This window comes from Pantherophis guttatus, chromosome 14 (assembly GCF_059756535.1).
Source record: "Pantherophis guttatus breed Tessera chromosome 14, ASM5975653v1, whole genome shotgun sequence".
Lineage (NCBI taxonomy): Eukaryota > Metazoa > Chordata > Lepidosauria > Squamata > Colubridae > Pantherophis > Pantherophis guttatus.
The window spans coordinates 16262158-16520600 of NC_142076.1; the positions used below are offsets into that span (position 1 = coordinate 16262158).

A 258443-nucleotide genomic window follows, 5' to 3' on the forward strand; every position below is an offset into this window, starting at 1 on the left:
TTTTTTAAAGCATTTTTTTTGGGCGGAGGAGGTCTTCCATCAAAGTATCTCAAAGTTGGATTAGTCTGCAAAATAAACCTGAGTTTGTTTCCCAGCGGCATTCAAGACATTTTTGGGGTGTGTGTTTGTGTAAGAAGACTGGTATCTTATCCAGAAGGTGCTGAAGTAACACCTCCCATTTAACTCCAGTTCATTGAAGGCCGCTGAGAATTGTAGTTCGACGCCTGGGGAGAGGGAAAAAAACCCCAGAATTTGCTCTCCATGATTTAATGGAGCTGGGAGCGAGTCTGAGCCAACCTTCTCCCAGGTAGCTTTTTCTAGAGAATTGATATGAAGCTTCCACCATCCTTAACAAAGTTTGGCGGCTGGACTGGGTGGCGGGAGTTGTAGTTCCAAAATATAGGAAAGCCCAGTTTTTTGCCTCACTCGACAAGCTTAGCCAACGCTAAAGTGCATCCGATATAAATTTACAGCAGTTAAGTCTCCCCTAGGCGTTTTTCTTGCAAATTTCACTTATTGGGGCATTTTGGAGAAAGTCAGCTTTTCCCCCCCACCCATCAGCTGCTGTTCGGTGTGCTGCTGTTTAGAAGTATGACAACTTTGTGAAGGACACAAAACCTGAAGGAAATGATATTTCATTGAGAGATTTCCTTCCCTGTGCGATTTTAAAATACTTGGGCTTTTGCAGTGGTCCCTTCCCTTCCCGCCTTCCACTGCTGTCCCATCCTGCAACTCCAAAATAATTGTTTTTCTAATCGGTTGGGTGGGGGTGCATACTTTTGTTTGTTTTCTTCTTTTTTCTTTTTTTTTGCGGTTAACTTCCCAACAACTTGTTAATACAGACTGTATAAAACGGACATGATTTTCCTCACTTGTATTTTTGTTATTGAGCAAGTTTATCAAAATAAATTCTCTACTGAAAGAAATCCGTGCGGCTTGATTTGCTTTTTTTTTTCTTTCTTTTGTTTTCCAAATCTTTTTTTTTCTTTTTTTCTTAAACACCGATGGTTGATTGTGGCAAACCCATCCTCAGGGCTGAAGTGCTTTTGGAAAAGCTTTAAAATAGACAAGCTAAGAGCTTTCTGACAAAATGGAGCAGCAGCGCATGACACTTCCAATTATATAAGTGTCTGGTGGTTTTTTGTTTTTTTTTTTTTTAAAGTGGATCTCCGGTTTCTAATAAAAACAATGAAAACATCAAAAACAGAACTCAAAGCTTCCCTTTCTCTTTCCCAAGATGATAGATAGATAGATAGATAGATAGATAGATAGATAGATAGATAGATAGATAGATGGATGGATGGATGGATGGATGGATGGATGGATGGATGGATGGATGGATGGATGGATGGAAGGAAAGATAGAGATAGAAAGATAGAGATAGAAAAATAGAGATAGATAGATAGATAGATAGATAGATAGATAGATAGATAGATAGATACCATAGACAGATTAGATAGATAGATGATAGAAAAATAGAGATAGATAGAAAAATATACATAGATAAATACCATAGACATTAGATAGATAGATAGTTAGATAGAAAAATAGAGATAGATAGATAGATAGATAGATAGATAGATAGATAGATAGAAAAATAGATAGATGATAGGTAGATGAGAAATAGATAAAAAAGTAGATAGATATAGATGAGAGATAGATAGATACCGTGTTTCCCCGAAAATAAGACTCTGTCTTATAATTCTTTGAACCCTGAAATAAGCGCTTGGCCTTATTGCCACGCGCTCAAAAGCCCAATTGGGCTTATTATCAGGGGATGTCTTGTTTTGGGGGAAACGGTAGATAGATAGATAGAAAGAAAAATAGGTAGATGAGAGATAGAAAAATAGATATAGATAGAAAAATAGGTAGATGAGAGAGAGATAGATAAATAGATGAGAGATAGAAAAATAGATGAGAGAAAAATAGGTAGATGAGAGATAGAAAAAGATAGAAAAATAGGTAGGTGAGAAATATAGATAGAAAAATAGATAATTGGATAGGTAGGTAGATGAGAGTTAGAAAAATAGGTAGATAGATGACAGACAGACAGAGAGAGAGATAGATGATAGATTATTTATTTACTTATTGTCTCTTCCAAAGATTGATGACATCTGTGGTGCCCAGAGACATATTTGTGAGATGGGTGGATATTTAAATCTGATAAATATGGTATAGTCCTCTTAGCATTATCTTTGCTTCAGGCAAACGTCTACAGCCTTTCGGGGCCCTTCACAATCTCAGATTTCTGCAGCAAACACCTCCAAAACCCTTTACAGGTAATCCTTGATTTACAATCATTTATTTAGTGACTATTCAAAATTACAACAGCCCTGAAAAAAAGCAATTTACCAACATTCAGGGTTGACTCAACCTTCTATCCTTCCGAGGTCGGTAAAACGAGGACCCAGATTGTTGGGAGGCAATAGGCTGACTGTGTAAACCGCTTAGAGACGGCTGTAAAGCAGTATATAAGTCTAAGAGCTACTGCTGATTAGCTGTGGTGGCGCAGTGGTTAGAATGCAGTATTGCAGGCTGACTCTGCCCACCGCCAGGGGTTCAATTCTGACCAGCTCAAGGTTGACTCAGCCTTCCATCCTTCCGAGGTGGGTAAAATGAGGACCCAGATTGTTGGGGTGGGGGGGAAGGAAAGCTGACTATGTAATCCACTTTCAAGCATCATGAAGCGGTATATAAGTCTTAAGGGACGCGGTGGCTCAGTGGCTAAGACGCTGAGCTTGTCGATCGAAAGGTTGGCAGTTCAGCGGTTCAAATCCCTAGTGCCGCATAATGGGGTGAGCTCCCGTTACTTGGCCCAGCTTCTGCCAACCTAGCAGTTCGAAAGCACGTAAAAAATGCAAGTAGGAAAACAGGGACCACCTTTGGTGGGAAGGGAACAGCGTTCCATGCGCCTTTGGCATTGAGTCATGCCGGTCACATAACCACGGAGACGTCTTCGGACAGCGCTGGCTCTTCGGCTTTGAAACGGAGATGAGCACCGCCCCCTAGAGTCGGGAACGACTAGCACCTATGTGCGAGGGGAACCTTTACCTTTGGATAAGTCTTCAGTGCTATTGCTATTTTTCACAGATTTCTGACCATTGCAAGCACCTCCATGGTCGTGCCATCAGAATTCAGACCCTTTACCGACTGACTCGTAATTATGGCGGCCGCAATGTCCTGAGGTCACGTGATCCTCTTTTGCAACCTTCTGACAAGCCAAGTCCACGGGGAAGCCAGAGTCACTTCAACAACTCGACTAATTTAACAATCGCAACGATTCACTTAAGTCCACGGCAAGAAAGGTCCTAAAACAGGGCAAATGAATCACACATTTCAAAGCAAGCGGACACATATACCTGGGTTCTTTAGCCCAGGTCCTAAGGGGTGGACCCTGTGACACACACACACACACACACACACACACACACACACACACACACCATTTTGCACAAAAGCTGGCCCTTGTGTCACCTTGTGTCCTGGTTTCAAACACTGCCAGAGGTTTTCAAACTCTTGCTTGGAATGGACTTCCTTTAAAAAAAAAATCAGTATTAATACTGTACACAAAGGATTACGTCATTCAGGGAGGGCACAGAGCAATAAAAATAGATTTTCCACACTTTATAGTACATAGAAATACTTCCTGGAACTTTTTCGGTGGGCCAGCTCTTGAAAACCTGTCAAACGGCTCTTTGCCTGTTCATTGCCCAGTCCTTCTTCCTCTCCTCTCCTCTCCTCTCCTCTCCTCTCCTCTCCTCTCTTTTCTTTTCCTTCCCCTTTCCTCCCCTTTCCGTTCCTTTCCTTTCCCTTCCCCTTCCCCTTCCCCTTCTCCTCTCCTTCCCCTTCCCCTTCCCCTTCCCCTTCCCCTTCCCCTCCCCTCTCTTCTCCCTCTCCCTCTCCTCTCCTCCCCTCTCCTCTCCTCCCCTCTCCTCTCCTCTCCCCTCTCCTCTCCTCTCCTCTCCTCTCTTTTCTTTTCTTTTCCTTTCCTTCCCTTTCCTCTCCTTTCCATTCCTTTCCTTTCCTTCCCCTCTCCTCTCCCTCTCCTCTCCTCTCTTCTCCTCTCCATTCTGTTCCTTTCCTTCCCCTCTCCTCTCCTCTATTTTCTTTTCCTTTTCTTCCCCTTTCCTCTCCTTTCCTTTCCTTTCCTTCCCTTCCCTTCCCCTCTCCTCTCCCTCTCCTCTCCTCTCTTCTCCTCTCCATTCTGTTCCTTTCCTTTCCTTCCCCTCTCTTTTCTTTTCTTTTCCTTTCCTTTCCTTTCTGTTCCGTTCCTTTCCTTCCCCTTCCCCTTCCCCTTCCCCTTCCCCTTCCCCTCTCCTCTCCTCTCCTCTCCTCTCCTCCCCTCCTCTCCCCTTCCCTTCCCTTCCCTTCCCCTCTTCCACCTCTTTCTCCTCCCTCCCTCCCTCCCTGATGAGAATGGTTGCTTCCGTTGCTATTGGAGATAGAAAACACAGGGCCAGCCAGAGACTAGACTCAAAAGGCCCGAAGAGCATCAGCTGCACATGGAAGAGGTGTGCAAGAGCATGGCAGACGCCTGGTGAGTCTCGCATCTCGGATCACCTCCGCTTGGGACGATGGGTGGGAAGAAACCAGCTTGGAAGTTGAGAAGGGCTATGAAAAAGCGGGGAGGGAAAGGTGACTTTTATTGACTTTCAAACGGTCTTAGAAAGTGGAGGAGAATTGTGTGCGTCTACAAGCATCGATGCAGCCTTGCACCAGAGGCGGTGGTTAGTGCAAACCTGCTTCAGAGTCCTAGCAACTAAAAAAAACATGCCTCCAAAAACAAATGGGTAGACCGGTGCTTCCAAAAACAAATGGGTAGACCGGTGCCTCCAAAATCAAATGGGTAGACTGGTGCCTGCAAAAATAAATGGGTAGACCAGTGCCTCCAAAAACAAATGAATAGACTGGTGCCTCCAAAAAGAAATGAGTAGACCAGTACCTGCAAAAATAAATGGGTAGACCAGTGCCTCCAAAAACAAATGAATAGACTGGTGCCTCCAAAAAGAAATGAGTAGACCAGTACCTGCAAAAATAAATGGGTAGACCAGTGCCTCCAAAAACAAATGAATAGACTGGTGCCTCCAAAAAGAAATGAGTAGACCAGTACCTGCAAAAATAAATGGGTAGACCAGTGCCTCCAAAAACAAATGAATAGACTGGTGCCTCCAAAAAGAAATGAGTAGACCAGTGCCTGCAAAAATAAATGGGTAGACCAGTGCCTCCAAAAACAAATGAGTAGACCGGTACAGCTCTGCAAGCAGTTAAAAGTCTGGTAGACCAGTACCTTTGCTAAATCCTCAAGAATTGTCACATGACCATCAAGCCACGCCCACAAAATAAGCCACGCCCACATAACCGGTAGTAACAAAATTTAGAACTCACCCCTGGTCGTAAGCCTCCAGGACGGTCTTAAGTCGAGGACTACCCGTGAGGGAAAGTCCAGGTGGCAGCGTAAGGCGAGTGTAGTGCCAACCTGTTATCTCTCAAGATGGTTTATTTTTTTTCGCAGCGCAAACCCAGACTCAAAGGCCTGCTCACCCAAAAGGCAGAAATCATGGCAGGACGTCCAGATCACCGATCTTGCGGATGACCAAGGATTGCTAGTCACCCATGTTAACCAAACGCACGATTTAATGGTAAGTGAATATTCCTGTTCACGATGGAGGCCGTACTATCTCGGTGAAACTAGGAACCGGTTAGAAGCAGACCTGCACTATCGATCTCTGCAGGTAGCCCGTGACGTACGACCGCAAGGGAGCGCAACATTTCTGTTGTTAAGCGAGACCGTTGTTAAGTGACTTTTGCCCCATTTTAACGACCGATTTGCCACATTTCCACAAGAGCCGTGGTGGCGCAGTGGTTAGAGTGCAGTACTGCAAGGCTACTTCAGCTGCCTGCCGGCTGACTGCAATTTGGCAGTTCGAATCTCACCAGACATCTCACTGTGTTTTGCCCACAGCGGCTGAAGAACACGGAGGTGATGTTTGCTAATTTAAAAGCCACCGACGATTGGATTCAGGTCTACAGCTTGGCAAACTTGCAACTCTCTCTCGAGGATTTGATGAAGAAAGGCAGTGCTACCGCGTAAGTGCGAGTCCCATTCGTGTACGGTTGCTTGCGCCTGTGACGACCCGGGATAAGGCATGGAGGCAACACTGTCAGCTGATAGTTCACTGTCAGCTGGTAGGCAACACTGTCAGCTGATAGTTCACTGTCAGCTGGTAGGCAACACTGTCAGCTGATAGTTCACTGTCAGCTGGTAGGCAACACTGTCAGCTGATAGTTCACTGTCAGCTGGTAGGCAACACTGTCAGCTGATAGTTCACTGTCAGCTGCTAGGCAACACTATCAGCTGATAGTTTATTGCTCCAACTGTCCCTGAAACGCTCCCACTTTTATGGCAAGTCCCGGAGCAAAGCACTCATTTACTCACACACACACACACACACACACACACACACACACACACACACACACACACACACAGCAGCCTCTGGCTGTGAGTAGTCCAGCAAAACGCTGTTAGCACAACGGCTTCAAAGCAAGAAGTCTAGCAAGGCAAGGAACAAGGCAATAGATCCACGAAGCAAGGAAGAAAGCAAGCAGTCCTGCAAACTCCAGACGTCGGCAACGACACACAAAACTCCACAAATTCAACGTTTGTTCCTGACAAACGCCCCTCCCCATAGCCTCTCCGTAAGTCTCAGTCCGCAGGTGTGCATTGTGAAGAGCGGTGGGGCGCTCTCCTCCCGAGTTGTCGGGTCGGCCTATGCTGTTCCCATCTCCTCTCCACTCTCCATGCTCGGGGATCAGGAGGGGGCGGACCTTGCTTATCGCCTGAGCTCGGTCGCTCCTCATCTCCACTGCCTGACCTCTCGGTTGTCCTGACCTCCTTCCTCCTGCTGGCAAGCCATCCCAAGCCCGAGAGGCCCGGGGCTGCCTCGTCCTGCTCCTCCCCACATTCCTCCGAAGGCCCCAGCTCTGACTCGTCCTCCTCTATGAATTCAGGCTCCAACGGGGGGCATGACAGCGCCTCCTCTTGGCTCACCATGGGATGTTTTCCTTTAGGGGTGATGACAATACAGTGGAGTTTACTGAAGAGGAGGTCAACAGTTTCGAATCTCAATTACAAATGTGAGTATCCCATGTCAGTCTCCTTAAAAAAAAACAAGAAAGATATGTAGAGTCGCCTCTAAGCCATTTATTTTATAATTCCTCACTTAAAGACAGAATTTTTGCCGAAATAAGTAAGCTAGCATTAGCATATATATATATATATATATATATATATATATATATATAATGCATTGTTTATATTTGCGGAGGTGTATGTTTTATCTTCAGGGCTATCGATCTATATGACAAGAGGATGCGTTGGCTTCTCCGAGGATCGAAGAAGGTAATATTTTTTTTAAAAATGGTTAAACGATAGTTCCAGTATTAGAAAAATTGTATAGTAATTTCATTACAAGCACTAGTGGCGCAGTGGTTAGAATGCAGTACTGCAGGTTAATTCTGCCGACTGCCAGCAGTTCGATCCTGACCGGCTCAAAGTTGACTCAGCCTTCCATCCTTCTGAGGTGGGTAAAATGAGGATCCAGATTGTTGGGGGACAATAGGCTGACTCTGTAGACCGCTTCGAGAGGGCTGTGAAGCCCTGTGAAGCAATATATACAGTACGTGTTCTGTCTCTAATAGCAAATCTGGGTGGAATGAATGGGAAGATTAAACCTGTGAGATATCTGGCTGGCTGCGTTGTTCACTGCATGCACATTCACACATACACAAACACAGAGTAATATTCGAAACTGAATTCACACCATACCCTAAACCAGAAGTAAACATGATGATTTAGGTATATTGGCTGAAACTAAACTGTATAGTATAGTATAGTATAGTATAGTATAGTATAGTATAGTATAGTATAGTATAGTATAGTATAGTATAGTATAGTATAGTATAGTATAGTATAGAATAGAATAGAATAGAATAGAATAGAATAGAATAGAATAGAATAGAATAGAATAGAATTCTTTATTGGCCAAGTGTGATTAGACACACAAGGAATTTGTCTTTGGTGCATAAGCTCTCAGTGTACATAAAAAGACAAGATACATTCATCAAGAATCATAAGGTACAACACTTAATGATAGTCATAGGGAACAAATAAGCAATTAACTCATACTAGGAAACAATCAATACAAATCATAAGAATACAAGCAACAAGGTTACAGTCATGCAATCATAAGTGGGAGGAGATGGGTGATAGGAAGGATGAGAAGATTAATAGTAGTGCAGACTTAATGAATAGTTTGACCGTGTTGAGGGAATTATTTGTTTAGCAGAGTGATGGCATTCAGGAAAAAACTGTCCTTCTGTCTAGTTGTTCTGGTGTGCAGTGCTCTATAGCGTCGCTTTGAGGATAAGAGTTGAAACAGTTTATGTCCAGGATGCGAGGGGTCTGTAGATATTTTCACAGCCCTCTTTTTGACTCGTGCAGTATACAGGTCCTCAATGGAAGGCAGGTTGGTAGCCCTTGTTTTTTCTGCCGTTCTAATCTGTATATCTGTAATAGAGGAGAATACAATCATTGGAGTTTATATCTTCCTTTTAGAGTGTAGCGTAAAACAAACTGTATTTTTATGGATTTTCTTCTGGCAGCCCCAGAGGTTTGTTGGTGTGTAATGTAGAGTAATGTAAAAAGTCTTTTGCAATAAAATTTTTGGGGTGACTCACTATGCAAAATCATAAAGATTCTAATTCCATATGAAAGTAATGAATGAATGAATGAATGAATGAATGAATACATACATACATACATACATACATACATACATACATACATGAATGATGTTCTAAGGTCTCTCCATTTCTTTCTATTTTTTTTTTCTCCTCCCACTCCAGATCTTTGGTGTTATTCAAGGAAACAAACTTGGAGTTCTGATCGAAACCTCCAGTGTAGGTTATGGATCAGGACTGCAAGGACTCCAAATGGATCTCTTGGTAAGGCAGTCCTCGATTTACGACGACAGTAGAGCCGTTGCTACGCGTGACAGCTGTTCTGGGAATTTTGCCCCGTTTTACGACTTTAACTTGCCACATTTGTTAAGTGAGTCTCTGGCAATTATTCAATTAGTAACACGGTTGTTAAGTCAATCTGGCTTCCCCGTGGAAGGTCGCAGAAGGGGATCACGTGACCCCGGGAACACTTCACCCGTCATAAATATGAATCAGTTGCCAAACGGCCGAATTGTAATCACGTGACCATGGGAATGCTGCAATGGTCATAAGTGCGAAAACTGATCATGAGGTCACTTTTTCCATTCCCGTTGTAACTTTGAACGGTCACCAAACGGACGGTTGCAAGTCAAGGACTCCCTGTATTTAACAAAGCTCAGGTCGTGATATCACGGCTTCATTTGATGACGGAAGCCATTCCCTCATAGACTGCTGGCCCATTCAATATTGCATTGCTGAGTTATTGGTAACCTTGTGGAGGGGATAATGTGTATGTGATAAGAGTTGGCTCTTCTTGTGGGGTCAACGTCAGGGTCCCAAGTAAGACCCCCAACAAAAGAAGACTCCAAGGCTTGAAGTTCCTCAAAGTTATGCTTTATTAGAGATGTCATATTGGCACATCTGGGAAAACCCGAATCTGAAAGCTTCCAGGTTTTCCCCACCCAAAAGAAAATCCAAGTCCCTTTCCCCCAGCACCTACATGTCCATCACATGGCCCAATCAATGCACCGTCCCAACTGGAGATGCCTCCCAGTCACACCCCTCCAGGTGCAGGGCAAGATGTCCTTGACTCTCTGAGAAAGGAATGTTATTTTGACTACATATCACCCCTGCTCCATACAATCCCCCCTCCCAGTTTCCCACAGCAGTAAATGTCGCAGGCCTGAAGGCCTAGTATAAAAGATGATTTCCAGGCCTGACAGTCAACTCAAATCAACCTGAACTCTGATGATTTTCCTCCCAGGCATTAATTAACGAACAGCTGCATTACATGAAAAAACTCTACTTTATCTCGTTTGGAAGTGAGACCTCAGCTCTGTGGGAGGAACCATGTGCAGTCAACGGGGACCGGTAAGGCTTCAAACTTAGAACACTTTGAATGTACACTAATCGGCGTACATTACAATAAAATTTCGTTGCGTACAGCTCTCAAAGCGTCACCACCTCCAATATACACTACAAAATAATAAATACACGATAAAATGACAAAATAAAGCCATCAATAGAAAATTATGCACATACCCACATATATTACCCTGTTTCCCCGAAAATAAGACATCCCCTGATAATAAGCCAAATCGGGCATTTGAGCGCATGCGCTAAAATAAGCCTTCCCCCTGAAAATAAGGAATAAAAGAGGAGCGAAAGGGGAGTGGAGTTTGCAGGAGACAATTAGTTCATTCCTGCATTCTTGCCAAATATTGCTGTGTGTGAAAGATATCGGCCTGGCCACTCTCCAAGCCTGATCAAGGTCGATAATTGTGAACTATCTTGAAAGACTGTGGGGGAGGAAAGACTTTGCTAGAGAGGAATTCACTGTAAATTAAATAAAAGGGGTTTATCGGGACGAGGACTCGGCTTCGTGCTGCTGGGGAAGCCTAGCTCCGAACACATCATGAATAACGGGCAGCGAGCTTCCTATAATCTTCTCCACTGTCCTCACCACTCTCTGTATGGACTTTCTATCTGAGGCGCTGCTGCCACCAAACCAAACAGGGATGTGGTTTGTTAAAATGCTCTCCATCGTTCCTCTGTAAAAAGTGGCCAGGACAGCAGGAAAAAGATGTGCTTTTCTCATCCGACACAGGAAATGCAGACACTTCACTAAGGATGACATGTGGAAAGAGTGCTATTTGACTAAAATTTCAGAGTTTTGTTCCTCTCGCTGGAATTATAGGGCCCGTTTTCCTTTTTTGTTAAATTCCCTGTTGGTTGTATCGTTATTGATACCTTGTGCATGCTTGCAGGAGTCACTTTTAGTAGAAGTGAATATCTGTTATCATTATTCTGCAACAATTTTATCGCCTAATTTTATCCTGTCAACGTTGCCATTTATTGGCTGATCTTTGCATTCGCTAACCACTTAAGTGGTTGACTTTCAGTGTTTTAATTGTTTGGAATTTGTGGTTTGAGATGTGCTTTGTCGATAGGCACATCACGATTATCATTAAACTCAAAGGGAAAACCCTGTTTAATTGCTCTGTAGAACTCCAGGCTTGTGTCTAAATTGGCGTGCAGTAAAATTTACTTTCCTTCTTTTTTTTTTAATTCCCTAGATTAAATGAAGCCAGGCAGTGGGTACAGGAGCTGGGACCCACTAGAGGTTGTAATTTGCTAAAAGCTTTAAAGAAAGTCCTGGAGATGAGAGAACTGGATTCGCTGGTGATCATAGTAGGAACCTGGTAGGTCACCTCGAGAAAGACACATTTTGTCTGTGGTTTAAATGTGCAGGCAGCCCTCGATTTACGACCAGAATTGAGCCCCAAATTTCTGCTGCTGCGTGAGACAGTTGTTAGATGGATTTTACCTCCTTTTTACGACCTTTGGCCTCTGCCTCGCAGCAATTTACCTCCTTGCAAGCAAACAGCAAGAAAAAAACAGCTCCTTTCAGCTTCAGCACAGCCTAATTAGCACAAGTTGATTGTCCCTTGGATCAGCCTCCCGACTCTCAACTGTTTTGCGGGGGTCTCTGCTGTTTGCTGCAAGGAAGTAAATTGCTGGGAGCAGATTTTTGTGTGTGTGTGTGTGTTAATCAAGCTATGCTGAAAATGAAAATGAAAGTAAAGCAGGCTGTTTGCTGCAAAGAGGCAAAATTGCCGGGAGGCAGAGGCAGATTTCTTTTTCTTGTTTTCCCTCACCGAAAAAGGTAGGTGCGTCTTATAGTCTGGAGCGTCTGATACTCTGAAAAATACGGTATTCCATTTAACCATTCCTACAGGATTGTTAAGTGAATTTGGCTTGTCAAAAGGTCGCAAAAGGGGATCATGTGATTCTGGGATGCCGCAGCCGTCATCAATATGAGTCAGTTGCTAAGCGTCTGAATTTTGATCACATGACCATGGGGATGGTCATAAGAGTGAAAAACGGTCACAGGGCACATTTTTTTAAATGACCGTTCCTGCATCCTCACAGTGACAGGATCAAAATTCGACAACAAACGGCAGGGATTCACTGAGCAATGATGGCAAGAAAAGTCTAAAATGCATCAAGATTTATTTAACCAGTCTCTCGCTTAGCAACAGAAATTTTGGAACTCCCTTGGGCTCGTACGTCGAGGACTTATTGCCTGCATTCTCCAGTTTTTGATGACCGTTTTCTCTTTCCTATGCCATAATTACAGCTCGTCCTTCTCTCCCAACCCAACCCAACCCATCCCTTTCTCCTTTCTTCTTTTCCAAAACAGTCCGGACCAGGCTCCAGAAATTTTGTCGGATTACATCCAACAGTGTTCAGCCGGAAGACGTTTGCTGGTTCACACCGTGGCGTACAACTGCAGCAGTGAGGCGCCTCCGGTGAGTCTCAGGGTTGTGGGAAAGGGAGCATAGCTCAGAAGTCCCAAAGGTGCTTTTTCAAGTGTTGTGGCTCCGTTACCTGAGCCTGTGTCATCGGCAGGAGAGGACTCCGAGAGTGAAGGAGAGGAGTTGGCAAGGCCTCCCTCTCCAGGACCCTCCTCTCTGGCAATGCCTTCGGTGTCCGCCAAAGAGCAAGAGATAGGACCGGGGCCAAGCACGTCCACGCAGCCACAGATGGACAGTGATGAGGGTAATGAGTCTTGGCTGGATCCACGCCAGCGTCGCAGAGATAAGCGCGCGCAACAGAAGAAGAGGCGTGCCAGAGATTAAGCTGAGTCACTGGACCACACCCCACAGGGTATAAAAGGGAGCGTGGTGGCCAGTCAAACCTTGTGACGAACAAAGCTGAAAGCTTCCACGCCATTCTGCATTGCCGGACTTTTGCTATAGACTGGATTATCTCTAGACTTGATTGTAATTATTGAGCTGTTTCTTTTGATGTACCAGGAGTGGGGAGAAGTTATCTCTCCTCTTCGTAAATAATAAACTCTTGGCAGGCAGCCACTAGGTTGTTGCCAAGTTCCGTTATCATAAGGAAAAGGATTTTGCCGGCTGGTTTGGTCTTTAATTCCTGAACGTCTGTTGGTGTGTGTGCGTGGGGTTGGGGACAGAACATCAGGAGGCAACTGGACTTTCTTTCTTTTTTCTTTTTTGAAGATGTTTTGCTTCTTTGATTATTAATTCTTTTGATTATTGTTCAGAGGGAAACAGCCACTGACTTCCCTTTAATTTCATTCATTTTTTTAGGCTGCTGTCAAAAGCTTGGCAGAAGAGGTGAGAGGCCGTTACCATTGCTACTCAGGAAAAATGGAGGTAGGAAGTTTTGCAACTTCAGGTGCGTTACTTTAAAGCAGGGGTGTGCTGTTTAACTAGTGATGGGTTGCTACCAGTTCGTTCCGGATTGGATGAATTGGTAGCGGCGGCATCAGGAGACTCCGCCCAGATGCTTCTGCATATGCGCAGAAGTATCGCGTGCACCAGGGGTGAAATGCTCCCGGTTCGGACTGGATCGCTTGATCCGGTAGCAATGGAGGCGGGTGGTTCGGAGAACCGCTAGCAAAAATCCCCGTCCCGCCCCTCCCCCCTCCATGCCCAGCTGAGCCGCACGATCATCAGAGGCTTTTTTTTTTTACTTTTAAAAGCATTTTTTCTACAACCTCTTCGGCCAAAAAATGCTTTTAAAAGTTAAAAAAAAAAAAAAAAGCCTCTGATGATCGTGTGGCTCAGCTGGGATCGTCAGAGGCTTTTAAAAGAAAAAAAACCCTTTTTTTCCTTTTAAATGCCTCTGACGATCCCAGCTGAGTTGCCTGATCGGCAGAGGCATTTAAAAGAAAAAAAGCCTCTGACGATCAGGCAACTCAGCTGGGATCGTCAGAGGCTTTTGAAAGCATTTTTTTACAACCTCTTCACCAAAGAGGTTGTAGAAAAAATGGTTTTAAAAATAAAATAAAAAATAAAAATAAATTGGCCACACCCACCCAGTCACATTACACCCCCCCCTTTTGGGCTCAATTGTGGTCATAAATTGAGGACTACCTTAATATCTCTGTCTCTCTGTCTCTCTTTTTCCCTCCCTTTCTCTTTCCCTCCCTCCCTCTCTCCCTCCCTCCTTCCCTCCCTTTCTCCCTCTCCCTCCCTCCCTCTCTCCCTCCCTCCCTCTCTCTCCCTCCTTCCCTCCCTTTCTCTCCTCTCTCCCTCTCTCCCTCTCTCTCTCCTTCCCACCCTCTCCCTCCTTCCCTCCCCCTCCCTCTCTTTCTCTCTCTCCTTTTCTCTCTCCGTCTGTTTCCCTCCCTCCCTCTGTCCCTCTCTCCCTCCCTCCCTCTCTTTCCCTCCCTCCCTCCCTCTCTCCATTTGGCATCGTCTAATCAGAGTTGTCACAGCACGGATATTCACCTGGTTCTTTCCGAGCGGCAGAAAGCAGACGGCGTGCTCAAGATCGTGAACGAGATCTACGAGGGCAAGATGGGTGACTCGCTTTTCAATTTAGTGACCAACGTAAGTCCCCGATTCCTTTCAGAGGCTTCACTTGCGTGCCTGTAGCCCAGGGCTAGGAAATCCGATCATCGCACTGTGGTGGTAGCAGCCCCTCCCTTTCATTAAAAATGTTGCAGTGGTTGGACGATTCGACAGAAACGAGAACACGCTGTTTTTTACAGAGGACATGTTGACTCTTATCTCTGCTTAGAGTTCAACGGAGCGTCTAAAGGCGTCATCTCTGGTACACCTATCCAAGCCCTTCCAGCACGAACGCCTCCTTGCAATCCAGATGCCCAACTTCTTGGCCAAATCATCCGCGGAGTGGTTAAAAATCAATGGATTGCGAGGTAAGGCAGCAGAACCCCCCCCCCCCGAGGTTTCCCCTCTGAAACGGTACCAGTTCAAACCAGTTGCTGGACTCGGGGGGGGTTTCTTCTTCTTTTACCTTCCCGCAGCCAAGAAACTCAGCCTTTACCAAGTCTTAGCACCCAACGCTTTCTCGCCCGTGGAAGAATTTGTGCCGGTCCTTCGGAAAACGGTCTCGTCCACTCTGCATGGGGTAAGCCTTAAAGGGGAACGGGTTCGGTTTGCTTTGTCAAGGGATGGTGGGAATCGCTCGTTCCTGGATTGAGTCAGCAGGGAATTCAAGAAGATAATCTGGCATCCCGATATAGCCAGCTGGTGCCATCGCTGGCTATTGGGGGCGAGTTATTGGCCCCCACGGATAGGGCTCGCAACTTGGGTATCCTCCTGGATGCACGGCTGTCTTTAGAAGAGCATATGACGGCTGTGGCCAGGGGAGCTTTTTATCAGGTCCGCCTGATTCGCCAGTTGCGTCCCTTTCTGGATCGGGACTCCCTACGCACGGTCACTTAGGCGCTCGTCACTTCCTGCCTGGACTACTGCAATGCTCTCTACATGGGGCTCCCCTTGAGGAGCACCCGGAGGCTCCAACTGGTGCAGAATGCGGCCGCGCGGGGGATTATGAGAGCGAGGGGCCGCTCCCATGTGACACCTCTCCTGCGGGAGCTGCATTGGCTTCCAGTGGTCTTCCGGGTGCGCTTCAAGGTGTTGGTTACCACCTTTAAAGCGCTCCATGGCATAGGACCTGGGTATTTGCGGGACCGCCTTCTGCCGCCGATAGCCTCCCACCGGCCAGTACGCTCCCACAGAGAGGGACTCCTCAGGGTGCCGTCAGCCAGGCAATGTCAGCTGGCAACCCCCAGGGGGAGGGCCTTCTCTGTGGCAGCTTCTGCCCTCTGGAACGATTTGCCCCCGGAGATACGAAGGATATCGGATCTCCGGGTCTTTTACCGTGCCCTAAAAACTTTTCTTTTCCATCAAGCAGGGCTGGCGTGAAACCCCCTCCCCTTTTTAGTTTTTAGCTTTTAAATTGTCAAAGGGGTTTTAGTTTTCAATGTTTTAAATTTTTTGGGCCACGGTTATTTAATTTTTTAATAAATTTAAATTTTGTTTCCCGTCCTTCTCCACTTGGAGAAGGGCGGGATATAAATTGAATAAAATAAAATAAAATAAATAAATAAATAAATAACCATCCAGTAAATGTTGGCAGGTTTGATCTTAAATGTCTCATCCAGAACAGATGCATACAGCCAGGGGTGGGCTTCAAAAATTTTAGCAAGGTGTTCTCTGCCCGGTTGCTGGGTGGCTGTGGCCTTGTCAGCCTCCTGCACCACGGCGGAGGGGGGTCGTTTTTGCCCTCCCCAGGCTCTGGAGGCTTTCCTCGAGCCTCTGAGAGGGCGAAAACGGCCTCCCCAGGCTCTGGAGGCCTGTTTCCAGCCTTCCAAAACTTTCGGTAGGCCCATTTTTTGCCCTCCCTGTGCCTCCGCATGTGTCCTGCACTTACCTGTATCCAAAACAGGCCGCGTGGGGACTCCTGAGAGGGGTGAGGTGGGCGGGGCAGGGCCAGCCAGGAGTGGGATTTGGGGGTTCTCCGAACTGCACAGAATCTTAGTTAGAGGTTCTCCCAAAACCCTGCAAACTCCCAGCAGTCCATCCCTGGATACAGCCCCATGAATCCAGGTAATAGTAAGTTACCGCAGGATTGAAAAAAGTGACATGAATATTTTTCACACTTACGACCGTTGCAACATCCTTGTGATGCCATCTGAGCAAAATTCGGATGTTTGGCAACTGATTCATATTTATGACGGTTGCAGTGTCCCGGGGGTCACGTGATTCCCCCTTTTGCAACCTTCTGCAAAGCAAGGTCAAGGGGGAAAATGTAACAACCGTGTTACTAACGGAACCCTTTCAGCGATTCACTCACCAACCGTGGCAAGAAAATTCACAAAACTCGCTTAACTGTTTTCACTTAGCGATAATTGCGGTCGTAAGTCGAGGAAAACCCGTAATGTGTTATGTGCTGACGTTGCGCCGTCCTCTTCTTTGCAGAAAGCCATGATGCAGTTTGAATGGCACAATGGGACTGTGAAAAATGTTCATGTCGACCCTCCGATATTATACAATTACCAGGTGAATAAATTGCACGTCATCCATCCTAACCATTGTTGGTCTTGGGCAGGGGTAGGATTCCAAAATTTTAGCAACCGGTTCTCTGCCCAGTTGCTGGGTGGGCGTGGCCATGGTGGGCGTGGCCAACTTGGCCTCCTGCACCATGGCGGGGAGGGGGGACATTTTCACCCTCCCCAGGCTCCGGAGACTTTCCTTGAGCCTCTGGGAGGGCATCCCCTGGGCTCCGGAGGCTCTCCAGAGGCCGGAAATGGGCTGTTTTCAGACTTCTGGAACTTCCGTTTTTCAGCCTCCCAGAGCCTCTGCAAGGGCCTTGCACTTACCTGGCATCCAAAATGGGCCATGTGGAGACTCCGGGGCGGGGCAGGGTGGGAGGGATCAGCCAGTCCTTGCAGCTACCAGTTCGGGGAACCAGATATAAAATGAGCATCAGGTTTGCCCGAACCAGCTGAATCTCATCCCTGATCTTGGAACTAAACGTTCAATTAAGCTCTGAACTGCGACATAACACAATCCCATTTCTATACAGGTAGTCCTCGACTTACAACTATTTTCCTTCGAAGTTATAACAGCCCTGAAAAAATGCTATTTACGACCTGCCCTCACACTTAACAATTATTGCGGTATCCCCACGATCAAAATTCGTGCATTTGGCAACCAGCATGTATTTATGACACGTCACATGATCACCGTTTGCGAGATTCCGACACACAAAGTCCATCGGGGGGGAGGGGGGTCAGATTTGCGTAACAACTGCATCAGTCGCTTAACAAACTGCAGTGATTCGCTTAACGACTACGGCAAAAAGGTCATAAAATCGGCCTTGCTTAGCAGCAGAAATTTTGGTTCCAATTGTGGTCGTAAGTCCAGGGTTATCTGTATTTTAGGAGAGCGGGAAAGACGGTTGCAATCATGACGCTGTAGATCAGGGGGGTCAGACTCAAGGCCGGGGGCCGGATTCAACCGCGAGGTGCTTAGATTTGTGTCAGGCCTGGAAGCCATCTTTTTCATTGGATCTTCAGGCCTGCCACATTTAACTACTGTGGGAAACTGGGAGGGGGGATTGTATGGAGCAGGGGTGATATGTAGTCATAATAACATTCCTTTCTCTGGAAGTCAAGGACATCCTGCCCTGCACCTGGAAGGTGCATATGTGGGTATGTGCATAATTTTCTATTGATGTCTTTATTTTGTCATTTTATCGTGTATTAATTATTTTGTAGTGTATATTGGAGGTGGTGACCCATTGAGAGCTGTACGCAACGAAATTTCACTATAATGTATGCCAATTAGTGTACATTCAAAGTGACAAATAAAGCAGTTCTAAGTTCGAAGCCTTACTGGTCCCCATTGACTGCACATGGTTCCTCTCACAGAGCTGAGGTCTTACTTCCAAACGAGATAAAGTAGAGTTTTTTTCATGTAATGCAGCTGTTTGTTAACTAATGCCTGGGAGGAAAATCATCAGGCTTCAGGTTGATTTGAGTCGACTGTGTTAGGGTGTGTGTAAAAAAAGTATTTGTTGCTTGTGCAACGAGCAGAGCAGAAACACACAGGGAAGGAGATAAACGTGCAGCTCGTGTGAGAAAAATACTTTATATACAAGATAATAAGCAGTCTCGGTGTAGGTAAAACAGTCCAAGGTCATAAACAGTAATATCAGTCCAGTAAGTATCTTCCCTTACCAAAGCAAACAGACTTTAGTAACTCTCGGTATACAGTACCATATAACAATCCAGTCTAACACTAATCAGCAGAAAGACGCAGGAAGCAACAGGAACAGGTACAATCAGGAACAAAGAACGCTTCTCTGCGCTGCTTATGTATGCACTGTAGCCTAATTACAGGGTTCAGCAAACCCTGATTACGTGGCTCAGTTGTTTCTTAAAGAAACAGATATATTGCCTGACCAACAAGGTAGGAGTAAGCTACAAGCTGAACCTAACATTCTCCCCATTGGGCAGGACAATATACACAATAGATACAGAAACAAAAATACACATCCAAATCATACATTGTACAGTGGTATCAGTTACATTGTCAGGCCTGGAAGCCATCTTTTGCATTGGGCCTTCAGGCCTGCCACATTTACTGCTGTGGGAAACTGGGAGGGGGGATTGTATGGAGCCAGGGTGATGTGTAGTCATAATAACATTCCTTTCTCAGAGAGTCAAGGACATCTTGCCCTGCACCTGGAGGGGTGTGACTGGGAGGCATCTCCAGTTGGGACAGTGCATTGATTGGGCCATGTGATGGACATGTGGGTGCAGGGGGAAAGGGACTTGGACTTTCCTTTGGGTGGGGAAAACCTGGAAGCTTTCAGATTCGGGTTTTTCCAGATGTGCCAATATGACCTCCCTAATAAAATGGAACTTTGAGGAAACTCAAGCCTCGGAGTCTTCTGTCGTTGGGTGGGTTACTCGGAACCCTGACAATCTGGCCCGCAAGGCCACCCTGGAAAGAGCAAAAGACTGGTCCGTGGTGCCTCTGGCAGCGAAACCGAGCTCGGGAGCCTGTTTTCACTGGCCGATCGCTTGGGCCACCACTGGTGCCCCGACACAAATGACTTTGAGCTGGCCACGCCCACCCTGGCCATGCCCCCTCCCCCCTCCGAGGTCAAACACAACTCTGATGTGGCCCTCAGTGAAATCGAGTTTGACACCCCTTGCTGTAGATAGAGAAGGTTGGAGAACCTTCTGATCATGGTGTCAGACTTCGATGCTATCTCAAAATAAATGAATTTCCAAACTGCCAATCTTTAAGGAAATCTTTTCTTTAATTGAGCACAGCCACCGGATCATGACTCGATGTGGACAGGACTGACCTTTTGCCCCCCAATCCCTCCCTTTCCGATCCCCAAATCTCTGCTTCTCATTGGCTATCTTTCAAGTCATCCTTCAGGCTTCTTGTCTCGTCATTTCCCAGGAATGTCCCCCCCTCCTCATTTCCACGACAACCCGACTTCAAAGGGATTTAGCAGGCAAAAGTTCAGAGCTTATCTCTCTCTCCTCTGCTCTCTCTGCCAGCGTTGAAGCGCTGACACATGGATGGTGGGAGGCGCTCTGAAGCACCTTCTCCACCCTTCTGTTGGAAACTCCAAGACCAGCCTTGAAATGTTTGCATCGTCACGAGCCCATATAGCTTCAGTTGATGTCTTTTCTCCTTGGCTTCACAGAAGCAACTCGGGCAAATGGTGAAGATGTACGAGCGACGCATTAATTGGCTGTCTCTTTCCAGCAGAAGAATTTGGGGGACAGTTTGTGAAAAGAGGTACCAAGATTGGACTGCCTTCCCTCCATTTCAGAACGCCTTCTTGCCTTTTATTTCTACGTCTTATCTTGTTTCTCTCAATCAATCCCTTTTCAATGCTTCGCACCCTGGTTTAATGGGAGGGAAACTTCCTGGTACGTGTGCTAAAATAATAATTATTATTATTATTTATTTTAATGTATAACACTTCCGGTTCCAACAAACTCTGAGCAAGGATACACATTATGGGAGTAGAAATGAAGGAAGCACATACCCAACGGTTAAACAGAGGTAGAGAACTTAACGATGACATGATGATTTGCTTTATGACCATGGTAAAATGATCGTGAATTGAATCCTGTCACGGGGTGACTTGTCTTATGACCGCATCAACTTGTGTCGTCGTAAGTCAGAGACTATTTGTAATTGTAATTGTCTGGGCCTCTCCAACACAACCGATGCTTCCCATATCTGGATAAATTACATAAAGTTGAGTAAAAGTGATTTTTCTTTGGGCAACAAGACTCAAAGACATTACCCCCATCGCAACAGTGATATTTAAACAAGGACTTTCTGGTTTTATCTAATGTAGGGAAAAAAAGTGCTTTGGAAGCACTACAATAAACCATAAATCAGGGGTTATCTTCCACCTTCCTTGGTCTTCACAAGGCTGCTTAAAGTGGAAAAGAAGGGAACCAAACAGAAGGAAAATTAACGTGATTGTGAATCCAGTCCTTAAAAAAGAAGAGAGAGGAAATGCTAATAGCTGTTGTGGCCCACCAGCGGCCAGTGGAGCTGGCAGCAGATTCGGACACTGAGGAGGTTGGGGAGGAACATGGGCCAATCCTGGAATCTGGGGAAGGCTTTGATGAGGGCTCTGCATCGGAGGCAGAGAGGGGGCCAGAGCTGCATGCCAGTTATCAGCTGCCTTTGGAGTCAGACATCAATGAGGCAGAGGAACAGCTGGGGCCTGTTCCCAATTTGTGCTTGTGCAGAGTTGCCAGACGAAGGGAACAGCTAAAGAACAAGGGTCGACTCAGGAGTAAGGCCACAGGTGGACGATGAATTGCCCGTCCCAGAGGGAATAAAAGTGGAGCGAAGGGGGAGTGGAGTTTGCAGGAGACAATTAGTTCACCTAATTGGTTTGTGACTCTCCGAGCCAAATTTTGAAGATATCGGCCTGGCAGCTCTCCAAGCCAGATAAGGTCTGTGACGGTAAATTCTCCCCTGAAAGACTTTGCTGGATGTGAATGAGAAGAATTCACTGTTTGTTTAATAAAAGGGGTTTTGTCGGGACCAGGATTCTCCTTCGTGCTTTTTGGGGAAGCCTAGGTCAGAACAGTGGCTTTTGGTTTTTCATTTTAGGGTGGTGGTCCTGGTTGACATCTCCAAAAAGAATTCGTCGTACATCTTTCATATCCAACATTCTTTACGTCTTTTGCTGGAAGAGCAAATGGCGAGCAAGGATCTGTTCAACATCCTGGCGTAAGTGGCTTTTGTTTTTCCTTTGATTGTTTTTTTAACCAGATCATATTTTTCAGGAAATAAAAACCCCTAGAATAGAATAGAGGTGGAAGGGACCTCGGAGGTCTTCTAGTCCAGCCCCCTGCTCTCAAGCAGGAGTAACCTGTACCATTTCAGACAAGGGATTGTCCGGTGTCTTCTTTAAAAAAAAAAAACCCAATGTTTTTAAACCTCCCTGCACTATTTGAAAGAAAAAAGAAGTCAAGTCATAAATTCGTCTACTGATCTCCCAAATCTGGCGTGATCCGAGCAATGCTGGCTTAGATCTCGGATGAGATAACCTGCTCTGGGCCCCGCCTTCCAAAGGTGGGCTGCTGGGAATTCGCAGGAGTTCGGGAGAACCTCTAGCTAAGATTCTGTGCAGTTCAGAGAACCCCCAAATCCCACTCCTGACTGGCCCCTCCCACCCCACCCACAGGAGTCCCCACACGGCCCGTTATGGATGCAGGTAAGTGCAGGGTGCATGCAGAGGCTCGGGGAGGGTGAAAAACGGGCCTACCGGAAGTTCAGGAAGACTGGAAACGAGCCCGGTAGTTAACTTGGGGTAACTACCGTATTTTTCAGAATATAAGACGCACCGGAGTATAAGACGCACCTACCTTTTATGGTGAGGAAAAGAAGAAAAAAGAAATCTCCCTCTGCCTCTGAGCAATTTTGCCTCATTGCAGCAAACAGCAAACAGCCTGCTTTGCTTTCATTTTCATTTTCAGCATAGCTTGATTAGCGCAAGGGGAAAAAAAATCTGCTCCAGCAATTTACCACCTTGCAGCAAGCAGCAGAGGCCCCCGCAAAACAGCTGAGAGCAAATCAGCTGAGAGTCGGGAGGCCGATCCAATCAACTTGTGCTAATTAGGCTGTGCTGAAGCTGAAAGGAGCTGATTTTTTCTTGCTGTTTGCTTGCAAGGAGGTAACTGCTGCGAGGCAGAGGCCAAAGGGTGGGGACCAGTGGGTGGGCGGGGCTACATTCGGTGTATAAGATGCACCTACATTTTCACTCCCTTTTAGTCGGGGGGGAAAGGTGAGTCTTATACACCGAAAAATACGGTAATTTATCCTTCCAACAAGTCACGGTTGTTGGTTGATTCCCTATTTCTTTTGCAGCTTTGGAAGCGAAGTTACGGCTTGGCAACCCGAAATGGTTCCACCTCATCCAGACAACTTACAGAGTGCTTGGAGGTAAAGGACTACGCCTGGATGTCTATGGAGATTCTCTCTCATCCATGGTCCTGGGTGTCCCAAAGATGCTTTTGTTTTTTTCAAAAGGCAACTGGACTTTCTTGTTTTTCTTTGAAGACGTTTCACTTCTCATCCAAGGAGCTTCTGAAGGTTGTGGAGAAGCTCCTTGGATGAGAAGCGAAACGTCTTCAAAGAAAAACAAGGAAGTCCAGTTGTCTCTTGAAATAAAGCACCTTTGGGACTATGATGAGCTGTGGTGGCGCAGTGGTTAGAGTGCAGTACTGCAGGCTACTTCTGCCAGCTGCCTGCAATTTGGTAGTTCGAATCTCACCAGGCTCAAGGTTGACTCAGCCTTCCATCCTTCTGAGGTGGGTGAAATGAGGACCCCGATTGTTGGGGGCAAGAGGCTGACTCTGTAAACCGCTTAGAGGGGGCTGTGAAGCACTGTAAAGCAATATATAAGTCTAAGTGCTATTGCTAGTGCTCTTCCTTTTCTCCCTCTGTCCTTCCTTCCTTCCTTCCTGCCTTCCTTCCTTCCTTCCTTCCTTCCATCCATCCATCCATCCATCCATGGTGCACAGTGGTTAGAATGCAGTATTGCAGGCTAACTCTGCCGACTGCCAGGAATTCGATCCTGACCGGCTCAAGGTTGACTCAGCCTTCCATCCTTCCGAGGTCGGTAAAAGAGGACCCAAATTGTTGGGGGAAAATAGGCTGATTCTGTAAACCGCTTAGAGAGGGCTGTGAAGCCCTGTAAAGCAAAATATAAGTGCTATTAGTACATCTACATATTTTTCTACTTTCTTCAGTCAAAATGAATGAACAAAACTTGGGGTGTCCGACCTTGGCAAATTCTGCCCGACGGCCCAATCAAAGCCACCATTTTGACTTTCTCCATCCTTCGTGTGGTGGCCCTGGTTCTTCATGCCCTAATCTTCAACCGTTGTGTGCCAGCACAACAGATGCGGAATATCGCAGGAGAACATGGCTGACGCGTGGTTGTTTTTCTAGATGGGTGTTGTGTCTACTCTGTAAGGGCTCCAGAAATGTTCTGAAGGCCCTCAAAAGAGCCGTGGAGGTGAATTTTAAAGATAAAGACAGACACGAATCTCAAGGCGTATATCTGCTGGCAGCTGGAGTGCCTGATCAGGAGACGGTAGGTGGGCTTCCAAAATTAGTTTAGGCAATGTGTGGAACTTTTAACTAGAAATGTCAAAAGTCTTAATATGCCATAAGACATTTGGGCTGGCAGAAGAGCTGGGAAGTGGAAAAGTGGATTTCTAATTCTATTTATATCCTGTGCAAATAGGGAGGGGGCAATATAAATTTCCTAACATAAAATAAAAATTAGAATAGAATAGAATAGAATAGAATAGAATAGAATAGAATAGAATAGAATAGAATAGAATAGAATAGAATGGAAGAGCCTTGGTAGTACAGTGGTTTAAAGCACCCTGTTATTAACACAGCTGCCTGCAATTACTGCTAGTTCGAATCTCGCCAGGCTCAAGGTTGACTCAGCCTTCCATCCTTTCTAAGGTAGGTGAAATGAGGACCCAGATTGTGGGGGCAATAAGCTGACTTTGTATAAAATATACAAAAGAATGAAGGCTATTGCTTAACGTATTGTAAGCCGCCCTGAGTCTCCGGAGAAGGGCGGCATATAAATCAAATTAAAAAAAAAAAAAAAGAATAGAATAGAATAGAATAGAATAGAATTCAATCCTCTGGAACAATCTACCCCCAGAGATACGAGTGATCCCAGACCTCCGGACTTTTCGTTGGGCCCTTAAAACCTACCTCTTTCAGTTAGCCGGGCTGTCCTGATTTTATGATGAGTTTTTAAAAATTGGGAATTGGTTTTAAATCGTAATGTTCTAAATTATGGGCCAAATTATTTAATTATTTTAAATCTATTTTAACTTTTGTATATAAAGTGTTTTACTTGGCTGTTCACCGCCCTGAGTCCGAAAGGAGAAGGGCGGTATAGAAATTTGAAAATAAATAAATAAATAAATAAATAAATTCTTTATTGGCCAAGTGTGATTGGACACACAAGGAGATACAATTAATTTGACAAAAGTCACTTTTTCCAGTGCCGTTGTAACTTCCAACGGTCACTAAATGAACCTTCGTCAGTCGAGGACTACCTGTATTGGAGGGGCCACACACAGATCCCGTGGCTCGTGGATTGTGCACCCCAGCCCCGTGGTTGTAATTACCCTGGGGTCCTGCTTTTTATAAAAATTGGCTCTGTTATAATGGATGTGAAACCCTTCTTCAAGCAAGGAATCAATGCGGTCTTAAGAGTCCAGTTCAATTCGTGTCAAATGACGTGGTGTCCGTTGCGTTGGGTTTTGGCCTCCTTGTCTTCCAGCACCACATCTCGTCTTACCTGGTTGAAGTCTGTGGGGGCTGCGATTTGCAACTCCACGTTTGCCTCTTCAGCGTTCACGCTTTTAAGTTTGAAGACGACCTGCCCCCACGCTACGCGAGTCCGGAAGAAACCGCCACCGCTTACAAAGACATGGTGCAGGCCGCCAACGGACGCTTTCATTGGTTTGGAGAGACAGGTGTGGAAGAACTTCAGGGCGTGTTTTTAAGGCGCTTCCGGGTGCCTCCTGGAAACCCTCTCCAGTGGTCTCTGGACCTTCTAAGGAGGTGGACACCTGGGGTGGACCTTTGCTTCTTCAAGGGTTGATCTTTTCATTCTGTTTTAGCCTTCTGAGGAGCTTTGAGTGGGGACTGTTATAAATGACCTTTTCTTCTTTTTTCTATTCCGTATGAGTAAATCAGTTCTAGGTCCACGGTGAAACAGATGTGGCATGTAATTCAGTATTGTGGGCGTCCTTGGTGCTTGGAGGAGGAGGAGGAGGAGGAGGAGGAGAAAGGAGGAGGTGAAGGAGGAGGAGAAGAAAGAAGAGGAGGAAGAGGAGGAAAAGAAAGGAGGAGGAAGAGGAGAAAGGAGGGGGAGGTGAAGAAGGAGGAGAAGAAAGAAGGAAGAGGAGGAAAAGAAGAAGAGGAGGAAGAGGAAGGAGGAGATGGTGGAGAAAGGAGGAGAAGAAGGAGGAGAAAGAAGAGAAGGAGAAGGAAGAGGAGGAAGAGAAAGGAGGAGGAGGTGGAGAAAGGAGGAGGAGGGAGGAAGAGAAAGAAGGAGGAGGAGGAGAAGGAAGAGAAAGGAGGAGGAGGAGGAGAAAGGAGGTGAAGAAAGAAGGAGGAGGAGGAAGAGAAAGGAAGAGGAGGAGAAAGGAGAAGGAGGAGGAGAAAGAGAAAGAGAAAGGAGGAGGTGGAGAAAAGAGGAGGAGAAGGAGGAGGAGAAAGAAGAGGAGGAAGAGGAGGAGGAGAAAGGAGGAGGAGGAAGAGTATGTGGCAGGCATCTTTGCTGCTGAGCTTGGTGGTTTTCTTGCAGATGTTTCATTCATTCATGGTCCCAATTGTGGGTCTGGGTCGAGGAGTACCTGTATAACACATCATTTATTTCAAAACGTGGGTCTCCTGGTCCTTTTCCTTTATGGGGTTCTTGGCTTCTGCCCCATAGTCCTGCTCTTAGGATGTCACAGGAAGGAGAACTCGTTGTATCTCCAGATGTTCTTGATGTTCTAGGAGTCTCAGTTCTCTTCAACCTATCTGAACTTGACTAACCGTCAGGGATCATGTAACCGGTATTCCAGCAACATGTGAAGAGTTGTAGGTGGCTCAGTGGCTAAGACGCTGAGCTTGTCGATCAAAAGGTTGGCAGTTCAGCGGTTCGAATCCCTAGCGCCGCGTAACGGGGTGAGCTCCCGTGACTTGTCCCAGCTTCTGCCAACCTAGCAGTTCGAAAGCACGTAAAAAATGCAAGTAGGAAAATAGGGACCACCTTTGGTGGGAAGGGAACAGCGTTCCGTGCGCCTTCGGCGTTGAGTCATGCCGGCCACGTGACCACGGAGACGTCTTCGGACAGCGCTGGCTCTTCGGCTTTGAAACGGAGATGAGCACTGCCCCCTAGAGTCGGGAACGACTGGCACATATATGCGAGCCGGCATGACTCTTTTGTAAAAGTTGGATGGCATCAAGTTTCAAAACTTAGGAGTTTATATTTTGTTTTTTTAATTCTTCCTTGCCTCCTCTATACTTAGGTATCAACGAAAGTGATGATATCAGCCTTATCTTATCCGAAATGGAGAAAGCAGTTCATTACTCGCACAAGGTTGGATCTTACACCTTTCAAAACTTGACTTTCTTTTAAGCTACGTCTCTTTACCCCGAGGAGGATGCAGGGCAGGGGTGAAATCCAGCAGGTTCTGACAGGTTCTGGAGAACCGGTAGCGGAAATTTTGAGCAGTTCGGAGAACCGGCAAATACCACCTCTGGCTGGCCCCAGAGTGGGGTGGGAATGGAGATTTTGCAGTATCCTTCCCCTGCCCTGCCCACCAAGCCATGCCCACAGAGCCAGTAGTAAAAAAAAAATTGGATTTCACCACTGATGCAGGGGTTCGGTCATCTTGATGTAGCACAACCATTTGATGTCAGTGTCTAGGACGGGGGTCGGCAACCTTATATACAGCGGGAGCCACAAAACCTGGGTGGGCGTGGCCAACTCGATGTCACTCACTTCCACCAGTCACATGACACCCCCACTAGCCACGCCTACCCAGCCGGTCATTAGGGCAGAGAACCAGTTCTTAAAAAACACCGGGAACCGCAAAATCCTTTTGACATCTCTCTCTCTCTCCCATCCCTCCCTCCCTCTCTCCCTCTCTTTCTGTATCTCTCTATGTCTCTCTCTCTCTCCCCCTCTCTGTATCTCCCTGTCTCTGCCCTGGCCGCTTCTCCATCCCGCACCGTCACCCTTACCTTCTCAGGCCAGGCGAGGAGTGACTGGGAGGGGAAGGCGAGGGGATGGGCCAGCCAGTGTTGGGATCACCAGACAGGGAGCCACAGCAGAGGGCCCAAAGAGCCACATGCGGCTCCGGAGCTGCAGGTTGCTGACTCCTGGTTTAAGATGTATTTACTAGATCTGAGCTAGGTAAATATAAATGACCACAAGATGGCAGCAAAGGGACCCTGAAATCTCTCACTCCTTGTGGCCCTCTAGTGGTGGTTGGGATGTTTGCAGCAGAAATCTGCTGACCATAATGGGTGATCAAATGCCAAAGTTAGAACAAGAAGCATGGAATGAATTACCCCCGGACATACGAAGGATCCCCGACCTCCGCGCCTTCCGTCGTGCAGTGAAGACCCTGTTATTCCAGCAAGCCGCTCTGATGGGATAAATGATTTTAATTTGGTTTTAATGGGGTTTTAAAATTGGTTTTAAAATGAGAGTTTTAAATTCGGCCTATGATTTAATTATTTTAATCTGCTTTTAAATTCTATTTTGTACATTGTTTTTATTATGGCTGTTCACCGCCCTGAGTCCTTCGGGAGAAGGGTGGTATAAAAATAAAAATAAAAATAAAAATAAAAATAAAAATAAAAATAAAACAATACAATACAATACAATACAATACAATACAATACAATACAATACAATACAATACAATACAATACAATACAATACATAAAATAAAGCAAACCTCAATGCATTTTGGGATTGTGGATTTATTTTCAGTGTGCCATGTTAGTGGAATCTTTAAGGCAGAAATCAGGGAACTTTTCAAGGAACCAGTCATCTTCCACAGTAGATGACCTCTCGTCACTAAAGAAGGAAGAAAAGAAGACCAGATCTTCAAAAGTACCGTTTCCAAAGCCGACAGCCCTCACCCTTGCCAGGATGGTAAGTTGACCCTGGTATTTCGAAATGATCTCTATCATATATTATCAGTTCCTTGCTTTGTTCAGTATTTTCTCTTTACCGATTGTGGTCCTTGAGTCAAGAAAGCACCTTTTGTAGAATTGTGCGAGAAGGAAAATTGCTGGAGTCTTGTGGTCTGCCGGCAGCCTGCGGAGCTGGCAGTAAAGTCGGACAGTGAGGAGGCTGGGGAGGAACCTGGGCCAGTCCTGGGGTCTGGGGAAGACTCGGGCGAAGGCTCTGCATCAGAGGCAGAAAGGGGGCCAGGGCCATCTGGGAGTTATGTGCTGCCTCCGGAGCCTCCAGAGTCTGACGTCAGCGAGGCAGAGGAATAGGGGGAGCCTGTTCCCTGTGCGTGCATGCGCAGAGCTGCCAGAAGGCAAGAACAGTTAAGACAAAAGGGGCGACTCGGGAGTAAGGCTTGGAGATGATTGGCTCCTCCCATAAGACATAAAGGAGGAGCAAAGGGACATGAGCCTTTGCAGGAAGCAACTTTGTTCGTTCTGGTTGATTTAAATTCTGAAGCTCCGTTTTGACTCCGTGCTCCGTGTGGCCTTGCAAAGCTAATTGCCAATTAGGTCTTTGGCAGCGTGTCAAGGGAGATAAAGGTGGGTGTTTATCAGCCTTATCCCGAAGGACCGTGGCAGACTTCTGTCGGACTCTTTACCAACTCTTTGTGACACATGACGGGCTGTGAATGAACAGAATTCACAGCCGTTGAAATAAAAAGAGGGTTTTGGGGACTAATTGTGTGCTTTTTACTGTCTCAGGAAGCCTAAGGTCAGGACATGGAGCAGGAAAAACATGAAACCAAAATATGCAAGATTTTTTTTTAAAAAAATTATTATTAATGATGCAGTTGAGTGGTGCGGTGGCCCAGAGGTGGAGCTCTCGCCTCACAATCAGGAGGCTGTGAGTTCGATCCCAGGTAGAGGCAGATATTTCTCTCTCAGGGCACACTGAGAATATATCTGCTGAACAAAACTCCGCATTGGCGACAGGAAGGGCATCCGGCCAATAAACACTCAGCTCCATTCAGTTGTCCAATACTCAATCCCGCGAGGGATTATGTTATGGGGGGTCGTTAAAACAGGATGATGATTAATGATGCAATTGACGTTTGGAAGAACCATGACCTGGATGACTGAGAATCTCCATAGACAAGAGGTTTTCTTATCTGTCCTCCATCTCTTTATGGTTTCCGAGAACAGCACCAAGATGGTGAGAGGATCGGGAGCCCCAAAACCCTTTCGTGGCGTCCTCCGAGTGGCAAAGCGGAAATCCCACCAGGTGCGTACAAGTGAAGTGACCACTACATGGGATAAACAAGGCTGGTTCCATAACTCTTAAGCCATATTTATTATTTATTATTATTTATACTGAGCCTGGTGGCGCAGTGGACTAAACTACTGTTAAAGTAGTATTTAGCTGCCAGCTGCCTGCAATTACTGCGAGTTCAATTCTCACCAGGCTCGAGGTTGACTCAGCCTTCCATCCTTCCGAGGTAGGTAAAATGAGGACCCGGTTTGTGGGGGCAATAAGCTGACTTTGTATAAAATAGAACACCGCTTAGGGGGAGCCCAAAAGCCCTACTAAGCAGGTATATACAAAAGTATGAAGGCTATTGCTTAAAGGCATTGTAAGCCGCCCTGAGTCCCCGGAGAAGGGCGGCATATAAATCAAACTAATAAATAAATAAATAATAATAAATAAATTATTTATTATTATTTATTATGAGTTCAATTTATATGCAGCCCTTCTCCGGAGACTCAGGGTGGTTTACAATGCATTATAGCAATAGCCTGCATACTTTTTTGTATATACCTGCTTAGTAGGGCTTTCGCCCCCCCCCCCAGGCGGTGTTCTTTTTTATACAAAGTCAGCTTATTGCCCCCACAATCCGGGTCCTCATTTTACCTACCTCGAAAGGATGGAAGGCTGAGTCAACCTTGAGCCTGGTGAGATTCGAACTTGCAGTAATTGCAGGCAGCTGGTGTTACTTAACAGTACTTTAGTCTGCCGCGCCACCAAGGCTGTTTAAGTCCACAGTCAGCTGATGCCCATCTATGTGGAAGTTGCCGTGGTTTTAAGTTATAATATGGCTTGCTTTGATTTGCCTTAGAATAGGTATGTCCAATTCCTGGAAAATAGATGGGGAAGAAATGGAGGTAATAATAATAATAATAATAATAATTTTATTTCTATACCGCCCTTCTCCCGAAGGACTCAGGGCGGTGTACAGCCAATTTAAAAACACAAGACACAACAATAATTAAAAATTAAAATAATTAAATAGATTTGGCCGATTTAAAACCCCAAAAATGACAGATTTTAGGGGCAGATTTTATTTTCCTGGGCTCCAAGATCACCGCAGATTCTGTATGAGGATGATGATGATAATGATTTGATTTATTGTGCAGTTCAACCCATAAAAGAAATTTTCCTGGCCAGAAAGAAACTGAACCCCAAGTCAAAGAAACAGCCAGTGACGTCAATTTCTTTGTTGGATCACAGCCGAAGCAAAAACATAGGTGGGTGTCTTCAGATAATTGGGGGGGGGCTTACTTTTTTCCCCACAGAGATGCTTGAAAACATCTCCTAAGGTGCATAACAGGCTGTTTTCCCTTCCCATGGTTATAGAATTTGTGTCTTTTTTTCCGCACGAGCGGTTTAGACGTGCATTTGTAAATTCATATTTCTCCCCTTCCCGGAAGGAGTACTTAAAGCAAGGGTGTCAAACTCGATTTCATTGATGGCTGCATCAGGGTTGCGTTTGACCTCGGAGGGGGGGGCAGTGTGGGCGTGGCCATCTTAACATCACTCGGGTCAGGGGTGCCTGTGGCGGCCCGAGCGCTCAGCCAGTGAAAACGGGCTCCTGAGCTCCATTTTTGGCCGTGATGGCCTCCTGCAGCCCTCTGCCGGTGAAAACAGAGCTCGGGTGGGCCCCGCGTCAGTGGTGGGTTGCTACTACCAGTTCGGGCAACTGGTAGCGGCGGCAGGAGGCTCCGCCCACCTGCCTGGATGACATCAAATACCCTCTGCGCATGCGCAGAAGCTTTGAGCGAACAGGTAGCAAAGGTAAGTGAAACCCACCACTGCCCCGTGTTCCCCAGCTGGGGCCCTGTTTTCAGCCGCGACAGCCAAAAATGGGGCCTGGGAGAACCGTACATGGCCCTCCCGAGATCCGTTTTTGTTGGTAGAGACATGGCCGGTCCTTTGCTGTTTCCAGGGCAGCCCCGCAGGCCAAATCTAAGCACCCCGTGGTCTGGATCAGGCCCCCGAGCCTTGAGTTTGACACCCCTGATTTAAAGAGACGATTTAAAAAAAACAAAAAACAGGGTGTACTTCAGAAGCAAGAATAACATGATTTTCTTCCCCTCCAGAGGCAGTTTTCAAAAAGAGTGGGAAAAAGTTGATCCCTTCGGTGGGGTTGCCAAACGAGGAAGAAATCTGCTCCACCAAGGCAGTATGTATTGTCCGTAACACGCCGCCTGAACAGAAAGATTGTTAAATGCTCTGAATCAAGGGGTGAAATCCAGCAGGTTCTGACAGGTTCTGCAGAACCGGTAGCGGAAATTTTGAGCAGTTCGGAGAACCGGCAAATACCCCTTCTGGCTGACCCCAGAGTGGGGTGGGAATGGAGATTTTGCAATATCCTTCCCCCAGGAGTGGGGTGGGAATGGAGATTTTGCAATATCCTTCCCCCAGGACTGGGGTGGGAATGGAGATTTTGCAATATCCTTCCCCCAGGAGTGGGGTGGGAATGGAGATTTTGCAATATCTTTCCCCCAGGAGTGGGGTGGGAATGGAGATTTTGCAATATCCTTCCCCCAGGACTGGGGTGGGAATGGAGATTTTGCAATATCCTTCCCCCAGGAGTGGGGTGGAAATCCTTCCCCCAGGAGTGGAGTGGGAATGGAGATTTTGCAATATCCTTCCCCCAGGAGTGGGGTGGGAATGGAGATTTTGCAATATCTTTCCCCCAGGAGTGGGGTGGGAATCCTTCCCCCAGGAGTGGGGTGGGAATGGAGATTTTGCAATATATTTCCCCAGGAGTGGGGTGGGAATCCTTCCCCCAGGAGTGGGGTGGGAATGGAGATTTTGCAATATCTTTCCCCCAGGAATGGGGTGGGAATGGAGATTTTGCAATATCCTTCCCCCCAGGAGTGGGGTGGGAGTGGAGATTTTGCAATATCCTTCCCCCCAGGAGTGGGGTGGGAATGGAGATTTTGCAATATCTTTCCCCCAGGAATGGGGTGGGAATGGAGATTTTGCAATATCCTTCCCCCCAGGAGTGGGGTGGGAGTGGAGATTTTGCAATATCCTTCCCCTGCCGTGCCCACCAAGCCACACCCACAGAACAGGTAGTAAAAAAAATTGGATTTCACCACTGCTCTGAATGCTTCTTCAGTTGCAGTGTGGTTCCCCCACCCACTCAACAAGCCTCCGTGTTTTTTTCTCCTTCCCCAACAGTGGCTCGGCAAATGCAGCCTGAAAAAGCTAAAATTAGATTTGCCCAGTCTTGTTTTTGGACCTGGGAGCCTCCATCGGAAGGAGATGGTGGAATCGTTGCACAAGAAGGTTTCGGCAAAATATTGCGACATTTTCCCAAGTGTAGAAATGCAAGTGAGTCCCTTCCCCTCCTCTGGTGCTTTTCGAGGGAAGCGGAAATGTTCCTTTGGTAATCCTGATTGTGCACCCCGGTGTTTCCCAACCTTGGCCACTTGAAGATGGGTGGACTCCGACTCCCAGAATTCCCCAGCCAACACTGCGATATAAGTAATCGTAGCAATATTTCTCCAACCTGTACTCAGCCTTGGACTTTTATTCTTGTCTGCTTGTTTGTTTGTTTATTTATAGGCTGCTTTTAAGAGTCACAGTTTTTCCAAAACTGGCAGATAGATAGATAGATAGATAGATAGATAGATAGATAGATAGACAGACAGACAGACAGACAGACAGACAGACAGACAGACAGGAGAGAGAGAGATACCATAGATAGATAGATAGATAGATAGATAGATAGATAGATAGATAGATAGATAGATAGATAGATAGATAGATAGATAGATAGATAGATAGATAGATAGATAGATAGATAGATAGATAGATAGATAGCTGGATGGATGGATGGATGGATGGATGGATGGATGGATGGATGGATGGATGGATGGATGGATGGATGATAGACAGACAGACAGACAGACAGACCGACTGGAAAGAGAGAGAGAGAGAGAGAGAGAAAGAAAGAGAGAGAGAGGGATACCGTAGATAGATAGATAGATAGATAGATAGATAGATAGATAGATAGATAGATAGATGGATGGATGGATGGATGGATGGATGGATGGATGGATGGATGGATGGATAGATGATAGACAGACAGACAGACAGACGAGAGAGAGAGAGAGAGAGAGAGAGAGAGGGATACCGTAGATAGATAGATAGATAGATAGATAGATAGATAGATAGATAGATAGATAGATAGATAGATAGATAGATAGATAGATAGATGGATGGATGGATGGATGGATGGATAGATGATAGACAGACAGACAGACAGACGAGAGAGAGAGAGAGAGAGAGAGAGAGGGATACCGTAGATAGATAGATAGATAGATAGATAGATAGATAGATAGATAGATAGATAGATAGATAGATAGATAGATAGATAGATAGATAGATAGATTGATAGATAGATAGGCAGGCAGGCAGGCAGGCAGGCAGGCAGGCAGGCAGGCAGGCAGGCAGGCAGGCAGACAAGACTGACAGATGGGTGGATAGATAGACAGATAGATAAGTGAAATAGATGGATGGATAGATGGATGGATGGATGGATGGATGGATGGATGGATAGATAAGATAGACAGACAGATAGATAGAGATGATAGACAGATAAATTAGATACATAAATTATCTAACTACATAGATAAATAGATAAACAGATAGAAATATAGACAGATAGGTAGACAGACAGAAATAAGTAGATAGACTAGATAGAAATAAACAGATAGATGATAGATAGAAACATAGAAGAGAAAATGAGCCCCTCCCTAATTCACATAAAGATAAAATGAGGGGGGGGGCGGAGGCACATTCATATGTACAAGATTCTGCCCCAAACAGCTGTTCTAGTAAAAATAGTGTTAGACTTAACATGGCTTTGATTTCTTAGCCTAGCCTACATTGGGCATGACCCTCACATCACCTCTTAGAGCAGGGGTCGGCAACCCGCGGCTCTGGAGCTGCATGTGGCTCTTTCTTCCCTCTGCTGTAGCTCCCTGTCACCAATCAGCTCCACAATTGATAGGGCTTTCGGTTAGGACAGGTAGAGGAATAAGGACGCCACAATAGGAGGAAACTCTATGGTGGAGGGAACCGGATTTCCGGTCGGCAGGGGAAAAAGGACGCCGTGCTAGGAGGAGACTCTATGGTGGGGGAACCGGACTTCCGGTCAGCTCTAGAATTGAATGGGGGCTTCCGGTTAAGACCTTTGTGGCTCTTTGAGCGTTTAAGGTTGCCGACCCCTGTCTTAGAGTGACATCTTATGATCTTGTCTCCCAGGGGATAGTGAAGCATCTGCAGATTCAACCCAAGGATCTGGACGACTACATCGAACAGATGGAGAATGTGTTGCGGTGCTACGTCCGAAGACTACAGTGGCTTCTCTCGGGTCTGTCTATCCTGCTGAGGAGTTGCCCCACTATTAACCATCTTGGCAAGAGTTATTTATGCTCTTCGCTTTCAGCATTGGATCTCCGAGGCCCCAAAGTTGGGGGGAAACTAATTCTTTTGAACCAAGGGGCGGGGGGAATCAAAAAAGCACAGTTGCCTTTTGAAAAAAAGCACCTCGGGGGGTATTTCTGATCCAGTTTTAGAGCCCAGCCAAACGGAATATTCTTTAAATTCGTGGACTTAAGTTTCCTAGAATCCGCGACAATGACCATGCTGGATCGTGGCCATGCATGGAGAATTCTAGATGATGACATCATCTATCCCAAAGAGACCAGCCTGGAGAAGATTGGTTTGATGGGATTCCTGGCCACCATTTGCCTTTTATCCTGATTCTGATTCTTTAGATCAGGAGTCAGCAACCTGCGGCTCTGGAGCCGCATGTGGCTCTTTCATCCCTCTGCTGCAGCTCCCTGTTGCTGGTTGGCTCCACAATTGATAGGGTTAGGAGAGGTAGAGGAAAAAGGATACTGTGCTAGGAGGAGACTCTATGGTGGGGGAACCGACTCCCAGTTGGCAGAGGAAAAAGGACACCATGCCAGGAGGAGACTGTGATGGGGGAAACGGACTTTCGGTCGGCTCCAGAATTGAACGGGGGCTTCCAGTTAGGACTCTTTGTGGCTCTTTGAGTGTTTAAGGTTGCCGACCCCGGATTTAGATTAAACCCAGTGCTAAGTAAGATAAAAGGGTGTCAACGGTCAAACAATTCTCTTTCTTTAGGCAGCCGCCGATTCTTTGGGGTCATCTTGGAAGCCAAAGTTTGCATTCTCATTGACACATCTGGTTCCATGGAGCACTCCTTGAGTCTGGTTGCCAAAGAGCTCACCTCCCTTATCTGGGAACAGCTGAGGAAGAAGGCCACCAAGTAAGGAAGCTGCAGGGATAGTAGCTTACCTCATTCCAGTGATAACCAGTCTCAGACTGGTAAGTTGTCCTCATAAGCGGGCTCCCCCTGCCCCCGCCCCCAAATTTCTCCCAAGGGATCAGAATTGAGCTCTCTATTTGGTGTTGATATATATAAGAGCTCTAACCGAGTGGTACGATGGCCTAGAGATGGAGCTCTCGCCTCACAATCAGGAGGCTGTGAGTTCGATCCTAGGTAGAGGCAGATATTTTTCTCTCCGGGCACAATGAAAATATATCTGCTGGGGGGAAAAACTCCGCATTGGCAACAGGAAGGGCATCCAGCCAGTAAATACTCAGCTCCATTCAGTTGCCCAGCTGGCTGGGGAATTCTGGGAATTGAAATCCGCCAGGCTTAAAGTTGCCAAGGTTGGAGACCCCTGTTTTGGAGGAAACCTACTCAGTGAAGATAGTGGTTCTGCTGAAGGTTCTGGTGGGAATTTAGTTTATCTTAGTTTATCTCAACGTGATCCTCGCCGCGGTTTTGCTGATGTGGTTGTCCACGCTGATTGTGGCTTGCTGATTAGATCCCTTGCTCTCTCTCCAGGTTCAACCTCATCGCTTTTGCAGAAGAGGTCCAACTTTGGCAGGAGTGCCTTGTGGAGGCCACCGATGAAATGTGCCACGAGGCTGCCCAGTGGGTCTCCCTCTTTCAGGCTCATGGGAATACATCCATTCTGAAGGCTTTACAGGTTGGTTTCGTCGAACCGAAGCTTTGCGGTTCAGTAGCGTTGCCGTAAACCCTGGCGCCAATGGCCTAGAGCAGGGGTCTCCAACCTTGGCAACGTTAAGACTTGTGGACTTCAACTCCCAGAATTCCTCAGCCAGCCGTGAGGAGTTGAAGTCCACAAGTCTTAAAGCCGCCATGTTTGAAGGCCCCAGCATAGAAAATGGGCTTCCCCTTCAAAACATTATAATCAGCGATGGATTTTTCTGGATTCCAGTGCTATCTTTCTGGAATATTCTAGTGGGAGTTTTCTTGAGACTATTTTTTTTTTTGACAAGTTTTATTGGTTTTTCCCTCTCCAATACACACCCGCTTATTTTTTGAAATAATAATAATAATAATAATAATAATAATAATAATAATAATAATAATAATAATAATAATAATAATAATAATAATAATAATAATTTTATTTCTATACCGCCCTTCTCCCGAAGGACTCAGGGCGGTGTACAGCCTAATTAAAAACAGAATAAACATCAATTTAAATATTAAATTAATTAAATAGAATATTGACCATATCATATCATATCATATCATATCATATCATATCATATCATATCATATATAATTCATATAATATAATTCATCATATCCAAATATATTTTACTTCGTTACAGTTTCTACCAAAGTGTTCTTTTTCCGTATTTGTTAATCGAATCTTAATTTTTCTATTCTTATTTTTCTAAACAGTATCTTCTTTCACCCTCAAATTCTATTTTTTTCTATTCTTAATCATATACGTTCTCCTTAATTTTATTTTTTTATTAATTCAATCTTTATCTTAATATATTTAAATGTGTTCGGGGGATGCCTTTCTTTCGTTTCATCTTTTTTTCTTCCTTCCTTCAGATTATTGTGAAGGGAAACTTAACTATTTTGTACCTGATTTGTAGCATGAATATGGCCGGAAGAATGAAATTAGATAGGATTGAGTTTTGGGTTCTGCAGACTACCCTGTTTTCCCCAAAATAAGACATCCCCTGATAATACTGTATGCCCAAATCGGGCTTGAGGCCAAGCACTTATTTCAGGGTTCAAAAAAAAATATAAGACAGGGTCTTATTTTCAGCGAAACACGGTATAGATAGTCCTCTACTTACAGCCATTGGTTTGGTACCATTCAAAGTTACAACCAGAGGTGGGTATCAGCAGGTTCTGACCAGTTCTGAAGAACCGGTAGCGGAAAATTTTGAGTAGTTCGGAGAACCGTTAGTAAAAATTCTGACTGGCCCTGCCCCCATCTATTCTCTGCCTCCCAAGTCCCAGCTGATTGGGAGGAAATGGAGATTTTGCAGTATCCTTCCCCTACCACGCCCACCAAGCCATGCCATGCCCACCAAGCCATGCCCACAGAACCGTTAGTAAAAAAATTTGAAACCCACCCCCGGTTACAACAGTACTGAAAAAAAGGAACTTATGACTGTTATTCACATTTTGAAGACCAATGCGGCATCCCCATGGTCATGTGACCAACATTTGAATGCTTGGCGACTTGGTTCGTATTTATGACAGCTGCAATGTCCCAGGGTCACGTCATCGCCATTCTGACAAGCAAAATCAACAGGGAAGCCAGATTCACTTAACAACCATGCGACTGACTTAACAACTGCGGTGACTCACTTAACAACTGTGGCAAGAAAGGTCGTAAAATCACAGCATTGTATTGCCTAAGATGGAGTGGCCCTAGAGGCGGAGCTCTCGCCTCACAATCAGGAAGCTGTGAGTTCAATCCTAGGTAGAGGCAGATATTTCTCTCTCTGGGCACGAATGAGAATATATCTGTTGAACAAAACTCTGCATTGGCGATAGGAAGGGCATCCGGCCAGTAAACACTCAGCTCCATTCAGTTGCCCAGACTCCATCCCGCAAGGGATTATGGGGTCATTCAAAGATGATGATTGTAGTGCCTAAGCTCTGATTTAATTCAAGGTGTGTTTCAGTGGTGGGTTCCTCCCGGTTCGGTCCGGTTCGGCCGAGCCGTTAGCGGTGACGATATGATGTCACCGAACCGGTTCTCCCCCCCCAACCCTCCCACCCCCCCACCCACCCATGTTATTCTTACCTTTTATTTGGTCCCACCCCCCAATCTATTGCTGCCTCCTGAGTCCCAGCTGATGACTAGAGGGAAAAAAACTGTTTAAACTCTTGCCGCGGGGCTTCAAAGGGCCGCCCTACAGCTGATCAGTGTTAAAAGCAAACAAATGAGTCGGGTCCTAAGTGCGAGGACTGGTCGTAAGTGCGAGGACCTTCCAGAAATGACCAGCTAGCCATGCCCATCTAGTCACATGACCTTCAAGCCACACCCACAAAATAAGCCACGCCCACAGAACCGGTAGTAAAAAAAATTTAGAACCCACCCCTGGTGTGCTTGTTGTCATTTTTAGAGAGCGCTTAGTCTGGAAAATGTCGAAGCCCTGTACATTTTGACCGATGGAAAACCTGACACCAGCTGCAGCTTAATTCTCAAAGAAATTGAAGCGCTTACGAAGAGTCACGCCGTTACCATCCACACCATTTCTTTCAACTGCACGGACAGGTAACTCTCGAATTTGGCTTCCCAAATCTGAATTTTAAAATTGAACCCTTGGCCAACATGAGAAAAATGTTCTGCACCGTGGCCAATTTAGCAAGTGGCCAACTTCTCTGAGCCTTAGAACTTAAATGTTGAGGATTGAACTCAAATGGCTCCCAGTTTGGGACGTTCTCTTTTTTTTGTCTTCGACAGAGTGGCCAACGACTTTCTCAAGAAACTCGCCTCCCAGACCGGCGGACGCTACCATCGTTGCCACGGAGATGCAGACGGACAGTTGGCCGCACACCAACTGCTTTCGCAAGGATTTAAAGATGAGGAGGTACGCCTCATTGACCCAAGTCAGTGTCAACGAGCTATTCTTCCTCCCCAATAATTTTACAATGAGGTCACTGCAATCCACTGTGCAACGCCCACAAGATTAAATTATGATTAGGTCAGTTACCATCAATCGGTGTTTATCAATCTTGGTGACTTGCTGGTTGGGAAATTCTGGAAGTTGAAGTCCACACAACTCAAGATTGAAAAACACTGCATTAGAAGTTGCAAATTCAGGACCTTGGACAACAACACAGAGCTGTTGTCAGCGCTTCGACGCTGGCATAGAGAGCAGAGGACAGAGAGAGATAAGCTCTGAACTTTTGCCTGCTAAATCCCTTTGAAGTCGGGTTGTCGTGGAAATGAAGGGGGGGGACATTCCTGGGAAATGACGAGACAAGAAGCCTGAAGAATGACTTGGAAGATAGCCAATGAGAAGCAGAGATTTGGGGATCGGAAATGGAGGGATTGGGGGGCAAAAGGTCAGTCTTGTCCGCATCGAGTCATGATCCGGTGGCTGTGCTCAATTAAAGAAAAGATTTCCTTAAAGATTGGCAGTTTGGAAATTCATTTATTTTGAGATAGCATCGAAGTCTGACAGCTGTTGACTCAGCTCATTTCAACCATCTTCAATTCATTCATTCATTTAATTTATTGATTAAATTAAGGTGCCACCCGTCTTATCCAGAGATGACTGTGGGCGGCTTACAAGTATTAAAATTACTGCACGTTATATTGTCTGTGGAGATAGATACTCAGTCATTTAGGTCATGGGTATCCCAAAAGTGCTTTTTCAAAAGGCAACTGGACTTTTTTCCTAGTTTTTTTCTGACTGAATGGTGTGGAACTGAGGAAGCTTCTTGGATGGGAAGGGAAACGTCTTCAAGGAGAAAACCAAGTCCAGTTGGCCTTTTGAAAAAGCACTTTTGGGATACAAATTATGTTATTTGTCTAGCAATTTCATTTCTGGAAGTGATGATGTCTCTATGATTCTTATTCTTCATCTCATTCATCCTTTTTCATATCATCTTCATTGACGTTACCTTTACTACTTTGAATGATTCCTAGTCAGTTCATATAAGGGCTTCACAGGTAGTCCTCGAGTTATGACTACCATGGGGGCCAGCATTTCGCTTGTAAGTCGTGACGGTCGTAAGTTAATGCACCCCCATTAACTGGATCTGGTTTTACAACCGCCTTTAGGGCAGTCGTTGAGCGAATCACACATCGTAAGTCTGAACCACATGGCAAATTCCATTCTCCTAAATCGCAGATTTTTTTACCCCAAAACTGGCAATAATATATTTCTAATCACAGCTAGATAACCGTATGATGCTGCAACTAGTAGCAGGTATGAGCCAATTGTCAGGGCCAGACCAACAGGGGGCAGCATCACTGGTGGGTTTCAAATGTTTTTACTACCGGTTCTGTGGGCGTTGCTTGGTGGGCGTGGTATGGCTTGGTGGGTGTGGCTTGATGGGCATGGCAGGGGAAGGATACTGTAAAATCCCCATTTCCTCCCAAACAGCTGGGAGGCAGAGAATAGATGGGGGCGGGGCCAGTCAGAATTTTTACTACCGGTTCTCCGAACTAATCAAAATTTCCGCTACCGGTTCGCCAGAACTGGTCAGAACCTGCTGAAACCCACCTCTGGGCAGCATGATATTTTACGATGGCTGGAAGTACTTTATGCTGATGTAATTACAAAGGTCATTATTGATGTAATGTTATTAAGTAAGGTCATTATTATTAAGTAAGATCATAAGTCAAGGATTACCTGTATATGTCGAGAAAGACATTATCGGGACAGATTTCCTGCTTCCTGGGCTCCTAAGCAGATGTTCCCAAGGACGAGGGATGTTCATTGACCTTTGACCTTTGTTTTCTTTAATGATCAATTGATCTTCGCTTAAACAAAATGAAAGAAAACCTGCATTCTTGGTCTGTTTGTGTTTTTTTTTTCCCCAGGATCCTGTATTCCCCTTGTTCGAAGGTGACGATTTGAAGAAGCTTGTCGAAGAAATAGACAGAGCTAGGAAATATTTAACACAGGCCAAGATATTTAGGTGAATGTCTAATATTTGGGTTCTGGACTTGTCAATTACCCTCATCCTTGTTTCTTCGTTTGAAGGGTTGGTGGTTTCTTGCTTGTTCTTTTGGGACTGGTTTTTGTTTTCCTTTAATTATATTTTGGTGGGTGGGGGGAAACTCTCAGGGTTTTTTGCAGTTGCATAAAATGAGCAGGAGATGAAAGCAAATCATAGATAATAATAGATTTTTTTGTATCTTTCTTTTTACTAGATCACTTTTAGACAAAAAGGACACAAACGAGAAGAACCATCTCTCTTAATACAATTGCTTCCAGGTAAAAAGGTACATAGGTTTGCTTGTTAATCTTTCGTGCTAAATACCTGTGCGCTTTTCAGGAAGATTATCTACTCCAAATACGTGACAAGTTTCAAAAACACCAACAGTGGCCATATAGGCAGGTAGTTCTCGACTTACGACCACGATGGAGCCCCCCCAAATTTCTCTGGCTAAGTGAGGCATTTGTTCAGGGAACGTTGCCCCGTTTCACGACCTTCCTTGCCGCCGTTGTTAAGTGAATCACTGCAACTGTTAAGTTAGCAACACTGTAAGGCCCGGCCTCTCCCCCTTATTCAAGAAAGTAAAGACTCTTGAAACTTGGCATTTCAAAAGGAACCTTTTATTGAATAGAGGTGATAGCAGGGCGAAAGGAAAGCAGGCTCTGAAGCCATGCAGTTAGAATAAAGGGATTAGAAACCCCTCCCAACAGTCCGATGTGGATTCAGCCAATGCACGGGTGCGAAGATATTATTGTGCTGGCCGCTTTGAGAAAATGATAAGGGAACTTTCTCGGGGGTCGTCCTTCCGCCGGCTCTTGAGCGATGAAATCCACATGGCCCTCCCTCGCCTTACGTTCCCCAAAAGGTGAGAAAATGCCAGGCCGCTTAGGCACAAGGCTAGAAGGTATAAATGTTTCCATGCCACTAAGTATTGTGTGGAGCCATGGTGGATGCGTGAATCAATTATTTCTTTGATTTCAAAATGTTGTTCTCCTTCCACCGTAATGGGGACCAGATGTGTGGGTGTAGGTGGTCTGATGTCAGAGGTAATTTCTGGTTTGAGTAGGCTACAGTGAAATACAGGATGAGCTTGCCAAGAATCTTTGGGAGGAGTAGTTCCATTGTGACAGGGTTTATGACCTAGTGATAGGGAATGGCCCTAGGAACTTTGGCCCCAGTTTCTTTGAGGGCTGAAGCGACTGCAGGAACTTTGTGGATAAGTAGACCCTGTCTCCTACTTTGAATGGTTTTGGTTCAGCCCTCTTCTTGTCAGCTTGGGCTTTAAAGGCTGCCCTAGCTTCTTGCAGAGCCAGTCTGACAACTGGCCATGTGGTTTGTAATTTATGCATCCACTCTTTAAGGGAAGGGGAAATGTTTGGTTCTTCATTGGGTAATTCTGGCATAGGAGTGAATTCCTGGCCAGTGACTACTTGGAATAGGGTAAATCCTGTGCTGGTATGTACATGAGTTATTGTATGCAACCTCAGCAAATGGCAAGAAGTCTGTCCAGTTGTCCTGTTGGTAATTGATAAAACATCTTAAATATTGTTCTAGCACGCCATTAGTTCGTTCAACCGCCCCATTCGTCTGGGGATGATGGGAGGAGCTTAGCCCCTGGGCGATGCCTAATAAGTTCAAAAAAGCCCACCAAAATCTTGAAGTGAATTGAACTCTCCTATCAGAAATAATTCTGTTTGGAGAATGTACTACCCAAAATAACTGTATTTCCCACACTTCCAGGCAGTTCGACAATAAAGTCCATAGAGATCTCTCTCCAGGGTGCTGAAGGCTCAGATACGATTGGCAAAAGTCCGGGGGATTTTCCTTGCCACCTTTTAGCTGCAGCACAAACAGGCCATGTAGTTTTCTATGTCCTTTTTTAGGGATGGCCTTTTGATGGGGTGCAGAGTTTTTACAAACCCAAAATGTCCTGCTAGTCTGGAATCATGGCATCTTTTCATAAGGTCCAGGCATTGGGTTGCCTGGTACATACAGTTTCTCCCATCCAAGCTTAGTTGTCTTTAACCAAGCAGTTGTTTTTATGGGTTTTGAACCATTCATTGTCGCAAAGGGCTTTTTTGAATGCTTGGGTGATGGCATTGACAGTGGGCTGGTCTCGTTTGGCCTGTGCTCTTGTGATTACTTTAGCTGCCAGCTGAGGGATTTGGAGCAGAGGTTTTATTACCTCGGCTTTTGTACTATTGTATTGGGGTTTCCTGGAGAGGGTGTCTGCCAGGAAGTTTTTTCCCCCTGGGAAATATTTAAGGATGGAGTCAAACCGCTTAAAGTATTGCGCCCAACGTACTTGTTTGGGAGAAAGTTTTCTTGGGATCTTAAGGGCTTCTAGGTTTTTGTGATCGAAGGGGATTTTATTCCCTTCCAGGAAGTGTCTCCAAGTGAGGAGAGCTCAGCGTACGACATAAGCTTCCTTCTCCCAGATGGCCCACCACTGCTCCGTTTCAGTTAATTTTTTGGAAGTGTAAGCACATGTTTATAGCTGATCCTGCTCGTTCCTTTGGAGCAAAATGGCCCCTACGGCTACATCACTGGCATTGGCTTGTATGACAAACAGTTTATCTGGATCTGGGTGTTTTAATATCGACTTGGCTGAGAAAACTTGTTTTAAGTTTTTCGAATGCCGCTTGGCATTCCGTTGTCCAATTTAGTGGTTGCCTGTACCTCATTCTCACTCAGACAAAATCAAGTAGAATTATCTTATGGGTGAATTACACTAGTGATTGTCTTTTTATTAAAATCTTACTCTCTGTCATTCTTTTAACAGATTCAGCAAAGGAGTTTTATTTTATTTTTTTATAAACCGCTGCTATAATATCCCGGTTGGCAAATCTTCCTTCATTTCCACGGGAATTCTAGAATGAAAACAAAGAAACTTGAAAAATCTTTCGACTTTTCTCATTTTTTATATGACCCGGAAAATAATTGCATCACCCTTAATCTCAGTATACCTCTCTTCCTTTCTTCATTGCCCCCCCACCCCCATGATGGATCCTAGGTGATCTTGTTAATCTGGGATCCATTTACAATCTTTTCAGCTTTGCCAAATGCAATAAGAATGGGGAGCTCACATCACTATAGTTTTATAAGTTTGTTTATTGAGTGAACACTTTTTGAAGGTGAACAAGGTTGTCCCCAAAAGCTGGGGTTTTTTTGGCGGGGGTGAGAAACTTCATTTCCCACAATTCCCATCATCTTCTGGATTTGGGGCTTGCTCGCTTTTCTCAAACTCATAAAGGAGAGCAAAATGTAAGATGAGGTTTCTTCAAACGGATTCTCCAAATTGCTGACCCAAGATCAACATTCCTGGAAATATTTGAAGATATTGATTCCATCATCCCACGTCAGATGTCCAGTGAAAAAGATTAATGAGAACATCTGTGGAGATTCTCGGTCATCCAGGTCATGGTAGACCCCAAAGTTGCTTTTTCAAAAGGCATCTGGACTGTCTTTGTTTTTCCTTGAAGACGTTTTGCTTCTCATCCACGAAGCTTCTTTAGTTCTTCTTCATCCAAAAACTTCAGTTCAGTTCAATTCTTCTCATCCAAGAAAGTTGTTCAGTTCTTCAGCTTCTTGGACGAGAAGAACTCAACTGCACTGAAGTTTTTGGATGATGAAGAAGAAGCTTCTTGGACAAGAAGCAAAACGTCTTCACAGAAAAACAAAGAAAGTCCAATTGCCTTTTGAAAAAGCACCTTTTTCAAGAAGAAAAAGAACCTGTGTTGCAAAGTACCATCTAAGCTGATATATGTCTAAGAAAGAACAAACTGCATTTTTTGAAATTCTGCCAGTGTGCCATCCTAGAACTATACTTCTCCTTGGTTAAAAAGGAAGAATAAATCAACTGCTCCATCACCACGTTTCTTCTGGAAAGACTGAGAGAACATTTTCATGTCATGATCCTTTCAGTGTCAATAAACTTTGCAGAAGAGTTCTCCTGGCAAATAAATTTGATTTAATCCTTCTCTTTCCCTTCATGTTTGCCTCTTCACTTCGTCCCTCTCCTGGCTCCCCAGCACCACCTACGGTTAGGTTAACCTATCTTTAAAAATTAGTGCCCCGGTGTCAACCCTTCGACGTAGAAACCAAAATCATAAATATTTAAACCATAAATGTCATCTTCTTCTCGTCTCCCTTCCTTTTGAAAAGCAACCCGCATTGATTTCTAACCCCCTGTTTGAGCTCTCCGCCATTTTGCCCAGGGAACACTGTTGAGTATAGCTATAGGAAAGTTAGTCAATTAACAATCATGATAAAGAAAAACTCATCACGCTTGAAATGGTCACCTGTGCTAGTATTTGCATCCAGGGAAGAGGGATGATGGCAGAGGTGAAATCTGAACTGGTTTACTACTGGTTCACTGGCTGCATATGCGCGGTATGCACCACGCACCAAATGCGAGGTGCACACATGCAGTGCACGTCAAAAGGAGGCATGCGGTAAGTAGAACAGTGTGCGTGGGGGGGGGTGATCAGCTATGGTGCGCAATCTTTTTTTTTTTTTACTTTTAAAAGCCTTGCTTTTAAAAGTAAAAAAAAAAAAAGCCTCTGACGATTGTCCTGCTCAGCTGGGATCGTCAGAGGCTTTTTTTTTACCTTGTAAAAGCATTTTTTCTACAACCTCTTCGAAGAGATTGTAAAAAAATGCTTTTAAAAGTAAAAACAAAAAGCCTCTGATGATAGCGCGGCTCAGCTGGGCATTATCACCGGGGGGGGGAGGCAGGGATTTTTGCTACTGGTTCTCCGAACCACCCGCCACCATCGCTACCGGATCAAGCGATCCGGTCCGAACCGGGAGCATTTCATCCCTGGATGATGTCCAAACAGAGGGATGACTAAGATTGCAACTGTGGCCACATCCGTTTTCTATATACATTGTACCATCCATATACAAAAGGGGAAGGAATTCTATCCTCACAATCACAGCCTCCATCTTGATGGTTTTTGACCCGCAGTGGCCATATCTGCCACATTTCTATATATCACATAAATAGTTGGTTGCTGCTCTTTTGAAGAACTTCAGAAGAGTTTGCTAGTTTTCATCCACTCTCCTCAGTCTTGTAGTCCTATTATTAGCCGTGAAGATTGGCTTATTATCTTCAAATTAATTGCCACGTATTCTAGCCTGGCATTTCCTATAAGCTGAACGTCTTCAAATTAGTTGTTATTTATGCTCCGTTGATTGTATGCAAGATGTTATGAGGTCCCATCAGACTTCAAAATATCCACTTTAATTGCATCGTTGGCAATCCAGCACATCATGCATCAGGAGTCCAAGTCATTTTTTTTTTTAAAAAATTGATTTATATGCCGCCCTTCTCCGGAGACTCAGGGCGGCTTACAATGCGTTAAGCAATAGCCTTCATACTTTGGTATATTTTATACAAAGTCAGCTTATTGCCCCCACAATCTGGGTCCTCATTTTACCTACCTTGGAAGGATGGAAGGCTGAGTCAAACCTTGAGCCTGGTGAGATTTGAACTCGCAGTAATTGCAGGCAGCTGGCCGCTAAGTGCACTTTAGTCCGCTGCACCACCAAGGCTCAAGACTGACATGTACTTTCATGTAACCTTACAATAAAGTAGAATAAGTTCCTCTGGATATGCTTTCTTTCTGGACTACCTTGCTAGGTTTAGACCAGTGATGGCCTATGTCTAATTGCCCCCCCAAAATCAAGATTAAAAATAACAGGATAAATTTTAAAAACCTGTTACATTTAAAAGTTTAAAACAACAAAAAAAGCTGTATCCAGGTGTACGTAGCTGAAGACATTGAGAGCTTGGAACATGCAATGTCCCTCAGTCCTTCAAGCTCTACCATCACTCCAAGAAGTTATCGTAGGATGGAATGTTTGCATCCCACCTGTCAGAAGCTCCTTGTTTTAAGCAACGTCGTGTCATAGGCTCACACAGCCTCATGATCCAACACTGGAAAATCAATATACATCAAAGTTTAGTTCAAGGGCTGCACACATTTGTTCTGTGCACACTTCAGAACACGATAGAGTAAGCCAAATATACATCTTGCTTTGCACAACATGCTAATTCAAACCTGTTCTAAATTCATTAGATGGCTATAGATAGATATGAGAGGCAGCTTGGTATACTGGATGAGGCTGGAACGCAGGAGACGGTGAGTTCTAGTCCTGCCATAGGCCTGAAAGCCAGCTGGGTGACATTGGACCAGTCACTAGGAGACGATGAGTTCTAGTCCCACCTTAGGCATGAAAGCCAGCTGAGTGACATTGGGCCAATCACCAGGAGACGGTGAGTTCTAGTTCCACCTTAGGCATGAAAGCCAGCTGGGTGACATTGGGCCAATCACCAGGAGACGGTGAATTCTAGTCCCATTTTAGGCATGAAAGCCAGCTGAGTGACATTGGACCAATCACCAGGAGACGGTGAGTTCTAGTCCCACTTTAGGCATGAAAGCCAGCTGGGTGACATTGGGCCAATCACCAGGAGACAATGAGTTCTAGTCCCACCTTAGGCATGAAAGCCAGCTGGGTGACATTGGGCCAATCACCAGGAGACGGTGAATTCTAGTCCCATTTTAGGCATGAAAGCCAGCTGGGTGACATTGGGCCAATCACCAGGAGACGGTGAGTTCTAGTCCCACCTTAGGCATGAAAGCCGGCTGCATGACTTTGGTCCAATCACCTGAAGACGGTGAGTTCTAGTATTACTTTACCCAGGCAAGCCATCTGGATGACTTTGGGCCAGTACCTTTAACTCAGCCTAATCCACCTCAGGGTTTTCATAATGGGGGAAACTGAAGTAGGAAGAATTATTGAGTTCATAGCCTTGAATTATTTGTAAAAATAATAAAAGATAGATAGATAGATAGATAGATAGATAGATAGATAGATAGATAGATAGATAGATAGATAGATAGATAGATAGAGTGGGGGGTTGCTACTGGTTCGCCCCACAGTGGTGGCGGGAGGCTCCACCCCATTTGACATCATCAAATACACTCTGCGCATGAGCAGAAGTGAACGAACCGGTAACAAAGGTAAGTGAAACCCACCACTGGATGGATGGATAGATAGATAGATAGATAGATAGATAGATAGATAGATAGATAGATAGATAGATAGATGGAAAAGAAGAAACATGATAGGTTACCCAGTAAGAGGATTAGATACCCACCAAATTGTTGTTTCACAGCTTTGGACAGTTACAAGATTTGGTGCAACGTGCTATGTGTGGTAGCCCAATGTTCCTTGATTGTTTTGGCAGGTAAGTTCCTCCGTCTTACTCATAATGATTCTTACCCAGGACATAAATTTGCTGTGGGTGATGTATATCATCAGAATGCTAAAAATACACCCAGGGCAAGTGTTGAAATACTAGCCACTATTTTGGCTCCAGCGCGAGGTCATGCTAACCTGTACAATCAATCAACGATCTCTTGCTTATGCTCAAAAAGGCTGCTGCTATAAAAGAGAAGAGACTTTCCCCAGAGGTTCTCTCAAGTCCTCGGCGATTTTGGAGAAAATCGGTTCCACGGAATCCGCCACGAAAGGAAACGCAGAATCTCGCCTCACCCACCGGATCGTTGAAGGCACCAGCTATAGGCTAAAGGTAATGAATATGATCTAGGATTCAGCCGTTTATTATTACACATTTTTAATGCATGCCATTAGGGGTGCAGACAGCTCCCGAAACTGGAGGGGTCGGGAGGGGGGAGTGGGACCAGATAAGATCATATGGTCTCTAGACCTTTTTTTTTTTTTAATGAAGCCACAAAACCAAAATTAAGCAGATGGTATATACGCCAAGCCTTAACACCGCAGACCAGTCGTTTCATTTTTTACCAGCTATAAAACTCTTAGTAACCCATTCTAAAGTTTTGATAGAGAGAGCAAGAACTCCATGTTTTAATGTAAAAGTACCCAAAGGGCAGGGGTTTTTTTCCCCTTTCTTTCTGGACCTGCACTTCTTCTGAGGAAGCAAATTTTAATATAATACCATGCTTTGCCCAAAATAAGACCCTGTCTTATATTGTTTTGAACTCTGAAATAAGTGCTTGGCCTTATTGCCATGCGCTCAAAAGCCCGATGGGGCTTATTATCAGGGGATGTCTTATTTTGGGGGAAACAGGGTGTGCATTTCTAACTTATCTACTCCTCCTTCTGGCTCCCTAATATCTAGTTGGGTTCCTGCTTCTGCTTCCAGGTGCACAGAAAAAGTTTCCTTAATTAATTGGCATAGTTTCATTCTCAGATAAAGTAATAGTATTTTAAGATACAGGTGTACAGATTGTTCCCATCTGATAGCATCTATTCAAAGCCGCAATCACACGGAAAAAATGTAATTTACGGAGGGGGGGGAAAAAACTTATGAATAATGCTTGCAAGAATTGGGTATGTCTAGTTTAATGAAAGGAAGGGACGGGGTGGCTCAGTGGCTAAGACACTGAGCTTGTCGATCGAAAGGTCAGCAGCTCAACGTTTTTGAATCCCTAGTGAATAGAATAGAATAACAGAGTTGGAAGGGACCTTGGAGGTCTTCTAGTCCAACCCCCTGCCCAGGCAGGAAACCCTACACCATTTCGGACAAAAAGTGCCACGTAACGGGGTGAGCTCCCGTTAGTTGTCCCAGCTTCTGCCAACCTAGCAGTTCGAAAGCAGGTAAAAAAATGCAAGTAGAAAAAGAGGGACCACCTTTGGTGGGAAGGGAACAGCGTTCCGTGCGCCTTCCGTGTTGAATTATGCTGGCCACAGGACCACGGAGACGTCTTCAGACAGCGCTGGCTCTTCGGCTTTGAAACGGAGATGAGCACCGCCCCCTAGAATCGGGAACGACTAGCACATATGTGCGAGGGGAACCTTTACCTTTACCTTTAGCTAGTTTGATGAAAAGAAGAACTAGGGGAGACATGAGAGCAGTCTTCCAATATTTGAGGGGCTGCCCCAAAGAAGAGGGGATCAGCCTATTCTCCAAAGTACCTGAAGGCAGGACAAGAAGCAATGGATGGAAACTAATCAAGGAGAGAAGCAACCTAGAACTAAGGAGAAATTTCCTGACAGAATAATTAATCAGTGGAACAACCTGCCTCCAGAAGTTGTGAATGCTCCAACACTGGAAGTTTTTAAGAAGATGTTGGATAACCATTTGTCTGAAATGGAATAGGGTTTTAGCAGGGAGGTTCGACTAGAAGACCTTTAAGGTCCCTTCCAACTTTGTTGTTCTGTATTCTGAATACTTACAACTGGTCCTTGCACTTACAACCAGTCCTCATACTTCAGCCTGAAAACTACAAGAATCTAGTCACATAGTTACAAGGAGACCAATGAAAGTTACAGGAACTTTACTTTCATTTAGATTGTTCAGTAAGAGTTGTTACTTTGATGGCTGAGGACGCCGACTGTATTTAAAGATTGATTAAGTTTTTAATCCTGCCTTAATTACTTCCTATTAAGAAAAAGACAAAAGACTATCAACGCCACCGTGCGTCAGGTTTCCAAGTGGTGAAACCCATTCAAAAAAACCGAAATAGGCAAAAGTCCATCTTCCAAAACAAATTCTTTTTATTTAGGTTAGGCATCAAATCGGCAAAGTCTGTTGTAATTCCGGATCTGACACAAATCGGAATTACACCGCATAATATTGCAAGTTAGAAACATCCCTCAAAAGTCACATTCTCCAATTAAACGTTCCATCCACATTTCCCGCTGTTTTCGAACTCCACCTTCCATTCTCACCAGGAGCAGCCTCTTGCTCAAATACCATTCTAGAATGAACTGAAGAGGGAAACAACAAGAGAGAGGGGAAGGAGTAGAGGGAGAGGAAGGGAGAAGAGAGGGGAGGAGAGGAGAGGGAGAGAAAGAAGAAAGGGAAAAGGAGAGGAAGAAAAGGGAGGGGAAAGAGGAGTAGAAGAGAAGGCTAGAAGGGGGGGAAGAAGAGAGGAGTGGCGGAAGGGAAGGGGAAGTAGGAAAGAGAAGGAGAGGAAGAACGAAAAAGTAGGAGGAGAAAGAGGAAGGAGGAGAAGGGGAGGAGAAGAAGAAAGGTTGTGGTAAATGGTAAAAGAGCAGCCCCGAAAAAGTAAAAATGAAAAATGAAAGTTAAAAGGTAAGATGAACGAAAAATGACAGATAAATAACTGTACATGTAAATGTGTTTATGAGAAATAAAAATAAAAACTTTTTCGAAATAAAATAAAATAAAATAAAAACCAGGAGCAGCCTCTGTTCCCACAGGAAAGAAAGTCACCTAGCCAAAATAATCCTCACTATCTATGTGCTCCCCACCCCCACCTTAAGAATGTGGCGAGCCCGGAAACCCTCCTTACATAGTAAAGAGAAAGAAAAGGAATAAATGAGTATACTAGGGAGCTAAATAAAATGGCTACACATATGTCATGAAGCGCTTGCCAAATAAAAACCTAAATATTGCAAAGCACCTCATAAATCATGAGGTTGGGGTAAGTTTCTTTGATTTTATGCAGTTTCTTTGATTTTATGCAGGAAGGCTTCAGAGATCCACCCGCAACCCGTTTGTGAAGGCTTGTAATCTGGTACTCCGGTTTACAAAGCCCCCACTTAACAAACCAAACAGAAGTTATCCGGCCATGTTTCGTCAGCGTGAGGACATCCTCCAAAGAAAATCCGGTGAAAAAGTGACCCCCAGAGGCGAGCCATCTGAATGGAGAATCCCCAGGCGGATGAGATCCTTAGGTCCGAAGGCAATGATCACCGGTGGCTTGGGATATTGTGGATCCCAACTGAGCCGCGCTCTCCTCCAGGAAGGGATTGGTGTGGTTTTGCTTGATAGACGTGAACTTCAATCGGAGCTCCCCAAGGGAGCGGTCTTCTTCCAGGTAGGATGGGGATCAGTTTGACTGTTGGTGTCAGACCTGTCTCAGTCTGGTCCCTTAGGAAAGAAAGACCCTCGACTCCACGGAAGTGAAGTGATATATTCTTTTACTAAAAGATGGTGGTAAAGTCAAGCCAGACCTGAATTTCCCACACAAAATAGATACAAAATGTTTCCCTTCATCCCATCTCTTTCTCCATGACCTGTCAGTCTTCAGCCAATGAAGATTCACCTAGGTGTTTTGAGAACGCTGATATGTTTGAGCTATTCCATGGTCTTTCTCAGGGTGCCTGACCTTGGCTGTTGGAACAAATTGGTTCTGAGCTTCACTTCATCAACCTGTCGTCCCCCTCCCTATTTCCCATCATATACCCATACAGATTTATTGCCCATTTGTAACGAAACATCCCAGATTAACAAATCTTGTGAATTGTGAATTCATTTTACCTTTTTAGATGGTCATGAACAGTGGTGAAATTCAATTTTTTTTTTACTACTGCTTCTGTGGGCGTGGCTTGGTGGGTGTGGCAGGGGAAGGATACTGCAAAATCTCCATTCCCACCCCACTCCAGGGGGAAGGATACTGCAAAATCTTCATTCCCACCCTACTCTGGGGCCAGCCAGAGGTGGCATATGCCGGTTCTTTGAACTACACAAAATTTCCACTACCGGTTCTCCGAACTACTCAAAATTTCTGCTACCGGTTCTCCAGAACCTGTCAGAACCTGTTGGATTTCACCCCTGGTCATGAATGCCTTTTTTCAGCACCGTCATAATTTTGAACAGTCATTGAACGAATGGTCGTAAGTCAAGGACTACCTGTACCCTCATGATTAATCCAATACCTTCAGCATCTTGTTTGTAAAAATCTTGCAACAATGCCAGGCTTAGCCAGCAGTGCGATCAACGAATTGCAAGAAGGCTCCCTTGGTGCTTCTTGTTTTTATGGGCAGTTCTTTCCTTCCCACACCAACTTTTTCCAGGCCGATGTGCGGGATTATGAGAAAGTCTTCCAAGCGAGCGAGGGAATTGACACCATTTTTCATCTGGCAAGTTTTGGCCTGTCTGGAGGTGAGCAGGTAAGTGGATAATACAGTTTCGGACTATAAGACGCATCAGAGTATAAGAGGCACCAAGATTTCGAAGAGGAAAACAAGGGAAAAAATAGTTTTTGCCCTCCCTGGGCCCCCGAGCACTCTGCAGGCCTCCCAAACCCTCTTTTTGTGAAAAATGGGGGCTGAGGAGGGGAAAAATGGAACACGTGCAGGGTTTGGAAGGCCAAAAGGGCCCATTTTTTTGCAAAAATGGGATGCACAGAGGGTTTGGGAGGCCTGCAAAGTGCTCCTGGGGGCTGGGGAGGGCAAAAACGGGCCCATTTTTCATGAAAAATGTTCCATTTTTGCCTTCCCCAGCCCCGAGGAGCACTCTGCAGGCCCCCCAAACTCTCTGCGCATCCCATTTTTGCAGAAAACGGGACGCACAGGGTGGGGTTTCGGGAGACCGCAAATGGCTGCCTTCGGTGTATAAGACGCACTGACATTTCCACCCTCTTTTAGGGAGGGGAAAAAGTATGTCTTATATTCCAAACAGTACAGTATTTGCTACTCACAAGTAAGTATAAGTAATCTTGCAGGATCCAACCTGAGTCGGTCACCAGAGGTTTTGTCTTCCGAGCTTTCAGATTCATGATGGAGCCATTCTTCAGGGAACTTTCTCTCTAGCAGAGTGCGTGCTGTTCTCTGTGTATGGTAATTATAGTACCTGTTGCGTAAATGATATTTCAAATGTTGATTGGGGTGTGTTGATGAATGGCTTTTAAGAAATTAGCTGTTGTTTGTGCTGCCCTGCCCTTGCCTTCTAATTACTTGATAAGATGAAGGTTAATCTGCACTCCTGTTGACCAACGCGGGGCCTGTTTCCCAGACCTTCAATCATTTCCCTGGCTGTTTTTGTGCCTGCTCGTCCAACAATCTTAGTAGCTGCTAAATTGAACGTGACCTAAAAAAATCATCATTCTTCTGATTTTTTTTTCCTCTTTCATCCTATTGTTTCTAAGCTCAAAAAGATAAAAGAGATTGACTCCATCAACGTAGGAGGAACAAAGGTTGTCATTGATGGTATGCTTCAGTTCGTTTTTCTCATTTATGCCGATACATGAAAGCGTTCTCATTTATGGAAATCTCAGTAGCCTACTACAAGACTACATTCTACAGGAGGAAAAAATAGTGAACGTTAACTCTGGTTTGTTGTTCTGTGCTTGGCTTTATTTCTTAGAGTTTTTTATATTTATGGCTTGCCTTCCCTCTAAGAACTCATGAGAGGCCAATCACATAATTGGATATGTTAGGCTGGTGTATCTCAACCTCAGCAACTATAAGATGTGTGAGGACTTAAATTCGCAGAATTCCACAGCAAGTAGGGGGAAGCTTAATGTATGGTGGCTGGGGAATTCTGGAAGTGGAAGTCTACATATCTTAAAGCATACTAGCTGGTGAAGTCTGGGGGTTGAAGTCCACCATTCTCAAAGCATGCTGGCTGAGGAATTCTGAGAGCTGAAGTCCAGCAGTATTAAAGTATGCTAGCTGGAGAATTCTGGAAGTAAACGTCCAGCAGCTTTAGAGTGTGCTAGCTGGGGAATTCTGAGAGTTGAAGTCCACCCATCTTAAAGAATGCTAGCTGGTGAATTCTGGGGATTGAAGTCCACCATTCTTAAAGCATGTGGCTGGGGAATTCTGGGAGCTGAAGTCCATGTATCTGAGAATTGCCATGCATGCTGGCTGGGGAATTCTGGGAATTGAAGTCCACACATCTGAAAATTACCAAGCATGCTGGCTGGGGAATTCTGGGAGTTGAAGTCCAGCAGTCTTAAAGCATGGTAGCTTGTGAATTCTGGGAGTTGAAGTCCACAAAACTTCCAATTGCCAAGGTTAAGAAACATTGGTTTAATGTATTATTTCTCTGCAGTTTGCAAATCAAGAAACATTTCCAAATTGATCTATGGCAGTTCAGTGACTGTTGTATTTGGAGGGGATCCAGTTGAAGATGCAGTTGAAACGTTGCCGTACTTTCCGCTTGAAAAGGTATATTTGGGTGAGAAACATATTGGATGTAGGCGAGTTTGCATGTTAACCTCAATTTATCTAATTAATCTTTAGAAATTGATGTCTCTCGAACTGAACAATAGAGAAATGATTTGCCTTTGCTCCCCACCCCACCCCATAAATAGTTAGATTTCCTGGTCTAGTTTCACAGCCCTAGGATTTGCAATGCTTTGATTTTCCAAGCTCATCCAACTCTTATTAATCCTTGAAACAGAATTCAGTTGTCCTTCAACAATCACCCTTCTGCGAATTTTGCAATGCAAGTCTCGAATGTCACGAATTAGACATCAGTTGGGGGCAGGTGTGGGCTTCAAAAATTTTAGCAAGGGGTTCTCTGCCTGGTTGCTGGGTGGGTGTGGCCATGGTGAGCGTGGCCTAGTCGGCCTCCTGCACCATGGTGGGAGAGGGGCGTTTTTGCCCTCCCCAGGCTCTGGAGGCTTTTCTTGAGCCTCTGGAAGGGCGAAAACGGCCTCCCTAGGCTCCAGAGGCCCTCTGGAGGCCAGAAACGGGCCCGTTTCTAGCCTTTCTGAACTTCCAGTAGGCCTGCTTTTCACCCTCCCTGAGCCTCCGCGCACACCCTGCACTTACCTGCATCCAAAATGGACCACATGGGGACTCCTGGGAGGGGAGGGGAGGGGAGGGCAGGGGAGGGCAGGGCCAGCCAGGAGTGGGATTTGGGAGTTCTCCAAACTGCACAGAATCTTAGCTAGAGGTTTTCCCGTACCCCTGCCAACCCCCAGCATCCCACCTCTGGTTGGGGGATTCCACTGTCTTTATTTCTATTTGTATTTTATGTTAAGATAAAACCTTTAATCATAATCATCCAAATATAGACATAGACATAAATATAAAGAAAGGTGTTCTCTCTCTCTCTCTCTCTCTCTCTCTCGTAGCAACCTGACAATTATTCTAAATCCAAATCAATTGCAGAACAAATGATCCTAACTGCCAACGGAGCCCCACTCCAGGGTAGGTTTGGATCAGTTTTCCTCCCTTTCCTTTTCCATCCCGAGGAAACCTTGAAAAACATGTATGGAAAAACATTATGGGAAAAAAAAACACATTTATTTGGAGGATTTATATGGCCGCCCGCTCACTTTCAGTGACCTTGGGCAGCTTACAAAAACGGTATGTCAGAGCTGAAGAAACTTCTTGGATGAGAAGAGAAACGTCTTCAAAGAAAAACCAGAAAGTCCAACCGCCTTGGTGGCTGGCTTGGTGGGCGTAGCTTGGTGGGCGTGGCAGGGGAAGGATACTGCAAAATCCCCATTCCCAACCCACTCCAGGAGAAGGATACTGGAAAATCCCCATTCCCTCACCACTCCAGGAGAAGGATACTGCAAAATCCCCATTCCCACCCCACTCCTGGGGGAAGGATACTGCAAAATCCCCATTCCCACCCCACTCCTGGGGGAAGGATACTGCAAAATCCCCATTTCCTCCCCACTCCTGCGGAAAGGATATTGCAAAATCACCATCCCACCCCACTCTGGGACCAGCCAGAGGTGGCATTTGCCGGTTCTCCGAACTACTCAAAATTTCCGCTACCGGTTCTCCAGAACCTGTCAGAACTTGCTGAATTTCACCCCGGTCACAAGTGAATTTTCATCGTTGTCATAACTATGAACGGCAGCTAAACATGGCAGTTGCTAAACAAAGACGACCCGTACGATGACTCAAGTTGGATGGGGAAAAGCCATGAAAGTGAAGTTGTGTGTTATGCTTGCTCAATGACTCTTTTTGCCACAGATTTGTCCAGCAGAAGTTTCACAGAATGGTTTCGGGTTTTTTTTCGTAGGAGGAGAGACACTCCGAACGTGTGCGCTTCGGCCGCCTGGAATCTACGGTCCGGGAGAGGACAAAATCATTCCCCGCTTCATTGTAGGCGTTGCTTTTCTGGCCTTTGAGCGTGATTTAAATTTGGATGCTTAGCAACGGACTCCTATTTATGACAGTTGCACTGTCCTGGGTGGTCACAGGATCCCCTTTTGCGACCGTCTGGCAAGCAAAGTCACTGGGGAAGCCAGATGTACTTCACAACCACGTTACTAATTGAACCACTGCAGTGATTCACTTAATATGGTGGACATGGTGGCTCAGTGGCTAAGATGCTGAGCTTGTTGATTGAAAGGTTGGCAGTTCGGCAGTTCGAATCCCTAGCACCGCATAATGGGGTGAGCTCCCGTTCCTTGCCCCAGCTTCTGCCAACCTAGCAGTTCGAAAAATGCAAGTAGAAAAATAGGGACCACCTTTGGCGGGAAGGTAACAGCGTTCCGTGCGCCTTTGGTCATGTCGGCCACATGACCACAGAGACATCTTCGGACAGCGCTGGCTCTTCGGCTTTGAAACGGAGATGAGCACCGCCCCCTAGAGTCGGGAATGACTAGCACATATGTGCGAGGGGAACCTTTACCTTTACCTTAGTAATTCACTTAACAATCATGGCAAGAAAAGTTGTAAATTGGGACCAAAAGCCAGTTAACAAACGTCTCACTTAGCAACATAAATTCTGAACTCCGCTATGGTCATAAATCTAGGACTACCTGTACTTTTCTCTCACAAAAAACCTGCCCACCCAGACACCCTGTATGAACCTCGTCCTTTCTTGCTTGTGAGCAATTGTTAACAAGATTGACACATGTGCCGCTGTCACTCACCTCCACCTTTTATAACAGTGGAAACAGAGTTAAGGTTCATGCCAGCCACCAAACTCGGTTTTCTTTATCTGTTTTCATTTTTTTCTCCAGCAAGAGTAAATAATGCAATATTTATAAGCATCATCTCTGAGTGAATTAGTGTGATGATGTGATAAATTTCCTCCAAATAAGCCTAACATTGTTTGAGCCAGTTTTTTCTCCCCTTTGGAATCATCCTGTGCACAGGTTGCACCCATTTAACAACTGCAATTGGGACTGGCAACTTGGTCATTAAGGGTGAGTGAACCCCAAGTGGGCTCATGACCTTACTTCGGTTTTCCTTTGCGTGACAAACCTGTGAAGGTTGTAAATGTAAAGACTGGTTGCAAAGTGACTTTTTCATCGCTGGCGTAACTGCAAATGGTCGCTAAATGAGGCAGTCGCTAAATGGGGACTACCTATAGTCAGTTTGATATGAAAGCATGATCTGCTCCACTGACTTCTTCGAATGGAGATTTGATCCTGTTCAATTTTAATCTGGTATTTTTATTTTTAATAAAAAAAAATTATTTTTAAAACAAAAACATAAAACACATCTTTTCAAAAGGAAGCTTTTGCTCTGGTCACATATTAAAGCAAAACATTAACATGTATGTATGTATGGGTGTATGTTGAGAGTGATAGTGTAAGATAAAATGAATAAGATAGGTTTAATAATAGAAATAAAGAGTATAAATTTTGAGTTTAATAGTTAGAAATAAAATGGGTATGTTGAAATTAAATAGTTTTGGAATGTTTAATATAATTGTATGATTTATATTGTTAAAATATATCCATCTAAGCAAATGAAAGAGAAAAATGGATGGATAATTGGTTAGGATTTAAAATTTAAGTAACAGGTTTTTGGGGATAATCACATAATTATATAGACAGATTTGAGGGAAAATACTTGTTTAAAATATTTAGTTGTGTTAATTGAAAAATAAGATTTGTTAATGAATTTTAATCCCGTATTTACTACTACTACTCCCCCACTCCTACTCCTACTCTCTTCCTCCTCCCCTCCTCCTCCTCCTCCTCCTCTCCCCCGTCCTCCTCCTTCCCTCCCTCCTTCCCTCCCTTTCTTTCTTAGTTGCATTTCATCCCACACTGAAAATTGGACAACTTTTTCCGGTTTCTTTTCCGTAGAAAACTATCCAGAGCTATTTACTGTACTTTACCTTTGATACCACCGGCACATGGATGAATTGGGTTCATATTTGTAATTTAACTCAAGCCTACCTCCTTGCCAGAAGAGCTCTAACAGCAGAGAGAAATTTCATTGCTGTAAGTAGTCCATTTCTGATTCCACGTTGGGTCCGTTTTGACCAAAATGTCAAGGGCACCTGCCCTTGAGGGATCTTTTTAATGTTTTCCTATCCTCTCATTCCTTCTTTTTATTTTTCTCCAGAGTGGTCAAGCCTATTTTATACATGATGGAGACAAAATCAATTTTTTCGAATGGACATCGGTTCTGGTAGGACCTTTTTCTTGCTTCAGGAAATCTTTTGAGAATAGGCCAAGTCTTCGGGTTTATTCTATAACAGGGGTCTCCAACTTGGCAACTTTAAGGCTTGTGGACTTCAACTCCCAGAATTCCCCAGCCAGCCATGCTTTCTTGCCATTCCACCATTTAACAGATTTACTTTGTCCTTCTTGTGCTATTAAGAGACAGACTAATGGTGGGTTGCACCCGGTTCGGACCGGTTCGGAAGAACCGGTGGTAAAACCGGCGGGAGGCTCCGCCCACTGACCCGGACGTCATCATAGGTGATGTGCGCATGTGCATAAGCTTCTGCGCGAGAGAAGCGAGTGTGCGCGCACAAGATGCGAACCGGTAGTAAAGGTAAATAGAACCCACCAGGGGTAAAATTGGTTCTGTGGGCGTGGCTTGTTGGGGGGAGGTCATGTGAATGGGTGGGCGTGGCCAACTTGACATCACTCACATCGAGGGGCTCCTCACCGGCCCCTCCCCTCCCAGCCACTCCTTGTCATGAATGGCAGGAAAACGGGGAGGGGAATATTCCTGCCTACCATCCTTCCCTCAGTCTGCGCTGAGATGGAGGAATGGATGACAGGCAGGAAAATCCCCTTCCCCATTTTCCTGCCTTTCACAAAAATGGCTCCATTCCAGCTGTCCCCCTCCCTCCTGGGGACTCCCTTAAAAGGGACAGGCTGCATTGAATCCATTGTGGATGGAGGGAGAAAAGTTAGCAGTCTCTCTGCTGCATTGAACATTGAATTCTGTGGAATATCGAGTCGCCGGAAGCAGTGAGCAGCGATCGGCCAGGCGTGGGTGGGGCTAAGGAGGGGTAATTTACTACCGGTTCGGAGAACTGATGCCCATAATCCCTAGCGGTTCACCCAAACTGGTCCGAACCGGAAGGATTTCACCCCTGGAACCCACCCCTGAGGCAGACGGTTACTGATTCAACCAACTTTCCAGTGGAAGAGAGTATCTCTAGCTCAGGTTTGAGCTGTGGTGTCCGTGGTATTCTCTGACCTTGGTTGATTGCTCGGAGACGTTGAAACTAGATTGAAACTGTCGTTGAATCTGTCCATCTGTTACAAAATTGAGGAATCTGAGATGTTAGCATCTTAGACCGAGCTAATTCCACAAATACCAGGGAATTCCTGGAAATTTGGCAGTCAGACAAATCAGTCATCGACGGACACTTAAAAAAAGAAACCACACACCGTTCAAAAGAGACAATTAAAAAGCCAGAAGGAAACAAGAAACAGAACACATCCTCACCAGCAGCCAGCAGCCAGATAAGCAGGGATTAACACCAGAGAAACAAGCAGAAAACAGTACCTTAATTGCCAAGGAAAACCCACACACCTCACCAATACTAGCAAGACAAGCTACTGTAAGTAGTAGATCATAGACAAAAACCACACCACTCTAAGTGATGATGCTATCTAGATGCATAATGTCTGCAAGCAAGCAACAAAGCTCAGAGGACACTAAAGATTTCACAACTAACATTGCTGACGTGAGAATTGACATTGTGAGAAGAGAATCGAGTTAGCCTGCGGTGGCAGAAAATTAGGGGTCTAGGCCCCCTATTCGCCTGATGAAGGGGGGTTGCTCAAAGAACCTTCTGCCTTCTAAGAAATTTAGTTATTTGGAAAAGTGGCTACCTAGTAAGCCTGACTAGGTGGCTCAGTGGCTAAGACGCTGAGCTTGTCGATCAGAAAGGTCGGCAATTCAGCGGTTCGAATCCCTAGTATAGTTTCCTGCGTGAGGAGTTGGACTAGATGTTTATGTTTATGTTTTATTAAATTTATATACCGCCCTACTCCAGAAGGACTCAGGGCAGTGAACAGGCACAGAATAAAATACATAAATACAAAAGTTAGAAACAATTTAAAACCAAATTAAATAATTTAGCCCAAGACAATTAAAAAACCCCATAATTTAAAACAAATTAAAATTTCAGTTTAAAAAATTAAAAAGAAAGGGGAGAAAATTAGGCCAGGCTGGCTTGCTGGAATAGGAGGGTCTTAAGAGCACGGCGGAAAGTGCGCAGATCCGGGATCCTCCGTATCTCCGGGGGGAGCTCGTTCCGGATAGTGGGTGCCCCCACACAGAAGGCCCTCCCCCTGGGGGCCGCCAGTCAACACTGCTTGGCTGACGGCACCCGGAGGAGCCCCTCTCTGTGAGAGCGTACCGGCCGGTGGGAGGCTGTTTGTGGTAGTAGGCGGTCCCGTAAGTAACCAGGTCCTAAGCCATGGAGCGCTCTAAAGGTGGTAACCAAAACCTTGAAGCGCACCCGGAAGACCGCCGGGAGCCAGTGCAGCTCTGCACTGACCTTCAAAGTCCCTTCCAACTTTGTTACTGTTACTGATTCTCCAGAATTCTACCTCCTAAGGTAAATCTCGTCCCGTATTGACCTTTAATTCATCATGATGTAGAAAATATATCTATTTTTTTTTTTTTTTTGGAGACATATTTCTTTTCTGTCCCTTACAGTATGAAAAGCTGGGTCATCCGAAGCCAAGACTGATTCTGCCTGGGGTTGTTTTGAAAATCGTAGGTAATTAGAATATTTCATTTTGAAGCTTTGGCCTCCTTTGGCCTACCTTGTCTAGGAAATCTCCGTTTTCGCTGAGATTCTTTTAGCCCCAAGTTTAAGTTTAGCCCCAACTAAGGAGAAATTTCCTGACAGAATAATTAATCCGTGGACCGGCTTGCCTCCAGAAGTTGTAAATGCTCCGACACTGGAAGTTTTTAAAGAAGAGATTGGACAACCATTTGTCTGAAATGGTACAGGCCGTTTTCGACTTTCACGATTTCGTTTAGTGACCGTTCAAAGTTACAACACTGAAAAAACGGGACTTTTTTCACACTTCCTCTGAAAGACTGTTTATCAAGCCTTGCGGACTGTAAATGAAAGTAATTTACAGTCGTGTAAATAAAAGGGGTTTTGCGGGATTAAGGTTGTGCTTTATGCGTTCTAAGGAAGCCTTTAGGTCAGAACTGTCAATCACTAAAAAGACTGATGCTTTGTTTGTGGTTTGGCAACTTCCAATTGATTGTAATTTTTGGAATGTTTAATCACCTGGCACAGGTGATTCCTTCAGGACTCAAAGATGGCTATCAGCACTTTGAGGTCTCTTAATCAGGGCAGGACAATCTGTTGGGTTCTTTCCCAGGTGTTCTTAAATCTGGATTGATTCACAGATCCCTTGGCCCCCACCGCCCCCTTTAAGTGTTAAATCTTCTTTCTCCTACAGTTACCTTGACGGAATACCTGTACTGGCTTCTCAACCCCATATTTAACTTTACACCGTTCCTGACCAGAAGAGAGGTAAACAAACAAACCAACAACCCACAACTTTTCTATTTACGCTAGCCACCACAAAGTAATAATTCAGATGTGAGCAGAGATTGCTAACTCTCCTTTCTCTCTTCCAACTGGGACACTTAACCCAAGGATGGGAACCTGTCTTTGAGAGGAAGCTACAAACTTTGGGATAATGGTTATTCAAAGGAGGTGATGCCACAGGTAGTCCTTGGCAAACAACCGGGAGGGAGTCTGCTCATTACGGTTGTATGTAACCAGTGGTGGCATTCAGCCAGTTCTATCCGGTTCGGGCAAACCGGTAGTGGCGGCTGCAGGAGGCTCCGCCCACCCCCCTGACATCATCATGTCCCGTTTTTTGACGCTCTGCACATGCGTGGAGGGGGGGCGCGTGCGAGCAAAGTGAGCGTGCATGCGCGCACGTTCACATTTGCGAACCGGTAACGAAGGTAAGTGAATACCGCCCCTGGATGTAACCAAGGCAGAAAACAATGCTTTTAAAAGCCTCTGACGATCCCAGTTGAGCCGCGCGATCATCAGAGGCTTTTTTTTTTTAACTTTTAAAAGCATTTTTTCGGCCGAAAAGGTTGTAAAAAAAATGCTTTTAAAAGTTAAAAAAAAAGCCACTGATGAGGTGGGCGGGATAAGCGAATGGAGACCGGGCAAGGGACCAGTTCGGGGGCGTGGCCAGCCAATGTTATTACCGGTTCTCCAAACTACTACAAATTTTTACTACCGGTTCCTGTGAACCGGTGCGAACCGGGAGAACCCACCACTGATTAGGATGCTTGGCAACTCACTCCTATTTATGACGGTTGCAGTGTCATGTGATCCGCTTTTGTGACCTTCTGTCAAGCAAAGTCCACGGGGAAGCCAGATTCACTTAACAACCGTGTGGCTAACTTAGCAACTGCGATAATAATTCATTTAACTCTGGCAAGAAAGGTCATTAAAATGGGGCCGAATTCACCACTGTCTCACATTTATTTATTTATTTTATTTTATTAAATTTCTATACCACCCTTCTTCCGAAGGACTCAGGGCGGTGAACAGCCATAAAATAAAACACATAAATGTAAAAATTTGAAATATAATAAAAACGAATTAAATAATTTGGCTTAACAAATTTAAAATACCCCATAATTTAAAAACAAATTAAAATTTACATTTAAAAAGGGAGAAGATTTAGGCGAGGCCAGCTTGATGAGATAAAAAAATCTTAAGCGCGGGACGGAAGGTGCGCAGATCATGGATCCTCCGTATCTCCGGGGGGAGCTCGTTCCAGATCGTAGGTGCCCCCACAGAGAAGGCTCTCCCCTTAAGCCACAGAAATTTTGGGCTCCATTCTGGTCGTAATTTGAGGATGACTTGTGGATTTTCTCAGCTGAATACATAATTTGTGGCCTGTCCTGGGAGTCATTTTTGTGTGGGTTCTCACAACCTGCTGCCACAGTTTGCCACGGCTTCGAAAAACTCAGAAACCACAAACTGATGTCGTTGTGTGCTTCCTTTTCTAGGTGGGACACCTCCTTGTCACCTACACTTTTCGGATAGACAAAGCAAGGAAACAACTGGGGTTTCATCCAAAGAAATATTCCTTGGCCGAGGTGGCAGGCGATTATCTGCGAAGGAAATCTATGCGTGAAGACTAAGGAAGTCCCTCCCCCTAATATTCAGACTTGGCCCAAAGGTGTTTTTTTCAAAAGGCAACTGGACTCTCTGTTTTTCCCTTGAAGAGGTTTCGCTTCTCATCCGAGAAGCTTCTTCCGTTCTGAGTGAATGTTGGAAGGATTTCTATTCCTTGCAGTCATCTGGTCGTTAGCGCTCTCTCTGAGAGTCGTTGAGGCCACTTGGAGGCTTATCTTCATATTTTACATCTTCACATTGTTTCTTTTACGTTGCGGCTTTTTATTCCTCATTGAGCAGTTGTCAGAAAACTTTTTTGCCACTGGGGAACACAGGTAGTCCTCGACGTACGGACACAACCGAGCCCAAAATTCCAGCCACTAAACAAACCAGTTGTTAAGTCAGCATTGCCCCATTTTGCCACCTTCCTTTGCCACAGTTGTTAAGCGAATCATTATTAAGTGAAATCATCCAGTCGTTAAGTGAACCTGGCTGCGAAGGCCGCATATGGTGATCACATGACCCTGGGATGCTGCAACTGTCACAAATACATGCCAGTTTCTAAGTGTCCAAATGTTGATCACTTTTGAGGACACAAGTCTGCAAACTGCTTATAAGTCACTTATTTTAGTGCCATTGTATCTTCAAACGGTCACTAAACGAATGGTTGTAAGTCAAGGACTACCTGTAAATGGCTTTGTATCAGGAAACCAAGAAAACCATTCAGCTCAGAGACCACCAAGGACCCCAAAGTTTAACTCTGAGCTACACATAATCTCTTCTATCGGTAATTAATTATTAGTCTCCCAAATAACCAAAGACCTACATACAAACACCTGCGAAAACCTCAGAAAACAAACATATATATATATATATATATATATATATATATATATATATATATATATATATATATATATATATATATATATATATATATATATATATATATATATATATATATATATGTAAATGTTCATTTGTTCAAAATCTTAAATCTCTGAAAGTTCTGCACCAATTGCTTTGAAATTTTGACACAACGTTGCATTTGAATACACACGTGTTTTTATATGCCTACTATTAAGGACAGGGAAAGAGGGGAGAGAGAGAAAAAGAGGGGGGAGAGAGAGGGAGAAAGAGAGAGAAAAAGAGGGAGAGAACAAGAGGGAGGGGGAGGGGGAGGGAGGGAGAGAGAGTGAACGAGAAAGAGAGAAGAGAAAGGGAGGCAGAGAGAGGGGGAGGGAGAGGGAGGGAGAAAGAGGGAGGGAGGGAGAAAGAAAGAGAGGGGAAAGGGGGAGGGAGAGAGAAAGAGAGAGAAAGAGAAAGGGAGGCAGAGAGAGGGGGAGAGGGAGGGAGGGAGAAAGAGAAAGAGAGGGGAAAGGAGGGGGGAGAGAGAGAAAGAGAGAAAGAGAAAGGGAGGCAGAGAGAGGGGGAGGGAGAGGGAGGGAGAAAGAGGGAGGGAGGGAGAAAGAGAAAGAGAGGGGAAAGGGGGAGGGAGAGAGAAAGAGAGAGAAAGAGAAAGGGAGGCAGAGAGAGGGGGAGAGGGAGGGAGGGAGAAAGAGAAAGAGAGGGGAAAGGAGGGGGGAGAGAGAGAAAGAGAAAGAGATAGGGAGGCAGAGAGAGGGGGAGGGAGAGGGAGGGAGGGAGAAAGAGAAAGAGAGGGGAAAGGAGGGGGGAGAGAGAGAAAGAGAGAAAGAGATAGGGAGGCAGAGAGAGGGGGAGAGGGAGGGAGGGAGAAAGAGAGAGAGAAGGGAAAGTGGGAGGGAGAGAGAGAAAGAGAGAAAGAGAAAGGAAGGCAGAGAGGGGGGGAGGGAGAGGGAGGGAGAAAGAGAGAAAGAGAGGGGAAAGGGGGAGGGAGGGAGAGAAAGAGAGAAAGAGAAAGGGAGGCAGAGAGAGGGGGAGGGAGAGGGAGGGAGGGAGAAAGAGAAAGAGAGGGGAAAGGAGGGGGGAGAGAGAAAGAGAGAAAGAGATAGGGAGGCAGAGAGAGGGGGAGGGAGAGGGAGGGAGAAAGAGGGAGGGAGGGAGAAAGAGAAAGAGAGGGGAAAGGGGGAGGGAGAGAGAAAGAGAGAGAAAGAGAAAGGGAGGCAGAGAGAGGGGGAGAGGGAGGGAGGGAGAAAGAGAAAGAGAGGGGAAAGGAGGGGGGAGAGAGAGAAAGAGAGAAAGAGATAGGGAGGCAGAGAGAGGGGGAGGGAGAGGGAGGGAGGGAGAAAGAGAAAGAGAGGGGAAAGGAGGGGGGAGAGAGAGAAAGAGAGAAAGAGATAGGGAGGCAGAGAGAGGGGGAGAGGGAGGGAGGGAGAAAGAGAGAGAGAAGGGAAAGTGGGAGGGAGAGAGAGAAAGAGAGAAAGAGAAAGGAAGGCAGAGAGGGGGGGAGGGAGAGGGAGGGAGAAAGAGAGAAAGAGAGGGGAAAGGGGGAGGGAGGGAGAGAAAGAGAGAAAGAGAAAGGGAGGCAGAGAGAGGGGGAGGGAGAGGGAGGGAGGGAGAAAGAGAAAGAGAGGGGAAAGGAGGGGGGAGAGAGAGAAAGAGAGAAAGAGAAAGGGAGGCAGAGAGAGGGGGAGGGAGAGGGAGGGAGAAAGAGGGAGGGAGGGAGAAAGAGAAAGAGAGGGGAAAGGGGGAGGGAGAGAGAAAGAGAGAGAAAGAGAAAGGGAGGCAGAGAGAGGGGGAGAGGGAGGGAGGGAGAAAGAGAAAGAGAGGGGAAAGGAGGGGGGAGAGAGAGAAAGAGAGAAAGAGATAGGGAGGCAGAGAGAGGGGGAGGGAGAGGGAGGGAGGGAGAAAGAGAAAGAGAGGGGAAAGGAGGGGGGAGAGAGAGAAAGAGAGAAAGAGATAGGGAGGCAGAGAGAGGGGGAGAGGGAGGGAGGGAGAAAGAGAGAGAGAAGGGAAAGTGGGAGGGAGAGAGAGAAAGAGAGAAAGAGAAAGGAAGGCAGAGAGGGGGGGAGGGAGAGGGAGGGAGAAAGAGAGAAAGAGAGGGGAAAGGGGGAGGGAGGGAGAGAAAGAGAGAAAGAGAAAGGGAGGCAGAGAGAGGGGGAGGGAGAGGGAGGGAGGGAGAAAGAGAAAGAGAGGGGAAAGGAGGGGGGAGAGAGAAAGAGAGAAAGAGATAGGGAGGCAGAGAGAGGGGGAGGGAGAGGGAGGGAGAAAGAGGGAGGGAGGGAGAAAGAGAAAGAGAGGGGAAAGGGGGAGGGAGAGAGAAAGAGAGAGAAAGAGAAAGGGAGGCAGAGAGAGGGGGAGAGGGAGGGAGGGAGAAAGAGAAAGAGAGGGGAAAGGAGGGGGGAGAGAGAGAAAGAGAGAAAGAGATAGGGAGGCAGAGAGAGGGGGAGGGAGAGGGAGGGAGGGAGAAAGAGAAAGAGAGGGGAAAGGAGGGGGGAGAGAGAGAAAGAGAGAAAGAGATAGGGAGGCAGAGAGAGGGGGAGAGGGAGGGAGGGAGAAAGAGAGAGAGAAGGGAAAGTGGGAGGGAGAGAGAGAAAGAGAGAAAGAGAAAGGAAGGCAGAGAGGGGGGGAGGGAGAGGGAGGGAGAAAGAGAGAAAGAGAGGGGAAAGGGGGAGGGAGAGAAAGAGAGAGAAAGAGAAAGGGAGGCAGAGAGAGGGGGAGGGAGAGGGAGGGAGGGAGAAAGAGAAAGAGAGGGGAAAGGAGGGGGGAGAGAGAGAAAGAGAGAAAGAGATAGGGAGGCAGAGAGAGGGGGAGAGGGAGGGAGGGAGAAAGAGAGAGAAAGAGAGGGGAAAGGGGGAGGGAGAGAGAGAACAAGAGGGAGAGAACGAGAAGGAGAGCCACAGCAACGCGTGGCCTAGTAAGAAATAAAAAATATCCCCCCCCCCAAATAAATAAATAAATAAATAAATAAATAAATAAATAAATAAATAAATAAATAAATAAATAAATAAATAAATAAATAAATAAATAAATAAATAAATAAATAAATAAATAAATAAATTCATTCCTCAGTCTGTTGATCCAGGTCTCTTTTCAGTAGCTCAAAACTCCCCCCTCCCACCCCGGCTGCCTTTTGCAAAGACCCCGGCCCATCCCGGGATCCCGGAGGTCCAAAGTAATAGGAGACTACGCGCAGTTCCCACGAACGCGCCCGGACACGCGTGTCGCGGGGCTCGGCTAGAGCCCGGCTTCTTTCTGAGGGCGCTTCTGATCCGGTCTATACGGCCCGGACCCTGCGAGCCCAGCCCGCCGGGCGTTAGGTTCGCTTCTAGCTTTGCGACCCCCGCGGCCCTGGAGGGCTGGGCGGGGGTCTCCGCCGCTCAGGGGGCAGAAGAGAGGCGGCTGGAGCTGAGCGCCTTCCCGCTGCCCAATTCGGGGAGGGGGCGCCCGGCTTCACTCCCGCCCTGGGTAAACTGAAAGGGGTCGGTTGAGGGGGGCTGAAACTCACACGGTCCCCCCCCCCCCCGCGGAGGGTCCGTTGGCTAAAGGGAGAGATCGAGGGTTTTCTCTTCCTCCCTTTAGCCCTTCCCCTCTTCCTCCCTCTCTCCCTCTCCTTTGCCCCATTCCTCTCTCCCTCTCTCCTCTCTTCCTCTCTCCCTCACCTTCCCTCTTTCCCCATCCCTCCCTCTCTCCCTCCCTCTCTCCCTCTCCTTTTCCCCATCCCTCCTTCTCTCTCCCTTTCCCTCTCCCTCTCTCTCTGTCCCTCTCCCTCTCTCCTTTTCCTTCGCCCTCCCGCTCTCTCTTCCTCTCTCCCTCACCTTCCCTCCCTTCCCTCTTTCCCCATCCCTCCCCCACTCCCTCTGTCCCTCTCCCTCTCCCTCTCTCCTTTTCCTTCCCTCTCCCCTTCCCCTCTTTCCCTATCCCTGCCTCTCCACCTCCCTCTTCCTCTCCCTCCCCCTCACGCCCTTCCCTCCCTCTCTCTCTCCTTCCCTCCCTCTCCTTTGCCCCATTCATCTCTCCCTCTCTCCTTCTCCCTCCCGCTCTCTCTTCCTCTCTCCCTCACCTTCCCTCTTTCCCCATCCCTCCCTCTTTTACTCCCTCTCTCCCTCTCCTTTGCCCCTCTCTTCCTCTTTCCTCTTTCCCCATCCCTCCCTCTCTCCCTCCCTCTCTTCGTCCCTCTCTCCCTCTCCTTTACTCCCTCTCCTTTACTCCCTCTCCTTTTCCCCATTCATCTCTCCCTCTCTCCTTCTCCCTCCCGCTCTCTCTTCCTCTCTCCCTCACCTTCCCTCTTTCCCCATCCCTCCCTCTTTTACTCCCTCTCTCCCTCTCCTTTGCCCCTCTCTTCCTCTTTCCTCTTTCCCCATCCCTCCCTCTCTCCCTCCCTCTCTTCGTCCCTCTCTCCCTCTCCTTTACTCCCTCTCCTTTACTCCCTCTCCTTTTCCCCATTCATCTTTCCCTCTCCTTCTCCCCTCTCTTCCTCTCTCCCTCACCTTCCCTCTTTCCCCATCCCTCCCTCTCTCCCTCCCTCTCTCCCTCTCCTTCCCTCCCTCTCCTTTGCCCCATTCATCTCTCTCCCTCTCTCCTTCTCCCCTCTCTTCCTCTCTCCCTCACCTTCCCTCTTTCCCCATCTCTTCCTCTCTCCCTCCCTCTCTCCCTCTCCTTCCCTCCCTCTCCTTTGCCCCATTCATCTTTCCCTTTCCTTCTCCCTTCTCTTCCTCTCTCCCTCACCTTCCCTCTTTCCCCATCCCTCCCTCTCTCCCTCCCTCTCTCCCTCTCCTTCCCTCCCTCTCCTTTTCCCCATCCCTCCTTCTCTCTCCCTTTCCCTCTCCCTCTCTCTCTGTCCCTCTCCCTCTCTCCTTTTCCTTCTCCCTCCCGCTCTCTCTTCCTCTCTCCCTCACCTTCCCTCCCTTCCCTCTTTCCCCATCCCTCCCCCACTCCCTCTGTCCCTCTCCCTCTCCCTCTCTCCTTTTCCTTCCCTCTCCCCTTCCCCTCTTTCCCTATCCCTCCCTCTCCACCTCCCTCTTTCTCTCCCTCCCCCTCACGCCCTTCCCTCCCTCTCTCTCTCCTTCCCTCCCTCTCCTTTTCCCCATTCATCTCTCCCTCTCTCCTTCTCCCTCCCGCTCTCTCTTCCTCTCTTCCTCACCTTCCCTCTTTCCCCATCCCTCCCTCTCTCCCTCCCTCTCTTCCTCCCTCTCTCTTCCTTCCCCTTCCCTTCTCCCTCCCTCTGTCCCACCTCTCTCTCTGTCTCACCTTCCCTCTCCTTCCCTTCTCCTTTCCCTCTTTCCCTATCTGTCTCTCCTTCCGTCTTTTTCTCCCTCGCCCTCTTGCCCTCCCTCTCTCTCACTTTCCCCTCCTCTTTTTCTCTTCCTCCCCTTTCCCTCTCCTTCTCTTCCTCCCCTTTCCCCATCCCTCCCTTTCTCTCTCTCTCTCCCTCCTGCTCTCTCTTCCTCTCTCCCTCACCTTCCCTCTTTCCCCATCCCTCCCTCTCTCCCTCCCTCTCTCCCTCTCCTTTTCCCCATCCCTCCTTCTCTCTCCCTTTCCCTCTCCCTCTCTCTCTGTCCCTCTCCCTCTCTCCTTTTCCTTCTCCCTCCCACTCTTTCTTCCTCTCTCCCTCACCTTCCCTTTTTCCCCATCCCTCCCTCTCTCCCTCCCTCTCTTCGTCCCTCTCTCTTCCTTCCCCTCCCCTTCTCCCTCCCTCTGTCCCACCTCTCTCTCTGTCTCACCTTCTCTCTCCTTCCCTTCTCCTTTCCCTCTTTCCCTATCTGTCTCTCCTTCCGTCTTTTTCTCCCTCGCCCTCTTGCCCTCCCTCTCTCTCACTTTCCCCTCCTCTTTTTCTCTTCCTCCCCTTTCCCTCTCCTTCTCTTCCTCCCCTTTCCCCATCCCTCCCTTTCTCTCTCTCTCTCCCTCCTGCTCTCTCTTCCTCTCTCCCTCACCTTCCCTCTTTCCCCATCCCTTCCTATCTCCCTCCCTCCCTTAGTCCCTCTCTCCCTCTCCTTTACTCCCTCTCCTTTTCCCCATCCCTCCCTCTCCTTCTCCCTCTCTCCTTTTCCTTCCCTCTCCCCTTCCCCGCTTTCCCTATCCCTGCCTCTTCCCCTCCCTCTTTCTCTCCTGCCTCCCTCCCTTCCCTCTCTCCCTCTCCTTCGTCCCTCTCTCTTCCTTCCCCTCCCCTTCTCTCTCCCTCTGTCCCACCTCTCTCTCTGTCTCTCCTTCACTCTCCTTCCCTTCTCCTTTCCCTCTTTCCCTATCTGTCTCTCCTTCCCTCTCCTTCCCTTCTCCTTTCCCTCTTTCCCTATCTGTCTCTCCTTCTGTCTTTTTGTCCCTCCCCCTCTTCCCCTCCCTCTCCCTCTCTCTCACTTTCCCCTCCCCTTTCCTCCCTCACTTTTTCTCTCCCTCCCCTTTCCCTCTCCTTCTCTTCCTCCCCTTTCCCCATCCCTCCCTTTCTCTCTCTCTCTCTCCCTCTCCCTCTCCTTCCCTTTCTCTTTTCCCTGTTTCCCTATCTCTGTCTTTCCTTCCCTCTTTTTGTCCCTCCCCCCTCTCTCCCTCTTTTTCTCTCCTTCTCTCTTCCTCCCCTTTCCCTATCCCTCCCTCTCCTTCCCTTTCTCCTTTCCCTCTTTCCCTATCTCTGTCTCTCCTTCTCTCTTTTTCTCCTTCCCCCTCTTCTTCTCCCTTTCTCTCCCTCTCTCCCCCCCTTTTACTCTCTCTCCCCTCTTTCCCTCTCCTTCTCTCTTCCTCCCCTTTCCCTGTCCCTCCCTCTCCTTCCCTTTCTCCTTTCCCTCTTTCCCTATCTCTGTCTCTCCTACGCTCTTTTTCTCCCTCCCCCTCTTCCCCTCCCTCTCCCTCCCTCTCTCTTTCTCTCCTTCTTCCCCCTCCCTCTTCTCCCCTCCCTCGGAGAGCACCACGGACCCCTCATTTCGACCTATTCTCGCACCTATTCTCCTTGAACGATAAAAATGACATCTGATTCCTCTCGTTACACCTGAGGCAGGTGAGGAGCAGGTGACCTCTTTGCCCCCTCCGGATGGAGATTTGGGGGCTCCGCCATCTTCCCAGCCCGGAATGGAGAAGCCGAAGGACCCAAAACCCAGCCGGTTCTACACATGCAACAAGGAGGATGGCAAAGTTGGCGAAAAGGTTCCTGAAATCCTGACGCTGCCGTTGAATAAAATCAGCGACAAGGCGGTCATAACCGGAGGCGCCGGTTATCTCGGCTTTACGCTCGGCTGCGCTCTGGCTAAATCAGGAACCAAAGTCATTTTGTACGATTTTAATCCGCCGATCTGGAACATTCCAAAAGGGATAATATTGATCAGGGTATTTCTCGTTTCTGATCATTGTTCAGAAATATCATATAGATATTTTGGTGAAGCTTTGCAGGTAATCCTCGATTTACGACCGTCGGTTTAACGCAGGGGTGAAATCCAGCAGGTTCTGACAGGTTCTGCAGAACCGGCAGCGGAAATTTTGAGTAGTTCGGAGAACCGGCAAATACCACCTCTGCATGGGCCCAATGTGGGGAGGGAATGGGGATTTTGCAATATCCTTCCCCCAGGAGTGGGGTGGGAATGGGGATTTTGCAGTATCTTTCCCCTGCCACGCCCACCAAGCCACACCAGGCCCACCAAGCCACGCCCACAGAACCGGTAGTAAAAAAAAAATGGATTTCACCACTGGATTTAACAACGGTTCAAAGTTAGGATGGCCTCAGGGGGGAGGGGGGAAGTGATGTATGACCTGGACTCACACTTACAACTTGGAACGGTCGCTAAATGAACTGTTGTAAGTCGAGGACTACCTCTACATTGACCCATCAACTAATTATCATGTATGATGGTTGTAGTGTCCCCGGGGGGTCACGTGATTTCCCCCTTTTGCGACCTTCTGACAAGCAAAGTCAACAGGGAAGCCGGATTCACTTAACCGTGTTTATTCACTTAACAACCTCAGTGATTCACGTGGCAAGAAAAGTGGTAGAATGGGGCAAAACTCACGTAACAAAATTTCTCAGCCACATACATTTTGAGCTCAATTGGGGCCGTAAGTTGAGGACTTAAGGCCACTGAGCTTGTCGATCAGAAAGGTTCGGCAGTTCGGCGGTTCGAATCCCTAGTACAGGTCTCCTGAGTGAGCAGGGGGTTGGACTAGATGACCTCCAGGGTCCCTTCCCACTCTGTTCCTGTTCCTGACTATCTGTATCGCACCAATCCAGAATGTGGTTTATTAATACAATGAAATTTTTATTTTTATTGAAGTACCAGGGAATAGCATAACAGTCAAAGTCAGAGAAGGGCCGAGATGGACAACATGACCCCACAAGCCCCAAACTTGTGGATTTCCTCTCCCAGAATTCCCTGGCTAGGGTCAGACCCATTGCTGGGAATTTTGGGAACTGAAGTCCGGGCATTTGGAAGTGCCAAAGCTGGGCCACCCAGCAGCGGAGAAGACGTTAGCCTCTTGTGTCATTTTGGCTCTGAGCTTCTGTCGAAAATAAAAATGAGGCTTGCTACTCAGAATTTCCAACGGCAGCTTTTAAGATGTGTGGACTTCAACTCCCAGAATGTATTTTATTTATTATATTCATTACAATGTAATAAGGGTTAACCAGAGAGGCAGTTTCTGTAAGCAGGGCAATAAAGATTAGGCTAGAAACAACACCAGAATGTTGTAATTCCTTACAGGATTAGCCCTGTAAAGTGGAAAAAAACAAAATAAGATTTCTTCCAACAACCGCTTAGAAAATTAACAAGCGGTTCTACCGAATAGGTGCGAACTGGCTTCACCTGGTTTCAAATCCTGCTACCGGTTCGCTATTGGTAGCGCGCAGGCGCGCGGGCTTGCTTTGTGAGCACGCGGCGCTTCTGTGCATGTCCACAGCATTTTTGATGACGTCTAAGCGGGTGGGTGGAGCCTCCCACAACCACCATTGGTTGAAGTCCAATAGGCTGTTTTATGAGTCGCCTGGGAAAAAATGGACACTTGTCCTCCAATAAGACACTCATAAAAGTTTTCTCCTGCCTTACAGTCGGACGTGAGAAACTTTAGTGATTTGTACTCCGCCTGCGAAGGTGTGGATTGTCTCATCCACGCAGCCTCGTACGGGATGACCGGCATACAACAAGTGAGTCCAGTTTGATTTTCCTTCTGTAGCTCTGGAGTTTTGCAAATGATGCAGGCTCTCTTGAAGATGTGGAAAGTTTGTTCTGAAATCAGGAGGCGGTGAGTTCTAGTCCTGCTGTAGGCATGAAAGCCAGAGGGGGTGACTTTGGGCCAATCACCAGGTGACTGAATTCTAGTCCTGCTTTAGGCACAAAAACCAGCTGGGTAACTTTGGACCAATCACCAGGTGACAGTGAGTTCTAGTCCTGCTTTAGACCCAAAAACCAGCTGGATAACTTTGGGCCAATCACCAGGTGACAGTGAGTTCTAGTCCTGCTTTAGGCCCAAAAACCAGCTGGGTAACTTTAGGCCAATCACCAGGTGACAGTGAGTTCTAGTCCCACCTTGGGCGTGAAAGTCAGCTGTTGACTTTGGGCCAATCACCAGGAGATAGATGGTGAGTTCAAGTCCTATCTTAGGCATGAAAGCTGGCTGAGTGACTTTGACCCAATAACCAGGTGACAGTGAGTTCTAGCCCTGCTTTAGGCACAAAAACCAGCTGGGCAACTTTGGGCCAATCACCAGGTGACAGTGAGTTCTAGCCCTGCTTTAGGCACAAAAACCAGCTGGGTAACTTTGGGCCAATCACCAGGTGACAGTGAGTTCTAGTCCCGCTTTAGGCACAAAAACCAGCTGGGTGATTTTGGGCCAATCATGTTCTCCCAATCCAATCCATCTCCCAGATTCGTTGTTCTGGAGAAAATAGGAGGAGGAAAGAGTATTAGGTATGCAACCCTAACTGCAGGGACTTGCTCAGGCTGGAGACTGAACTTGATGGTCATCAAATAAATCTGGACAATTGACCCAACACGAAAAAGAAACGCAACATTTCTAGAACCTTCTGCCGTAACTGTTCAGGAAATATAAAGGGAACAGAGCAGTGCTTCTCAATTTCAGTCTCTTTAAGACGCATGGACTTCAACTCCCAGAATTCCCCTGTTCAATGAATTCTGGGAGTTGAAGTCCGCCCGTCTTAAAGAGGCTGAGTTTAAGAAACCCTGGAATAGAGCAAGTCCTTTTTTGTGTTGTTGTGACATTGTGGTTCTTCCTCTTCTCCTAGCTGCGCAAGAAACACATTCGGTCGGTCAACATCGGAGGGACCGGAATCGTCCTTGAAGGTGCGTAAGTGGTGTTTTGTGTGTAGTTGTAGTGGTAGTAGGTGACAGAAAAGAATAGATCGATTTTTGCTGGCCAAATTCAGGATTGAACTACTAAGAGGAGACCACGCATAAGGAATTTAAGGCTTATATTTGGGGACTGGTGTTCTGCCCCAGCTACGGACCCCAAAGAACGCAGCACACACAAACTCCGTACAAAACTTAGTTTACTACTTAAAGACTACTAATGAGCTTTCTTAGTAGTTGTTTGAACACAAGTACAGTTTAAACCAGTCTTTTCTGAACAAGGGCTGTTAATTTAACTTCATTAACACCCGACAAGAATCCAAAGAATAATAACTCAATTCTGAGGCACGGTATTTCAGAAAACCGTAATCTTACTGTGGTTGGCAGAATGCCCAGAAGCAATTTGCAGGAACACTGAAAAGAGAGAAACAAGAGCCGAATCAAACGTTTCTGGAATCAAGACGCGAAGGAATATGAACGAAGTTGTTTCCTGCAAATTGCATCAGTCGTCGTCCTTCCTTAAATAGGCTAGGGGAGTGGCCAATTAGCCCCAAGCCTTACTCTCGAGGAGACCTCCTCCTGAGGAGCCACTCCTGCCTTTTGGCAGCTCTGCGTGCCCCTGCATCGAGAAGAGGCTCCTCCTCTTCTTCCTCTTCACTTATGGGAGCTTCTGGAGGTTCTGAAGGCCTGGCTGAATCCCTGCCTCTGGCACCACATCTTCTCCAACCTCCTCACTGTCCGACTCGAGCGCCAGCTGCAAAGGCTGCTGGCGCAGCACCACACCAGCCTCCTCGCTGTCGGAATCAGCTACTAACTGCACAGGCCGCTGACGGGCCACAACATTCAACCTCTTGCCCTTCCACAACATTTGGGCCCCGTGGCGTGGTTTGCACCCCAAACCTTGTCCCTTAATGTGTCTCCCCAGTTTGCAAGCGGCAAAGAATCCCCAGGTTGATCTACACCAGTACAGTCAATGTGGTCTTTGCAGGAGAAACGATCGTGGACGGCGACGAAGCGACCGTGTCCTATGTTCCTTTAGAGCAGGTACGTCTTCCAGCTGAAATAAATTACAGGTAGGCCTCAATTTACACCATAATTGGGACTGGAACCTCCGGGAGGGGGAGGGGGGAAGAGAGGCGGTCATTAAGTAAGTCACAGCCGATTTTGCGGCCTTTATTGTGACATCATTAAATGAATCAAGCGGTCCTTAAGTGAATCCAGCTTCCCCCATTGACTTTGCTCGTCGGAAACCAGCTGGAAAGGTTTCAAAAGGTGATCACATGACCCCGGGACAGTGCAACCGTCATAAGTACCTGCCAGTTTCTAAGTGCCCGGATTTTGATCAAATGATCATGGGGATGCTACAACGGTCATAAGTTCAAGGACCGGTTGTTGTAAGTCAGTTATTTCAGCCCTGTCATAACTTCGAACAGTCGTTAAATGAGTGGTCGCACGTCAAGGACTACCTGTAGTTTTTAAGCCTTTAGCTGAACTTGGGGAAGTGGAGTCGAACGCCCCGTGCGTGGAAGGAAGAAATTGAGTCGCTGATTTTTACCCGGGTTGAAAATTTTGCACGAGTTTCTCAAACTGTAGTTCCTGGAAACATTTTGGAATGTGCAAGGGGGGCCAATCACAATTCTGAAGCCAGTATTTTTTGGCTTTTGAACCTAAGTAACAGTAACAGTAACATCTAGTCCAACCCAGCCCTGCTCACGCAGGATTCGAACTGCCGACCTTTCTGATCGGCAGGCTCAGCGTTTCAGCCACAGAGCCACCTACGGAGTTGCCTTTTTCTCTTTCTCTCTCTCTCTTTTAGCAAGTTAATGAATATTCCCGGACGAAAGCCATCGCAGAACAAATGGTCTTGGCAGCTAATGGGTCACTCCTACCAGGTACTTCTCTGCAAGTTTTTGCCATGTGAAGTTTTGCCCTTCATCTCTCTCCCTCCTACCCCTCCGCTACCTTTACAGTCCAAGAAACTAGGGAGGGTTTCTTTTGGGATGTTTACCACTTCCCATTCCTTCTGTGGGCTCAGCTGCCTCTTATCTGAGCATTGTCTAGGCCAGGGGATCTCCAAACTTGGCAACTTTAAGACTTGCGGACTCCCAGAATTCCCCAACCGGCCAACTTTAAGACATGTGGACTTCCAACTCCCAGAATCCCCAGAATGGCTGGCTGGGAATTCTGGAAGTTGAAGTCCACACGTCTTAAAGTTGCCAAGTTTGGAGACCCCTGGTCTACCCTGTGTCCCTTCCTCCTGTCTCCCAAGGCCCTTCCAACTGTTTGTTACATCAGCTGGTTAGTCTACATCGATGTATTGCAAGATTCTGTGAATGTAACCTTAGAGTAAAGACAGAGCTCGTATTCCTGGGTGGTGCTTCCCGTCTGGGCTACCTCAAAAGGATAACATTTATCTATTTCTACTCCCTCGCCTTTACAGTCCAAGAAACTAGGGAGGGTTTCCTTCTGAAATGTTTGCCATGTCCCTTTCCTTCTGAGGGCTCAGCTGCCTCTTATCCAGAGGTGGAATTCAGCCGGTTCAGGCGAACCGGTAGTGGAAATTTTGAGTAGTTTGGAGAACTGGCAAATACCACCTCTGGCTGGCCCTGCCTCCGGCTGCCTGCTCGCCACTCGCCCTGCCTGTCCACCTCTCGCCCCCCCCCCCCAGTTACTCCTCATCTCACCTCCAGTCTTATCTGCTATTGTCTAGTCTAGTCTGGCTTTTCCTGCTTCTCCCGAGTTCATTCCTACGTAACATTACAACCATCTAGGAATGGCACCCAAAGGACTAAAGGTTTTCATTTCATCCCTTCAAGAATTCATTCTGGCTTGCTTTACTTCACAGGAGGAGGGAAGTTACGCACATGTGCAATCCGCCCTCCTGGGATTTATGGACCGGAAGAGCTGCAGCATTTGTCTCGGTTAGCCGTACGTATTTTGATGGGCATCGCAGGGTAACCCTGATGAAGAGGTGGGGGGATGTCGCAGAAGCACCTTTGCAGGGAAAGCTAACAAGGTTTTTTGCAAACGTGTTGCATATCGTTAGCCAACCTTGGCTGAAGAATAAACCAAGAAACGTGGTTTATTCTTCAGGTAAATAAGGCCTCCAGGCAAGGTGAATAGGAACCCAATAAGCATTGAGCGTTGCATTTTTGTTTTTCTAGCTCTGTGTTTTAGATCAAAAAAAGGAGAAAAAAAATGAGTATTTTTCTTCATCTAAGAACCATATATCAATATCTTCCCCCTCCAGGATTGCTCCAAATCAGTTTTTCAAGCTTGGCAACTTTGAAGATCTCTGGACTTCAACTCCCAGAATTTCCTAGCCAGCTATGGCTAGGGAATTCTGAGAGTTGAAGTCCACAGATCTCCTTGTTGCCAAATTTGGGGAACCCTGCTCTAAATGTTGGGAGGGAAGAAGGAAGGAAGGAAGGAAGGAAGGAAGGAAGGAAGGAAGGAAGGAAGAAAGAAAGAAAGAAAGAAAGAAAGAAAGAAAGAAAGAAAGAGGAAGGAGGGCAGAAAAGGAAAGGAAGGAGGGAGGGGGAGGGAGGGAGAGAGAAAGAAAAAAGGAAGGAAAGAAAGAGAAAGAGAAGGAAAGGAAGGAGGGAGAGAAAAGAAAGAAAAAAGAAAAGAAATGAAGAAATGGAGGGAGGGAGAGAGGGAAGGAAGGAAAAAGGAAGGAATGAAAGGAAAGGGGGAGGGAGGGAGGGAGGGAGGAAGGGAGAGTGAGAAAGAAAAGAAAGGAAGAAAAGAAAGAAAAGAAAGAAAAGAAAAGAAGAAAGGAGGGAGGAAGAGAGGGAAGGAAAAAGGAAGGAAGGAAAGGGGAGGGAGGGAGGGAGAGCGAGAAAGAAAAGAAAGGAAGAAAGGAGGGAGGGAGAGAGGGAAGGAAAAAGGAAGGAAGGAAAGGAAAGGGGGAGGGAGGAAGGAAGGGAGAGCAAGAAAGAAAAGAAAGGAAGGAAAGAAAGAAAGAAAAGAAAAAGGATAAAAGAATTCAGATAGCTCTTCCTTTCCCGCGTTGCTACTTTTTTTTAAGCCTCCGTCTCTTCTAGTTTAGCTGCGCCTTTGTGATGTTTGTTGTGTTTTGCCAACAGCTCAATATGGAGAGAGGTTTTTTTCACGTCCGTTTGGGCGATCCGGGAATCCTGACGAACTGGGTGCATGTGAAAAATCTGGTCCAAGCCCACATCCTGGCGGCCAAGGCTCTCACTCCCGAAACGGACTACATCGCGGTGAGGTTTTCAATCCCCAGCCTTCCAGAGATACGCGGACTTATGACGCCCGATGGTCTATTTTTCCTTTATCGTTCTGTTGTCGTTTTTTTCAGTTGGGATTCTAACAGACAGGCTGTCCTCAATTTACAACCCCAACTGAACTAGACATTTCTGTTGCTAAGCAAGGCAGTCGGTTGAGCGTGAGCGGTGCCCCATTTTATGACCCTTTTTTTTCCCCCGCAGTCGTTAAGTGAGTCTGGCTTCCCTCATTGACTTGGCTTGTCAAAGTCGTAAATGGGGATCACCCCTGGGATAGGGCAACCGTCATAAATACATTTGCCAGTTGCCTAGCACCTCCATTTTGATCAGGTGACCACGGGGATGCTAACAACGGTCGTTAAGTCTGAGAAGCGCTCGTTAGTTTTTCACTGCTGTTGTAACTTCAAGCGGTCACTAAACGAATGGTTGTAAGTTGAGGACTACCTATAAAAGGTTGAAAGGGGGAAGGGAATCTCCAATTTACTGCTTAAGAGCTGAAGGTCAGAGGTTTTTTATTGATTTTCTCTCTGTCTGTTTATCTATCTATTTTTCTATCTATCATCTATCTATTTTTCTACATATCTATCATCCATCCATCCATCCACCTATTTGTCTGTCTGTCCATCTACCCACCCATCTATCTATCTATCTATCTATCTATCTATCTATCTATCTATCTATCTATCGATCATCTATCTATTTTTTCTATCTATCATCTATCTATTTTTCTACATATCTATCTATCCATCCATCCATCCATCCATCCATCCATCCACCCATTTGTCTGTCCATCTACCCACCCATCTACCTACCTACCTACCTATCATCCATCTATCTATCTATCTATCTATCTATCTATCTATCTATCTATCTATCTATCATAATCTATTTCACCTATCTGTCTACCTATTCACTTGGCTGTCTTCTGTCTGTCTGTCTGTCCATCCGTCCATCCGTCATCTATCATTTATCATCTATCATCTATCTGTCATCTATCATCTCTCTCCCTCTCTGATTTCTATAGCCGCCCATCTCAGCAAACAATTCTTGGGCAGCTCACAATTCAGAGCCTACAATTAAAATTAAAAAAAAAACAAATTTAAAAACAATAAAAACAGCAAAAAGCATTACAACGGTAAAAAAAAGATTTTAAAAACACATATTTTATATTTGTTACTGTGTGGAAGATACTGCAGGGATTTCAAAGTTACCTTCCTCACTCATGTGCTTCCTAGGGTGGCCAGGCATACTTTATCAACGACGGGGAAGAGGTCAACCTGTTTGAGTGGCTCTCGCCCTTGGTGAGTCCAAGATCTGCAAATTGATCTCTGTAAATTGTTTAATTGCTGCCCCAGTTGACGGAGAAAGACAGATGAGGGTCCTGAAAGTCCATTCTTGGACCTCCTTGACCAGTTGGTATTCCTCCATTGTGCATTTAGTGGGTTAAAAACCTCTTGTCTTCTTCCTGCCCTACATTTTGGCTCTGTTGACTAACACAGGAGTCTCCGAACTTGGCAACTTTAAGACTTGTGGACTTCAACTCCCAGAATTCCCCTGCCAGCTCTTGTACCTTTAGACCAGTGGTGTCCATTCTTGGCAACTTTAAGACTTGTGGACTTCAACTCCCAGAATTCCCCTGCCAGCTCTTCTACCTTTAGACCAGTGGTATCCATTCTTGGCAACTTTAAGACTTGTGGACTTCAACTCCCAGAATTCCCCAGACAGCATGTTGGGAGTTGAAGTCCACAAGTCTTAGTTACCAAGTTTGGAGACTCCTGGAGTAAAGAATTGTCCTCGTCAATCAGCCTTTCCTCTTTATTTTCAGTTTGAAAGACTGGGCTACCAGAAACCGTGGATCCATATTCCTGTTTTTCTAGTTCATCTAACAGGTAACAGTCCCCCAGTACGTAAGACAAGAGATGTTAGAGAGGTTTCTTCCCCCCCTCCAAGTTTTTTATTTTTTTATGTTTTACAAACTTATCAAATCAATGCGTGAACAGTGTGGCATCTGGGTGGCATACATTCTAATACAAATAAAACTAGTAGAATTAATCATAGTTATTACATTCAATCAACTTATATATTTCTAATAATGATACACATTTATATTAAGTTGCAATCTGTCATTATTCAATTATTCCATGTTTTCTCGTTATTGCTTTTATTTTATTATATAAAAGTGTGCACACTAATATCCCCTCTTCTCTTATTTCTATCACTTATTCTAACTTTTAATCGTGTCACCCTTTATTAAAAGACTTTTTCTTTCTATCCTTCCTAACTTCTAGTCATGTCACCTAACTAAAAAAAAGAAAAGAGTGAGAAAAGGAAAAGCAAATCAGAACAACAACAAAAAGGAGAAATCATCTATCCATCGTCTCTTGCCCGCTTCAATACTTTGATTGCTACGGGTTTTTTTGACTTGCCTCCCCAATTCCTCGTGAGAGAGGTTTCTAAGATGGAGGCTGGACGCACATTTTTCTTCCTGTTAAACCTGTAACCGCAAAAGCTGTGTTTTGTCTCCCACAGCTGTCGTCGTGGAAAAAGTGCAAACTCTGTTGCTCCCCATCGTGGAAATCCCACCCCTGATCACCAGAAATGAAGTAAGGCATCCTTGAGCAATTGGGGAGGGGGCGAAGGGGCTTCTTGGTGGCGGGAACCTGTTGTTGTTTGGTTTGCCAACCTTTGCCCTCGGTGTCCCCAGAAGGGGACCAGAAGTGTTCCAGAAGGAAGGGTCTCAAATTGTCCGATCTGCCCATTTTACAGATAGATCACTGAGGCTACGATCAATTTTTCAGCTGCCTCCTATGCCTGCATGCAACGCTTTGTAACTGTGGCCTCTGCTCTACGCAATGTTTGTTTGTTTATTCAGTTTATAAGCCACTCAATTTTTTACCTCACTCTGGGCAGTGGACTACATGCAATAGTTACATTTTGAAAATACAGAGATCCTGCCAACAAATCCTTTCCAACATCACCAAAGGAAATATCAGACAATAGCAATATTGCTATTGCTATTAAGGCTTGGAGGAAGAGGAGTTTTAAAGGCTGGTTTTAATAGGATCAAGGTGGTTTTACATAAATCTCTTTCTTCCCGATTTACAGATGCACAATATGTGGGTCACACACACCTTCAAAATTGATAAAGCTCAGGCCCAGCTTGGCTACGTTCCGAAAAAGTACTCGTTGGACGACTGTGTGGATCACTTTTTGAAAAAAGGACCTCGGCCTAGGAATTTTTTCTTACAAAAATACCTTTTTCTACTAGTCCTCCTCATGGGGATAATCGCGCTGTCTGTGAAATTCACCCAAGTCCGAGATTTTCTGCTAGATTCCTAGGAAAAATATCGATATCTTCTGGAGATGTAAGGCGGGGCGTTGCTCGCCAGCCAGGCCTTAGACGTGGGGATGGGAAGTGTGGCACATGGGCTTTGGAGTCGTTCCCCAACTTGCAGGCCAAACAGGTACGAAAAGGACGCGAGAACGATTGTTCCGAAATCAAAAAGGCGAACGGACGGGTCAACCAAGTGCAGCGACAGGAACGTTGCACCCGGGCGTCTTCTCCGGAACTCCCTTGAGATCCTCCACAGGTTTTGCGTGGCTGCATGAGGAAGAAAAACGAAAGCCAAAAAGAGGGATGCTTAATCCCCCCACCTCCACCCCACCTCATCTGGGCACCGTAAGAGCCACCCAGAAGGATCAAGATCGGTGTCCCCTTCTGAAGATGGAGCCTCGAAGGATGACGTGGGGACCCCAACTAGGTGAAGGACCCGCATGGACATTTTTGTGCCCGTGTGCCGCCATCTGGCTAATGTTTGGGTCAACCGAGCCGAGGCGCTAAAAATTAAAGTACTTGGAAGAAAAGACCAACACGATGTCTTTTTGAGTGAGAAGGGGGGGGATTTACAGTTGTCCAGATGTTTTCCCCAAAATTCATGAGGTTCATTTACGGAGTCCGGATGGCATCTTGGGCTCAGAGGAGCAGGGGGTTCCCCAGGTGTCATCTCCAACGTCAAAAGGGTGTCCCTAAAGTCGCCAATCTTTAGTTTCAACTTTTGCAGCTGAAAGGCAAAAATTCCTGGAATGCGCTATCTTCCCTTTAGGAAAAAAAAATATACAGTGCTGTAGTTAAATAACAATAATAATAAAAGAAATAAAATGAAGTAAAAAGAATCACTTGTTCAAAATAATAGATAAATAAGATTTAATTTACAAATACAATAATGAATATGTAAATTAGAATAATTAATAAATAAAATAAGGGTAGGGGTATTTATTATTTATTTACCTAATTTATATAATTGGCTAAATATATCAGAATATATATTTGGAGGATTTTAAGATGGGATTTTAGCCAAGATTTTAAGTATTTCAACTAACAGACTTTTAATGACGCAGGAAAACACCCGAGATTTTAACTTTTTACATATATGTATGTATGTATGTATATGTATGTATGTATGTAATATATACGAAAACAAATATGTATGCATATTCTTTCTAGCCAGGTTTTACCTACGTAAGCTACGATGTTATACAGCCCTGGTTGTATAACATATATATTACATACATGCATAAATATATATGTATGTATGTATGTAATATATAATAAATAAATCATAATATATTTCTTTATATATATGATACATTTATTATATGATATAATTATAGTTAGCTAGATAAGATATATAAATGTAAATGTACATTAATTAAACATTATAGTATATACATATACACACTATACATACACACACACACACACACATATACACACATATACACATATAAAATTTAATATATACTATATGGATCATATGTAATATTTATTATATATATTTTGATAAATTAGGTAAATAAATAATATACATTTATAAATTATGTAATAATATATATCATATATATATATATCAATATATAATACAATATGGAGCATATTTAATCTTACATTATTTATATACTATGTATATTTGTCTAGATAAATTAAATAATATATAATACCTATCAATAATATTACATAAACAACATATAATCTTTTCTTTGACTTTTGTTTATTTAATAGGAATATTCATTTATTATCCTCCTTGGTTTTCATAATTCCCTTTTCTTTCTTTCTTTCTTTCTTTCTTTCTTTCTTTCTTTCTTTCTTTCTTTCTTTCTTTCTTTCTTTCTTTCTTTCTTTCTTTCTTTTTCTCTCTCTCTTTCCAAAGGAGATTTCTTCTCCTTTGATTGACATCTTCACCCCCCTCCTGCCTTCTCCCCAGTTTCCCCTTTTGCAAAAATAATATATATTTTTTAAAGAATATTTTCCTTTTCGTACCAGCCCATTTACAGTTTGCAAAAAATGAATTCTCCCCACTGGCTTTCCTCGCCCCATTTGCAAGACCCTAAACCCGCGGGCATTTTCCAGATCTCCCCCTTTTTCGGGTTGCACCCCCACTTTGATGCCGGGGGTCGCCTCCAAAAACATAACCAGGGGAAAGAAAGAAAAAAAAAAATCTTATTGGCAGCGGTGGGATTCGAACCCACGCCATCGAAATGACTGGAGCCTAAATCCAGCGCCTTAGACCACTCGGCCACGCTACCACTTGCTCAAGGAGGAACGCTGAATAGCAGATCAAGAGCGCGGAGAAGGCAGCCATCCGGCTCCTTTTGCAGAAGCAAAGCCATAAAAAACGGTGTTATTATATTATTATTATTATTATTATTTTCTTCCTTTTTCAAGGATCATTGTTGCAAAATTACATTCCGACTCGGAGCATTTTGTTTTTGCATACTTTCCTCCCAGCAATGCTTAAAATCAATATATATATATATAAATTTTTACAGGGTATCTTTTTGCATTGCCGTTGCAAAAAGGCCTCCCCGCCCCCTTCCCAAATATTTTTTTTGTGGGGGGGGGGGCAAGGCGACCACGCCACGAGAGAGAAACGTGTTTTCTCCACGTTGAAATAAGCAACGTGGATGGATTCCCACGGTAGGGTTGCTGTTGCGCGTGCTGGACACCAGAGGGCGCTGCGCTCCAGCTTTTTGTTTTGTTTTGTTTTGTTTTCCCATCTCCGGATTTCATTTTTTCTCATTTTTTTTTTTTGCAAGCTTTTTCCTCTTTAATACTAATACTAATACTTTTAAATTATTTTAAATTGATGTCTACTCTGTTTTTAAATAGGCTGTACACCGCCCTGAGTCCTTCGGGAGAAGGGCGGTATAGAAATAAAATTATTATTATTATTATTATTATTATTATTATTATTATTATTATTATTATTATTATTATTATTATTATTATTATTATTATTTAAATCAGTTTCTCCTCCTCAGCCACTAACATGCATGGATTTCAACTCCCCAGAATCCTCCAGCGGGCCATGTCCACGCATCTTCCGATGGCTCTGGATAAGAAGCCCTGATTTAAATCATCATCTGATGGAAAACCAAGAATGGCCACGGTTTTCCTTCCAAGCAGGATTTAACCACACTCACTGCTTGCGGATCCAAAAGGGAATTTTTGAATAAGGAAGGAAAAAAAAAAATAGCCATAGGCCTTAGACTTATATACCGCTTCGCAGTGCTTCACAGCCCTCTCTAAGCGGTTTACAGAGTCAGCCTATTGCCCCCCCAACAATCTGAGTCCTCATTTTACCCACCTCGGAAGGACGGAAGGCTGAGTCAACCTTGAGCTGGTGAGGATCGAACTGCTGACAGTCAGCAGAGTTAGCCTTCAATACTGCATTCTAATCACACGGAAGGAAGGAAGGAAGGAAGGAAGGAAGGAAGGAAGGAAGGAAGGAAGGAAGGAAGGAAGGAAGGAAGGAAAATAGCGGTAGCAATAGCAATAGCAATAGCACTTAGACTTATATACCGCTTCACAATGCTTTGCGGCCCTCTCTAAATGGTTTTACAGAGTCGGCCTCTTGCCCCCAACAATCTGGATCCTCATTTTACCCATCTCGGAAGGATGGAAGGCTGAGTCAACCGGGAGACGGTCGGTATGGAACTCCTGGCAGTGGGCAGACTTAACCTGCAATACTGCATTCTAATCACAAGGAAGGAAAGAAGGAAGGAAGGAAGGAGAGAAAAAAGGATTTGCAATAGCCTTTAGACTTATATACCACTTCGCAGTGCTTCACAGCCCTCTCTAAGGCTAGCGGTTTACAGAGTCAGCCTATTGCCCCCCAACAATCTGAGTCCTCATTTTAACCACCTCGGAAGGACGGAAGGCTGAGTCAACCTTGAGCCGGTCAGGATCGAACTGCTGGCAGTCAGCAGAGTTAGCCTGCAATTCTCCATTCTAATCACACGGAAGGAAGGAAGGAAGGAAGGAAGGAAGGAAGGAAGGAAGGAAGGAAGGAAGGAAGGAAGGAAGGAAAGAAAGAAAGAAAGAAAGAAAGAAAGACTGACTGACTTGCAATAGCACTTAGACTTATATGCCGCTTTACAGTGCTTCACAGCCCTCTCTAAGCGGTATACAGAGTCAGCCTCTTGCCCCCCAACAATCTGAGTCCTCATTTTAACCACGTCAGAAGGACGGAAGGCTGAGTCAACCTTGAGCTGGTCAGGATTGAACTGCTGGCAGTCAGCAGAGTTAGCCTGCAATACTGCATTCTAACCACTGTGCACCATGGAAGGAAGGAAGGAAGGAAGGAAGGTTGGAAAAAACCCTGCTATATAATGCTATTTTGCTTCTTGATAACAATAGCAATAGCCCTTAGACTTATATACCGCTTCACAATGCTTTATAGCCCTCTCTAAGCAGTTTACAGAGTCAGCCTATTTTCCTCCAACAATCTGGCTCCTCATTTTACCCACCTCGGAAGGATGGAAAGCTGAGTCAACCTTGAGCCTCTTGGTATCGAACTCCTGGCGGTGGGCAGAGTGAGCCTGTAATACTGCATTTAATCACGTGAAAGGAAGGAAGGAAGGAAGGAAGGAGAGAGAATGCAGTATTACAGACTGACTCTGCCCACTGCCAGGAGTTCGATACCAAGAGGCTTAAGGTTGACTCAGCCTTCCATCCTTCCGAGGTGGGTAAAATGAGGACACGCGGAATCACAAGGAAGGAAGGAAGGAAGGAAGGAAGGAAGGAAGGAAGGAAGGAAGGAGAGAGAATGCAGTATTACAGACTGACTCTGCCCACTGCCAGGAGTTCGATACCAAGAGGCTTAAGGTTGACTCAGCCTTCCATCCTTCCGAGGTGGGTAAAATGAGGACACGCGGAATCACAAGGAAGGAAGGAAGGAAGGAAGGAAGGAAGGAAGGAAGGAAGGAAGGAGAGAGAATGCAGTATTACAGACTGACTCTGCCCACTGCCAGGAGTTCGATACCAAGAGGCTTAAGGTTGACTCAGCCTTCCATCCTTCCGAGGTGGGTAAAATGAGGACACGCGGAATCACAAGGAAGGAAGGAAGGAAGGAAGGAAGGAAGGAAGGAAGGAAGGAAGGAAGGAAGGAGAGAAAAAAGGATTTGCAATAGCCTTTAGACTTATATACCGCTTTACAGTGCTTCACAGCCCTCTCTAAGCGGGTTACAGAGTCAGCCTCTTGCCCCCCAACAATCTGGGTCCTCATTTTACCCTAACCCTAACCCTAGCTTTTGCTAAAGAAAGGCCCAGACGGTTCACGGGAGGTTCAACCAGCCGGGTGGGAGACGCGTGTCGTGGGAACGCGGCCCGGGGTCGGGGGTCGTTGCAATTGCAATGCTGGAAAGGCAGCTTTTTGCAATGCGTGGGGTGGGGCGGCTTTATGCCCGGAGCCCCGCCTTGCAAACGGGTCGGTCCTGCCTCCTTGGCTGGCTGGGCAGGCGCGAGCTCCACTCCCCGGGGAAGGCGAGAGGAGAGGCGTCGCGCGTGGGGTTGCCCACTTGCTTGCAGCCGTCGTCGCGGGGGCTTTTTTTGTGCACCCTTTCCCCCCCCCGCCCGCCTCCGTGGCCAGGTAAGCCGAATAACACCCGTGCACGGCTTTCTGCAAAAAAAAAAAGAGCCTGCGGGGCGTTCCCACGACCCTGGGTGCCCCCCCAATCTCCCTGGGTGGGTGGGGGGCTTTCCAATCCCCGGGGAAGGACAGGAGTGGGTGCAAAGAATGTGTGTGTGTTTGGAAGAGGGGGGTGGTCGTGGGAATGCAACCCCCTCCCCACCTGCATGCTTTTGCAGATAGGGAGGGAGGGAGGGGGTCGTGGGAATGCAGCCCCCTCCCTTGCCCCCCTCCCTTGCCCCCCCAAAAAAACCCCCCTCCCTCTAGCATTGGCCAGGGAGGGGCAGAAAGCCAGTGCCCCCCCCATTCTGAATTCTGCTTTTTTCCCCATTCTGAAATTGGGGGGGTGGGGGATTTGTGGGTGTGCAGAGAAGAGAGGGGGAGATCTTTGGGGAGTGGGGAGAGGAAGAGATGGGGGGGGTCCTGTTACTCTGGGTCAGCATTCAAGACTTTTTGCCCTGGGTGGGGAGGATAGCTTTGTCAGTCACCCCTTAACTTGGTTGGAGAAGTCTTTTATCTTCCTGCTTTGGGGTTGGGGGCCTGGGAGATTTGCTTGGGGGGGGGTCAGACAGGAGAGGTTGCAGCATTAAAAAAAAGGGGGAACCCCCCCCCCGCCCCAAATGGTTGTGTTAATTTGTTGCATGAAAAAAGAGAAGAAAAAAACACAAGTGGAGGATAAAGATTCAAAGCAGCTTTTTATTTTAGGGAAGAGAAAAACGAGCTTTAGCTTGGGAAGCACTCTGGCTCCCATCATCCCCAGCCCGCATGGAAAAGGGATGCTGACAGGAGCATGAGAACCTCAAACCATGTTGGGAAGGCCTTGATTTGGGGTTTAGGCGCTAACCCCAAATCTAGAGTTGCAGCTTTTTTTAATAGGTTGCATTTTGCTCCCAGCTAATGCAACGTATTTTCTGCTTTGGGAGATGTCATTATACTGGGGTGAGTTTGCTTTGAATTTGTGGTTGTTGTGTTGTGGGGGTGCGCATTTTCTCCTGAATGAATTTGCCACATTCACCAAAGAAATCAGGCCTTTTATTTTAAAATAGTTTTTATTGAATATAAATATTAAAAAAGGCATACGTAACATATACACAACAAACATTTATGTTGTATAAATGTTTGTTGTGTATAGAAATCAGGCCTTTTAAATAGGTTTGAGTTGCAATTCGGATTCAATTTATTGAAAGGAGAAGTTCTTTATGCAGATAAATATAGATGTACGGCCTGCAAGTGGTTGGAAGGACTTCTGTAAATCATTTGAAGCTGGTACCTATGATTGCCATTTAAAAAAAAAAACCCAAAGTTGTCAATTTTACGAATGATAATTTAGTCATTTACGGAAAAAATGGTTTCTAGCCAGTTTCTCTCTTTGCTTCTCTTCTGTGCAGCTGGGATCGCTTACTTGAGCTCTCTATCCAACAGGCGGTTCAGTGTGTGCGGTTAGTTATGGCTGTTGTATTCAGAGGAGAGAAAGGAGCAGAATTGTCTTGCTTGTGAGGTCCTCCCTTGGATCAAAGCAGCTGTGATGCCATCAACCTTTGCTTATTTAAAGATTTAATATGGCCACCCCACTGTCAAAACTCTGACTTCTGATGATGTACAGCCCTTAAAACAAATCTGAATATCGACTTTTATACCCAGTGCAAAAGACTCTTAAATAGTCTTGACATGCAACCATAAAAATAATCCTTAATATTTCCCAGTAGTCTTAATTTTACACGGAATATAAATGACTCTTCAATAGTCTTGAGACTTTGACATACCGCCATAAAAACAATTCTTAATATCTCTTTAGTAGTCTCGCTTTTACGCCCAATGTAAAACTCTCTTGAATAATCTTGAGAATATAATGTACAACTGTAAAAACGCATCTTAACATCTTAACAATGTCTTAGTTTTGTACCAGTGTAAAAAACATCTTAAATAGCCTTCAGTAGTCTTGAGAATGTCTTGCAAAATTCACATTTTTTTGTTATCTTAGCCTCTGGGTCTGTTTTTTCCAGATGGATCTTTATCTTTATTGACCAAAGTTGCATGCTCCAATTCACGTACAAATACTCGGTTATTTCAGCCTGTGCTGCGTGTGAATTATACAGCTTCTTTCTATCGGCCGTGCCGTTTAAATAAGTTGCAATAATTTTTTTCCAAAGCAGGTTTTGTTGGCTGTGTGAAACTACTTTTTATCTGAAAGTGCTGCAGGCGAGGAGTTATTATTTTGACACATCCGAAAGCGCCCTTCAAATGGTATAAACTGAGCGCCCTTCCCGTTAAATTAAAAATTGAATATAATTTGGGTTTTTTTTTTTACCGTAAGCGGTAACCCCAATTGCATCAGGGGTGGTACATGGATGATGAGGGCCTTGTTCTTAACCTTGAATTAAATTGCCTCTTTGAAAACAAGTTGAGACAGCGTCTTTAGAGAATGTAACGTGTGATCTGCACAATTTTAAATTATTATTGGAGAAATGCCACACCCCTAAACTGATTCTCAAGGGGTGCTACTCTTCAGAACTTAATCTAAGATCCACCTGGAATAAATATGACCCCAAGTATGTTGGAAAAATTTTTTTTTCTACATTTGCTCCTAAAGACATACAACGTTGGCTATGTTTAGCCAACCCCCAGTTCTTGCAAAGGAAGGGTATAAGTTAGGAAGTTGCCCTCCATTTTCCAGGCTTGAAAGATGTGTGGACTTCAACTCCCAGAATTCTCTAGTCAACATTGCCGAGAATTCTGGGAAGTGGTCTGTAAATCAGGAAAAGAAAAAAGACCCAGTTGGGAAAATGCAAACTTAAATCATACCCCGTTTCCCCGAAAATAAGACCCAACTGGAAAATAAGTCCTAGTATGATTTTTCAGGATGCTCCTAATATAAGCCCTATCCCCAAAATAAGCCCCAGTTAAGACTGTCAGCCAGGTGGATTCATTTGGTACCGTATTTCCCCCAAAATAATTTAAAGAGCCTTGGTAGTACAGGGGTTTAAGGTACCCTGTTATTAAGCTGGTTATTAAGACCAGCTGCCTGCAATTACTGCAGGGTTCGAATCTCGCCAAGGCTCAAGGTTGACTCAGCCTTCCATCCTTTCTAAGGTAGGTGAAATGAGGACCCAGTTTGTGGGGGCAATAAGCTGACTTTGTATAAATATACAAAAGGATGAAGGCTATTGCTGAGCACATTGTAAGCCGCCCTGAGTCTTCGGAGAAGGGCGGCATATAAATCAAAAATTAAAAAAATAAAAAATAAAAAATAAGACCTAACCAGAAAATAAGCCCTAATGCCTCTTTTGGAGCAAAAATTAATTATAAGACCCGGTTTTATTTTGGGGGAAACACAGTAGATCATCATTTCTTAACCTTGACAGGTTGAAGATGGATGGATTTTTAATTCCCAGGGTTTCCCAGCCATTTTATGCTTGCTGGGGAATTCTGGGAGTTGAAGTCCACTCATCATCAAGCTGCCAAGTTTGGAAAATAATACTTTAAAATGAAAGGTTAGTTTTTAACAAGCAAAAAAAAAAAAAAAGGTGATCTCATATCCGGATGTAACTCGATCAGCAGATCTGCCTTCGGATCAGCTCATGTGTTTCTTGGATTTCGGCATGACGGAGGGAGGGTTTGGGGGAGGGTGGAGCGAAGTCAGCCGTGTGCAGCCAACCGTCTGTGTTGCTCGGGGTGTAAAATGTTATGTAAACCACCCCTTGGCCGCACTGGAAGCTTGTGAGTGCTTGTGTGGCAATTCATCGTAGTGTAGCAAAAATAGCACTCGGCTCAGTTGTGTTGACGTGTCGTACCCAGTCGGCTTATAGCTTCACAGGGCTTGGAGGAAGGAAGGAAGGAAGGGAAAGGATGAAAGAATTCAGATAGCTGAGAGAGAGGGAGAGAAAGAGGTGGGAGGGAGAAAGGAAGGAAGGAAAAGGAGGAAGGAAGGAAGGGAAAGGATAAAAGAATTCAGATAGCTGAGAGAGGTGGGAGGGAGAAAGGAAGGAAGGAAAAGAAGGAAGGGAGGAAAGAAGGGAGGGAGGGAGGAAGGAAGGGAATGAAAGAATTCAGATAGCACACACACAGAGAGAGAAAGAGGTGGGAGGGAGAAAGGAAGGAAAAGAAGGAGGAAGGAAGAAAAGAGGAAGGAAGGAAGGGAAAGGATGAAAGAATTCAGATCGCTGAAAGAGAGAGAGGTGGGAGGGAGGGAGAAAGGAAGGAAAAGAAAGGAAGGAAGGAAAGAAGAGAGGAAAGAAGGGAAAGGATGAAAGAATTCAGATCGCTGAAAGAGAGAGAGAGAGAAAGGTGGGAGGGAGAAAGGAAGGAAAAGGAGGAAGGAAGGAAAGAGGAAGGAAGGAAGGGAAAGGATGAAAGAATTCAGATAGCTGAGAGAGAGAGGTGGGGAGAGAGGGAGAAAGGAAGGAAGGAAAGAGAGGAAGGAAGGAAAGAGAGGAAGGAAGGGAAAAAATGAAAGAATTCAGATAGCTGAGAGAGAGGGAGAGAAAGAGGTGGGAGGGAGAAAGAAAGGAAAAGGAGGAAGGAAAGAAGAAGGAAGGAAGGAAGGGAAAGGATGAAAGAATTCAGATAACTGAAAGAGAGAGAGAGGGGTGGGGAGAGAGGGAGAAAGGAAGGAAGGAAAAAGGAGGAAGGAAGGAAAGAAGAGAGGAAGGAATTCAGATAGCTGAAAGAGAGAGAAGTGGGAAGGAGAAAGGAAGGAAAGAGGAGAGAAGGGAGGAAGGAAGGAAGGGAAAGGATGAAAGAATTCAGATAGCTGAGAGGGAGAGAAAGAAAGAGATGGGAGGGAGAAAGGAAGGAAGGAAAAGGAGGAAGGAAAGAAGAAGGAAGGAAGGAAGGAAGGGAAAGGATGAAAGAATTCAGATAGCTGAGAGAGAGGGAGAGAAAGAGGTGGGAGGGAGAAAGAAAGGAAAAGGAGGAAGGAAAGAAGAAGGAAGGAAGGAAGGAAGGGAAAGGATGAAAGAATTCAGATAACTGAAAGAGAGAGAGGTGGGGAGAGAGGGAGAAAGGAAGGAAGGAAAAAGGAGGAAGGAAGGAAAGAAAGGAAGGAATTCAGATAGCTGAAAGAGAGAGAAGTGGGAGGGAGAAAGGAAGGAAAAGGAGGAAGGAAGGAAAGAGGAGAGAAGGGAGGAAGGAAGGGAAAGGATGAAAGAATTCAGATAGCTGAGAGAGAGAGAGAGAGAAGGAGAGATAGGAGGGAGGAATGGAGGAAGGAAAAGAAGGAAGGATGTTTAAGATCCAGCTGCCTAAGAAAGTTTGTTGCATGAATTCTTTGGACATGGAGGGTTTTGAGTTGAAGATATTTCCAAAATAGGGTTTGGGGTACAATACCAGTAATTTTGTTTTTTCCTTCCTTCCTTCCTTCCTTCCTTCCTTCCTTCCTTCCTTCCTTCCTTCCTTCCTTCCTTCCTTCCTTCCTTCCTTCCTTCCTTCCTTCCTTTTTTTATTTTAGGGCCTCTAAAACAACATTTCAGCACAATCCAGGGCATAAAAAGGAAAGCCCTGGTAAAAAAGGGGTGAATATAATTTATTGCTAATTTCAGCGCAGAGTGAATGTATTTGTTTGGCTGGTATTGGAGGCAGGATAAAGTTATGAGGCTGTTAAAAGGGCCCTTTTGCATCAGATGGGAAGAATGAGGGAGGTCAGATTCTTGAATTCACACCTTTAGTAAATAGACAAAGTGCTTTTTTTTTTTTTAATTTGATTTATATGCCGCCCTTTTCCGAAGACTCAGGGCGGCTTACAATGTGCTCAGCAGTAGCCTTCATACTTTTGTATATTTATACAAAGTCAGCTTATTGCCCCCACAACTGGGTCCTCAATTTACCTACCTTAGAAAGGATGGAAGGCTGAGTCAACCTTGAGCCTTGGCGAGATTCGAACCCTGCAGTAATTGCAGGCAGCTGGTCTTAATAACCAGCTTAATAACAGGGTGCCTTAAACCCCTGTACTACCAAGGCTCTGTCCTTAGTCCCTCTATGATTAAGGGACGGTCTGATCTTCGGGGGAACCATCGCTCTGGGCTCAGTTTCTACAGGTAGTCCTTGACTTACGACTCTTAACGGAGACCGCCCATCACAATTATAAATCATGGCAGTCATAAATCAGACCAAGAGACGGACCTGATTTTACAACCTTTTTTTTGCAGTGGTCATTAAATGAACACCAGAAGTTGTGGGAGCTTCATCCCTGGAAGCTTTCAAGAAGAGACTAGACAGCCATCTTGTCAGAAATGGTGTAGGGTCTCCTGCTTGTGGGGGGGAAGTGGGTTGGACTAGATGACCTACAAGGTCCCTTCCAACTCTGCAAATCTGTTAAACCCCAATCGTAAAGTGGCTGCTGCAATAGGGGTTTGCTACAGCTGCAGTTTTGCCAGTTTTCATCAAAATCATTGCAGAGAAGTTGTTCGAAGCCTCCAAAACATTTTGTCTGAGACGAGATGCACTTTCTCAATTTCCTGCAAAAAAAACCCAAAAACCCTTCTGTTTTTCTACCTTGCTCTCAGAGGCCTTGTGTTGTGGTCCCCCAATGGCCTCCAGAGCTGGCAGCAGAGTCGGACAGTGAGGAGGTTGGGGAGGAACATGGGCCAGTCCTGGAGTCTGGGGAAGGCTCGGACGAGGGCTCTGCATCAGAGGCAGAGAGGGAGCCAGGGCCATCTGGGAGTTATGTGCTGCCTCCGGAGCCTTCAGAGTCTGACATCAGCGAGGCAGAGGAACGGGGGGAGCCTGTTCCCAGTGTGTGCATGCGCAGAGCTGCCAGAAGGCAAGAACAGTTAAGACAAAAGGGGCGACTCGGGAGTAAGGCTTGGAGATGATTGGCTCCTCCCATAAGACATAAAGGAGGAGCAAAGGCACATGAGCCTTTGCAGGAAGCAACTTTGTTCGTTCTGGTCGGATTAAACTCTGAAGCTCCGTTTTGGCCTTGCAAAGCTAATTAGCAATTAGGTGTTTGGCAGTGTTTCAAGGGAGATAAAGGTGGGTGCTTATCAGCCTTATCCCAAAAAACTGTGGCAGATTTCTGTCGGACTGTTCACAAACTGCTTGGGACACATTTTGGCGGTTTTGGGACTAAGCGTGTGATTGTTACTGTCTCAGGAAGCCTTGGTTAGAATACCTTGAAGGTTTTCCTGGTGGTATTTTCCAGCTTCCTTGTGGAGCGAAGGATTGCTGACAGTTGTGTATAATATAAATATATATATTTGGTTATGGGTTTCCATCACTCCTTGGCTTCAATACCTGGAAGGGTTTCCCTACACATACACACACACAAATAGATCAAGCCAAGGGAATGGCAGAATGCGAGGAAACATGTAGAAGGAAAAGTAGACCACCGAGCGATCCCCTTTTTCCGGAAACAGCCCCACGACTGTTTCTGAACCAACTTCTCCTTCTCAAGGAAGGTTCATGTCTCGCAAAGGAGCACTTCTCTTCCAACAGATAAAAGGGGTTTAAAAAAACAAACAAACAAACATAGAAAAGGATTTCTCGGGTCAATCCCGTGCCTGGGACAGCCGTACGAGTGGCCGAGAGATTTGTTAAGAGCTCTTTGTCTGTCTCTTGGCACCGGGAAGGGAAGAAGCTGCAGCCTCCTCGCCTGATTGGCTGGGTAGGGATCTCAAGTTGGCAGAGAGCCAGTCGTTGCTTTGAAAAATCTGCCCACTTGGCACCGGCGCATGGATCTCCATAAGAAGGAAAGGAACAGCATGTTCCCTGCAGAACCCACATTATTTCCCTGCCTAACGTTTGCTGCTCCTGGAGATAAAACTTGAAGCATCTGGAAAAAACAAGAGCACAGGTAGTTCTCGACTTAACAACAGTTCATTTAGGTGCTTTGGAGAATAGCTTGACTCCCTCTTTTTGGGGGGCAACCCCTGAGATATTGGAACACTGCTATCATACCCTCTTCAGATTTTAATTGTGTCTGGTTTATCCAGCGTGCCAAGGCTGGCTGGTTTAGTTAAACCTGTTAGTATTTTGCTTCTCTTGCAATTGTGCACATCACCAAGGTGGAGATGGCAAGCTTAGACTTGCACTACGATGTTTACGGCTCTTTTAGCGTCGTAATGCAGCTTTCCGCGCGGGGCAAGGGTTATGCCTCTTGCGCAGCAGAGGGAAAAGTTGTCTTATCCAAAAAGCATTGTCCCTGCAATTCAGGGTATAGAAATTTTGCGGATTCCAATACAGCGAATGGCAAATGGAGTGGTCCCATCAATGCAAGGGGCACTGCAAGGTTGCAGAAGGTGATCGCATGACCCCGGGACATCGCAACGGTCATAAATATGAGTGATTTGCCAAATGTCTCGATTTTGATCATGTGATCGCAGGGATGATACAACAGTCATCATAGCAATAGCGCTTAGACTTATATAGCGCTGTCAAGCCGTCTAAGCGATTTACAGAGTCAGCCTATTGTCCCCCCAACAATCTGGGTCCTCATTTTAGCGACCTCGGAAGGATGGAAGGCTGAGTCAACCTTGAGCCGGTTGGTATCAAACTCCTGGCAGTACTGCATTCTAACCACTGCACCACCATGGCGCCTTGTGAAATTTGGGATGAAGTCACTCTTTTCGGTGCCGTTTTAACTTCAAACGGTCACTAAGCGAATGGTCGTAAGCCGAGGACTACCCGGAATCGAGACATTAACTGGGTTACCTTAAATGGGTCCGATAGTCTCCCACCGACCAGTACGCTCCCACAGAGAAGGTCTCCTCAGGGTGCCGTCAGTTAGACAGTGTCGACTGACGACCCCCAGGGGGAGAGCCTTCTCTGTGGGGGCACCTGCCCTCTGGAGTGAGCTGCCCCCGGAGATTCGTCGGATTTCTGACCTCCGTACCTTCCGCCGTGCCCTTAAAATGCTATTATTCCATCAAGCAGAGCTGGCCTAAAATATTATTTTAACGGGTTACTGTATTTTAGACGATCGGCCAAACTATTTAATAATTTTAAATTGTTTTTAACTTTTGTATTGTTGGTTTTATCTCGGCTGTACACCGCCCTGAGTCCCTTTGGGAGAAGGGCGGTATAAAAAAATTTAATAAACTAAACTAAACTAAACTATCTCATGGATCCAAACTAGCATAGTCTTTGTTTTTGCATTTGTGGAATCCTTGATCCATCTCTCTCAGCAGTTGTCGGAACTGACAGGATCCCCCTCCTGTACTAAACCATGATTTATAACTTTGTCCTGCAACCCAGCCAATCCTGGTTTCTGCCCCCACAATCCTGATTATTCAATTTTTTTTTCCTCTTGATTTCCTTCCCTAGTTTCTCCAGCCTGTAATACTGGCTCCCCCAGCAGCCCACCGAGCAAGGTCCATATACTCCCAATATGGCGGACGAAGACCTGATCTTTCACATGGAATACCTGGACAACACCACGCTAAACAAACCAGGTTGTGGGAATTGCCACGAGGCGGAGAGCGACGAGGAGGAGAATTATTACATCTGTCCGATTACAGATGACCCAGCTGGGGACAAAGTTCATAACTATTACAGCAACCTGGTCAAAAATGAGGGTTATTCCTCCAACTCTTCTCCCAGGAATTCCTTCCATGTTAGGGTAAGTTTTAGCCTCTTTGTAATTTGTTTTTTTTTCTCTCTCTCTCTCCAGCAATGAGCTCTCTTGTCTGCTTTGGCTGCATGTCACTAACTCTGCCAATATGCGTAATTGGGATATTTTTCTGCTTTACTGTAGTTGCTTTTAAAGTTTGGACAAGTTTGCCCTTCCACTCTGCTTTCTCAATAGTTTATTCTATGGCCAACATATCCAGTGGTTTTCTTACAAAGTTTGAAGAAATATACCGTGTTTCCCCGAAAATAAGACCCTGTCTTATATATTTTTTTTTTGAACCCTGAAATAAGCGCTTTGTCAACTTGCAAAGCTTTCAAGTTGCCATGAGCAGGAGGGAGGGAGAACTGATAAAGCTGATTGATTTCCCTAACTGAAGTGCATTCCATACATTCTTCCTGACCGCAGTCAGAAGGAGGGTGTTGGATTTCACAGCCAGCCGAAGTGGTTAATTGGAGAATGTGATTTATGACATGGCCAGAGAGAGGAGGGGAGAGACAGGGTCATAGGGGAACGTAAATCTACGTGGGATTAGTTCTAATTGCATCCGAATATTGCCGAAATGGTGCTCCTAATAAATGACTGTATTTCTTTTGAAGTTCGGCTCATGGCTCATGAATTAATTAGGGCATCTTTCGGAAACTTCACACTTGCCATGCGCTCAAAAGCCCGATTGGGTTTATTATCAGGGGATGTCTTATTTTGGGGGAAACAGGGTAGCAGTTTCCCAAGATTTGAGGGGCTGCCCCAAAGAAGAGGGAGTCAAGCTATTTTCCAAAGCCACCAGAAGGCAGGACAAGAAGCAATGGATGGAAACCTATCAAGGAGAGAAGCAACCTGGAACTAAGGAGAAATTTCTTGACAGTTAAAACAACTAATCAGTGGAACAACTTGCCTCCAGAAATTGTGGGGGCTTCAACATGGAGTTTTTTTTAGAAGAGATTGGACAGCCATTTGTCTGAAATGATACAGGATCTCTTGCTCCAGCAGGGGGTTGGACTAGAAGACCTCCCAAAGTCCCTTCCAATCCTGTTATTCTGCATTACATTGGGCTAATTGACATGTTTGTTGTTTTAAACTTTTTTTGCTGTACGCCGTCCAGAATCACTTATATCTTGTGACGGATGACATAATTGTACATGTATACAAAAAAAAAAGTCAACTGTCTTTAAAAAAAAAAAATACAACTACTGGGTGATTTAATTAAAAATCTTTTGCACATAAAATTGCACACTGAAGCGTACAGGTGAGCTGGCCAGACATGAAAGCTTTCAAATGTTTGTCTGAGCAGGATCAGGTGATGCTCCTGAATATTTTGGTTTGCCCTTGAAAAAAGTCAGGATTTTTTTTTTTTTTTTTGCAAAGGTACATAGGTAAAGGTAAAGGTTCCCCTCGCACATACGTGCTAGTCGTTCCCGACTCTAGGGGGCAATGCTCATCTCCGTTTCAAAGCCGAAGAGCCAGCGCTGTCCGAAGACGTCTCCGTGGTCATGTGGGCGGCATGACTCAACGCCAAAGGCGCACGGAACGCTGTTCCCTTCCCACCAAAGGTGGTGCCTATTTTTCTACTTGCATTTTTTACCTGCTTTCGAACTGCTAGGTTGGCAGAAGCCGGGACAAGTCACGGGAGCTCACCCCGTTACGCGGCGCTAGGGATTCGAACCGCTGAACTGCCGACCTTTCGATCGACAAGCTCAGTGTCTTAGCCCCTGGGCCATCGCGTCCCTCACACAAAAGTACATAGTATTAGGTAAAAGGGTCTGTCTTGACGATATCTCTGTCGAATTTTGAAGAAGAGGGAAAGGGCAAATGGAAATCTAGTGGCATGGTGACTTTTTGTGTAGCGGCAATAACCATGTTGGCTTGTTTTGTTTCGCTATGTCGTTCAGTAATTGTGTCTTGTCTGTGTCCTTCAGAATGGGACTCAGCATTCCCCTAAGGGCAGCGTTCAGACTGACCATGGACGGGTAGGTGAACCCCCCAATCCCTTCCTGTTCCCCATCAGACACTAATAAATGCCTGTTTTGCATTTCACATTATCTTCATTTTATATCCACTCCAGTTTTGGGGAACACTCTCCCCAAAGCTGTTACCCAACTGTCATTTTTAATTTTTCCAGTTATTTATTTCAGCCATTTTATATATGAGAGCCCATCTCGTTACAGTGACTGGGTGGATATCTAACTAAGACAGAAGGGTGGACATGATTAGAGAGATATCAAACCAGGCTTATTTCCTTGAATTGAAACTGACATCGAAATGAAACAAAACTCCTTTTTTCTGTCTTCTTTTTCCTTTTGACTTTTTGCTGCTCATTTATTGGGGCACCAACCAGCTCATTTTGAAAGCCCAGATTTGGCTTTTTTTAAGCCAACATGGAATTCCACACTTCTAAAATAGGATGTGACAGCCTCTTTGGGAAGAGGGTCATTTCAAATAAAAGTAACATGGCATTTAAACTTCCTTCGGCAACTTATTTTTATTTATTTATATCCCGCCTTTATTGTTTTTATAACTAAAGGCGGCAAACACACACAATGCTCCTTCCTCCTCCTGTTTTTCCCACCAGAACAACAATTTTGTGAGGTGGGTGGGGTTGAGAGAGAGAGAGAGAGAGAGAGAGAGAGAGGGTCACCCAGCTGGCTTTCATGGCTGAGGCAGAACTAGAATTCACCGTCTCCTGGTGATTGGACCAAAGTCACCCAGCTGGCTTTCGTGCCTAAGGTGGGACTAGAACTTACCGTCTCCTGGTGACTGGCCCAAAGTTACCCAGCTAGCTTTCATGCCTCAGATGGGACTAGAACTCTCTGTCTCCTGGTGATTGGCCCAAAGTCACCCAGCTGGCTTTCATGCCTTAGATGGAACTAGAACTCACTGTCTCCTGGTGACTGGCCCAGAGTCACCCAGCTGGCTTTCATGCCTCAGGTGGGACTAGAACTCTCTGTCTCCTGATGACTGGCCCAAAGTCACCCAGCCGACTTTCATGCTAGAATTCACCGTCTCCTGGTGACTGGCCCAAAGTCACCCAGCTGGCTTTCATGCCTCAGGTGGGACTAGAACTCTCTGTCTCCTGATGACTGGCCCAAAGTCACCCAGCCGGCTTTCATGCTAGAATTCACCATCTCCTGGTGACTGGCCCAGAGTCACCCAGCTGGCTTTCATGCCTCAGGTGGGACTAGAACTCTCTGTCTCCTGATGACTGGCCCAAAGTCACCCAGCCAGCTTTCATGCTAGAATTCACCGTCTCCTGGTGATTGGCCCAGAGTCACCCAGCTGGCTTTCATGCCTAAAACGGGACTAGAACTCGCCGTCTCCTGGTGATTGACTCGAAGTCACCCAGCTGGCTTTGTGCCTACCGCAGAACTAGAATTCACCATCTCCTATACCAGCATTTTAACAGCTACACCAGACTCGCTTTCCTATCCTGGCATTTTGTAATGATTGGAAAAACGATGGCTCTAGAGTTGTGATGTTTTGAACCTCTTTCGTACTAACATGTGCCTAAATTCTTGCCACTGTGCAGTTCTGGGGCCTTTTATGTTTTTAAAAGCTTTTGCTTTTTCGGTGATGCTTGTGGGATGTTGGTGTGGTTTCATTCGGCCACGAGAAGCCTGTTCCAGTTTCACTGTATATTTATTTTCAAAACAAAACAAAACACCAGTTGCTGAACTAAATAAAGAAGCCCGAGGTCAACAGATAAAGCCTTTTTGCTGGAAGAGAACCAGTTCAGTAGAAGTAGAAGAAACAAAAATATATTTTTTTTGTGCAAGCAAAAAAAACAAAACAAAACATTTGCATGTGATTTAATGCACCGAGTTAATCTCTTCTCCCATTTATCATTGTACTTCTGTGCAGTTTTTGGACAGTCCAGCTGCCAAATGGGAGTCAGGATCCAACTTTGCAAGACGGTGAGAGGGAGAGAGGTGCAGGGTTTTGGTCAAAAAAGTCAAGATGGCCTCCATGACTGCATAACTGCCCTTTTTACTTACAAAACGCATTTTAAAAGGGGAGGGTTTAATTGGATAACTAGTGGGCACTGTCTTGAATTTTTTTTTTTGCCCAACATCTGGATCCCACTTAAACCCCTCTTTGTCCCATGCATTCTTTCTATTTGCATTAAACATTTTTAGTACTCGAGGGTTGAGTTTGGCAAAAGAAAGTTTAAAAGTGCCCCTCCCTTCCTCCACTGATATCTGTATTTTCTTGAGCAAAACAGAAATAGCTGAATCAGCAGTAAAACAACGGAGAAAGGAGGAATAATTCAATCCATTTTTATAGACAAACGAAATTCCAGCGGAAGGAACATATTTACCGTTCTGTTTTGTTTCCCGAAAGAGTGGGGAAAACTGGTATTGCAGATAAATATGGAATTAATAGCAATAGCGCTTAGATTTATATGCCGCTTCACAGTGCTTGACAGCCTTCTCTAAGCGGTTTACAGAGTCAGCCTGTTTACCCCAACAATCTGGGTCCTCACTTTACCGACCTTAGAAGGATGGAAGGCTGAGTTAATACCAATAGTAAGAGCACTTAGACTTATATACCACTTCACAGTGCTTGACCGCCTTCTCTAAGTGGTTTAGAGTCAGCCTATTGTCTGCCAACAATCTGGGTCCTCACTTTACTTTAATCACTGCAGTGGTTAAATTAGTCACCCAGTCGTTAAGTGAATCGGCTTTCCCCCCCCCCCCATTGACTTTTTGCTTGTCAGAAGGTCGTAAAAGGGAATCGCACAACCCCCAGGACATAGCAACTGTCATAAATGTGAATCCATTGTCAAGCATCAAAAAATAACGGGGGATGCTGCAACGGCCATAAGTGTGGGAAAAACGGTCATAAGTTACTTTTTTCACTGCTGTGGTAACTTTGAATGGTCGTTAAGCACACCAGGGTGGATAAAAATCAATGATTTTTTTAAAAAAAATCAAAAAAATCGGATTTTTTTGATTTAAATCGGATTTTTTTTTATTTAAATCGGATTTTTTTGATTGAAATCGGATTTATTTGAATAAAAAACTTTTGAGGTAAAAATCTATCGTAAGATAGTTTCTATTTAAGATACATAAACAATTTAGTTTATTCAGCATGAAATGCAGCTTAGTTATGTAGCATGAGGCTGTATATTCTGCAACACTGGGACTATCGGTGAGTCAATAGTGGGTCAAAGGAGTAGCAGAGATGACAGTTGCTCTTTAAAGATTTAAATCAAATCCACCTTGAAGCGAACTGTTGTAAATCGAGGATTACCTGTATCTGAGTCTAAACCACGGAAACTTAACTGCCAGTTAGAATCAGGACCGGTGAATTTTATCCGAGGGGGACTTTCTGTAGAGTTCAAATGGCCTGAAAGCACTTTATAAATAACTCATGTGATAAGTTTTGACCTTTGCAGGAAGCATGGAAGCATGCGATTGAAAAAGCCAAGCACATGCCTGACCCCTGGGCTGAATTTCACCTGGAAGACATCAAAATGGAAAACGCTACCCGCTACAGGTCGGTCGATATTTCTTGCACGCCTGAGATTTGAGGTTGAAGAATTTCTACTTTCGCTTCTCTGGTGCATTTAAAATATATATATATATCACAATTTTATTAAAATCAGTCCCTGGCCATTTCTCTTCTCCCACTTTTTAAGGTTGTGATATTGTTGGAAAGGGAAAAAGGGATCAGGAGAGGGGTGAAATCCAGCAGGTTCTGACAGGTTCTGGAGAACCGGTAGCGGAAATTTTGAGTAGCTCGGAGAACCGGCAAATACCACCTCTGGCTGGCCCCAGAGTGAGGAGGGAATGGAGATTTTGCAGTATCCTTCCCCTGGAGTGGGGTGGAAGTGGAGATTTTGCAGTATCCCCTGGAGTGGGGAGGGAATGGGGATTTTGCAGTATCCTTCCCCTGGAGTGGGGTAGGAATGGAGATTTTGCAGTATCCTTCCCCTGGAGTGGGGAGGGAATGGGGATTTTGCAGTATCCTTCCCCTGGAGTGGGGTGGAAATGGAGATTTTGCAGTATCCTTCCCCTGGAGTGGGGAGGGAATGGAGATTTTACAGTATCCTTCCCCTGGAGTGGGATGGGAATGGAGATTTTGCAGCATCCTTCCCCTGGAATGGGATGGGAATGGAGATTTTGCAGTATCCTTCCCCTGCCATGCCCACCAAGCCACACCACACCCACCAAGCCACGCCCACAGAATCAGTAGTAAAAAAAAATTGGATTTCACCACTGGATCAGGAGACAAAACCGCTGAAAGGAAGATGACAGATACCAGAATCAAATTAGCAAAACGGGTTATCATTTCATTCCCTATTACTTAATCGGTGCCTGGATTGGAGTTAATCCCATTATTATCCAGAAGCGGAGAACGTCTCTCGTGCTTATCTCCTGAACTCTTAATCATTCCTGCTTGCATCGTTTTTTGTCTGTGTGTCTGTGTGCGTGCAATTCATATATCACAAATGCCCTGTGTGTATTATCGATTCCATTCTTCATTCCAATATTTGTTCTGTTCTGTTCTGTTCTGTTCTATTCTATTCTATTCTATTCTATTCTATTCTATTCTATTCTATTCTATTCTATTCTATTCTATTCATGACATACACACATCTAAGCTGTGATGTTTAAAATCTGGGTGCACAAGGAGTGGGTGTCAAAGGGACTGAAAATTGGCCACCCTCCAGAAATGGCTGAACTACATATCCCAGCACCTAGAGCCAAACATAAGGTGCCAAAAGGGAATTCTGGGCCAGCATCATTGCATCCAAGCTGCCCGTCACACCTAGCTGTAAAGGTTTACTTTGATCTGTATAAAAAGGTTAAACCTGTTTCTCAGTAATTGGGTAAACTATATATATATAAAAATGGATGTGTGTATGTTCCAGCATAACTCTGGAACGCCTCGAGCAATTTCAACCAAACTTGGTACATAGATGACTTATTCTCTGGAAAAAAATACTGTGGGAGTAAGACACCCCTAACCCCCCTGAGTGTGTGTGTGTGTGTGTTCCAGCATAACTCTGGAACGCCTGAGCCGCTGAAATGAAAAGGAATGAATTATATCTATAGTGTCAAATCACAGTACTTTTGACAGTGATAGTGTGGGTTTTGGATTCAAGTTCTGTTAAGATACAGCCTGTTGTGCCTTAAAATGGCTTCTACTGTACAGCACAGTAGAGTTTCCATGGTAACGGCCTCACAGTACTCCACAAGGTGGCTCCCTCTGGTAAGGGGAATTGGTTCTTAAATACCCGGGCAACGCCGGGTTATCAGCTAGTTTTATATAAAATAATAAAGCTTTATGAAAGTTCTTGGTTTGGGCAAAACCACTCCCATAGCAAACCATTGGCTTGGTTAAAGACCGCTGTGTTTGCTTAATGGCTGCCCCAAAAACGTGACCGATCCATTTTACAACATCACAACATACAACTGCAACGTGCCGGCTCCACTACAGTCCTGTGTCACGAACTACCTGTATTTAATTTCTGAAAAGCTAAAAAAAAAAGGTTCTGTTGCACAATTTATAGACTCGATTCTTGTCTTGTTCGTCACACCTTTAGAATTTTTCTCCCGATTCCTAGATCTGTCTCCCAAATCTTGGAAGATAAGCCAGCCAGTCGCTCAGATCTTTGGAAGTATTCAAATAAGGGGAAAAAAATGCCTGGAAAGGATTTTTCTTCCAAGCTATTATTAGTTTGGCCTCTGCGCTCCTCTCAAAATAGGACTTTTTTTTATTTTCTCCCTCGTGTGTGCAACTACGTTCAGCAATGCCAGAACGCGATGTTTAGCCCCGCCCCAACCCGAAAACCCCCCCCTAAGGAGCAAAGAGAAGCGTGGGGAATGTGCATGCACCAGGCTAACCTTTGACCAGAGCAAAATCCCTAGTGCAAACAAACACGTTTGTCTCGTGTTCCTTGTCTGGTTTTCTCATGTTCCTTGCATTCCAGAAAGGAGGCATTTATTCAAGGCTTCGCTAGTTGTTTCTGATTGATTGCTTTACAAGATCTGGGGTTTATGTAAGCCGTGTTTTGATTTTTTTCCCCCCTTCGTTTCTTTTTCACCTTATGGAAAAAAAAAAGTTAAAAGTTGCCAAGTTTGAAAAACACTGATTTGTACTGCTTAAAGTATGTGGCGTGAACCCATCTAATTGGGTTAGTTTGGGCCACAAAGAAGTGGGAGTCAAACTATTCTCCAAAGCACCTGAGGGTAGAACAAGAAGCAATGGGTGGAAACTAATCAAGGAGAGAAGCAACTTAGAACTAAGGAGAAATTTCCCAACAGTGAGAACAATTCATCAGTGGTACAATTTGCCACCAGAAGTTGTAAATGCTCCAACACTGGAAGTTTTTAAGAAGAGATTGGACAACCATTTGTCTGAAGTGGTGTAGGGTTTCCTGCCTGGGTAGGGGGTTGGACTAGAAGACCTCCAAGGTCCCTTCCAACTCTGTTATTCTATTCTATTCTAGTTTCTTACTTAATCCTCTTAAATTTACAGGAGTGGAGTGGAGTGGAGTGGAATGGAATGGAATGGAATAGAATAGAGAATAGAATAGAATAGAAAATTAGAATGGAATGGAATGGAATAGAATTCTTTATTGGCCAAGTGTGATTGGACACACAAGGAATTTGTCTTTGGTGCACGAGGGGGCAGGACGCATTGAATTATGGGTGTGGCACTCATGTTCACGAACCCCCTGCGCTTTCCCCGTTTTTGGCACACAACGGCAAAAAGGTTAGCCATCCCTGGTTTATAGGGTGCTTTGGGTGAGAGAAAGCTGCATTGACGCAATGGTGGCTTCACACAACGTCCCAGATTTATTTATTCATTTACGAAATCAGCTGATCGGGTCGTCCACCTCGCAGGCGCAACTCGTGAGTGGTTAACAACCTGTGAAAACAATCAGAAGCAACAATTCAGGACCACGCAATGGAATATAATATATTCCTCTCATTTTTGCATTTTAACAAGGCGGTCCTTTTTAAATTTCCTTTCTTTTAAATTGGGCAGGTACAATGCCGTTACTGGAGAATGGATCGAAGACGAGGTCTTGATCAAAATGGCTGCGCAGGTAAGAAGTGCAGACTTTTTTTTTTTTTTTTGGCTCTGGTTGTTAAGCAAATCGCCATGGTCATTGAATGAATCGTATGGTCCTTAAGCAAATCCAGCTTCTGCCATTCACTTTGCTCATCCAAAGCTAGCAGGTTGACTTCATATGACCCCCACCCCAGGACTCTGCACCCATCATAAAGAGCCTTTTAAGAGCCTTGGTGGTGCAGCATTTTTTCTTCGGACGAAAAAAATGCTTTTAGCTGCCAGCTGCCTGCAATTACTGCAAGTTCGAATCTCACCAGGCTCAAGGTTGACTCAGCCTTCCATCCTTCCGAGGTAGGTAAAATGAGGACCCGGATTGTGGGGGCAATAAGATGACTTTGTATAAAAAAGAACACCACTTGGGGGGGGCCGAAAGCCCTACTAAGCAGGTATATGCAAAAGTATGAAGGCTATTGCTTAACGCATTGTAAGCTGCCCTGAGTCTCCGGAGAAGGGCGGCATATAAATCGAACTAATAAATAAATAAATAATAAATAAATAAATAGATACTGGTTGCCTGACGCCCAAATTTTGGTCATGTGACCATGGGGATGACGGTCATAAGTGTGAGGATGGTCATGAGTCACTTTTTTTCAGTGCCATTGTAACTGAATGATCTCTAAGCAAATGGCCGTAAGTCGAGGACTACCTGTAATAACCTCTGTTTTGTTTTTCCAGCCTTTTGGCCGAGGAGCGATGCGCGAATGCTTCCGGACGTAAGTGTGTGCAGCTGTTTCTAGACCTCCGTGGTTTGAAAAAAAAAAAAAAAAAGCTCCATTTTCTTGGTTTAATTCATCTCAGTTTATGCCTGAGGTTTAAATCAAGATAAGAAAGCTGGTGCCAAGGAAAGAATGAAAGTGCGAATCTGGAGCGAAAGCTTTTCACCCGTTGCAAAATACCCCGGAAAATCGCCACCCACTTACTCTTTGTGAAATTAGAAATGAAATGGAACAAACGGTGGTGGATATAGCAATAGCACTTAGACTTATATGACGCTTCACAGTGCTTTTACAGCCCTCTCTAAGCAGTTTACAGAGTCAGCCTCTCGCCCCCAACAATCTGGGTCCTCATTTTACCCATCTCGGAAGGATGGAAGGCTGAGTCAACCTTGAGCCGGTGGGATTTGATCCGCTGATCTGCTGAACTAGCAGTCAGCTGAAGTAGCTGCAGTACTGCACTCTAACCACTGCGCCACCTCTGCTCTTGTATTGCTATCCTTCCTTCCTTCCTTCCTTCCTTCCTTCCTTCCTTCCTTCCTTCCTTCCTTCCTTCCTTCCTAGTGGTTAGAATACAGTATTGCAGGCTAACTCTGCCCATATACCAGGAGTTCGATCCCGACCTGCTCAAGGTTGACTCTTTTTTTTTTTTTTTAATTTGATTTATATGCCGCCCTTCTTCGAAGACTCAGGGCAGCTTACAATGTGTTAAGCAATAGCCTTCATCCTTTTGTATATTTATACAAAGTCAGCTTATTGCCCCCACAAACTGGGTCCTCATTTCACCTACCTTAGAAAGGATGGAAGGCTGAGTCAACCTTGAGCCTTGGCGAGATTCGAACCCTGCAGTAATTGCAGGCAGCTGGTCTTAATAACCAGCTTAATAACAGGGTGCCTTAAACCCTTGTACTACCAAGACTCTTCCTTCCAAGGTCAGTAAAGCGAGGACCCAGATTGTTGGGGGCAAGATGCTGACTCTATAAACCGCTTAGAGAGGGCTGCAAAGCACTATAAAGCGGTATACAAGTCTTAAGTGCTATTACTATCCTAGCTTCGCTGGACATTTGTTTCTCTCGGTTTTTTTTAGGAAAAAGCTGACCAATTTCCTCCACATGCAGAATTGGAAGGGGGCCTTTAATTACGTGGCCAAGAGGTACATCGAGACGGTCAGCCGGGACGTCTATTTTGAGGATGTGCGGCTGCAGATGGAGGCCAAGTTATGGGGAGAAGAATATAACCGCCATAAGCCCCCCAAGCAGGTATGTCCTCGCGCAGAATCCTAAATCGCAATCCTAAATTGCATTAACAGAGGGATACAATCAAGGCCAAGGGAGGTACTAAAACCACTCTATAAAGCCTTAGTAAGGCCACACCTAGAATCCGGCATCCAGTTTTGGTCACCACACTATAAAAAAAAGATGTGGAGACTCTAGAAAGAGAAGAGCAACCAAGATGATGAGGGGACTGGAGGCTAAAACATACGATGAACGCTTGCAGGAACTGGGCATGGCTAGTCTAGTGAAGAGAAGGACCAGGGGAGACAGGATAGCAGTCTTCCAATATTTGAGAGGCTGCCACAGAGAGGAGGGGGTCAAGCTATTTTTCAAAGCACCCAAAGGCCAGACAAGGAATCATGGATGGAAAGTGAACAAGGAGAGATTCAACCTAGAAATAAGGAGAAATTTCCTGACTGAGAGAGCAATCAACCCATGGAACAGAAGTTGCCTTCAGAAGTTGAGGGAGCTTCATCATTGGAGGCTTTCAAGAAGAGATTGGACTGCCATCTGTCAGAAATGGTGTAGGGTCTCCTGCTTGGGCGGGGGGGTTGGACTAGATGACCTACAAGGTCCCTTCCAACTCTGGTAATCTGTTAAAGAATCTTGGAGAGAACTATTGAACCCTCTTCTCTGTCAGTTATTTCTCTTCCTCTTCCTCTTTTCCTCAGGTAGATATTGTCCAGACCTGCATAATTGAAATGAAGAACAGACCGGGGCGACCTCTTTACCACCTGGAACATTACATTGAGGGGAAATACATCAAGTACAATTCGAACTCGGGATTCGTACGAGACGACAACATCCGTCTGACCCCGCAGGTAGGACTTTCTTCCCTGGCAATTCAGTGGGTGATGGATGAGCTTAAAGAGCCTATTTGGTAAGGTTAAGGTTAGAGGTACGAAGCCAACGGGGGTGACTTTGTGCCAGCCACTCTCTCTTAGCCCTAAGAAGCATTCAATGGCCGCCCATTGAAATCCCACTAAGAGAACTGCACGGACTTGTCCAGTCAATTCACTAATAGCGAAGCAGATAAAGACAATAAAACAGGAAATACAGGTAGTCCTCGACTTACAACAGTTCATTTAGTGACCGTTTGAAGTTACGTCCGTTCTCTTGCAGGCCTTCAGTCATTTCACCTTTGAACGCTCCGGACACCAGCTGATCATTGTGGACATCCAAGGAGTTGGAGACCTGTACACAGATCCTCAGATCCATACTGAGAGCGGCACGGATTTCGGGGACGGGAATCTCGGTAAAAAAAAACAGAGCGATCAATTGTCCTTTGGGGTGACTTAACTTCTTCAGGGGTTCGGGAATGTTGGAGAAGGGATCAGCTTCAGTTCTGAGAGACTTCCATCCTTTTTAAAAATAAAAAATAATTTTTTTTAATATAAACATCCCATCTTCCATTCAACAGTTTGTCGTCTGGGTACAAATATCAATGGAATGGAATGGAATGGAATGGAATGGAATGGAATGGAATAGAGAAAATATGGAATGGAATGGAATAGAATGATGGAATGGAATGGAATGGAATGGAATGGAATAGAGAAAATATGGAATGGAATGTAATGAAATGGAATGGAATGGAATGGAATGGAATAGAATGATGGAATGGAATGGAATAGAATAGAATAGAGAAAATATGGAATGGAATGGAATGGAATGGAATGGAATGGAATGGAATAGAATGATGGAATGGAATGGAATAGAATAGAATAGAGAAAATATGGAATGGAATGGAATGGAATGGAATAGAATGATGGAATGGAATGGAATAGAATAGAATAGAGAAAATATGGAATGGAATGGAATGGAATAGAATGATGGAATGGAATGGAATGGAATGGAATAGAATAGAATAGAATTGAGAAAATATGGAATGGAATGGAATGGAATAGAATAGAGAAAAAATGGAATGGAATAGAATAGAGAAAATATGGAATGGAATGGAATAGAATAGAATAGAATAGAATAGAATAGAATAGAATAGAATAGAATAGAATAGAATAGAATAGAATAGTTGGAAGGGCCCTTGGAGGTCTTCTAGTCCAACCCCCTGCTTAGGCAGGAAATCCTACACCGCTCTGTGCAATAACCTTCAAAATCTTCAACAGTATTCATTACATTAATAATAATTTTCTGATCTTGCAGTAGTAATATTGAGTATAATAAATATGTTCATTTTCCCCCTCTTTACATATCTTCTAATAAAAATATAATAATAATCCTAATAATCCTAATAGTAATAATCCTAATAGTCACCATAGCAGCAATCATGATATTGTTTATATCTCTACCTTAACACGTTTTCTACATTTCACTAATCTCCTCCTTTTGTGGCCAATTTCCAGTTTTATTCTCTAACCATCGATAAAATAATTCCCATGTCATATAAATATTCAGTTTGTTCTTTCTCTTTAATTGCAAGCGTTAATCTGTTCATTTCTGCACGTTCTAATATTTTCCTAATCACATTCTCGTCAGTCGGGATCTATTGGGATGCTTCCATCCTTGGAAGGAACAATCTTTAAACGTGGTTCCAGTGTGCATATGAGAATGGGGCAAAACTCAGTTAACAAATGTCTCATTCAGCAACAGAAATTTGGGGCTCAATTGTGGTCATAAATTAAGGACTACCTGAGGACTACCTGTATTGCGATGCTGTGGTGGAGTCCTTGGTGCTTCTAAGTTTGGTTGTTGGCTTGCAGACGTTTCATTATCTGCATAGGTAACATCATCAGTAAAAGGGGGTGTGGGGTTTGCTCCCTGTTTATATATAGTAGCCTGCCCTGCCAACGTTGGTAGGGGTGTGGTTTTCTCCTTGGCAGTTCCTTGATTAGGGTATTGTTTTCTTCTTGATTGTTTGTCTGGTGTTCATCCCTGCTTATCTGGTATATTGGTTGCTGTAGAAGGTGTTTTCTAGTCCTTTTTTTTTTTTAATTGCCTCCTTTAAATGATGTGTACATGTGGTTAATCTCTATGTGTCTGTTGATGGCTGATTTGTCTGAATGGATCTTGACTTTGAGAAAAATCGCTAGGCTTCCATGTAAGGCTTTGCATCTCGAAACGATTCCTCATTCTTTCTCTGGATGGTTTTCTACCTGTCCCAGGTGTGCGAGGGATGGCCTTGTTCTTCCATTCTCACTCCTGCAACCGGATTTGTCAAAGTATGAGGCTGATGCCTTTTGATCTCTCCTCCAAAGAGAAGGACGCCTTATTTCGCAGTAGCAAACTACTTGTAAGTATTGCCGGGAAAGGTGCTTTGAATCTAAGGAATTGCTGGGGGCCCATTTTGTGAAGACGATCTGGTTCACGAACCCACCGTTATTCGAACTGAAACTTGGCTTACATTATAAGTTTTCCTGATATTGATTTATAAGACTGATAGCATTGTGATTAACACCAGCTGCCTGCAATTACTGTAAGTTCGAATCTCACCAGGCTCAAGGTTGACTCAGCCTTCCATCCTTTCTAAGGTAGGTAAATTGAGGACCCAGTTTGTGGGGGCAATAAGCTGACTTTGTATAAATATACAAAAGTATGACGGCTATTGCTTAGCGCATTGTAAGCCGCCCTGAGTCTCCGGAGAAGGGCGGCATATAAATCCAATTTTTTTTAAAAAGTTGAAACTATCGTATTTTTCGGAGTATAAGACGCACCGGACTATAAGACGCACTTATCTTTTTTGGTAGGACAAACAAGAAAAAGAAATCTGCCTCTGCCTCCCAGCAATTTTGCCTCGTTGCAGCAAACAGCAAACAGCCTGCTTTACTTTCATTTTCGTTTTCAGCCTAGCTTGATTAGCGCAAGGGAAAAAAAATCTACTCCCAGCAATTTACCTCCTTGCAGCAAGCAGCAGAGGCCCGCCCAAAACAGCTGAGAGCAAAACAGCTAAGAGTCGGAAGGACCATCCAATCAACTTGTGCTAATTAGGCTGTGCTGAAGCTGAAAGGAGCTAGACTTCTTGCTGTTTGCTTGCAAGGAGGTAAACTGCTGGGAGGCAGAGGCCAAAGGGTGGGGGCCAGTGGGTGGGCGGGGCTACATTCGGTGTATAAGACGCACCCAAATTTTTAGGGGGGGAAGGTGCGTCTTATACTCTGAAAAATACGGTAAATCAAATTTTCACTCCCTTTTGAATGGGCAGCAATAGGACCTGCTCCCATTTCAGCAGAGACGTGTTTGTTGAAGGAAGTTCCTGGTTGAGGTTTTGTGTTTCTCTGCCCAGGAATCGGCTCAGACTGTTGTGCGGGGTACGGAAGAGAAGTGTGGCAGTAGCCGGGTGCGAACCGTCTCTGGCAGCCGTCCCCCCCTCCTTTCCCGTCTTTCCGAAAACTCAGGGGATGAAAGCATGAGCGACATGGCGTTCGACTCCTTGCCCTCCTCGCCGTCTTCAGCCACGCCTCACAGCCAAAAGTTGGAGGGCCTTCGTAAGTGCCCAGATGTGGTTTTTTTAACAAACGTTTCACTTAACAACATAAATTTTGCACTCAGCGGTCGCAACTCAAGGACTTACCTGTACGACCGTCGTAGCAACCCATGGTTACATGGTAAGAATTTGGGCACTTGGCAACTGGCATGTACTCATGACGGTTGAGTGTCGTGTGATCACAATTTGTAACTTTCCCAGCCAGTTTCTGACACGCTCCCAAGTCAACAGGGAAAAATCAGATTTGCTTTTAACGACTGTATGATTCATTTAAAAACTGCAATGGTTCACTTAACAACCAGGGTGCAAAAAGGTCATAAAATCAGGTGTGACTCATTTAGCAAGTGCCTTGCTTTGCAATAGAAATTCTGATCTCAATTGTGTTGTAAGTCGAGGACTTACCCGTAAGGTAATTCGCTCCAGCTTGACTGAAATACACAATTAAAATTTTTTTAAGTTTGAAGTTTATTAGATTTCTATACCGCCCTTCTCCCGAAGGACTTAGGGCGGTGCACAGCCATATTAAAACACATAGATTTATAAAATTTAAAACCAAATTAAAATCAATATATAAAATTGGCCCGCAAATAAAAACACACATACACCCATAATAAAATTCGTATTAGGCCAGTCTGGCTTGCTGGAACAAGAGGGTCTTAAGCATAAATTTGTATATATTTATTAATAAAATGCTGTCCTGGTAGTCCTGGACTTACGACCGATCATTTACTGATGGTTTGAAGTTATGACAGTGCTAAAAAAAAAGATGACTTGCAACTCTTCCATGACATCCTTGCTTAAAGAGTGAAATCCTTCTTTGTTTTAACCTAGATTGGCCTGTCTTTAATGAAGTCGACAATTTGGTTCACAAAGACCACGAAGGCCTTGATAATCAGCGGGTAAGTTCCTAGTAGACCTACCTGGATTCGCACATTATGCTTGGCCCTGAAGAGTTTGGGTTGGGTTTAGAATAATGCGTACATTGAGGCCCTGGTGCTTATAAGGCAGGGTTTTTGTCAGCCACACAAACTGTAATTTGCTCATTAAAATGGTGGTTGAAACAAGCCATGGTTTAGGGTCCTGGAAAAGGCAACTATTGGGTTGATGGAAACAAAAATCAGCTGGGTTTTTTTAACCTCCTAAGATGCTCTAACTTTACAGGAGTCTCCAAAACTGGCAACTTTAAGACTTGTGGACTTCAACTCCCAGAATTTCCCAGCCAGCCATGTTTAAGTGGAAGTGAACCAGTTATTAGAAGTTAACCGTGCTTAACCAGTTGAAGTCCACAAGTCTTTAAAGATGTCAAATTTGGAGACCTCTACTGTAGTGTGATATCAAGACAGACCTTTCTCTCCATTGTGATGTTCAAATAATGCTCTCCTCTTGCGTTTCCATTACTCAATGCATGGAGGACCAGTTCCATCATCTCCAGGTGGACCAGAATGATGGGCTGCTTTGATGGTCCTTCCCAACGGAAGAAAACGAAACTTTCACATCCTTCAGATATTACTGGGTGAAATTTCCCATCATAATCTAGAAGGGCAGAGCTGGGTCCCCCATGATTTAAATCCTGCTTCCTAATTTGGGTTGGAGGATCTCAACCCACAAGGATTTATAATACCGTTCCCAACTCGATAGGACTCATAGAGAACGACGAAGTTCCGTCTATAAAATAGGGGTACCCGAAAAGTCTTGTTTTTCTCCCCTGTTTTTATCCTTAGGATTCTGAAAATGGAGGGGACAGTGGATGCCCCAGTGAGAAGAGGAGTGATCACGAAGACATGGATCACCGGGAAAAGGTCATTGTTGTGGCCCGCCAGCAGAGCTGGTAGCAGACTCGGACAGTGAGGAGGTTGGGAAGGAACATGGGCCAATCTTGGAGTCTGGGGAAGGCACTGATGGGTGCTCTGCGTCGGAGGCAGAGATGGGGCCAGGGCCGTCTGACAGTTGTCAGCTGCCTTCGGAGTCGGACATCAGTGGGGCAGAAGAACAGCTGGAGCCTGTTCTCAGTGTATGCATGCACAGAGCTGCCAGGAGAAGGGAATAATTAAGGAACAAGGGTCGACTCAGGAGTAAAGCCAGAGATGGATGGCCCCTCCCATAGGGAATAAAGAGGAGCGAAGGGGAGTGGAGCTTGCAGGAGACAATTAGTTCACTTAATTGGTTCCTGACTCAGAGATTTCTTGCCAAGTTTTGAAGATATCGGCCTGGCAGCTCTCCAAGCCAGATGAGATCTGTGACTGTAAATTCTCCCTTGAAAGACTTGGCTGCACGTGAATGAGAAGAATTCACAGTCACTTAATAAAAAGGGGTTTTTTGTCAGGACAAGGAGTCTGCTTCATGATCTTGGGAAGCCTAGGTCAGAACAGTAATGCCTTTTTCCATTTCATACATACGAGGGCTACCTGTAACTTGTTTTTTATTTAGACCGCAAGGAGGGAGGTTAGCCCAGCGGTTTCCATAACCTGTTTTTTGAAATCACAGGAGTGTAATGCCACACCGTATTGGTGATCCATTTCTTTCTGCTCCTTTCTCCATAAGAAATAATATAGGCAACGATGGGCTGCTGGGGGTTCGGGAGAACCTCTAGCTAAAATTCTTTGCAGTTCGGAGAACCCCCAAATCCCACTCCTGGCTGGCTCCACCCACCCTGCCTCACCCCTCCCAGGAGTCCCCACGTGGCCCGTTTTGGATGCAGATAACCATAGGGCACACACTGAGGCTCAGGGAGGGGGAAAAATGGGCCTACCGGAAGTTCGGGAAGGCCCGTTTCGGCCTCCAGAGGGCCTCCGGAGCCTGGGGAGGCCGTTTTCGCCCTCCCGAAGGCTCGAGAAAAGCCTCCAGAGCCTGGGGAGGTCAAAAAGCTCTCCCCCCCCCCCGCTGTGGTGCAGGAGGCCGACTAGGCCACGCCCACCATGGCCACACCCACCCAGCAACTGGGCAGAGAACCCCTTGCTAAAATTTTTGAAGCCCATCCCTGAATATAGGACAAAATCCATACCAGAAAAAACAGCATTTCTCAGTGTTTTGAGTGTCTCTCTATGGCCTGGCTTAAAAATAGGAACACAAAAATGTCCGTTCAGATCTTTTAAATATTTAACTTGCCTCATTTTTAAGTTAGTCTCCCAGTTGACACTGGGCCAACATTTTTTTTTTTTTTTTAGAAGATGAAGATTTTACAAATGCTTTTCATTCAAATCTGAATTAAATTGTTCTCTTTTTTTCCCCCTTCTTAGGGTCATCTTAACTGCAACCGCAGACATGAATCTGATGAAGACAGCTTGGGAAGTTCTGCTCGGGTAAAGAAATCCGATTTTTCCTAAAAAAAAAATCACATTGGGTTTGCTTTATGCCAGATGACCTGCTCACCAAAATGGTTTAGTTTTCCCTGAATCGCTGAAGAACCTTTCACTCGTGGTTTACGCCTCTTTCTTCTTCCTTCTTCCTGTTTAATTCTTTCTCTTTCCAATTATTAGAGAAATAAACTGTCTGAGACCGCTAAACCGAGTTTCAGGAACAAAAGGGTGATTCTGCATGGATTTTATTCTATCTCTGGGTTTTTTGGCTTGTTCTTCTCTTCGGCTGTTTTGGGCTCTTGGCAAACAACTCCAGAACTTGGAGTGTGTGCACCAGCATCGCGATTTTTAAATGTTTTTAAAGTTGTAATCCAGAGTGGCCATATTAGCTCCTTTGGGACTCCCTACCAGGGGTGAAATGCTCCCGGTTCGGACCGGATCGCCTGATCCGGTAGTGATGGCAGCGGGTGGTTCGGAGAACCAGTAGCAAAAATCCCTGCACACCCCCATGCCCAGCTGAGCCGTGCAATCATCAGAGGCTTTTTTTTTTTTTTACTTTTAAAAGCATTTTTTCTACAACCTCTTCGGCCGAAAAAATGCTTTTAAAAGTAAAAAGAAAAAGCCTCTGATGATCGCGCGGCTCAGCTGGGATCGTCAGAGACTTTTAAAAGCATTTTTTCTACAACCTCTTCCGCCGAAGAGATTGTAGAAAAAAAACTGCTTTTAAAAGCCTCTGGTGATCCCAGCTGAGTTACCTGATCGTCAGAGGCTTTTAAAAGCATTTTTTCCTGCAGCCTCTTAAGGTTGTACAAAAAATGTTTTAAAAAGTTTTTTTTTTTTAAAAAAAAGTTGGCCACGCCCATTCAGTCACATTAAACCCTCCCCCAAGCCACCCCCACAGAACCGCTAGTAACAAATTTTACGTTTCACCACTGCTCCCTACCACATACCTAAGGGACTTGGTGGCTCATGGCTAAGATGCTGAGCTTGTCGATCGAAAAGTTGGCAGTTCAGCGGTTCGAATCCCTAGTGCCGCATAATGGGGTGAGCTCCCGTTACTTGTCCCAGCTTCTGCCAACCTAGCAGTTTGAAAGCACGTAAAAAAATGCAAGTAGAGAAATAGGGACCACCTTTGGTGGGAAGGTAAGAGCGTTCCGTGCGCCTTTGGCGTTGAGTCATGCCGGCCACATGACCACGGAGGCGTCTTCGGACAGCGCTGGCTCTTCGGCTTTGAAGCAGAGATGAGCACCGCCCCTAGAGTCGGGAACGACTAGCACATATGTGCGAGGGGAACCTTTCCCTTTCCCTTTTACCATGTACCTAATGTGAGAATGTGCTTAAATGCTTAGCTGTTGAAAACACATTTCTTTCCTAATACAGATTAGTTCAGGGATGCCTGCAGGGAAGTGGAGGGTAAAATATAATTTGCATTGTCACAAAACAAACTTCCCCTCCTGTGGGACGCTTGTTGTGATGTTCTCAAGGAGCAGAACTCACGGCACGCTGTTGCAATGCACATTTTGTCAATTCTGTTGAAAATTTTATGTACTGGAAATAGTTTTAACTCTTCCTGTTTACGTGTCCGGTGTGAAGCGTGCTCTCAATGTGATTGTGTCTCTTTGCGCTCGCTGCAGACGTATCAATGGGTGCATGCACACACGTATGAAAATCTCTAGGGGTACGGTCCTGGCTTCCTGGCTGGCTGGGGAATTCTGGGAGTTGGAAGAAGTCCACGCTTCTTAAAAGTTGCAAGGTTGAGAAACACACACAGTCCTAGCCCATCTTAATAAAGTGTCATTGTGGTCTTTGGCTGGAGTTCATTTTCTGATCTGGTCTACTTAGATCAGTTCATGGTGAATTCAGACAGTCTGTCTTAACCCAACAAGTTGCGGCTTACATGATGTGTGTACGTAGTCCAGTGGTGGCAGTGGTGGGTTCCTCCCGGTTCGGCCTGGTTCGGCCGAGCCGGTAGCGGTGACAATATGACGTCACCGAACCGGTTCTGTTTGTTCGGGAGCTGGCCCCCCGCGCTCACCCCCTGCGTTATTCTTTTATTTGGCTCCACCCTCAATCTATTACTGCCTCCCGAGTCCCAGCTGATCGGCTAGAAGGAAAAAAACTGTTTAAACTCTTGCCGTGGGGCTTCAAAGGGCCGCCCTATAGCTGATCAGTGTTAAAAGGCAGTGTGGTGGTAGACCGGTGCCTCCAAAAACAAATGAGTAGACCGGTGACTCCAAAAATGAATGAGTAGACCGGTGCCTCCAAAAACAAATGAGTAGACCGGTGACTCCAAAAACAAATGAGTAGACCGGTGACTCCAAAAATAAATGAGTAGACCAGTGCCTCCAAAAACAAATGAGTAGACTGGTGCCTCCAAAAACAAATGAGTAGACCAGTGCCTCCAAAAACGAATGAGTAGACCGGTGACTCCAAAAATAAATGAGTAGACCGGTGTCTCCAAAAACAAATGAGTAGACCGGTGCCTCCAAAAACAAATGGGTAGACCGGTGCAGCTCTGCAAGCAGTTAAAAGCCTGGTAGACTAGTACCTCTGCAAAATCCTAAAGAATTGTCACATGACCATCAAGCCATGCCCACAAAATAAGCCACGCCCACAAAATAAGCCACGCCCACAGAACCGGTAGTAAAAAAAATTAGAACCCACCCCTGAGTGGTGGATTTCAACTAGTGTTACTACAAGTTCGCATTATGCACGCTCTTCGCTCGCACTCACGCCAAACTTGCGCTGCTCGCAAGCGCAGTGTATTACAGAACGGCTGAGACGCGTCAATCCGCTCTGCCGCACCTTTCAGCTGGGCTAAAAACGACCAAATATAAGGTATTTATAACGCAGGGGCGGGCGGGAGGGGCAAAATAACCATCAGAGAGAACCGGTTCGCTCTCAGCTCACCATCATCACTACCGGCTCGGCTGAACCGGGCCGAACCAGTAGAAACCCACCACTGACATATTTCATGGCTGAGAAAAGCGCTCTCTAAGATTTCAGTGTGAACGTTTTTTTTAACTTACGAAAGAAGTTTTGGAGTTCCACCATGGAGCCATTTTTGGCCAGATAAGTCTTCTGCTGCTGGACTTCAGCAGTAGGCTGTGAAGAAGCTCAGTGAGAAGAACGTAGAGGGTGAAGATGTGAAGTAGGAGGTCTTCTTTTGCTTCTCCTCGCTTTCTTTCTTTTAACCCTTCAGACTGAACCAAAGGTGCTTTTCCAAAAAAAGGCAACTGGACTTTCTTGGGGGGTTTTTTCTCCCTTGAAAACATCTTGGTTCTCACCCATGAAGTTTTTCCAGTTCTGAATGAGAAGCTAAACATTTTCAAGGAAAAAAACAAAACAAACCAACAAGAAAGTCCAGCTGACTTTCGGAAAAGCACCTTTGGGACCGTCGTAACTTGGATGATTGAGAATCTCCGTGGACGTCGGACTGAAAGATCTGATGGACGTCCCCTCTCTTCCAGGTCTGCGTGGAGAAATGGAATCTCTACAACGCCGCCCGAGTTCACATTCACAGACCTTCTTGTGTCGCGGTAGAGGTTCAGAGACTCAATGGCCTGGAGCTGGAGAAGAAGATTGGGAAGTCCATCCTTGGAAAGGTGAGGGCTAAGTGGCCTCTTATCTAATCGTTCCCTAAGCACAGGGGTGGGCTTCAAAAATTTTAGCAAGGGGGTCTCTGCTCAGTTGCTGGGTGGGTGTGGCCATGGTCAGTGTGGCATAGTCGGCCTCCTGCACCATGGGGCGGGGGCATTTTAGCCCTCCCCGGGCTCTGGAGGTTTTTCTCGAGCCTCCGGGAGGGAGAAAATGGCCTCCCCAGGCTCCAGAGCCCCTCTAGAGGCTTCCCGAACATCCGTTTTTCGCCCTCCCTGAGCCTCTACATGCACCCTGCACTTACCTGCATCCAAAATGGACCGCATGGGGACCCCTGGGAGGGGCGGGGAGGGGCGGGTGGGGCCAGCCAGGAGTGGTATTTGAGGGTTCTCCGAACTACACAGAATCTTAGCTAGAGGTTCTCTCGAACCCCTGCGAACCCCCAGCAGCCCACCCCTGCCTAAGCAGCATCTCTACCCGTCTCCCATGGTCTTTCCTAGGTACCATTACAGCCTTTTCCCCCCTCCCTCCTCTCAATTAGGTTCACCTGGCCATGGTTCGTTACCACGAAGCTGGCCGATTTTGCGAAAAGGATCAAGAGTGGGACCAAGATTCAGCTCTCTTCCATCTGGAACATGCAGCCGAGTGTGGAGAACTGGAAGCCATCGTGGGGCTGGGCCTCATGTATTCTCAGCTACCTCATCACATACTTGCAGAAGTCATTTTACAGGTAACTGTTTTGTCCCCGTCTCACACACGCACACAAACAGACAGCCGGGGGTTAAATAAACTGGCAGACAACCAATTCTTCCGATAAGAAGCTTGGCAGCAACTCAGTAGCTGCTTGCCAAGAACTTTACTCATAAACAAAATACACAGTTCAAGAATTGTGCAGTTCGGAAAATAAATCAAAGGCAGATAACGTTGTTTCCAAAGATGCAATGTGACTTGATAGTAGTTAGTTTTGTCCATCACAGAGTCTGACCGGCCACCTCACCCCCTTTTATACCCTGTGGGGTGTGGTCCAGTGACTCAGCTTAATCTCTGGCATGCCTTTTCTTCTGTTGCGCACGCTTATCTCTGCGACGCTGCCGAGGATCTAGCCAAGACTCATCTCCCTCATTACTGTCCACCTGTGGCTGCGTGGACGTGCTTAGCCCCGGCCCTATCTCTTGCCCTTCGGCGGACACCGAAGGCATTGCCAGAGAGGAGGGTCCTGGAGAGGGAGGCCTTGCCAACTCCTCCCCTTCACTCTCGGAGTCCTCTCCTGCCGATGACACAGGCTCAGGTAACAGAACCACAACAGTAACTACAGGCAGTCCTCACGACCGCAATTGAGCCCCAAATTTATGTTGCTAAGTGAGATAGTTGGGTTGCAAAGATCCATACATTATTTTTCAGCCCGATTATGTTCTCTAGTTTGGGTAGTGAAACTTCTGCAAAGAGAACCACCAAGCTCAGAGTGCACCAAGGATCCCACAGTTCTCCTCCTCCTCCTCTTCTCCACAAACCCCACTCCCTTTTAGCATTGATGATGTTACCAAGTTGGGTCCTGAAATGTCTGCAAGAAAATGACTTATCTCAGAGCGCACCAAAGACCACAAATTCCTCCTCCCCCTCCTCCTGTCTTCTCCTCTTCCTCCTCGTCCTTTCTACTTCTTCCCATCCTCCTCCTTCTCTCCACAAGCCCCGCTCCCTTTTAGCAAGGATGATGTTCCCTAGTCGGGTCATGAAACATCTGCAAGAAAATTCAAAAGAGCCTTGGTGGCGCAGCCGACTAAAGCACTGTTAAGTAACACCAGCTGCCTGCAATTACTGCGAGTTCAAATCTCACCAGGCTCAAGGTTGACTCAGCCTTCCATCCTTCCGAGGAAGGTAAAATGAGGACCCGGATTGTGGGGGCAATAAGCTGACTTTGTATAAAAAAAGAACACCGCTTGGGGGGGGCCCGAAAGCTCTACTAAGCAGGTATATACAAAAGTATGAAGGCTGTTGCTTAACGCATTGTAAGCCGCCCTGAGTCTCCGGAGAAGGGCGGCATATAAATCGAACCAATCAATCAATCAATCAATTAGTCAATCAATTAATCAAACCAATCAATCAATCCACCAAGCTCAGACCACCAAAGACCCCATAGTCCTCTTCCTCTGGTCCTCTTCCTCCCCCTCTCCTTTTCCTCTCCTCTCCTCCTTTTCCTCCTGTTCTTCCTCCTCCTCCTCCCCCTTTCTCTTCCTCTTCTCCTTCTCCATCCACAAAACCACTCCCTTCTAGCACTGATGATGTTCCCTCGTTGGGTCCTGAAATGCCTGCAAGAAAACCACCAAGCTCTGAAAGCACCCAAGACCCCCCTCATTTCAACCCTGAGCTACAGATATTTTCTGTTATCGGCCTTCTTTTTTCTTTCACCCGCTTCCACGTCTTCTGTAGGACACAAAGCAAAACAGAACCAAGGGCTTTGAGTATTTGTGCCGAGCAGCCGAAGCTGGAGACCGTCCTTCCATGATTCTTGTCGCGAGAGCTTACGACACGGGCGTGAACCTGGCGCCAGACAGGTACTCTTACGTAGTTCATCCCTATACATTTATTTTATTTTATTTTATTTTATTTTATTTTATTTTATTTTATTTTATTTTATTATTTTATTTTATTTTATTTTATTTTATTATTTTATTTTGTTTATTATTTTATTATTTTATTTTATTTATTTATTTTATTTTATTATTTTATTTTATTTTATTTTATTTTATTTTATTTTATTTTATTTTATTTTATTATTTTATTTTATTTTATTTTATTTTATTTTATTTTATTTTATTTTATTTTATTTTATTTTATTTTATTTTATTTTTTTATTTTTATACCGCCCTTCTCCCGAAGGACTCAGGGCGGTGAACAGCCATAATAAAAACAATGTACAAAAATCAGAATTTAAAAGCAGATTAAAATAATTAAATCATAGGCCGAATTGAAAACTCTCATTTTAAAACCAATTTTTAAAACCCCATTAAAACCAAATTAAGATCATCAGAGCGGCTTGCTGGAATAACAGGGTCTTCACTGCACGACGGAAGGCGCGGAGGTCGGGGATCCTTCGTATGTCCGGGGGTAATTCATTCCAGAGGGCAGGGGCCCCCACAGAGAAGGCTCTCCCCCTGCGGGTCGCCAGTCTACATTCTTTGGCTGACGGCACCCTGAGGAGGCAATCTCTGTGTGAGCGCACCGGTCGGTGGGAGGCAATCGGTGGCAGAATGCGGTCTTGTAGATAACCAGGTCCTAAGCCATGGAGCGCTTTAAAGGTGATAACCAACACCTTGAAGCGCACCCGGAAAACCACCTCGCGCAAGAGGGTACAGGTAATCCTGTACAGGTAATCCTCGATTTACAACAGTTCATTTAGTGACTATTCAAAGCTACAATGGCACTGAAAGAAATGACTTATGACCGTTTTTCAAATTTGTGACCTATGCAGTATCCCCATGGTCATGCGATCAAAATTCAGATGCTTGGCAAGCGGTTCATATTTATGACGGCTGTGATGTCATATGATCAAGTTTTTTGACCTTCTCACAAGCAAAGTCTGGAGACCGTTCATGTCGACTTCTGTTGTTTTCCGACTTTCCCCGCAGGGAGCAGGATTGGAAAGAAGCATTGCATTGGTACGACAAAGCTTTGAACATGACCGATTACGACGAAGGGGGCGAGTACGACGGCACTCAGGATGAACCTCGTTATCTCCTCCTTGCCAAAGAGGCAGAGATGCTGATGACGGGAGGATTTCATTTGGACCAGGATCTGCAGAGATCAGGTACGAAGCTGGCTTGTTCCGGGCTTCTCCGTGGGGAATTCCAGCCTCTAAAATTCTTCGCAACATGGCCATTTGGCCCGGGGCCCCAAGGGGGGGGGCTCCCATGCAGGGGTGGGCTTCAAAAATTTTAGCAAGGGGTTCTCTGCCCGATTGCTGAGTGGGCGTGGCTATGGTGGGTGTGGCCTAGTTGGCCTCCTGCACCACAGCGATGGGTAGTGGTTTGCCCTCCCCGGGCTCCAGAGGCTTTCCTTGAGCCTCTGGGAGGGCGGAAACTGCCTCCCCAGGCTCCAGAGGCCCTCTAGAGGCTGGAAACAGGCCTGTTCCCAGTCTTCCCGAACTTCCGGTAGGCCCATTTTTCGCCCTCCCCGAGCCTCTGTGTGCGCCCTGTACTTACCTGCATCCACAGGTAAGTACAGGCTTTTCTCGAGCCTCCAGGAGGGTGAAAACGGCCTCCCTAGGCTCTAGAGGCTCTCTGGAGGCCAGAAACGGGCCTTTTTCCAGCCTACTTCCAGTAGGCCTATTTTTCGCCCTCCCTGAGCCTCCGTGCGCGCCCTGCACTATCCAAAACGGGCTGCGTGGGGACTCTTGGGAGGGGAGGGACAGGGTGGCCGGACCAGCCCAGGAGTGGGATTTCGGGGTTCTCCAAACTGCACAGAATCTTAGCTAGAGTTTCTCCCGAACCTCTGCGAACCCCCAGCAACCCACTCCTGGTCCCATGAGACCTCATGGCCAGGGGTCTTAGGCGCATGAAACCCCCTCGATTGGATTGAGTCTTCCCCTGTCATTGTCTCTTCCAGGAGAGCTTTTCACGGAAGCTGCTGAAGACGCCATGCAAGCGATGAAGGGCCGACTAGCCAACCAATATTATCAGAAAGCTGAAGAGGTTTGGGCCATGATGGAAGAATGAAACACCGCAAAAGAACCCCCTTCCTTTATATATTTCGATACAGAGACCATTTTTTTTAATTTAAAAAAGAAAAAAAAACCACAACATATTTTGTTCCGAAGCTGTATGGAGAACCAAGAGAGAGAGAGAGAGAGTGAGAGACAATTTTTATATATCCTGTGAACGGATCTTCTCTTTAATGTGTGATCTTTTTTTTAAACTTCGTATTGGGATCTGATTTGGCAGACCCCAAATCTTCCGTCTTTGTGGTGGAATGCAAGTTTCCTGATTCCTCTCTCGATATTTTTTTTTTCTTGTGGTGCAATTTTCCAAGTTTTTTTTTAAACAAAAAAACAAAAAATTTGGAAGACGTCCTAGATCCTCCCGGTTTTGCTAGGAGATCCGTTCTTGTAGATCTCTCTGCCTGGCTGCTGGCTTCATTCTCCAGAGTTATTTCTATAAATGAGATTTATTTTGTTTTTACATGTTTATTTGCTTTACAGTCCAGGAGTGGATCCCCTCCAGATGATTGAAAGTTAAGATAGCAGTGAGGATGATCTAAATATCAGAAAGATTCTTTTCTAAACCCACTGTTTTAAAAGCAGGCAGCAGTCTTTGAGTTATGGCTTGCCGTTATGGTCATAAGTCGTAAAACGGTCATAAAAGGAATCACGATTTTAGGACTTTTTTTCTGCAGCCATTGTTAACTGCTCTGGGTTTGCTGTGGTGTGGTTTTGGCAAAGTAAACGGTCATAAATTGAGAACTACCTGTACATATTCTTCTGTTCTAGCTTCAGAGGGTTTACCCCTGCATTTTTTCCCCCGCTTACATCCATCTTTTAAAGGAGGCTTTGCTGTCCTCATCCTGAGCCAAGATGAGTTTGCTCTAAAATGGGGATTTAAAATTGCATTGCTTTAGAGTCCCTGATTAATGGAATTGATGGCTAGTCCCGCTAATCTGTAGCAGCAGCTGCTGTTCTGTTTTCATGTAGGGTGAATGAACAATCCGGCACAGCAAACGCCAATGCAACTCAAACGATCTTTGAAAATTAAATAGTCAAATCAAAAATAAAATGAGTTTACATTAAGGAAGTAATTGTAAATAAGGAAGTTTAAGGAAATTAATGTAAATAAAATGAGTTTACATTAGCCTGATCCTTTAATCTGGGCTCCTGATTTCTTTTTCTTGACCATAATCGAAATCATTATCTGGGTTTCTAAAATCTAAGCCAGTATTTCTCAACCTTGGCCACTCTTAAGGTGTGCGGACTTCAACTCCCAGAATTCCCCAGCCAGCTTGGCCGATTGTGGAATTCTGGGAGCTGACGTCCACGCATCTGCCCTGTTTCCCCTAAAATAAGATATCCCATGATAATAAGACCAATCGGGCTTTTGAGTGCATGCGCTAAAATACCAACACCCCCCCCCCGAAAATAAGCCCTCACCGAAAATATTTAAATGCAGGTACAGCTGCTCTCCGCCATTTCCTCTGGTTAGGGTTAGGGAGACAGAGCCAGAAATCAGGTAAGATGGCAAGAGGAACCCCGTCGTGCTCTACGTACCCCAAAATAATAAGACCTCCCCCAAAATAAGGCCAAGCGCTTATTTCGGGGTTCAAAAAAATATAAGACAGGGTCTTATTTTCGGGGAAACACGGTAGTTGAGAAACACTGATTATAGACAGTACTAAAACAGCTTTGATGATTTATGCATCTCATTTTAAAACAGCAGAACAAAAGCCAGCTTCTAAGCAAGCATTGGTTTCGCCCATTTTACAGATGAGGAATACTGAGGCTTTTAGAGGAAAGCAGCAACCAAGCTTGGTCAAGACTAGAAATTCTTGGCGATCGATTGCAAATTTCCTAGGAATCTGCGGGTCTGTCCTGATTGACCTTTTGCTCTAACCAAACTTGAGTCATTTTGAGCAACGCCTTACTCATTAAAGACACTGAGTTCTGCAGCTGAATCTAAAAAAAAACAGAATTTTTGGCTGTCTTATAGAATTGTACCCTTTTAAGGAAATTAGCTGGAAATTGCTTTATCTCCTTCCATGTCCACCGATGCAGAAACTTTTTTTAGTGATTAAAAAACATCTTTAGCATTCTTTGCTCATCTCAAACAGATACTGACCGTTGTATAAACAGAATCAGATTCAGCTCACGACATTTTACTGTTTTTTTCTAAAGTAGTTTAAGTAGTTTTTTTTTTTTCACTGCAGCTTTTAAGACTATTTGCTTGAATGCCGTTTTATACCGATTTTCTTGATTGTTCATTTTTATGATCAAGCTGGAATTCTGATAAGAGGAAGCTTGTATTTCCAAATATAACTTTGATACGGTCTTGGAATTTTGGAGGTTGGTAGGAATATACTTGTAATAAATAAGAATACTTCTGCAGAGAAAAATTGGTAGAAATGAAAAATGGATATTGTATATCCAGGGAAGGGAGATAGAAAAAGCCACGTTGCATATTGTGTTTTGCATTTATTTGAGGGTCAAACGTTTTTTGCAATTTTCAATTTTTTGCTCAGAAGAATTGCACACTGAAGAAGAATTTGGCTGCTTCTCTAGAGGCAGGTGAGAGGTGTATGGTTAATTAAAGGTTTCCTTTTATTTAGTGTGCATGTCTACTCTGCCACATAACAAGCAGTACTTAAATCTGTAAATTTTGCTGTCCACATGGATCATTTAAAGTCCTTATGCCCTCAATTGTATTGAATAAGCTTTAATATAATCTCGCCCCTCCTGTTCAACATTTATGTGAAGCCGCTGGGTGAGATCATCCGTGGTTTTGGGGTGGAGTTCCATCAGTACGCTGATGATACTCAGCTATACATTTCCACCCCAGACCATCCCAATGATGCCTTGGAAGTGATGTCCCAGTGCCTGGAGGCCGTGCGGGTCTGGATGGGGAGAAACAGGCTTCGACTCAACCCTTCCAAGACCGAGTGGCTGTGGCTGCCGGGGTCCCGGTATAGCCAGCTGACGCCATCGCTGGTTATTGGGGGCGAATCATTGGCCCCCACGGAGAGGGCCCGCAACTTGGGTGTCCTCCTGGATGCGCGGCTGTCTTTAGAAGGGCATATGACAGCCGTGGCCAGGGGGGCTTTTTGTCAGGTTCGCCTGATACGCCAGTTGCGCCCCTTTCTGGACCGGGACTCCCTACGCACGGTCACTCAAGCACTCGTCACTTCTCGTCTGGACTATTGTAACGCTCTCTACATGGGGCTCCCCTTGGGGTACACCTGGAGGCTCCAACTGGTGCAGAATGCGGCTGCGCGGGGGATTATGGGAGCGACGGGGCGCTCCCATGTGACTCCTCTCCTGCGCGAGCTGCATTGGCTTCCGGTGGACTTCCGGGTGCGCTTCAAGGTGTTGGTGATCACCTTTAAAGCGCTCCATGGCTTAGGGCCAGGATACTTACGGGACCGCCTTCTGCCACCAATAGCCTCCCACCGGCCGGTTCGCTCCCACAGAGAGGGCCTCCTCAGGGTGCCGTCGGCCAGACAATGCCGGCTGACGACCCCCAGGAGGAGAGCCTTCTCTGTGGTGGCACCTACCCTATGGAACAATCTACCCCCAGAGATACGAGTGATCTCCGACCTTCGGATTTTTCGTCGGGCCCTAAAAACTTATTTTTTCCAGTTAGCCGGTCTGTCTTGATTTTAGGGTTAGTTTTAAAATTTTAATATTGATTTTAAATTGACAAGTTTTAAATTATGGGCCAAATTTATAAATTATTTTAACTTTATTTTTTAACTGTGATGTTTTGTATAGATGTTTTTATCTTGGCTGTTCACCGCCCTGAGTCCGAAAGGAGAAGGGCGGTATAGAAATTTGAATAAAGTAAAGTAAAGTAAAGTAATAAAACAGCTCGTGAACAGGAAGCTTTTGAGTCAAGATACAATAGTCTTAAAAAGCAACAGAAGGGGTATGGCCATACTTTTGACAGGTCATTTCAACAAGTGCAAACAAGTTCAAAATAAAATAAAGCCCATAACAAACAAACAAAAAAATTCAACAGTTTGATGATGTCATTGTACATATGTATAAACTCTTCACTTCTTCCAAGAACAATGAATAAAACGGGCAATTTTAGAGGAAAACAATGTTTATTTGGAAATGTCAAGATTACTGTTTCGCTTCTTTTTTTACTTGAAAAATAGGTTTTGCTGAAGTGTTTAGGAATGCTTGAAGAGTACTGCCCAGAGTAGAATTTGCAATCTTTACATTGCATTCGGCAAGATCTTAGGACTTCTGCTGGTTTGTCTATGCAATTCATTGTTAACATGTGCTTTGATCCGCTTGTGTGAATGGTTGTTAGAGAATGCCCCCTAACCACATTCCCACGGCCAAACTCTTGAAAAGCAGACAATAAGGTGTTTAATTTACATCTTGGACTGTCCACGGTAGCTCGAAAGGACCGATTTCTTATCAGTACAGAATCCCTGCAGATAGATAAAAATCATGATCTGCCAGGACTTTCAAACTTTCTCTGTAAGTGTCTTGATTTCTATCTAATTAAAAACATTTCTGATTTGGCCTTTGGGGTTGTGTCTGTGATCCTTATTCTGGATCCAAAGATGGTAGAGATCACATTTCTTTTGCTAAATGTAAGAAGGGAGAAAGTTATCTGGTTTCGCTTTCCGATCTCTTACAGACAGGGATCTGGAATCGAATCTACCCTGTTGTTAATGAACCCAGATTCCCAGTTGCAGCAGGACCTAGTGTTGAAGGATGGAGTTGGCGTTTCCATGGTTCCCTGCCTTGGGTTGTCTTTTGCTTTTCAATCTGATTGTCCATTAATTCCATTTCCTTCTGCACCCTGCCTTAGATGCATGATTCTATTACCTCTCTGTCCAGCAGAAACATGACAGATCCTATCAAGAACATCGGATAGATAAGACGTGTCCTGGATTTGACTGACAAGCTTCTGCTGATTTCTATTTGCTCGACAGATTGACGAATCTTATAAAACCGCGATGAATGTAGTATTTTGAGCAGCGCTACACGCTGGGTTTCTGGCTGCAAGTAAGGAATAGTAGCAAACATTAGACGGTGGCTAACAAGCATTAGAGCAGATGGGTTGAGCTGGTGGCATAGAGAGAGTTTTAAAAGAGCTCAAGTCTTGTGAATTATGTTTACATTGCCCTGCAAAATAAAAAATGGCAGAAAATGCTGTGATATGTTTTCAATAAACTTTCTCAAGGACGGATTTTGTCTGCATCTTTTATTTGGGGATCTTAGCCGTCAACGGATTTACTGTTTTTTAGGTTCTTGAATTTATTTGCAGTTGTTTGGGAAACATTGTATTCAGGGGTGGACTTCAAGGGGTCTCTGCGTGGTGGGCGTGGCCTAGTTGGCCTCCTGTACCTTGGCGAGGGGGCGTCGTCGTTTTTGACCTCCCCAGGCTCTGGAAGCTTTCCTAGAGCCTCCAGGAGGGGGCGGAGACGGCCTCCCCAGGCTCCGGAGGCCCTTTGGAGGCCTGTTTCCAGCCTTCCCGAACTTCCAGTAGGTCTGTTTCTCGCTCTACCTGAGCCTCTGCATGCTCCCTGCACTTACCTGCATCCAAAATAGGCCATGTGGGGACTACGGGGAGGGGAGGAGTGGGTGAGGCCAGCCAAGAGTGGGATTTGGGGGTTCTCCGAACTGCACAGAATCTTAGAGGTCCTCCCGAACCCTTGCGAATCCCCAGCAGCCCACTCCCGATTGTATTTTATTTTTCATTTTTTTTCCCATTTTATTAGATTTCTATACCGCCCTACTCCCGAAGGACTCAGGGCAGTGCACAGCCAAACAATAAAAACACATACAATACAAAATTTAAAAAATAGAATAAAATCAAATTAAACAATTTTGGCCCCGACAAATTTAAAACCCCAAACTTTTAAAACCAATTTAAAATTGAATATATAAATACTAAAAGATATTTAAAATTTTAAAAATCTTTTATAAAAGAGGGGGAAAATTAGGCCAGGCCGGCCTGGTGAAATAGTAAGGTCTTTAATGCACGGCGGAAGGTGCGCAGATCCGGGATCCTCCGTATCTCTGGGGGGAGCTCGTTCCAGATAGTAGGTGCCCCCACAGAGAAGGCTCTCCCCCTGGGGGCCGCCAGTCGGCATTGTTTGGCTGACGGCACCCGGAGGAGCCCCTCTCTATGGGAGCGTACCGGCCGGTGGGAGGCTATTGGTGGTAGTAGGCGGTCCCGCAAGTACCCGGGTCCTATTTTATGGCAGACGTTCTCAAACTTCGCAGTCTCGTAGCTCCTTAGAATGATGAACTAATCTGCAATTTTCCTTTCCCTTCCCAAATAAAACTAACCATTTCCTGTGTTCGCATTGGGGAAGAAATTGTAAATAACTGGAGTTTAATATATACATCATGCGAATTCGCAGACACCGGGGTTTTAAACAATTCTCTTAAGCTGCGAAGGGGAATTACAACCTGCAGTTTGAGGGACTTCTAGAAAAATAAAACGGATTCAGGATCTCGACCAATGGATTGGTGGATTATCAGCCATCAAGTCTTATGTCAATGCTTAGTGGTCACAAAAATTTACTCTCCCTAATTTGGTTCTTCAGCTCTTCCAATGGTGCCCCTTACACAGGCCTGAAATGCTGCCGGTTCGCCCGAACCAGTAGTAACAAATGTGACTGGTTCGCCGAACCGGTAGTAAAAATGCTTTAAAAAGTAAAAAAAAAAAGTTCTGAAGATGCACAGCTGATTGTCTGAACTTTTAAAAAACTTTTTAAAAGCATTTTTTTACTACCCATTCAGGCAATAGATAGTAAAAAAATCCTTTAAAAAAGTAAAAAAAAAAGATTCCGACAATCAACTGTGCCAATCATCGGAACTTTTTTTTAAAACTTTTTAAAGCATTTATTTTTAATAATTGCTTTTTAAAGCAATTATTGCGATCAATTAGATTGAAACAACTTAGCGTCTCATATACTGAATCGGTGAAATTATTCCACTTTTCTAGGTACGCAATGGCTCTTTGATACACGTTGATGGCTTCTTTCTTGGACTTTTGCACGGCATTCTCAGGCAAATGTTTTTTACATAAGGCAAATAAAACTTTCATTCCAAAAAACTGCTCATCGTATTTTTTTTTTTTTTGCAAAGAATCACGCAGCTTACACCTGATATTGTGAAGATCACATGCAAGAATTTTCTTGCAAAATTATTATTATTATTATTATTATTATTATTATTATTGCTTTCCAGCTTCAGTAGCGTTATTGCGTTATTGACATGAAGAAGTGCGTGAAATATAAATACAATTCTGAAATTGTTGGTTCATCGTCCTTTGCGAGTTCATTTTCCTGATCCGAAATAAGGTTCCAGATAACCTTACGGCATTCATCAGATCCAAGAGGAATAAAATACGATTTTAGAGGTATCCAGTTTAAAAGAAGTCTTTCGACCGCTTTAAACAAACTTAACCAAAGTTTTGCAACGTGGCGCAAAACTTCATGGAATTCTGACTCGCAAAACTTACGTACCATTTCATCGTAAAGCTTTTGAATAAAAAAAAAAGTCCACTATTTTGTGGGAAAAAAAAATAGTGAACATAATGTGGAAAAAAAAGCGGACTGTCCGCTCAAATAGTGGACACCTGGCAACCCCTGGTGGGTTTTTTGCAAAAAAAAAGAAAGATGCAAGTGCAAAATTGGCCAAAAGCAAAATAGATGCATTTTTATTTTGCAGCCATGAATACCCTGTGCAGCTTCTCTTTTCTCCAATAAGGTAGCGTGGCCGAGCGGTCTAAGGCGCTGGATTAAGGCTCCAGTCTCTTCGGGGGCGTGGGTTCGAATCCCACCGCTGCCAAAATCCCTTTTTTTAAAATAATAATAATAAAAAAGGAGTGGTGGGGAGGGGGGAATTCCTTTGCAAAAGAGCCAGCGCTCCTAACGCGCGCAACCGTGCACGTCTAAATCGATCTGGCTAATATAAAAACACGTGGAGGAAAAAAAAAAAAAAAAGCAAAGGCTGGCAGCGCCCCCTGGTGGCCCCCTTCCCTTCCCTTCCCGCGGGGTGGGGGGCTGAGCATTATGGGTACGGGAGGCGGCCCCAAACCCTTCCCACGTGCTTTGGAGGAGTTTCTCGCAACATGGCTGCGAGCTGAGTGAATCCCGGGTTTGGCGTTTGCACGTTGCAATCCAGTTCAGAAAGAAGGTTGGGGGGGCTGGCAGATCCAAGCCCCCCCCCAATTCCTCCTCCACCCCCCCACCCCCAATCCTAGCTTGCATGATTGCAACCAAAGAGGTAAGCATCCTTTTTTTTTTTTTTTTTGCAAAAACTGGTTTGCAAGGCCTGGCAAGGGTGGGTTGGGGTCCTGGCGCCCCCCTTTGGATGGCAGAGGTTAAAAAAGTCCAAATTGGGGTGGGTGTGGGTGGGAGTGCCCCTTTGCTGCCCCCCCCCCCTCTGCCTTTCCAAACCCTGGGTGGATCTCCTTTCCCCACCCCACCCCACCCGGAAGAGAAGAGATCCAGCCTGGTTGCATCCTTTGAATCCCTTGCAAAGGTTTGCAAAAAGGTTGCATCAGCCCCAGATCTCCCTAAACCGGGTTTAAAGATGGCTTGGCATCCAACCTTGATCTAAGGGCCTGGGGGTGGGGGGAGAAAAAAAAAGCAGGATTCCATTGGATCCAGGAATCCAGGATTCCACTGCTCCCATTGGATTCAGCCCAAGAGCAGTTAAAACCAAGAAGCAGATCCTCATTTTTTTGGTGTGTGGTTGTGGTTGTGTGTTACACAAGTTGGTGTGGAGAGGGAGAGGGACCAGGACAGGGAGTCCTCAATTTACAGCAGTTCCAACATTTGAAACCGTTTTAAAAACCAATTTAACCATAGTTGTGACATCTATAAACAAGTCGTGATTAATATTCAAAAATTCATTCCCATTCTCTTGTTTACTATGCAAAATGGTTTAAAATGTTGTTTTACAGAGAAAAGCAAAAAACAAATAGGAAATGGGAGAAATTTAAAGAAAATTAATAGTTTAGGAAAGAGGAGGAGAGAAGAATTTACAGCAGTTCAGCTTAGTGACCGAAGTTACAACGGGACTGGGGGAAAAAAAGGGACTTTGGATATATTTTTTTCCACACTGCGGTATCCCCGTTATTCAGGCGATTTATTTATTTATTTATTTTATTTATTTGTTTAAATTTCTATACCGCCCTTCTCCAATATAGGACTCAGGGCGGTGAACAGCCAAAGTAAAAACAAGACATACATACAAAACATACAAAATCTAAAAACTGATTAAAATAATTAAATATCTTGGCCGTAATTAAAACTGTTCCAATTTAAAATCAATTTAAAATTTACGTTCCGGAGGTTTGACAACTGATTCACATTTACGACGGTGTTAAGTGTCCCCAGGGTTATATGTGATTCCTCCTTTTGCGACCTCCTGACAAGCAAAACTTGACGGGGAAAGGCAGATTCACTTAACAGCCACATTACTAACTTTTATCGACGGCAGTGAATTCGCTTAACAACTGCGGCCGGAAAAGCCGTAGAAAAAAATGGGGCAAAGTTCACTTAACAAATGTCTCGCTTAACAACATGAATTTTGGGCTCGGATTGTCCCGAGTCGAGGACTGCCTGCACAGTGAACAAAAGCTAAATACGTAATAATGTATAATTTTTGAAACATAGGACTCTTTTATTAAGATACACAATCGGAAAGGAAAAGGGACTTCAACCTATGAATCTGTTTATTGCGTTGGAAGTAACTATTGTATTCTGTCAATATAATCTTTTATTTTTCTATTTTCGGGTGATTTATGTTCCTAGCTCTTGTGGCTAATCTATGACTTGAAATCAATAGAAGAGGAAGAAAATTAAGACAAAGAACTGGGAGAGGAAAAGGATCATTTTTTTTCAATGTGTCTTTCAACAAAAGATGGAAGTGAAAATGAAAGGATAACCACAGGTAGTCCTTGACTTACAACCGTTCGTTTAGTGACCATTTACAACGTTACAACGGCACTGAAAAAAAGTGACTTATGACCGTTTTTCACACTTACGACCGCTGCAGCATCCATGGTCATGCGAATAAAATGTGGATGCTTGGCAACCGACTTATATTTATGACGGTTGCAGTATGCCGGGGTCACGTAATTCCCCTTTTGCGACCTTCTGATAAGCAGAGTCAAATGGGAAGCCAGATTCGCTTAACAACCGTGGCAAGGAAGGTCGTAAAACGGGGCAAAACTCCCTTAACCAACGTCTCGCTTAGCAACAGAAATGTTGGGCTCGGTTGTGGTCATAAGTCGAGAACTGCCTGTGTGTTGTTGGTTGCCTTTTTATGTTAAAGCTTTGTTTGAATCCAGTGAAGAGATCAGAATTGTGGTAATTGTGTGTTTTGTTTCAGGTTAACGCAAAGCTAATTTTCTTCCAATGCTACTATGGCCAATGAGGAAGATGACCCTATTATACAAGAGGCAAGTAGTGAATTTTTTTTTTTTTTAAATAAAATCTTTAGTATCTATTGTGGCTTTTCCTCCCATAGAAAATATACATCTATATCCCTTGACTTACAACATATTCGTGTAGCAGCCATTCGCAGTTACGACAGCGCTGAAAAAAGTGACTTGCAACTAATCCTCACACTTATGACCGTTGCAGCATCCCTGGGGTCAAAATTCGGCCACTTGGGAACCAACATTTATGATTTTGCATGTCCCAGGATCATGTGATCTCTCATTTGCGATCTTCCCAGCTGGTTTCTGAGAAGCAAACTCAGTGAAGGAAGCCGATTTGTTTAACGACCGTCCGATTCGCTTAACAACTGCACTGATTCGCTTAACAACCATGCTTAAAAAAGATGGTAAAATCTGGCATGGCTCACTTAATAACCGCCTTCTGGTCCTGGTTGTCATAAGTCGAGGACTATCAGTAGTAAGGTTTTTCTCCCAGGTTATCTGCTTTATCATTGATCACTGTTTTGTGGTGCAGAGTTAATATTCGTTGTAATTTCAGAGTGAAAAATTAAGATGAAGCTCGAACGTATCTTTTCTTTTATGTACACTGAGAGCATATGCACCAAAGACAAATTCCTTGTGTGTCCAACCACACTTGGCCAATAAAGAATTTTCTTTCTTTCCTCCTTCCTTCCTTCCTTCCTTCCTTCCTTCCTTCCTTCCTTCCTTCCTTCCTTCCTTCCCTCCCTCCCTCCCTCCCTCCCTCCCTCCCTCCCTCCCTCCCTCCCTCATTCTATCCTATCCTATCCTATCCTATCCTATCCTATCCTATCCTATCCTAACTGAAAACTGCTTTATCTTGTCAAATCCACCCCTCTGTAATTACATACCAATCTCTTCTTTTGCGGAGATCTTCGTTTTCAAATAAAGCATCCTTTTTAAATGAAATATTTTTTCAGCTGAATACCTTTCAAACTCCCTGCTTCAATTATTATGCCAGCTTTCTTGCATTTCAGGAAAAACAGGCTTCACATTTATTATGTGAATTTATTAAGTAATAATTTTAATTAGCAATTTTATGATGTTTGTGTGTCTATATTTTTCTTGACTGTACACCGCCTTGAGTCCTACGGGAGAAAGGCGGTATAGAAATTAAATAAATAAATAAATAAATAAATAAATAAATAAATAAATAAATAAATAAATAAATATATAAATATATAAATAAATAAATAAAGTATTGCCTTCCTTTTTATACCAGTGTGTCATTTTTATTTTTTTTTAGTTGTTTTGTTACACCCGATTTATTCTTTTGAATTGCAAGTTTGGGCGAGATACTTTACCATGGGTCAGAATCAAAGATCCGGAAAAATAAAATAAAAATAATCTTGAAATATGCCTTCTGTCTTTTTTTGCTAGATTGACGTCTATCTGGCTAAAAGCCTGTCGGAAAAACTCTATCTGTTCCAGGTATTTTTTTTTCCATGCAAGTTTTTTTTTAAAAAAAGAAAAACCGCTGAAGGAGTCTTTTAAAAAGCTAACTGAAGTTGCATCTTGATTTGTTGCAGTATCCTATTCGTCCGGCTTCGATGACTTACAATGAGGTTACTCATCTCTCGGCGAAGATCAAACCGAAGCAACAGAAGGTTGGATACCGCTTTAAAAACGTTTTTAAAAAATTTAAGAGGTTGTTTCAAAACTAAGATAAAGTTTTAACAGTGGGGAGAAACTATCTGGTTAAACCTTTCCTAAGAATCTGTTATTCCACTGTTATTAAAAATTTTACTTTCTTGCTGGGCTAATATGGTGTCAGGACAGAAAATCTGTTCTTCCTACATTTTTTGGATTATCGTTTATGCCTTGTTCTGGCCAGAACAGGCAATAACGAAGGATTGAAATAAATTATATAATGCAAAATACGTGAAGATTTGAGATTGTTCAACCCTGACGTGATGGCTAAAAGATAGTAAAGGTTTGTTTGGAAATAACTGAATACAATTTAATTTTGGTACTTAGAATTGGTACCTAATGTTTTTCATTAAGCCATGGCTTGCTTATAAAGGTACACTAGTGGCCAAAATTAACCCCCAGAGATAAGGAGAATCCAAGACCTCAGTGCCTTCCGCCGTGCCCTTAAAACTCACTTTTTCCAGCAAGCCGGGCTGGCTTAGGAAGAAATTTTTTAAAATTTTTAAATGTTTAATTGGTTTGTGGTTTTTTAAATTTTGGGCCAAATTTATATAGATTTTAATTGTTTTTAATATTTGTATTTCATGTTTTTAATTCTGGCTGTGCACCGCCCTGAGTCCTCAGGGAGAAGGGCGGTATATAAATTGAAAAATAAAATAAAATAAAATAAATAAATAAAATTGCGGAAACCTTTTGGGAAAAGTGTATTTTCTAAAACTAGCTAACAACATCACTTTTTTGGGGGGAGTAGTAGCATAAAATTATATATCAATGGAAAGATAATTTAATCAAGAATGCAATGCAATAACTTTCATGAAGGATTTGCTATTAGAATAGCAGTTACAGTATAAAGAAGAAAAGTGAAACATGTAGAAAAAAATAAGATATACAAAAATGATCACCATGTCAGTTAATACTTCGTTGGGTAACCTTTAGCATGAATGACGGCCTTACAATGTCTTCCCATGGAGTGAACCAAGTCTTTGAGTTCTGCAGCTGTTCTAATGTGAAACCAAGATTGAAGGATGGCTTCTATTAACTGGGTTTTATTGCTGGGTCACTTCTGACTAGCAAGTTTCTTTAGTCGGCTCCATAGATTTTCAATTCCAGCAGTGGAATAGGATTATCTTGAACCTCCCCCCCCCCAAAAAAAAAAGTGGTTTTATTAGCCATCAAACCTCAAAAATATGCTTTTCCCAAAAGGTTTCCACAATTTTGGCCACTACTGTACTTGATGAAACACATCTAATTGGGTGAGTTGATGGAACATGTAGAGACAACAACTCTAGTTTGCAACCAGAGAAACTTGTTTCTTTTGAAGTGTTTGGCCAAGACCAAGCAAAAGCTATTGTGGTTTTTTCACTAAGCCCAGCTATGTCTCTCCATAGCGGCGATGAAATTCCCAGTCTTAACTTTTCAAAAAACAACAACAACAACTTGGATTCTCTTGATCAAACCAAGCATTATTTAAATTGATTCAACTCTCTTTCTCAAAGGCTTATTTCTTCCAGGTTAAAATTGATAACATTTGTCATCTGCGATAACTTGCATAGACTTTTGCTAGCCAGGACTGAAGGACGAGATTTTAAGGATTTGTGTATGAATAAAAAGATGGGATATAACAAGAGATCATTTGTTGTATTTTAAGTGAGAGGGATACTACTAATGTTTATACTGGTACTGATAAAGGGGAAATCATTTCTTCATATGTTTATTTTGTTTGGCATCATCATCTTTTTCGTTTTCTATTTTTCTTTGGATTCGTTATATATTTAATTTAATTTAATTTATCGAATTTCTATGCCGCCCAACTCCCAAGGGACTCTGGGCAGCTTGCAGCAAAAAATAATACAACAAAGAACATAGGAAAATTATTAAAAAACATTTTAAAAACATTAAAAGTCCATGCACACCATTCATGGCCGGATCTCGCAAGATATATATGTTTTTACTTTTCGTGCTTTTTCTATTTTGTATTATTACTGTTTTTTAAATTTGTATTAGTTTTTATCTCTTTAAATCTGATCTTGAATAAAATTATTATTTAAAAGGAAAAATGTATTGATCCCTCCAGGGTTTAATATACCCAATCTGCTATTTAAATACACAGTGTCAGGGTTTCGATCAATGCCCTAATTAAATCATGAGCCTCAAGCCAAGCTTCAAAACAAATCCAGTTATTTATTAGGAGCTTCATGTCGGCACGTTCTAAGTGAAGCCAACTCTGACCCCACATAATTTACCTTCCAGCTCTGACCCTGTTTCCCTCTCCCCCCAAGGTGTGTCATCAGTCACATTCTCCAATGAAGCAATTTCGCGGGTTGTAGAGATCACTCCCCTCCGGCCACTGTGGGTAACCGCGGAGACTACCTTGACAGATATATGGCTGGAATGTGCTTTTGCTTTGACTGACGTGCTGCCTTGTCGCAGCTACAGAGTTGGTTTTCCCATCCCCCTTGCCTATGGCAACTCGAGAGCAGGCCAGGGATGCTTTGCGAGTTGACACACAGCCTGTGTCTCATTTTTATCAAATTCGGCACCTAATTTTTTTCTTTCTCTAGTTTTTATGAATGGTTGCATTTACTCACTCTGCTGAGCTGATCCACCCCTCTGCTCTTGTTTAGGTTGAACTGGAAATGGCCATTGACACTTCGAATTCCAACTACTGTCGTAGCAAAGGGGAACAGATTGCCCTCAACGTAGATGGCACATGTACGGATGAGACCAACACTTACTCTTCGTAAGTATTGCCTTTGCATTGATGCCCGGGTTCAGCTGGGTGGAATCCCCACCTTTGCCAGGGTTTTTTGATTGGCAGGTTAATACACAATAGCAGAGTTGGAAGGGACCTTGGAGGTCTTCTAGTCCAACCCCCTGCTCAAGCAGGAGACCTTATACCATGTCAGACATAGGGCTGTCCAGTTTCTTCTTGAAAACCTCCAGTGATGGAGTACCCACTACTTCTGGAAGCAAACGGTTCCACTGATTAATTGTTTTCACTATTAGGAAATTTCTCCTTAAGTTCTAGGTTGGTTCTCTCCTTTTTAGTTTCCATCCGTTGCTTCTTATCCTGCCTTCAGGTGCTTTGGAGAATAGCTTGACTCCCTCTTCTTTGTGGCAGCCCCTGAGATATTGGAAGACTGCTGTCATGTCCCTCCTAGTCCTTCTTTGCATTAAAATAGATTTACTTACTTACTTACTTACTTACTTGTTTATTTATTTATTTATTTATTGGTTCGATTTATATGCCGCCCTTCTCCGGAGACTCAGGGCGGCTTACAATGCGTTAAGCAGTAGCCTTCATACTTTTGTATATACCTGCTTAGTAGAGCTTTCGGCCCCCCCTAAGCGCTGTTCTTTTTTATACAAAGTCAGCTTATTGCCCCCACAATCCGGGTCCTCATTTTACCTACCTCGGAAGGATGGAAGGCTGAGTCAACTTTGAGCTTGGTGACATTTGAACTCGCAGTAATTGCAGGCAGTTGGTGCTACTTAACAGCACTTTAGTCTGCTGCACCACCAAGGCTCTTATTTTTGAGTGTCATGTCTTACCAAATGGACCAGACAGGAAAGACGACCCGATGAGTTCATTCTATTTTATTGTAGAATTTATTGTAGAATTGGAAGCATTGGAGCTTCCCGCCTAATATGGCGTCCAAAGCTGACAAACGCTACATTAATAGAATCTTGCCAATCTGAAAGTACAAATTTCTCTCTCCTTCCCCCCATTTTACAGCCCGAGAAGTTAGGGAGGGTCCCATCTGGGCTTCTTTCTTCACCCTTTATACAACTTGCAGGCTATATCCTCTCTTATCCGACCGTTGTCTCTTCTCCTGGTCTACCAAGCTCATTCCCACATGCCTTTTCACTGAAATCCTGTCTTCCATATTTTCCAGGAAGTTGATGGACAAGCAGACTTTCTGCTCCTCGCAAACCACCAGCAACATTTCACGATACGCTGCTGCTATCTACAAAAGAGGTGAGTTGTTATACCCACCTGCCTTTGTGGTTTTCCAAAATAAACTATATAAAAAAAGAAAAAGCCCTTAAAATCTTCGGATTTCTGGTACAAAATTGAGGGCATGAAAAACAGCATCCAAGCTAGCAAAGGAGTTAATTCACAGACTGCATTTTCATAAGTTTCTAAACAGCTGCGTTTGTAGGACGCCTTCAACTCCTTCAATATCTAACTAGGTTTTAGCAGGTCGTGTGAATGTAGCTGCCTAGTTTACCGCCTTTCTATCTGACGGAAAATCTTTGTTTTGTCAGTCCACCCAAACTCTGTCTCTCCAAGGGTTGCCCATGTTTTAGGGCACGGTTTCTCCCCTCACCAACTTTAGGATGTGTTTTCTTCAACTCCCAAAATTCCTCAGCCAGCATAGGTGGACTTCAGCTCCCAGAATTCCTCAGTCTGTATGAATGGATTCTAAAATCCAGAATTCCTCAACCGGTGGACTTCAACTCCCAGAATTCCTCAGCCAGCATAGGTAGACTTCAACTCCCAGAATTCCTCAGCCTGTAGGAATATATTCTAAAATCTAGAATTCCTCAATTGGTGGACTTCAACTCCCAGAATTCCTTAGCCTGTAGGAATGGATTCTAAAATCCAGAATTCCTCAACCGGTGGACTTCAACTCCCAGAATTCCTCAGTCTGTAGGAATGGATTCTAAAATCCAGAATTCCTCAACCGGTGGACTTCAACTCCAAAATTCCTCAGCCAGCATAGGTGGGACTTCCAATTCCCAGAATTCCTCAGCCAGCATTGGTGGACTTCAACTCCCAGAATTCCTCAGCCAGCGTGCATGGATTCCAGTGCCCAGAATTCCCCAGCCAGCATAGTGGACTTCAACTCCCAGAATTCCTCAGCCTGTATGAATGGATTCTAAAATCCTGAATTCCTCAACGGTGGACTTCAACTCCCAGAATTCCTCAGCCAGCATAAGTAGACTTCAACTCCCAGAATTCCTCAGCCAGCATAGGTAGACTTCAACTCCCAGAATTCCTCAGCCAGCATGCATGGATTCCAGTGCCCAGAATTCCCCAGCCAGCATAGTGGACTTCAACTCCCAGAATTCCTCAGCCTGTATGAATGGACTTTAAAATCCAGAATTCACTAGCCAGCATGCATGGACTTCCTCTCCTCAGCCAGCAATACCTGCTGGGGAATTCTGGGAGTTGGAGTCCGCACGTCTTAAAATTGTTGGGCTAGAAAAGTGCTGTTTTAGATCTAGTCTCTGCTATTTCTCTTTTTTAAAAAAAAACCTGCTTTATTCTGTTGCAGGGGAGCTTCACTTGACTCCGTTGCATGGGATCCTGCAAATGCGGCCAAGTTTTGCCTACTTGGACAAAGCGGATGCAAAATACCGAGAACGCGAAGCTGCTACCGAGCGTAAGTAGGACGCCATCTTCTCTGTATTTGGGACTGAGAAGATTGCCAGCTTCCGTGTTTAAAATGGCTGGCTGTATTTTAAGCAGGATTTATAGCCTTTACAGCCTAGCTCTTAATGCTAGAAGGCTCCCAGAATTCCTCAGCTAGCATGTATAGATTTCAGTGCCCAGAATTCCCCGGCCAACATGGGGGAGGACTTCAACTCCCAGAATTCCTCGGGCCTAGGACTTTTTACCTCGAACCCTTGTTTCTCCTCCGGGGTTTCGCCTCCACGTTATTAACGCCCCGGCAACTTCCTCCTCCTCCTCCTCCTCCTCCTCCTCCTCCTCCTCCTCTTCCTCCTCCTCCTCCTCCTCCTCCTCCTCCTCTTCTTCTTCTTCTTCTTCTTCTTCTTCTTCTTCTTCTTCTTCTTCTTCTTCTACCTTCTCCTCCCTACCTCCTCCTCCTCCTCCCTCTCCCTTTCTTCTTCCTCCTCCTCCTCTTCTTCTTCTTCTTCTTCTTCTTCTTCTTCTTCTTCTTCTTCTTCTTCTTCTTCTTCTTCTTCTTCTTCTTCTTCTTCTTCTTCTTCTTCTTCTTCTTCTTCTTCTTCTTCTTCTTCTTCTACCTTCTCCTCCTCCCTACCTCCTCCTCCTCCTCCCTCTCCCTTTCTTCTTCCTCCTCCTCCTCCTCCTCCTCCTCCTCCTCCTCCTCCTCCTCCTCCTCCTCCTCCTCCTCCTCCTCCTCCTCCTCCTCCTCCTCCTCCTCTTCTTCTTCTTCTTCTTCTTCTTCTTCTTCTTCTTCTTCTTCTTCTTCTTCTTCTTCTTCTTCTTCTTCTTCCTCCTCCTCCTCCTCTTCCCCCTCCCCCTCCTCCTCCACCTCCCCCTCCTCCTCCTCTTCTTCTCCTTCTCCTTCTCCTTCTCCTTCTCCTTCTTCACCCACCCACCCACCCATCCATCCATCTTACCTATCTATCAGAATGCAATATTGCAGATTGCCTACTGCCAGGAATTCAATCCTGACAGTCTCAAGGTTGACTCAGCCTTCCAGCCTTCTGAGGTCGGTAAAATGAGGACCCAGATTGTTGGGGGTAACATGCTGATTGTGTAAACCACTTAGAGAGGGCTGTAAAAGCACTGTGAAGCAGTATATAAGTCTAAGTGCTGTTGCTAATCAGATTTCTGCTGCAAACATCCATTTTATTGGCATTCTAAATTCAGCCAATTTCCCAATATGGGGTAAAACAGGCTATTTTCCCACGTTTCTTTTGCAGCTCTGATAATTTATCTAGGTTTGTGTACGTTCCCACATGCAGCAACTATTGGCTGTTAAGATGCTTTCTCTTTAATACCCACCTTTTTCTCATCACAGATGGGGACTCTTCCCAGGATGAGGCTGAGGAAGACGTCAAACAAATCACGGTACGTCAAGGTGTTCTCTGACGCCTGTCTTAACTCCCAGGAATATAGAGGTAGTCCTCGACTTACAACTGTTTGTTTAGTGACCATTCCAAGCTGCACCAAAAAAGTGACTGATGGATCGGTCCTCACTGTTTACAACTCTCGCAGCTTCCTCTCACAATCCCGTGAGCAAAATTCGGGTTCTTGGCAACAAGTTTGAACAGGTGTAGTCCTTGACGTACGACGACAATAAATTTTGTTTTGTTTTGGGAAAATGACTTGCTTTTTTTATTATTATTGTTTTGCTCTTCCAGCCTGTGACATCTTTTTTACTTTTTAAGAGATGATAGATAGATTAGATAGATAGATAGATAGATAGATAGATAGATAGATAGATAGATAGATAGATAGATAGATAGATAGATTAGATAGATAGATAGATAGATAGATAGATAGATAGATAGATGATAGATAGATAGATAGATAGATAGATAGATAGATAGATAGATAGATAGATAGATTAGATAGATAGATTAGATAGATAGATTAGATAGATGATAGATAGATAGATTAGATAGATTAGATAGATAGATAGATTAGATAGATAGATTAGATAGATAGATAGATAGATAGATAGATAGATAGATAGATTAGATAGATGATAGATAGATTAGATAGATAGATAGATAGATTAGATAGATAGATAGATAGATAGATAGATAGATAGATAGATAGATAGATAGATAGATAGATAGATAGATAGATTCTAGTGCTAAACTGCCCAGAGTCATTTGGGAGTCATTTTTGAATTCAGTATCACTCAATTCTTTCTTTTGGTTTCTGTTAGAGCAGGGGTCAGCAACCTGTGGCTCTGGAGCCGCATGTGGCTCTTTCACCCCTCTGCTGTGGCTTCCTGTCACTCAAAACATGTGTCACAACCGCCAATGTGCGACACCCGCCAGCACAAGATTTATTGAGCTTTTCAACCCCCGGTAGGCCAACCATGGATAAACCCAAGAAAAGAAAAGTTTCAGAAGAAAACAGAACGTTTAATATGCTAGTTTTGTGGCTGCTCAGGAAATAGTCAGGCACGGGAAGGGTTTTGTGACTCCCGGTGTTTTCTTTTCTGTGGGAAACGGATCCAAATGGCTCTTTGAGTGTTTAAAGTTGCAGACCCCTGTGTTAGACAAAGGTGGTGTCCATTCTTTGAAAGAGAAGATCTTCACCCGTTCCTGATCTCATTGGGAATTCTTATTGTATCGAATAATAACAGGAAGGTCTCTTTTCAGGTGAGGTTCTCCCGGCCAGAATCGGAGCAGGCCCGCCAGCGGCGAGTTCAATCTTACGAATTCCTGCAGAAAAGACAAGCAGAAGAACATTGGGTTCACCTCCATTATTACGGTTTGAAGGTAGGTTTCCAGGACTTGTGTTTGCGCAGCGCATTAAACTATGGTTTGTTTAACTCTAGTTTGTTGAATAATCCATCATTAATGGGGTTTAAGGAACGGTTTGGAGGGTGTAAACTTTTAGGGGCAAAAGTGACACAATGTTTTTGGCAAAGGAAGAAAGGACCACAGTGGGCGGAGCCAGATCATTTATAAGGGTGGAGCTAAAAATTCCCCTTTTTTTATCCTGGTTATCGAGAGGTTTACTTTTTCTTAAAACAACAACAACAAGCAGCTTTGTTCCACTTTGGGTGTGTTTCCTACTTCCAACATGTTAAGGAACTGCTGGTCATTTTCAGGAATATGGTTCTAAGGATGAGGAAAGGGGATTTGAGGACCTCGTGTGGCATTATGGCTAGAAGTTGCTGGCCCCTGCTAACCGTTGCTAACAATAGGTGGTCTCACACAAACGGCAAACTCAGCCAGTGTGTTATTACATCTGCAGAAATGGTCTGCTAAAGAAGCTGATTTGATTTCCTCCCTCCCCAGTTTTATACAATCTGATGGTAGATTGGTTTTCCAGATCTTCTTCCCCTGTGAGAATTATTAAAACTATGACAGCTTTATGACAGTTGATTACAGAGGGGAAAAGAAATAGGTGTCAGTTCCAAATAGTCCATGATCCTTTTCCCCTTTCCTTTCCTTTCCTTTCCTTTCCTTTCCTTTCCTTTCCTTTCCTTTCCTTTCCTTTCCTTTCCTTTCCTTTCCTTTCCTTTCCTTTCCCTTCCCTTCCCTTCCCTTCCCTTCCCCTTCCCCTTCCTTTCCTTTCCTTTCCTTTCCCCTTCCCCTTTCCCTTCCTTTCCCTTTCCCTTTCCCTCCCTCCTTTCGTTTCCCTTTCCCTTCCCCTCCCCTTCCTTTCCTTTCCTTTCCTTTCCTTTCCTTTCCTTTCCTTTCCCTCCCCTTCTCCTTCCCCTTCCCCTTCCCCTTCCCTTTCCTTTCCCTTCCTTTCCCTTTCCCTTTCCCTTTCCCTTTCCCTTTCCCTTTCCCTTCCTTTCCCTTCCCTTTCCTTTCCCTTCCTTTCCCTTTCCCTTTCCCTCCTTGCCCTCCCTCCCTCCTTTCGTTTCCCTTTCCCTTCCCTTCCCCTCCCCTTCCTTTCCTTTCCCTTCCTTTCTCTTTCCCTTTCCCTCCCTGCCCTCCCTCCCTCCTTTCGTTTCCCTTCCCTTTCCCTTCCTTTCCCTTTCTCTTTCCCTTTCCCTCCCTGCCCTCCCTCCCTCCTTTTGTTTCCCTTCCCCTCCCCTTCCCTTCCTTTCCTTTCCCTTCCTTTCCCTTTCCCTTTCCCTCCCTGCCCTCCCTCCCTCCGTTCGTTTCCCTTCCCCTCCCCTTCCTTTCCTTTCCTTTCCCTTCCTTTCCCTTTCCCTTTTCCTCCCTCCCTCCTTTCGTTTCCCTTTCTCTTTCCTTTTCCTTCCGTTCCCTTTCCCTTCCTTCCCTATTTTCTTTCTTCCCTCCTTCCTTTGTTCTTCCCTTCTCCTTCCTAAAACTCTTCTTCTTTTTCCTGAACAGGAAAAAACAGTTTAAGCTTAGCTCCTGCCTGTATATTTTCATGCAATAGTTGTGAAATGTCCATTAAAGCTGGTGGAATCCATGGCTCTTCCTCTTCTGTTTCTCCTAGGATAGCCGTTCCGAGCACGAGCGCCAATATTTATTCAGCCAAGGTCACAGCATGGCTGGGAACACGGAATTAATTAAATCGCCAAGGTGAGGAAAGGGGAGAAGATAAATCATTGAAATCCAGTCCACTTTCCCCCCCAAGATCAGTTGGGCTGCTAATGAGGAGATGCCAAGATGCCGAGCCACCATTCCTCTTGCAAGACCATTGTCAATATTGTTGCTTAGAAAAACGCAGGACCAGATGCCCCACATTTTATGCATTTGATTGGCTTGGATTTCTTTCAGATGTCTAAGCCAGCTACCTTCTACTGGTTTCTAATGACAATTTTGTTGTGTTCCTTTCTCAAGGCAAATCCATATTCCTTCTTCTTTCTCCACAGTGAATACTTGATGATGCTGGTTCCACCAAGCGTAGAAGAAGAAAAGTAAGTAGCTTAGTTCTATGGAGATTCTCCATCATCCAGGTCACTTTTGTCCCAAAAGTACTCCTTCCAAAAGGCAACTGGACTTTCTTGATTTTTTTTCCTTGAAAACGTTTCACTTTTCATCCAGGAAGCTTCTTCAGTTCTTAAGTAGCTTAGATGATTCTTATCAGTTGAGTTTACACACAGAAACACTAAGCTGAGAACTTTAAGAATAGAATAGAATGGAATGGAATGGAATGGAATGGAATGGAATGGAATGGAATGGAATGGAATGGAATAGAGAGAGAGAGAGAGGGAGAGAGAGAGAGAGAGAGAGAGAGAGAGAGAGAGAGAGAGAATTTTATTTCTATACCGCCCCTCTCCCGAAGGACTCGGGGCGGTGCACAGCCAAGTAAAAAACACAATACAAATCCCAATTAAATTTAAAAATTATTACATTTACGGCCAAGTTTCGTTAAAAACCCAAAAATTTAAAACTCTGAATTTAAAACTACTTTACAAAGATAGCCCTGCCTGTCGGAAGAGCAGGGTCTTGAGGGCTCAGCGAAAAACTAGAATAGAATAGAATAGAATAGAATAGAATAGAATAGAATAGAATAGAATAGAATAGAATAGAATAGAATAGAATAGAATAGAATAGAATAGAATAGAATAGAATAGAATAGAATAGAATAGAATTCAATTCTTTGTTGGCCAAGTGTGATTGGACACACAAGGAATTTGTCTTTGGTGCATACGCTCTCAGTGCACATAAGGAGGATAAAATACATACATCAAGGGTAAAAAGATACAACACTTAGTGATAGTCATAGGTTACTAATAAGCTATCAAATCGTACTAGGAAACAAATAAAAACAATACAATTGAAAGATACAAGCAACATGGTTATAGTCATAAGTGGGAAGAGATAGATACTAGTAAGGAAGAGAAGAATAATAGTAATACAGTCTTAGTAAATTATTTGACAGTGTTGAGGGAATTATTTGTTTAGCAGAGTGATGGCATTCGGGAAAAACCTGTCCTTGTGTCTAGTTGTTCTGGGGTGCAGTGCTCTATAGCATCATTTTGAGGGTAGGAGTTGAAACAGTTTATGTCCAGGATGTGAGGGGTCTGTAGATATTTTCACAGCCCTCTTTTTTGACTCGTGCAGTATACAGGTCCTCAAAGGAAGGCATATAGTTTGAGGAGCCAGGAATTAATGGCTATTTTATTTTACCTACAGGGAAAAACCGGTAGCGCCAAGCAATGTGCTGCCCATGGCTCAGTTGCGAACACTCCCTTTGGCCGACCAGATTAAGATTCTGATGAAAAATGGTAGGTTCTCCTATTTTCTCTTTTTCCCTTTGCTAAATTGTTTTGCTCGCTTCAGCGAGCGAGTGGGTCTTTGGTGAGTGTAGGCTTCAAGGACTGCCCTGTTACTCTTAACATTTGTTCCTGCCTTGGGGGGGGGGAGTTTCTCCAACTTCTATTCCATCTGACAAGTGATCTCTGAGTGGTCTCCCCTCCAAGTATTAGTAACTAAGATGCTTTTGTTGAGAATGGTCCCTCCTGATTGAGGCCTGTTAATGAATTCTGGGTAGGATTCTTAGCATCTGGGTTTGATCAGCCCTTCCTGTTGCTCTCCAGTTTCCCTGTTTTTATTTCTTTATTTCTTTATTGGACTTATATGCGCTCTTTCTCCACAAGGACTCAGGGCGGCTCACAGCAATAAGCAACAAGTCCAAATTAAAATTCAAACAATAAAAGCATCTAAAATTCCCATTAAAATTTGGGAAGGGGGCGGGGGGGCTTCTAGCTGGCTGGGGCTGATGGATCCCTGCTTTTTTCGCCCCCTAACAGTGAAAGTCATCGCTTTTGCCAGTTTAATGAGCCTCCTGGCCTCTGGGACGGATCCGACTGCAGTTTTGCGAAGCATCCAGCAGGTGGCGCTGCTAGTCCAGGGAAACTGGGTGGTGAAAAGGTGATCAGAAAAATCAGCTTTATTTGTATTGCATGCTGCTAATTTATTTATTTATTTATTTATTTTTCATATTTGTATACCGCCCTACTCCTGAAGGACTCAGGGCGGTGAACAGCCATAATAAATACAAATACAAATATTAATAAATAATATTAATATTAATAATAATAACAATAATAATAATAATAATAATAATAATAATAATAATAATAATAATAAATAGATATTATAAATAAATAATATAATAATAATAATAATAAATACAAATACAAATAATTGCAGATTGGCCTGCCAAATTCTAAATTCCCAACAATGGGGGGGCCCCCTGTGCTTTCTGGTTGCTATGTAGATAATCCTCGAGTTACGACCGTAATGGCACCTGCCCATCCCAATTGTAACCTATGGTGTGGTCGTATATCAGGTCAACCAGTGTAGTCAACTCGTTTTCATGGCTTTGTTTGCGTTAGTCGTTAAGGAAGTGCAATCGTCGTTAAGCAAACCCATGGGAGCTGACCATCAGAACTTCAAATCTGGGTTGTCAGCTCCCGCCAAGTAAGGTCCCTCATAACTTCGAACGGTTGCAGGTTTTGGGCTCAATTGTGGTTATATGTTGAGGACTACCCATATTGCAAGATTGGGCTGGATTTTTTTGCCCGACTAGTTGATAGGGCGCTACGGCTAATAAATGTTTATTTTTACCCCTGACACAGTGACATCCTTTACCCCAAAGATACCTCCAGCCCACACAGTGGCGTCCCAGCCGAAGTCCTGTGCCGTGGAAGGGATTTTGTTGTGAGTACCAAAACGCCCAACCAAGAATGTATTTGTTCCTTCTCGAATGTTCCTTCTGCAGCAAGAGCTTGATGTCCATTTTAAGAAGTCTGTTATAATTTTATGTCTGGGCCATTTAAAATGAGGATCTAGATTGTTGGGGGCAAGAGGCTGACTCTGTAAACTGCTTAGAGAGGGCTGTAAAATACTGTGAAGCGGCATATAAGTCTAAGTGCTATTGCTCCTTCCTTCCCTCCCTTCCTTCCTTCCTTCCTCCCTCCCTCCCTCACTCACTCACTCACTCCCTTCCTTCCACTCTCAATATCTTCCCTTCCATCCATCCATCCATCCATCCATGGTGCGCAATGGTTAGAATGCAGTATCGCAGGTGAACCTTGTGGAAACCTTTTGCGAAAAGTGTATTTTCTAAAACTAGCTAATAACACCACTTTTTTTTATTGGAGTAGTACCATAACATTATATATCAATGAAAAGATAATTTAATCAAGAATGTAATGCAGTAGCTTTTATGAAGTATTTGCTATTAGAATAGCAGTTACAGTATAGAGAAGAAAAGTGAAACACGTAGAAAAAACGAGATACACAAAAATTATCACCGTAGAAAAAACGAGATATACAAAAACGATCACCATGTCAGTTAATACTTAGTTAGGTAACCTTTAGCACGAATTACGGCCTTACAACATCTTCCCATGGAGTGAACCAAGTCTTTGAGTTCTGCAGCTGTTATCATGTGAAATCAAGATTGAATGATGGCTTCTATTAACTGGGTTTTATTGCTGGGTCGCTTCTGACTAACAAGTTTCTTTAGGCAGCTCCATAGATTTTCAATTGGGTTAAGATCTGGGCTATTCCCAGGCCATTCCAGCAGTGGAATAGGATTATCTTGAAACCCCCCCCCAAAAGAAGTGGTGTTATTATTATTATTTTTATTATTATTTTTTAATTTGATTTATATGCCGCCCTTCTCCGGAGACTCAGGGCGGCTTACTATGCACTAAGCAATAGCCTTCATTCCTTTGTATATTTTATACAAAGTCAGCTTATTGCCCCACAACTTTATTAGCCATCAAACCTCAAAAATACACTTTTCCCAAAAAGGTTTCCACAATTTTGGCCACTACTGTATGTTATAACATGGACATAAAGGCATTCACCAGGTTGAAACGTATCTTCCTTTTTTTTTCTCAGATATGGAAGTTCACCCAGGATCGGTGGGTAGTACGGAAGGAAGTTGCTGCTGTAACAAAAGTAAGTTTCTTCCTAAACTTTTGTTTTTTTAATTCAGGCTAGGTAAGGCATCTCCAAACTTGGCAACTTTAAGACTTGTGGACTTCAACTCCCAGAATTCCTCAGCCAGCATAGTTGGCTGAGGAATTCTGGGAGTTGAAATCCATAAGTCTTAAAAGTTGCCAGGTTCGGAGGACTCCTGGTCGAGACTGGATTTCCCCAAATTTTGCTTGTTGGTTTCCCATCTGGGCCTCTTTCCAGATTTATAAACCACTTCCCAGAATCCACTCCAGTGGCTGTGCTGACCGGGGGATTCTGGGAACTGAAGTTCATATATCATCAGCCTGGTGGCCCAGATGTGATGACCGGAAAAAAATATAGGATGCATACCTTAGGACTAGAGATCTTGTGGTTTTCTAAATGCCACCAAATGGCATCGCGCCTGAGATTGGAGGCCTGTTTTGTTCTGTGTGACAGACAAACCAGGTTTGGTTTATAATGTTTTAAAATGGGGACGTCCCTGGCTGTTTGAATGATCTTTGTTCATTCTAATAGACTAAAACATACAAAGAACGGTTGCAGGAACTGGGCCTGGCTAGTCTAGTGAAGAGAAGGACCAGAGGAGATAGGATAGCAGGGTTCCAATATTTGAGGGGCTGCCACAGAGAGGAGAGGATGTCAAGCTGTTTTCCAAGGCACCCGAAGGTCAGACAAGGAATAACGGATGGAAACTGAACAAGGAGAGATTCAACCTGGAAATAAGGAGAAATTTTCTGACAGAACAATCAACCCATGGAACAGAAGTTGCCTTCGGAAGTTGTGGGAGAATTATCACTGGAGGCTTTCAAGAAGAGATTGGAGTGCCATCTGTCAGAAATGGTGTAGAGTCCCCTGCTTGGGAAGGGGGTTGGACTAGATGACCTACAAGGTCCCTTCCAACTCAGTTAATCTGTTAAAACTGTTAATAGCTACGTTTAGAGTAACTGGCTTGCACAATAAGCAGCAAAGATGGAACCCCACAAAGGCTTCTAAATTAGAAATAAACTTTCCCGCTCTGCAGATCCTGGCTTGTCCCTCCTCAGAGTTAAATCTCTGCCTCTTGTTATTAGCAAAAGGTCAAGAGTGTCCTCTTTCAAAGAGGATGCGCAACCCCAAAAATGCAATCCTCTAAAATTCCACAGATGATTACTTTTATATTACCGGTATGTCGTTTGAACCCACACCCCAATACTTGAGAAGCAAACAAGCGCGTCTTTTTAATATGCATATGTGTTTGTGTATGAACACGCATGCATACATGCATATTTGAGCTCACAAACAAGTGGTAGCAGGTTCCTTCTTTGAAGAAAGTTTGTGTCGATTAGGGCGTAGTCCCGTCTCCCTGTTTTCTCTGGAAGACCACACCCCAAGCTTCGGGGTGGCCATTATTCCCATAAATGCAATTCTCTTCTCTATCCGATTATAGGTCGTGCTCGACTTATAACCATTTATTTCCTTCTGCGGAGATTCTCAATTTTCCAGGTCCCAAAAGTGCTTTTTTTCAAAAGGCAACTGGGATTTTCTTGTGGTTATTGTCAGGCTTCTAAGTAACACCCCCAACGAAAGAAGACTCCGAGGCTTGAAGTTTCTCAAAGTTCCATTTTTATTAGAGATGTCATATTGGCACATCTGGGAATACTCGAATCTGAAAGCTTCCAGGTTTTCCCCACCCAAAGGAAAGTCCAAGTCCCTTTCCCCCTGCACCCACATGTCCATCACATGGTCCAGTCAATGCATCGTCCCAACTGGAGATGCCTCCCAGTCACACCACTCCAGGTGCAGGGCAAGATAACTAGCTAGGTGTTTTGAAACAAGTTATGAATAGCCAGATTGTGCAACATTTGCTGCCTTTTGTTGTGAAAATGATTTTTAATTTTTTTTAAAAAAATAAATCTGTTCTTTTGTGCCAGCTTGGTCCAGAAGATGTGAAAGACTTCCTGGAACACGTCTCTTTCTTGAGGATAAACCGAGGGTGGGAATTCAAGCTCCGCTACGACGAAGATTTTGTCAAGAAGCATCCAGATGTGGTGCAGAGGCAAAAAATGCTTTGGATGGGCATTCAAGCCAAGTAAGTAATTCCTTTCCCTTCCCTTCCTTCTTCATCCCTTCTTCACCTTGCCTTCCCCTTCCTCTTCCCCTTTCCCCTTCCCCTTTCTGCATTTACCCCTTCCCTTTCCATTCTCCCACTTCCCTTCCCTTCCCTCCTTTCCCTCCCCTTCCCTTCCCTTCCCCCTTTCCTTTCCTTTCCTCCCTTCCCTTCCTTTCCCCCTTTCCTCCCTTACTTTCCTTTCCCTTCCCTTCATCTCTTCCTTCCCTTCCCTTCATCTCTTCCTTTCCTTTCTTTCCCTCCATCTCTTCATCCTTCCCTTCCCTTCATCTCTTCTTTCTTCCCTTCCCTTCATCTCTTCCTTCCCTTCCCTCCATCTCTTCTTCCTTCCCTTCCCTTCCCTCCCTTCCCTTCCTTTCCCCCTTTCCTTTCCTTTCCTTTGCCTTCCTTCCCTTTCTTTCTTTCCCTTTCCCCTTCCCCTTTCTTTTCCTGGGATTGTAGTTCTACTGTGTGAATCTGGGGGAGAGACACACACATTTCCCTGTAAGAGATACTGAGAGGTGGGGGTCTGCACCCCCCCAAAACCTCTGTTCCTCTTCATATCCAAAGTGCTGCAGATTCTTGGTGCCTGCTGACTGAGCCATTAAAGTTTTTTCCAGAGGCGAATTGTTCCTTTTCTCTTATTTTCAGGTTGGAAAAAGTATACAACCTATCTAAAGAGCACCTGGCTTCAAAGAAACCAGCAGCACAGCCAGGTAAGGTGTTTGGAGAACCAGAGATAACTAGGTAGCTGGTTTGGCTTAGATTCAGTCGATCCTGCTATGGCGGCTTCTTAGACAACCATGGTCTAATAAAAACCATGGCTAACCACAAGGTGATTCGTTTATTTTTAATGCATAAGACCTTGGAGGAAAACTAGGTGTATGTTCTGAACTAGGCTTCCCAAGAGCACGAAGCAGACTCCTTGTCCAGACAAAAACCCCTTTTTATTAAGTTACTGTGAATTCTTCTCATTCACATCCAGCAAAGTCTTTCAAGGGAGAATTTACAGCCACAGACCTTATCTGGCTTGGAGAGCTGCCAGGCCGATATCTTCAAAACTTGGCAAGGAGTCTCTGAGAGTCACGAACCAATTAGGCGAACTAATTGTCTCCTGCAAACTCCACTCCCCTTTCGCTCCTCTTTTATTCCCTCTGGGAGGGGCCATTCACCGTCCATCTGTGGCTTTACTCCTGAGTCGACCCTTGTTCCTTAGCTGTTCCCTTCATCTGGCAACTCTGTGCATGTGCACACTGGGAACAGGCTCCAGCTGTTCCTCTGCCTCACTGATGTCTGACTCCGAAGGCAGCTGATAACTGTCCGACGGCCCTGGCCCCCTCTCTGCCTCTGACGCAGAGCCCTCATCAGAGCCTTCCCCAGACTCCAGGACTGGCCCAGGTTCCTCCCCAACCTCCTCACTGTCCGAATCTGCTGCCAGCTCCGCTGGTGGGCCACAACAATGTGAACGATTCAAGAGCTATTTTAAAGAAATGAAGTCATCAAAAGCAGTCCTCCTCCTACAATTTCCTATGTACTCTACATCTAGGTAGAACAAAGTTCTTGCATCATCTTGGCCAAGCTAACCCTGGTTCTTGTTCTAACCAAGCGAACCCTAGTTCTTCCAAAGGGGCTTTTTTCAAGAGGCAACTGGACTTTCTGGTATTTTCCTTTGAAGACATTTCGCTTCTCATCCAAGAATCTTCTTCTGAGCTGAAGAAGCTGCTTGGATGAAAAGGGAAACGTCTTCAAAGAAAAAACCCAGAAAGTCCAGTTGCTTCTTGACGAACCTTGATAGTACAGTGGTCTAAAGCACCCTGTTATTAAGACCAGCTGCCTGCAATTACTGCAGGTTCGAATCTCGCCAAGGCTCAAGGTTGACTCAGCCTTCCATCCTTTCTAAGGTAGGTAAATTGAGGACCCAGAATGTGGGGGCAATAAGCTGACTTTGAATAAATATACAAAAGTATGAAGGCTATTGCTTAATGCACTGTAAGCCGCCCTGAGTCTCCGGAGAAGGGCGGCATATAAATCAAATTTTTTTAAAAAGCCTCTTTGGAACAACCATGGACCTTGGATGACTGAGAATCTCCATAGACATTTAACTCTGGTTCTTGTTCTCCTTTCCATAGCTGCTCCAGTGGTGATTTCTGGAGAGCAGAGGGTCAACTTGGCCAAGGCCAAAGTCAACCAGAGCTACAGCCAGCTGGACCAAGACCACCGAAAGAGGAAAGCCGAGAGCCGGTTGGACGAGTCTCCTCACCCGACGGGCCTCCTTGGAGTCCGTATCAAGGAGGAACCGGTCAGCGACGAGGAATCAATGGAGACCTCTGTCCCGGAGAACCTCAACAATGGACTGGTTAATGGGATCCATTTGGAAGATAGCCTGGACTCCATCAACGGCCACATGCCGGTTCCAGAGAGGGTCACCGAGGAACTGCGAGCTTTTGTGGGGGCCACCTTTAAGAAACAATATGTCCTGACTCTGAACGAGCTTAAACGGTTATTTAACCTTCATCTGGCTAGTTTACCTCCTGGGAATCTTTTGTTCAGCGGAATTTCGGACAAAACGTTACAAGACATGGTGTTGGACATAGGCTGCAAGCAGATCATGGTGCCTGTAAGTGGATCTCCTCTTGTGCAATTATTTTTAGAAGTGAATCTACTACGCTGTTTCCCCAAAAATAAGACATCCCCTGATAATAATCCCAATCGGGCTTTTGAGCACATGCGCTAAAATGAGCCCTCCCTGAAAATATTTAAACGCTTAAGCAGCCGGTTTCCGCCATTTCTTCCGGTTAGGGTTAGGGAGACAGCTGGAAATCAAGTAAGACGGCAAGAGGAGCCCCGTTTTCTCCACGTGCCCCAAAATAATAAGACCTCCCCGAAAATAAGGCCAAGCGCTTATTTCGGGGTTAAAAAAAATATATAAAACAGGGTCTCATTTTCGGGGAAACACGGTATGTGTATTAAAGTAGTAGTTTTTAAATTATTTTCGTGTAATATTTGTGCGTGTTTGTGTCAATGAACAATCTAAAACTTGAAGAATTTGGGGACGCCAGGATTAAAAATTAAATCTCTCCCAGCACAGGTAAGTCCTTGACTTACAACAATTCATTTAGTGACTGTTTAGTTTAGTTAACAACTGTTAAACTGTTTAATTTAGTTACAATGGCATTGAAAAACATGACTTACAACCATTTTTCATGTGAGTCACTTGTCAAGCATCCGACTGTAAATCTCGTGATCGTGGGGATGCTGCAATGGTCATATGTGTGAAAAACAATCCTAAATAACTTTTTCTGGGGCTGTTGTCACTTCAAAACGGTCACTGTGAATGAACTGTCAGTAGTCGAGGGCAGTGCCTATACTTCAGATCCTGTTTCAGGATCTGAGATCCATCCAAATATGGAAACATCCAGTGGATTAAACTTCTTAAAAAGATGAGCAATAAAAACCTGACCTTCTCCAGCTTGTTCCACGAAACTTTTCCACTTGTGTTCCTGAAATTTGCCTGCAGGCATTTTGTTTGCAAGAAGGGGAGGGAAAAAAACAGTAACCAAAGTTAGTTTGCAGAGTTGAACAGACAGCGTGTGATTTATAACAGGACCTGAGCAAAGTCAACAGGAATAAACTTTAAGGCAGCGTCAGAAGTGAAGGCTGTTTTGGTTGTGAGTCAGAGCTTTGGAGCACACGAGTTTCCAAGACATTTTCTTCGGCTCCCTTGTAACACTAGATTACGATAATGTTGTTGCTATGTCTGCAGTTGCAAATATCCTAGGGGAAAAAAATCTGCACCAAGCAACTGAGAAACAGGATTTTCTGCTTTTTTCCCCCCCCTCCTACCAGCTTCTCCTCTTACCGGGTCTGATTATGCATGCTGGGCTGTCAGCAAACTAAGCCATGATTAGGGCGAAGGCCTCAGACGGGCCAAGGAGCAAGTATAATAAACTACAAGATGCCCATATTTAAGTGGGCTTTAACCGTGCTTAAAAATCTTCAGCTTGCTAGCCTTCCTCACATCTTATAATTTGTCAGTTACGGTTGCTTTCAAAAGATAGTTTTCTTGCCGAGTTGTGGTGTAGTTGGAAACATCGCAAGCTTCAGATTTTTAAAGCAAACCACGGATTTGCAAAGAAAGAAGTGATCTTGTTCGGCCTGTTTATGAAAATAATTTGGCTTATTGCTGCAGGGTTTAATTTAGAATAGGTCTGTGCTTACAGTAGTTTGATGAAAAATACGATTGGTTGAAACAAAAAATAAAAATTTTCTTCCCCTGAATAGGACCAAAAAAAAAAAAAAAGATTTTTGAAGTGTTCTATTGCAGGTGGCTCGGTGGCTAAGACGCTGAGCTTGTCGATCGGAAGGTCGGCAGTTCAGCGGTTCGAATCCCGAGTGCCGCGTAACGGGGTGAGCTCCCGTGACTTGTCCCGGCTTCTGCCAACCTAGCAGTTCGAAAGCATGTAAAAAAAATGCAAGTAGAAAAACAGGGACCACCTTTGGTGGGAAGGTAACAGCATTCCATGCGCCTTTGGCGTTGAGTCATGCCGGCCACATGACCACGGAGACGTCTTCGGACAGCGCTGGCTCTTCGGCTTTGAAACGGAGATGAGCACTGCCCCCTAGAGTCGGGAACGACTAGCACGTATGTGCGAGGGGAACCTTTTTACCTTATTGCAGGACACTACGATTTGTAGTTTAAATCAAGCCAAGAAAAGCTGTTGGATAATTGTTTCTCAGTTCAGCATATCTCACAGGGTTGTAGTGGGGAAAACGGAAGGTTATATAAATATAACAATAATAACAACTAGTACGTAAATACTACGAATTGCTGGTTTGATATTGGTTGTTCGAACTATATCGAGAGAACATGTCTTCCATTTGACATCTTTATTCAAAAGGCATTTGGATTTCTTTTTTTTTTTTCTTTTTATTAAATATTTTTTATTATTTTTTTCTTTAAAAACAAAAGAAAATTTTCCATTTTACAACAGTTCCATATCGGTATATATCCACAGTTTGTTTCCCCCCCCCTACATATTCACATACTTATTTTTGTGATTCCCTTATTTCTTATATATTATAAATACTATCCCTTACTCATTATACAAATTATTATATCCATGTTACTTTACACATATTATATATTTAATATTTTATTAATGCTTCCTGATTTCTAAATCATCTCTGTTATATATTTTCTTGCTTGTTATTCCTGTCCTCTAATCATTTGTACCATTTTTCCCATAATAAGTAATAGTCCGTTTCATCTTTTCCTTTTATTTCTTTCGTCAATTTGTCCATCTCCGGACAGTCCCAAAATTTTCCTTCTCCCCTCTTTGTCTTTTGGTATAACATTATTTTCCCAATTTCATGCATAGGTTATCCTAGCTGCAGTTATAATATGTAGGATTAGATATTGTATTTTTTTATTATAATTTGCATTTGGATTTCTTAATTGCCCAATAAATAGGTCCTTTTACATAGGAGTGGGCCGCCTGTAGTTCCTGGGACCCCATTTTTTTAATGACAGGTAGATCCTCCTGTGATTACTTTGCTGAGATTGTGGGATTTCATAACTTCACGGGGAGAAATCCAGAGTAAAATAGCCTGTAAAATGTTGCCTGCAGCTTTAAGATGTGTAAACTCCACTCCCAGAATTCCCCAGAGAGATTTAGGGAAAGAAAAACTCTCAATTCTCCCACTCCCCCTCAAAAAAATTATACCTTCTGTTCGAATCTCAGTATTTTTACGGACTGTCCTCTTGCTAAGAAAGTGGATTTTGCCTTTAGGAGATCCAAATTTAAATTGGTATGCAGGTTGCTTCAGATGAACTCAAGTTCCAAACACCATTCCTTCTTCTGTGTGCATTTTTAGTCCCTGTCAATCCAATCACTGTAAATTTGCTTTTCTGTTTTTTGTTTTTTTTTTAGTTTCCTCCGCAGACCACAGCGTTACCTGACGAACAAAAAGTGTTTGCACTTTGGGAAGCTGGCGATATTCACGACCAGGTAGGCAAAAAACCCTGGAAATATTCTCCCGCCAAAGTTGCACATTAAAAGTTGCTCATCTTCTTCGGAAGATGAAGTTATTAAGAAAATTATGGAATGTGCTGAAATGAGTAAATTGACATTTGAAATCAGAGAACAGGAAGATAAGCAATATTATACGATATGCGATTTATTTTATCAATGGCTAGACAATAAAGCATGGAAATGAAATATGAAATGAATGTAATAATGTAACACATGAAAGGGATCCTTATGGGATGAAAATGCCATTGTTAAATATATGATAAATGAGAACAATAATATAAAGAGATATATTAGATTGATAAATATGAGTTTGAGTTTGAGTTTATTTAGATTTATATACTGCCCTACTCCCGAAGGACTCAGGGCGGTGAACAGCCAAAGATAAAACAGATAAAATATAAAATTTAAAAAACAATTTAAAAACATATTAAATAAATTTGGCCCATACTAATTAAAACACCCCTGTTTTTAAAAACAAATTAAATTAACAAATTGTTAGTTCAAAGTAATGCAAACATGAGGTGGTTTTATTTTTTCCGGGAGTCTGCTGATTAAGCAGAAGTCTTGATCATCCAAATTCAAGCTAAATTAACGAGTAAATTCAGCCAATGAAACCAACAGTGCTTTATATCAACCCCGGTTTGATATTTCTCGCGCTTGCTTGATATTTTTCTTGCTGTTTCAATGTCTTTTTTTTTTTTCCTCAAGCATCGGCAAATTTTGCTCGAAATCTTTTCCAAAAACTACCGGGTGCGTCGAAACATCATCCAGAATCGACTAGCCCGGGAATATGGCGAAGATCTAGACAAACAGGAAGTGGATAAAGTTTTGAAGGTAAAAGTTTTACTTTTGTTTAAAGCAATGTCTGCGATGCAAACGCCCTGGGTCTTGTCTAACTGTTGATTGGATGATGTGCTGCAGTGGTGGGTTCCGCCCGGTTCCGCCGAGCCAGTAGGGTGACGATATGATGTCACCGAACCGGTTCTGCCCGCCCGCCCCCCCCCCACATTAGTCTTACCTTTTATTTGGCCACCAAAGGCAGTCTGGTGGTAGACCGGTGCCTCCAAAAACAAATGAGTAGACCGGTGCCTGCAAAAATAAATGGGTAGACCAGTGCCTGCAAAAATACATGAGTAGACCGATGCCTGCAAAAATAAATGAGTAGACTGGTGCCTGCAAAAATACATGAGTAGACCGGTGCCTGCAAAAATAAATGGGTAAATCAGTGCCTGCAAAAATGAATGAGTAGACTGGTGCCTGCAAAAATAAATGGGTAGACCAGTGCCTGCAAAAATACATGAGCAGACTGGTGCCTGCAAAAATACATGAGTAGACCAGTGCCTGCAAAAATAAATGGGTAGATCGGTGCCTCCAAAAACAAATGAGTAGACCGGTGCTTGCAAAAATAAATGGGTAGACCAGTGCCTGCAAAAATAAATGGGTAGACCAGTGCCTGCAAAAATAAATGAGTAGACTGGTGCCTGCAAAAATAAATGGGTAGATCGGTGCCCGCAAAAATACATGAGTAGACCGGTGCCTGCAAAAATAAATGGGTAAATCAGTGCCTGCAAAAATGAATGAGTAGACTGGTGCCTGCAAAAATAAATGGGTAGACCAGTGCCTGCAAAAATACATGAGTAGACCGGTGCCTGCAAAAATAAATGAGTAGACTGGTGCCTGCAAAAATAAATGGGTAGATCGGTGCCTGCAAAAATACATGAGTAGACTGGTGCCTGCAAAAATAAATGGGTAAATCAGTGCCTGCAAAAATGAATGAGTAGACTGGTGCCTGCAAAAATAAATGGGTAGATCGGTGCCTGCAAAAATACATGAGTAGACCGGTGCCTGCAAAAATAAATGGGTAAATCAGTGCCTGCAAAAATGAATGAGTAGACTGGTGCCTGCAAAAATAAATGGGTAGACCAGTGCCTGCAAAAATACATGAGTAGACCGGTGCCTGCAAAAATACATGAGTAGACCAGTGCCTGCAAAAATAAATGGGTAGATCGGTGCCTGCAAAAATAAATGGGAAGACTGGTGCCTGCAAAAATAAATGGGTAGATCGGTGCCTGCAAAAATAAGTGAGTAGACTGGTGCCTGCAAAAATAAATGAGTAGATCAGTGCCTGCAAAAATAAATGAGCAGACCGATGCCTGCAAAAAATAAATGGGTAGATCAGTGCCTGCAAAAATAAATGAGCAGACCGATGCCTGCAAAAAATAAACGGGTAGACTGGTACAGCTCTGCAAGCAGTTAAAAGCCTGGTAGACCAGTACCTCTGCTAAATCCTAAAGAATTGTCACATGACCATCAAGTCACACCCACAAAATAAGCCACGCCCACAGAACCGGTAGTAAAAAAATTTAGAACCCACCCCTGATGTGCTGTCATGTCATTGTGCACTCTTTAAGAACCACATCAATCAGGGGTCTCCAGCCTTGGCAACTTTCAGACCTGTGGACTTCCAAAATTCCCAGAATTCCCCAGCCAGCATAGAAATCAAACGTAAATACAGGTCGCTCTTGACCTACGACCACAACGTTGCTAAGTGAAACGTTTATTAAGTGAATTTTGTCCGATTTTACGCTCTCTCTTGCCACACTTGTTAAGTGAATCCCTGCAGTTGTTAAGGTAGTAACACGATTGTTGAGTGAATCTGGCTTCCCCGGTGACTTTGCTTGATGGAAGGTCGCAAAAGGGGATCGCATGACCCCGGGACACTGCAACCGTCATAAATAGGAGTCAGTGGCCAAGCGTCTTGAATTCCGATCACACGATAGCAATAGCACTTAGACTTATATACCGCTTCACAGTGCTTTTACAGCCCTCTCTATGCGGTTTACAGAGTCGGCCTCTTGCCCCCAACAATCTGGGTCCTCATTTTACCCACTTCGGAACGATGGAAGGCTGAGTCAACCTTGAGCCTTGAGGTGAGATTTGAACCGCCGAACTGCAGCTAGCAGTCAGCTGAAGTAGCCTGCAGTACTGCACTCTAACCACTGTGCCACCTCGGCTCTTATGATCGTAGGGATGCTGCAGTGGTCATAACTGAAAAACGGTTGTTAAGTCCCTTTTTCCAGTGCCGTTGTTGTAACTTGGAACGATCACTAAACAAGCTCGTTGTCGGTGAAGGACTACCTGTGTTTTCTAAATAAATAATTCTATTCATTTCTATTTCTAAATTTGTATGGCCGCCCGCCCGCTCGCTCGCTCTCACTGACCCCGGGCAAAAATAAACCCGACACAGAGCAGCCCTTTTTGTTTTGGATGCGAAACTTAAAACCTTTCTGAGAACCTGTACGTACCTGCACACCTACTTATAAATCTGAACTGAACTCTTAAGGGTGTGTGTTTAGCATTACGATAGCCCAAGGAAGGTTCTCACAGGACGCTGCCTTTTAAGTCTACCCGTTTCCCCGATTCTCTTGCGTAACAGAACTGCCGGTTGACCTGAAGTACTGGGAAGGTATTTTTTAATTAAAAGGTTTCTATATTTGCTTGGTGAAGCAATTCAGAAGCTGCCCTGGGTTGCACTCCTGAAAAGGCATCGGTGTTCCCAGGTCTCTAGGTTGACCAAATTCACAAGGTTGAGCCATCAGCCTGATATCCTCAGAGTTTTAGGGGTGGTAGACGAGGAACCGGCAGTCTGGCCCCTCCCTTAGTCATTTTTCTCTCTGCGGAATCCCAGAAGAATGATGGAGAAAGAAGAGTTTACTTAGTGTTTAGTTTAGTTTAGTTTCTTCTTTTTTTTTTTTTAATTTGATTTATATGCCGCCCTTCTCCGGAGACTCAGGGCGGCTTACAATGTGCTCAGCAATAGCCTTCATACTTTTGTATATTTATACAAAGTCAGCTTATTGCCCCCACAAACTGGGTCCTCATTTTACCTACCTTAGAAAGGATGGAAGGCTGAGTCAACCTTGAGCCTTGGCGAGATTCGAACCTGCAGTAATTGCAGGCAGCTGTTCTTAATAACAGGGTGCTCTAAACCACTGTACTACCAAGGCTATTGTCACTGCACCTCGTACAACAAAATTAAATGCCATCTTCAGTGTGCATTATACATAAAAAATGAAACAAAAACACACCTCTTTAACATTCTATGCAATTGAATTGAAAGCCCCTGATGCTGCATTAATATTGCACTATGTAGTAGAATTCAATATAGTTGAATTCTGGGGTAGAAGCTGTTTTTCAGCCTGTTTTTCTCCTTGTTTTTATTATCCTGTACCGTCTGCCAGATGGTAATAGTTCAAAAAAAAAAAAAAGGATGCCCAGGATGAGATGGATCTTTAAGAATGTTTTGAACTTTCTTAAGGCAGCGGGAGCTATAAAGCTCTTCTAAGGAGGGGAGAGGGCAACCAATTATCCACTGGGCAATGATGTTGACCCTCTGGAGCGCTGTCCTATCTGCCATTGTGCAATTGGCAAACCGTACACAGATGCAGGATGTTAAAATACTCTCTATGGTGCAGCGGTAGAAGGTCCCCAGCAGTTTTTCATTCAGTTGTTGTTTCCTGAGAAGTCTCAGGTAGTATGAAGAACGGTTGTGGGAACCATGCAGGAATGGTTGCAAGAACATATGAAGAATGGTTGCAGGAACTAGGCACGGCTAGTCTAGCGAGACCAAAATTTATGTTTCTAAATGAGAAATTTGTCACGCGAGTTTTACCCTATTTTACGACTTTTCCTGCCACGGTTGCTAAGCGAATCGTTGCGGTTGTGAAATTAGTAACCCGGTTGTTAAGTGAATCTGGCGTCGGGATGCTGCGACTTTGAGTCAGCTGTCAAGCATCCGAGTTTAAATCAGCTGACCGCCGAGATGCTGCAAAGATCCTAACTGAAAAACGGTTATCAGTTCCTTTTTTTTCAGTGCTGTCGTAACTTCAAATGGTCACTGTGAACTGTTGTAAGTCGAGAACTACCTGTACTCTTCCAAGCTTTCAGACTCGTGCTGGAGCCCATCCTCCGAGAATGTCTCTCTCCCCCCGGAATGCGTACTTCGATCTAGTCTACGTGTAGTATTTAAATGGGTACCTGGTTATATCTGGTTTTTTTAGTTGTTGAATCAAGATTGTCCTTCCAATCTGAATGCTTGCCTTGATAGTACAGTGGTCTAAAGCACCCTGTTATTAACACAGCTGCCTGCAATTACTGCTGGTTCGAATCTCTCCAAGGCTCAAGGTTGACTCAGCTTTCCATCCTTTCTAAGGTAGGTAAATTGAGGACCCAGTTTGTGGGGGCAATAAGCTGACTTTGTATAAATATACAAAAGGATGAAGGCTATTGCTTAACGCATTGTAAGCCGCCCTGAGTCTCCGGAGAAGGGCGGCATATAAATCAATTTTTTAAAAAAAAGCTCTTTTATTGTAAAATAAAAGGAGCCTGGATAGCTCAACAGACTAAAAGCCTGTTATCAACATTCAGCTGTCTGTAATTATTGCAAGTTCAAATCTCCCCAGGCTCAAGGTTGACTCAGCCTTCCATCCTTTCTAAGGTAGGTAAATTGAGGACCCAGATTGTGGGGGCAATAAGTTGACTTTGTATAAATATACAAAAGTATGAAGGGTATTGCTTAACGCATTGTAAGCCGCCCTGAGTCTCCGGAGAAGGGCGGCATATAAATCAAATTTAAAAAAAAAAATGCTGTCTAGATACCAAAACTCAGAGTGATTTAAGGGCTGTTGAAGAGACAGCAGAGCCCAGATGTTTGCACACACACAAAAAAAATAAAACCCAGCAGGCACAGATTCTCTGTTTGCTTTCATCTGTAGGCACGGTGTTAATTATTTAATAGCAGCAATTAGCGACTTCGTGGTTTTTTTGGGGGAGGGGACACCTGTCATTACACTTCCAGGCAGATAGGGAGCTAAAAGCACTGTGCGTTTTTCAGAGGTGGGAAATGAGATCACATCAAATCCCCTCGGAAATGTTTGAAGGCGGCTTGTTTACCGTCCCTGAATTATCAGTCGTTGCCTTAACCGCACCACAATATTTTCTTTTTTTTATATATACCCTCCGGTAATAACTGCTAAATAAGTCCACAGGTTTATTAATCTTCTCTACTTGGAAGTTGGTGGTGGTTCTGGATTTTGTAATGACCCCAGATCAGTGACTTTGGCCATTTTTAACACATACGGACAGTGGTGGGTTGCTTCGGGTTTGCCTGGGTTTGGGCGATCCTCTGGCGAAGATTCTGTGCAGTTCGGCGAACCCTCAAATCCCACTCCTGGCTGGCCCCTCCCCTCCCACTCCGCCCCTCCCAGGAGTCTCCACACGGCCTATTTAGGATGCCAGGTAAGTGTAGGGCCTGTACAGAGGCTCATGGAGGGTGAAAAATGGGCCTCCCGTAGGCTTTGGAAGGCCGAAAATGGGCCTCCAGGGAGCCTCTAGAGCCCAGAGGAGGCTATTTTCGCCCTCCCAGAGGCTCGAGGAAAGCCTCCAGAGCCTGGGGAGGGCGAAAAACGGGCCTCCTGGAAGTTCCGAGGAAAGCCTAGGGAGCCCAGGGAGGGTAAAAATGCCCTCTCCCCCCCCCCCCCCCCCGCTGTGGTGCAGGAGGCCGACCAATTTTTGAAGCCCACCCCTGCATCCGGACTTCAACTCCCAGAATTCCCTAGCCAACCTATTAGAACCAGATCAGTTCTTAATCGTGGCTGTTTTTTGGAAGCATCCTTCAACCAGGACCTACCTGCCTTCAAGGTTGTGGGTTGTATAATTTGTGGGAGGTTTTTTGAAAAAAAACATGAATGTTACCTGGGTTCAACTCTCTGTTTTCGTCACCCGTGGCTTCAGTTGCTGCAGAATGCAATTCAGGGCAAGCTTGGTTGATTGCAACCAAACTAAAAAACAATTACTACCAACCTGCCTTCCACTGAGGACCTGTATACTGCACAAGTCAAAAAGAGATCTGTGAAAATATTTACAGACCCCTCGCATCCTGGACGTAAACTGTTTCAACTCCTACCCTCAAAATGACGCTATAGAGCACTGCACACCAGAACAACTAGACACAAGGACAGTTTTTTCCTGAACGCCATCACTCTGCTAAACAAATAATCCCCTCAACACTGTCAAACTATTCACTAAGTCTGCACTACTATTAATCTTCTCATTGTTCCTATCACCCATCTCCTCCCACTTATGGCTGTATGACTGTAACCTTGTTGCTGGTATCCTTACGATTTATATTGACTGTTTCCTAATACGATTCGATTGCTTATTTGTTCCCTATGACTATCATTAAGTGTTGCACCTTATGATTCTTGACAAATGTATCTTGTCTTTTTATGTTGTTATGAGAGCATCTGCACCAAAGACAAATTTCTTGTGTGTCCAATCCCACTTAGCCAATAAAGAATTCTGTTCTATTCTATTCTAAACCTCTGATCAAGCTTCTTCCTTTTCCTGCAGGATTGTTGTGTAAGCCAAGGAGGCATGTGGTACCTCAAAGGGACAGTCCAGCAGCCCACCTCTTGACGATGGGACTCGCCTCAGTTGCATCTGGTTTCATCCCAGGATGGACAAAGAGAATGCAGAAGGATAGAATAGGAAAGGAAAAAAAAACAGCTCTCCCAGATGGAAGATCTACCAGCTGTACTAGCTATTTGCAACGACGTCCAAACCACTAATCTTGAATGGACAGGGGAATCTGTACGTCCCCCTAGCTTAATTTGGATCCCTAATATATCTATATTTCTCAATCTTACTTAGAAGGAACCACGAAATGAACAATCCTTAATATGGTGGCTGAACTGTTACGAAATCATGATCTAACGGTTCATTTTATAATGAATGCCAATAAATTTCGAGTTTGCAGGAGGAGATCCGGATTTTTATCTTTACGCGTTGCGGTCTCTTTTTCTCATCGCTACACTGCCCGGCCTCTTGAGGTTTCTTTGTGTAACTGTGGGCACCTCTCGGACACCATGGCATAGATTGGGGCTCGGTTGTGAGTGACATCAAACTGCCGGATCCAGACCAAAACTGCTAACTCGTTTTAAACTATCCTGTTTCCTTTTGAAAGCTGGCTTTGTTCAGATTTAACAATGCAGGTCAGATCTCCGTTGCAGCTAAACCCACTCATATATTTTTTTCCATCCGTTTTTATTCTGTTTTTATTCTGTAATGAAGCAGGTGGAATTCTTGGCTTTGCACAGGTCGGGCAAAATGATACTTCAATGAAGCTGGCGTAGGGAGTGAAAATGTTGGCATATCAGGAAACAAGTAATCAGACACCCCCTTATAACCTGTTGAAATGGAAGATTAGTGACGTGTATTCTGAAGACGATGGAAACTATAGGTAAACCTCCATTTATGACCATAATTGAGCCCGCAATTATGGCCATAAGTTGTGACCGTCATTAGGCAGGTGACGTCCTGGCCTTTTTTTTTTTGCAATGGTGGTTAAACAAACTCTGTAGTTAACCGAACCCACTCTTTGCTATGGGACATTGTTTGTTGGAAATGGCCCAAATTGTAGTTATGTGACTGCACAGGGCCTAGAGTTATGATGGCGAACCTATGGCATGCATGCCAGAGATGGCACGCAGAATACTCTCTGGGTACACGTGCCATCACCAGCTGTTCTGGTTTCTGGCATGCACACGCGTATCAGCCAACTGGACTTTGCAGGCACCGGAGCACCAGAAACAGGCCAAAAAATCAAACCTGGAAAACTGCCTAAAAACAGTCAAAAAAATGGCCAAAAACCAGGCATGCGTGCGCCAGCCAGCTGGTTTTTGGGTTTCCGGCACTTTGGCGCGCACACATATACGTGCATTCCAGTTTGGGCACTCGGTGCCGAAAATGTTCGCCATTAGTGGCCTAGGGGCCAGAACTTTGTCCAAGTCCTAACTTCGAACAGTCTCTAAATGAATGGTCGTAAATCAAGGACTACCTGTATAGAAGTCTTTTAAAAAGAACTTTTAAACCGTCTTTTTGCAACGTGATCCTCTTTATTTTCAAACTAGAAGGCGGCCATGGGACACCATAAAAATCTAGGTGATCCATTTGCACAGGAAGGAGACATTAATTTGTGTTATGTAGGCATATATGTAAATCAGCTCCTGCCCTTCCTTTAGGACGCCAGCTTTAAAACCAAAATTGTGCTCTAGTTTTTAAATTTGATTTACAGCGTGTGGCAATCAAGGTCATAAATCACATGTCTCAGTTTGGTAACTTTAGAATGTGTGAAAGCGTTCACAGTCGCCATAATTCATCAAGAACAAACACACAACCCTGGGAAATCGCTTAACAACTTCCCCTCTCCCAGAGACACTGTCCCATCTTTCAACTCCAAAGATCTACCGAAGCAGCCAAGATTTAATAGCTTTATGGAACAGCGTACGTATGGAGTGGTGCGATGGCCTAGCTTGCCTCACAATCGGGAGGCTGTGAGTTCGATCCTAGGTAGAGGCAGATATTTCTCTCTCTCTTGGCACAACGAGAATATATCTGCTGGAAAAAAAACCTCTGCATTGGGGACAGGAAGGGCATCCGGCCAGTAAACACTGCTCCATTCAGTTGCCCAGACTCCACCCCACCAGGAATTATTTAAAAGAGGATGGTGATGATGCTAAGTATGGAGGACATTCAAATTTCCAGGGGCATCTTATTTCAAGGAAGGCAAACCACAATAAAAGATCTGCTTCCAAAATCCCATTGATGCCGTGACTTCAAGAAGCCCAAAGGTCACCCTTGAATTTTATCAGATGGGCTGAGGTGGTCCCAAACCATGAAGGACCTTCAAGAAGACAGTGGGCATCAGAAGTCAACTAGTCTTCCATGGGTTCATTCAACCACCATCCATAACTACTTGGACCTCTCTGTTCTGGGTGTATCAACTGCAACTTCCAGATGTACTAAACGAGGAGCGGCACATGAAGGACACTGCAGAAGTCCAAGTGAGTAAGGACAAAGGTGGAACCGTGAACAGGACTTCCCAACCCAGGAAAAATAAGCGATGCACCATCACCTCCTTCAGCAGGAGTTGTGAATGCAGAATACTTTAATACACATCTGTAGTCATAAACATTATTACACCCTTCTGCACCCTTCCTTTGGTTGAGTCGGAAGCGCATAAAATGCACCGACCAGTTTTATAGATGGCATTTACTCCCGGCGAGATTGGCCAAGATGTTTCCTAATAGCTCAACAAATTGTTGGAAATGCAACCACCAACAAGGGACATACTACCACATGTGGCGGACATGTCCCAAAGCCAGGAGTGTATTGGTTAAAAATTAAAAAGTGGTTGGAGGAAATTATTGAACTAAAAATCGATATGAAACCAGAGCTGTTTCTTTTGGGTATTATAAAAGGAAAGATGAATAAAGAAATTCAGTATCTCATGCTGAACAACACACTCCATCAAACACAATGATTATAAAAATGGTGCTAGAATACGCAGAAATGGACAAATTAACGATGGAATTAAGAGACAGAGAAGAAACGGTATACTATGAGACATGGAATAGGTGATCTAACTGGCTGGAAAAGAAGTCTAAAATTAATGCATAGTGAATGTTAAGAGAAGATAATATAATGAAAAAATATATATTTAGTGTGTAGTAGATATGTATATATTGTATATATTATATAAATAAGTACTTATGAAATAAGAATATACATGTACACAATAAGCACAATAAATTGGAATTAAGAAAAAATTCCGATTACGGAAAGCTGTAAAAGTGTGATTTTAAAGGTGAAAAATGTTGAATATTTTTTTTTAAAAAATGTACCCACCAGAAACCAGCACAAACTTCATTGTAGAAAGGATTTATTTGCCCTTAATTGCAAAACACCCAATAAGACCAAACAAACTGGTAGTAAGTGGAAATACACCATGTGGCAGAGTTGAGTTTCCACCTGGAATCTCGTAATAGAAGGAGAACAAGCCACCCTCAGTAGATAAGGCAGGTGAATTTGTAACAGCAGGCAAGAGTTTTAAAACTGCAATTGTGTTGTTTTTTTTCTTCTTCTTGCAGGCAGCTCAAGTTGTTCTTTTTAAATTAGGAATGCAATATGAAACAGATCCCTTTTCTTTGGAAAAAAAAAATAACAAGTCCCCTTTTGTGACACTGGTTGGCAACTGACCTATTGAATTTTTCTTAAAAACGTGGAACTAAAGGGAAGGGACTTTAAATTCTCCACTTCTGTTCCCAAGCGTTTCTTCCGACAAAAAATAGTAAAATGCTTGCTCTAAAACTACAGAGTTATTGGACTTTGCAACAGATGCGAGTTTCTGCAGGAAAGGATGGAATATGATCACAGCATATATTAAATATTTGGCCCGTTCTACATACAGCGTATTTGCTGGTGTGATCATAGGGACTTTGTGGCTTAAGCTGCTCTAAATCCTTCCCAATTTAGCCTCAAGTTGGCTGTGTGGTAGACCATTTCCAGAATATCAAATCCTTGAAAACACGCTGGAAGGATTTAAGTTAAAGTGAAATAGGGGACTCTCTTGTTTTTTATTTTGCTCTATGCTAATCAGTTTACCTTTTATATGGAGGCTGTTTTGTAATATTCAGTCGTCTAATGCAGCGGAAGGTTGACGCACCAGGAGTTTTATCAGCCAAATTATACTCTCCAATATATATATATATATATATTATATTCCAATCCTTGAATTCATTTTTTTGTTTGTTTGAGAGGCCACGCTGGATTTTAAAATAAGACAATGGCATCCCAGCATATCAAATAGTGACAGATCTGTAAAATTCCCTCACTTAAGGAATGTCAGAGTACACAATGTTTTAACTGTTTGCTTGCAGTTGTACATGACAATGGCACACTACCAAAAATCTATATTTTGGTTTTCAACCCCAGGAAGTGTCTTAAGTCCAGAAGAGTTGTTATTGTGTGTAATATAAGCTGTGTGGTAAACTCTGTGGTTTTCATTTCTATAACGCGTCAGGTTTTTTTTCAGCAGAACTAGAATTGTTAATTTGGAGTTGCGTAATAAAATTAATTTGCGAACTGGTTGTCAAAGATTTCGCCCTCCAGAGAGAACTTGGTTCAGGGCGAGACGGAATCAACCGGATTCCAACTCGGTAGAACTAACCAAATGGATCCAACCCATTTTACAGAAAATCTGCCAATCCTGAGCCAAACTTACATCTTTTGTTCCCTAAGAAACATTAAAAGGATAACATCATGAAAAAAAAAATATTATTATTTTTGATCCCCGCCATACTTTTTTAAGGACATTGAGAAGAGAAAGACTTATATTTTGCCCGATGTTCATCAATTTCCTTTTTAGTTTCTTCGATACGACTAAAGATCTCCTTGAAGAGAAGTTTATATTCAGGAGAAGCGTTGGAAGAGAAGTTGGCTGAATCAGCAGTCGGGGAACGGGGCTCCCTAAGACCCCCCTCCAGGGGTATGCACCCACCACGGACATCTTTGGGACGCTGTTTTGAGGTCTGCACGGCCTTGTGGTCCAGCAATTCTTTGTCCGTTTGACACTTCTGCAGAAGTTCTTCGTACTTGACCTTCAAGGCGTTGTATTGGGCGTCAACCTCGTTGAGTAGAGAGACGCCCCGTTGCTTGACGGCTTCCGCCCTCCTGATGCAGGTCTCTTCGTGGCCTTTGAAGAGGTCCTCGCCCGCCCCACTGCTGAGCAAGCTCTCGCTGGTGCTTCTTTTGAGGGACCTCTTCTCAAGTTCAGGAAGGATGAAGGACATCCCGTCCCAAGGACCGTGGCTGAGTTCTTTTTCTAAGGGGTCTTTGAGAGAAATGAAAAAAGATTCGGGGGGAAGTTGCTCCATTCTATTCAGACAGGGGCTTCCAGAATTAAAGAGCTGCTTCATTTCAGCCACTTCTGTCTCCAGTTCCTCGGCTCTCGCCTGGTACAGATGGATGTCCACCAGCTGTTGCTCCAGATCTGTGTTTTCCTTCAGCAGAAAACTGTACTCTTCCTCCATAGACAATCTCTTTTCTTTCTCCACATTGAGCTGAGTTTGCAAGAGAGTTATGGCCTTCTTCAAATTCTGGTTTTCCTCTTCTACGGGACTTAGTTGACTATCCATTGATATAATCTTTTCTGCAAATATATGATCATAGACAAAATACCTAGGTGTAGCACAGAAAGAGAGAAGGAAAATGCTTAGCGTGTTTTGCCCGATAAATCTCATTCCCATCGCATATGAAACCATCAATTGCATGGATACATCACATCGGGAAGAAATCACCCCAAAGTAAAAGACTTGGGTGCATTTATTTAAACCTGGAATATTAGTTAAGCATTTTAAATATCAATTTTCACCCAGTTCCAAACACTGTTCACCAAATCCGCTCCAGCACTCTTCTTAGATGTTAAGCTGTCTCTGGCTCTGTGGCAGCCATCTTAGGCTGCCTCTTCTCCTCGCCGTGGCATAGAGGGAAGAAAAAGTCCTGGAGTTCTGCAGGAGAGTTGCGCTCTCACCTACAACCTCACAGGACGCCCCTCCTTAGCTTCGCCACCCCTCCAAGGCGGTTTTGGCACAGGGAGAAGCCAGCACAGGGACAAAGAGCTCTGTTCCCTTGCGACTGGTATCGCCATGACATCATTTTCAGTTCTAAACATCAATTTTCAATCAAAACACGCTATGGCGTCCTCCTTATATGAAAATAAACCATTGGGAATTTTTGGCGGGAACGTGGCATGCGATCCGTACTAATTTTTCAGCGTCTTCCACATTGTGACTTGGTGAGTTTGCTACTTACTTGCGGAGATCGTACAGTTCTTTCAGGCATGGAAAACTCTGGACCGATTTGGGCTGCTCGGGTCTTTCGTAATTTACGTGGCTTTGCCCAGAGGTCTTCAACTCTTCCACCTGCCTCTGCAGTTCATCGATGTGAGTCTGGAGATTCTCAATGGTCTCCGTGAGACTAAAAGGAAAGTTTAGAAAGCACATGAACCAACATGGATAGAGCTGTCAAACTCCTTCAGGTATCTGAGAAGATTGCACCTGCTCGAAGTACAGTTTGATGTTCTCCTGACTTGGATCCCTGAAAGTACAGTTTGATGTTCTCCTGACTTGGACCCCTGAAAGTACAGTTTGATGTTCTCCTGACTTGGACCCCTGAAAGTACAGTTTGATGTTCTCCTGACTTGGACCCCTGAAAGTACAGTTTGATGTTCCCCTGACTTGGACCCCTGAAAGTACAGTTTGATGTTCCCCTGACTTGGACCCCTGAAAGTACAGTTTGATGTTCTCCTGACTTGGACCGCTGAAAGTACAGTTTGATGTTCTCCTGACTTGGACCCCTGAAAGTACAGTTTGATGTTCTCCTGACTTGGACCCCTGAAAGTACAGTTTGATGTTCTCCTGACTTGGACCCCTGAAAGTACAGTTTGATGTTCTCCTGACTTGGACCCCTGAAAGTACAGTTTGATGTTCCCCTGACTTGGACCTCTCAAAGCACGGTTTGATGTTCTTCTGACTTGGACCTCTCAAAAGTATAGTTTGATATTCTCCTGACTTAGACCTCCTTCTCCCACAGCTACCAGCTAACAAAAGGGGTCCTGTGAACATCACATCTCCATGTTCAAGAGAAAGACAGTCTTTTTTAAAAAAAATAAAAAAATCAGGTTCCAGATTGGAAGATTCAGAAGAATTAGCGCCAAAGTAAGCATGGTACAGACATTTCTCCTTAATTTTAATGAACTTTTGGGAGCAGATTGGGTATGAGTAAAAAGCAACACTGCTCTGCTAGCCCCTTTTCTGAACTACAGGCAGTCCTTGACATATGACCACAATGGAAACCAGAATTTCTGCTGCTAAGTGAAGCAGTTGTGTTAAGTGCATTGCGGCCAATTTTCTTCTTCTTTTTTTTGGCCATTGTCGTTGAATGAATTGGTGCAGTTAAGTGAATCACATGTTCATTAATGTAATCCACCTTTCCTCATTGACGTTGTTCCGATCCCTGGGAAGGTCGCAAATGGCGATCACGTGATCCAAAGACACTGCAACCGCCGGGCACGCATGCCAGTTGCGAAGCGCGTGGGTTTTGAATCACGTGACCGCAAGGATCCTGCAAAGGTCGTAAGAGTGAAAAACAGCCATAAAACAGCCTTTTTTAAAAATAGAATAGAATTCTTTTTATCGGTCATTTTCAGTGCCCTTGTGACTTTGATCGAATGGCTGTTAAGTTGAAAAGTACCCTCAGTGTTGCAAAATTTATAAAACACGGAACCTTTTGCAATCTGCAGTTGATGGATCTGATAAACTCATCACGGCACTGCTATCGGATTCGTTTTTCATCCTGCATCGGATGAAGTTGCCGCAGCTCACGAAAAACTTAGGCCTCCTAACACCATTTCTTACTCAGAAAAAGGGCCTCCGGACTCCCCCAGATTTTCAGGAGTGGGATGGGGTGGAGAAAAGGAGCGGGGGGAGGAGGAGGAGGAAGAAGCATGCCAGCCTACAATCCATTCCACCACTCAAAGGTCCTGCTTAGATAATCCTCTGATAGAATCGGACAAGGTCCGTGACGAATCGATTTATAATAACCTGGCAGATAAGGGGAAATTTATCCTGCCAGCAGCCAACTTAATTACCTTCCTATCTTTTGCTGGGAGGCCCTACTGTCGGCAACCAGTTTTTGATTAGTATCTTCTAGTTCTCTCGCCGTGACGTCCAGTTGCTCGTAGACTTTGGCGTGCTGATCGTTCATTTGACGTAGAAGATCCACCTGCTTGGTAAGATACTGCAGAACGAAAACAAAATTACAGTTATTAAACCAGCTTCTCCGCAGTGACTTTCGTCATTTCAAACACGGAGCGTTGTCTTAATGTTAGGACTCGGGACATCATCATCCTCTTTTAACGACCCCATAATCCCTTGCGGGATGAAGTCTGGGCAACTGAATGGAGCTGGCCAAATGCCCTTCCTGTCGCCAATGCGGAGTACTTTTCAGCAGATATATTCTCAGTGTGTCCCGAGAGAGAGAGAAATAATCTGCTTCTACCTAGGATCGAACTCACAGCCTACTGATTGTGAGGCGAAAGCTCCACCTCCTCACCACTCAATTTTAGGAGTCGTGGATATGTTCTGGGAAAATGGCATGCTGAAACGAAAAATAAAAGGACTGGAACAAAAATGAACGAATTGTTGAGGCATCCATCAAAGAGTTTTGGAAGTGTTTCAAATGTTATTTGTCCTCCCTTTTTCTGCTGCCTGTAAATCACTTAAGAAATCAGATTGTTTGAAGCTACAGTGAAAGTCACTTCCTAAATCTAGGACGGACAATATTTAGTCATGGCTGAAATTCAACTTTAGCTGACCAATTATACAACCATACAATAGTGGCCAAAATTGTCGAAACCTTTTGGGAAAAGCGTATTTTTGAGGTTTGATGGCTAATAACACCACTTTTCTTTTTGAAATTTCAATGTAATCCTATTCCACTGCTGGAATGGCCTGGGAATAGCCCAGACCTCAACCCAATTGAAAATCTATGGAGCCGACTAAAGAAAATGGTTAGTCAGAAGTGACCCAGCAATAAAACCCAGTTAATAGAAGCCATCATTCAATCTTGGTTTCACATTAGAATAGCTGCAGAACTAAAAGACTTGGTTCACTCCATGGGAAGACGTTGTAAGGCCATCATTCATGCTAATGTGAATTTCGTTGTATGGGTATACTGTGTATACTCCTGGGAGGCGCGGGGTGGGCTGGGCCAGTCAGGAGTGGGATTTGGGGGTTCTCCGAACCGCACAGAATCTTAGCTAGAGGTACTTCAGAACCCCTGCAAATCCCCACCAGCCCACCCCTGCGTCTACATCGTAACAGCAAACATGCAGAGTTGAAGGGGTACATAATTCAATTTTATAGGGCAGTCTTCAGTCACCTCTATTTCCTGCAGTTGCTCCTGGTTATTGGAATACATCTGCTGCAGAGAGGACTCCAATTCCGTGTTTCGGTCCAAAAGGGTCTTTCCCAGTTCAGCAGCCAGATGAAGATCTACGACAAATCGTGGGTATGACTTTAATCTAATTGCACCACCTTATTTTAAGATAGCGTCTAGGCATTACAGTCAAGTACGGTATAATTTCTAAAGGAATAAAGGTTTGCTTCATTCGTGGAGATTAATGGCACATTTTAGAATCTCCATAGTGGGTTTTTTTTTGGGGGGGGGTAATAGTTATCAAAGTTGCTTTACAATAGAATAGAATTCTTTAGAACAGAATTTATTATCTAAAGCTTAATCTATGCTTCTTATTTTGCCCTTCAGCATCTCACTGAAATGTGAAAAGGTGCAGAGTTAGTGAAGTCCTTTCAGGATAAGAGTTTGAAAACAGATGCATCAGATAATTCTATTTTTCACCCATTTTATTTATTTTATTTTATTTTTTGTATTCAATTAACCAAACTACAACGACATAGAATTGACAGCCACAAAAGAAGGAAACGAACAAGATAACATTTTTACTGCGTGGCCCTCATAACACACGGTTTCAAAACAGTGCTTTTGTTCCTTGCCTAAAATGTTTGGTGTTAAAACGCTGGCTTGGTCCCAGGGAATGCAAGTTATTTTTAAACAGGCCAACTTTGCTAGTATTAAGTTGGTACAAGTTTCATCACGCAAAGAATTGGCAGATTGCAAAAAAAAAAAAAAGGGTGCTAAGACTTAAGGACCTTAAAATCTTTTCCCATTACCTGTATAACATGCAAAAGAACTTTTGCTGTTAGCAATATTTTGGCTGACCGGCTGACCGAAATTCATTCAAAAGGTTGTCATGTTGACAATTAGCACAACAGAATGACAATCTCTTGCGGGAAACTAAACACTTCAACACTTCTTTGTGTTTAATTTTAAGATCTCCATTTGCTCTGTTTTGGTCAAACTTTTACACCTAAAATTTTTTGCAAGTTAAATGTTTTGGAAAGAAGCTCACTGACGCTACAAAAACTGCTACAACTTTGACAACTTGAAATAGGGGGAAAAGGGCCTGGTGGCTCAGCAGACTGATAGCATTGTGATTAACACCAGCTGTCTGCAATTACTGTAAGTTCGAATCTCACCAGGCTCAAGGTTGACTCAGCCTTCCATCCTTTCCAAGGTGGGTAAAATGAGGACCCAGTTTGTGGGGGCAATAAGCTGACTTTGTATAAATATACAAAAGTATGAAGGCTATTGCTTAATGCATTGTAAGCCGCCCTGAGTCTCCGGAGAAGGGCGGCATATAAATCAAATTTAAAAAAAAAAATAAAAAAAATATATATGTTGACTGGAAACCAAACAAGAGACATCAAACCTTGAAACACCCTGATGCGTTGTAATTTTTCTATCGCACTTATTGGTGTAAAAATTTTGGAAACATATTTGGGCTTCATAAAATGTCAGAGACCTCAAAGGACAATTTCTCTTCTTCGGTGACTACAAGCTTGATCTCAGAAGTACCGTAAAACGATCACGGATGCTTTTTTGCCAAACGTTCGAGCCAGAATTTAGGTTGTAATCTTTTCTAACAATCGGCAGAATTGTCAGGAACACAGGTGCCCAGGCTTAATAGTTCAAAGATCATTGCTGGCGTACCCAATAACTTCCACGCTATTATTATATTCTATGATCGGTCTCGAGCAACATTCAAAGTTCATAAGCTACATTCCCCCCCCCATCAAATTATCAAAGTAAGGACAGGCAGTCTTCAAATTACAACAATTCGTTTAGTAACCGTTCAGCGTTACAGGGCAGGGGCAGTGAAAAAAGTGTGTCCTCACACATGTGACAGCATCAGGGGTGAAATCCAGCAGGTTCTGACAGGTTCTGGAGAACCGGTAGTGGAAATTTTGAGCAGTTCAAAGAACCGGTAGCGGAAATTTTGAGTAGTTTGGAGAACCGGCAAATACCACCTCTGGCTGGCCCCAGAGTGGGGTGGGAATGGGGATTTTGCAGTATCCTTCCCCTGGAGTGGGGTGGGAATGGAGATTTTGCAGTATCCTTCCCCTGCCACGCCCACCAAACCACGCCCACAGAACCGGAAGTAAAAAAAAAATGGATTTCACCACTGGACAGCATCCCCATAGTCACGCGATTAACATTTGGGTGCTCATGAACAGGCATGTGTTTGCAATGTCCCAGGATCATGCAATCCCGTTGTGATCTTCACATCGACTTCCCACAAGCAAAGTCAAAGAGGGAAGCCCAATTTACTTAACGGCCGCAGGATTCAGTTAATTGTAGAGATTCGCTTAGCAACTGTGGCCAAAAAACGATTGTAAAATTGGGTGCAATTCATTTAAAATGCCTTGCTTAGCGATGGCAATTCTGGCCATATGTTGAGAACTGTATTTGATGAGAGATCCCTTTCCCCAACGTGATTCTCCTCCAGATGTATTCAACTTCTAAATTTACTATGGGAGTCAAGAGCTCCGTACTACGCAGATACACCTGGTAGCAGAAATCTATTTTCCCAGGTTCTCTTCAACATTACGCATCATTTCATAGCTACTCCTCCAATTCCAGTGATGCTTTGATAGAATCTTTGATCATTCATTGCAAAGCCATGGAAAAGTCCATTTTTTACTACTACAAAAAACAATCCACCTGCATACTCCAAAATATACTACAGACCGAAGTTGTGTATCTCTCTTCCAACACATCGCTTGTGCTAAAGTCCTAGGTATTTCAGATGAAACATTTCCTACGGAGAATATTGAAGCTAAATTAGCTGCACGTCTTAGTAATTTTACCAGAACCTATCAATTTTAAGGCGAATTGAAGTTCAATTGAAGGTACTCAGCAAAATTATACGGTAATCTTGAGTGGATAACTAGCAAAGGAATTCATCTTCTCATTATCGTACGATGTCTGAAGCTTGGAGGTCGGAAAGCATGAAGCAAGAAATTCTGAAATTTAAAAGACATTCAGAAATACAACTGCCTTCCTTCTTTCCCTACCGACAGTCCTTGACTTCCGACTACAATTGGGCCTAAAATTTCTGTGGTAAAGCGAGACGTTTGTTGAGAGAATTTTGCATGATTTTACGACCTTCCTTGCCACTGTTGCTAAGCGAGCGACACGCCGTTAATTGAATCTGGCTTCCCTTTTGACTTTGCTTGTCAGAAGGCCGCAAAAGGGGATCACACATAGCACACACACCAGGATACTGAAACCGTCATAAATATGAGTCAGTTGCCAGGCGTCTGAATTTTGATTTTGTAACCATGGGGATGCTGCAACGGTCGTAAGTGTGAAAATTAGCCATAAGTCATTTTTTTCACTGCTGTTGCAACTTTGGTCACTAAATGAACTGTTGTAAGTCGAGGATTACCTGTACCGCACGAGAAATAATCAGTCTGAAATATCTTGTAAAGCCATAATATTAGAATAGGCCTGCCACCATATCTGGAAAATTAATCATAAATGCCACAGTCCAATATTAAATAACATGAACAGCCTGGAACAATTAGGCGAAAGTTCAGAGTACAATAAAAGAAAATAGGTTTGCAATGTTGATTGTTGTGAAGGAAACAGTGTGCATGATTGATAAATTTCTAGCTCTCAGGTAATATAATCTCGTAATTGAGTATGCGATTTAGATGTTGCAAGCGATGCAATATTTCTAACCTGCCATTTTAAGCAACAACAATAGTCCAAATGATTTATGATGAATTTTTCTTTTTTTTTTTAAAAAAAGATATGCCTTTTCCACGCTTTGAAACTGACCTAAACCTGACTTAAAATGAGAGTATGTGACAACAGCTGCATTTTCATTGCATCCAAAGCCAAGAAATCAGGGCTTGTGATTCATAATTTAAAAACCCGGTACCGTACAACAATTTGGAGAATAAGAATCTTGAATTAAATGAAAATATGTCTCGGATATTGCATCATCGATCAAGAGAGTCAGGAAAAGCGAAAAGTTTGAGCCCCGTTTGAAGAAAGTCCTTTGCGTACAGCATTTCATAAAACAATGTGTGATCTCAAATTAAAGCTATGCCTTTTTAAACGGCAGGCTTTTAGAAATGCTAAATGTGAAGGAGAGAGGTTTCCAGATCAGCTTTTTTACATCTTTGAAAGACAGGTACAGAATATTTCCCTTCCAAAACATTTCAATATTTTTTCCAACATCCAAAAGTAGACAGGCGCCTGATAAATACAGAAAGGCAAAAATGTAATTTTTGTTGGACTTTAAACGGAACTAAATACAGAGCAGAGGTACCAGTATCGTAATAAAATCACTTTATTTTCTTTATCTGCACAAAACGTGTCTCTGGACTTCACACCCAAATCCCGTCTACACTGTACGCACCATCGGAGGACCTTGGCAATTTTATGGCACATCCAAACAAAGTCATTTGGAAATGTCTAAATTCTAGAGAAAATCCACCCACCCACCCCAATCCTACGGAACATCAGATAACCCTCCTTGCAAATTTAAAAACAGTAGTAAGATATGTCTATGGAGATTCTCAATCATCCAGGTCATGGTTGAAGAACAGAAATGAAGAAGCTTTTTGGATGAGAAGCGAAGGGGGAAAAAACCCCAAGAAAGTCCAGTAATAAGGCATCTTTATTTATTTTTATTTATTTATTTTGCATTGCTTATTTGTAATCAACCTAGATTCGGAATCTAGACTCGCCCTAAAGTCAAATTCTCTTTGCGTATCTGTGCTAAACTGTGGGAATATCCCCCAAAAGTTAAAAGTTCATTGATCTGCAGTTTTCCCAGAAGCCTAACCTTTTCTTTTAGAAATTGCTTTTCGGAGGGTTTAGCTCTATTACTCCCAAGCAAGGAGTAAGTACTCTGGTTGAACCCAAGGATTTAGTTTCCAAATTAAACACAGCAAGGAATCAGGCTTAGCCATCTTTAATTGCATTTAAAAGTCTTTCCTTAGGCTTTCGAAGAACGTTGTCTTCAAGGGCAGTGTTTTTTCAACCTCAGCAACTTTTTAAGAGGGTTGGAATTTAATTCCCAGAATTCCTCAGCCAGCAGGCTGGCTGGCTGGGGAATTCTGGGAGTTGAAGTCCACACGTTTGTAAAGTTGTTGAGGTCTAGCGTCTTTTGCCCACATTTATTGATGCTTTCTAAAGCCCCGTTTCTTTTCCTGAGCGCTTTCTATTCTTCCCCAGCCTCCCTTCCCACTCCCTCGTTCTCCACCCAAGTTCACATCCATCATTTCTTCTTAAAGGGGCTTCCCAGCTAGGCCCCTCCTCTATTCATTGTCCTCCCCCCCCCGCCTCTCTTGCTTTCGGGGCCCCTCCCCGCCATTCTCCTTTTGACTCTTTCAAGGTTCGCATTTCCCCCTTTATGCGTGGTGAAATGCCTTTTTATAAGGCAGGGGTGCCATTTGGTTCCCCTTGGAGCGTTATTCTGGTGGGAATAATACAGCAGGGGATGGGGGTGGAGGAACAAAGCAGGGCAGGACAGATGTGGAAGGAAGGAAGAAAGAAAGACAGGAAGAGAGAAGGGTGACGGAGGGAAGAAAGGAAGGTGGGGAGGAAGAAGGAAGGAGAAGGGTGATAGAAGAAAGGAAGGAAGGGGAGAAGGGTGACTGACAGAGGGAAGTAAGAAAGGAGAGAGAAGAAGGAAGGAGAAGGGTGACTGACTGAGGGAAGAAAGAAAGGAAGGGGAGAAGGGTGACGGAGGGAAGAAAGGAAGGTGGGGAGGAAGAAGGAAGGAGAAGGGTGATAGAAGAAAGGAAGGAAGGGGAGAAGGGTGACTGACAGAGGGAAGAAAGGAAGGAAGGGGAGAAGGGTGACTGACAGAGGGAAGAAAGAAAGGAAGGGGAGAAGGGTGACTGACAGAGGGAAGTAAGAAAGGAGAGAGAAGAAGGAAGGAGAAGGGTGACTGACAGAGGGAAGAAAGAAAGGAAGGGGAGAAGGGTGAGAGAGAAGAAAGGAAGGTGGGGAGGAAGGAAGGAAGAAGGGTGATAGAAGAAAGGAAGGAAGGGGAGAAGGGTGACTGACAGAGGGAAGAAAGGAAGGAAGGGGAGAAGGGTGAGAGGGAAGAAAGGAAGGTGGGGAGGAAGAAGGAAGAAGAAGGGTGATAGAAGAAAGGAAGGAAGGGGAGAAGGGTGACTGACAGAGGGAAGAAAGAAAGGAGAGAAAGAAGAAGGAAGGGGAGAAGGGTGACTGACAGAGGGAAGAAAGAAAGGAAGGGGAGAAGGGTGAGGGAAGAAAGGAAGGTGGGGAGGAAGAAGGAAGGAGAAGGGTGACAGAAGAAAGGAAGGAAGGGGAGAAGGGTGACTGACAGAGGGAAGAAAGGAAGGACAGAAGGGTGACAGAGGGAAGAAAGGAAGGTGAGAAAGAAGAAGGAAGGAGAAGGGTGACTGACAGAGGGAAGAAAGAAAGGAAGGGGAGAAGGGTGAGAGGGAAGAAAGGAAAGGAGAGAAGGAAGGGGAGAAGGGTGACTGACGAAGGGAAGAAAGGAAGGTGAGAAGGAAGAAGGAAGGAGACGGTTGATAGAAGAAAGAAAGGAAGGAAGGAGAGAAGGAAGGGGAGAAGGGTGACTGACGAAGGGAAGAAAGGAAGATGAGAAAGAAGAAGGAAACGGGGAAGGGTGATGGAAGGAAGAAAGGAAGACTCCGGCTGGGGATGATGGAATTCCTTTCAACAGAAAAGGAGGGAGGTGGGTAAGGGCAGGTGGGCAGAATTAAAACAACAAAAGACGAGGGAGGGAAGGAGGGAGGGGAGGCTGCTCGCACAGGTGAGCAGGAAGAATTAAAAAGAAAAAGCCATTGTCCAAAGGAAGGACGGAGGGATGGAAGGGGGCGAGAAACCCCCACTCAATTAAGGAGGCGAAGGGGTGACCCCTACCAGCCTTGACCCATGCTACAGCTACCCAACCCATCCAGCTGGGGAGGATGGGGACTGGAGTAGAGAGGAGGCAGGGAACTCTCTGCAGCTGGAATCCTCCCCACACTCACACCCTCCCCTCTGGATTAGCCAGGGGATGATGGGAGCGGGGTCCCTTGGCTGGAGGAGCGTGCTGGGGATGATGGGGAGCCTTCCCATGCAAGATAACAGGGAGAATAGGTGTTGGGAGCTCCACTCTACACCCTTCCCTCCTCCGCCCCCCCAAGACTAGAGGATGTTGGCTAGAAGGTAGAGTTGCGTTGGGTGGGGACAATGGGGAGTGTAGTCTGAAGCTTGAACTTCAAGCGCAAGGAGAGAAATGGGAAGGGGGAGGATAATAGGCACTGGAGTTCCAAACCCTTCCGCCCCTGCCAGAGGATGGTGGGGTTGGGTTAGTCGGGGACAATAGGAAGCGGAGTCCAGGACTTGCGCTCAGCAAGGAGAAGAGATGGGAAGGGGGAGGATAATAAGCTCGGGTGTCCCCGTCCCACTCAGCCACAGAGGACCCAGCTAGAAGGTGGGACTGTGTCGGTTGGGGATAATAGGGAGTGTAGTCCAGGGCTTGAACTCAGCGAGGACAGGAGATGGGAAGGGGGAGGATAATAGGCACTGGAGTCCTTCCTCCCCCCAAGCTAAACAGAAGATTGGCTAGAAGGTGGGGTTGGGCTGGTTGGGGATAATAGGGAGTGTAGTCTAGAGCTTGAACTCAGCAAGGAGATGGGAAGGGGGAGGATAATAGATGCTGGAGTCCTTGTCCCTCCATCCAAAGAGAATATTGGCTAGAAGGTGGGGTTGGGCTAGTTGGGGATAATAGGGAGTGTAGTCCAGGGCTTGAGCTCAGCAAGGAGATGGAAAGGATGTTGGCTAAAAACTGCATCAGCTGGGGATAAGGGAAAGTGTAGTCCAAGGCTTGAACTCAGCAAGAAGAGAAGATGGAAAGGATGTCGGCTGGGGATAAGGGAGAGTGTAGTCAAGGGCTTGAATTCAGCAAGGAGATGGGAAGGCGAGGATAATAGGCGCTGGAGTCCATCCCCCACCCCCCAAAGAGAACATTGGCTAGAAGGGGAGGTTGGGGATAATGGGGAGTGTAGTCCAGGGCTTGAACTCAGCAAGAAGAGAAGATGGAAAGGATAAGGGCTGGCTGGGGATAAGGGAGAGTGTAGTCCAGGGCTTGAACTCAGCAAGGAGATGGGAAGGGGGAGGATAATAGGCGCTCGAGTCCGTCCCCCACCCACCCAAAGAGAACATTGGCTAGAAGGGGAGGTTGGGGATAATGGGGAGTGTAGTCCAGGGCTTGAACTCAGCGAGGAGATGGGAAGGGGGAGGATAATAGGCTCTGGAGTCTGTCCCCCACCCACCCAAAGAGAACATTGGCTAGAAGGTGAGGTTGGGGATAATGGGGAGTGTAGTCCAGGGCTTGAATTCAGCAAGGAGATGGGAAGGGGGAGGATAATAGGCGCTGGAGTCCGTCCCCCCACCCACCCAAAGAGAACACTGGCTAGAAGGGGAGGTTGGGGATAATGGGGAGTGTAGTCCAGGGCTTGAACTCAGCAAGGAGAGGAGACGCGGGAGGATGATAATAAGAGCGTCGGAGTTCCAACCCCACCAAGCCAAAGAGATATTGGGGTGGGTGGGGGGGGGAAGGCTGCGTCGGCTGGGGATAATGGGGAGTGTAGTCCAAGGGAGAAGAAGCCGTCCGCCAGTGCCGCTCACCTTGCTGCAGGTCCTGCTGGTCGTACCACGGCTCATCCTCTCGGATCTCGAACTCCTCCACCAGGCTGTCGGTGAGCATCTCGGCGCCGCCGCCTCCGCCGCCGCTCACCGTCCCTGCGGGCGCCGGGCTGCGCGCTGCCTTTAAAGCCGCTCCCGAGTTCCTCCGAGCGTCTCCGGACTCTCCCGAACGCCCCGCCCCGCCCCTCCCGGAGGGCTCAGGGGGCGTGTCCATGAAGCCGGAGAGGCAACGTGGCAAAGGACGCCCGGCGCGATTCAAAACCAGGAACCCACGCCGGCAGTAGCCAATGAGCGCGCTTCCTTCGACGGGCGCTCCCGGACGCTCCGGCCAATGGCGAGCAAGAGGGGCTCCGCCGCCGGCCAATGGCAAGCGATTTGAGAGGAGTCGGGGTGGTGGTGGTGGTGGTAACGACGACAACAAGACCCGCCCTCCGAGCTTTTCTGCGCTGCCCGAGGCTGAAGTGTGGGGGGTCAGTGTGGCGTCGGCGGGGGAGGGGGGGTCGCGCCGTTGCTAGGCGGTCGCCGTTGCTAGGGGTCGGTTGCTAAGGGGAACGAATGGCGTCCCGGTGACCGAGGGCCCTTCGGGGGTCCTGTGAAAGAAGTTGCGGAGTGGACACGGGCAGGGTGGCCGTGGGGAGGGTGACGGGAGAGGAGGGTTAGAGGTCGGGGGGGTGCAGGAATTAGACCCCCCCCCCTTATAAAGCAGGCGGACGGGGAATGGAGCTCCTGGCCGGCATCAAACGGGACTACAAAAGAAAAAGGTCCCAAATGCTCCTAATTCCTCTTAATATATTAACTATTAATTAGAATGGAGGATAGACAACCATTTTTCTGAAATGGTGATATAGGGTCTTCTGCTTGAGGGGGGTTGGACTAGAGGACCTCCAGGGTCCCTTCCAACTCTCTTGTCTAGGGAGATTCTCAAGTCCTCCAGGTCATGGTTGCCCCAAAGGTGCTTTATTTATTTATTTATTTATTTATTTTTCTTCAAGAGGCAACTGGACTTTTTCTGGTGGTTCTTTGAAGAAGATGTATCCGAGAAGCTTCTTCAGCTCTGACTGGATGATGGTGGGGAATGGAAAGATTTATCCAGTCAGAGCTGAAGAAGCTTCTCGGATGAGAAGTAAAATGTCTTCAGAGAATAGAATAGATTCATATTATATGACATTAGAATAGAATATTAATAGAGTAGAGTAGAATATTACAATAGAATAGAGTAGAACAGAACATTGGATTGGAATGGAATGGAAATGCAGAATAGAATAGAATAGAATAGAATAGAATAGAATAGAATAGAATAGAATAGAATAGAATAGAATATTACAATAGAATAGAGTAGAACAGAACAGAACATTGGAATGGAATGGAAATGCAGAATAGAATAGAATAGGAATAGAATAGAATAGAATTCTTTATTGGCCAAGTGTGATTGGACACATAAGAAATTTGTCTTTGGTGCATAAGCTCTCAGTGTACATAAAAAGACAAGATATATTCGTCAAGAATCATAAGGTACAACACTTAGTGAAAAACCAGAAAGTCCAAATGCCTCTTGAAGAAAAAAACAAAATAAAACCCACCTTTGGGACTTCCAACTGTTCTTTTATTCTAAACTGCAACACCAACTTTTCCCCAAGCAGTTTGTGTTCCATTTATACAGGTCCAAAATATTAAGTCCCTTTTCTGGAAAGTCACTATGCTCAGCCTGAAAGCTTTCTATGCTAATACATAGAATTCTGGTACTATCTGTCAGTTCAACATAAGTGTCCAGCAAAAAATGGGATCACTTGATCTTAGCCAAAGTGCTGAGAAACAAATAAGTGTTTATTTTTGTTCGATGCCGTGCTGAATCCTGCTTAACTCTGCGGCGTTTGGTAAATGCAGAATTCCACCTTTCACAGTAGAGGTAGTCCTCTGGTTGTGACTCACAATGGAGCCCAAAAGTTCCATTGCTAAGCAAGATGGTTGTTAAGTGAGTTTTGCCCCATTTTATGACTGCTTGTTAAGGTGAATCGCTGCAGTTATTAAAGTACCAACACGGTTGAGTGAATCTTATTCTCCCATTGACTTTGCTTGTCAGGCGGTCGCTAAAGGGGAATCACGTGACCCCAGGACACTGCAACCGACATAAATGTGAGTCCGTTGCCAAGCATCTGAATTGTGATCATGTGACCATGGGGATGCTGCAACAGTCCCGTGTGTGAAAAAGACCCTAAGTCACTTATTTCAGTGCCGTTGTAACTTTGAGCAGCCACTAAATCCATGGTTGTAAGTCAAGGACTACCTGTAACAGCCATTTTAATAATAGGATTCTGGCTTTTTGGCCACTGTACTGCTGTGCCTTGAGCCCCTCTCCCATAGCATCCCTGAAGAGCACCAGGAACTTCTCGCTCAGAAATTGTTTTCTGGCTAAAAATCTCATTTGTATCAGGGTTTCTCAAAAAACGTGGGAAGACCCCTGCATGTCCCCAAGACCCTCTCTGGGCTTTGTGAAATCATAAGTCATTTGCCAGCCTGTGATGAAAAGAAATACCATATTAAAAATCCCATCTAACAACCCTCAGGAACTGTAGTAGCAGCGGCAACTGCATCCATTTTAATTTTTAATATAGTAAATATTGACATAAAGCACACCAACCAAAGCTTTCTTGGGGTCGTCGTTCCCAATTTTCAAAAATGGGAAGGAGTTCTGAGAGAGAGAGAAAAAAAAAATTAAACAGGGTGGTACAATATCTTTTGAAATGGGGTTTAATCCACCGAAGCTTTCCAAGTCGTAAATATTTAAGGCTTTTAAAAGTGCGTGTATGGGCAATGACAAACATCTCCAGATAGAGTCTAATCAATATTTTTAAAAAATGGTTTGCTGGTTACAGCAAGAAACCACAATCATTCTGTGTAGCGTTTTGAAGAGGGGATAATTACTTATTTTATGCTTTATTGCAAAGGCCCCGAACTTGCTTCCTTATCCGCTCTTTTAAATAGGGGGCTGTTTGGTGCCCTTTTACAGCATCAAAGAGGCATTTGTGTTTGAAAACACGAAGCAAACCTTTGGTCCTGTAGAAATCTTGCATTGATTGGACAAGGCACTATGAATATATCCATGAAAATATATGAGAAAGAAAACGTGCCGTATAATGGATGTTATTGTGCTAGGAGCCAAGATGTGGGAACGGACCAAAGATTGGAGGTGGACCTCACACGCAGACAACAGCTCCTGATTCCTGCTAAATATTCCGTGTGTTGCATGCCATTCATTCTTAATCTTACCCCAGGCATTAATTGCATCAATCTTGGGATTCCTTTGAAATAAATATTACTAAAGGGCAGCACTGCTCTCTCTCTCTGCTTAACTGATTTCTAGTTTGCTTTTGTAACATACTGTACAAATAGGTGGATTAACTATATCCTTTTACAGGGGTTTTGTACGTCTGTTGAATTGTAGGGTGTTTTATTTTTTTTTATTTTTTTGTATATACAGTGGATTGTGGTCCATATCCTGGTTTATTAAAATTAAAAAAATAAAATAAAAACGTAGGTGAAAAGAGCGGGGCAGACTCTTTTGTGCTCCTTCTGTGTTATCTCAGTTGGAAGGCAAATGTCCTTTTTTTCCCTCCGGATGGGTCCATGAAAGTCGATGATGCTCTTTATTTTCTGTTGTTAAATCTTGTCCAATTGCTAAGCTCTTTGACTAGGCGTGGACCAATGTAGGTGAGAAAATGTTGCCCTCTAGCGGTTCGTGTGAATTATATTCTAATTAAAAGAAGATTTATATTCCCTGTCAGCATTTAGCTTTGTTCAGGCAGGCACACTGTCCTTTTAACTAATTTAATCAACGGTTTTATGCGCTAGCTGAGGACAAAATGTTTTGATTCGTAACAGACTCAGTTTCTGCCCTGTATTAAAATCTAGCTTAACACCCACCATCTTATTTTAGCTTGTATTTATATATATATATATATGTATTTATTATTCAAATGTATATAAATCACCCACCTTTTGTTCTTTTCATTGGCTGTGTTCACGTATATTGGCCAAAATCCAATGTACTCTTGCTTGTTCTTTTTCGTTATTATACATGCAAATAATAAATAAATCCTTTCTGAACTTATTCATTACCAAATTACAGGTTGGTAGCACAGCCCTTCTAAAAAAAAAAATACATTAATTCCTTTCCCACAGAGAAAGGAACACACCCTGTGCAGCTGATAGTCACAAATTAATTTCTTTTAAAAATTCAGCACGGTGCATTAGATAATGCAAAACTTTTTTTCCATGCTAAACTGATCAGATTAACCAGATTGTTTTGAATTATCACCTATACCAGTGTTGGCGAACCTTTTTGGCACCAAGTGCCGAAACGGGAGCCTGCACATGCAGGGGAGCATCGGAAACCGGAAGAGCACGTCCCTAGCGTGCATGCACACACTGGGAAAATGAGCTTCCAGTTTCCGGCGTGCGCATGCAAGCCGGTTGCCTGGCCTTCCGGTTTCTGGCATGCGTGCTCAAAGACCAGCTGGCTGGCGCACATGTGCGCACTGGAACCCAGAAGAGCAACAGGCGACAGCTGGCGTGCCCAGAGAGATGGCTATGTGTGCCACTTCTGGCACGCGTGCCATAGGTTCGCCACCATTGACCTATACCATACTTACCATTTTGTGAAAACAATGTTTGGTATTAATTAACCTTATTTTTTCCCAAGAGCAATGTTTCTGTCATTTGTTCCAATTCAAACATAGTGGTGTTTAAGACTTTAGTGTCATATTTGTGTTATGTTTCAGTCATCCACTGATTGTCTCTAAGTACCATTAAATATTACACAAAAAAATCCTAAATTCCAGAAAATTATGATTACGCTTTAAACTGAGGCGCTTCACCCTTAACCCTCTGGAAGTTCTGGTTCCAGCTGCACGTAGATTTTTAAAAAATCAGAAAGCATATTCCGAGCTGTGCCATGAGAACTGCAAGCCGTATATACTTATTTTTCCCCCCCAATGGCTATTCTTTCTGTTCCACAGGGAAGAAGAAAAATATCACAGCAGAAATATGAGGACCTTTTTAGGACTTCACCCTAATGCTCTCGCCTACTCGATGACCACGTTAGGCGCTGGAATGATGAACAGCATCTTCAATTTCTATTACGTTAAACTCTTTTTAAACAAGTACAAGATCTCAGAAGCAGCGTTCCATCAAGGGCAGGTAACGGGAAATAGTATTGATGTAACTATTTATATTTTGTTTCAGACAGAGGTGGGATTCACTTGCCTTCCCTACCGGTTCGCAAAAATGAGTGTGCGCGTATGCGCAGTAGCCACGCATTACGTCCGGGCGAGTGGGTGGAGCCTCCTGCAGTCACCGCTACACGATCCGGAGAAAACTGGCTGAATCCCACCACTGGTTTCAAAGCAGGTTATATTTTTTTACTGTACAACTGAAATGAACAGCTTGCCATGAGACCTATTAAACAAAAGTAGCCATAGAGCAGTGTTTCTCAACCTTGGAAGCTTGAAGATGGGTGGACTTCAACTCCCAGAATCCCCCAGCCAGCAGCGCTGGCTGGGAGATTCTGGGAGTTGAAGTCCACCCATCTTCAAGCTTCCAAGGTTGAGAAATACTACCATAGAGTGTTGTCATTAGTAAGTATTCACTTTGTAACCCAAATGCTGCTGGTTTGAAATTCAACAGGACACTTGGTTTTTGAGAATAATTGTGATATTTTATTTTATTTTTTTAATTTGATTTATATGCCGCCCTTCTCCGGAGACTCAGGGTGGTTTACAGTGCGTTAAGCAATAGCCTTCATACTTTTGTATATTTATACAAAGTCAGCTTATTGCCCCCACAAACTGGGTCCTCAATTTACCTACCTTAGAAAGGATGGAAGGCTGAGTCAACCTTGAACCTGGCAAGATTCGAACTTACTTTAATTGCAGACAACTGGTGTTAAATTACAGTGCTTCTGTCTGTTGAGCTAAACCAGGCTCCTTTTCAGGTAGTCCTCGACTTAGGACCGTAATCGAGCCCGGAATTACAGCTGTAAATCATACCAGTCATTGCTTGGGGAAAACCTGACCTGTCCCGTTTGCTCCTAGGTTCTTTTCATGATCTGGAATGCCATCAACGACCCTCTTTTCGGGTACCTTCAGGACAACTCCCAGGTGCCCTGCTGCTCCCGCCGTCAGTTTTCGATTTTGTACGGCGCCCCCTTGTACGCCCTGGCTTTCCTCCTCCCGTGGTTTCCTTGGAAACAATACGAGGAAGACGACTGGCTCTGCGGGCTGCATCTGATTGTGGCCTTGTGCGCCTTTGACGGCCTGCTCACCTTCGTCTTGCTGGCCCAGTGCGCCCTTTTCGCCGAAATCTCCACCCGGCACGAGAGTCGCCTGCAGCTGATTAAGTACAACCAGGTGGCCAGCTTGGTCGGCTCAACCAGCATCCTGTTCTGCGGTTTGATCTCGGCCAACATGGAGCGCTTCGCCTACTTCCAGGCCTTCACGGTGCTGGTAGCGGTCACCGCAACGGCTTGCATGTCCTACACCGGCTTCTACAGCACCACTCAGTACGAGCAAAGGGAACCGTTGATGGACGGGTCTGATCCAGAAAGCGCCAAGCCCCCCTCCCTCTCTTGGTCTTCGGTGTTCTCGTTGACCCGCCAGATCCTGACTCAGAAAAACTTCCTGCTTTTTGTCGTCATGAACTTTTTTCAAGTCTTCCACTTAGCCTTCTGCAACAATTTCATGATGATCTTTGCAGATAATCTCATCCCGAACGGAGTCCTTTCTTCCTCCGTCAGAAGTTTTATGTATGGGGCAGGTTTCATTTGTCCACAGGTAGGCAGGAAACCCCGTGCTCTTTTTGTCAATTTTTTTTAAAAAAAATTGGATGTTGAGTCCTAACATTTTTTTTTTAAATTTGATTTATATGCCACCCTTCGCCAGAGACTCAGGGCGGCTTACAATGTGCTAAGTAATAGCCTTCATCCTTTTGTATATTTATACAAAGTCAGCTTATTGCCCCCACAAACTGGGTCCTCAATTTACCTACCTTAGAAAGGATGGAAGGCTGAGTCAACCTCAATCAACCAATATTTTAAGTCATACTTCTTACTGGGAAAAGTTAGGGAGGATCTTGGAGAAAAACATGATCCAGGATCAAAGATTGGGCACTGCTGTTTTCATTTAAAATTGCCTGACTTTTACATACAGGGGTACCTTGCCAGGGGTGGGCTTCAAGAATTTTAGCAAGGGGTTCTCTGCCCAGTTGCTGGGTGGGCGTGGCCTAATTGGCTGCCTGCACCATGGCGGGGGGTGTGTGATTGCCCTCCGGAGGCTTTTTTCAAGCCTCCGGGAGGGCCTCCCTAGGCTTCTGGCCTTCCTGAACTTCCGGTAGGCCCATTTTCCGCCCTCTCCGAGCACACCCTGCACATACCTGCATCCAAAAGGGGCGGCATGGGGACTCCTGGGAGGGGTGGGGTGGGCGGGGCCAGCCAGGAGTGGGATTTGGGGGTTCTCCGAACTGCACAGAATCTTAGCTAGAGGTTCTCCCGAACCCCTGCGAACTCCCAGCAGCCCCACCCCCGTACATTGGTACTCAACTGCTTTGAAACACACTGAATTTGGTACTTTTGATGCGAAAATTTTGTCCCGGTACTCATTGTTTGTTTGGTACTCGACTCACGGGCTAGAACTCGTCGCTGTTGGCTGCCTTGTGACTCTTTACATTATTCCTTATGGTAAACGTGTGTTTATAATTCATCGTTTTTGGTACTCATCACACCTCCTGGAACTAATTAAGGATGAGTATCAAGGTACCACTGTATATGATCTAATTAATGAAGGGGGTTTTTCTCACTTGTTCCCAGCACAAAATGCAGCTGGTTGGTACGTGTGTATAGTACCCATACACCTGTAAAATATTCTACCTAACCGGTATATAATGAATAGTTTCCCAAAAGCATTTTTGTGGAAATTTTGTTTTCCGTTTCAATAACGCCATCATGACAAGAAATAGGATTTGAGAGTTATCCCTTCAGATACAGCATCTCTGGCCTGTTTGCTTTCAAAATAGGGTTTCTTTCCCAATTTTTTTTACCTTTAAAAAAAAACGACCACTGTGCATGCAATTCAACTTTGGTTTTAATGTCGTTCTCTCTCTCTCTCTCTCTCTCTCTCTCTCTCTCTCTCTCTCTCTCTCTCTCTCTCTTTCTCTCTCTCTCTTTATCCCTGTTCTGTTTCAGTGTCTTGTGCTCCTCAGCCACACGTTGTTAGTGAAATTTGGTTACTACAAGATCATCTTACTTTCTTTCTACCTGGAAGGAATGGCTGCAATTCTTATGCTCGCTCTGGGTCGAGAATATTACTATTTCCTGGCTATTTATCTCACTGTCAACATGTAAGTAAATATTTACCATCCGTTCTAGGAGCTGAAAAATATTGCTGGCAGTTGTTAGGCTGCCAAAATGGGGGAGACCAAGAAGATATACTTTATGGTAATGAACAAATTTGACTTGACACTGGTGCAATAGGACTGGGTATGCTGTTAATATGATTTATTGGGTTAGGGATTTTCTGTCTTCACTGTGAGTTGTATTGTGTTGGGGGGGGGTGTGCACTGAGGGAGCTCAACCAATCTCATTGCGCATATGTTGTGCACTGACAATAAAGATTTGAATTGAATTGAATTCATTCCTGTTTCAGCAGGCCGGCCTGGCCTAACTTTCCCTTTATATTGCTTTTTGATTTTATTTTAAACTGGGATGTCTTGAATTATCTAGGACCAGAGTGTTTAGTATATTTTATTTGGTTTTTTTAACGTTTGTATTACATGTATTTTTATCGTTCGCTGTTCACCACCCTGAGTCCCTCAGGAATAGGGCGGTAAATAAATAAATAAATAAATAAATAAATAAATAAATAAATAAATAAATAAATAAATAAATAAATAAATAAATAAATAAATAAATAAATAAATAAATAAATAAATAAATAAATAAATAAATAAATAAATAAATAAAATTGTGTGGGCCAGATTCACCAGATTATTTTATTCCTTCAGGGTGATGGTTCAGGCCTCCTTCAGTCTGTTTAATCTACCACTGGCCGATATCGTTGATGCAGATTTAAAGAAACATAAACGAAAGTGAGTATGTGCTGTTGTAGCCCGCCAAGGGCCAGCAGAGCTGGCAGCAGATTCAGAGAGAGAGGAGGTTGGGGAGGAACATGGGCCAGTCCTGGAGTCTGGGGAAGGCTCTGCTGTGGGCTCTGCATCAGAGGCAGAGAGGGGATCAGGGCCTTATGCCAGTTATCAGCTGCCTTCAGAGTCAAGACATCAGTGTTGTTTCCATTATTATGTCAGATAAAACCTGGTCTCTTTTACCTTTCAGATCTCCGCTCTCGTCAATGGTCTTTGGAACCAACGCTCTCTTCACAAAGCCAGCTCAGTCTTTAGCTCCTATGCTTGTGGTTTCTGTACTAAATCAATTTGGCTACGCGGATCTGAATAGTAAAGCCGTCGATCCTGATTCCAGGTAAGTGGCCGGTTGTTATGAAAGTCAGCCCCCGGGTATCTGCCTAAAAGGCTTTTTAAAGTTTTGCAGGAAGTCCTCGACTTAACGACCACAGCTGGGAAGCGGAATTTCCGTTGCTAAGCGAGCAACGGTTGTAAAGTGAGTCACACCCAATTTTATGACCTTGTTAAACGACGCAGACAATCATTAAGCTTGGCTCTTCCCCCCCCTCCCCCCCCCACCCGGTTAACTTAGCTTGCTGGAAGCTGTTTGGGAAAGTCGTGACTGGCGCTCACGTGATCCTAGGACTCTACATGCCAGTGGCCTGAATTTTGAACATGTGAGCATGGGGATGCTTCGACAGTCGTAAAAGCAAGGACTTTTTTCCCCCAGCACCGTTGTAACTGCAAATAGTCTTTTAAGTGAATAATTGTAAGTCAAGGACTTCCTGTAGAGGTTTTTTTATTTGACTCTTGATTTACATTAGGACCAGGGGTGAAATCTACTTACCTTCCTTACCAGATTGGAAGCGTGCGTGCCGTGCGTGTTACGTGTGCGCACAGACCTTCTGTGCATGTACAGAAGGTAAAAAACACATTACTTCCTGGTTAAAACCAGGAAGTAATGACATCCGGGCGGGTGGGAGGAGCTTTGCTCCGCCATGGCTACCGGATCACCGAACCACCAGCCAAGATTGCTACTGGACCGGGCGATCCGGTCCGATCCGGGAACATTTCACCCCTGATTAGGACCCAGATTGTCGAGGGCAAGAGGCTGGCTCTGTAAACCACTTAGAGAAGGCTGTAAAGCACTGTGAAGCACTATATAAGTCTAAATGTTATTGCTATTAGACTCTGTGTTTGATGATGGATCTTAATTCTGCTTGAAGTGATCAATCAGTCTTTTTTTTTTTTTTTTTTGCTGTTTTAACCGGAGCATTATATTGTTTTTTTAAAAAACATGTTTTTATTATATTTTCCTTTGTAATACAACATATTTTCAGTTTTACAACGACAGTCCATCTCATTCCATCTTTCCTTCTCCTTCCCTCCCTTCCCTTCCCTTCTCCCCTCCACTTCCCTCTCCTTCCCTCTCTCCTCCTCTCCCCTCTCTACTTCCCTGAGTAGAGGGAAGAGGAGAAGAAAGGAGACAGAAGGAGAGGGAAGTAGAGTAGGGAAAGCAGAGAGGGAAGTGGATGGGAGGAGAGGAGTAGGAGAAAGGGAAGGAGAGCGAAGTGGAGAAAAGGAGAGAGGAAAAGGTTGAAGAGGAGAGGAAAAGGGAGGAGAGGGAAGGAGAGAGGGCGATCAATCAGTCTTGAAGGTGACAGACAACTTTTTGGTTTTGCTGGCAAAAGATGAACATAACCTTGGTAATCAATGTATAAAATCAATAATGCAATTTGGGGTGATTTTTCTGAGCCATAAACAAGATTTCGCTCAGAAAGCTGGGTTCCAAATGCGAACAAAAGACAGCAGGATCATCCTGAAGGGTGGAAAATAAATCAGCACAGGTCAGGCTGTAGCGACACTCGGTTCTATAATCCCGGTGGAAAGTTGTAAAATGTTTTCTCCTAGTCTGTACTTAGGTCTCCATGATGCCATGTTCTACATGATCTGCCTGGTGCCACTTTGCATTGCGGCCATACAGATCCTGACCTGGACCCCTTTTTCCATCCAGAATACTCACCTGACGCCGATACTATGAACTGGATCAATGCGAGCATTGCTGAAGAGCAAGAACACTGGGTTTTCCTAACTCTCTGAACGAGCCAATCAAATGCAGCCTGTGCCACTTTGTGATTCTCTGTAGTTTTAAATCTTATCATTCTTTATTATGAAGTGGGAATCTTTTTCTAAGTTCCATTGATATACCAGATAAATGGAGACAAATTCAACCTTGCAAGTAAACTGGGTGCATACTCTTTTAAGTTTCTGTCTCGCCTTAACACGCAAGGGATGAATAAAATGCCTTCTACCTATTAAGACCAAAAAACGGGGCGATTAGGATGGGGTATCTAAACACCATTCCACCATGAATGGTTGTTTGAAGGTTGAAGCACACAAGGAAATATGGAGGGCTGCATAACTAGGAAAACTAAGCCTGACAATATCATAGAAGCTGTTACTTTATAGAGACCATCAACACTGGTGTATTCATGTTCCAAAGGGCAGTGGTGATTTGGCACACCAGAGTGTAGTTTGTCAGTGGTGGCCAAGGGGGAACTGTGGAAAAATGCACATGGTGGAAAAATCGAAGCGAAGGGCAGAAATTTCAGTAGGAACTTGATGGAAAGGTTTGATAGCAGAAAGAAAAGCTGTTTTCTTGAACTTTTTCTCAAGCTGTCAAGCTTAATATTGAGCTTGACAGTTTAGGAAAAATATCTCTTAGGAAAATAGGCCTTAAGTGCCACACCGATAATCTTGTGTTTACTTGTAATATCATCCGATTTCTGTATTTTGTTTTAGCTGATGATTTTTTTTTTCTGCCTTATTTTAAAATGCGATTTGGGATTTTCTTTCTATAAAAGTCTTCCGTTTTTACTTTTTTCAATAGTATTTGTAATGAATGGAAAACAAATTTTGCTTAATAAGGTGAAGTCTGAATTACAACCAAAATAAATTGTACTATCTTTTGTCCAATGGATTAATGTGTCATTTATTCTTATAATGCATATATGCAAGCCAACTTTTTTTTTCTTTTCATTCTTATTACAACATTGGAGGAAGGAACTTCTTAGAACTAAATTGGGCTTTAGCTTTTTTCTTATGTTGAGGTAGGTTTGGTCTATCAAATTCATCTGTTCCAGTCCAGTGGTTTTCCCAGTCCTTTTAATACACTATCCTAAAGTTTTTAATCTAATAAACCCTTAGTGCCTTTTATGATGAATTAATGGATTGCATTTTTAAATCCTTAAATTACTTTCTGCTTGCTGGGCATATTATAGGGAACGTAATGCAACTGGCTTTTATAGGTAATATTTTTGGTGGAGTATAAATTGTATAAACACCAGTCTATCGTTTTTCCTGCTTGCTTGGTAAACTGGATGAACTGGTAACAGAACAGGCTTACAATCAGGAATACTGCTTAAGAATTGGAAAAACACCCACATTTATTTAAAACACTTCCTCCAAACATTCTTGTTATAAATGATGGTATTTTTCAGTACAGCTCAACTGATCGAACAAAGCTAAGGTACAATTTGTCATCTGTAATAACATTATAATGCTTCCCCCCCCCCCCCCCCGTTATCTGCCAGAATAGTTGCTGATGCCAATGGCTTTTTATTTATTTACTGCAACACTAATCATCCTAAAACTATGTTGGCAGAATAAGACAGATCCTAATCAATAGTATATATTGCCCTGGAGTTTGTGCCTTCATAATACATAATCCATTTGGCATAATTGTCCAGCTCTTTTAAAGTTGGGAATTATGCCAATCCAGCAGTAGATAAGTTTTTTTTAAAAAAAATAAGCTGACTTCCCAGTTATACAATCTTTAACTTTTGAATACGTTTACAATGGAGAATATGGAAAAGTTCAATATTTCATAGGGGGTTTTTTTTGTGGAGTGACGTGGAAACTCACTATCGTCCATTAAGTTTTCCCATTTAAAATAAGAGGCCTTTTTTTTATTTTTGCTGTGGGCTGCAAGTAATTTCCAGGTGCTTAAAGTTATTGTTCCGTAAAAGTGGTTTTATTTTTAAACATGGAGTGTGAAAATGAACAGTTAGGGAAAAGTCTCCCAAATAGGTACAACAGTTTAGCTTCCTTATGAGCCATGACAGCTGTTCTCATCCATGCAGGCGCAGTGAGACTTCCTTTTGAGTGATTTTCTTTCCCCGGGGTGAAAAATAAATACTCCTTCCCATTATTTCCATTTAATACGGAGAAGTCTCTTCCATCAGACGCACAAGCGGCTGTTTCGGCGGTGAAAGATCAAGTCGTTCATCTCATTTAAAATTTCTGGTTCTGCGGGTAGAACCTCCTTGTGTAGGCGCAGTCTAGCTGATGATGAACTCTTCGTGAGGTATTTTTTGGTGGTTTCTTCCCCGGCGTTGACAAGGACGGGCTGTTAAAAGAGGAAAGGGATGCTGGAAAGACATATAAGAATTATCATCTTTAAAAAATTTTGATGTGTGAAAGAAAGGGAACCTCCCCGTATAGGTCAAGTCTACCTTAGGAGATCAGGCTTTGGAAAGCATCGTTTTAACGACGGGACTTCTCCGGGAGTGGGAGGGGGGGGAGCTCGTTTTACGACCACCACTCTGCATACCGTCCGAGATGGGAGGGGGAAGGGTGAAGAAAGGAAAGGAACGCGTCGGGGCGTGCGCGCGCGCGCGCCGTCGGCCACGCCCCCCCTTTCCTCGAGCGGCGCGCCCCCGCGAAGGGCATTGTGCGGCGGGGCGGCGCTGCTCGGGCCGTTCCGGGATTGGAGGAGCTGGGCCAGAGGGGAGGGGGCGCGCGCGGGCACCCACCCCGGGGGCGAGTGCGCCGAATGCGCACGCGCGCGCCGAGGGCTTCGCGGAAGGAAGGCGGCTCGCCGGGGAGAGGGGAAGAGAGAGAGAGAGAGAGCGCGAGCGCGCGTGTGTCTGCGCGTGCGCGAGAAAGAGCAAGCGGGCGGGCGGTAGTCGGGCGCGTGCGTGTCCCTTGGCCATCCTGTCCGGCCGGGCCCCCCTTCCGCGGGCCTCGGGTTCCGGCCTCGGCTGCGCGCCGGCGAGGGCGCTAAATGGGGATCTCGGCGCTGGCTCTGGCCGCCACCTCCTCGTCCTCCTCCGCCGCCGCCGCCATGGAGCAAGGAGGCGGTGGTTGCGGGCGGGGGTGATCGCTCGCCCCTTTCTTCCGTTCTCCTCCGCGGCCCCTTTCCCCCATGAGACTCTGCCTGGCCTGGCTGGGCTGCTGCGCCGTCTCGCTGTGGCTGCTGAGGAGGAGGATGTGGTCTGGCCCCGCTCGCTACCTCCGGAGCCCTTTATCCCGCTCTCTCTACGCGAACATGATGAGCGGCCCCGGCCACGCAGCGCCGGGCGACAAGGAGAACCAGCAGGTAGGGGGCCCTCCCCCCTCCCCCCCGCAGCCCCCCCCTCTTCCCCCCCCCACGAGGGAAAGCGAGGAGGGGGTCAGCCTGAGGAGAGAGCCTGGGGAGGGGGGGCTTACCAAGACAGACGCCCCTTTTCTCCCTCCCTCCCTTTTGTGGTCTTCAGACACCCCCCCTTTCCTCCAAGGGGGAGGAGGAGGTTTCAAGACCCCCCAGCCTTATTTTGTACCGAATATCTGAAGTATCTGGGACAGGTTGTTAGGAGGGGGTAGGGGGAGCCCTTAGGATGCCCCTTGCAACTCGAAGCCCCCCCCCTCCCCAAGGAGTTCCTGACGCTGCCCATTGAGGGTTGGGGATACCCCCACCCACCCCACCCCCCAGCCTGGGGTGTCAAGCCTGGTCTGGCCCTAATGCTTCCCCCCCCCCTTGCTTGCACACACACACCGTCCCCTTCAGCAGTGTCCTCTTCAGGAAGGGGAGAGTTTCCCCCCCCCCCCAATCCTTGGTCTAAAAGCGAAGACCCAAAGTCAGAGGTCTGAAAATGAGGAAGGGGAGGGAGGGAGGAAGGAAAAGAGGGAAGGAGAAAGTGGGAGGGAGGGAAAGAAGGAAAGAAAAAGGGAGAGAGAGAAGGAAGGAGGAAGGGATGGGGGAGGAAGGAAGGAAGGAAAAAGGGATGGTGGGAGGGAGGGAGGGAGGAAAGGGAAAGGGAAAGGAAGGAAGGAAGGAGAAAGGGACAAGGAAGGAAGGAAAGAAAGAAAGAAAGGAGCTTGGTGGTGCAGTGGACTAAACTACTGTTAAAGTAGCACTTAGCTGCCAGCTGCCTGCAATTACTGTGAGTTCAATTCTCGCCAGGCTCAAGGTTGACTCAGCCTTCCATCCTTCCGAGGTAGGTAAAATGAGGACCCGGTTTGTGGGGGCAATAAGCTGGCTTTGTATAAAAAAGAACACCGCTTAGGGGGGTCCAAAAGCCCTACTAAGCAGGTATATACAAAAAGTATGAAGGCTATTGCTTAAAAGCATTGTAAGCCGCCCTGAGTCTCCGGAGAAGGGCGGCATATAAATCAAACTAAGAAAGAAAGAAAGAAAGAAAGAAAGAAAGAAAGAAAGAAAGAAAGAAAGAAAAGGGGAAGGAAGGAAGGAAAAAGGGAGGAAGGAAGGAAGGAGAAAGGGAGGGAGAGGGAAGAAAGCCTGCATTGGGGTATTTCTTCTTGTAGAGTGGTGATCCAGCTGTTTTCCTTCTTTGGCGTGCAAGGCAGGAAGGTGTCCCAAAAGTGCTTTTCCAAAAGGCAACTGGACTTTTTTTTGTTTTCTTTGAAAATGCTTCACTTCTCATCCAAGAAGCTGCTTCAAGGGGAAAAAAAAGCAATCCAAGAAAGTCCAGTTGCCTTTTTTGGGGGGCGGGGGGGACCACCTTTGGCACAACCCTGACCTGGATGAGGGAGAAATCTGCACAGGCAAGGCAAGAAAAAGTTGCCAGGATCAAGGACGGGATGAGAAGAGGGCAGGTGATCCCAGGGTTTCCCCACCACCTGCCCTCTCCTTTCTCCCCTCCCAAATGCTAAGAGCAGAGCCTAAGAAATAAACGTGTGCAGAGGGCAACAATAGCAGCACATAATCCGAACTGGGAAAGAATAGATCGAATGACACGTCTTTATAGGCTCCGTGACCGGAGGGTGAGAAGCAATTAGGGCAACGTAAGACGTTTTCTCAGCCCTCCCCTTCATCCCAGTTTTGTGGGTCTAGAGCAGGAAAGACAAGTCCTGGTGAAGACCCCTAAGACTTTAAAAAAAAAAAGAAAAACAGCCTCGCTTCTCAATTCTCCGATAATTCAGGAACTGGAAATATATATATATATATATATATTTTCTTGCCATGCAAATCCCCCTGTGATTTGATCACGTCCTGGCACGGCCTCCTCTTTCCTGTTTGTGCAGAGCACTAATGTTGCCCCTTGCTGTGGATGGATAGTGGGGTGGTGTAAATTAGAAGGAAATTAATTTGCATTTCCCCAAATGTTAGTTTGCAAGATCTTGACTTGTGAAAATGTCAAGAAAGACCCTTTTATTTTTGTTTGTTTTTGTTTTTCCTCTGAAAGCAGTTTTGTCCAATTTAGCATTCTCCGGACTACAACTCCCAGCATTCTGAATCCATGATGTAGCATTTGACTGCCTTACTTTCTGTATATATCATTAATACCACCTATTCACTCATATTTCCATTGTTTTCTTGTTTCTTTCTCACACTTCCTTCTTTTCACCCTCTTCGTTGTTTTTCTTCCTTAATTCTTCCCTTTTAGTTAAATCAGAGTGTCCAATCTTGCCAACTGTAAAGACTTATCCCAACTCCCATGACTGGCTGGGGGATTCTGGGAGTTGAAGTCCACAAGTCTTAAAGTTAGGTGCTCTTTTCCGATTCGATGTCCCTGGTCTCGTCCATCTTGTTCTACTTCCTTGGTGTGGTGTTTTGTTTTGTTTTTTCCTTATAAGTATTCTACAATTCAGGTATTATTATGGGAGCTGTATCTGCAAACATCTGGACAGCTCTGATCTTGATACTGTTTTTTATTTGTATGCCTGACACTTAGTAGTAATTGAGTAAGTGTAAATGTTTTCAGGTCTTGAACGTGGGCCAACATCTGCTAGAAAGCTGGAAATTTGAAAGAAACATGATTTATGGGTATTCCACTTGTGTCAGGTAGAGTTAGATATAAATATTATCTGAAATCTCTCAATTTTAGGGGCTGGGATGGGTCAAAAGGCAAGGGGGAGCCGAGAAAGGGCAGCTGTCCTATTGTGGATTTTTAAAATGGATTTTTAAAATGGAATCCACATTCACTTTTTACTCTTCACTGAATTAGGCCTGTTATCCTTCAGGCTTGTGGGTTATGATTCTATTTGGCATGCGATTCTTAATTAGAATTTACTGGGTCAATATGCTAACAGCTGTAATAAGTACAGGTAATCCTCAATTTACAACAACAGTTCATTTAGTGACGTTCAAAGTTACAACGGCACTGCAAAAAAGTGACTTAACAGCCATTTTTCACAGACCATTGCAGCATCCACTGGGTCATGGGATCAAAATACAGATGCTTGGCAACTGGCTCATAGTTATGACGGTCGCAGTTTTCCGGAGTTAGATGATCCCCTTTTTTGCGACCTTCTGACAAGCCAAGTCAGTGGGGAAACCAGATTCGCTTAACAACCAGGTTACTAACTTTTAACAACTGCAATCATTCGCTTAATATCTGTGGCAAGAAAAATTGTAAAAATGGGACAAACCCGTTCAGCAAATGTTTCACTTAGCAAGATAAATGTGGGGCTCAATTCTGGTCGTAACTCAAGGACTACCTGTACCCTAAAAGGTTAAATTGATAACAAGCTACACAAGTTTTCCTTGTTAGTTCATCAGGAAAACCCTTCTCATGAACGTCGGGCTGCATTCTCGATCAATATTCCCACTTGCCTTTTCGCTGCCAATGTTTGAAGTCCTGTGCTAATTCATCAAAGGAGTTAAAGGCTCCTTCTTACATTTGGCTAAAGACTTTTTGATGACCTATTTGGATTTAATATATATATATATTACTGCAATATGCAGATAAGTCCCAAAAATGAATTGCGAAGTTTAACTGTTCTGACGCCAAATAACCAAACAATGAGTCCCCCTGTCTGGAGAACGAAAGATTTAACTGGATCCATGCATGGTTTATTGGCAACAGCATATAGTCATTTACGGTTCCTTTTTTTCCCCCTTTTCTTCTGGAATTTTTCTTTTTACTTCTAAATCTTTAGTCTACCGCCTTGGGATATCCTCGTGGTCTTCCGTCAAAGTCAGAGCTCTTCAAACTTGGCAGCTTTAAGACTTGTGGACTTCAACTCCCAAAATTCTCCAGCCAGCATAGCTGGTATTAGTATAGTATTAAGCTTCAACTGCTGTACAGGTAGTCCCCAACTTACAACAATCCATTTAGTGACAGTTCGAAGTTACAATGGCGCTGAAAAAAGTGTCTTAGGATTCACACTTAACGACCGTTGCAGCATGCCCCTGGTCACGTGATCAAAATTCAGATATTTGGCAACTGATTCATCTTTACGACGTCCGTAGTGTCCTGGAGTCGCGTGCTTTGCGTCCTTCTGACAAAGCAAAGCCAATGGGAAAGACTGATTCACTTAACAACCATGTTACTAACTTAACAAACGCAATAATTCACGTAACAACTGTGGCAAGAAATGTCATGAAAGATGGCAAAATTCACTTAACAGGAATGGAAAAGTTGGGCTCAGTTGTCGTAAGTTGAGGACTAACTGTATATCAATTCTTTGTGTGTCTAGTAGTCGTATTTAGAATAGAATAATAGAGTTGGAAGGGACCTTGGAGGTCTTCTAGTCCAACCCCCTGCTTAGGCAGGAAACCCTACACCACTTCAGACAAATGGTTATCCAACCTCTTCTTAAAAACTTCCAGTGTTGGAGCATTCACAACTTCTGGAGGCAAGTTGTTCCACTGATGAATTGTTCTCACTATCAGGAAGTTTCTCCTTAGTTCTAAGTTGCTTCTCTCTTTGATTAGTTTCCACCCATTGCTTCTTGTCCTGCCCTCAGGTGCTTTGGAGAATAGCTTGACTCCCTCTTCTTTGGGGCAGCCCCTGAGATATTGGAAGACTGCTATCATGTCTCCCCTGGTCCTTCTTTTCATTAAACTAGACATACCCAGTTCCTGCAACCGTTCTTCGTATGTTTTAGCCTCCAGTCCCCTAATCATCTTTGTTGCTCTTCTCTGCACTATTTCTAGAGTCTCCACGTCTTTTTTACATCGTGGCGACCAAAACTGGATGCAGAATTCCAAGTGTGGCCTTACCAAGGCCTTATAAAGTGGTATTAACCCTTCACGTGATCTTGATTCTAGTCATACCTTTCCTGTTATTTCTAAATTCACTTTCTCACCTATTGTAAGATAATGACATCCCACACGCCAAGTCAGGCTGATATGTCAGGCTCCCGATCATAACATTAACATCTCATACAGTTTTGTCCCCTTCCATCAAATTATATTCGAAAGCTATAATTTCTTCCATTATAAACTTGGGGAATTTTTTTTTAAAAGCCCCACTGTCCTAGAAAAACAATGGGATTGAAACTTTGGACGTTTGCCCTGCATTGTGCCTTTTTCAATTTATGACGGTAATTCGGCCTTTTCGCTGCTAAATTTTGTATGGCCGGGATCCTTTCTGTAACGCAAGGCCCGTCTTGTAATCCCTCCCTCCCACCCTCTCAAGAAAAGCACCGAAGACTTACAAGCTTTTATAGAAGATAATTAGAACAGCAGGAAGCCCTACAGTCAAGAGATTAATACATTTCCTGACAAGAAGAGGAAGAGCTGTAAAATGGCCTCGCTGATGTTTCTAAGATTGCTTAAAACAGCCTGATTTCGGGTAGCCCCGTCTAGGCCAGAAGGGAGGGTGGGTGGGGGGAACCATCCCATCAGGAGTGATCATTGGGGAGGCCAGATATTGACTCTACATTTGGCCAAAGCCAAAAAAAATAACGAAATGCGTGAATGGATTGTAATCGTAATTTCAAATTCAAAACAATAAATCAAATTTTAAAACGCATCCTGTCCTCTGTCCCGACTGGTTTTTTGGAGCAGGAATATCAGCTTGCTGAGAACATTAACAAATAATCTAACGAGGGATTCTCAACCATTTCTTTAGCACTGACCTCCTTTATTATTATTTTATTTATTATTATTTATTCAATTTATATACCGCCCTTCTCCTATTGGACTCAGGGCGGTGCACAGCCAAGGATAAAAACATACCAATACAAAATTTAAAATCAATTAAAAGAATTATATAGCTTTGGCCCACAATTTAAAATAATCCAATTAAAACCCAATTTACACTTAAAAAGCTAAAAAGGGCGTGGGGGTTCACTCCAGCCCTGCTTGATGGAAAAGAAAAGTTTTTAGGGCACGGCGAAAGGCCTGGAGATCTGGCATCCGTATCTCCGGGGGCAAATTGTTCCAGAGGGCAGGAGCTGCCAGCCGACATTGCCTGGCTGACGGCACCCTGAGGAGTCCCTCTCTGTGGGAGCGTACTGGTCGGTGGGAAGCAATCAGCGGCAGAAGGTGGTCTCGCAAATACCCATGTCCGATGCCATTTAAATACCCTTTTTTGTGGCCACAAACCCCCGAGGCTTAACTCCAAATTTTAAATCATAACATTTTTTTCCCAAGCCTTTGTGGCCCTCCTGTGACAATGTCATGGCTCCCAAGCAGTCCATGGACCACAGATTGAGAACCACTGATCTAATCTGGAAGCAGGACAAGGGGAGGCACGATAGCAGTGTTCCAATATTTGAGGAGCTGTCACAGAGAAGAGGGGGTGGGGTGTCAGCCTGTTTTCCAAAGCACCTGAAGGCCAGACACAGAATAACGGATGGAAACTGATCAAGGAGAGATTCAACCTAGAAATAAAGATAAATTTTCTGACAGTGAGAACAATAAACTGAAGGAACGGCTCGCTTTCAGAAGTCGTGGGAGCTTCATCACTGGAAGTTTTCAAGAAGAAACTGGACAGCCATCTGTCAGAAGTGGTGTAGGGTCTCCTGTTTGGGTTGGGGGTTGGACTAGATGGCCTACAAGATCCCTTCCAGTTCTGTTATTCTGGTTGATTTATTCTGGTTTGTAACATGAGTTACAAACATGTTGAAATAGATTCCTGAAGGATAATAGCGATTTTTTTGCCTCTTAAATTATCAACCAAGGTTCAAAAGAGGCATCCTTTCCTTGGCTTAAGTCTTTGTCCCTATAGCCTAATATTAGCTACTCTGACTAGTAGCTCATCTTGGCATCTTAGACATGGGAACTGATTAGTTTGTTTGTTTATTTTTATTATTTATTTGTTAAATGTATTTGCTGCCTATCTCGTCGTGGGGCTACCGGTCCATTGTCCCTGCTGACGGGCAGGAACCAATTAGAATTCTCAACGTTGATCTTCGAGATGTTGAGAATTGAAGTTGAGATTTTGGATAGACAAACTGGGTGCTGGCTGGGGGATTCTGGGAGATGAAGTCCACCCTTTTTAAAATGGCTAAGATTGAGAAACACCTATAGATGATAAAGGCTGGGATTTTCTGCAGGACAAAACATACTGCATTGCGTTGCAATTCTTGTTCCATCGAATGCTCCTTCTTGGTTTGGCAGATCTCAAATAATCAGTCTTACCGGTAATTCTTCCTCTCTCTCTAGTGGTATCTGTGCAATACGGAGCAGTTGTGTGAAGCACTTCAGCCTATCTTCATCCAGAGTTACCTTGACCAAGGGACACGGATCTTCTTAAACAATAGCATTGAGAAATCTGGCTGGTTGTTCATTCAACTTTATCACTCCTTTGTATCATCTGTTTTTAGCCTGTTCATGTCCAGGACGTCTATTAATGGGTAAGTGTGAGACATTGGCCTCTTGGGTTTAATTAAAGGGGCGGGATGGACATTTTTTGCACATGTTCAGTTAGTAGTAGACTAGCTAGGAATGGCATCCTCCAGCAAAAACAGCCTTCCATTGACTTCATGACCACAACGGAGCCTAACATTTCCACTGCTAAGCAAGGCAGTTATTAAGTGAGTTTTGCCTCATTTTACGACCTTTCTCGCTGCCGTTGTTAAAAGAATCACGGCAGTTGTTAAGTTACTCACAGGGTTAAGCCTTCCCCCTTGACTTCGCTTGTCAGGAGGTTGCAAAAGGAGGATGGACGTAACCTCAGGACACTGCAACCATCCTAAATAAATGAGAAGTCAGAATTTTGATCACTCGACCCTGTGGATGCTCCAGCGGTCATAAGTGTGAAAACTGGTCATAAGTCACTTTTTTCCCCCAGTGCCATTGTAGCTTTGGATGGTCACGAGAGAATGGTGGCAAATTGAGGATGACTTGTATATGTTTGGATGACTTCTGTGCCCTCTCTAATTAACAAAAAGTTAATTTCTAAAAGGAAATGGCCAATTTTTATGGGGAGGTATATTTATTTATAGTCTGGCCTTGGTGTGTTGTGTCCAGCCATGCCTGAAAAGGTTACTGGCCCTGGATATAATTATTGAAGTGCCTGTGGGCTCAATTACAGTCATAAGTCAAGGACCATCCGTATAGCTTTTTAGAGATGAATCAATCAATGTCTTAATTCCTGAGAAGGCTTTTCCTTCTCTTCTTTTAGTTTCTCCGTAACGATAGGTCCCCTTCATGTCCCCCAACGTTGAAGAAAACATGGCCTCCCGTTTGCCCCCTTCCAAAATAAACTCACCTCTCCCCATCTTTAACCTTTCAGCTTGCTGGAAAGAGGTTCCATGTTTGTGTTTTCACCTGAACAATTTCAGAGACTGCTTAAAATCAACCCAGACTGGAAGTCGCGTCGGCTTCTCGATTTAGGAGCTGGAGATGGTGAAGTCACCAAAGTCATGAGTCCCCACTTTGAGGAAACGTACGTGACCGAGTTGTCTGAGACCATGATTTGGCAGCTTCAAAAGAAGAAATACAGGTAGGATCCTAAGTCAACACCGTGTCACTCCGAAAACAGATGTTTAGCAATTCTTCATTCTACCTTATTGATGCTCTTATGTTTTTCTACGGCTGATGTAAGAAAATGAGGGTGTCCAAAAAGATAATTATCTCGTTCCTTGCACTATCTAACCCTAAACCAGTAAACAGAAAAAAGCAGAATTTTGCAGTTAGAGAACAAAAATACCCCAATTCCTTAGACTTTAATTCCAGACTTGCTGGCTGGGTAATTCTGGGAGCTGAAGTCCACGAATCTTAAAAGTTTTGAGGTTGAGAAGCACTGCTCTGTCCACCATGGCCTCCACATTTGAGCCTCTCTACCCTGGCCTCCACGTCTGAGCCTCTTCGCCCTGGCCTCCACATCTGGACTGGGCTGTCTCTTCTCACACCAGATGAACACCTTTGCCTGCTTCTCTCCTTCCTTATTAAATGTAAGCTTCCATTTGGCCAAAAGCTAAGGAGAATCATTCAAATGGGGAGGATTGTGGCCTTCTCTGAGGCTGTTGAACTTCAGGTGCTCCCACCAGCAAAGCCGAGAAGTGGGGGGGGGGAGAGGGGGAGGGAGAGAGAGAGAGAGAGAGAGAGAGAGAGAGAGAGAGAGAGAGAGAGGGCGCTTTAGGTTGTTCTTGCATCATTCTCAGTGTTGTGGTCCGCCAGCGGTCAGCAGAGCTGGCAGCAGATTCGGACAGTGAGGAGGTTGGGGAGGAACATGAGCCAGTCCTGGAGTCTGGGGAAGGCTCGGACGATGGCTCTGAGTTGGAGGCAGAGAAGGGGGCCAAAGCTACCTGGTAGTTCTTTGCTGCCTCCGGAGTCTCCGGAGTCTGACATCAGCGAGGCAGAAGAACAGTGTGAGCCTGTTCCCAGTGTGCGCATGCGCAGAGCTGCCAGGAGACAGGAACAATGAAGGAAACAGGGTCGACTTGGGAGTAAGGCTTGGAGATGATTGGCCCCTCCCGTAAGACATAAAAGAGGAGTGAACGGGACGGGAGCTTTTTGCAGGAAGCAATTAGTTCATCCGGCCGATTCAAGATTTGGAAATTCTGTTTTTGACTCTGTGCCAAGTTAGGCCTTGCCCTGCGTCTGGCAATTAGCTCTTCCATGGGAGATAAGGTGGGTGTTGATAACCTTCCTCTGAAAGACTGTTTATCAAGCCTTGCGGATTGTAAATGAAAGCAATTCACAGCCATATGAATTAAAGAGATTTGCCGGGACTACGTTTGTGCTGTTTAAGGTCAGAACACTCGGGTTGAGTGAGAAGTGAAGAATTAACCTTTACCAGGTATTTAACTCTGTGTTTTTTTCCTTCCCTCGGCAGAGTGCTTGGCATTAACGAATGGCAGAACACGGGATTCCAGTATGATGTCATCAGTTGCTTGAATCTGTTGGATCGCTGTGACCAGCCACTGACGGTGTTAAAAGATATCAGGAGCGTGCTGGAACCGACAAGAGGCCGAGTCATCCTGGCACTAGTTCTGCCTTTTCATCCGTACGTGGAAAATGGTAAGGTCTCCCAGATACAGATAGTTCTCGGCTTACAACCATTTGTTTAGCGACCATTTAGAGTTACAACAGCACCTGCAAAAAGCGACTTCTGACCAGCGGTGAAATGCACTTACCTTCACTACCGGTTCGGAAATGTGTGCTCACGTGCGCCTCTTCTGCGCATGTGCAGAGGGTCAAAAACGGGACGTAATGATGTCCCGGCGGGTGGGCGGAGCCTCCCGCTGCCGACCCTACTGGTTCGTGCGAGCCGGATAGATCCGGCCGGATTTCACCACTGCTTATAACCAGTTTTCACACTTATGACCATTGCAGGAGCATCTGACCAAAATTTGGCATGTATTTATGATGATTGTACTGTCCCAGGGATCACCCTTTATAACCTTCCTAGCTCGCTTCCGATAAGCAGGCTCAATAGGCGAAGTCAGATTCACTTAACGTCCGCATGATTCACAACCGTGATTCGCTTAGCAGCGATTCGCTTAACTGTGACAAAAATGGTTGTAGAATGAGGCAAACGCATTGAACAACTGCCTTGCTTTGGAATAGAAATTTTGGGCACAGTTGTTCTGACCTAGACTTCCTGAGACAGTAAAAAGCACACGATTAGTCCCAAAAACCCTCTTTTTATTTCAACGGCTGTGAATTCTGTTCATTCACAGCCCGTCATGAGTCACAAATAGTTGGTAAAGAGTCCAGACAGAAGTCTGCCACAGTCCTTCGGGATAAGGCTGATAAGCACCCACCTTTATCTCCCTTGACACGCTGCCAAAGACCTAATTGGCAATTAGCTTTGCAAGGCCACACGGAGCGCAAGTCAAAATGGAGCTTCAGAATTTAAACCGACCAGAACAAACAAAGTTGCTTCCTGCAAAGGCTCATGTCCCTTTGCTCCTCCTTTATGTCTTATGGGAGGGGCCAATCATCTCCAAGCCTTACTCCCAAGTCGCCCCTTTTGTTTTAACTGTTCTTGCCTTCTGGCAGCTCTATGCATGCGTGCACTGGGAACAGGCTCCCCGTTCCTCTGCCTCGCTGATGTCTGACTCTGGAGGCTCCGGAATCCGCACATAACTCCCAGATGGCCCTGGCCCCATCTGTGCCTCCGACGCACAGCCCTCGTCCGAGCCTTCCCTAGACTCCAGGACTGGCCCATGTTCCTCCCCAGCCTCCTCACTGTCCGACTCTGCTGCCAGCTCCGCAGGCCGCCTGCTGTTGTGGTCATAAGTCGAGGACTTACTGTAATCAAATGCTTGTTCAGATATAGAAAGTGGGGTGTTATATCATTGTAGAAGGAGAGCAGGCAGAACCGGAAGGCAGAGTTAAAGGTGTCATTAGTTTGGGATCATGGCGTTGCCACAAGAGAGCTGCCTCTTTAATTCTGTCAACTTTTAGCTAGTTTCATTTAGTGCTAACCATTAGCTGACTAGATTCTTGTGTACAGGTTGCGACAATAATTTACAGTATCTGTGTTTCGAACCCAACAAATGTTCATGGTTATTTGCACCCGACAATCATACTTGATTGACACACACACACACAGACACACACACGGTGTCTTTTCTTGCAATCCCATAATCATACAATGCCCATTTTGTCCCAAAGGTGCTTTCTGGTTTTTCTTTGAAGACGTTTTGCTTTTCATCCAAGAAACGTCTTCAGTTCTGACCGGATGGTGAGGAATGGAAGGATTGATACTCCTTGCAGACAGCTGGTCATTTGCATCTCTTTTAGAGAGTCCTTGAGGCCACCTGGAGGTTTATCTGTGTCCTCAGGGTCAACTGAGGACACAGATGGGTATGGAGCCTTCTTAGAACTTCTGCAGATAAACCTCCAAGTGGCCTCAAGGACTGTAAAAGGATGCAAACGACCAACTGTCTGCAAGGAGTATCAGTCCTTCCATTCCCCACCATCCAGTCAGAACTGAAGAAGCTTCTTGGATGAGAAGTGAAACATCTTCAAAGAAAACCTACAAAATCCAGTTGCCTCTTGAAAAAAGCACTTTTGAGACAACCATGATCTGGATGGCTGAGAATCTCCCTATACCAGGGGTGTCAAACTCAGTCTCATTGAGGGCCGCATCAGGGTTGTGTTTGACCTTAAGGGGCCAGGGTGGGCGTGGCCATCTCAACGTCACTTGTGTTGGGGGCGTCTGTAATGGCCCGAGCGCTCTGTCAGCGAAAACGGGCTCCCAAGCTCCTCTTTGGCTGCAACAGCCTCCTGCAACCCTCTGCCAGCGAAAACTGAGCTTGAGAGGGCCACGCGCAGCTCTCCCGAGATCCGTTTTCGTTGGCAGAGGCACCACGGGCCGCTCCTTCGCTGTTTCCAGGACAGCCCCAGGCCAGATCTAAGAACCCCGTGGGCCGAATCCAGCTTCAAAAATTTTAGCAAGGAGTTCCCTGCCCGGTTGCTGGGTGGGTGTGGGTGTGAACTAGTCAGCCTCCTGCAGCACGGCAGTGACGGGAGGCATTTTTGCCCTTCCCAGGTTCCGGAGGTTTTCTTCGAGCCTCCGGGAGGGCAAAAATGGCCTCCCCAGGCTCCGGAGGCCCTCTGTAGGCTGAAAACTGGCCTGTTTCCAGCCTTCCCAAACTTCCAGTAGGCCCATTTTTTGCCCTCCCCGAGCCTCCCCGCACGCCCTGCACTTACCTGCATCCAAAACGGGCCGCGTGGGGAATCCTGGGAGGGGTGGGTAGGTGGTGCCACCCAGGAGTGGGATTTGTGGGTTCTCCGAACTGCACAGAATCTTAGCTAGAGGTTCTCCCGAACCCCTGCGAACCCCCAGCAGCCCACCCCTGCCCTACGCCCAACGCCCATTCCTGTTTTCATTCCGCTTACGGCATCCGTTCCCCGTCCGTCCCCGTGAACGGCAGCTAACGAAAGCCTCTGTTCTCTCAGTAGGTGGCAAGTGGGATAAACCATCCGAAATTTTGGACATCAAAGGACAGACGTGGGAGGAGCAAGTGAACAGCCTGCCGGACGTCCTCAAGAAAGCCGGCTTCGCCATCGAGGCGTTCACCAGACTACCGTACTTGTGCGAAGGCGACATGTACAACGATTATTACGTCTTGGACGACGCCGTCTTCGTTCTCAGACCCATCTGAATCCTCGGGAGTCCCAACCGGAAGCCACCAGCAAAATGAAACCGTTTTGATTCTTTGGATGGGTTCGGGGTTTTTTTGTTTGTTTGTTTTTTTTGTTGTTGATTTTGGTGGTTTTGGTTTTTCTGAATTTTAATGATTCCTTCCCGGAAGAGGGATTTTTGTGGTTTGTCTAATTTCAGTGGACTTCTTGACTGAAAAAGAAAAATACTAATTTCTTTGGAAACACCCTCTTCCCTTCCTTTTTTTTTTTTTTTAATATGGACATCTTTTTTAAAAAAGATCAGAGTTCTCTCCATTAAGGTTTCTTAAAAAACCCCCGAGACATGTCTAATGAAATGGAAATATTTTTATACCTAGCCGCTTAGGACGACTGATCCAAAGTAGTTGCCAAGAAATAACGCCAGCCGGTTTTCCTCAAGCGAGTACCGACAGTAGAATCGTCTGTGCACTCAACTTGAAATCTGGGTTGGCCAAACGTCAGGCTAGAGACTCTTCTTTCCTTTCTTCTGTGTCCCTGAAAATGATTTGATCTGTTGGTCTTCAGCACATGTTTTTAATCACGCTAATAAAACTTTTTTTGAGATGGTGCTTGTAGAAAAGCTTCGTTTTCAGAGCCGTGGTGGCGGCGCTACTGCAGCTTATTCCTGCTGATTGCCAGCTGCTGTTAGTTCAATCCTGCCTGGCTCCAGGTCGACTCAGCACTGTGAAGCGGTATATAAGTCTGCTATTGCTTGGGAAGGGAAGGAAGCAAGCAAGCAAGCTGTGGTGGCGTAGCGGTTAGAATGCAGAATTTCAGTCTGACACTGCCCACTGCCGGTAGTTTGATCCTGACCGGCTCAAGGTCGACTCAGCACTGTGAAGTGGTATATAAGTCTGCTTATATACCAAGGGAAGGAAGGAAGCTAGCTAGCTGTGGTGGCACAGTGGTTAGAATTTCAGGCTGACTCTGCCCACTGCCAGCAGTTCGATCCTGACCAGGTCCAGGTTGACTCAGCCTTCCATCCTTCTGAGGTCAGTAAAATGAGGACCCAGATTGTTGGGGGTGAGAGGCTGACTCTGTAAACAGCTTAGAGAGGGCTTTAAAGCATTGTAAAGTGGTATATAAGTCGAAGTGCTATTTAGCTGAAGGGGGTCTCAGTTTCACTTGGAGATGAGAAGGAGGGACGGACAGACAGATGGACATGCAAAGGGCCTTGAAATGAATTGTTCGGGTTTACCCAATTACAGGCAGTCCTTGACTTACAACTATTTGTTTACCAAATACAGATAGTCCTTGATTTACAACACTTCGTTTAATGACCAAAGTTACAACGACACTGACTTCAGACCGTTCTTCACAGTTACGACCTCCTTTGCAGCATCCCCATGATCGCCTGATCAAAATCCAGGCACTTGGCAACTGACAGTTGGCAACACAGACGGTTGCTGTGTCCCAGGGTCACCTGATCCCTCTTTTGCGACCTCCTGAGCAGCCAAGTCCCAACGGGGCAAGCCAGGTTCCACTTAGCAACCAGGTGACTTAACTTATCAACTGCAATGATTCGCTTAACAACCGTGGCAAGAAAGGTCGAAAAATGAGGCAAAAACGTCACTTAACATGTTTGACTTAACGGAAATGTTGGGCTCAATTGCGGTCGTAAGTCGAGGACTACCCATATGCAAAGTTACAAGGGCACTGAAATAAGTGACTTACGACCAGTTCTTGTATTAATGAACCTCGCAGTATCCCGAGAAAGGGTGTCATCAAAATTCAGCATGTTTTTGGCATTCAGTATGTATTTTACATCATAAGGAAGGCTGAGCGCCAAAGACTTGAGGCCTTTGAACTCTGGTGCTGGAGAAGACTCCTGCAAGTCCCTTGGACTGCAAGGCGATCCAACTGGTCAGTCCTAGAGGAGATCAACCCTGATGGCTCTTTAGAAGGCCAGATCCTGAAGAGGAAATGCAAATACTTTGGCCACCTAATGAGAAGGAAGGACTCCCTGGAGAAGAGCCTAATGCTGGGAAACATGGAGGGCAAAAGAAGAAGGGGACGGCAGAGAACGAGGTGGCTGGATGGAGTCACTGAAGCAGTCGGCGTGAGCTTAAATGGACTCCAGAGGATGGTAGAGGACAGGAAGGCCCGGAGGAACGTTGTCCATGGGGTCATGATGGATCGGAAACAACTTTGCAACTAACAACAACAAAAAACTAGCTCAACGTTTACATGTTTTGCTCTTCTATCAGCCTTGGCCAGCTTAGGTGGTGATAAAGACCTGTGGGTTTTGTCCAAAACATTTAGAAGGCACCAAGCTGTTCTCTCTTGGACCCATCTCCTTCAACTGTCCAACAGACGTTATGCCCCGATAAATATTCAGTTTGTTATGGTGCCACCAAAACGTTCTTGAGAAATTGTGTTTGTGTCCATGAAAAACAGAAGTGATGCCTTAAACCTCTACGACTTCACCAAAGCTGCTTTGGAAGGTGCAACCAATCGAGTTGAAAGAAGGAGGTAGAAGTCTCATTGGATGATGTCCATGGTGTCCTCAAGAAGCTTGGAAGGACATCTAGGCTTGAAGAGCAGAAAGGAGGTCGAGGAAGCCCAAACGTGTCAAAAAGTTCAAGCTAACTGTGAAAGCTGTTGTGTCTGAGATGATGTGTCTAGAACAACAGTAGATCTCCTTCATTACTTGAAGCTCTGGTGGCACCTGCTAGAGAGGTTCTAGAGTTTCTAGCACAGAGCAGAGAGTTGGACTAAAGTGACTTAGAAGTCTCCTCCAACTTCTAATTCTAGCTTCTACAAGTAAATCTAGTTTTCTTTTCTGTTAACTTTGGTAGCTGTATTTTTGGTCGTTCTTTCCCTCTCTATTCAGCGGTACCTCGGTACCCATCGTTCATTGGTTCCTGGAGGTGTGATGAGTACAACATAATGTATTTTTGGGTCATCACATAATCACCGTTTGCAATTTTCCCAGCTGGCTTCTGACAAGCAAAGTCATTGGGGAGGGGGAGCCAAGGTCATTTAACGACCGCACGATTCAAACAACCGCAGTGATTGACTTAACTACAATCGTGGCAAGAAGGTCTAAAATTCAGGCGCTGCTCGCTTCAAAACTGCCTTGCTTAGCGATGGGAATTCTGATGATCCCAATTGTCGTAAGTCGAGGACTGCTTGTATGGGTCAAACGTCCAGCCGTTGAAAAGCTGTCCTAAATATATCGGGGTTCCAATGCTGTGGGGTGCCCAGGACCAGGATCTCTTGGGGCAGTTTCCAGGCCATTGAAACGAGTACCCTAAACTTCTGCCCCCAACTTTGCATTCCCTCCAGCAATGAAATTCGAATAAAATGGGTACCTGAATTATATTCCGGAAAGCTGTTAAGATTGCAGAAAGACTGGTAGTGATTCTCTAAAGCCATGATGGGGAACCTATGACACATGTGCTGGAAGTGGCACACAGAGCCATTTTTCCAGGCACGCAAGCTGTCACCCAACTCACCAGCTGCGCGTGCGTCCGCGCTCCAGCTGGTATTCGGGCAGGGATGAAATGTAAAATTTGTTACTACTGGTTCTGTGGGCGTGGCTTGGGGGGAAGTAATGTGACGGTGGGTGTGGCCAACTTTTTTTTTTTTAAACTTTTCAAAGCATTTTTTTCTAATGCTTTGAAAAGCCTCTGCCGATCAGGCAACTCAGCTGGGATCGTCAGGGAGGCTTTTCAAAGCACTTTTTTTACCACTTCTTCGGCCAAGAGGTTGCAGAAAAAAATGCTTTGAAAAGCCTCTGACGATCCCAGCTGAGCCGTGCGATCATCAGAGGCTTTTTTTTTTACTTTTAAAAGCATTTTTTCGTCGGAAGAGGTTGTAGAAAAAATGCTTTTAAAAATAAGGGGAAAAAAAGCCTCTGATGATCGTGTGGCTCACCTGGGCATGGGGGGGGGCAGGGATTTTTTGCTACCGGTTCTCCGAACCACCCGCCGCCATCGCTACCGGATCGGGCGATCCGGTCTGAACCGGGAGCATTTCACCCCTGTATTCGGGCCTCCAGTACACATGCATGTGTGTTTGCACATGCGCACGAGAGTACTGGTGCGTAGCACGTTGTGTGTCTGGATTCAATCCACTAACCAATCAAGCTAATCCTTGAGTTTGCACAGAAGGCCACCTTTGCATTTAGATAATGCCACCTTTCCAAGATGCAAAAAAGGAAGCAAAACTTGAAATCCCGATTCTCCATCTTCCACCTAGAGGGGGCGCTAGAGCTCAAGATCTACAATCTTTCTATCTTGCCCTAGAGAGACTTAATCAGTGGCTGAGTTGCTAACTCTTGCTTTGAAATATAAACTAGCTTAAGTCACCCTCTGCTGGACAAGCCAAAAGCAAGCCAGCATCAGACCAGCAAAGCAAATTCTGCCTCCTTGGCTTTGAAGGCGTTCTTCCTTTGCTTCATTTTTCTTCCAAGAAAAAGCCGTGAATATCCCAAACAAAATCAATAATGTTGTGAATCGATGCTATGGATTGAGCGCATAATTTTAATGCTGTTATATGCCTCCAAACTGGTTATCAAAGCTTCTCCTTTCCTTCTTTCTTCTGCTCTTTCTTCTCCTTTCTCCGCTCTTCTCCTTTGTCTCCTCCCTCCTCCTCTTCTCCTCCTTCCTCCTCCTCCTTTCTTCTACTTTTTGTCCTCCTTTGTTCTCCTCTTCCTCCTTTCTTCTACTCTTTCTCCTCTCCTCTCTTCCTCTCTTCTCCTTTCTGCTCTTTCTCTCTTTCTCCTCTCTTCTTCACCTCCTCCTTTCTTCTGCTCTTTCTTCTCCTTTCTCCGCTCTTCTCCTTCTCCTTTCTTCTCTTCCTCCTTCTCCTCTCTTCTGCTCTTTTTGTCCTTTCTCTTCTCCTCTCTTCTTTGCCTCCTCCTCCTTTCTTCTGCTCTTTCTCCTCCTCCTCCTTCTTTCTCTCTTTTTGTCCTCTCTTCTCCTCTTCCTTTCTACTTCCCCCTCCTTTCCCCTCCTCCTCCTCCTCTTCCTTCTCTTCCTCTTCCTCCTCCTCTCTTCTGCTCTTTTTCTCCTTTCTCTTCTCCTCTCTTTGCCTCCTCCTTTCTTCTGCTCTTTCTCCTCCTCCTTTCTCTCTTTTTGTCCTCCTTTCTCCTCTCCTCCTCCTCTTCCTTTCTACTTCCCCCCTCCTTTCTCCTCCTCCTCCTCTTCCTTCTCCCCCCCCCCTCAGCCTTTCTTTCTCAGCCCCTCCCCATCACCCTCTTTCTGTCATTCCCTTTCCAGCTCGATAGCTGTGCTATCCCCTCCAACCAACCAATTCTTCCCGCAAACTCTTTTTGATCTGAGAAGAGCTCTCGGCTTCAGGTGAGTCAAACTGTTGAGATTCAGCATCTCGGTTTTTTTGATGGAAGGAGTGGAAACCTCTCCTGTTCTACATCAGGGCTGTGGGGCGAATGATTTGAAGGATGTTTCCATGTAGAGAAATCTTCCTTTGATGTTGGCAAGTTTCATCCTTGGGATTTCATTCTGTCTGATAACAGCTCGATGTTTTTGAGGGGGGTTACCGAGACAAAGGATAAAGGTGGGGGGTTCCCCCTTGCCCCAGATGATTGAATAGTGAACTGTTCAAAAACAGAGCAGCAAAATCCTCTGATTTCCCTTTATAGTTTAAAAAGTTTATTTTTCTACTGGATGTTAAATAAGAGAGTTTTCCAGACGTACAAAGAATGAAGTTTCTTCCGATGAACGGCATAGATGTCCGCAATTCATTTTCTCCCTCCTTTCCCAACTAATGAAGAGAAGGAGAAATTTAAGGAGCAGGGTTAGGAAAATAATGTTTTCCAAAGGCATCCACAGAAAAAATGTAAGCAATCAAGCTGTTTTTTTTTTCACGTGGGATTTTTTAAGAGATTAAAGGATCACGTAGCTAGATTCATACACTACAGTCATGTTTGTGGTTTCCTAGATTCATGTGAATTCATACACTGTGTCCTGTTAACAATGGTTTGGAAGTTAGCAAATTTTGTAACTCCAGCTGAGATTTGAGGTCTCTTTACTACCCTTGCGGTTAAGCAAGGGACCACCAAACCAGCTTAAAAAATGCAACTCCCTTGGTTGCCTGTCAGAAACATCCCCTCAAGACGAAAAGTGAGAAAACACAAAATCCAGAGTTTTCTTAGATTCTTCAGCTCTAAATGACTAACACCAGGTCAATCACAGGGGGGATATTGCCTGGAGAAAAAAAAGGTTGAGGACTAGCAACTTGGAAGGCATTGTTTGCAAGGTTGTAGCAGCGGCTCCTGGAAATGCAGCTCGTCGGCAAAGGCCTTAGGATGTCAAGAAGAGTTGGCATCGGCTCTCACGTGAAAAGCACATCAACCCTCCTGAAATCAATCCCTAAAGTGATACCTGTGTTTGAGAGACTTGAAAATCCTTTGCATCAATGGTTATCTCAGCAGCTTCAAGATGCGTGGACTTCAACTCCCAGAATCCCCCAGTCAGGATGCTTATAAAATGTGTGGACTTCAACTCCCAGAATTCCCCAGTCAGGATGCTTATAAAATGTGTGGACTTCAACTCCCAGAATCTCCCAGTCAGGATGCTTATAAGATGTAAGAACTTCAACTCCCAGAAGTCCCCAGTCAGGATGCTTATAAGATGTAAGGACTTCAACTCCCAGAATTCCCTAGTTAGGATGCTTATAAGATATAAGGACTTCAACTCCCAGGATTCCCCAGTCAGGATGCTTATAAAATGTGTGGACTTCAACTCCCAGAATCTCCCAGTCAGGATGCTTATAAAATGTGTGGACTTCAACTCCCAGAATTCCCCAGTCAGGATGCTTATAAAATGTGTGGACTTCAACTCCCAGAATTCCCCAGTCAGGATGCTTATAAGATGTAAGAACTTCAACTCCCAGAAGTCCCCAGTCAGGATGCTTATAAGATGTAAGGACTTCAACTCCCAGAATTCCTTAGTTAGGATGCTTATAAGATATAAGGACTTCAACTCCCAGAAGTCCCCAGTCAGGATGCTTATAAGATGTAAGGACTTCAACTCCCAGAATTCCCTAGTTAGGATGCTTATAAGATATAAGGACTTCAACTCCCAGGATTCCCCAGCCAAGATGGCATATTCCGCCTTCTGCAAACTTCCTGATGCAAAAAAAGCATACTTGAGCAGAGAGGAAGACTTTTGAATAGGCAGTGCCACAGGAAGGACCTAATTCGAATTCCTATTTCAAATAACTGCTATTTTTAATTATTTTCTAATAATTTGAACTTGCTTCTCTCTCTGGTCTGGTTTCCCTAAGGGAAAATGTGGCCATGCATTCTGAAGGGAATCTTTTTAATTTTACTTTCCTTGTTGCCATTTTTTAAAATCTTTGTAGCTTTTCTTGTACCTGTTGTTGTTTTTTTTAAAGAGTAGGCTTTGCACCTGAGGCTGGGCAGAAAAGTAATTTGTAAACAATTCCAAGAAATAACAAATATAAAAATCCTTCCCTCCTGATCTTCCAAAGGACAGGAAAACAATAATTTGCAATTAAAGGTGAAACACCATTGCACAAGGAATACAGCTAGTCCTCTGTTTGTAACCACAACTGAGGCCAAAATTTCCCTTGTTAAGTGAGTCGCGCCTCATTTTATGGCCACAGTTGTTAAGCAAATCGCTACAGCTGTTAAGCGAATCATGCGGTCGTTAAACGAATCTGATCTCCCCGTTGATTTTACTTGTTGGAAACCGACTCGAAAAGGTCGCAAACGGGGATCACGTGACCCCGGGATTGCGCCAAGCATCGCAATTTGGATCACATGTCCGTGGGAATGCTGCAACGGTCGTCCGTGTGAAACCCGGGAATAAGTCACTTTTCTGAGGGGATTTTTTGGAGTGCTGCTGTAACTTCGGTTGTTAAATGAACGGTTCTAAGGTCTACTTTTTTTGGAAATACAGTGGTTTGAAATCGAAAACTTTGCCTCTAAGAAAATTGGGCCCCCCTGCGCACAGGTGTCTGTGAAAGGTAGGGTTTGTTAAGCCGCGCCGCCAGGTAATTTCAAACCTTCCCAAAAATGCATCAAGGAAAATCTGCCACAAACACAACTCGGCTCATTGTTAGGGAAACTGGACACCGAGACACAGCAGAGACGTGCTGGAGAATTCCCCACGGAGCGGTTTGAAAAAACAACCTGGGGGCTTTTAACAGGGGCAGGAGGAGATCTAAAACCAGGCTGGTTCCCAGGATCCGATCTTTATCACCAGTCGCACAAAAGGTTCCTGTGATCCTGATCTGAATGTATAAAATCATTTAAATATCTTTTGAGTCTTTCTGCCAGTATTGAAGCAAACGTTTTATAATCTGAATTTAGCAGGGATATAGGTCTATAGTTTTTGATTTGTTGTGGGTCGGTGTCCTCCTTGGGAATCAATGTAATATATGCCTCTGACCATGACTTGGGTATTTCCTTCTTCGTCATCACTTCATTCATAAGTTCTAAAAGTGGGAGACTCAAAAGAATCCTGAAATGTCCTATAATATTCCGCTGGCAATCCATCTGGCCGTGGTGCCTTCCCATTCTTTTGTTTTTTTTTAATTGCTTCAGTTAGTTCCATCATCGTTATATTTCCCTCTAGCATCTCCTCAATATCTTTAGGAATCCGAGGTAAATTTGCATTTTGAAGATATCGTATCACATTTTCCTCCTCTATCTTTTCCTGTTCATACAGTTGTCTATAGTAATCCTGTATGATTTTTTTCTTCTCCTTGTTTCCAAATTTCCTTTATAACGCCTTAGTAAGACCACACTTAGAATATTGAATCAAGTTTTGGTCGCCACACTATAAAAAAAGATGTGGAGACTCTAGAAAGAGTGCAGAGGAGAGCAACAAGGATGATGAGGGGACTGGAGGCTAAAACATACGAAGAACGGTTGCAGGAACTGGGCATGGCTAGTCTAGGGAAGAGAAGGACCAGGGGAGACAGGAGAGCATCTTCCAATATTTGAGGGGCTGCCACAGAGAGGAGGAGGGGGGTCAAGCTATTCTCCAAGGCACCTGAAGGCCAGACAAGGAATAATGGATGGAAACTGACCAAGGAGAGATTCAACCTGGAAATAAGGAGGAATTTTCTGACAGTGAGAACAATCAACCGATGGAACAGAAGTTGCCTTCAGAAGTTGCGGGAGCTTCATCCCTGGAGGCTTTCAGGAAGAGACTGGACTGCCATTTGTCAGAAATGGTGTAGGGTTTCCTGCTTGGGTGGGGGGGTTGGACTAGATGACCTACAAGGTCCCTTCCAACTCTGTTAATCTGTATCTCAAGGGTCTTTTGATGGCAGGGAGTGGGAGTGGGGAGTGGGAAAGGGGTTCCAACCCCTTAACTGAGGGCATAGAGGTGAGCAACACAAGACTTGCAGGCTTTAACTAGGTTTCCTGATTGTCGTCGTTTCTTTTTTTCAGTTGCTTCATCTCAGTTTTCTCTTTTGATTTTTAACTCCACGAAGTTTCCTGCAGGTAGCCCTTGATTTTTAACGGTTCATTTAGTGACTGAAGTTACAACGGCACTGAAAAAAGTAACTTATGACCAGTTCTAGCCTCATGGACACGTGATCAAAATTCGGCTCATATTGCCGTGTCCTGCGGTCATGTGATCCCCTTTTGCGACCTCCTGACAAGCAAGTGAAGCCAGATTCACTTAACAACCGTGTTCCTAACTGAAACAAACAGCAATAGCACTTAAGACTTATATACCACTTCACAGGGCTTTTATAGCCCTTTCTAAGCAGTTTACGGAATCAGCCTCTTGCCCCCAACAATCTGGGTCCTCGTTTTACCCACCTCGGAAGAACGGAAGGCTGAGTCAACCTTGAGCCTGGTGAGATGCAATGATTCCCTTAACAGCTGTGGCAAGAAAGGTTATAAAATGGGGCGAAATTCACTTAACAGCTGTCTCAGTTAGTGACAGAGATTATGGGCTCAATTGTGGTCATAAGCAGTGGTGGGTTTCAAAAAATTTTACTACCAGTTCTGTGGGTGTGGCTTGGTGGGCGTGACTTGGTGGGCGTGGCAGGGGAAGGATACTGTAAAATCTCCATTCCCACTCCACTCCAGGAGAAGGATACTGCAAAATCCACATTTCCTCCCGATCAGCTGGGACTCGGGAGGAAGAGAATAGATGGGGTGGGTGGGGCAAGTCAGAGGTGGTATTTACCAGTTCTCCGAACTATTCAAAATATCCGCTACCTGTTCTCCAGAACCGGTCAGAACCGGCTGAAATCCACCTCTGGCCATAAGTCAAGGACTTCCTCTACTGGTTTTATATTCCACCCTCCGCGGTGGAATAAGTCCGTTTGGAGACCACCGTGGTCAAAAGAGGACATCTTGAGGTCCATCAAGAAGACATTTAGCAGAGGGAAATTATCTCGGGCCTCCTTTGAGGTCCATTGATTAATTAATGATAACCCCTGGCTCTCAATTCAGTGACATCCCATTTTTCTTTTTCTTTTTTTCAAACCTGGCTTCCCAGCTGTTGGAAAACACTCAAGAAATGTTTCCCCTGGACTGGAGAGTATTTCTCCTGTGGGCCTTAGTGAATTCCACCGTGGAATCCGGGAATCCTTCAAAGGATAGCCAAGGTGAGATCAAACAAACAAACAAACAAACACAGCTTCTATTCCACAGAAATAGATCTCAAAATTTTGGAAGAAAAGAACTGAACTTGCATGTAGATTACATAGAACAATAATGGCCTTTGGCGTAGAGTATTTGGGTCATAGGAAAGGAGAAGAAAAGGAGAAAGTCCAAAGTTACTGCAGGTTAATTTTGACCTCATGTGTGGATGTTGTACTAACTATACTGTTTTTCTCTAGCTTAGTTCCCCTGAGATGTCGTCTCCCACTCCACCTCCTCCTCCTCCTCCTCTTCCTCCTCCTCTCCATCTCCATTTCCATTTCCATCTCTTCATCTCCAGTAACTTTTAACTGCTATTTGAAGATATACAGCAGTATGAATGACTATCTTTTCAGTTCTTTTAGATACCTTATTATCTACTTTTTTGGAAGCAATTTCTTACATTTAAAAAAAAATAGCTTTGTCCCCTCTCCTCTCCAGATCTACCTCCACAGCTACAAAGAACCATGGTGAGTATCTATCTATCTATCCATCCATCCATCCATCCATCCATCCATCCATCTATCTATCTATCTATCTATCTATCTATCTATCTATCTATCGTATCTATCTACGCTCTCTCTCTTTTCTGTCTGTCTGTCTGTCTACGATATCTATCTACACACTCTCTCTCTTCTGTCTGTCTGTCTGTCTATCTATCTATCTTATCATCTATCTACGGTATCACTCTGTCAGCTTTGGAAGCCTGGAACGCTGACACTCTTTCTCTCTCTCCCTCTCTCCCTCTCTCTCTCTCCCCGGTCTGTCTGTCTGTCTGTCTATCTATCTACGGTAGAAAGTACCGTATCTCTGTCTCTGTCTCTCTCTGTTTATGTCCCTCTCTCTCTCTCTCTCTCTCTCTCTCTTTCCCCGGTCTGTCTGTCTGTCTGTCTATCTATCTACGGTAGAAAGTACCGTATCTCTGTCTCTGTCTCTCTCTGTTTATGTCCCTCTCTCTCTCTCTCTCTCTCTCTCTCTCTCTCTCTCTCTCTCTCTCTCTCTCTCTCTCTCTCTCTCTCTCTCTCTCTCTTTCCCCGGTCTGTCTGTCTGTCTGTCTATCTATCTACGGTAGAAAGTACTGTATCTCTGTCTCTGTCTCTCTCTGTTTATGTCTCTCTCTCTCTCTCTCTCTCTCTCTCTCTCTCTCTCTCTCTCTCCTGTCTGTCTGTCTATCTATCTATCTATCTATCTATCTATCTATCTATCTATCTATCTATCTATCTATCGTTTGATCATTTCTGCAATGTCTATTTTTAACGTGTGCACTGCCCTTCAAAACAAGGGCTTCCTAGAGAGGCTTAGGACAGCCCCAAATTGCACAAAAGAAAATAATAATAATAATTCAAATACACTTAACACACTAAAACACAGGACATTAAGCAACAGATTAAATAACCATTTTTATGTTTCCCTAGTTCAACTGTATACAATTCTTTCTCTTTTTTTAGGAAGATATCATAACAGGGCAGTATTTAAACGGTAATTGGCATTAATTTTCTCTTCCTCTCTCTCTCTTTTTTTGAATCTCATTTAATCTACATTTATTAACTTTTTAAATATTCCCCTTTTTTCAGCTCTTCTCAATATTCTTAATTTCCAAAGGTAGGCATTTGATTTATGTTTTTCAATGATTTAGCTGGTGGTGCAGAAATAAAGCTGGATTGGATCCCAGTTTCATTGAAATAAGATCCTGTAATTACTTTCTAAATGCAAAAATTGGCATCCACATTAAAGGAACTTTTGTCCCAAATAACAACCACTGCCAGCATTTGAATTTTTGGTGCGAATCACCGAACGTGCTCTTCTACAAATGAGCCCAAGGATATTTTAACCTAACATTGCATGAATCTAAACTTATGGGAAATTAACCTTCTTCGTTACACAAACCGAAATCATTGGGCTGATGGAATAAACTATGGCATCCAAACCATAGTTTATTCCATCCAAACCATAGTTTATTCCAGCCAAACCATAGTTTATTCCAATGATCTCAGTTTGTGTAACAAGCAGTGCAGGGGAGGGTTTCACTTACCTTTGCTATCGGTTTGCTCGCGCGCGCATGTTCTTCACTCGCGCACGCGTCACTTCTGAGCAAGCACAGAAGCTTCTGAGCATGTGCAGATCTTATTTGATGACATCTGGGCAGGGGGCGGAGCCTCCTGCCGCCGCTACTACAGTTTCGCTCGAACCGGGGCGAACTGGTAGCAATCCACCACTGAAACAGTGTTCAGTTTCTCACAGGGCTCGGATTCATCCAATATAAACACTCCCAGTATATAAAAGAGTGAATTGTACCTTAATTCCTGAATGATTTTGCTGCATTGTTACAAGCATTGCCTTTCTATACAATTCTTTAGGGTAAATTACTGATTTTTTCTTCTTCTTCTTTTTAGCTCCAATATTTGGACCAAAGATCTCTTCAATCAAATCATGGCACATTGCCATGCTCAGAACTTTGCAATTACTTATGGCAGCTTACAGGTGGTATAGACTTCATATGTTCATTCCAAGTTCTTTAAATGTCCTGTGAGAGCAAAAATTAGAAATGTGACTTTTCAGGAATAAAACACTGGAAAATTGGGTTTTTTGTTTTTTACATATCCTATGTAAGGGGGAAAAAAAGATTTGAGTCTTCCCTTCCCATATTTGAACTTGCAAAACTTTCTGTCCTGTTTTTCAGGAATCAATCACCAATTACTTTGAACATCTTTTCCACAATCCCAGAATGTTCCTTTCCATCTTTCGGGATATGAGTCCTGGGGATTTTCAAACAGCCATGAAGTACCTCTTTGGAAGGACCCAGAAGTATTTGGTAAGGCCGGTTTGGGTTACTTTGTGTGATAAAAAACCTCCCGAAAAAGTGTGTCTTACATTGTCTCTTCTATCAAAGATTTTTTTATTGTGGGTCTCACTCTGTGCCCTCCGACAACTTTTTCTCCTAAGAAGGACAAGGTACCAAGTGGCGTGGAATGGTAATCTTCTGAGCATTCTCACAAGCCTATCTCTAAACTAAGGTTTCTCAACCTTGGCAATTTTAAGGTATGTAGACATCAACTCCCAGAATTCCCCAGCCAACCATGCTGAACCAACCCATGCTGGCTGGGGAATTCTGGGAGTTGAAGCCCATGTATCTCACAGTAAAGTTGCCAAGTTTGACAAACACAGTAAAGTTGCAAAGTTGTAAAGTAAAGTTGCAAAGTTTGACAAACTAGAGCCTTGGTAGTACAGTGATCTAAAGCATTAAGACCAGCTGCCTGCAATTACTGCAGGTTCGAATCTCGCCAGGCTCAAGGTTGACTCAGCCTTCCATCCTTTCAAAGGTAGGTAAATTGAGGACCCAGAATGTGGGGGCAATAAGATGACTTTGTATAAATATACAAAAGGATGAAGGCTATTGCTTAGCGCATTGTAAGCCGCCCTGAGTCTCCGGAGAAGGGCGGCATATAAATCAAATTAAAAAAAACAAAAAACAAAAAAAACCCTCTTCTCTAAATTATTTCAGTTTGTTTGAACCTTTCTTAAATAGGACAATCTGTACTCGTTCTCCTCCTCCTCCTCCTCTCCACAACCTCACTCCTTTCTAGCACTGATGATATTATCTAGCTAATGAAACATGCAAGAAAACCACCAAGGTCAGAGAGCATCAAGGACCCCACAGTTCTCTTCCTCCTCCTTCTCCATCTCCTCCTCCTCCTCCTTCTCCATCTCCACCACCTCCTCCTCCTCCTCCTCCTCCTCCTTCCAACCACCGATAATTTATTTTCCCTCTGATGAATGTTAAGATTCTTGCAGAGCTACAATCTAACCTCTGTTAGAGATCTAATTTTTCTTGCCAACAGCTTAGATATTTCTCTCGTATCTCCAGGATCTGGGAAATATCCTAATCGATCTACACGGAATAAGAAAAAAACTTTTCCAAAGTCCCGGAGGGAACCGTACCTTGGTTCTTATCACATTAGAAAAGTGCTTTGTGCTCCTCAATTCGGCTCAATGCGTGGACATCTTAAGCCAGATCCTTCGAGCCTCTTCGGCCACGTATCTCCAAGCCCACAACGTGGCCAGCTTCCCTCAAGATCTTCAGAAAGAGGCTTTCCGGAATCTGTAAGTCATTTTACCAACAGTTTATTATGCCGAAGGAAAACAGCTTTTAATATTATTTGCCCAATGAAAGGGAAGGCTGAAGTACTCGATGTCCATGAATGCCCAGGGACATCACCTTTGAATGCCCAACATCTTTTGAGCTCACCTGATATTCTGCTCTACCTTAGATTGTTTTTTCCCAGTAAGTGACTTAGGTTTTTGTTAAATGTAAGATGGCATTATAAGGCCTTGATAAAGCCACACTTGGAATCCTGCATCCAGTTTTGGTCACCATGATGTAAAAAAGATGTGGAGACTCTAGAAAGAGTGCAGAGAAGAGCCACGAAGAGGATTAGGGGACTGGAGGCTAAAACATATGAAGAACGGTTGCAGGAATTGGGTATGTCTAGTTTAATGAAAAGAAGGACTAGGGGAGACATGATAGCAGTCTTCCAATATCTCAGGGGCTGCCCCAAAGAAGAGGGAGTCAAGCTATTCTCCAAAGCACCTGAGGGCAGGACAAGAAGCAATGGGTGGAAACTCATCAAGGAGAGAAGCAACTTAGAACTAAGGAGAAATTTCCTGACAGTTAGAACAATTCATCAGCGGAACAACTTACCTCCAGAAGTTGTGGATGCTCCAACACTGGAGGTTTTTAAGAAGATGTTGGATAACCATTTGTCTGAAGTGGTGTAGGGTTTCCTGCCTGGGCAGGGGGTTGGACTAGAAGACCTCCAAGGTCCCATCCAACTCTGTTTTCTATTCTATTCTATTCTATTCTATTCTAGTCTAGTCTAGTCTAGTCTAGTCTATTCTTCCATTCATGTAAAATTAAGCTCCCATTTCCAACCTTACATTTATTTGTGTTTTGGACTCCACAACAGGTCGAGAGACGTATTTTACTTGCTGCTTATCCAGTCTAAGCCTCCCTCTCCTGTCTCCAAGGCCATTCCCACAGACCATTATTCAGGGTTTATTTCCCTTGCTCTAGGAAAATATCGGTTACCCTCTCCGTTAACCAGGCTTTATTTAGTTTTAGGTTTTTTTAGTTCACTTTTATTTAGTTTTATTTAGTCCTGAGATAGTTTGGCTGGATCCCTTTTTTTGTGTGCAAACAAATTAATGGGCCACCCTGTCTGATTCTTGTGTGATTTTTGGTCCTTCAGATCAACAGTCTTCAAAGACCTGTACGACAGATTAACCACAAGCACACAAAGGGCTGTGTACGAGTGGATGATGCAGAACCTACAAAACTCTGACAATGCCAGCGGTAAGCGAAATGTGTTATTTATCTGTATGTGTGTGTGTGTGCTTGCACACATGCATAGGTCTCTGGGTGCGTTTGTGAATCATTCCACAAAGGAGCCTGGTGGCGCAGTGGACTAAGTGCTGTTAAAGTAGCACTTAGCTGCCAGCTGCCTGCAATTACTGCGAGTTCGAATCTCACCAGGCTCCAGGTTGACTCAGCCTTCCATCCTTCCGAGGTAGGTAAAATGAGGACCCAGATTGTGGGGGCAATAAGCTGACTTTGTATAAAAAAGAACACAAACTTAGGGGGGCCCGAAAGCCCTACTAAGCAGGTATATACAAAAGGATGAAGGCTATTGCTTAACGCATTGTAAGCCGCCCTGAGTCTCCGGAGAAGGGCAACATATAAATCAAGCTAGTAAAATAAATAATAAATAAATAAATTCGCACAAAAGTGCAGCAAGTGGCACCCACCCAGCCGACAGACACTACAAAAGCTAAGGAAAACGGGGCCCTAGTGAGGATGGGAGACCACAAGGAAATCTCAGAATGGAAAGGACAAAATAATATCTGAGAACCCAGCGACATACTTTCCAGTTCCTTTCCATTGCAAAGAAAACTATATGGATGTATCTTTTTTTTTTTATTGAAAAAGTTTTACAAATACAAATTTTCCCTTCCTCCCCTTTCCCTCCCTAACCCTCCCTAGCCCTCCCCTCCTCCCATGACTTCCCCAAGGTGTAATCCAAATCCAAATCATATTATTATATCCTACTTTACTGCCCTTCTATTCTACCCCCTGTGTACTATACATTTCTACATGACATTCAACTATTCTACCCACTATATACTATACATTTCTACAAAACATTCAGCTAAAAGCTATCTGATACTTCCTAGTTTGATATTTATTCTGCACATAATCTATCCCTTTCTTCCACTCCCATACATAAGTCTCTTGAGTCCGGTCTTTTAAGTATGCTGATATCTTCGCCATTTCTGCAAAACTGGCCACCTTCAAAGTCCATTCTTCAATAGTAGGCAAAACATCTCTTTTCCAATATTGACCAATCAGTAACCTAGCTGCTGTCACCATATACAATATCAATTTTGTTTCACCCATTGAAAAGTCCTTAACTATATGGATGTATCTTGTACGTCCCCAGGAGTTGAGTTTGCTCCGAAGAAGTTAAGCATTTTGATGACGTTCAGTATAGGGCACTAGAACAAAGACAATATTGTAATCAGATTTTTACGTTGCTGATGTATCTAGAGAATTAACTAAGCATGGTGTTATAATATTGCGGGCTTCCAAGTTTCAGACAATTCCACGTCTTGGGTCAGCGCTAAAGGCCTGTGGATTCTCGGGAGGTATATGGTTCACCTCCCCCTTGAAGAAATCAGAAAAATTAACCCGTACGAAGTAAGTAAAAAGAACCTCTGAATATGAAGACCAGTTATGGAAGGTCTAACCTGAAGCGAATCTGGCTTGGCTCATTGACTTTGCTTGTCACGAGCTGTTTGGGAAAGTTGCAAATGGCAGTCGTATGAGTCAGGATGCTGTAAGCGTTGCAAATTTTAATATTAAGAGCTGTGGTGGCACAGTGGTTAGAATGAAGTGTTGCAGGCTGACTCTGCCGACTGCCAGCAGTTCAATCCTGACCGGCTCAAGGTTGACTCAGCCTGCCATCCTTCCGAGGTGGGTAAAATGAGGACCCAGATTGTTGGGGGACAAGAGGCTGATTCTGTAAACTGCTTAGAGAGGGCTGCAAAGTACTGTGAAGCGGTATATAAATCTGCTATAGCTTGGGAAGGGAGGCAGGAAGGAAGGAAGGAAGGAAGGAAGGAAGGAAGGAAGGAAGGAAGGAAGGAAGGAAGGAAGGAAGGAAGGAAGGAAGGAAGGAAGGAAGCCATAGTGGTGCAGTTTTTATAATCCAATGTTGCAGGCTAACTCTGCCCACTGCCAGCAGTTCAATCCTGACCGGCTCAAGGTTGACTCAGCCTGCCATCCTTCCGAGGTCGGTAAAACGAGGACCCAGATTGTTGGGGGACAAGAGGCTGACTCTGTAAACTGCTTAGAGAGGGCTGCAAAGTACTGTGAAGCGGTATATAAGTCTGCTATAGCTTGGGAAGGGAGGGAGGGAGGGAGGGAGGGAGGGAGGGAGGGAGGAAGGAAGGAAGGAAGGAAGGAAGGAAGGAAGGAAGGAAGGAAGGAAGGAAGGAAGGAAGGAAGGAAGGAAGCCATAGTGGTGCAGTTGTTACAATCCAATGTTGCAGGCTAACTCTGCCCACTGCCAGCAGTTCAATCCTGACCGGCTCAAGGTTGACTCAGCCTGCCATCCTTCCGAGGTCGGTAAAACGAGGACCCAGATTGTTGGGGGACAAGAGGCTGACTCTGTAAACTGCTTAGAGAGGGCTGCAAAGTACTGTGAAGCGGTATATAAGTCTGCTATATCTTGGGAAGGGAGGCAGGCAGGCAGGCAGGCAGGCAGGCAGGCAGGCAGGCAGGCAGGCAGGAAGGAAGGAAGGAAGGAAGGAAGGAAGGAAGGAAGGAAGGAAGGAAGGAAGGAAGGAAGCCATAGTGGTGCAGTTGTTACAATCCAATGTTGCAGGCTAACTGTGCCCACTGCCAGGAGTTCGATCCTGACCGGCTCCAGGTTGACTCAGCCTCCCATCCTTCCGAGGTGGGTAAAACGAGGACCCAGATTGTTGGGGGACAAGAGGCTGACTCTGTAAACCAGTTAGAGAGGCTGCAAAGCATTGTGAAGCAGTATATAAGTCTAAGGGCTATTGCTTAATACATGCCAGTTGCTGAACAACCGAAGTTTGAGCATGTGATCATGGAGATGCTGCGACAATTGTAAGTGTGAGGACCAGTCAGTTTGTAAGTCACTTTTTCACTGCCGTTGCAACTACAATCATGAAATGAATGGTTGTAAGTCAAAGACTAACCTGTCGGTACAGTAAAATTAGCATATGAGATTTTTTCAATATTTTTTTTTTATTATTCTACTGATCAAGGAGACCTATTCTATCTCACTTGTCTTTTCTCCGCTGCTTAGATGTGGCTGTTTGTCAGCTACGACAACGCAACCAAGCAACTGGATATGGTGTACGATATCACACCCGATCTTGCGCAAGCTTTCCTGGGAAGAATCAACGCATCTGGCTTCGATATGAGGAACGTATCCACTTTGTACAGGCAAGCTTTTTATTTCCTTCAGGGCAGGGGTGAAATCCAGTAGGTTCTGACAGGTTCCGGAGAACCGGTAGCGGAAAGTTTGAGTAGTTTGGAGAACCGGCAAATGCCACCTCCGGCTGGCCCCAGAGTGGGGAGGGAATGGAGATTTTGCCTTAGTAAGTTTTTTGCTAGAAACAACTTGTAATTATTATCAGAGCATTTTTGGAAAAGTCTTATCGTATCTTGCTTTCTGGGCTGGTTGCCAACCTTTGCCAGACTTTGGTTTATTCTTGCTATTTAATAAACTGGATAAGGACCGTTGGTGTGTGTCAATATCCTCGGGAATCCGGAGCTGGGGCAGAACAGACAGGGACATAGTGTGAGAGTTCCATCTGGCTTCTTGAAGGACACCCAGAAGTTCAACTGAACTGGAGTTCAGTTGCCTGCTATTTTGAGGTGGAAAACACTTCAAGACTGAAATAGGCTTAACGAAGATAGAAGAAAAAAAAACCTGAGATAATGTAGTTTCTCCAGAAGAAAACAAAATCTAAAGACAGGACAGGCAGCTAATGTCAGGGTTCCTAAGGATGCCCTAATTAAATCATGAGTCTCGAGCCAAGCCTCAAAAGAAATCCAGTTATTTCTTAGGAGCTTCATGTCAGCACATTCCCAAGTGAAGCCAATTCTGACTCTACATAATTTACGCTCCAATTATGACCCTGTTCAATCACATTCGCCAATGGAGCAATTTCATGGGTTGTAAAGGTCACTCCCCTCCAGCTCCTGTAGGTAACCCTGGGATACAGCCTTGAGGGAGATAAGTGTGGAATGTGCATCTGTTTTCGGCTGCTGAACAGTTTCGCCAGTTTCCCATCCCACCCTGGCCTATGGCAACTCAAGAGCAGGCCAGGGATGCTTTTTGTGAGTTGACAGCTAACCTCTTCTGTTCCTCACGCAGGCTGGGTTTGCTGGTTTGTTTCTACCATGATTTGGCAGAGATGGATTCCACCATGGCTCGGGCATTGCTTCATCAGATGATGAAATGTCACCAGTTGAGAAGCTTCCAGGCCAATGTGCAGAAGGTAAGTAGAGACTGGGACAACATCATTAAACGACTGGAGATTAAAACATATGAATAGTTGCAGGAACTGGGTATGACTAGTTTAATGAAAAGAAGGATTAGGGGTGACATGAGAGCAGTGTTCCAATATCTCAGGGGCTGCCCCAAAGAAGAGGGAGTCAAGCTATTCTCCAAAGCACCTGAGGGCAGGACAAGAAGCAACAGGTGGAAACTCATCAAGGAGAGAAGCAACCTAGAACGAAGGAGAAATTTCTTGACAGGGAGAACAATTAATCAGTGCATTCAGAAGTCGTGGATGCTCCATCACAGGAGGTTTTTAAGAAGAGATTGGACATCCATTTTTCTGACATGGGGTAGGGTTTCTTGCTTGATCAGGGTTTTTTTTTTCTTTTGCTGTTATTACCTTTGGTGTTCTTGGAATGGTTCCAGCTGAAGTCCCAGCTTCTCAACGTTGCCGTCCAAAACCAGACTTTGAATGACGTTCTCGGCACCCTCTCCGATGCCGTCGTGGGTCTGGCAACCAGCCAGCTGGAATCTCTGTCCCCCACAGCCGTGCATGCCGCCATCTCCACGTTAAACCAAGTCTCCACTTGGGCCAAGAGCCAAACTATCATTCTATCCAGCAAATACCTGCTTTACGAAAAGGTGCGTTTGGTTGTCAAAGGCATCGGTTTGCTTTTAATTACATTTATTGGAGATGAGAATGTTAGTTAATGCCCAGCCCATTGCGACGCTTGCTGATTGTGTGTGCAAATGGTAGTTTACTGAATCATTTATCAGTGACTTGGACGAGGGGATAGATGGGGGAACTCATCAAATTTGCAGAGGACACCAAGCTGGCAGGAATAGCCAACACTCCAGAAGATAGACTTAAGATATAGAAAAAGATCTTGACAGACTTGAACATTGGGCGCTATCTAACAAAATGAAATTCAATGGGGAAAAAAGCAAGGTGCTACATTTAAGGAAGAAAAACAAAATGCACAGGTACAGTATATGTGGTACCTTGCTCAATAGTAATAACTGTGAAAGGGATCCTAGTGGACAACCATTTAGATATGAGCCAGCCGTGTGCAGCAGCTGCCAAAAAAGCCAACACAGTTCTAGGCTGCATAAACAGAGGGATAGAATCAAGATCACGGGAAGTGTTAATACCACTTTATAAGGCCTTGGTAAGGCCACACTTGGAATCCTGCATTCAGTTTTGGTTGCCACGATGTAAAAAAGATGTGGTGACTCTAGAAAGAGTGCAGAGAAGAGCAACCAAGAGGATGAGGGGACTGGAGGCTAAAACATGAAGAACGGTTGCAGGAACTGGGTATGTCTAGTTTAATGAAAAGAAGGACCAGGGGAGACATGATAGCAGTGTTCCAATATCTCAGGGGCTGCCCCAAAGAAGAGGGAGTCAAGCTATTCTCCAAAGCACCTGAGGGCAGGACAAGAAGCAATGGGTGGAAAGTAATCAAGGAGAGAAGCAACTTAGAACTAAGGAGAAATTTCCTGACAATTAGAACAGTTAATCAGTGAAACAACTTCCCTCCAGAAGTTGCAAATGCTCAAACACTGGAAGTCTTTAAGAAGAGATTGGATAACCATTTGTCTGAAGTGGTGTAGAGTTTCCTGCCTAGGCAGTGGGTTGGACTGGAAGACCTCCAAGGTCCCTTCCAACTCTGTTATTCTATTTCTAAATAAGGACAATTGTCTAGGTTCACATGATCCTTTCGGCCATAAATCCTGATTTACGTCTTTGATTCCCTTGTCAGACATTGTCGTTTCACAACGTTAGTCAAATGGGGGCTTTAGCGCCTGGCATTGACACCCTGTCCTTCTACAATATGAACCCCAATGAACTCTCTCAGGCCATCCAGAATGTCTTGGCACAACGGGCACTGGATCTGTCCCCAGTTCAAAGACAAGGAATCTTCCGGAAGGTAAGCCCTTACATTTCTGAGGAGTGGAGAACGTGTGAACGAGATGGAGACATCACGGGTTTAGAACCAGAAAGATTTCCTCTCCATATTCTATGTTTCAAACAATCTTATCAAGAGGACTAGCTCCAGAAGTCTTAATGGAACCCTAATTCTACTTTATTGCAAAATGGAATTAACGAAATCTTACAAGTCTGAAAGGACATCTCTTCCCCCTCTCACCTTTACAGCCCAAGAAACTAGGGAGGGTTTCTTCTGAGCTGTTTACCACTTCCTATTTTTTCTTTGGGCTCAGCTGTCTCTTATCTCACTATTGTCTCATCTGTGGCTCTTCCTCCTGTCTTCAAAGATCATTCCCACAGACCTTTACAGCAACTTCCCAAGAGAAAATATTTTGTTTTGGCTACAGAATCTCCTCTATCTCAACTCCCCCCCCCTATCCCTCAGCTCCAGTGTGGCAAAACCGAAGCGGTCAAAAATGGCTTTGGTCAGGTCAGCTGTAGGGTTGAGAGTAGGTTTGAAAGCAGAGGTGGGTTTCAGCAGCTTCTGACCAGTTCTGGAGAACCAGTAGCGGAAATTTTGAGTAGTTCGGAGAACTGGTAAATACCACCTTTGACTGGCCCCGCCCCCATCTGCAAAATGAGATTAATGGAATTTTACAGTAACCTTCCTCTGAAGTGGGGTGGGAATGGGGATTTTACAGTAACCTTCCCCTGCCATGCCCACCAAGCCACACCAACCAAGCCATGCCAAGCCCAACCCAGAGAACCGAATATTTTTTTTAATCCCACCAATGTTTGAAAGGACATCTCTCTCCCCTCACCTTTACAGCCCAAGAAACTAGGGAGGGTTGCTTCTGAGATGTTTACCACTTCCCATTCCTTCTGTGGGCTCAGCTGCCTCTTATCTGGCCATTGTCTTGCCTGTGGTTCTTCTTCCTGCCTCCCAAGGTTGTTTCCACAGATGGTTACAGAAAATTTTCAAACGCTTCCCTTTTTTTCTACAGATCCTGGCCTCCTCGCCGCTCACGTCGGTCCTCACCGATTTGCCTAATGCCTTTTTTACTGAGGTCTCCTTGTTCGATCTATGGAAGGCAGGCAGCTTCAATGCGTCATTGGTGAAAAAAAGAGAGCTGAGGACAAGCCAGGTAATCTGACAGACCGGCAGGTGGATGGGTGCATGATGGCATTTTGTGGACATCTTGGGTTTGGCAACCAGGAAGTGGAAGAAGAATGGAATGAGAATGAGAATGAGAATGAGAAGAGGAGAGGAGAGGAGAGGAGAGGAGAGGAGAGGAGAGGAGAGGAGAGGAGGGGAGGAGAAGAGAAGAGAAGAGAAGAGAAGAGAAGAGAAGAGAAGAGAAGAGGAGAAGAGAAGAGACGAGGAGAGGAGAGGAGAGGAGAGGAGAGGAGAGACAAGGAGAGAAGAGAAGAGACGAGGAGAGGAGGGGAGGAGAGGAGAGGAGAGGAGAGGAGAGGAGAGGAGAGGAGGAGGAGAAGAGAAGAGAAGAGAAGAGAAGAGAAGAGAAAGTAGAGTAGAGTAGAGTGGAATAGAAAATAGAATGGAATGGAATGGAATGGAATAAATAGAATAGAATAGAATAGAATAGAATAGAATAGAATAGAATAGAATAGAATAGAATAGAATAGAATATATATTATTAATATGATGGAGATGAATTATTGCAACAAAGATGTGTAATACAACTATCTAAACATAACTGTACCGAGAACACACACTGTTTGATGAAAATTGAATGTTATATAAATAAAACAAATAAAACATGAAAAAGAATAGAATAGAATAGAATAGAATCGAATCGAATCGAATAGAATAGAATAGAATAGAATAGAATAGAATAGAATAGAATAACAAGAGTTGGAAGGGACCTTGGAGGTCTTCTAGTCCACCCCCCTCTCAAGCAATTGAACCCATATACCATCTCAGACAAGTGACTGTCCAGTCTCTTCTTAAAAACCTTCAGTGCTGGAGCACCCACAACTTCTGATGGCAAGCTGTTCCACTGGTTAATTTTTCCTCACTGTTAGGAAGTTTCTCCTTAATTCCAGGTTGCTTCTCTCTTTGATTAGAGGGCAAACAGGAGGACAAAGGGGGCAGGTCTCCCACAGTTTGGCCCTAATCTGGATATTCTCCCAATTCCTATTGTCAGAGAGCGCCCCCCCCAAATCAAGATGGCACACGCAACTATGCGATGGAAGCTGGTTCCTTTTTAATCAATGTCTGTCACTTATCAAAGAGCTTGGATTGCGTGGTTATATGCTAGCTGGGGAATTCTGGGAGCTGAAGTCCATCTATTTTAAAGTTGCCAAAGTAAAAAAAAAAAATTGCTGTAACATACAGATCCTTTATCTGTTTAATTTCAGGCTTTGTTTCTGTATGAATTCTTGTCAAGGAAAACTTCCCTGTCTGATCTCTTAAGGTAAGGAAGCATCCTCTGTTCTTTAATCCTTACGTTACAATGAGAACTGAGGATCCTTGTTGAAGACAACAGTGAAATTCTATTTTTTTTTACTACCGGTTCTGTGGGCGTGGCTTGGTGGGCATGGTGTGGCATGGTGGGCGTGGCTTGGTGGGCATGGCAGGGGAAGGATACTGCAAAATCTCCATTCTCACCCCACTCCTGGGGCCAGCCAGAGGTGATATTTGCCGGTTCGCCGAACTGCTCAAAATTTCCGCTACCGGTTCTCCAGAACCTATCAGAACCTCCTGGATTTCACCTCTGACAACATCCTAGACTTAACATCCTCTAGAGATGTGGTACTACAGCACCCATGCTCCTTGACCCACTGGCTACATGCTGGTTGGGAATAAGGATACTTGTAATAGGACTCTTTGGAAAGACACACAAATTGAACGAGAGGATTTTGATCCTAACTTAGAAAACGTTCTTTTTCAGACATGGAGTCTAATTGAATGAGAGGGAACATTCTTAGTATTAAATTGGATCCTACACAATTCTTACTTTGTATTTTTTCCCCTTTTCCTCCAGTAATGGACAGCTGCTGAAAGGAATGACCTGCTGGCACATTGAGAATCTGAGCCCAATCTCTTTTTTGAACCTTTTCCACATATTTGAAAAGCACCTTCATTTGCTGTCTTCCTTCCAGGTCAAATATGAATATATCCTAATATGTTTGTTTTATTTCCAACAGAAGGTCTGTTTTAGTTTCTGGATCATGATTTCAGAAGTTCACCTAGAGCAAATTAAATACTTGCGATTTGCATTTTAAAGAGATTTTGCATTTTGTTGTGGTCCGCCAGCAGCCCACGGAGCTAGCAGCGGAGTCAGACAGTGAGGAGGCTGGGGAGGACAATGGGCCAGTCTTGGAGTCAGGGGAAGGTCCGGACGAGGGCTCTGTGTCGGAGGCAGAGATGGGGCCAGGGCCATCTGGGAGTGATGCGCGGACTCTGGAGCCTACATAGGCGGATAGCAGAGAGGCAGAGGAACAGGAGGAGCCTGTTCCTAGTGCACGCATGCACAGAACTGCCAGAAGGCAAGAGCAGCTAAAGCAAAAAGGACGACTTGGGAGTAAGGCCAGGAGATGATTGGCCCCTCCCATAAGGCTTAAAAGAGCAGCAAAGGCACTTGGGCTCTTTGTAGGAATGCAACATTACTAAATCTGTTTCCAGTCAGCATCTCTTATTTCTGAACTTCATGGGGCTTTGCCAAGAAAGGCCTTTGGCAGGGTGCCAAAGAAGATAAAGGTTTGTGATAAGCCTGAAGGACTTCTTCTGAAAAACTTGGTTTGCAATTAATTTGGACTAAGCTGGGAATGAAGTAAATCTCAGCTGTTAAAATAAAGTAGGTTTGTTTGGGACTAATTGTGTCTTGTAATGACTAAGCGAGCCTAGGTCACAACACATTTTGGAAATAATGTAATAAGAAAAACAGCAATTGCTTCCTGAATTCAGCACTACTCTGAATTTGAAAAGATCACACTTTTATCTAAGCAAATCCATAAAAGCATAGATGTGAGATCTCATACACTTCTCTCTGTGTGTGTTTGTTTGGCACACATTAATGAATCTAACACACTAAAAATGCATCATTTTGTGGATATCAAACTGCTTGTAAATTTCGTTCAGGGACTCTACGTGGAATGTGCCAAGTTTTTTTTTTTTTTAATCACAAATGTGCCAAAAAATGACAACGTTCGTTTGAGATTATGTCGACTAAATGTGAAATTGACTTGACAGTGGATTAAAATTACTGATATTATGTTGGCATATATAGAAACAAAATAGTGGCTCGGGATTATAGCTTTTTTGCCTTGTTTCTATGCAATCACATTTGAAAAATCCTTTTTTTGCAGGTCAATTGTTTGGCTTGGAAATTCTGGACATTTTCTGAAGCATCTGTCCCTCCCTACCTCTTAGCTGTGCTTCCGTAAGCCGTTCTTTTTAATTACCTTCCTTTTCTTTTCTTTTTTTTTTTCTCTTACCGGAATGAAAAACATCATGAAAATGATGGATCTTTACAGTGCCAATATGCATATAGCATTTCAGCCAATATTTATTCATTTCTTTCATGGTTTTTAAAAAAAAAGTATTTATGATAACTGCTGTGTCTCCAAATAATGAAAACCTTTTGATTGGATTTTAATTATGGCATTTGGCATTAGGATTCGAAAGGACTACATGAAAGAGAAAAAAAAATATTAATTGCAGTCATGGTAAAATTGCTGCAAATCAACATACAATGGAAGTTAGACTTCAAATTCTGAGATGAAATGGAGATTTAAACCCAAGGAATTTAGCGGTTGCAAAAAATTGCTTGTTTGCACTATTATTATTATTATTATTATTATTATTATTATTATTATTATTATTAATTGGATGTGAGGCTAAGTGGCTGTTTTACTAATTCTTTGGCAGAGACACGATTCAAATTTCTTGATATAAAAACTCAGTCGAATACGAATAGCTGGATGAATTTCACATTCAAATGTATCCATATAACTTATATTAAAGGCTGCAAGGTATCTTACACTGTATGTTTTTTTTATTGAAAAAAGATCTTTGATCTCTATTTTGGGGAAATGGCTAATTACATTATGGAAATATGCTTTCCTAAATCTGATGCAAAATGCCAGTCCAAACTGGAAACCATTTCAACCCTGAGCTACAAATATTTCTCCTTTAAATTGGAAACCATTCTTGGACTTTGCTGTTACATATGGTGCCCCAGCCAAAACATGTTTTTTTATACATATATAGAATCCTATTTCAACTTGATCTATAATTTTATTACCGGTTTAATGTTCTATAAGAGATTTGTGCTTTGCTAACCGAGTATGTTCAATTGAAAATTTAATAGGGATATCCACTTGCAACTTATCTTTTGTTTCCTTTTATGTTTTGTCTGTCTTTCTCTCTCGCTTTTTCTTTCTTTCCATAAAATTTTACTTGAAAATCTATACAAGCAGCTGGACATAAACCTTCCTGAAGACAATAAGGGTGCATTTCTGATTCAGCTGATGTAGGTTAGAGAGAAGAGAGAAATAAATTCCATCTCCTTCTCTGTAGTTTCTGCCTTTCCACAAAGTGAGCTTTGGAAAACTTTCTCTCGGTAGTGCTGAGTTCCTGGAATCTGTCACCGGATCCCGCTGTGTCCCTTTTCTGATCAGTTTGGGAAAGACGGACCTCGATCATCTCATCTGGAGCGAGCAAAAGAAAAGAGCTCTTCGGCAGAAAATCCAGCGCTGCTTAGTAAGAACGCCCATTGTTTTCAATGACGAGTCTGTTTCTCGTTCAGGCTGATGTCCAGGTAGTCCTCGATTTACGACTGTTTGTTTAGTGGCCATTTGAAGTTACGACGGCACCGAAAGTGACTGTTTTTCAAATTTTCTACCTTTGCAGCATTCCCCACAGTCACATGATCAAAATTCAGATAGCAATAACAACAGCCCTTAGACTTATATACTGCTTCATACCGTGTTTCCCCGAAAATAAGACACTCCCCCGGATAATAAGCCCTCCCTGAAAATAAGCCCTCCCCTGAAAATAAACCCTCCCCTGAAAATAAATCCTCCCCCAAAAATAAGCCCTCCCTAAAAATATTTCAATGTATGCACAACCGGTCCCCGCCATTTCCTCTGGTTAGGATTAGGGAGACAGAGCTGGAAATCAGGTAAGATGACAAGAGGAGCCCCATCTTGCTCCATGTGCCCCAAAATAATATGACCTCCCCGAAAATAAGTCCAAGCACTTATTTCAGGGTTCAAAAAAATATAAGTCAGGGTCTTATTTTCGGGAAAACGCGATAGTCCTTTACAGGCATCTGTAAGCATTTTACAGAGTCAGCGTATTGCCCCCAACAATCTAGGTCCTCATTTTACTGACCTCAGAAGGATGGAAGGCTGAGTCAACCTTGAGATGGTCAAGATCGAACTGCTGGCAGTCGGCAGAGTTAGCCTGCCAAACTGCATAAATATGAGTCATTTATGACGGTCGCAGGGCCACATGATTCCTTTTTGCAACCTACTGATGAGCAAAGTCAATGGGAAGCCAGATTCACTTAAGAAGATTACTAATTTAACAACTGTGGTGATTGACTTGATAATTCTGGCAACCAAATTCGTAAAATGTGGCCAAGTTAACATTTGTCTTGCTCAGCAACAGAAATGTTGGGCTCAATTGTGGTCGTAAGCCGAGGATTACCTGTAGTGGTATGTGGGAAAGGCCTGGGGAGGTGGAGAAAAGAGATGCTGCCTAGGGAATGGTCCGATAAGAGGGAGCAGAGCCCACAGTTGCATAATGGATGGAGAAAAGGACCCTCCCTTGTTTCTCTGCCTCTTAGTTCAACTGCTGAATTGATGTGGCTCATTTCAGGAAGGCTCGGTGGCTGATGAATATACAGTGGACCTGTTGGGCAATCTCCTTTGCCATTTGTCCCCCGCGTTCATCTGTCAGGGGGTCTCCCCAGAAGTGATGACAGTCATCCTCCACCGATACAGCCAGTGCCCCCATCTCAGCTACCAGCAGAAGATAGAAATTCAGCAGAGACTAATTGAATTGCACGGGTAAGCTCTTTGCAAGGTCCCACTGAGTAACAACAGCCAAAGAAGTGTGATGGCTTAACGACGGTTAAAGATGCTGAGTTCATCAGCTGGAAGCTGACAGCCCAGGTTTGAGACCCGAGTGCGTGAGAGGCAATTAGCCCCGTTACCTTCCTGGGGTAATTGCCTGGATCGTGGCACTGGTAGCAGAGGATGGTTTGAAAAAGAATACACCTGACACTTGGGGTGAGTTCCTGTTCCTTGCTCCAGCTCTTGCCAAACTAGCAGTTCAAAAGCATGCAAATGTGAGCAGATAAATAGGCACCCCTTCGCTGGGAAGGTAACAGTGTTGGGCATGCTGGCCACGTGACCACAGAAGCGTCTTCAGACAACGCTCAGCTAAGAAACAGAGATGAGCATCCCTCCCTAGAATCAAACATGGCAGCCCAGGGGAAATCTTTACCTTTATCTTTTTATCCAAAAAAGCCGCTACGTGCAAAGAAACTCATTTTTTCTTAGCTCAAACTCTTTACTGTAAACACTTCTTCCCTCACCTGTCTCTCTCTTCCAACGTTGGAATCTTTTCCAGTACATTTAAAAAAAAAAAAAAACTTGATGGCAAATGGAAAGCTTTCTTTTTACAACCGAGATTCCAATTTTGTATTTTCCAGCTCCCCGAGAAACTGGACGGTTGAAACAATTAAGGACCACGGAGCTTTTATGGTGTTATTGCCAAAGGATGACTTGATCGCCCTGCTTGAGAAGGTATTAAGGATGCTAAAAAGAACGGAGAACCATCTATAATTAGTAAAGTAAAGTAAGCAGTAACAGAGTTGGAAGGGACCTTGGAGGTTATCTAGTCCAACCCCCTGCTCATGCAGGAGACCTGTACTAGGGATTCAAACTTAAAATCCTCATCTTTTTATTTTTTCATTCCCTCCTGAAGTTTCCTGACTTCATCTCGGAAATAGCATCGAAAACATCCCAACCGCTCTCTGCACCCAAGCAGCTTCTCTTCGCTCAATTTGAATCCCTTTATGGCTCCAGAATTCCAACCCAATCCTCTAATTCAACTCCCGGTAAGCAATTCTGTTCTTCGTGACTTCTGTCTTGTAAGACTCAAACCGTCGATTTCTTTGTATCACTGTTCTTTAAGATAGGCATCGCATCAATCTGTCAAAACTTCTGTGAGTTCCTTAGAGGTTGTTGTTGTTTTTTTAATTAGGAGGCATCAAAATAAGTAAATATTTGCTAAAAGGCATTTGCTAAACTTCTATTTCATTTTTTTGTTGTTTATGTCTATGGAGATGCTCAGTCATCCAGGTCATCGTTGTCCCAAAAGTGCTTTTTTCAAGAGTTGAAGAAGCTTCTTGGATGAGAAGTGAAACATCTTCAAAGAAAAATAAAAAAGTCCAGTTGCCTCTTGAAAAAAAGCACCTTTGGTACATTATGACAAAGATTTCCAGGTGGAACGATCTCCTAAATAGATCCCCTCCCTTTGGAAATCATTGTTATAATGTTCCAAAGGTGTTTTTTCAAGAGGCAACTGGACTTTCCATTTAGACATTTTATGGTTGTGTGACCCATAAGAAGATAGGCGGCATAGACATTTGATAAATAAATAGGTGGCTGTAATAAGATTAACCATTTCTCTGCTTCAGATGATGGATAAGGTGATATTTTGTCACCAGGTTGTTGTCATCTCGCAAAGCTTCCCTGGCCTGCTCTCGAGTTGCCATAGGCAAGGGGGATGGAATACCGACAAAGCAGCACGACAGCCAAAAACAGAAGCACATTCCAGACATTTCTCTCTCAAGGCTGTCTCTCAGGGTTACCCACAGCGGCTGGAGGGGAGTGATCTCTATAACCCGCAAAATTGCTCCATTGGCGAATGTGATTGATGACACACCCTGGGGGGGGAAGGGGGGAAACCGGGTCATGATTGGGGTGTAAATTACATGGGGTCAGAGTTGGCTTCACTTGGAACGTGCTGACGTGAAACTCCTAATAACTGGATTTTTTTTTTGAAGCTTGGCTCGAGGCTCATGATTTAATTAGGGCATCCGTCAGAACCCTGACAGTTATTTTATGATTGATGTCATTCTTTACTCCCAGTGTGGTCCTCCCCTCTTGGTGTTACTATTTGGTGTAGGTACAAATGTCACCTTCTTTTTTATTAGTTTTAACCTGTCTGTCCATTGCTGCCAGATCTGTTCGAGTGAATAATATTGAAATGCCTCCATGTTATTCCATTTTCAGATTGTGAAGATGTCACAGCACCTTCTTTGGATGAGATTATACAATTATCAGAAGCAAACATGTTTTGGTCTGTTCAGGAACTGAACTGTATGGAAAGGAGGACGTTTGCCCAAACGGTGGAAATCCTTGGCTCAGTGCGTAATTTTAACACCTCACAGCTTGCTGTCTTGAAGGAAAAAGCTAAACAGGTAATGAATGATAAGAGGGGAACAGAACGGAAATTCCTTGTTCTCTTCCAAATCCAGGGACCTGCTCCTAATGCATTCATGTACCCAGTTCATTAGAGGTTGAAGGGACATAATAATATTAGAATAGGTAGAATTACTGGGACATAATAATAACTTGCTGTTTTGCTTCTGTAAGAATTGCTTTGTTAAGAATTGGAATTGCCTCTGCCATTTGCTTCTACCAGTGATCTAACTCCTGTTATCTTGTTTTTTGTGTACAACTCAGTGCCTGGTGCAGGTTATGTTATGGCTTGGCAGAGTAACATTGGGCAAATATCTATGTTGCTAAGCACCCAGCCATCACTTGATGGTTAGCCATCACTGATAGAAGGTCTTCTGCCTTAGCAGTGGGTTGGACTAGAAGACCTCCAAGGTCCCTTCCAGCTCTATTCTGAATCTTTTTTTTTTTTTATTGAAAAGGTTTTCAAATACAAATTTTTCCCCCTTTTTCCCCCCCCTCCCCCCCCTCCCTAACCCCCCCTCCCCACCCTTCCCCCCCTGTGACTTCTTCGTATCAAAAAAAAACCCTAATTCATAACAGATTACTTACTCCCTCCTCAAAATACTGACCTTTACTTACTAAAAGTATTATAAATCCCCCTTTATCCATACATTTCAGAAAAGAAGAAGAGAAAAAAAAAACAAAACAAAAAAAGACAAACACATTATACTATAACTATTATAAAATAACTCTAATTTAGCATAATAGTGTTTTATATCTATGCATTATTGCAACAATTCAAAACCACCTTCCACTTTAAAACTATACAATAAGTCCTACTTTAATAACATTTCAAAGCGGGCTCCCCATAAAATCTAATTTAACATTTATTCCACTCTATCCATTTCCTCCACTCCCCTAAATGTATCACTTAAAAATCCCTTTTCTTAAACTAATCAGTCTGTAGCTAGCTTATTCACCCACTGTCTTACAAATTTACCATACACAACAATTCTTGATATCTTTAATTCACTGCCCACACTACTTAAAAATATATATATATATATATTCCATTATATCTAAATAAAAAAAAGAAAAGACAATAACTTTAAATTTATAGTCCATATAATATCTTCTTGAAGTCTTTCCACTGGATTGTTAAAACCAACATCCATAATAGGGTGACATAGCTTGCGGATGCAACAGTTTATTCAAGATCTCCAATCATATCTGCCCCCATCAGTAGTAAACATCTTCTTATATATATAAAAGTAAAAACAACCACCCGAGTGACATTATAATTGTATTCCATATAATAATAATTGTGGGTTTCATCAGGATTATTAATTTCCATCATCGTATTGGGTAACAACCCGATCTTCTGCATGTCCCAATGTGATTCTCTTGCCTTATAATTCAAGATAATTATAATATATTTATCAACACAAAAAGAAGTTTCAAAATAGATAATTCAAAACCATCAATTTGAGGCTCTTTCCATGTCCCAAAATTACGGCAATGCAGAGATCTGCCACTATCCTCAGGATGATATTGACCAATATGTCGCCTCCTCTATGTTTTCACATAATCATTCATATTTTAAAATCACTGGCTTCACTGTTGCTTGGGTTAGAAATTTCTATTTTTGTACAACCTATTTCTTTTTTTGTTTTCTTTTTGTGGGTTTGACCTCCATCCTAATTTTTTGTGTCTCGCATTTCTTTTTTATCCCTTGTATATCCTCTAATTGGTTTCCATGCTTGTCCTTGCCTTGATAAGTCATCACATTAAAATCAGATGGCACTTCTCTCAAATTTGTAGATAATCCAGCTGGGGTATCCGATAAATCCAAAGGCAATTTATCTGGTACAGTCTCTGTCTTTAGTTCCAGCTCCTTCTGCTTATCCTGTATTATATCTGAAGACGTTAAATTCATTTTCAACCTATTTTGATAAAATTCTTCCGCCCTTTCAACAGTATTTAACTGGTATCTTTCTCCTTGATATCTCAATATAATACCAACTGGGACGTCCCACCGGAATTGAATATTTCTCCTTTTTAACTCAGACACCAGAAAGCCAAATTTCTTCCTTTCCATTAATATCTTAGGTGGGAGTTCCTTGTAAATCCAAATCTTTCTTCCATACAATTGCAAATTAGAATTGAAGGAATTTTGCACAATTTTATTCCTAATTTCTTTATCTGAAAAATAGATTACCACATCTCTAGGCAATTGCCTTTGCTTGGCAATCCAAGAGTTTATTCGATAAGCTCTGTCAATCCTACAAAACACTTCCTCAGGTTGAATCTTTAAAATCCCAGCTAGAAATTCAGAAGATATTTTCCTTAAGTCATCTCTGTTATTTTCCTGCAAACCTCTAAGTCTTATTGCATATTCTGTGAAATTATATTGTATCTTTAGAACCTCTTTTTGAATCCTCTGTTCCAGATATTCTACATTACCAGACTTTTGGTCAGCATCCATTTTAAATTTTTCTTCTGAACTATAATCCTGAATATTTAACAAATCATTTTCAATTTTTTGAAATCTATTGTCCAATTTATCTTGAATTTCATCCATTTTTAACTCTAGTAAATTAGTATTTGTATCCAACCGAATCATGAATTCTGGCAATTTTAAAATTTTTTGCTGCAAAAAGTCAAACTTGGATTTCACCAATTCCTTAGTTTCCTGCTTAAATTTTTCAAGTTGCTGATTCACAATCTCATCCCTTCTTTCAATCTCCTCTAAGAGAAATTCTATTATATTAAAATCAGGTTTCTGGGACTGAAGAGTTAAAACATATTGCTTTAAATTCTTGGTGGGGGAATCCCCCCCACCTATTTGTTTGTCTGACTTCACAAGCCTCAGTGCCATGTTTCCGCCTAAGCAGGCTTTGTTAGAAGAAGAAAAAAAAAAAAACAAGACAAAAGACTTCCAGCCAGCAACACTCAAGCCTCCAGGGAAAAAAGAGAAAAACAAAAACAGGAGCGGAGTTTTGTCTACAAATGTAGCCAGTGGTATTTATTCCGCTACATTGTAATAATAAAAAACGGAAGAACTTTCCCTCTCAAACTCTTCTCCAGCCGCGGCAGACGCCATTTTAAAAAGAAACTTTTTTCCTCTTTCTCTTCCTCTATTCTCTTAAGTAATTTTTAAAAGATAAGTAAAATACTTGCGCTTCAGTATTACAGGTCCAGCTCACATTTTCTTTGAGTAATCTGTCAAATTCGCAAGCTTGCTTTTGACGCCTGGCTCTGCATTAGCAGAGGTCTCCCAAAGCCCGGAGCAACGGCTGGGGATATGGGGCATCTCATCCGCTCCATCCCAAAAGTAAAAGAAAAACTTTTGGGACTCTGCAGAGAGTTCTACCCACCCCTGCCGGCTCTATCTCCGTTTCCTCATGGGAACGGAGTTTTTTCGAGCCGCCGTTCCGTTGTGAAGGCGGCTCTAACAGGCAGTGGAAGCTGACGATCCCTAAGGAACGTCTGGCGGCGGCCAGCAGCAAACAGGAAGTCTGTCAGCTCTATTCTGAATCTTGATGTCAGGAACAGCCTGGGTAGTGACATCTTCTTATTCCAACTCACTTTCTCCCTTGCTGACCAACTGGCTATTTTTTTGCTCTGTCTTTCAGCGCGTGGTTGTTTATTTTAGCCCAATATATATAAAACCATAAATTGATTTAACTTTTGTGCATCTTGTTCCGTGATACCACCCGTTGTGGGTCATTTGCTAAACTATGGTTAAACTGTAGCTTAGAGCAGTTTCAGGATCCGTTGTTTCATAATCACACCGATGATTGCAGCACTTTAAAAGAGAGAGAGAGAGAGAACTCACAAAAGGACACAGGAGGAGAGTTAAATTCGTGGTTTTCTTCATAAATAAATAAACAAACAAACAAACAAACAAACAAACAAATAAATAAATAAATAAACAGACCAGTGCTGTGTCTTTTAACGTCTTAAAACAGCTCCCTGTTGTTGTTGTTGTTGTTTTTAAACTTTGTTAGCTTGTTATGAGCTCTTAAATCCAGTTTTCTTTTCAGTCTTGTCCTCCTGCTTTATTGCTATTGATTTAGGCTGCAGCTGCACTATTAAAATATTATTGCAATATTATATCCTGAATTGTTAGCTGTACTGGGAGTGACAAGGCCAAGGGAGGCGGAGGGTAGAAAAAAGTAGAAGTAAATAATGATTTGAAAATGCACACGTTAATGTCCTCATAGCGTAATGCCCAAGGGGTACAAGTAAATAAATATAAATCTATAATTCTGGGTAAAGCTTCCTAGGAATACTCGCGAAATATATAGTAAGACGGGCAAGTGAAAATGTCCATTAGTTTCCATTCCATATCCTAAGATGAAAAATAGATATATAAAATCTTCCCAATTACATGTTTGTTCCCAAGCTAAAACAAAATCACTGCACGATACAAGAGGTTTACTAAGAGTGTAGAAAGAGTTTTGGGGAGTTCTCAGACCTCTAGAATAATAAGTTGCTCCTTTGCCAATCGGCACTAAATAGTCTCTTGATCAATTGGGGAAATCAAGTTGAGGTGATTCAGCGATTGAACTGATACAGCTTCCCCCTCTGGTTCAGCTTTGCTGAAGTTGGGAGAGACTGGGGATGATGGGATCTATTCTCCAACACATCAGATTAGTGAAGGCCAGGGGTGGGTTTCAAAATTTTTAGCAAGGGGTTCTTTGCCCGGTTGCTAGGTGGGCGTGGCCATGGTGGGCGTGGCCTAGTTGGCCTCCTGCACCGTGGGGGGGGGCTTATTGCCCTCCCCGGGCTCCGGAGGCTTTCTGTGTGCCTTTGGCGTTTAGTCGTGCCGGCCACATGACCACGGAGACGTCTTCGGACAGCGCTGGCTCTTCGGCTTTGAAACGGAGATGAGCACCGTCCCCTAGAATCGGCAACGATTAGCACATATGTGCAAGGAGAACCTTTACCTTTACCTGTATAAACAAATATGCAATAACATCAGTCATATTATAACATATATTATCTTCCATTATGGTATCAATTATATAACCATCAACCAAAATTTACTCCTCTGTTTTCCTTTCTCGTGTAAACCATACTTCGCCTAAGGGCTTGGTGGCTCAGCAGACTAAAAGCATTGTGATTAACACCAGCTGTCTGCAATTACTGTAAGTTCGAATCTCACCAGGCTCAAGGTTGACTCAGCCTTCCATCCTTTCTAAGGTAGGTTAAATGAGAACCCAGTTTGTGGGGACAATAAGCTGACTTTGTATAAATATACAAAAGTATGAAGTCTATTGCTTAACGCATTGTAAGCCGCCCTGAGTCTCCGGAGAAGGGCGGCATATAAATCAAATTAAAAAAAAAAAAATTCCACTCCTCTAACCTCAATATCTGTCATTTAACCATTTATAGAATAGTTCCCATGTTGTGAAATAATCCGAATCTTCTTTGCCTTTGCTTTTTAGGGTTAAGCTATCCATCTCTGCACATTCCAGAATTTTTTTGATTATGATATATATGTGTGTGTGTTTGTAAAGGTTTGGGGTCTGCCGGAAGGCTGGAAGAGATACCACATCGTGTCCCTGGGTTGCATTGTCACGGCGTTGAACGAGAAGGAAATTGCCATGCTGGATCTCAGCTTGATTGACACCGTTTCAGCCTTGACCCAACAAACAGCCTGGAATCCATCTCAGGTTAATAAAAGTTCACACCGAGAGTCCATTGCTTAAGAGAGGTCTGCCGAGTCTCGTTATTGTTGCTTTGTGTGTGTGCTTTAAAATCTGTGCACGTTGTATGTGGGTGAGGTTGAAAGCAGAGTTGAAAATTAGGGTCCGTGAAGTGGCATCCACCCAACTAAATATCTCCCTTCAAAAAGTAGCAGTTGGGCCAAAACTGTCTTTGATTTCACATGTGTACCAGTGGTGAAATCCAATTTTTTTTTACTACCGGTTCTGTAGGCGTGGCTTGGTGGGCATGGCAGGGGAAGGATACTGCAAAATCTCCATTCCCACCCCACTCGGGGGCCAGCCAGAGGTGGTATTTGCTGATTCTCCAAACTACTCAAAATTTCTGCTACCAGTTCTCCAAACTACTCAAAACTTCCGCTACCAGTTCTCCAAACTACTCAAAATTTCCACTACTGGTTCTCCAGAACCTGTCAGAACCTGCTGGATTTCACCCCTGATGTGTACCCTTAAATAAACAAAGTGATCATGCTGACGCATTGGCTCCTCTCCTTTGATTGCGTAAAAAAATACAATTTGGAAAGAAACGTTTTGGAAATCTTTGGGCCCGGCACTCCCAATGTTTAAGGTTTTCCTTCAAACCTTGGATCTCAAGGGTGGGGGTCCCTTCACTCCAGGGGTGGGCTTCAAAAATTTTAGGTGTTCTCTGCCCAGTTGCTGGGTGGGCGTGGCCATGGTGGGCATGACCTACCAGCCACCTGCACCACAGCGGGGAGGAGTTTTTGCCCTCCCCAGGCTCCGGAGGCTTTCCTTGAGCCTCTGGGAGGGTGAAAACAGCCTCCCCAGGCTCCGGAGGCCCTCTGGAAGCTGGAAACGGGCCAATTTCCGGCCTTCCCAAACTTCCGGTAGGCCCGTTTTTCACCCTCCCTGAGCCTCCATCGGTGCCCTGCACTTACCTACATACATAACGGGCCGTATGGGGACTCCTGTGGGTGGGCTGGGAGGGGCCAGCCAGGAGTGGGATTTGGGGGTTCTCCGAACTGCACAGAATCTTAGCTAGAGGTTCTTCCGAACCCCTGCGAACCCCCAGCAGCCCATCCCTGCTTCACTCTATGGTGGTGGATGTATTTGTGCTGCAAATTATTCTGAGATCAGTTTGCATAAAGTAATATGGTTTTTTTGGGGGGGGAAAGAAAAACACAGGGATATGTATTGTGGTTATTGTTGTTTATTTCTCCCCCTCACCCCCAGGCGAAATCTATTTTGCAAGGTTTTCTGAATGATTCGGGGCAAGAGATAGCCAGTCTCAAAAGTTTTGATCTGGTAGCTCTTGACGCCACTCTTTGCACGCTAAACTCGACAGAGGTTGCATCCATCAATGCCACCGAATTCAGGTACATGTACCCATCTGTTCTTCTCTCATCCATGAAATGCTTCTAAAAGGTATGGGATAGTCCAAGGGGGGATTATTGCTTTTTTCAAAGAGAAAAAAAACTCCGCTTTCCTTCGATGTTTTTTTAGACCCATTTCTCAGGCTTGCAAAACAACCAAAATATTATTGCAACCAAGCTGCAGAATATGGAAGATAGTTGCCTTCGTCAATCAGGACTCTAAGGTTGTGTTTAACTGTTAAAACAGCAACCAGCCACATTAATAAAAATAACCGATTTGAGCAAAATGTGAACTATCTTTTGTGGTGTGGTTTTTCCATTCCCTGTCTAGATCTGTTGCAGCAGGATGCCCTGCTACTCATAGTCTACTCATAAAGATAGTGGTACGGTGTTTGGACACCGCTGAAGAGAAATACTCTGAAATCCTACAGGCTCTGATTATTTAATTCTTACATTGTCTCCGACAGCTGAAGGGGCAAAAACTTCTTAGCTCTTGTATCATTGTCTTTTTCTTTTCTTTTCTTTTTTCTTTTCTTTTCTTTTCTTTCTCCTTCTCTTCCTTCCTTCCTTGCCTCCCTCCTTTCCTCACTTTCCTTTCCTTTCTCCTTCTCTTCATTCCTCCTTTCTTTCTTTATTTCCTTCCTTCCTTCTTTTCTTTTTCTCTTCCTTTTTCCCTCTCTCCTTTTCTCTTTCCCTCCTTCCCTCGCTTTCCTTTCTCCCTTCCTTCCTTCTCTTTCTTTCTTTCTTTCTTTTCCTTCCTTCCTTCCTCCTTCTTTCTTCTCCTCCTTTTCTTCCCTCATTCCCTCCCTCCCTCCCTCTCTCATTCCCTCCCTCCTTCCCTTGCTTCTTTCTCCCTCCCTCCCTCCCTTCCTCCTTTTCTTCTTCTCTTCCTTTCTTCCCTCCCTCCCTCTCTCATTCCCTCCCTCCCTCCCTCCCTTCCTCCTTTTCTTCTTCTCTTCCTTTCTTCCCTCCCTCCCTCTCTCATTCCCTCCCTCCTTCCCTCGCTTTCCTTTCTCCCTTCCTTCCTTCTCTTTCTTTCTTTCTTTCTTTCTTTCTTTCTTTCTTTCTTTCTTTCTTTCTTTCTTTCTTTCTTTCTTTCTTCCTTCTTCCTTCCTTCTCCTTCCTTCCTTTCTTCTTCTCTTCCTTTCTTCCCTCCCTCCCTCTCTCATTACCCCCCTTCCTCCCTCCCTCCCTCCCTCCCTTCTTTCCATCTTTCCTTCTTTTCTTTCTTCTCCCTACGAAACGTTGGCAACCGGGTGTCAAAAAAGGCTGATTGTGATAAGGTGTTCTTTTGCTTTCTCCGTAGTGTGGTTTTAGCCAGGCTGGGTTCTTTGCCGTGTAGCTCAAACACTCTGCGAGAATTTAAAAAGAAAGTCGAATCTATATTTGGGAGTCCCATGAAATGGAACCCTGCAACCCTGCAAGAAATTGGGACTATCGCTGGTAAGAAAGTGTAGTTAACCACTCCAAGCCATGATTTGCCGCACGATCCTTCAGAAGTTGTGAGTGCTCTCCAACACTTTTGGAGGTTTTAAGAAGAGATTGGCCAGCCACCTGTCTGAAATGGTACATGGTCTCCTGCTTGGCCAGAGAGGGTTGGAGTAGAAGACCTCTAAGGTCCCTCCCAGCTCTGTTATTCCATTCTGATCTGATTCACCTTCTGTGCAGCAGAAGAAGTAAGAGAAAATAGAGGGTTCTAAAATTTTTTACTACCGGTTCTGTGGGCGTGGCTTATTTTGTGGGCGTGGCTTGGTGTGTGGGGGTAATTTGACTGGGTGGGCGTGGCCAACTTTTTTTTTTTTTTTTAACTTTTAAAAGCATTTTTTCTACAACCTTGAGACGTTGCAGAAAACAATGCTTTGAAAAGCCTCTGACAATCAGGCAACTCAGCTGGGACCGTCAGAGGCTTTTTTTTTTACTTTTAAAAGCATTTTTTCTACAACCTTGAGACGTTGCAGAAAACAATGCTTTGAAAAGCCTCTGACAATCAGGCAACTCAGCTGGGACCGTCAGAGGCTTTTTTTTTTACTTTTAAAAGCATTTTTTCTACAACCTTGAGACGTTGCAGAAAACAATGCTTTGAAAAGCCTCTGACAATCAGGCAACTCAGCTGGGACCGTCAGAGGCTTTTTTTTTTACTTTTAAAAGCATTTTTTCTACAACCTTGAGAGGTTGCAGAAAACAATGCTTTGAAAAGCCTCTCTGATGATCAGGCAACTCAGCTGGGATCGTCAGAGGCTTTTTGAAGCATTTTTTTTTACCACCTCTTCGGCTGAAGAATATGTAGAAAAAATGCTTTGAAAAGCCTCTGACGATCCCAGCTGAGCTACAGGATCGTCAGAGGCTTTTTTTTTTTTTTTTTTTTACTTTTAAAAGCATTTTTTCAGCCGAAGAGGTTGTAGAAAAAAATGCTTTTTTTTTTTTTTAATTTTGATTTATATGCCGCCTTTCTCCGGAGACTCAGGGCGGCTTACAATGCGTTAAGCAATAGCCTTCATATTTTTGTATATTTTAAACAAAGTCAGCTTATTGCCCCCACAATCTGGGTCCTCATTTTACCTACCTTTGAAAGGATGGAAGGCTGAGTCAATCTTGAGCCTGGTGAGAATTGAACTCGCAGTAATTGCAGGCAGCTGGAAGCTAAATACGACCTTTAACAGTAGCATTAGTCTGCTGCGCCACTCAGGCTCCTTTTAAAAGTAAAAAAAAAAAAGCCTCTGATGGGGCGGGGTAAGTGAGCAGCGACCAGGCCGGGGACCGGTTTGGCGGTGTGGCCAGCCAATGTTATTACCGGTTCTCGGAACTACTACAAATTTTTACTACCGGTTCTTGTGAACCGGTGCAAACCAGGAGCAACCCACCACTGTGGGGGCCTCTTTGGAGCCCTTCTTATTAAAAGCAAAACAGCAAAAATGAGAATTGGACTAATTGAGCCTGCATTTTTTACTAAACTTGGTTCCCATCAAACATCCATTTAATTGCAAGCTCTGGTTTGATTTCCCAGAGGGGGCTTGAAATCCTGAGTTTTAGAATCAAATATTGATCCGCTAAGGGCTGGTGCTCCTCAAAGTTTCCAAATTCCGTCTAATCGGAACGGCGGGAAATTGTGTCCTGATCGCTTCCCCTTTTTTTCCCTCTCCCGTGCTAGCTGGCTTAGAAGAGAAGGAATTAAGAGGCCTTGATCATGAATTGATGGCTTATTTCCAGCCTGCGGCCATCGCGTCCATCCCCAGTGAAATCTTTAAAGTAAGTCGGAAAGCTTTCCGTTGGGTTTGCTGCCTTCTCCATCTTTTTAAAGTTTATTTGGGGGGGGGGAATGAGGTGAGAGGGGGAGGAACGTATGGCTTTGTGGCTGGTTACATATTTAAGATACCCAATTTGGTGTAGGGTGCAGACAGCTGGGTGACTTTGGGCCAGTCACTCTCTCTCAGCCCTGGGAAGAAATCAATGGCAAAATGCTTCCAAAGGTTTTGTCAAGAAAACTGCAGGGACTCATCCAGGCAATCAACTTGAAGACACCTAAAATTTACTATCTCTCCTTCCTTCCTTCCTTCCTTCCTTCCTTCCTTCCTTCCTTCCTTCCTTCCTTCCTTCCTTCCTTCCTTCCCTCCCTCCTTCCTTCCTCCCGCCCTCCCTCCCTTTTCAAAATTAGTCTTCCTTCCTTCTCAAATCCTTCCTTCCTTCGTTTTCGAAATTAGTCTTCCTTCCTTCTCAAAATCCTTCCTTTGTTTTCAAAATTAGTCTTCCTTCCTTTTCAAAATCAGTCTTCCTTCCTTCCTCCTTCCTTGTTCCCTCCCTCTTCCTTCCTTCCTTCCTTCCTTCCTTCCTTCCTTCGTTTCTTTCTTTCTCTTTCTTTCTTTCTTTTTCTTTTTTAGTTTCTTTCTTTCTCTTTCTCTTTCTCTGTTTCTCCTCTTTCTTTTTCTCTCTCTTTCTTTTCCTTGTCTCCACGCACCCTCAGTTTCCTCCCGCCGCTTCATCATCTAAGGGTGAAATTTTGCAGCTGTTCAAACCTGAACCGAAAGGGGAAAAAGAGAGAGATGAATTTATATCTCATAATTACTTGCTGCCTTCGGAGACAATTGCCTTCTGAAAAAAAGAAAAAAAAAAGACAAATCCAACACAAAAACCCAGAGAAACTCTTTGGCATTTTTGTTAAATGTCAGTTGTTCACATTTGCTGTCATTGTTCTACAATACGAGGAAAGATAATGACTGCGCAGTTCTAATCATAGGGTTTGGCTTCTAAAGTAGGCATAATCATATGACTGTTTGGTAGAATATTCTGCATTGGAATTGGGGGAAAAATCAACTCTCAGGTACTTTTATTCTCTTTATTGTCTGACTGGTGTCACCATGGAAAGCTCTAAAGTCACCATTTGCTTGCAAGGAATGAAATCAGATGCATTTGGAAGCTTATAAATTAACAGACTAACAGGGTTGGGAGATACCCTGGAGGTCTTCTAGTCCAACCCCCTACTCAAGCAGTAGACCCTGTACCCGTGATGGCAAACCTGTGGCACGCATGCCACAGGTGGCACGCAGAGCCATATCGGTGGGCACGTGAGCTCAGCTCTGCTGATTTTGGGGCCTTCTGGGCCCACCAGAAGTCAGGAAAAATGCTGTTTCTGGCCTCCGGGGGGCCTCCGGAGGGGGTGGGGAAGGCCCGTTTTTTGCTCTCCCCAGGCACCAGAGCCTTTCTAGGATAGAAAGATATATCTATATTGTATTATCATTGTTAGAGTTGTGTAAAAATGTATTGACCCCAGTCATTACTCTGTCCACAAAATATATTGGTTGTTAAAGGAAAACTGCAAATAAAACATATACAAAAAAATAAAAATAAAAATTGGGGGTCACTTGTGGTCGTAAGTTGAGGACTACCTGTATTTATTATCGCAGGAACTGTCTCCAGAGCAGCTTGCAAACCTTGGTCCTGAAAACGCAGCCAGGACGACGGATTTGCAGCGCCGACATCTGAATGAAGAGCAGCTTCAGAGTCTCCAATTGGCTTTGGATGGGGGAAGGAGAAGAATCCGAGAAGTATCCTTGAATGAAAGTACAATCGACCCAACATCGGCACCTCTTTGGAACGGTGAGCTTTCTTTCTTCAAAAGCACCCTTGGATTGGATCGTCAGTATAATTCTCATCATAATTTCATGCAGGGGTAGAGGATTCAGCCGGTTCGGACCAGTGCTGGTGAATCGGATGCTAATTTTACATCCGGTTTGCCAAATTGGTAATTGCAAGGACTGGCTGGCCCCGCCCACCTCGCCCCTCCCCTCCCAGGACTCTCCACGCAGCCCGTTTTGGATGCCAGGTAAGTTCAGGGGCTGCATGGAGGCTCTGGGAGGGCGAAAAACAGGCTTCCCGGAAGTTCACAACCGCTAGTGATTAAGAGCTGACATTGATTTTTGAGAGGCGTTGACCATTGACAAGACCACTTGTCTAAGTTAAGATTGGTCCTGCCAGCCTTCAAAAGCGCCCAGTTTGCACCTGGTAGAGATGTGTGGCGTGGCTACACTGCTTTATAAGTTGGCCCCAGCTGGGAATCGATCCATTTCCCTCAGGTCGGCGGTTGCTTCCTCCTGCAACCTTGTCGTTTTGGGAGCTCGCAGGTGCTGCCTCTTAAGTTCTCCCTCTGGGTTTTCACACAGTGAAAAAACAGCTGCGAAGCGACAACCACTTCATTAATTCCTCTTCTTCAGCACAGCTTCGATGAGTCGGCGAGCTGGCTTTGCTCCCGCGACCGATTCCCAGCGAGAAGGACAGCCGCTTCCCGCTCTGGCGAGCAGCTGACCTTTTTATTTTATCCGCCGAGGCGTTTGCATTGACCTCTTGTACAGCTTTCATTCATCAAGGGGAACCTCCTCATCTGTTTTTAATGCAGAGAACAGATTCCTTTTTCCAGAGGATCAGGGTGGAAATCCACTGGGTTGAAATTAGGCTGGGCAGCTGTT

General features: G+C 44.4%; 9 protein-coding genes and 2 non-coding genes across 28 annotated transcripts in view; 9 read left to right on the top strand and 2 right to left on the bottom strand.

The window, feature by feature from the left end:
* Positions 1-3621: 3621 nt before the first annotated feature.
* Positions 3622-46034, top strand: VWA3A (von Willebrand factor A domain containing 3A). Of its 7 annotated transcripts, none has more exons than XM_060692870.2 (33): positions 3622-4537; positions 5513-5639; positions 5963-6087; positions 7072-7137; positions 7348-7402; positions 8908-9006; positions 9986-10092; positions 11298-11423; positions 12425-12533; positions 13341-13406; positions 14463-14588; positions 14779-14917; positions 15026-15129; positions 16986-17066; positions 20239-20333; positions 21678-21797; positions 22938-23012; positions 24024-24168; positions 25390-25585; positions 27131-27201; positions 28606-28770; positions 29997-30075; positions 31206-31316; positions 32169-32251; positions 33259-33411; positions 35350-35458; positions 36238-36382; positions 36968-37112; positions 39535-39686; positions 39876-40002; positions 41967-42064; positions 42300-42371; positions 44868-46034. In XM_060692870.2, the coding sequence occupies exons 1-32, from the start codon at positions 4503-4505 to the stop codon at positions 42346-42348; spliced, it is 3483 nt and encodes a 1160-aa protein (XP_060548853.2). In that variant the 5' UTR covers positions 3622-4502; the 3' UTR covers positions 42349-42371; positions 44868-46034. The 7 variants fall into 7 exon arrangements, 2 of the variants coding, with proteins under 2 accessions (XP_060548853.2, XP_060548854.2); XR_009622874.2 differs by having other exon boundaries at positions 3716-4537; positions 36238-36441; XR_015729864.1 differs by having other exon boundaries at positions 3716-4537; positions 36238-36441; positions 42300-42363.
* Positions 46035-49574: 3540 nt separating this feature from the next.
* Positions 49575-65964, top strand: LOC117678096 (putative short-chain dehydrogenase/reductase family 42E member 2). The gene is made up of 12 exons (XM_034438812.3): positions 49575-49685; positions 52571-52923; positions 53903-53998; positions 54976-55036; positions 55884-55999; positions 56914-56989; positions 57819-57901; positions 59845-59982; positions 60107-60172; positions 62672-62735; positions 63436-63509; positions 65021-65964. The coding sequence occupies exons 2-12, from the start codon at positions 52675-52677 to the stop codon at positions 65153-65155; spliced, it is 1158 nt and encodes a 385-aa protein (XP_034294703.2). The 5' UTR covers positions 49575-49685; positions 52571-52674; the 3' UTR covers positions 65156-65964.
* Positions 65965-69321: 3357 nt separating this feature from the next.
* LOC132708933 (putative short-chain dehydrogenase/reductase family 42E member 2) lies at positions 69322-84378 on the top strand. Of its 2 annotated transcripts, none has more exons than XM_060692869.2 (12): positions 69322-69458; positions 72976-73301; positions 75010-75105; positions 76204-76261; positions 77193-77311; positions 78084-78159; positions 79113-79195; positions 80356-80493; positions 81750-81815; positions 82340-82403; positions 83044-83117; positions 83620-84378. In XM_060692869.2, exons 2-12 carry the CDS (start codon positions 73047-73049, stop codon positions 83851-83853), a joined length of 1263 nt encoding a protein of 420 aa, XP_060548852.2. In that variant the 5' UTR covers positions 69322-69458; positions 72976-73046; the 3' UTR covers positions 83854-84378. The 2 variants fall into 2 exon arrangements, with proteins under 2 accessions (XP_060548852.2, XP_087734657.1); XM_087878531.1 differs by having other exon boundaries at positions 77256-77311.
* A 1637-nt stretch (positions 84379-86015) lies between these two features.
* Positions 86016-86097, bottom strand: TRNAL-UAG (transfer RNA leucine (anticodon UAG)). Its single transcript has one exon. It is a non-coding gene; the product is annotated as a tRNA-Leu (tRNA).
* A 3155-nt stretch (positions 86098-89252) lies between these two features.
* EEF2K (eukaryotic elongation factor 2 kinase) lies at positions 89253-131336 on the top strand. 4 transcript variants are annotated; one of them, XM_087878532.1, is made up of 19 exons: positions 89278-89441; positions 98739-99033; positions 100959-101009; positions 104435-104535; positions 108037-108097; positions 108799-108836; positions 109924-110095; positions 110782-110931; positions 111233-111365; positions 113227-113354; positions 114342-114543; positions 115374-115441; positions 116264-116341; positions 117779-117841; positions 121309-121443; positions 121977-122165; positions 123863-123987; positions 125062-125240; positions 126038-131336. In XM_087878532.1, exons 2-19 carry the CDS (start codon positions 98803-98805, stop codon positions 126145-126147), a joined length of 2214 nt encoding a protein of 737 aa, XP_087734658.1. In that variant the 5' UTR covers positions 89278-89441; positions 98739-98802; the 3' UTR covers positions 126148-131336. The 4 variants fall into 4 exon arrangements, with proteins under 4 accessions (XP_087734659.1, XP_087734658.1, XP_034294701.2 ...); XM_034438810.3 differs by lacking the exon at positions 89278-89441 and adding an exon at positions 97145-97269; XM_087878533.1 differs by lacking the exon at positions 100959-101009 and having other exon boundaries at positions 89253-89441.
* Positions 131337-133873: 2537 nt separating this feature from the next.
* Positions 133874-133955, top strand: TRNAL-AAG (transfer RNA leucine (anticodon AAG)). The gene has a single exon. It is a non-coding gene; the product is annotated as a tRNA-Leu (tRNA).
* Positions 133956-134200: 245 nt separating this feature from the next.
* On the top strand, positions 134201-168450 carry POLR3E (RNA polymerase III subunit E). 2 transcript variants are annotated; one of them, XM_060692867.2, is made up of 21 exons: positions 134201-134393; positions 136509-136578; positions 137977-138027; positions 138126-138203; positions 140871-140986; positions 142143-142225; positions 143529-143636; positions 144984-145033; positions 146302-146421; positions 148067-148152; positions 148446-148490; positions 149713-149804; positions 150330-150450; positions 151161-151242; positions 152434-152493; positions 154422-154579; positions 155249-155313; positions 156727-157214; positions 160528-160605; positions 161338-161463; positions 168040-168450. In XM_060692867.2, exons 2-21 carry the CDS (start codon positions 136543-136545, stop codon positions 168103-168105), a joined length of 2109 nt encoding a protein of 702 aa, XP_060548850.1. In that variant the 5' UTR covers positions 134201-134393; positions 136509-136542; the 3' UTR covers positions 168106-168450. The 2 variants fall into 2 exon arrangements, with proteins under 2 accessions (XP_060548850.1, XP_060548851.2); XM_060692868.2 differs by lacking the exon at positions 168040-168450 and adding an exon at positions 163475-163606 and having other exon boundaries at positions 134212-134393.
* Positions 168451-171392: 2942 nt separating this feature from the next.
* Positions 171393-186367, bottom strand: CDR2 (cerebellar degeneration related protein 2). Its single transcript, XM_034438808.2, has 5 exons — positions 186136-186367; positions 177469-177581; positions 176177-176325; positions 174340-174504; positions 171393-173706 (listed from the first exon to the last, which is right to left on the bottom strand). Exons 1-5 carry the CDS (start codon positions 186365-186367, stop codon positions 172833-172835), a joined length of 1533 nt encoding a protein of 510 aa, XP_034294699.2. The 3' UTR covers positions 171393-172832.
* Positions 186353-198295, top strand: LOC117678090 (solute carrier family 68 member 1-like). Of its 5 annotated transcripts, none has more exons than XM_034438803.2 (7): positions 186353-186623; positions 191169-191349; positions 192243-192980; positions 194387-194541; positions 195205-195288; positions 195533-195676; positions 197230-198295. In XM_034438803.2, the coding sequence occupies exons 1-7, from the start codon at positions 186517-186519 to the stop codon at positions 197357-197359; spliced, it is 1539 nt and encodes a 512-aa protein (XP_034294694.2). In that variant the 5' UTR covers positions 186353-186516; the 3' UTR covers positions 197360-198295. The 5 variants fall into 5 exon arrangements, with proteins under 5 accessions (XP_034294694.2, XP_087734661.1, XP_060548849.2 ...); XM_087878535.1 differs by having other exon boundaries at positions 186435-186623; positions 197333-198295; XM_060692866.2 differs by having other exon boundaries at positions 186564-186623; positions 191169-191559.
* Positions 198296-199982: 1687 nt separating this feature from the next.
* Positions 199983-214424, top strand: METTL9 (methyltransferase 9, His-X-His N1(pi)-histidine). 2 transcript variants are annotated; one of them, XM_034438806.3, is made up of 5 exons: positions 199983-200698; positions 207938-208128; positions 209010-209219; positions 210555-210739; positions 213632-214424. In XM_034438806.3, exons 1-5 carry the CDS (start codon positions 200525-200527, stop codon positions 213835-213837), a joined length of 966 nt encoding a protein of 321 aa, XP_034294697.1. In that variant the 5' UTR covers positions 199983-200524; the 3' UTR covers positions 213838-214424. The 2 variants fall into 2 exon arrangements, with proteins under 2 accessions (XP_034294697.1, XP_034294698.1); XM_034438807.3 differs by having other exon boundaries at positions 200017-200698; positions 213635-214424.
* Positions 214425-224139: 9715 nt separating this feature from the next.
* Positions 224140-258443, top strand: part of OTOA (otoancorin) — a 39231-nt gene continuing 4927 nt past the window's right edge. Inside the window, exons 1-27 of one of the 2 annotated variants that reach the window (XM_087878537.1) lie at positions 224140-224425; positions 224901-224929; positions 225908-225938; positions 226034-226061; positions 226853-226940; positions 227140-227271; positions 228325-228560; positions 229706-229809; positions 231110-231210; positions 232850-232989; positions 233927-234050; positions 234479-234694; positions 235813-235980; positions 236984-237124; positions 238362-238417; positions 238988-239105; positions 240312-240385; positions 241572-241707; positions 242830-243020; positions 243668-243761; positions 243943-244075; positions 245256-245443; positions 250949-251104; positions 252347-252489; positions 253793-253929; positions 255635-255732; positions 257385-257577. In XM_087878537.1, the coding sequence (XP_087734663.1) occupies positions 224245-224425; positions 224901-224929; positions 225908-225938; positions 226034-226061; positions 226853-226940; positions 227140-227271; positions 228325-228560; positions 229706-229809; positions 231110-231210; positions 232850-232989; positions 233927-234050; positions 234479-234694; positions 235813-235980; positions 236984-237124; positions 238362-238417; positions 238988-239105; positions 240312-240385; positions 241572-241707; positions 242830-243020; positions 243668-243761; positions 243943-244075; positions 245256-245443; positions 250949-251104; positions 252347-252489; positions 253793-253929; positions 255635-255732; positions 257385-257577 (3436 nt within the window). In that variant the 5' untranslated portion in view covers positions 224140-224244. Of the gene's footprint in view, positions 224426-224900; positions 224930-225907; positions 225939-226033; positions 226062-226852; positions 226941-227139; positions 227272-228324; positions 228561-229705; positions 229810-231103; positions 231211-232849; positions 232990-233926; positions 234051-234478; positions 234695-235812; positions 235981-236983; positions 237125-238361; positions 238418-238987; positions 239106-240311; positions 240386-241571; positions 241708-242829; positions 243021-243667; positions 243762-243942; positions 244076-245255; positions 245444-250948; positions 251105-252346; positions 252490-253792; positions 253930-255634; positions 255733-257384; positions 257578-258443 lie in introns of both variants that reach the window. The other variant, XM_087878536.1, reaches the window with a different exon arrangement.

What these genes read in the sequence shown, in the direction of transcription:
- METTL9 (XM_034438806.3), top strand. Translation starts at nt 200,525, where the DNA reads ATGAGACTCTGCCTGGCCTGGCTGGGCTGCTGCGCCGTCTCGCTGTGG. An exon ending in TCCAGGACGTCTATTAATGG is followed by an intron (nt 208,129 to 209,009) that starts GTAAGTGTGAGA and finishes TTAACCTTTCAG; the next exon opens with CTTGCTGGAAAGAGGTTCCA. An exon ending in TCATCCGTACGTGGAAAATG is followed by an intron (nt 210,740 to 213,631) that starts GTAAGGTCTCCC and finishes CTGTTCTCTCAG; the next exon opens with TAGGTGGCAAGTGGGATAAA.
- LOC132708933 (XM_060692869.2), top strand. Translation starts at nt 73,047, where the DNA reads ATGGAGAAGCCGAAGGACCCAAAACCCAGCCGGTTCTACACATGCAAC. An exon ending in TAATGGGTCACTCCTACCAG is followed by an intron (nt 78,160 to 79,112) that starts GTACTTCTCTGC and finishes TTTACTTCACAG; the next exon opens with GAGGAGGGAAGTTACGCACA. An exon ending in TTGAGTGGCTCTCGCCCTTG is followed by an intron (nt 81,816 to 82,339) that starts GTGAGTCCAAGA and finishes CTTTATTTTCAG; the next exon opens with TTTGAAAGACTGGGCTACCA.
- POLR3E (XM_060692867.2), top strand. Translation starts at nt 136,543, where the DNA reads ATGGCCAATGAGGAAGATGACCCTATTATACAAGAG. An exon ending in TCCATTATTACGGTTTGAAG is followed by an intron (nt 146,422 to 148,066) that starts GTAGGTTTCCAG and finishes TGTTTCTCCTAG; the next exon opens with GATAGCCGTTCCGAGCACGA. An exon ending in GCCGTGGAAGGGATTTTGTT is followed by an intron (nt 151,243 to 152,433) that starts GTGAGTACCAAA and finishes TTTTTTTCTCAG; the next exon opens with ATATGGAAGTTCACCCAGGA.
- EEF2K (XM_087878532.1), top strand. Translation starts at nt 98,803, where the DNA reads ATGGCGGACGAAGACCTGATCTTTCACATGGAATACCTGGACAACACC. An exon ending in TGATCAAAATGGCTGCGCAG is followed by an intron (nt 108,098 to 108,798) that starts GTAAGAAGTGCA and finishes TTGTTTTTCCAG; the next exon opens with CCTTTTGGCCGAGGAGCGAT. An exon ending in ACATCCGTCTGACCCCGCAG is followed by an intron (nt 110,932 to 111,232) that starts GTAGGACTTTCT and finishes GTTCTCTTGCAG; the next exon opens with GCCTTCAGTCATTTCACCTT.
- LOC117678090 (XM_034438803.2), top strand. Translation starts at nt 186,517, where the DNA reads ATGGCAAGCGATTTGAGAGGAGTCGGGGTGGTGGTGGTGGTGGTAACG. An exon ending in CCGAGGCTGAAGTGTGGGGG is followed by an intron (nt 186,624 to 191,168) that starts GTCAGTGTGGCG and finishes TCTGTTCCACAG; the next exon opens with GGAAGAAGAAAAATATCACA. An exon ending in CAGGTTTCATTTGTCCACAG is followed by an intron (nt 192,981 to 194,386) that starts GTAGGCAGGAAA and finishes GTTCTGTTTCAG; the next exon opens with TGTCTTGTGCTCCTCAGCCA.
- LOC117678096 (XM_034438812.3), top strand. Translation starts at nt 52,675, where the DNA reads ATGTTTCGTCAGCGTGAGGACATCCTCCAAAGAAAATCCGGTGAAAAA. An exon ending in AGGGAGCGGTCTTCTTCCAG is followed by an intron (nt 52,924 to 53,902) that starts GTAGGATGGGGA and finishes AACTTTTTCCAG; the next exon opens with GCCGATGTGCGGGATTATGA. An exon ending in CGTACTTTCCGCTTGAAAAG is followed by an intron (nt 56,000 to 56,913) that starts GTATATTTGGGT and finishes TCTCTCTCGTAG; the next exon opens with CAACCTGACAATTATTCTAA.
- CDR2 (XM_034438808.2), bottom strand. Translation starts at nt 186,367, where the DNA reads ATGGACACGCCCCCTGAGCCCTCCGGGAGGGGCGGGGCGGGGCGTTCG. An exon ending in TCCCAGCAAAAGATAGGAAG is followed by an intron (nt 174,505 to 176,176) that starts GTAATTAAGTTG and finishes CTTTCCTTTTAG; the next exon opens with TCTCACGGAGACCATTGAGA. An exon ending in GAACTGTACGATCTCCGCAA is followed by an intron (nt 173,707 to 174,339) that starts GTAAGTAGCAAA and finishes TGCTACACCTAG; the next exon opens with GTATTTTGTCTATGATCATA.
- VWA3A (XM_060692870.2), top strand. Translation starts at nt 4,503, where the DNA reads ATGGAAGAGGTGTGCAAGAGCATGGCAGACGCCTG. An exon ending in AAGAGCATGGCAGACGCCTG is followed by an intron (nt 4,538 to 5,512) that starts GTGAGTCTCGCA and finishes TTTTTTTCGCAG; the next exon opens with CGCAAACCCAGACTCAAAGG. An exon ending in TCCCAAGTGTAGAAATGCAA is followed by an intron (nt 33,412 to 35,349) that starts GTGAGTCCCTTC and finishes CTTGTCTCCCAG; the next exon opens with GGGATAGTGAAGCATCTGCA.